We start from the raw sequence: 245,000 nt of genomic DNA, 5'->3' as shown, positions 1-245,000 counted from the left end.
TTAAGAGAAACAAACTGTCAAAGTCATTACGGAAGAAATCACCCCCCCCCCAAAAAAAAAAAAAAAAATCACTTCAGCAGAACCTTAACTGGAAAAACTTCCAAAAATAGAAACAGCTGAGTAGGAATGCCTCCATCATTGCCTTTTGCATTATGAATAATAGAAGTGTTTACAAAAAGGCCATTTGGGTGAATTGGGGGGAAACAAGTCCCAGAGTGCTGCTATGCTCTTGCTAACAGGAAAACACCCACTGGCCAGGCTCTTCAGCAGGCTCTTTCTGTTATGGTAACCTCTCGTGTGCTCCAAAACAGCTCTGCTCTATCAGGCAGAACACTCAGACAGAGTGGGCGGTTTAATGCTGAGCCCTGCCCAGCACTTCTGCTCAGCCCAAGTACAGGAAACTGGCTCTATCTAGGAAAAGTTAGGCCTCTGCTCTCCCACCAGAATATGAAGGACGGGAAGTTATGGGCACTTCCCGCTCAGGCAGGATGAAGGATTTTGGAGAGTGAGTTCAGGGGGCTAGTAAGTGTTATTCACTTATGAAAAATGTAGATCTGTGTACATGCAATATACTGGGTACGTGTGAATTCTGCTTAAGCATCCATCCGCCCATTCTCTGCTACTTATTCTTTTCAGGGTCGCGGAGGGGGCTGGAGCCTATCTTCAACCATTCGCACTTACATTCACACCTACATTTACACTTATGGACAATTTAGACTTTCCAATGTACCTATCCCCACTAACTGCATGGAGGAAGAAGGAGTGCTGCCACTCTGCTTAAGCGACTGAGGTAAAAATCACGAGATTACAGATTTCAGAGTACACAGATTTGTTAAAGCAGTAAAGAATGCCCTCGTTTTCACACCGAGCCAAGAAATCATTAAGTAATTTCACGGTGTGACCACGATTGATATTTTGGGATTCATTTCTGGCTCTAACTTAATATTTAACACTTACTTTGACATGCGGTTAAAGTACACTGTCAATTCGTGCCCGTGACATGTAATTCGTTTTCATTTGCACTGGAACAAAATCTGTCTGTCTGGCCTGTGGATCATTTGAGTTGGCTTTGCTACTGCAATATTTATGTGAACTAACCGGAGTAGCCCTAGCTTGAATGGAGGAAATCCTTTATATTTTTTTGACTGAGTGCTTTATATTCTCCCCAAAATTTCTATGCTCAGTTGAGGATTTCTCAAGCTTCCCACACTTAAGTGCAAAAGCCCCGAGTGGCAAATCTGGTTTGGATTATAATCACAACTGCCAAGAGACGTGCCAAAATCCAGGCAGACAAATTTCACAGTGAGTCTGATGGGCGTGTTTTATTATTTTTTATTTTATTTTGCACTTTTCTTAAAAGCCTCCATTCCACAAGTCATCCATCACCGCCTATAAATGGTTCTGGTGGAGGTTTGAATCCTGCGTGGATACTGTACAGAAAGTTGTATTAGCACACCTGGAACACCAGCTTAAAACTCTTTAGTGCATTTAGTATGACTATAGAAAATAAAATGTAGGTGATTGAACTTAATATGTGAAAGCAGAAACAAAGAGCTGTATCCAAGATACTCAAGAAATAAAATGCCCAGAAAATCTGAAAAATATACAGAAAATGCCACACTGCCTATTTTCAAAACCTGTAGCCAGTGAGGACAACCAATGACTTTCAGACAACAAAATTAAAACAATGACAGAAGGAAACTTTCTGCAAAGAACATGAGATCATTCAGTGTTTTTCCATTTCGCATAACAAATACATAACAAAGCTGTATTTACATAATAAATAAATGCAGCTGCTAGCCAGAGACGGGCCCAGTAGTTCGACAGGGTTGCTTAATAGTTTAAAAGTTATCGTACCTTTTATGCACAACTTTAAGCAATGACATAATTTAAACTGGTAGGCACAAAATATTAAGACCATAAGCAATTTTACCATCACTAAACATTTCTAGTTCCACTCTTAAATTCAAGTTTTCAATTTTTTGCGATTTTAAAATCTGTCACATGGCTCAAAAGTTACAAGTCTAAACCCATTTAAATTTGTGGTGCTAACGTGCTCAAGAAAAATAAGTAAATCTTCTTTTTTTGCCTGATGACAGGATATTTAAAATGTTTTTCAGCCACTTAAGCGTCATCCAGTTATTTGACTCCATAAACACACATGTATGATACAAAACTAGCTTATCCACGAAACACAGTAAGTATATACAGGTTTTAGCCAAAGCTCAGTTAAGACCAAAAGCTGGCTCGCTATGATTAATCATCTTTGTTGAAGCAATGTAGGCGGTGTGGCAAGATAACCAAAAGACCTGCACCAATAAGACCATACCAAAAGCTAAAGTTTCATGATGCCCATGCAGACCTATCAACACCTCTCCAGTTTCAACAAAAACTGCCTTTCATGAAGGAAGCTTCACTGTGCAGTATTTTTATAGTAAGATTCAGAGATGTCACTATGGTGTGAACTCTGAGGCAGCACAGGGATCTCTGCTTCTTATGAACTAGAAACACTCTTAGGTGTTTTAAAGTTCAACAGGAATTGGGGAATTTGGCGCCAAACAGCATCATAGTTTTCAGTTTGTCTAATCTGGAGCAAATGGGAATGAGACTCTTAATGGGTGCAGTGGTTACTAAAGCAGTCTCATGTATTATTGACCCATCTGCTCTCCAATCTCTACCCCCCAGGTTTTGCTTTCGCAGGGTACCATTTACCAACGGGGCAGCAGAAGCAGCTTATGTGCACTTTTACTCTGATACCAGTGCTCCTTATAGAGGTAGACAGAGCAGGAACTGCACGGGCAGGTCAAGCTGCTTAGGCCTCGCAACACAACGCGGTAATCTTCTGACTGGCTCGGTGCTACAGCCTATGTGACAGCCAGCATCTGCTCCAAGGAGACAAAACATAGCAGACTGATTACTTTCTTTTCTACTGATTTGATGAACTCAGATAATGAGCTGATTAATGATTGCGGAGCTTTAACCTTAAATTCGTCTCATTGCGGTTCCAGCCTCTCAAGCACATTTTTTGGCAAACTGAATGGCTAACAAATCCAGCTTCCCTGCATGACAGAACATGTTTTTTTCATGGCAAAAGATCCAAACAGGGAGAAATAAATTCTCTGACACATTTGTATTGTTTGAAAAATAGCCCTACTTAGAGTAACACACCCATCTAAGGTATTTCTGGAATTTCCACATCTTGGGAAAATTTACAGACTCTTAAAAAAAAGCTAAAGAGGAGAGGTGTGCAGGTGTGGCCCAGAGGGCTGACAAAAGCAGATTATTGTACAGTTTTCATTCACAGTTGGAAGAGAGTCAGCAATGCCATCATCAAGACATTTAACACTGCAGCTTCTATGCAGGCTCTTATTACTTGCAAGCTTTGCCTTAAGGAAAGACAATCTAAAAATGTTGCTTTTTACACTATACAGAAACACGAATCTCAAACGACAGGAAAGCAGTCTACCTGCCAAACAGCCTAAGGGGCACCTAAACTATCCAAGTTGCTGACTTGAAAGAGGGAGAGCTGCATTGTTGAAATGGTTGTTCTCCTTAAAATGGCAACACCTTCTCTACAACTGGGGATAAGACTGATAAAATCTCTTATGCTTAATTCCAAAAGCACTATTCTATAGAGCGACACGTGCATTCTGGTGATAGTTATACATGTTAATGCTCGTCTTTGCAGAGCATAAATGACAGCCCCACTTTCCCCTCTGGTTGTAGAGCTGCGTACGCACTGGCTATAGACGGCTAATAGCATCACTCCCACATAATGACACCCATCTGGTGTACAGCTCCCTCGGGTCAGGCACATAGCAGGAACACTGAGGATCTGAGTATATCACCATTAGGTGACAGGCAATTGGGACTATTGATTACACTTACACAACTGCCCCCCTAGCTGCTTCGTACACTGTATACACTAACTAAACATTTCCATCAATTTGCCATGGATTTATGGTACACTAATCAGCCAATACGTTAACTACACTATACTCTAGCTCTGCGTAGCACGAAGACAGTGGGGCAAAGCGCAGTACTAGTTAAAATAAATATAAAGTTGGTGACAGCAATCATGGAGCCAATGACGTCCTCAGCATGCCTAAAGTGTGAAGAAACAGAGGGCTCAGCTGAGGGCTCCGGGGTACTGCAAGTGTGTCTCCACTCAAACAGAAAAACAGTGTCTGTCTGCACGAAAGCGCACTAATTGTTAGTGAAAGATACAGCACTGCCCACTTGAGTCCAAAACATGGCTAACAAACATCCACAATCAGTGGATATGCAAGTCCTCTACAGTACATTATAATATGTTTCCAGGCTTTTAAACATGCAGCAACATTTACGCGTGAAAACATCATTATGGCTTCAAGCAGGATGGGTGACAACAACCACAAGCTTTCCTTTATGTGCTTGAAAACAGATCCCTCCATTCCTGCTGTGGTATTTACATGTTTTATGGAGGAATTAATTACAAGCTGCGTGGACAGTGGTCTTGTGTGCAGTCGCATTCTTATCCCACTGAGAAGCTTCAGCAAACACTTGAACTCCAAGTTGCAGCCATGCATTCATGTCTAAAAAGGTCATATACAAAGGGCTGGAGTCTACGAGATGGCAGGTACTAGTTTTGAAATGATATTAAAGTTGTCTCGGGCAACCGCAAAACAAATTCCCCCACAGAGTTTCTACAAGTTACTTCAGTCTTCCTCGAGCATGTTGATTTCCCAACACGCATTCTTCTATCCACTTCTCCTCTCCTCCCTTAGGCGTCCCTGGCAGTGCACCAGAGTGAGGATGAATAAATAATATGAAGGTGTGGTTGGATGTCTGGGATCATGACTCAGGATTCCATTTCCCTGACAGAAAGCCTGGACGGTGTACGTTTCAGTTGCCTAGCAGCTTTTTTTTTTTTTTTTCCAGGAAAGCTGGAACAATCAGACGGAGCACCAAACACCGAACGCACTCTGGACACAACAAAAGGGTCAACTCCTTTATCCAAGATGAGCTCTGAGGAAAACTGATACCGAGCAGGTAGGCTTCAGGTCCTCGTCACCCAGATGTTGTCACTGTCACTGGACACTTTATATGTGTCTGAAGCATGAAATTGGAGCCTCGTGCTTTCCTTTGTGAAGCCGTATTATGTCATCTCGGTGCAGCCCTGTGAAGTGATCCCCTCATTGACACACAGGACTTTGAACGTGCACTGATTCTCTACAGACTCTAGGAAAGGAATGACATACATGTCTGAGCCTAATAAAGACAACATTCTTCTGTAATGTTGAACACCTTGCAAACGCCTATTGTCTATTTTGCAAAACCTACCTATAGATACAAATCACTTCATTACTCCACGTTTGTTTTTGTGGCTGTTGTTTTATTTCACTTTCATTCATTTCCAGTCCTACATTTAAGTGGGAGATCCTTTGATTCATTCTATGCTCTCATGTATATGTGATAATGTTTCCCTTGGTCTTTAAATGTATATTTGGACTGGTAATCTATCTGCTTTAACTGGAAAGCTCGTTGAGTCAGCACTTCATTCAAAAAAATTCCAAACGGAAGTGACCGATTACATTTTTCTGTCACCCATATCTTCATTCATTAAAAAAATAAATAAAAAAATGCCACCCCCTGGCCACACACACCCACCCGTTCATAATGCCCACGTGCTCTAACTCAGCTGGTCTGAAGTCAACAGGGTGAGAATGAAAGTGAAGGATTTAAAGATTGCCAGCATTCATGATGAGCTCCAAATGTTTTGTGTAAAATGCAAACAGGAGGAAGCTGAAAACGTTGTTTGTTTTAAATATATATTATGATTTATAATCAACAGTCTACCAAATATTGTTCAAAGCTGTGTGGGAGCCTGTTACCCATATCACTCCAAGTGTGTCAGGGGTATACTTAAACCTTAATTATATCACCCTAAAAGGCACGCGTAGTCCTGCTCAACTGATCTGAAGTCAGTTATTTTCTCCAAAAACGTGTGCGTAAGAAAAAGCAGGTCTCTCATTGCTCCATAAAGTTTTAATAGACACTGATGACAGTGAGCGTTGTGGCGCAGAGGAGTGGGAGTTAAGGTGAGTACTTACGACCAGCACCGACGTCCTCACCACCTCCGAGACACTTTGCCTGAGTTCAGCAGCGGTGCCAGGTTTACCCAGACCCCGCGTAAATTTCCTGGTCTCCGGATGCACCGGAGTGGCCATCGCTACGCGTCCCTTGGGATTAATTACCGTCCAATCCACGCGTTTTATCAACAGTTTACAGGAAACTCATCATCGGCTTATCCGCGCCTTCGACCGCCGCTAGTGCGCACCACGAGTTTGAAGTTGGGTCATGTTGTGGTGTGGCCGCTGGTACGACGCTCCTATTCCTCGATTCAGTTTTCGTTCTTGAAAATCAACACATGCCGCATCGCTCCGGAACTCTGCCTTCTCTTATCGGGTATTGTTGACACAATAAAGTGTCCCCTTGAGTAGCGTTTCATTGGCCGTCCATCGCCAGGCAAGAGATGTATAATCTGTTTTCTCCCTTGCGTACTCCGCCTCTTACCGGCTTGAAGTCCTGCCCACTTGCTGTGTGTGTGTAAGCTGGTGGGCCTGGACTTTGGACTGCGTGCAGTTACAGTATGAATGACTGGATCAATGCTTCCCCATTACCACAAAAATCACAACCGTGGCGAACAAGCCTCTGGAGTGTCATCACAACATTCCTCTTTTGTGACACCGGAAACTGGCCTTTAAAACAGTATCAAACGGCAGAGGTGTGGACTCGAGTCACATGACTTGGACTCGAGTCAGACTCGAGTCATTAATTTTATGACTTTAGACTTGACTTGAAAAAATGTTCTAAGACTTGTGACTTGACTTGGACTTTTACACCAATGACTTGGGACTTGAATTGGACTTGAACCGGTTTACTTGAAAAGACTTGATATTTTACCCCAAATATAAAATTTAACATGCATATTATATAGAGATTGAAAATGTGACGTCATTCACGGGTAGAACCGCAAAGGATTCTGGGAACTCGTGGCAAGCGGTACTAGCGCACGCAGGCTTTCAATTGAAATCAGTCACACAGCGATAAAAAGAAACACAAAAATGTCAAGAAGCCGTTGTATTATTAACTGCAATAGCCGGTCGCATGACAGCCACGGGAAGCCGACGGGTAAAGAGATCGGTTGTTATCGGATTATGTCGTTGAAGAGAAATTGTTCGAGCCATGTTTCCAAAGTAACAAAGACCCGGACGGATGGCCTGGATCATTCAAAGATCAAATATAACGTCCCAGAACACTCCAGCTCACAGGTTAGTCTGCTCCAAGCATTTACACGAAGGTCAGTGTTTTTTAGTAGTTAATACGTCATTTTCATAACATAATTGGTGATATAGGTTACAAGCAAGTCTGGCGCTGAACAGAAATTGTGGCGCTATGCTCCTTTGTTTATTGTGCATAAATAGTGAATTGTCCTGACACAATATTGCGTTTCGCTTCTGTTATTATGGTACACTGACAAAAACATATACTTTTATTCACAGGATAAAACAGGTTTTTTGTATCACTAATTGCCCAGTACGATTACAGCATACAGTATTATTGTCACTGCTACATTTCTGTGATGCTACCAGAAATTATTTCCACTACTAATTAATTACCGTTGAGCTCAAAGGTCCTATTAATAAACGGTTAATGAATGTGTATTTATGACGACGATTTGTGAGACTGGTAAACTTATGATACGTACGATGGTCTTTCGTTCTACACGGTGCATTTCAAGGTCCTGTACCCATCCGTCGGTAAGCTGTACCTGGACTTGTTGCAGTGACCGGAAGTTACTAAACTTCATGAGTGTATGCACTCACTCCAAGAAGCGTATAATTATAAATATGCATATAAATATGCTACGATGAGATAGCTGACTTCATCTAACTAGCAAATGTTGTCCAGGCTACGTTGGTGATACAGTTTTTTTTAATGTGTATGATATTTTTGTCATGCGATTTTAAAGCTGGTCCTACAACCGCATCCAAGAATAACATGCAGCTTATCTCAGAACTGTCGGTGAAAATTATTCTTGGAGCTAGGTTTAATTGAGCTGCATTTTAAAGAGGTGCAATTTCACAATTTGTGTATATTTTCTAAGTTCACTATTTTGTCATGTGTTGAGAAAAACACAGATTTTAAAATTACATGGTCTAATATTTACATTTAGCATATAACTGCAACATTATTTTTTCGTTGTTTTTTTTTTAAAGACTCGAAAGGACTTGAAATTCAAAGTTTCAGACTTGTGACTTGACTCGGACTTTTACACCAGTGACTTGAGACTCGACTCTGACTTGCCTGACATTACTTGAGACTTGACTTGAGACTTGAGGATAAAGACTTGAGACTTACTTGAGACTTGCAAAACAATGACTTGGTCCCACCTCTGTCAAACGGTACTGTTTTAAAGGCCATTTTTCCAAAGCTACTACAAAAAACAGATTATATTGAAAATAACTGAACTGGTTCAGTGACACACTATAAAAGACTGAATTTATGTACTACTTGTGAGTTAAAAACAAAAAGAGTACTCCCAAGTACTTGTATAGAAGCCTTCTAGCTGCACTTTTCATCTGATTATCTTTATTTTAATTTTTTACCCAAATTATTATATCTATCTAAAAGTAAAGTAATAACTAAAACTGGGAAATGATATTTTATTTAACTGAAAAAAGACCATCCTTTAAAAGAAGCTGACTAAAGTATACCGTGTGCTTATATAAAACTAAAATGAAAATCCTTAAATTGTGTTTACGTTTAGTTTATGTCAATGTGGTCAAGTTTGTCAACACATGTAGGATCAGGGACTTTGGTGCATATGCTTTTTTGTAAGGGTTGGTATAGTAATCATTACCATAAACCTGTTTAATGAGCAAATCTCCCCAGCAAACCAAATGAAAACAAAACAAAAACTCAAAATGAAATAAAAATAGAAAGAATAATAACTTTAACTTTACCTCCATTGGCCTTTTAAAACTATTGTCCACTACCTTTATTTACCATGTAGCAATTTAAACGGTGAAGCCTTACCTTTAACTAACAATTTCAGCTTTTAGCTATCAGTTTATGAATTGCTAAGCTAAAGAGCTAAACGTATTAACGTAATTTAATCCCATCCTTCAATTGCTTATTCACGTCCTTTCAGGTTTCCAGTTACATTTGTTTGCTAATATTACAGCAAAACCTTCTAGCAGTTGCTATTTAGCTAACACCGTTAGCCATTTTGTAAGCTATTTTAGCTATTTTACTATTAAAAATAACTGTATTGATTTTTGCTGCCATTTTCTACGCCTTATAGATTACTTTAACTTCATTGTTAACTTTTCTGTTCATATCTCTTCAAGTCCGCTCAGTCACAGTTAAGCTAATCTTTGGCTAACTCCCTGTGCGGTAGTTATTTGTTAGCCCTGGATGGGAGTCACAGCTGATAGCAGTGTATCCTCCCCACAAAGAGTACAGGACAGAAGGGACACTGTGCAGTGATGGCTTGACTGAGAAAGCTTTCTTGGTCAGTGATGCCATCTGCAGGCCACAGCCAACAGAGCCATAAACACACTGCACATCATCTTTTTACCTACTGAAAATCACCCCTGCCTCTGTACTGGAAAAAATACACAGAACTCGCAACAATCCGAGTTTGAGTATGTTTTTTTTTTTTATTGCTTTCATTTCCAAAGAGCTCTCTGCTGTCTGGAAAAAACGCTGCAATTCTAGGCAGAACTGAGGTTTTCCATCTCATATACTTCACTGCAAAACCCTGTCAAATGCATATTTCCATTCATTCAGACCCATAAACAGATCTGTGTTTATATGGGGAGGCAGCCTAGTTTTGTGAGGGCAACGTCGCTTGGAACTGAAAGTTTCTGTTTTGTTTTGCACATAATCCTTAAAGCTTTCAATTACACTTGCCATCATAACGCAGCGATCATGAGCACATCTCACATTTTCTCACACAACTGAATGGGAACTTCAGAGTTAATTTATATATATGCATATATATATATAAAAAAGCAGAACTCTGTGATTGGAATCATACAACAAATTTCAGCAAATAGAACATTTACTTCACTTAAAACGGCATCAGTGGTGATGGCAGCCACCCCTGGCCACAATGTCGAGGTTTACGTCAATAATACGACAAAATAATTTCATTTCCTTCTTTTTGTGCTGGGCCAAGCGTGGTCAGAGCATCAGCTGTTAAAGGGTGACCGTTTTCCTAGAATGAACACGTAGACAAAATGTTTATGACAATGCAGTGAGAGTTTAACTATCTAAGAAAGAATACTGAATATCTAGTATCAATGTGTTCCTGCATTTAAAAACAACCGATGACAAACATGTAAAACCAGAAATAGAGGAAGTGGTTCAGACCATTAGAAAACAGTATAAAATGACATCCTTAAAAAGAGGTTTCAGAGTTGAGAGTAAAAATGCCAAAAATGCAGTCTCTGATGCAGTCTAAACCAGCGGACATGTCACCATTAAAGCATTAAAAAGCACCAAATGTGCATGGACACATGTACAAATGTCCCAGATATGCGTAGAAAAGAAAAGCAAAGAGTCCGGAGTGGGACAGGACGGGCGGATGCCACCCGAAGGAGAAAGGGTATGGAAACTAGGTGAGCCAACTCATTAAGCGTGGGTCTCTTTGCCGTTCAGACCACGAGCTCGACTTGAGGGGACAGTAGCGCTGCGGATGACCTCCATCCACCTAAAGGGCAGAGAAAGGGCTTTTTAATCAGTCCTTGAAACATAGAGGATGAAAGAAAACTTTTAAAAGATGACACATTTGGTACCTCTCGAATGTGTATTCACTCTCTGATCGGAAGTAGTAGACGTGGGACTTGAAATGCAGCTTGAAGACATAGTCCTTGTGGATGTTTTCGGACTCAGAGGGGACGGTGACCGAGTAACCGAGCAGTGGAAGGCTGGCCAATGGGTAATCATCCTAGAGAGGGGGAAAAACAAAAGTGATTTAAATAATTTGGATTATATCCTGTAAATAATTTCAAAAGGAATCAACAGACTGAGTAACAGACATCAAAAATGTAGATGGGGCAAAATATGACACAATCCCTTCCATAATAATGCAATCATGTCATCCCTCTGGTGGTTTTCCAGAGGGATCCAATGAGGCTTGCTGTGAGAAAATACTGAAGAACAAATGAGTAATTAATCATATACACAAAGGACAAGCTTAGATTTTTATAGAACTCTGCTCTAAATCCACGTGGGCCTGGCATTGCATTATTTAGTATCAAAAGCAATGCTATACTTTTTGTTTTTTATACCCTTTTTGCTGAAAGTGCACATTTTGTAAAGATCTGTTCGTGTAAAGCAAACAAATTTGACAGCTAGTCTAAACTTGGGTGAATCGAGTGTTCTAGTTTCTGAACTAATGCAGCTTTAGCTTTGGTGTAAGTGTGGTTTTGGCATCTTCATTCGCTTGTATCGTCTGTTAAATGGGCTGGTCCATCTGTAGTGCTTGTCTGCTCTACTTGAGCAGAAAACATGTGTCTGATGTCTCATCCACCCATTCACACAAGCACCTTTTTCTACACCTAAGTGCTTTCTATAAATCTGTTTCTAAAGACAAAGGGGGACTGTGGTTTTGAGATTGTGGCCCCCAAATTGTGAAACCCAAAACTTAAGAACCACCTGTTCAGGCTTGCTCCTACTTAGCTTTATGTAATTATACTATTTTAATTGTTGTATCTTATTCTTTGTGATTTTTTTTGTTCAGTTACATGCATTTATGGTTCGATGCCTGGCTGCTACAGCCCGCCCTCAGGCATCACCAAAGCCATCCACATGAGATATTTTTAAATTATTTCCTCGTCTGCTTTCTGGAAAAAAAGCATACTAGCAGCAGCCAGTGGCTCCCTTCAGCCTTATAGTAGATAGATCTATGGTATCAATTTTAAAAACTTAGCAGCATCCTTATCAAATTATTGCATTCACAAGATTTTCAGAAATCTTGACCTCTAACCTTGAGGTTGAGGTCACTGGGGGTTGAATTCCTCCGAGAGTTTTAGCAGACACACTTATGGTATCAATTTGAAAGTCCTACGTGTTGTCACCCGCCCGCCCGGCAGGGTAACGACAATAGCCCATCAACGACACAACGCTGAGGGGTAGTAATGGAAAAGCTCCACTGCTGTCTTTCACCTTTACTGGAAGGTGCACAAGTCTCCATTGCAGAGCATTGACAGCATATTTTACAAGTCTTTTCAACTCAAACGTGTGCAGCACATTTAATTTTCTTGCAACTGTTCCATAAATTTTGGTTTTCCACATAATTTGTGCTAACTTCATGAGCCTTTAATACACAGAGGGAGTGTTTGTTTCTATAAAGTTTAGGAGTGGCATTATTTTTCTTGAAATTCACAGTATGAAATACTGCATGGGAAAACGCATTTACCTCAAATATGGCACACAGATTCGATATTTCACACTGAGATCTGATGCTTTCAAGACCAGTCGAGGGAGCGCACCACCATCCTCATAGTCAAACAACAGGACTTTGAGAGCGTGTACTCCTTACCTGGTGAGACTTGTAGAAAAACAGGCTGAAGTTGGTGAAGACAACCCAGAGCTTCTGCCAGCCGTTGCTGTTCTTGAACTTCCTTAGTAAGTTTCCTGATAGCTGATTCTACAAAGAGAAAAACAAGCCTGATTCTGACGCTTTGAAAGCCATCCATATCTCACTATTAGTGCAACACTCGTGAAATTTAACTTCTACCTGCACTTTCAAACATGCAATCAAGCTACTTTGTCTACTTTTCTAAAGAGGCTTCATTTTACTAGGTATAGCTTCCAACATGATCTGATGTCGTTGTGTTGGTGCTGTTCTCAGATCAACAAAACGAATGTTGCCTCAGGTTCAACATTGCAAGTGACCAATCACATTGTACTGATGTCATAGCTTTGCGATTGCACCATCACACCACAAACCACATCGTAACGCTAACCCCATAACCTTAACCCCCAACCATGAGCAGGTCTTTTCCAAATCGCAATGCTATGACATCATAAAAATGCGATTGGTCAGATGCAATGTTGATCCTGGACAAACACCAACACGAGGAGATCAGATATACTAAAGGTTCCCGCCCTAATCTGACACACACAGTGTGTTCAAATTCGTTCATTTAAATGAATTAGACACACTCAAATAATGATTAAACACACTGAAGCCTGCATAATTATTCCTCCTCTTCACACTGACCATTAGCAGACAGTCTGTTCCCATTTTGCCTGTAGTATGTAAGAGCGAGCATGTCTAGTTGGGAATCACTGGTTTAAAAGAATAACTATAAGGCAGGAAGGAAAAATCACAGTTTTGGCCCCTCTGCAATAAATTATGCTTAATTAAAGTCTTTAATAGTGGTGTTAATACCATAATATTTCACTATGTCGCTATGAGGTATTACTACAACTTTAATTTCAATTTCCTCTCTATAAATCTTGCTTCCTGCGATACAGTTCAAATAAAACATAAACACAGGGCCTCTCCTGTCTGCCTGGCTCCTTTACCTCTAGACTCCTGCAGGATTCACTAAAGGAGAGGCTCTGAACACGGTACCAGCAGATAACAGACAGAGGCACTGGTCCCTGGCCACTCGGGGGCCCCACCAGGGGGGTCTTATTCTCACTGACTGGACTAGGCTCCTCTACCACGCAGGAATGCACAGACGTATGGGGGAAAGAAAGACAGACAGACAGAGAGAGAGAAAAAAAACAGACAGGGAGGGAAGGAGGGACAGAAACACAGAGACTGAGTAGGTGAAACACAGGCATGCAGTGGCAGGGGTTAACACTCAGGCCGACGGTGTGTCCAGGCAAGGCTGTGAAGAGGACATTGTTACAACTACAGAGGAAGAGCAGAACTAGATCAGGACACAGCTGGGTTTTAGGAAGGCTACATCCCAAAACAGGATCCGTTCTGTTAATGTGAATGAGGACGTTTAGCACATCTACGTACTGCTCTCTCTCTCTATTTATAGACGGTCAGAGTTGCCGGGAAGAGAAGAAAAAGGACAAAACAACTCAGGAAAGCGACAGTTTGGAGTTTAGATCAGGACATCACATTGGCTACTGCCAAAAGAAGGAAACGTGAGAACAGTAACCTCCTCGAGGCTGTAAATGAAGTAATCCAACAGTAACTCGTAAAAATAATTCAATGAATAAAAACTCCCCATACACAAAAGATCAGAAGCAGATCGGTTTAAAAGCACTGTGTGGAGGATTTGTTGACTAGCAGTGGTACAGCTGAGTCATGTTTTCACAAACACTGACTGATCCATGGAGTTTGCTTTGATGCAAATGCATGAGGAACCTTATGCATAAGGGTAGCGTCACATCACATCCTGTCACTGGTTTCACACTATTCCATCGACAGACAGCTGTTTGCGTGAATTTTACGGAAGAGGATTAGGGCCACTGGAAAAAACAAAAAGCGGGCACGTCTTTTTTTCTTTTCCAGAATTCTGAGAAAAAAAAGTCAGAATTCTGAACTTAAAGTCAGAATTCTGACTTTTTCATCAGAATTATTTTTTCTCAGAATTCTGACTTTAATCTCAGAATTCTGAGGGGGAAAAGTCCGAATTCTGAGAAAAAAGTCAGAATTCTGAGAAAAAAGTCAGAATTCTGACTCAGAATTTTTCTCAGAACTCTCAAAAAAAGTAGAATTCTGAGAAAAAATAATCCTGATGAAAAAGTCAGAATTCTGAGAAAAAAGTCAGAATTCTGAATCAGAATTTTTCTCAGAACTCTCAAAACAAGTAGAATTCTGAGAAAAAATAATCCTGATGAAAAAGTCAGAATTCTGAGAAAAAAGCTAGAATTCTGAGATTAAAGTCAGAATTCTGACTTTTTCATCAGAATTAAAAAAAATTTCAGAATTCTGACTTTAATCTCAGAATTTATTGAACTTAGAATTCTGAGCTTAAAGTCAGAATAATGACTTTTTTCTCAGAATTCTGGAAAAGAGGAAAAAAAAAAGATGTGCCCACTGCCCCCCAGTGGCCCTAATCCTCTTCTGTAGAATTTAGAAAAAAAGAATGCACAATTTAAAAAAAATTAGGGCAGTCTTAATCCACAAGTTTATAGTTAAACTTATAGTACTGACCCTAAAGAAATGTTTCTAAATCTGCAGCTTCACTTGGCTTGATGGTGACTTATGGTGAATTTGAGCTAAATGTGGTAGTTTGCAACTAGCTGTCATTATAAAAGAGCATGTGGCATTTAAGGACACAGATACCTACTGGAAGACTGAATTTTTAGATCTGACAGTGTGGATGGCTACAAGGAGGAATCCAAACGAGCCATAATGTTGCTTTGTATCTGCTTAATGTGTAAATAAGAAACTGTCGCTGACTATTTTGCCTTCATCAAAACAAAAACAAAAATAAATTAATTATAATTTTCAAAGTGCTGCTCCAAAGTGGTCAATTATACTTTCACAAACCGCTTTATTGCGATTACGTTTGATGTGTTTATTTGCCTTCAGAGCTGCCTTCATTTTTTCATGGCATGGACTAAACAAGGCGCTGAAACATTCCTCAGTAATTTTAGTCCACATTAATAGGATCCCTTCACAGTGCACCTTTAAAAACTCACTTGTGTTTCTTATTTCAAGAGCAAACAAACTTCTTTCATTATTTGTTCCAATCAAACTTGTTTCTGATTTAATAATAAGTGTTGTGACATTTAAAAAAGAGTGACCCTTGCTAATCTTGTTTAAAAACAAAAAAAGCATTAATGCTCCAGCTGAATTAGTAGTTAATGGGATATAGCAACCTGTTAAGCAGCTTAAGGGGGATACTGTTCCCACTGAAAGATCATCAAAGTGAATTCAGATACAGCACACACTCAGAAACAGAGAAAGAAAACAGCGGGGCAGGAGGAGGGGGGCAGGTCTGAGGTGGGCTGATACCTCCACGGCTATGCTAAAGTCCACCATTGACACGCTGGTGTTCCTGTGCCAGCACACGTGCACCATGGTGTTACCACGGTGAGGCGTGGGCTTCTCCAATGACACGTGGGGAGCTGTCATGTCGTCCTCGGACTCTGCCTCCACCGAGGAGTCCTCTGGGCATTCTGGGAAAGTCAGGAGGTTGTTACTGCTAGACAATGAGCAGGATGATGAAAGAGGGGGAAGGAGAGGCGCTAAAACACAGACAGCGTCAGACCAATCAAAAATCAGCATGTATCTGGGAATTCACATGATGTGTCTCTTAACAGTTAACGCTGCTTCATCACAAAGTCAAGCTTCTCACATTCAGCTGTGTGGCTTCGTACTAACTTACTGTTGTCTGTCAGGCTGCTGGTCAGCAGCTCAGATGAAGGCCCGTTGCTGGTTTTTGCCATTTCTATCGCCATCTTTACGTCCTCCATCCACTTGTCCATCTCTACCAAAGAACTGGAGGAAAAAACACACAAATGGACAGAATGCTGAACAAAACAAGCACAAAGAGTCGCAGCAGGGTAGGCCCGGTGGTCAGAAATAGTCTGGTTAGCCCAGCCAAATGTTCCTCTTAAATAACAGTAAAACATGAACCATCTGTTTATTGAGGCAAAGCGAATCAGTTAAACATCTGAGGGCGGGAAAAGCATGAACTCACGTTGTTGTTGACTGCATGCTTTATGAATTGAATTTATTTTTATCTTCCAAGTATACTTTCTTATACTGTTAGCTTATGTTTATTTGATTTAACAAAAAAAAGAAATATGCAGATGAGTTTTTAGTAGCTTTTCTGAGTAACCTGCCATCCTCCTCTCAGGGGGCAACATCCCTCTGTTAGAGGGTAAAGCAACAGACTCTGTGTAGCCAAAGAGGCTAAAAGGGAAAAGACTGAAAATCACAATTTTATGAGCTCACTGTAACTAAAAGTAGATGCTTTTAAAGATGTAACTCAACGGCATCTAAAATATTTTTAAAAACCTGCCACTTTAGGTTCAAGGTGCAAGGTGTTTGCTGGCAATCGTACCTAGCTGCTACTACTACGGACTGCCGTTGCCCAACCAATGTGAAGGCATGAGGTACACCCCACTCATCCTCACTCTCTCTGATCTGGAAGAAGAACACAGAGACACAGAAAAGACATTAGAGAGCTGCAGTATCTAGGACAGCAAAGACCAAAATAGGCAGAAAAGGAGGGAAGGCGGGAGGGCGGATGAAAAGGAAGCGAGAGAGAAGCAAACGTGTAGCTGTCCTGAAAATATGTGTGTATGTGTGTGTGTGTTCCTGTCTACCTATCTTTGTGAGGCCCGAAATCTGCATTCTACTATACTTGTGAGAACCAACAGTCACTTGTGAGGACAAACACGGGTCCTCACAAATTTGAAGGCCTTTTTCAGGCTCAAAATATTGTTTTGGTGTCAAGGTTACAATTAGGTTATGGTTAGGTATTAGGGTAAGGGTTAGGGTTAGACATTCATTTTTAATGGTTAGGGTTAGGGTAAGGTGCTAGGAAAACCACTATGTCAATGAAGGTCCTCACTAAGATAGCTGAACGAGCTTGTGTGTGTGTGTGTGTGTGTGTGTGTGTGCGTGTGTGTGTGTGTGTGTGTGTGTGTGTGTGTGCGCTAGAGTGGGGGCAGATGTTCTCTAGTAATGACAAACTGGTGACAGCCGCTCCAACGCCCTGTGTTCTTCTGAGAGACAACGGCACTTACTGTCATGCCATGGAGCGGCAGCTGCCCATGCACTTTGAACTGATTCGTCGCCGTCATCCCTCGACTTGTGTATAAAATGACGTCATCAAACTATTGCAAAAGAGGCAGAGGAGGACACGTTAGCTAAAAATCCTAAGAACAAATTAACAACTCGGTGGCATTAAAAACCAAAACTTAACACTGATATCCTGCACACACAAACGCTTCTCTTCATGCTTATGCAACCAAATCAAATACTCGTGTAAAACACTAAGGCCGCCAAAGTTCAAAGCAACATGTGCTACGTTCCCCTGCTTGAACCTTTGCGGTTGCACTAAATCTGCCAACACCATCTCAGTAATGCATAGCCGGGCAGGATAAAAGCATGATTATCATTTCTGCTGAGATCAGTCAGCTAAATAATTCGATTAGTGATATGAGATGAAGAAAGTGGGACGTTACCAGGAAAAACATTCGCTGCTGCAGCCCTTTTCCAGACAGTTTACTGAGGCAGCCCAACCTGATGAACTCCTGAGGAAAGAAATCATTTGTCACAAAATCTAAACAGAAACAAAAAGTTAAACAAATCTCTCTCCTGTAGATTTCAAACGCACCCGACCAGGAACAACAAGATTGTCGACACCAATCAAATCCTTCTTCAGCTCCAGAAGTTTCTGCAAGTTCTCCATCTTGATTAGGCTTCCCTGAAGCTGGTCCACCACCTCAGACACATCAGCTAGAGCAGCTGGACACCAACCAGAGGTAAGAGATCGTTACAGATGCTCCGTTACACCAAAACACTGAAATATGCTTCTGTGAACTGAGTGTAACACCTCTGCAATCCCTGAAGTCCACATGAGTAGCTGGGTAATGTTTGCACAGGCGCTCCAGGATCTGCTTGTAGTGAATGAGGCGGTGCAAAGGCCGCAGAATAAAGACGTTGAGGGGAATGTAGCAGACCTTTTGCAGCTCGAAGTCTCTGCAGAGACCCTCCAACCTTCGGGACGCCTTGCACGCCTTCTCAAGCTCCAGCAGGATTTCAGACTGCTTACTCAGGTTTGCTGTCAGGGGCTGCAGGTAAGACTTGTTATCCACGAACAGTCGTGATTTTCTCTAATTAAACACGTATAGAAGTTTAACAAAAAGTCACAGCTCACCTTCAAACCCTGAAGGTTCTTCAACAGGACATCTCCAATGCGCTGGTAGTCTCCCTTAATGTGTGCATTAGAGCGTCCTTCCCTTAAAAGAGAAAGACAGCAGTCCCTTTTAAGCAATGTCTCCTAATCAGTGGTTACTATTGGAGCTTATTTCCTGTTTAGCTTGCAAAATCTTCTTTAAAATATATGAAGAATTGCGTCGCTTTATGATGGTTCAGAAAATACAGCTTTCTTAAAAAACTATTTCTATAACCTTTTTGTGTAATGTCCCAAATGTTCTTGCATATTCATGTGTGTTTGCCGCTCTGCTCATGTGTAAATTTTCATTTGCTGTACTTGTTGCCAGCTTTTCTTTTCTTTTTTTATTCATTGATTTATTTTCCTGTGTGAAGCTTATTGTAATATCTGCCTCGCTTTGAGCTACATGAATAAATATTATTATCGTTGTGGACAGCGGATGAGCCGGGTAAGCTACATGAAAGCACTTTAATCTCACTGACTATTCAGTCACACTGCGTTCAAGAATAATTCCAATGAAGTTGGAATGGACGCGTTTAACTTCAAGAAACACCAGCAGGTGTCTCCCTTGAGCATCAGATTCCCCATGTAGGATTCATGAGGAATGGGGCTGCCATTACTGGACTTGGTCAGACTAGTTATTAATTTAATGTTAACGTTTTAGCAGGGAATTTAGGGGGAATATCTCAGTCTGTAAAATGCATCCTACTGCTCTTATGAAAGACAACTTTCTCATCATATTCTTAACAACCAAGGTCCATATCTAGTACAGTATTTGAATATGCAAAGCTGCAAAAAAAGAAAGACAAATGTAGGGGTGGATAATTTGCATATGCATTTGAATGTGGGTCTTATCAGCCGAGTAAAGCACACTATCACTTTCTGCTTTAATTTGGAGCTCTAATCAGTGTGACTAGATACAGGAGACTTTGAAATAAAAATCACGGACTGTAGTTAATGGCCATAAATTTTAACAGCTTTATGCGTCACTTTCTCCGTGTCTGTGAAAAAGTCAGTGTGTACTAGATAAAGCACAATCATTAAGGAGATCAGAGGGCATACACCTACAAACCAGAATAAAGGCAGGCTGTGGTGCAGCATGACTGTTGCTATGGCGATTGTAGCTCCTTGGGTCATCTAAAGGGACCGGACCGCCCTCTTGGGCTAAATGCCAGCAAAACTCATTAAAAATGGGGGAGGAAGTTGTTTTAAATTGAACCGTAACCCCCGACACATCACCGGGCTTGTTCCTGACCCTGCAGGAAATATCTGGAAGTGAAATGAGCCTCACCACAGTGCCAGCCTCTGCTCCACCTCCCTGAGAAAACCTGTGTGGAACTTGTGCAGAGGCTCAAAGGTGGAGAAGATGGCGTCCTTCAGGGAGTCCGGAGTTGCCTCATCTTGTCCCACGGCACTCTGGAAAGACTGGTATCACGGATACATGCATACAGTGATCTTTCAAGCCATTTAACGAGGGAAATACAGTTTAACCATAAAAGTCTCAGTTCACTAACAAAACCAGGTTTTTGAGTGTTTTGTTTTTTTCATTGTGCAGGTGGCAGCGCTTGTCTACTTGTGACAAGCAGGTCATACTTGTGACATCATGACAGGATGTTTACAGATGGTGTTTAAACTCTATTAGAACTTCCTGGTATCTGGATATAAGGCTGATTGTGGGTGAATATTTAATTTTGGCCTATATAAGAAATAAAATACTTGATTTATATGAACTACAGTGCTGTGCAAAAGTCTTGAGCCACCCATCATTTTATTATATTTTGCTTCCAAGGGGCCAGATTTTTCTTGTGTTTTTAAAAAGTGGTCTTCAGCAGTAGTTTTTCATTGGCTGTTTTTTCACTCATTTCTCACTCATAAGTCCAGTCGTTGTACCACTCATGTTAGGATGTAAAGAGGAGGTGAACTGGTGATTCTGGTTGTGTGTCTCTATGACAGGCGACCTCTCCACGGGGCACCCAGACTGTTGCCATATGACAGCTGGGAGAGGGTCCTTAGATTGGATAAGCAGGAGAAAATGGAAGAATGAATGGGTGTTGGGTTTTTTGTTTAAACTGAGGGAATTTGAATACAAAAACGCTATCAGATCCACCATGTAGTACCATCTGAAAAGCATTTGATTGGCAAAATCTTCATTTTTCAGCATGACAATGATCCCAAACACACAGCCAATACAGTAAAATCACACCTGGACAGAATAACACACAGAGGAATATTATCAGTCATGCATTGTCCTCCTCAGAGCCTGGACTTCAATATTACTGAAGCAGTGTGGGATCATCTTGACAGAGAACAGAACAAATGGCAGCCAGCATCCAAAGAAGAGCTTTGCATGTCCTTGAAGAAACTTGGAAAACTATTCTTGAAGACTATTTAAAGGAATTAAAAGAATGTTTTCCTAAGAGAATTTAGGATGTATTGAAGATACCAAATACTGACTTTCAAGCTTGTTAGAATTAAACAATCACCTTTCATACATGTTTACATATGTTTCAATAAATCACAGCAACTATTTCACATTTTTCTAGAAAAATATGAAGAAACAAGGGGTAACTCAAGACCTTTGCACATTTATGTATGATACCAAGGGTTACCAAGAGATCTCCACAGCGATTTTCTTCTGAGAAGAAGAGATAAAGTGAACAGGTAATGAAAAGCCTTTTGCCTCCTTTCAAATCCCTTAATTAGCTGAGGATGAATCGAAGAATCAATAGCCGACCATTCTTAACGCTGTTGTTTCATTAACTCAGAGAGAAGCCTTATGTTTTGTGTTTGTGGACATTGAACAGAAAACAGCTTTATTTAGTTGACGTGATGGGAAAAGAAGTGGGTTTTAGGAAAAGTGAGCGCTGGAAACGAGGCGCCAGCTGTTGTTCAGATGACTTCACCCTTAACAGCAGCGGCACCAACCAGAGCGAGGGAGCACACATACACATGCAGCAGAATAAAAGAACGAGGGCACAAGCCCACCCAAAATATTTATGAGATGTGTGAAAGACTCCTCTGAAAACTGCAAGCCGAGAAAAGCTGCGGCTTTTGAACCTGCCAGTGTAAAAGGAGAGCCGAATCAAACAACGGCAACGCTTCAGTCCAGCCTCATAAGGACATCCTCCTTGATTGCATGTGAAGGAGCGGTACCGCACATTTAATATCCTGTTTGTACCCAGCAATTAAATCTACAGGAGCAGGCTGAAGCAGTGAGTCACAGGCAGAGAGCGCATGCGGGTAAATCCATCTATCTCTTTAAACACAAACACAGTTTAGTATTCACAGCCTTGAACGGGGGGAGATAAATGCATTTCGGAGAACGAGCATGGGGAATGAATAAAAAATGAAATCGCATCTGCCAAAATATTCCTGTGTCACTGCCTGACTCTATGTTTTGGCGGGTGCTCTGCAATGGAGCAGCTAACCGGAATAATCAATGTTTTCCCCCCAGAGGACAAGCGCAGGAGAAAACAAACAGGAGAGCGTCGGCTTGGCGAGCGACTTGGCCCATCTTACCACGGTCACCACCTCGAGGTCCTTCACATACGTCCGTTCTGTTGTCAGCAGCTCCTTGGCGATGAAGTAGGCTCGATCTGTTGGGAACCTCTGCAAGGGCATCACAAACGAAGGGGGGGTGCAATCAGCTCCACAAATGTCTAACAGTAACTTTATTCAGGACAGATAATCTGGGTCCACTTCTATTTTGAGTAGCAACTTTATTTAAAAACAAATCTTTATAATGTCACAACAAGGCAATATATTAAAGTGGCTCTTGGTTACAAACCTTCCTTCGAACCTCGTCTTCATCATCAGTGCGAACGCTGCAGGCGTCGTTGAGCAACGGGCTGGTGAGCGGGGAAGGCAGCCGGCCGTCGGGACTGTGACTGCACAGATCCAGCAACTTCTGACCATTGACCATCCCGTGGGAGTGTCCAGAGGACGCGGACAGGTGAGGACTGTTGGAAACCACACCTGCACGGAGCCATAGGTGACCATAATGAGATGAGAAAACGATGCACGATAAAGTTAGGCAGCTCTGAGAGCACTTGCCTACTTTAAGCCGCAGACGGGTTGAGTTTTGCAGAAATTAAATAGTAAGAACAATTTTAATGACCAAATTGTTAGAATTTCTGAAGCAAACATGAGGTTTCTTTGCTTTTCTCTGTATTACATTGTTATAAAGCATTTGGTTTTGTTTTGTTTTTCAAACTGATTAAATGACACATTAGGAACAAGCTGAAGTGTGTGATGACATTTTTCGCCATGTTCTGACATTTGTTGAATACACAGCTAATAAATCGAGAATGTAATCAACAGATTATTTGATAGGGAAAAAAATCAGTAGTTTCTGCTGCACAGAAATGTCATCTTCGTCAGATGCCGTGGTGGCATTTGGCTAATAATTAAACTCTCCAGCATTCGATTCATTATCCTACACTGCACACTTTACCTAATGGACACCTTAGCAAGCTAAACCAAACTGTTTCAATCATTGCATCTGAGGTCTGCTTACAGAAAATATAGAGTCAGCCGTGACTCGCTCAACATTCCAGACAACTCTGGCAGTTTTCTTACCACGTCAATCAATACGCAAGCTGAGACAAATACTGCAGGGTGATCGAGAAGAACGGCTTACTTAGTGTCATCCATTCTGACAGCGTTCACTCAGCTTACTTACTATGTTCCGGCAGCAACTTGCTCACCTCTCTCTGGCGACTTCTGGTGTGTTGGCACGAACGCAACAGCTATAACAAGAACGCAGGCCAGTGCAGCTGGTGGCTGCAGTTAGCTCAATGCACAAGTACAGCTGAGGGAAGGAGTGACTCAGGCAAATACACACTACACACAATCTAGAGGAATGCTACAAAGGAGACGGAAAGGTTCTAACATCTACAGTGGGGACCAGACTCCAGAAAATACACCGACTTCAACGGTTTAAAAAGAAGGATTTGGAAAAAATATCGTTTTAACGTCTTTATTGACTCTGCTGAACACATATAGTTCAAAATTGTGTGAAAAGCAGCATAGAAAAGGCCCAGTGAACATCTACAAGAACACCGTGAGCGAATGAATGCAAGACAGAAGACAGACGTGGAAAAAGTGGGGATAAATGCATTCATGCTTCTAGGCCTGTAATAGTAAATGGCTTTATGAATATTTTAGTAAACTGCTTTTTGTTTTCACTCTGTTACTGCTGAGTCGAGAAACGTGTTAATGACAAATGGGTTAATTTGGAAATTCAGAAATTATATAATTTATAACATAAACACAAATCAATTTCACATTAGGTTTAATTTAATAAATTACACAATAAGTAAAAAATACTGTACATTTCAGCTCTTTGTAAATGAGCTTGCTGTTATTTCTCACAGTCTAATTTAATGTAAATGTCAATATCTTACTAGATGTAAAGTATTGAAATGACAGTAATAGCACAGTATATTACAGTACATACAGTAGAGTGCATGCAGAGAGCAGCCAGAGCAGAACAGCAGGACCTGAGCCATACCACAAATCTGGTTCATCACAGCATGCATTGCAAACAAACCATCAAGGACACCAGTGGGTGAGAACAAACACAAGCCTGGCCCACACTGCAGTGATCCAGTAACTCCCAAATCTACATTATCTTAACACCATCTCTTAATTTTGATTTATTATGGATGGATAGACTTCAGTAGGTATTGATAGAAGTGTAAAACCATCATATCTCACTTTTGATATGCCTCTTAATGTCAGCGCTAAAGACTTTCTGGGGGGCAACCGCTGAAGCAGTTGATATGATGGATGAGCAAAGAGACTCTGTGCTTTGAGGTGCTGCCCTTAAACTGCCATTCATACATAGAGTAACGCACGCATTCACCGATACTAAAACCCGCACATTCCCAGGCTCCTGTCATCTACAGTCTCGTTATCTGGATCATTGCAGAAAAGGGAACCCAGAGGCTGGTAATCTTGTTTTCTTGTTTTTTTCCTCAACCACACATTATGAGTTACAGAAAAGATAGACATGCATTCAAAGTTAGAAAAAGAAAAACTTACAAGATCAAACAGTTTCATGCTGACAGACAGGGACAGAGAAAAATAAAGAAATGAAACAGAGAAACAAAAAATGTAAAATAAAGCTCAACCGCTTGTTAAACAGAATACACAAAGACAAGCATGAAGACAGGGGTGCAAAAGAAAGTTAAGAAAAGAGACTGGAAATAAAAGTTAGGAAGACTGCAGCTCGGTGATGCCAAATTACTGCCAGAGATACTTGAACGCAAATCAAGAGCAGACTGGGATTGTCAACACTGGGCATGAAAAGCCACAAACTGTTGTGGAGTGACCACAGTGTAACACTGCAACACACACGTGCTTTTAACTCTATCAGATGAAGCCACTGCCGGTCCCGCGAAGCTACTACTCACGCAAATCTTGTGATCTCGTAACTGCCAAAACATCTGTGAACAAGAGAGCGCAACTCCCCCCACAGGGCAAGGGCTAAACTAAAACTCTGATACTTTGTGATGTTTTTATGACAACATGCTGATGTCAGATTGGTTTTTTTCAAGGTCAACTTTAACCTTGCGTGCTAAAACTGCTTAGGTACTCATGTCCCCCAAGTGAAGTTTGAAAACGATCCATAAAATTGTGGGTAATATATAACTTTTACTAATTTTCACATTGGATGTGACCTTAACTTTGACCCGATTTTCACCAACATGAAATCAACTCCAGCTGTTATTGATATCTAGCATCACACAAAATTTTGAAAATTAGATCTTGATAGCTGTGGACGCTAGACTGATTGCAAACAGATACACAGACAAGCAAACAAACAGAGCCGATTACACACTCCCTCCCTTTGGCGGGACATTTAAACATGACAGCTAAATCATAAAGTTTGCTTCAAGTTAATGAGTGGAGGTACTGAATATGGATCAGCATCACTTCAGACCAGAACTTCTCACAACAATCAAATAGTAGGTGCTGCATTAAGAGTAAAAAAAGAAAGGTAAATGTACAGAAGTTAACAGTTACTACTACCTCAATGACACATCAACAGACCCCAGAAAATATTAGTACCAAGCACAAAGTGTCTTATGCAGAAACCTTTAAAAAAAATGTAACTAATTTCAAATAGTTAGATGTGTCTATGGACAGCTATGGAGCAAAATGTGGATTTTCCGTAGGGAGTTTTAAGGCATCGTCTGACTTATGAATAAAATCTACAACATTTTTAATCAGCCTCACGTTTCAAACTGTCTGAAAGCCTCTGTACTCTCTGTAGTTTTTAATTAGTAGCCATTGAGTGTAAAATCCTTAAAAGGCACGTGTCTATGTCCAAACGGACATGTTAATATAATTAAAGAACAGCGAGGCTGAACATTAAAGCCGCTCCATGAAATGGGCAAGAAAAGCCTGAACGCATACATTCGGCTACGTTTAAAAAGTGCTTCTACTCAGCAGTGCTGTGCTGTGACCACTATGGACTCGGGAGTGTGTGGATGTGAAAAAGCCTCCTGCTTACGTTCTGACCCAGACCCCTCTAGCTCTCAGTCGCAGATGGTTTAAAACTTTTAGCGCACTTAACAGCTGAAAATGTGTCCGATATCCTCATCGCTGAAGGCATGGGAAGCATCCTCATCTGCCTCCTCATCCAGCTGGAGGCTGCCAAAGGAAAACGTGTTTCTTGGTATGGGGGAACTAGAATTAGCCTCCGCTGGGCTACCAAACATCACGGGGCTGCTGCAGTTGCCCCTGTTATTTTCTAACTCCGACTCGCTGGACTCTGAGCCGCTTGTGTTCGGGCCATCGTTCATTTGAACTGCTCCGTACTGTGTGACACCGGTTGATCTTAATCGTTTCTGCCCCAGACTGGTCCGCGACCTGCCTGGCGCAGTTAGCCCATTGGCCACCATGCGGCGCTCAAGAGCAGCCATGCGTTCAGCCCGAGAGAGGACAGTACGCGATTCTTGCTTTGCAGAGGACGTTCCTTGGACTGCGTCTGCGTCAAAATGGACTTTGTGGAATTTCTGTGAGCGAGGAGATCGGCCCATGACGGGAGAGCATCTGCCGTCATTAAAGTTAAGTGGAGTGGGACTGTAGCCGTTCTGGTCTATGCGACTGAGGGAAGGTGCGTGATGGAGAATGTCAATCACAGGACTGGCAGTGACACCTCTTGAACCCGTCACAGTGGAAACTGTTATAGGGCTGTTGCTCTGCCTCTCTTGGACACCTATGTCTCCTATAATGCTATGAACAGGACTTCGGTCAACCGTTTGGCATGACTGCTTGGGAGAATGTTCTAGCTCATGACTCATGATGAGCGATGCTCTAGAAGAAGAAGAAGACTCCCTATACATCCTACCCAGAAAGTGCTCCTGTTGAGCCTGCAGAGCCCCATTTATCCCTCCAGAGCCAGATCCCCGGGGGAGCATACCCTGTTCTCTATAGCTGTGGTCTGACCTGCTAGCCTGGTCCCTGCCCAAGTAATACTGAGCATCTACATCACTGCAGTCAATGTAGGGAATGGAAAAGCTGCCGCCTTTAGCAGCCCTAGATGCTGGACCTGTATTCAGATGTTCGGGGTGGGTCTGTCGTGTTGGGCTCCTCGTCTCCTCTGTCCTGGATACAGACCCCGTTCTCTCTTCGTGGCCATTTCTCTGATGCGAGGGGCTCATCCTCGCCCGCGAAGCTGCCGGGTCTTCTGCACTCACCAGGACCGACTCCTTCCAATGACGCCGAGGAGAATCAATTCTGTCCCCAGGAGCACCACTCTGCCAGTACGAGACAGGAACACAGGGTTAAAGAATTTAAAGACCACAATTTATTCATTGTATTCATTACTCTTACTGAAGGCCAGGATTTTAAAGGTTTTAAATAAATTCTACCTGACTTGAAAATACCCTGCAGTACCCCCATGGCTCTGTTTTGTTGGGCAGGCTGGCATCTTCTATGCACACACACATGTGCAGGGATACCACAGCACAGTATTGGGCTACCATGTGTCACCAGAACAGCCCTAGTGCTCCTTATTAATGATTCCCACTCCACAAAGTCTCTTGAACTGTGTTGGAGGGATCAAACACTATTCTTCTAAAAAGATGTTCTCTAATTTGGTGCTATGATGACAGCGTTAGCTGTATAAAACAGGAGTTTATTCATACCAGAAAAATGATCTTGGAGCATAACAGAGTCTTAAGATCCATGCCTCCGGATGAGTAGGCTGTATTTTGCTGTATTTTTACATTATATGCATTTTAAAAAGAGAAAACAATGTGAAAAGCGACACTATGGACTGTATTTGCTCAGACAACAAAAAATGCTGTATGCAACAAATTGCCCACTTAAAAGACTCACATCTGTTGGCACTTCACGGTGGCTTGGAGAAGGCAATGGTGACAGGCGACTGTTGTGTTGGACCCGACTGCTGTACTGAACACGACTGTGTTTCCTGGCAGACAGGATATTAAAGGTCAGCGTTATAAACTCTGAGCACCCTCGCCTGTACCAAATATGTCAAACGTATCTGCAGCCTTTACCTTTCAAACGGGATCTTTTTAAATTCAGACTCTTTCACATATTCAATCACCTGCTTCTGCGTGCGACCGCTGCAGAGATAAATACGAGACAGTTAATGATGAGCTATTCCGCAAGAGCCTTAGTAGACTGTTAAGTGATGCTGTGTTCTTGCAGCCATGATAGACAGAGTTTAGCTCTTTGATGCAAATGCTACCTGAATCTAAAGGAGGAGCCTCGTGAGAAGAGTACCGGCTTGGGCTTGGGCTTAGGTTCCTCAAATAGGCGGAAGAAGGCGTGATATTCAACACAGATCTTCCAGAAGACTTTACAGCAGTCCCTGCTTGGCATTAAAAACTCCAGAGTGTCCTGATATGAACTCTGGGGGACACATCAAGACATTTAAACACAACATCAGTCAGTGAGCTGAAGGGTTTCAATATCTTGTGATGTCACTTACATTTAGATCCGGCCTCAGCTTAATGAGGAAGCGTTTTCTCTTGAAGCTCAGTTTTCGAACTTTAGACCAGTTGAAGGCGTTAATCTTTGTGTGTCCCTGAAGTGATGAAAAACAGAATTCACTACTTTGCACTACTAAACACATAAAAAGCGTTTGATACCAGTTGGGCTGACCTGCACTGATTTTAGACTAACCTGGAAGACCAGGACACCCGTGTGTGCCACAGTCAGGCTTAACTTTGTTCCCTCGCGATCCTTGGCAGGATGGAGCCGAATCCCGTACATCTCCAGCCTGCGAGCAACTTCTAACAAATGGCAGTCTGATTCTGCTGGTGTCTGACCACTGTGGTATAAAACAAAACAAATGAAACTATATTTCATGTAGTGTTTAACAGAAACAAATCTCAGGGAAAGACCATAGGCATCAATAAAGCGAACATACTAACGAGCACTGTCGCAAACCTCCACTGTCAAAAAACAAAGACACCTTCTTAGTGTTGGGTTGTCTATACTTTCGAAAACTGGAAGCACTGGAAGCATACTGTGGTGGTTTGAGCAAATCAAAGATGTGGAGCTACCTGCTGTGGGGACCGCTCGCGAATGAGGGACCAGCTGAAAGTAGCTTTTATTTAACCCACATCTGTTAAACTCTTTAATATCTTTTAAACCTTGGTGTTATTATTGCAACAAAATATTCTGTGTTATACGCTCATAAAAATCTTTTACACACAGGAACACGAGCTTTAAAATTCAATCTATTCATTGTTCACTTTAGAAAGTATTTTCTAGATGGTTTTGGAAATAATTATTAGAGCAGGGAGGGTAAATTCAGACAAAAATGAATCGTATTCCCCTGTTGGATATCTGGCTTATTAAAGTGAAAGACAAAGACAGAGTTCAATCCAGGTTTCTCAAGTTTATCTGAGTTTCTGGAGAAGTGGTGGGAGGGGCTGCAAATGCCAACTAACCTTCCTATTTCTTATCAGTGGATAAGCCTTCCTGTTTCCTGTGTGTGGTAATTAATAAGAGATTTAATTCTACATGGCACATAGCCAGAAGTACTGCAGTCATCAACTAAGAAGGACTCTTGGTGGGAAAAAAAGAGCAAGTTAAAGGGAGCAGTCAGCTCTAACGGAGCTGCTTTCATGTTGCCGCAGCCACCCACTGCGTGCCCATCTCTGGCAAGACACCCTGTAATGCTGAGGTGAGACAAGTGTTAGCAAAGCATTGGCACATATTCAAACCCACGCACGGTTGGGGGAATTTTGTGAAATGTGCTTTAAGGACATTTGGAAAGTTTCCAGTAACATACCACTCCCAAAACGAGTGGCAGTTATAATAGAAAAGCCTAAAAAGAAGCGCCAAGTTCAATCGCCAGCTTCACTTCTCGCGACCTCCTGCACGAGACGCCTCAGAGCGCTCTCTGACAAACTGCGTTTTTAACCTACTGAACCGGCCGACAGCAGCAGCGTGAGTCATGCAGCAGGTTGAAGGAGGATTTCAGATCTCTGTTAGGAGGAAAGTAGTCTTTATAGACAGAGCAGAAGATGAACTCACATCCACTTCTGGCCAGAAGCTGTAAAACAACTTACAAAGACTGCCTTTTCTAAGCCCGTGTATAATAAAAATACACAGCTCTCTGAGAAAGGAGCCTTTCATTCAATGGCTGTTTTCCTGAATGTGCCACCTCTATAATAAAAGTTCCCAGTGGGACACGCACGCGGTCTGAAACAACATTTCCTGTTGACGGGTTGAGAGAGTAATTTGAGCGCAGCCATGCCTTCAGTGACCTTATGAAGAGAGTTAAACAGAAACTACGACTGGAACCAAACAACTGCCTTATTTTAAAACCACTGTGCAGCCTTGAATCAAGATCTCTACTCACATATTCTTTGAGTGAAACTCCATGATTTTGTCAATGAGGGGCATTTGATCTGGGATGTAGTTGTTGTTGAGGAGGTGTGACCGGCACTGGCTCTCCTCAAAGTCTCCAATCTCAGCTTAAGGGAGACATGAAAGAAAGGGGGGTGAAAAAGCTCATGTTATACAAAATAAGAATAAAATAAATAAGAATTGATAATAATGAGAATAATAGCAAAGAGAGTCAATGTAGGGTGCTTGTAAAAGCGCTTCAGAACGTGGCTTTTCTGGAGGAATTAAAGGTTTTTCCTCTTTTAGTGTTTTATTGATACAAAAAAACTTTGATCACTATCGTGTGACAGACTGCAGCAGTGAAAATGCTCAGATTTCCTGGCATTGGCACCATCTAACTAAAAAATACCCACCGTAATACACAGATAATCAATTTGCAGTGGTGTTAAGTGTGCACTGTTACATTCACGGTTAAAAGAAAGCATTTAATCTTTAGATGAAATGTTTTCTGTATCAGGATATAATAAAAATAATCCGTGTCTTAGCTGCTCTTAAAATTAGGTAAACAAATCCTCTGATGAACAACAACACATGACATCTTACACCCTATAATTATTCATTTAACAAAAGAAATTCATCAAAAATGAAAAAGCAGTGTGTGAAAAACCCTCACTGCTTCTGCAGGAAATATGAGGCTAAGTAGCCGCTGGGTGCTGATAATCAAATGCAGTTGCTTAACTGATCATCAGCGAGTGTGAGCACCTCTATAAAAGCACTACTTTAGGCAGCTTGCTGGTCTGGAGCCATTGTTTATTCACACAATGCCAAGAATGAAAGACATCAGTGATTTTAGTGAAGCGATTGTTGCTGATGGTGATGATTTGGGAACTCCTCAAAGTATTCTAGAGACAAATGTGAGGCTAAATCACCGTTTACCTAGTTTTTCAGACACTGCTTCTACATTTTGTTGGGTTTTTTTCGTCAAATAAATAACTACTTGCTGTAATTTGTCATGTGTATTTGTTTGTCTGAGGTTGTATTTGCCTAATTTTAACAGCTGGTGAGGACTAGATTATTTTTTACTTACTTTTCATGTAAAATCTTAGAACTGATACTGTACTTTGCGGTGTACTTTTGTTTTTTTACCATGACTGCCTTTCATCTATGTGTGTGTTTTGTTCCCGTGAGCTTAAAGACAAAAACAGCTCCGGCGTTCCTTACATTGTATAATGTAGGAGACCATCAGAGCGGCGCTGGTGTCGTTGCAAGTCAGACGTCCACAGAAAAGGTCCTGTTTGATCTGGAGGGCAAACAGGTACCTGGGCCAAACACAAACAGCATTCGCATTATACAAAAGGAGGAGCTGGAGTTTGGTGTTTTCTACCACCTGAATTCTGGATCAGATTGAAGTCTACTGCTAAACTCAAACATGGCAGCCAAGAGGATTATTGCAAATTCTAACTAAATGAAAAGCATCTTTTGCCTTTCTTTGAACCACAGTCAGCTGGAACAAGTGTACAGTTTAAATTCAGAAATCTATAAGAAGTAAAGTTAGTTTTCGGGACATTTCCTGAACACATTGCACCTCCTGGCTGTAGTCCAGCACAGAAACAAATATAGTCCTGATAAGAGGCATAATAATTTCTTTGGTTTTTTGAGAACATCTAACGTCAGCGCCAACTAGTCAAGCAGTTTACATCCACCTCCGTCCTTCAGCTGCCGAGTTTGCCAAAAAATGTTTTCAATGTCTTTTGCATTTTCAAATCAATGAATAATTATGACAAATAACCAGGATTTAAAGTCCAGAACAAGAAAGGAGAAACCGGAAAACCATTAGCTCCGCACTAATCTCCCAGGAGGTAAATCAGAAACGTGGCAGCCCTGATATGTGAACAGCATAGCGTGGTGGGGAATAAATCTTGTGGGAACCGCAGCACGTTTCATGTTTCCACAATTGTTTTCAGTCACAGTGGAAATAAGTGACACTGATTTACACTGACACACTGTATACAAGTGCATGTTTCATTGCCAAGCGGAAGATAAGCACGCTGTTGGGACAAAGATAAGTTATATCACACAGAGAGGAGCTCACCTCGTTAGCTCCTCCAGTAGCTGGGCGTGGTCCGGGGGGAAAAACTTCACAGAAAACCTCAGGATTGTGTGTTTCGGCCCTGCGTAAACACAACAAAGAGATCTGCTATTGGACTGCATCAAATACACAAAACAGCAGCCCTTTGAAGCGAGATATGCTTCTCGCTCGCTTACAGGTTTTCTCCAGACAAACAAAGAAACGTTCACTGAGAGAGATTTCTTCAAAGAATAGGGTTCAGTATTTTAAAGCACTTACGCCTGAGCTGCTTGATAATGGGTTTGATATGGTCCAACCAAACCTGTGAAAGAGAGAAGACGGTCAACACGGAGCTGATTTTAGGGAAAGCTACGTTAGGTATGCTTGACAGAGGTTCCTCTGTGCTCTCATTTACTCACCATCATCTTTTGTTGGTTCTGAAACTCCAAGCCAAAGTAGTCACCCTCAATGAGATTCATGTGGGAGCACACGAGGTCAAACAGCACCTTGCCTGAGGCTTTTTGCTGTGAACAAAAGGAAAAGACAAAGAGCTATAGTTAATATAACACTGCAACAGTAACTATTCCTGTTTTAAAGTCAGCTTTTGTCCTCAGCATTGAAGTCAAAGGAGACTCTGGTATTTTATATGGTTACATACATAAAGCCAGCCAAACTTCTGGGCCGAATGACACAAAAGAGCACTCAGGCGCAAAAGAGCCCGGCTTTGTTGACCTGTCAAACCCCATGCGAGTGAATGCTACCCAAGTAGATAATCATTTTTTTGACCAAATTCCTCTGCCAGCCTTCGTCCTTCTATTCTTGCTTTCACGGGCTCGGTTGGTCACAAAACCCCTTCCTCCCTGCTGGAGCCAGAGGGGGAGGCAGATCCCGTCTTTGATCTGTGTTTTCAGTGTCACTGCTGTCACTGATGACGGCCTGGCGGCCTTTGAGGTTGATACAGTATCAGGACGGGATAAAGACCCTCCCCGACCACCTCCGTCCTCGCTCGCACCGCGCGCAAACACTTTGAAGAAAGAGCGAGCAGCCCACGTGCTGCCTGGCGATGTGACAACACACAGGCCTCAGAAATCCACCACATCTTTGGAGAGAGAAACTTTCCCATGTAAGGTCAAGTAAAAGTCAGGGATTTCCACTGAAACACTTCTGTTGCAGGCACCCTGAGAAGACAGAGCTCTGTCAGGCGCACACACAGCAGGAGAATTTCTGCCTGGCTGCTTCCTCGTGACTGCTTTGCACCAGAGCGGAGCGTGTCCCAGCTATAGCATGTGAGTGTTTGTAGTAGCAGTTCCCTTTGGTTTGGATAATGATCCAGGGATGTCTCCGAGTGGGTTTCAAGGTAGCAGTTCCTCCTGTGCTTTTACATAAAAGGAAGAGTGAGTCGCAGAGACGCGTCACATGAATTCCCCTTCATGCAGCTGAACTGTATTAAAGGGTCTCGCCCGCCTTTAAATGTGTCTGGTTTCACAGGCAAACAATGATACAGTCTGCGCTCCTGTTGCTCAAAGAATAAAAACACAAGCTTAGCCAGCTTAGTGAAAGGGTTTACACTTTCACAAAAAAATCCAAAGTCTTTCCCAAACAAGCGCCCACTCACAACATCAGCCACTCCCCCCCCCGCGTCTGTCCTTCCTACACAGCACTACTGTCTCTCGTCAGGCAGCGCAGAGGGTGTCCTCTGTCACCATATGGAAGCCAGTTGTTTCCATATGGTGACAAGCAGGCTAGAGGGAAAGAGCTTAAGCCCTTCTCACACGTAAATATTCCACCCTAACTGAGGCAAATGAACTCCTGAATGACTTCTATGTCTCATGTTTTCTGAACAAATGTGCCCCAGGAAAACGTACGGCGGACAAACCGCTGCAGATGCAGTGTTGAGGCTCAAGAGTGTTTCTGTCTCACGTATCCAGCCCTATAAATCTGCTGTCGGGGCAGAAATGACCGCGAGCCAAGCAGAGATGGGTAAGGCCGAGGCTGATTAAAGCTTGACAGTGCTTGATTAAATGCAGCTGTTGCAGACTGGAGTTACGGCACTGCCATTTGACACCGCTGCAGCCGGCACAATAATAAGGCCACTGTTAATGATGCACAAGACCCAAAGATGACAGCTGTACTGGCGCAGGCACTTGGAGGACACTTAGTAACACAGTACTCACTTTAGAGTCTCTAAAAGCCTAATTGCAGCTACGTAATAATGAAACCTGGCATAAAAGCAACTTGTCTTACAAAACCGAACCCTCTTAGTTGCCATTTTATTAGGTACACCTATCTATTACTAATATACCGCAATACAATAGACATTTAATCAATCCTAGCAGGATATAACCCGGAGGGGATATACAGTACTGGATTGGAGTAGTTTTAGTTAAATTTACCCAATAAAGTCTGAACCAACTGTTTACGAAGAAAGACGCTCATCTTTGGACAGTACAGGTGTTACTAGATTACTACAACTGACTCCATTTTTTTCATTGGGGAACCTGTAGGCAGGGATTTTCTCTTATTCAGCCACAAAGGCAATAAGACCATGAGATCAATATAGACTATATGGACTATATACTGAGCCACACCTCTTTGTCATTCTATTCAAGTGTTTCATTCAATCCCATTGTTGCTGATGAATGAAATCAAGCACGTATTCATGCTGTCTGTCTTTACAAACATTTCTGAGGAATTGGCTGTTATAGCACAGCTGCAACAAGTCTTTAGTGAAATTTCTTCCCTTCCAGACAATCCACAGTGAGCTGTATAGTAAGTGGTAATATTGCAAAGTCAAAGCATTCACGAACCACAGCAATTCAGCCATGAAGTGACACAATAGGTAGTCACCAGTGCTCTGCTGACTCAATAACTGCAGATTTTCAAAGTCCTCTGACTTTAACATCAGCACTGGGAGCTTCATTGTATGGGTTGCCATGGCAGCAGCATCTCCTTGCAAGGCCAGTGTTGGCTTGAGTGATGTAAAGCATGCCACCGCTGGACTGTGGAGGAATGGAAACGTGCTGCAGTGATAAATCTCATCTCGTTTCTCTATCTGGCAGTCTGGACACCAGACTGAGTTTAGTCTGGGTTTAGTGAATAGCAGGAAACACTGCCTGCCTGAGTGCACGGTGCCAGCTGTAAAGGTTGGTGGAGGAAGGATAATGTTATGGGGTTGCTTTCTAGTTCCAGTGAAGGGAAATGTTAATGTTTTAGCTCACTGTGACATTTTTTTATAGTTCTATCCTTTCAGCTTTTGCAGAGGCTTTTCTGTTCCAGTGGGACTGAGCCCCACTGCACAAAGCTCAGTCCAAAGAATGGATGGATGATTTTGGTATGGAACAACTTAACTGTACCACACAGAGCCCTAACCTCAACCCCACCGTACCTTTGAGATAAACTAGAAAGAAGATTGCCAGCCAGGCCCTCTCATCCAACATCAACGTCTGACCTTAGAAATGCTATTAAACGGGCACAAATTGCCGCAGACAAGCTTCAAAAGCTAGTAGAAAGTCTTCCCAAAAAGAGGGGAAGCTGTGTTAGCTGTAAGGGGGGAACAATTTCCATAATAATGCACATGGATTTACAATTCCAATTCCCAAAAAGTTGGGATGATGTGTAAAATGCAAAAAAACAACAACCCAGAATTCAGTGATTTGCAAATCCCCAAATTTACAATAGAACATGGAAAACATCAAATGTATTAACTGGGAAAATTACTGAGACCAAATCATTTCTGATCTATTCACAGCAGAGATTCTGACCTTTCTGTACAGGAAAAGTTCAAGTATCACAAATAAAATAAATGAAAGCTCTGTTCAAGTGTGCCATTAAACCACGGCAGTGTGACAGTGAGCCAGCTTGCAACTGAAGTGGGAATGAAATCCAATTGTTCATTATTTCTGAATGGGTGCCTGCATGTTGGTAATGAGTGCCATAGCTGCCACATATTGTCAAGCACATATATGTGGGTAAATCCTAAACGTGTTGATACATGCTAACACTTTCAGAAGCTACATTAAATTAGCTGTTTTTTTAGCATTTCCAGAGCTTACATTTGCTCTGCACTAGTCGGTACTACAATGGGTCTTGAAGAAAACACAGATATTAATGTTCTGTGGGAATAATTTCTTCACAACTCTTTGGTTTTCTTTCCAATATTGTTGGGTCTGTAGCCGACAATATCAAGTGCCCTGAGGCAACTGTTGTTATGAATTTGTGTTTTATGAATAAAACTTCGAACTGAATTGAAATATTGACTTGTAGCAATGGCCTAGTGTGAACGTCTGGATTAAGAAACATCTGATTTAAAGGGACAGTTAACTTAACCATTCAGGTTGTTTTGGAGTGAGTTGCCCATATTTGAAGATATCAGCTTTAGAAAATATTATCCCCTGTTGAAAATAATGGGACCCGATAGCACTTCCCTTGAGGTGCTCCAAGCTCCAAAAACATTAATGTGAAAAAGTCAGCAGCAATATCTCCTTCTAGAAATCATGACCTGGTTACTCAAAAATCCTCAAACCCTGTTGTGAGCACTTTAATGTAGGAACTCTGTTTGTGTGCATTTTTTTGGCATCTGAAGCAGCACAAGGCAAGTGCGATCATGTTCCATTAGATTCAAGGAAAAGCACTGATTTCCACAGTTGATATCTCAAAAACTGGGCAACGCACACCAAAACAATGTAGACGGGTCATTAGCACTACAGGCCACAGACAAAAATACTTGAATTTAATCTCAGAGTGACCTGTTCATTTAATTTAATTTAGGTCACTGAAGCTGTAAAGACACAAGATAATTTACTGTGTCAATTCACTGAACCATTAATTACAGCAAAGCTGTCTGTTTTTATATCCTCTGTTCATCCAGATGGCAAACAGTACATTTAACTCTTTAAAACATAAACAATGAAATAATTGCCCGAAATTTATATATAAATATATTTGATGATTACTGATGATTTAGAAGTCTCAAAAAAATCACACAAGCTGTATCAAATTAAATACACTAGGTGTTAAGGGGTTAAAAATCTAGGCATCAAAGTAGTCTCTAAGAAGACTGCACAAGCACCAATAAAGTCAAAAGGCCAACGCTAAAGTGTACAACAATCAGACAAAAAAGAAGCTGTGACTTCTTCCCTCTGACAGTGCAGCTGACTCAAACCTCTACATACATGTCGTGCAGCCTCCGCTTTCAGCTGAAAGGTTACAGTCTTAGGAAACATCATCATCAGGACCTGACATTTCTTTCATCATCTGGAATGCCAAGAAAATGTCACCAATCTTCCTTTTCATGGCCTCTATCTATAAAAAAATAAGGTTTACAGTTTACATAGGAGCCGTCAATTGCAGCATGAGGCAACGCTTTCTGAATCAGCAATCTCAGACCAGACAAGACGCGCCGGGAGACTCTGTCTGGGTTCATCAGGCTTAAACATAGACTCATAGGAGGCTACAACTGTTTACACGTGTGTGAGTGCGAGTACGGCTACGCCGCTGCATTGCCCTCTGCATGCTCCGACTGACAAAATGCAGCTAAATAAAGATGACAGCAATGTCTGCCTGGGTTTCCACTTCAGGGTAGACCAAACACTCCCCCCCAGCACCCTTTGTTAGTAAGCTCCTGTCAGCAAAAAGAGATAAAGGTCAGGTGTAAAGCAGCTCTGTGTTCCCTCTACTATTCCCCTGCAGGAGATATTCGTATGGCCCACTTCACCCACAAAAAGCTAGGCCAGGCGATGCTGGACAAACCTGAGGTTGTGTGGGGTAATGGGGGTGGGTGCCATAGATGGCAAACAGACTGCGAGTGCCTCGAGGCTCCAGATGGACAGAAAAAACAAAGGGAATCGTGTCTGGTTGAATATACTGCTTGGTGCATGGGAGGAGTTGATGCTGGCATTAAAGCAAAGGGGTTAGACATGACTGAAGAGGGACGTAAGAGTTTATTCTTTGTCTTTTCCTGTGTCGTGGACCCTGCTGGTAAACTTGTGCCTGCTGGTTCAGTTAAACCTCGACAGAATGTAGAGTAAGACTCTGCCAGCAGGAGGTTTTCAGCCGTGACATTCAGCAACGTCACAGGAAGTCGACTGAGGTCACGGATGAAAGAGATGTGTGTCATTCAAAGAAAGGAATAAGCAAGTGGTAAAAGGTCAATTCTCAGATTCAAAATATCTGCAGCGCTTATCAGATAAGGTCCCAGACAGGCTTAGCACTATTATAAAAGTGGTTATTTATTTATTTTCAAGTGATATCAAACCGACGTTTGATTGACTTAGTGCCGGAGACTGAAAGTGAGCTTTGCCAGGCAAAACCTTTGCGTCATACTTGTCACTGTGGTAGAAGTGGAAAACCCCAGGAACGAGTCTTAAGTGAACCACGTCTCTTTTGATAAAGCTGCTGTAGGAAGGGCTGAGATTACAAAGTGTTTACAGTAGCAGGCACATGCATCCTAGCCGGAATCCCTCTTGAAACCGCTAACTAACCATCCCATACTCCCATGGGTTCTGTCTCATTAAAGCCAACTATTCAAAGTACTGTCCTGCACATGTGGGCGTCTTTGCATCTGTGCTGTGGTGCCCAAGGAGGGGGAATGAAGGCAGGACAGAGAAGTCAGGAGCAGCTAAAGCTCATTCAGATTCAGGTCATGCTCCGCAGAGGTTCTCAGGGTGAAGGAGGGAGACGAACCCGCTGATAATCCCGTCAAATTACTGGCGTGCTCCCGGAGCTCATACAGATATGTGATGAGGCATATATTGAACCGTTTTAATGGACGTGAAACACTTATCATGACATCTAAAAGTATTATTGTGCTTTTAGGAAATAATCAGCAGGTAAATGATTTAACTATCAAGCCCCCCCCCCCCAGAGCCACTCTGTCACACGAGAGAGGAGAGGACAACCATGAAAATAACGCCTGGATCCTGTCAGAGGTAGAAAACACCTCCTCCTGCTTCTCTCTTGGAACCCCCCACCCCCGGACTCATTACGTTGCCCGCCTAGCCTCCCAGGAGTCAGGGCTGCAAGAACCATATTGATTTTGCATAAAGTACAATTAAGTGTCCTGTTGTGGCCATTGTGCTGCTGAATATCTGTGCATCTGAGCAAAGACCTCCCACTGTCAGTCGCTGCACCACAAATTAGCACAGTTGCAGGTTTGCATCGTTAGTGGAGACGGTAAACAAGCAGCAGCAGAGTTCAACCAAACATGCCAGTGTGCTTCGCAAAGATAAAGCTACGGGACTACGTTAAACCCACACTGAGCCAACACAACGTGAAGTCCTATCAGACCTTAACCCAACACTGAGCATAATTAAAATATGCAAGAGGGCAAGAGCGGGTTTTAAGGCAGCTGGAATTACCAAAAAGATTGGCCCCTTTTTTTCTTCTTCATCTGTCCAAATCGCTTTCAGAGTGCCTCAAATTCTGAACCCATGCTGGGTATTCTCCACCACCGCCTCTCTTCAGAGCTGGGGATTACTGTCACTCAGAGGGAGGATGCGTCACTTCACATTTAGGCAGAAACTCCCCATTTAGCTAAGCTCGATAAAGGCAGCCTGAAGAACAGAATTCGTTTTGTGTCACCGCATTACCATAAGAAATACAAAAAAAGGAAAAAAAAGAATGAGCCCAAAATACATTTTCCGCCAAATAAAGAAAATAAAATACAGAAATTCAGTCTCCATCCAGCGTTATGAGGTCAAGCTATTTTTTTTTCCAGATTATCAGATGTCATCTCACCAGATTCTAAAGACCTGCATGCATAAGATATGCGAAAAAACAGCCATTACCTGCTGATTTAAAAGCAAATTGTGTAACTACAGCTGTAAATACAGTTTTCCTGCAAAGGTAATTATCACCACCTGCAGAATTAAGAGACCGTGTGTTCTCTCGCATAGCTGTGAGTACTGTGGAGCTCTGTACGTGTGTGCAGGCAATCAATAGGTTAATTAGGAGCTTAATTAACTGTAACTGTGAGAGATAACTCCCACAAGGTCAGGCCAATAGGGAGAAAGCGAAAAAGGCAATCCTTTCATATATATATATATATATATATATATATATATATATATTATATATAATCTCAATACAAAAACATGTCAAAGAGGTAATTCTTAATGGTTTAGCACCAGCCATGCCTTGTCTGACCTTTACGTCTGATGGTCTTATTACAGAATACACCAGAGAGCTGAGCAAAAGACATTATCGAGTGAACTATTAGGTTTATGGTAACACCAGCTACAGCGGTATATGGGGCTGAAGTTAAATGTGATTACCTGTGATGCTTTGGAGACCGAGCGATGTAATAATGGTCTAAATTAATCTGTAACAGATAAAATATCAGCACACGAGGCACGAAACCAAGAAAAAAAAATCCTCCATTAAACCCTCATCAGTGCTCTGCATAACAAACTGGAAAAACTACAAGTCACAATCTGTCACAGTCTGCCAGGAACAAACATAACTAAATCAGGGCTACAGTCCAATTTCATGCACCTAGTCCGAGTAAACTCGGCCACTACGTGCCAGGATCATTTATATCCCCACAGCGTGTGACGCTTCCCCTCGGCTCAGACTTTTCAAAGCACATCTGCAGTTGAGCATGTTGGATGTTTGTCTCTAAACACACTCTTTCAATATTTTTGGAATATTTATTTTCCTAATTTAACTCTGAGCACTGCTGGGACTGTAAGACAACATGCAAAATCGAAAATTAATATCAGAACAGCAGAACAAACAGCTGTTGATTTAGCAATCTGGGCACTGGCTCCCACAGTCTGAGACGGGCCAGGTATACTTTACCGAGCTTCCAACCTGCACAAATCCATCAGATGCTAAAAAGATGGGACGCCCTCTGGAAAAATTAATATCCAAAGTATGCTAATTAACTGTAAGCAAATGTGCCACGCTGCATGCATAAACAGCAGCTTGCTAACAGAAGCTAATATTGGAGCAGATGTAGTGATCTATATAATCACTGTGATGTCTGCTTGTGTGCTCTGTGTGCTGTAGAGATCAAGAAAAAGAGAGACTGAGGCAATAATATGGGATGGCATTAAAGCAGAAAGCAGAATTAATAAGAAGCTCATAGTGTGGCAGAATTCACAGCCAGCACCCATTAATTATTGTACCACATACTAATGCAAAAACAGCTCAAACAAACAAACAAGTCCGAAATTCATTCTCATTTTCACAAAATGATCACAGAGACCGCATATAAAACATAGAATTAACCATTAACTAATGGAGGGACTAATGCAGTCCTTAGTTTGGCATTCTAGCCTCTGTGGTGGAGTGGGTCTGAGTGACCGAAAGCCTCAACTTCTTTTGTTGCCTATTTTACTCTAAATGGGGCCACAGTTTACCAAGTGAGCCTTTAAGGTGTATAACATAAACCCTGAAACTAGCAAGTACAGAAACTCATCAGGAAGATTTTATGAGATTATGGATTAAGTGAGCCATAGCGTCATTTTCCTACTTAATTAGTCCTCTTTGCCATTAGAGGAGTCTCCCCTTACTTTCTATATAAATGTATATATACCAAATTTTTCGGACGCTAAGGCGCACTGGATTATAAAGCGCATGAAGCGAAAAAAAATCTGATAAGTCAAACTTTACTCAACTCATTCTTCTTGCTTCCACTTCCGTACCATTGATTCATTAATGTTGAATTCTCTCCCAGCTTCTCTATTCCCATGTTGTTGCAGTATATTAATGACTAACCTCTATTGTGGATGGATTATCTCAGTTGTTCTCCTGACTAAAGTTTGGTCTGTTTACAGCATCCTACCATGCGATTACATTTGTCTCTAACCATCAGGAACCCTCATGTTAACTTTTATTAAGTGGGAAAAGTTCATCCTCCAGCTTCACTGTGTTTATGTTATGCTAACATAGCTGTGTTGCTAGCATCACGTAGCACATCATTCAACTTCAGCAACCCTACAAACGTCAATGCTGTTTAGTTTTCTGTCTTCATTTATGTTGAAAGTAATAGCAGAGCTGTACATTTTAATTTATTCAGAAATCTCTCAGTCAGAACATGGTGTATTATACTTAGATGGAAGCTAGCGAGCTAACTCCCTGCTAACTTCTAACTCGGTTAAATTTCATAAATTCTGTTTTCATGGATGCCTAGATGTTAAACTTAATTGTTACACCTGGTAAAGCAGCCATGGTGATCATTTTATTAAAGATGAAAGAATTTAGACAGTTTTTAACTCTCAGTGATGCTGCAGAGTTCGTTTGACGTTGGGACCTGAAGCAGATGGAGTTTTGGACCCAGATTAGTCCGTGAGGCTCCTGACTACAGCAACCGTAATGCTCCGACAATCCATCAAGTGGTGCAGCTTCGTAGCTCAACAAAGTTGTGCTTAAACATTTTTTGACAGCTCTTTGAGCGCCGTGTACCACATAAAATCAGTTTGAGGTCAGTAAGCACAACCAGAATTCATACATAAAGCGCACCGCATTGTAAGGCGCACTGTCAATTTTTGAGAAAATTAAAGGATTTTAAGTGCGCCTTATAGTGCGAATAAATCGGTAGTTGAAATACATTCACTAGCCACTTAGGCCTATTCAACTGCTCATTTAAGCAAATATCTAACACACCAATCACACGACAGCAACTCTGGTCTGAGTATTTTAGAAACTGCTGCACAACCATCTCTAGGGTTTACAGAGAATGGCCCGAAAAAGAGAAAATTTCCGGTGAGCAGTAGTTCTCTGGAAGACAAAGTCTTGTTGATATTAGAGTTCAGACAAGAATAGCCAGACTGCTTCAAGTTGATAAGAAGGCAACTTTTCCTTCTTCTATTGTTTGCTTCATTTAGGGGTCGTCACAGGACATCACCTGCCTCCATCTCTGCGTATCCCTCGTATTGTCCTCTGTCACAGCAACCCGCCTTCACTATATCCATGGATCTTCTCTGTGGTCTTCTTCTTTTCCTCTTGTCTATTCAACATCCTTCTTCCAGTATATTCACTATCCCTCCTCTGCACATGTCCAAACACATGAGCCTTGCCTCTCTAGCAACTTGATCTGTTCCACTGATATACACATTTCTAGTTCTGCCATCCATCTCCTGCCTAACATCATGCGTCAACCTGTCCATCAACACTGCAAACAAGAATGGGCTCAGAACAGATTTCTTACGTAATCCTTCCTCCACTTTGATCTGTAACTCCTACCGCACACCTCACCGTTGTCTCTCTGTCCTCACACATGTCCTGCACCACCCTCACATACTTATGTGCCACTGCACAGTTCCTCTTCTCTAGTTCTACAGAGAAACAGCGCAACTTCTGAAGTGCTCTTTCTCGCCATGTAGTCATACTCTCAAGTTAACCTAGCTTTAAAAAAAATCAGTCCTATATCTGCATGGTATGATTCATCAACTTTATCCCTCTGTAGTTATTAAAGCTCTGCACATCACTCTTTTTCTTGAAAATCAATACCAGTAAAATTCCTCAGGCCTCTAATTGATCAGGATTGTGTTAAACCATGTTGTTAAAAAGCCCAATGCTCTCTCTCCTAATCATCTCCATATTATCTCAAACTCAGCTCTTAGTCCAACAGAAGATCTTTGGGAACAGGAGATTCACATGATGGAGCTGAAATATGCAGGCACTATGTGATGCTGTCATGTCAATATGGACCAAAATCTCTAAGGAATATTTTCAGCACCTGGCATGAAGATGCCTCTAACAGTACTAGTAAGGCGTAGCTAACAAACTGGACAGTCAGTGTATAGGCTGGCACAAAAAACAGTGTGGGATACTGTTTAAGCCAGCTGATCTTTCAATATCTTTTGTTTTATGAGAGTATAATCAGAAATGTTGGAAGCTTGCACTTTCAGATTCTAAAAATACCGCATGAGTCAAAGCCAGATATGACTGTCCATTTCTCTTTTGATTTTCCAAATCAATTTTATATCATGCAAATTCAATAGAATCCCATTCAACACGCTACCTAATGTGTAGAAAAACAAATGCAACACTGCCAAAGAAAAGCTTTTTCCAGTCTGAACATGTCACTCCATTCATGATTTGGCACTGTTGAAGCTAACTACTGCCTGGAGTGTAGCATCAACACGCTGAATCAAAGTCTGAGAAACCAGCTTTCTGCCTCACCACCAGACTACCACAGATTTTCCTGAGTGGGCTGCACTGTGAGAAAGATAAGACCCAGGAGCTTGTGTGGTGTTTAAGAGATGTTTTTTCCTCCCACTGGTGGAGCACGCAGGTCTCTGAGGAATACTGTCCTGCTGCACGCTCCTTCCTTTACACATAATCTCCACCAGCAATAAATAAAGACAGGAGCACATGCTCTCTTAGTGGTGAGGCCAATCAATTGGCCTTCTCAAGATTAGCCCTAAACTACTTAGCTCTTAGAGCAGCAAATCCAGAGGCCCTCTGCCCTGTGATGCAGTCAGGTAAGTGTCTCTCAGCTGCTGTGACCTGACATCCCAAACTTTCAGCGGCTACAAAAGAGCTTCAGCAGCTGAACTGAAATTTGCATGCTTTACCCACTGCTACACAACCTGTACTGGCAAAGTGTCTAATTTTGTACAATATAATAGGTCAAAAGGAATCAGATAAACACAACACAGGTTAATTAATCTACAATTGAGAAAAAACACACCAAAAATAATCAGAGCCCCCCCTCCCCAAAGAAATCAATATGTCAAAGATCACATTTAAGCACTTTAATATATTCACACTGAAACTCTAATTATCTCCTGGCCGCCAGTCAGCTGGGATTTCCTTGTCAGAATATAGATTACCTAAGAACACACAGGCCTAGAGAGCAGAGCCTCGGACCAAACCTGCCGCTTCCCGTGGACGAGGATTAAGGTCAACAACCTGGGAATCGCCCTCAGTTTATAACTGCACCAGTGATATAACCAGGCTACCGAGGCATATGTGTTCATAGCACAAATGCACAATGCAGAGGTATCTGATTAAAAGTCCAATTAAGCCTGGCTTGTATTCTCTTTTTTTCTCTTGACTTAAGATGTGGCTTTGAGATGACAATAACAGGTGCTTAAAAAAAAGCAGCTGGTAGTACTTAGGCACAGCGGTTGAGCCAAATGCTGTTAACACTCACATAATAGTCATGCTAACATACGGCTGTTTTGAGGGAATAATGTTGCTCTCTTAGTTGAGAGCACTTACGCGCTCACGTTTGCTAATTAGCACAAGATATAAGAATCTGAAAACAAAAAAGTCAGAGCAGGGATTCTTCAGGACCCAGAGCAACCATCAGTATAATTCATCTTGAGGGGGGAATCAATTCTTCTTCTGTCCTCTGCTCCCTTTAGGGGTTCCCACGGCAGATCAGCTACCTCCCTTTCATCCTATCCCTCCTTGCACCAACCCTCTGCATGTCCTCCTTCACTAGATCCATGAATCTTCTCTGTGGTCTTCCTCTCGTGCTCCTGCCTGCCAGGTCCATATTTAACAACCTTTACCCAGTATATCCACTACCACTCCTCTGGGCATGTCAAACAATATCACCCTTGCCTCTTTAACTTTCGCCATGAATGCTGGTGCCAAATCTATTTTTTCAGGATTTACTTCTAGGAGATTACCAACATCATCAGAATTTATGACATTTATGGACAAAACTCTGAGGCTATAATCAAGAAGTAGATTTTGCAGGATCTGGTTTGTTGTCTTGCATGCCATGGATATCTGTATCAATCCATCCAATACAGAAAGTCCTGGTTTAAGCGAATTCTCTGAAGAACTCAAAGACTCGGTGCTATCTAAATCAGATTCACGCAGCATAAAGTAAAGTGCACAATGTCATTGTTTGTTGTTCTCTGGGGAGGCCATTCAGAGTGCCTCCTTTATACCATGTTGGAAACATACCAGAAGTGAGCAGCTGCTAAATCAGTTACAGACACCACCAGTGGGATTTTTAAAAAAAAAGAAAGACATTCTGCTGCGTGTGCTCTTGTTGTGTTTTTCCTCTGTTTGGACTGACACTGAATGTGTGAACAGCTGTACTTATTTTTGAGGAAAAAATAAGCATGGTGGTGCGAGACCTGTGTTGGCTTCATAAACTTTGCAAAGCTGCATTACACTGCACATTTTAATATAGCAGAGTTTAAATCTTCTGCACTCTGCATGAACCTGTAGCTGTCTCCAGAGGATGAGATATATAGTCCTGGTCCTGAGGTAAAAGCTCACATTAAAGAGTGCTGGTAGAGAAACTCGAGCAGAGAAATAAGCCAGCAAATGAATGAAAGAGCAGACAGAGGCTCAGTAAAGGCAGCTGTTGCTGTGCGTCTGCAGGCTGAGTTGCCGGGACTAGAGAATACACGTTTTTCTTCTGGCAGATGGAGCGTGACCAAGAACCATGGCAGGAAAACTGTGATTCCTGTAATCTGAGGGGAAAAATCAGCTGAAGGAAGGCTTGCGGTTAAGCAAATAGTAAGCAATTATAAAATGATGACAGATCAATCTTTCCATGGTGTGATGCATGCTCTACTTTTAGAGGCATGGTTTACACTATTTTGCTGTGTAATAATGTTGTAATTACTGTGACCGCTTCAGGGATCTTTGGAAGTTAAAATACGGTGGTGCAAATGTTACACCCAGCTCATGGCTTTTCAAGCACACCCAAAAACCATTACTGTACGCTGTATGGTGAGCACTACAACATCTGCCCGAGGAAATGTGCACAATGGACTCATGCTTTAGAGTGCTGGAGCTGAAGGGTTTTCAGAGAGTGAAACAACCCACTCTGACTAATTTAGCCATTCATAAACAATGGACGAGGGGTTAACATGAGTGTTTCTGTGAGTAAGAGGTTTAAAACGCAATCTCTCGTAGGTGTGTGAAGTTTAAATGCGGGCCTGGGGTTTGTCTCACCGAGAGAGATTAGCACTCAAAGCAACCAAGGTTTTCAGTCTCGCAATGCTGCCTCGTTTTTTAACTGAGCGGAAGATATCCATGGTAACCTCTTGGATGTGGCATGGCGACTCTGCTCTGGTGGCGGCTCAAAAATGTGTCGAGTGTCACTCTCTTAGCCAAACGACTCAGTGAAATGATTTTTCCAAAGCATCGACGCAAACACCAACATGAGTGAGACAATTTCTCAACTGTGGCCATGAAACAGATCTCTTCTGTCTTTTAGAAAAGGGTTCCATCACAGTGAAGAAACAATCTGTATCATTTGACCAAAAAAAAACTATAAACAGGCTGTCATCAGCTGTTTAAGCCGTAATTATCTTCTGCCGTTTTTCACATTTTTAGTAGTCTATGTGGGATTTCTGAGCGTTATTGCAACTACTAAGCAACATTTCTTTAATAGTGAGGACCACTTCTGTGAATATGTACATCATGAACATAGACATGGATCTACATCCACACATATGGCGGTCAAGAAGTGCCAGCACAGGCAAAGTGTGGGCAGACAGCCTCCCCCACACAATCACTGGTGAAGGTTGCTGGAGGTCTATGTACACACCAACAATTCTATGCTATTAATTTAAAAATCCTACTTCTGAAGTTATTGCATTCACATTATTTTCAGAAAACTTAATCTCTTTTAAGAAGACACTCTATCCGGTCGTTAAGTGATGACGTGACGAATCCTACTTCTGGGCCTAAAGTAGTCTGCGTTTAATATGGCTTTTGTGTTGTTAACATGTTCAATGTTTTGTATTTTCTTCTATTTAATCTCAAAAAGCTCCTAAAACAGTCAGTGATCACTGTTGACCTCCCTCGGTTTTTATTACCGCTAATCATTTATCTAAGCTCAGTTTTTAAAACCTTAGGATGTAACTAGGGCTGGGTATCGTCACTGATTTCTAGAATCGATTCAATTCCGATTCACAAGGCCCCGAATCGATTCGATCCACGATTCGATTTAATTCGATTCGATTTAAATCTGGGAAATTTTGACAGTCAGAAATATTATAATTCAGATCAGTACATTTACATATTTTTGTATCAATAAAAAGGAAGCTGACACACGCAAGACTTTATCACAGGTGTGAGCATCACAGCAGAGGCCTTTGTGTCAAAGTAGCTGAGGATAAAACACAGAAAAACATGAAGGTGATTTTCCTGGCCTGGGATTTTATAAAAATATTCTGCAGTACATCAAAAACGAAAGAAAACCATTAATCAACATATGAACATCACCTCTGAAGTTACAGCGGTTTTATTACAGACACAGCGTTTTGCATTTTGAATAATTATCGAATAATTATCGAATTTCCCAGAGGAACCCACCCGAGGGATTAATAAAGTTCTATCTAATCTAATTTTAAAAAGTTTAAATTTGTTCAGTATTGAACAGCAGAAATGAGGTTTTCTTTTCGGAAGAATGTAAAAGGGAAAAAACAGCGGCCGACAGCCTGTAAACAACAGTAGACTTGTGCGTAACAAGCAAGCGAATAATGAAGAAAGGGAAACTGTTCTTGAAGTACAGAGAGAGAGCTGTGCATCGCAGTGGAAGCAAAACAGTAAAAGTCTGAGTGAATTCATGACGATGTTTATGTGAAGCGTTTGGATCTTCTTTTGCTGCTGGTTCGGTCAATATTGTTTGGAGAGAGATCAAACTAACAGCTTTAGAATCGGCGCATAAAGGGCGTGCACACAAAGCGCAGACCCGCCGACAGATCAGAGTCAGCGAGCTGTCGGCTTTCAGCCCCGACTGTGAGAAAAGCGACATCTAACTGATTCTGATCCGCGGGTCCCGCTGTGTGTTTAAGTCTTTGTGCAGAATCCGTGTTCCTGCTCTCATTTACTGTCTTAACTGTTTGGTGGTTCTTGAAATTTTGTGAGATTTCACCTGAGATTCTGGCATTTTGGGCAAAATAAATTTATATTAAAAAATCGATTCAGGATTTTAATGAATCGATTTTACGTTATCCAAGCCAGAATCGATTTTAATCGATGAATCGATTATAAGAACCCACCCCTAGATGTAACTACAGCCCAGCCCATGCAGCAGTATATGAATGACTAACCTCGTATTGTGGATGGATTATCTCAGTTGTTCTCCTGGCTGAAGTTTGGTCCTTTTACAGCATCCTGCCATGCGATTACATTTGTTCCTGACCACCGAGAACACTCACGTTAACTTTTATCGAGTGGAAAAAAAGTTAGCTTGTTTATATTATGCTAACATAGCTGTGTCGCTAGCGGTCACGTAGCACATCATTATATACCAGCTAGCCAAACTTCAGTAACCCTACAAATATCACTGCTGTTTAGTTTTCTGTCTTCATTTATGTTGGAAGTGATAACAGAGCTGTACGTTTTAATTTGTTTCCAAAACCCCGCAGTCAAGACATGCTATATTGTATTTAGATAGAAGCTAGCGAGCTAACTCCCTGCTAACTTCTAACTCGGTTAAATGTCATAAATTCCGTTTTCATGGATGCCTGGATGTTAAACTCAATTGTTACACCTGCTAGAGCAGAACGCTGATCATTTTATTAAAGATGAAAGACTTTGGACAGTTTTTCAACTCTCAGTAATGCAATAGTGGTCGTTTGATATATGGACCTGCAGCGGAGTTTAGGCCCAGACACGGCTAGTGATACCATGCAGACATACGCCATTTTTCAGCTAATAGCTCTTCTTGTTGGTACACAAATGCACTGTGTTGGCTTCCGCATTAAAGAAATGGAAACAAATGGCTCCTTGGAAGCAAACATAAAGGGTGCTTCAAGACTTTTGCACAGTAATGTACAATACCTCATTCTTGAACTGTGGGGAACGGATTAATGCGCAGTCCTATAGTTGCTTTGACCCTATTCTGCTTATAAGCCAATAATGGTGGTAACACTGGCAACAATCCCTCACAGATAATGGACGTATACACAGTATAGGCTCGATATTTAGCAAGAATTCCTGGATTCTGTTGAATCAGCCATCAGCTGTTGCTTTTCTCCTTTGTCAGCTCTTTGAAACTTCTGGTTGTTTGCACAAGAAAAACGACAGGTTACTGACGTTGCATGGCAGTACACAAAGACGCCAAACATCCTTCACCTCCCACTTTTAACATAAAGGAGGAACTATTCATGAACCACTCTGCAGCACAATGAACATTTGGGGGGGGGGGGGGGGGGGGTTACCTAAATTACCTAAATTAAAAGGAAAGTAGTTCCATTAGTACATTCTGTGTTCTCTGCAGCTATTTCTATTACTTGCCTGTATATTAGCTGTTTGTTCACTGTCTACGTGCCCACTTTGCTTGAGATTGTTCTTGATCAACTGATGTGACTGTCTCTGGTGGAACACCACATGCTGGGTTAGGCTAGCAAGCTCCAAGTCTCTGATTTCTGCTCTTTTTGTCATGGAATCTGTCTCCTGTCCGTCTTCACCAGAGCAGGAATGCCACATTTTCAATAACCAGCAAAAAGGCAGGAAAAGAGGACAAGAGGTCATCATTTTTGCAAAATTATGCTATCGTACTATTTTGTTTACTCAGCATTGTTTGCCACAAATGCTGGGCTTATTCAAACCCCATGGTTCACATCTGACTGCGGAGTGTAATCACCTACTTACATTACGGTCATTCAAGTGCAATTTCTCTGACTAAACAGGCTAAATGCTTCCATGCTGCCTCTCTGTCTAAAGGAGGTCAACTGAGCCTATGTGAACGAGCACCCAGACAACATTGCTCCATAATGACTCCCAATGAAATAAAGCAAGTGAGTCATCCAGTACGACAAGACCTGTGTCTCCAGAGAAACGTCACAACAAGATAAAATATCCCCAATTCTGCTCCTCTAAAGGTTATCAAGCAGCTTGACTCTCTTATTGGACTCGTGTGGTTGACGAGGACACAAACAGGAAAGCTTCATTCTGGCTTTGACAAAAGGCAACTTGAACTGGCTATTCTGCAAACACTTGGCATGACAAGTTCTCTTAAGGAGTGCTCCGAAGACCTAAAGTTCCCTGAACGATCCCAACCCCCGCTGGTTGTCTGAAAGCAGACGTCCCCTGGAATGAATCCTCTGATATCACAGAGCTCTGACTCTTTTTGCTCCAGACTTCCGCGCATCGCTTCTCAATAGAGATGGACGAAAAGCTCAAGAGCAGCTCGACTAAAGGTCAAATCACACATAAAAGAAAAGTGAGGAATCCCCCCCCCCCCCCCCCCCCCCAAAAAAAAACTTTCGAGTTTGGTTTCTCCAGGACAAATGATAACTTTTAGTTTGCTAGTCTCCAAAGTAGATTATGCAACAGTTTCCACTTTAATACCAAGGGGTAAGAGAGGGCAGCGTTGTTATGGTAGACGCTCTCCGGTGGGCGTAAGTACAGCTGGGGTTTCTGGTTTAAATAGTTCACTCCCTCCCTCTTTCTCTCTCTCTCTCTCTCTCTCTCACACACACACATGCTCTCATGTCCCTCCCTCAATCTCTGCTTCATTCACCCTGACTCTTCCTCCCACACGTTTCTTCTATTTACCCACGAGACCCCAAATTCAATTACAGTCAGGGTGCCGTGGGAGGCAGACTCAGGTGCAGCTGAAAGGCATTCTCATACACAACATGTTGGGCAACTGCATCATGGGAATGACTTCACTGCAGGCAGAGCTACAGCACAGCCTTCAGCACTTTTTTATGTTTTAATTACCCATCAAGTATTGCAGCAAATAACACGAGAAAAAGAAGGGCAGCACATGTGTTGCAGAAATTTCTAACTGATAAGAAGATTTCAGCAGGAGAGCAGCAGAGGTACAGCCACAGCACCCGGAGTGGATAAGGATAATCCCATGATATCACACTGCTAGTCCGTTCTGACATGTTAATTAGCCCTGCGAATCTCAATGAGAAATTCATAATTTATTGAAGAGGGGCACTGCTGTCGTGAAGCTGCTGTGCAGCCGAGGCAAACCAGCTCTCGTGAGGGTCTCACCCTTTATCTGAGACCAGAAGGACATCACAGGCAAGACTGCGGGCTCACTAAGAGCGGCACGGCCGCCACACCCATCACGAGCTGTGATGTCTACCTACCCCGCTGCTACTCAGTCAGTGGGATACAGCAGTTCAAGAGCTTAATGAAAAGCGAGCCCATCGAAGCTGCAGTCAAACGGCGTGTGGAAGTCAGAGGATCCCCCGTCTTCACGAGTCGGTCACGAGACGAAAAGAATCACGGGTTATGTTTGCGTTCGCCTCGTCCTTTCTTTGCAAACTGACAGCAGGCAAATGGTCACATCGGCAGATAGAGTCGACCGTCGCTGCTGTGTGAACCAAACAAATACGACGATCCTCCACAAAGAGATATCCATCTTGGTTACCATAGGAACAAGACTTATTATAAAGGCATCAGTTTTCCCAAAGCACCTGTGCACAGTATAGGAAGCAGAGCAGCATGATATTGTCAGGCACAACATGACAGCGTCGGTGACAGCTTTCATCAGTGGCTCTGTGCTGTTTCACTCTGTGTCTCCACGAAATAGTGTGGATAATGTACGGGGAACTGAAATCTACATTTACAGCTGTGTTTACACTGTCACCTGTTTGCTTTTGCTTTACAGGGAATTGAGGGGTTACACGTAATGTAAATATTTGCTATACAAGAGCTCCAGTAATACAAGTGCTCTCTATTTGCCTCATAGGAAAAACAGCCAAAATATTTCTGAGACAACATTTCCTTTCATTATTGATTAATATAGAGACTATGGCTACGTTCACACTGCAGGTCTTAATGCTCAATTCCGATTTTTTGATCAAATCCGATTTTTTTGTCTCCTCGTTCACACTACAAATAAAATGCGACAGCAAACGCGCTCTAGTGTGAACGCTCAAAGCGGCCCGCATGCGCAAAAGAAGATGTCACACACAACGCGCTCTGTTTAGACCAAGAACAAACAGTATTGTTTGACTGATGGCCGTTAATATAAAGACTTCGGACTTTACGTTTCCCAATTTTTGCTTTAAGTTATTTTGTTATTTACATAATAATGTAAATAACCTAATAATGATCCTTATTGCTGTTTAAGAGAGGAGCGGTGCTTCAAAGGATAGCTGCAGATTTCTGTCAGAATCTGCAGATTATACAGTACAAATAAAATGTTTACGTTGTCTTCCCAACAGTTTCACTGACATCTACACTGGATGGCTAGGAAGCGTTCGCGATGTCTTCTCGGGCGCTGATAATTGGCTTCAGTCTTGTGTCGGTGACGTAAAAGGCGGATTTAATGCGACTTGACCGTTCAAACAGCAGTCGCTTTCTAAAACATCGGATATGTATCGGATTCAGTACCACATACGAAAGTGACCCAGATCGGATTTGAAAATATCGGATTTGCGCCGTTCACACTGTCATAGCATGATCGGATATGGGTCGCATAGGGTCAAAAAAATCGGATTTGATGCGCTTTCGCCTGCAGTGTGAACGTAGCCTATGTTTCCTTATTAATAGCTTATTAACACAAATAACTGTAAAAATGGTGTTGATTAATTTTCCATTGTCTAGTTGTTGGTTAATTGTATGTTTTTGCAGCCTTTAATTGTGATACATGATGAATATCTAAATTCAGCATGCTGCAATACACTTCGAGTCTGGGAAGGCTTTGGCTAGCTAGAAACATAACTTCACAAAGTTAATCCAACAAAACCCCCGCAGATGAGGGTTGCAGATGCCAACAGACTTAATAAACTAATCCGTAAGGCCAGCAATGTTGTGGGGATGGAGCTGGACTCCCTCAAGGTGGTGTCGGAGAGGCGGATGCTGTCCAAGATAAAGACAATGTTGGATAACACCTCCCACCCACTCCATGACATGTTGGTCAGTCACAGGAGCTCGTTCAGTGAGAGACTGAGATTACCGAAAAGCACCACTGAACGACACAGGAAATCATTCCTGCCTGTGGCCATCTCCCTGTACAATGCATCCACTTAACACACTGTTTGCTGCTACAACTACACATGTTTCTTTTCCAACTATTTATCTATGAGTGACTTATGTATGTATGTATGTATATATATGTATATATTGTACTATTCTTAGTTAGTGTATTGTCTGTCTTGTCTTAATGTTGGTTTAAAATGGAGCACTGTAACAAAAAATAATTTCCCCCAGGGATCAATAAAGTATTCTGATTCTGATTCTGATAATGTTGCTCAGTTGTTCCCAAGTAAAGCCAAAGATGAGCTCTGGTATTTCTTCACCATACTCAGTCAAAACCATGCAACTGCTTGGTCATCCTTCTTTGGGAAATCCACTGCTCTGATAGGCAGCAGCAAGAATCTGTAGGCAGGGACAGATATTTTGTTCTGAAAGCTTTGTGGATTGTGTTTGAAGACTTTTACGTGTTTGAGTGGGCTTCGACTGCATGCATGTAAACAGACTTTGAGGGCAGCAAAAGATGGCCTGATTTTCATGAATTTCAAACCCATCTGCTGCTGTCTGATTATTTAATTGGTTTACATGTATTAACAATGACCAGAGCAAGAAAAAGGAAGATTAGCGCACAACTATCTGGATGCAGGAAACACTTGAAATCCTGGAAAACTGGTTTTCCTGGCAGACAGTCATGTACCTGACTCAGATTGATATGAAAACCCCAGATGGAAACTAAGTATACATAGATATTGTAGTTTTACATCATAGAATATTCAATATGATTGTTTTTGTTTACATCAAATCATTATATGGTATCATTTTGAATGCCTTGATATTGATTAAATGGGCTATTCCACAATCCTTTAAGGTATCCCTGATATTTATCTGGTAAAAATACCGTCTTCCTTTTATCAGTATGTGTCTCTTCACATATTAGTATTCTTAGCCATCAGTTACCGGATAATTCCTGCTGTAGCGCTTCTCCCGTGGCTCTCATCCTAAATGACCTGATTAAATTTCAGGATGTGGGGGACAACAACCCCCGCCACCCTCACAAAAACCCCTCTGTGGGATTTCAATTTCATGCCATGAGAAAAAGGCAACCGAGGGTTCAGAGTTCATGTGAGGAAAGCATGAGAATATTTCCTGGCAGAAGACAGTCAGTCAGTGCAACAATGATGCAACACGCATGAATGCCACCGTTATTTTTGATCTTCTTCCCCCCCCACGTCCTCAATCTGTATCACCAGTGGAACATCTGACGCAGGCTTTCATCTTTTCACTGCATGTCTCAGCTTTTAAAAACCACACAAATCTTCCATTTATTTGACTTATTTATTTATTTTTATAGTCAAACTGAGCATATGACCCCCGCCCCCCTCTCCCTTGCCATCCCAAACACAATGCCATCTTTCAGGGGAAAATGGGTCAATCAGCAGTGAAACGAAGACGAGCTAATAATGCCCCACAACTTATTGTGAGTCACATTTTAAGTAAGAGGTTTTGAATGCAAAAAAAAAAAAAAAAAAAAAGCGATGAGGGCTGCGTTTCCTTCCTGAATATGTTACTCATAAATGATGTGCAGCAGTGAATCCCCATGCCAGCGACTTGCTCTCATATTAATGCTCCGCATGGAAACCCCCCACTCCTCAACCCAACATCCCCGCTTCTTCCTCCCTCCACCCCTTCCCGAGCAGATATCAGTGGAAGACAGAACTCTGCAGCACGGCAGCCGGATCAGACGCTCCTCACCCACCTCTCTGCGTAGCCATGGCAACCCACACATAGACCGGCATGATTACACGTGCCCTTTCAAACAAGAACTCGTACAGTGTTGAAATTCGATGTATGTGCACAGAAAGAACATCAGCCGGGGATCCAAACTAACACCTCGGAGGGTTCACGTCCTGCCGCTCAAAGGTCGCGACAGTTGTGCCGGCGAGACGATCTCTAACAGCGGAGGGTGGGATGATAAACGAGCAATAATTCCTTTTCGTGGCAGGGAGCCACACGAGGCAGCTGCGTGTGTTTTCTAAGAGTGAATAACAACAGATTAAAGTTGGCTGAAGCAGTACTATCGGGAGAGCGGTGCTTAAGAACAGAAAAAAGAAATGTTTCTATTTTAAGGCTCCCAAAAGAGAACAAATGTAATATGTTAGCAGAACAGGCAAATATCACATGCTCGGATGCTTGTGATTCCCAGTCTCCTTGCGGTATCGGCGCCTCTTTCTAATTGTCTCCCCAGCCAGGTTGCAAACACTTTTCTCTGGTGACATGCAAGATAAAAATCAGAGAGCTGCTATTTATCTGGAAGCTCTCTCCAATGAATCCCCTCATTCACAAAGACTGAGCTTGCTGTAACAGGGGATGGAGAGATTGCCATGGTCACCATCTCCTCATTGACCGCAACAGATGCACACTATACAAGTCCCCCCCCCGCCAAAAAAAAAAAAAAGCTACTAGAGTAACAACACAGTTAATTTAAAGAGATTTGGCTTGTACTCATGCATGACTCATATCAGGAAGAGGAGAGTGACAGTAATGGGTTTAGAAAACTCATTGACATGGTGTAAAAGGTAGGGGAGAGTTGGATGTGTTGCTCTGTGCATCATAGATGCTGCCCCATTCCCCCGAATGCTCTAACAGCCAATCAAATCCCATTTGTATTCGCATTCAGCCAATGACAGCTCATCAAAAAAACGCTGGTGCCAAATCATCCCCTGTGCGCAAATCATTCAACCACTACCTCTGTCAGTTCTCCCCCCTAAAGCGCCGGGAGGCTGGGGGAAGCAGACCGTGTCCCCACCGCAGCTCCGAATTTAACAGGATTTAGCACAGTGCTCCCAGACTAGACCGTCTTCCTCTCTCTTAGCACTGCCTCCCTTTACGCTCCACGTGTCATGTTTATAAATACAGAACATGAAACGTGCGTTATGCGCGCAGATAATACGCATGTTGAATTTCAGTGGTGTCGACCCGTCCCGCTGTGCAGACACAAAAGATTTCAGAGACTCCCTTTGCATAAATACATTGAGCTTGGAGTGGAAATCTAGGCTGATTGCTTTCTATCCCAGTTAGTATTTCTGCACAACAACCATCAGAGAAAATATGCTGATGTATTTAAAGTCATCGATAAAACAACAAGCAGAAGGTTTTCAGTAATGCAGTTTAGACACAAATGAGCTATAATATAAAACAGGTAAATATGAATACACCTGTTATTCCCGGCTATAGTGCTGCAGTCAACTGCGACTAACAGTTATTTCCATTACTGACAGATGAGCTACTTCTGTGCAATCGGTCAAACAGTGACAATTATTGATTAGTTTCCCAAACTAGAGAATAACTCATCATTAAATTGTCTTTACCTTTGACCCATTTTTTTTTTTACCAAATTCACAAACTAAGAGGCTAGAGCTACTGCAGGTCTGGCATATGTGCTTAAAATGTGCCTGTAATGATTATTCAAATATTAAAATAGATTCAGATTCGTTCCCTTTTGGTCTGTATGGCTAATCTGTCATCTGAAATTGGCAGCACTGGTATAGGCTTTAGGGCTTCCTCGTATCTGACTCCGCATGATTAAATTACCATAATTGTTTTAAAGAGATAGAGCAAATGTATATAAGCCATTAGGGTGGAGATTCTTGGTACCAGAAGTTTTATGGTTTCCATTTTTAGTCCTCTTATAGTCCATTTGCACTGACCAAACACACAGCAGGCTTTGGTTGGATGCAGCTGAACAACGCTCTCTGTGTAGAGAGCAAAGCCGTCTTGAAATCAGCTTTTAAAATGTAGCTTTTTATTTGATTTATTTAGCATATTTAAAACTTATCAGCATACATAACAAACGAGCAGCTCGTGGAAAAAGATATTCAACTGATGCACTAAGAAACCCCAAACTGAAACTACCATGACTGTCATTTTTTATTAATGGGTAAACATTTAAGAAAACGTATGCGTCACGCCACAGCTTCATAACGTGAGTACAACACCACGACTAATGGACGGCTTTGTGCAATTAATTAGCTGTATTGTACACTAATGACAGTGGATTGAATGTCAGATTTAATAAGTACGCTGATCGGTACGTGCTGCATTTGCCAATCCCATTGCTTCCTTTTTATTAAGATCAATGTTCAGAATGGAGCTATTTATGCACCCCTGGTACTCGACTCTCCATATGCATCTGGGCGTCGCTCCACAGGTGTGTACTTGTCCTCACTGCCGGTCAGTCAGTCACTGAACAACCATACATAAGCTGTTTAAGACTGAGCTGAAAGAAGCCCTTTATCGTGCTTCTGCTCATTAAGTCAGGACCTCATTGCCATTCAGCGGACAACAAGGCACACTAGAGCTCCTCTAATTGCTTCTCATCACAATGAATGGGTGACAGCATATGGGGAGAAAAGTGGAGAGTGGCCGGATGATGCTAAGCCCTCTGGACTGGTGTGAGAGTAGGCTTGTTCTAATGAAGGTTCTCTCTTTTGTGACACAGCCCTCTTTTAGCCCGGGTGGCCCCTGCTTCCCCGGTTTCCTCTGAACACTTTCAGTTAAGAGGATGAGAGAGAGAGAGAAATCACATCCAGCAACAGAAAATAGGTTAAATATAGATGTCTGCGTTCATAGTTAGCATAAAAAAATCTACTCAGTGAAACATTCTTGATTAATTTTTTATCATTTCACACTAAAAGGATGCCTAAAAAGGAGTGGAGATGGATCCAGCATCCTTATTTAGTTATGTAAACTTTAAATATGTCAGACTGACAGGCTCTCAGACAGCGTCGTGATAATCAGGCAGCAGCATCTTCTGCAGGATACCGGTAATGGCTACAGAGCCTTGCCACTCTTCTTCTGTTGTGCTACATCTTCTTCTTTGCTCCTCCCCTAAAAACACATGTACACATGCATACACTTGCAAACACAAGCACAAATCATGAGACAAGCTAGTGCAACCACAAATGACCGCAAAACAAGGATCTCACACTGTGCTGAAACAAGGGCACATAAATCAGGTAATTTCATTTTATTATTCCTATTTATTGATTCATTTTTATCCCCCTGTGGCTTCATGTGGGGAAATGAGTTTCACTGGGGGAGGGAGGGAGTAGGCTTCCACCCTAAGACAATGGTAGGAGAAGCGCCGAACACCAGTGGGGTGTTCATTAACATGTTTACTTTCATCCACTGATTTGTAATCTAAACTGATGGCTCAAACTCTGATGCATCAACACCCCCGAGATTCACCGACAACACGCCGTGTTTTGCACCACGTTCTCATTTTCTGCTATTGTACAAAAGCTCGGGGCTTTGAAAAGTCGAAAAGAAGGGCGATAGAGTGAGTATGAAGTAAAAAAAAGTAACATAAATCAGCTCAAACCTCAAGAGGACGCAGTGTTGGGCAACAATAGCAATAAACTTAATTTTTATAGCATTTTTCCAAACCAGAATGACAAGGTCCTTAAATTAAATCTGCAAAAATGCCAGCATTAAACCATTTCAAAATATATAAAGAGAGGAAAAGAAAAGAGAATTATAAGGCTATGGTTATAATGTTATACAGCTTGTCAATGCAGGTGGGTTTTTGAAAGTTGTTTAAAACAGGGAACTGATTAAGCTGATCTAAAGGTAAGAAGAAGTTTATTCCATGGCAAGGTTGCCATCTGCTTTACGCCTTGAGTGTGAAATCTGTAACAGCAACTGATTCCCTGATCTGTGGATCTCGGTGCAATGTTGGATAAGGTGTTCAGTTACATTATCATAGAATTGGTTTGACCTTGACAGTAAATCTACATTCACTGGCTACTTTATTAGGTACACTTGTCCAACTGCTCAGTCAAGCAAATATCTAGTCAGCCAATCACATGGCTGCAGTTCAATGCATTTGGGTATGTAAACATGGTGAAGGCGGCTTACTGAAGTTCAAACCGAGCATCAGAATGGAGATGAAAGGCGAACGTGAATGTGGCATGGTTAACGGTGCCAGACAGGCTGGTCTGAGTTTTTCAGAAACTGCTGATCTGCTGGGATTCTCCCACACAACCATCTGGCTGTGTGGGAGTGGTCCAAAAAAACAGAAACTATCCAGTGAGCAGCAGTTCTCTAGGTGGAAATGCCTTATTGATGTCAGAGGTCAAGGGGAAAATGCCAAGACTGCTTTGAGCTGATAGGAAGGCAACAGTAACTCAAATAACCAAGTGTTACAACCAAGGTATGCAGAAGAGCACACCGATCTGGTACAGCAGCAGAAGACCACACGAGATGCTACTCATTTCAGCAAAGAACAGAAAACTGAGTCTATAATGCAAAATTGGACAATAGAAGAAAAGAAAAACTTACATTTCTGCTGTGACCTTCAAGTGGAAGGATCAGAATTTGTAGTAATGGATCTATCCAGATCACAAAGACCAAATCACCCTAAACTGGTTTCTTGAATATGAAAGCATCCAAGTAAACCCATCTGGGATGTAGTGGAACAAGAGATTCTCATCATGGATGTGTAGCCAAAAACACTGCAGCGATTATGTGATGCTATCATGTCAATATGGGCCAGAATCTGTTAAGGATGTAATGTGTAAAAATACCAAGACTGAACTAGACTTCTAGCATGCCTATTGAAATTGCTCAGATAACGCACAGCTTACTGGCAAATTAGCAAATAACACCAACATAGTGTAGTAACTGTTCCAATACTCACAGATTAAGTGAATACTTTGAAGCTGAGGTGACTGAGTGGAATTCAGGTGATCGTAATATAAGAAGTATTCATCCACTGGGGAATAAGAACAACATGTCTATTCAGCAGTTTTGCGTGATGCTTAGCTTGAATAAGAAGCACGCCGTGGTTTAATCTAAACCTGTATGTACTGTTGATGTTATTAGTTATTAGGAAAGAAAAAGTATTGCAGTAAAAACCGCATATGGAAAGCGAATTAAAATGCATAGAGATTAAGAGGTTTGTATTTAATTAATTCAGGATTTGCCTCAGCAGGTAGACTTTTAACAGGGGCTGTGGCTGTAATGGACAAAGTGAAGTGAAGGCAGGAGAGGACAGACTGCAGTCCTCAGTGGCTCATTATAGTGAGAGAGGAAGACCAGCAGTAGGAGTGCAATATGATAGAAAGAGAGAGAGAGATGGTATGTGTCTGAATTTCTAATGTTTTGCTAAATCAGAATCAGATTAGATGTATTCCATATAAGGTTGTACCTGATGCTATTCTAGCAGAAAGGTTTGGCCCGATGGATTTGAACTCCTTCATTCATTCACAGGAATGAACATAACTCTCCTCCACTCTGCCTTCATCATCCCTTCCCCCACATGCCAACTGCTAAATGCATGCTGCAATAACACTCTTCACGGACAAAATCTGCAGAGCTTCCACCAGCCATCAGCAAACATAAGCATCAAAACATCAGTACACACGGTGTCGGCGTATGTTAGCCCGAGGAACGCAAGGCCAGACGGCAGTCTGTTCTCCTGCCCCACTGAATCTAAACCAAAACGACTTTATCTTCAATCTTCTGCTTTTTTTGGAATTAAACAAAAACGATGGACTAGATTTTAGTCATGTTTCAGGAGGCCAGTCTACCGCTGTCCAGGTTTTTGCAGCCAGACTTTATCAGCATCAACACAAGTGTTCACAGCCAGAGTGCTAACTAGGCCACAGCATGGTATGCGACCCATGAGAAGGCTCTGTGGCCCCTTTTTGTTTCTCAACCATCTGATACTCTGCCCGCTGAGGTGGAAACTTACCCCTCTCAAACAGAGGAACGGGAACTGAAGCCTTCAGTATCAGTAACAGGGTGAGGTTAGACATTTTATGTTTTCTTAAAGAGACGCCCCCCCCAAAGAAATTCCTGCCTTGAATCACTTTGACAATAAAATCATCTGAGATGAGTTGCCTCTTCCTGAACAATGCTGCATGTTCCTGTTGTGAAATAAAAGACTGGATAATTGCTTGACAGATGTGTTTTGTAGACCATGCAGCTATCTCACTTCACTGCTGCGGGGAAGAGATTAACATCAGCACAGTGTGTACAAAGTTGACATATGTCTTCTGTATCTCAGGGATAGTTGGGTTGCGACTTGGTGAAACAAATTGTAATTACTGCTGAAAGAAAGCAACTCGCTTCAGGCAACTAAATGTGCTTTAAAATTGCTTTACCTCAACTCCAGTAAAAACTCCTTTCTAAGGTTTTAAAGGTCTCCCTCATGCTGCTAAATCTGGTTCTGACTCATTGGGCCGTGGACTTGGAGCCTTTGGTGTCCTGTGAGGACGTGGGCAGCTGGTGCTTTGAGTCCTGTGGAGTGTGGAATGGGGACTCTGTGAACTGGGCTCGTTCAAGTGGATGCTTGACCTGATTGGGATGTAGGGAGTTTGGAGGCCGGATGAAGTGAGCTTTCGGTTCTTTGTCACAATTCTCGAGTAATTCGTGAACCAATTTTGCTGTGGGGTGGAGTAAACTGTCCTGCTGTGGGAGACTGCTGCCATCAGGGAGTGCCACTGGTAAGAGGAGCTGCATAAGAACCATTAGAAATGCGATAGATGTCAAAATAATACCCATGTGAACCCCAATCACCCAAGATTTCCCAGTTAAACATTGCAATGTAATGAGATAAATAATATTATTAAATTCCAATGATTTTAATGTTGTGACTGATCAGTGTATACACTGCTTGGCAATTCGAAAATAATAAAGTAACCTTTTGTTTTTAGAAGCTCAACATACTCACTGAACTATATGTACATAGTAAATAAATAGATGTGTGTGTATGTATATGTGTCTATACATATAATAGATCTTTCCACCCTGAATGCAAGCCAGTGACTGAGATAAATATCTTCTCTGTTGATACCTCTGGGCAAAAAACAACATTCAGGCCACAGAGCTTTTTATCTCAAGTACTGACTTGTGACAAAGGATATAATGTGTGTTAAATTGAGCATGAATAAAGCTTTCTGTTAGCGAGAGCCTTTTGTTACCCTCCCCTGATTCGCAGCCTCAGCTTGTTTCAGGCCAGCTTGGCGAGAAAACGTTGCAAACTCACCATCACAACCGCTCAGCTACATAATGAAGGACATTTTAGGGCCTTGCAAAAAGGGTCACTTACATATATTTCTTGTAGTGCACAGTATTTAGTCGTTTAATGTTCTTTTTCACCACCGAAGATCCAAAGTGTCAGCGTGTGTACTCCTTGGCGGTTAGAGTAGTGTTAAACACAGCTTTGGGACACTGAAACGTCATAAAAAATGTATTAAACTCTGAGGTTGAGATCACCTTTGTAAGCGGAGTTTCCCATTGCAGGTTTTCCACAGATTGCAAGCCCTGAAGCGGACTAAAAAAAAAAATCCCTTCCACTCCTGCTCTAGACTCATATCAAATTTAAGCATCACCGGCTGGATGATATTGCAGTTGACAAACTAGCGTGAGAAAAACTAGTACAAAAAAAAAAAGTAGACATAAACAAGTGTGCAATTAAACAGGATTTCACTGGGAGAACCTAGTGAGCGTTAAGTATTAGAAGAACATATGACACCTCTAGAAAGATTAAGAGTCATGCACTGCCTAAGGAACTGCATTTACCCACACTGCCTTGGGAAACAGCCAAAAGGACACAGCCACCCTGCAATGCACACGCACTAACTGTCAGTAAAGCTCAGCAACTTCACTGCCGGGGTCAATTCATACACATTAAACAGGTCCTGTGTGGCTGCTGCTGTATCTGTTTCCCTCCATCACTACTTTTCACTATCTACTCATCTCGCTCCACTGTTTTGGGAGGAAACGCTTCTGGTCGCAGAATGTAGCTCGTTGTTCTACTCTATCCTCAGACTAATACCAGTATTTTCTCTTTCTCCTCTACACAATGAACATATGTTTTTACTTTTTTTTTTTTTTTTTGCATTTTAAGCATTGTGACCAGATAGTAGAAGGCACTTAGCAATTAGTGTCTAATTTTAGCACATCCGCCTTCGCATACTGTGTCCAAATTTAGAGCCATGTGATGAGAACGTTAATCCTCTAAATCCTAAAGTCAAGAATGGAATTCGAATGGGAGCTCAAACAAGACAAATAAGATATATTCTTGTCTCTCTCGTCTGTACCTATCTGCTTTCATTAAATTATCTAAGATAACACCAGTGTTTGGAAAGCTTTAAGAACAGGGATGCTTTGCTCTGCTTCTCTCTCTTGGTCTCGTTCAGTCGTGCAACATCATAGCATGGGCATGAACTCTCCATGAGTGAGCTGTAGAATCGTGCATCCTTTCCTTGTCATCCAAGGGCGGCATAAAATATTTCCAAGGACCACCTCTGGCCCGTGAGCTGCGTTTTGAGAACCCTGGCAGCAGAAGAATAATTGTGGTGTAGTAATAGCGACAGCTGTAGAGCAGATTTGAAACACTTTGGGAGATTAGGAAAGAGTGAGCAGAAATTGAATAACCCACAATAAACTGGAGGAACCCTGACATTACTAAGATCCATCCAGTTTCATTCAACATGCAGTTACCATGCCAACCTGTTACCAGACTGCAGCTGGAATCGGGGAAATGCTTCTTGGCCACGGTGCGATAATGAAAAGTCCTGTTCAACAACAAGAAAAACGATAATGACTCACCGAGATGTCGAAAAGCTCCTCTGTGTCATCCAGCATACGGACCCTGACGGTGACGTGTCGTCCGGGGGGCATGGCCGGAGGTCTGTGCCCGGGATCTAACGTACTGATGCCAAGGGTCTCCGGAGCTCCGAGGCGCTGCCCTGCGCCAGAGGAGATTGTGTCTGGGTCTGGCTCTGCCATGGTGTGCTGCACTGCTCACTGCTCAGCCTGCATCAAGGGCAAGACAGAAGTCAAGCACAGAAAAACATATTCAACCTAAAGGGTAAAAATCTGAAACTCCCGTCTCACAGCGTCAGCGATGTATGTGCAGTACAGCCCAATGTCTGCATCGGCTCCCAGAGGACGGGCTGCACGACCTTTCATGTCACACAAAACACAGTAATTGCAAATGCAGTATTTGCACTCGCTGCTAATGGCTGATAATTGTTGCCAGTGGGAGACCCAATTAATCTAAAAAAAGAGTGAGGCAAGTTCTTGATTTCAAAGCACAAATCAGGCAGCCCTAATTTGATTTAACAAATGAATCATGAGGCTAGAGTGTAAAAATCAAAGAGCCGGTAGAATGACAGTTGATTTGGGGAAGAAGTAGAATAAACCCAGAGTAATAGGAATTAACCGAAAACACTCCAGATGATGAAATAACTATATTGGATCGGTTATCAATAAACTGCAGGTTTAAAGTAGAGATAACAGATAACGTACATCGATTTCTTTCCACTTACCCAATTCAGCTGTCATTGGGCAAGCAGGGAAAGAGATGGGGTACACCTCGGACAAGTCACTAGCCAATCAGAGCTAACACAAAGACAGGCAACTGTTCACTCTCACATCCACCAATTAACATAACACGAATGCCTTTTGGCTGCGGGAAGAAGCCCATGATGGCAAAGGGAAAACATCCAATTCGTGCAACCAGGCTCTTTCCAATCCATAACTAATAGATGAATGGCTTCAACAGGCCACAGAAAGTAACTAACATGACAAATATAAATGATGGGTACCATCGCTACAAAGCATCCAGTGCTGGAGGTTTACATCCAAAACCAGAAAGAGCTGAGGTGCATCTGGAATGTGGGAAAATCTGCAGTATCACTCAGTCAATGACTCTCCCAGATGGCTGAATGTTTTGGACAAAGTCATGGATTCATTTCGGGTTGACACTTGATCAGGCCACTATCCCCCCCCCCCATTCCCCACCCCGCCACCATGTATCTACAGCCAGATCCCCTTAGGCCCTGCTGTCCTGCTTAATTCTCTCTTCATTACACATTCCAGCAGGCTGATGTCATCCCGAGACCTCACCGAGTGGTTCGTCAGAGCACCGAGGCCACTGGGCAGTTGTTCAGCCGCAGCAGAGGTGAACGACTGGTGCCAAGTTTAAGCTGAGAGCTGAATAAGGCATTTCAAAGGAGTGGATAATGTAATCCAGTAGAGTGTGTGGAGAATATAGCCCGAGGACAGTGGACACTGTAAATTCTGTGCGATGATGGTGTAGGGATCGATGGCTAGTAGGTCTGCTGACTGTAATTTTATTTTTTTAATTGATGATTGCTGACTGATTGAAAAATCAGTCGGCTGGGTGATAGAAAACTGTGACAAGCGACCAAAGATAAACAGATATTATTTACAAGAAAGAGAAAGGAAACAAGAAAACAGGAAAAAGGCAGTTTTACTTGAGGAATGACTGATTGAATAGGAAACCAATTCTCTGTCAAGTGATTGTTAAGGCTGTCAAGGCCATTCTGTCCAGATGTATTGTGGTAAAAGGCTAAAAAAGTAAAGGACACTTTGTAATGCAATTAATCAGGAAAGTTCATCTTTGAGTTCTCTGTTATAAGACTTTGGGGACCATGTTGTATCATTTTCACCTGCCTGTACACTGTCATCACAGCGCAGTGGGTGAGAGATGTTGCTGTATTCCAGTTAAAGTGCACGCTCCCTTGGGCTGATCAAAAACAGACCTAAAAGCTGCCACCGGGGCAGTCTGAATGGAAACGAGCATATTTTCCCCTAATCAAGCCCAGTTCTTTTTGACACTTGATCCGAGTGGCTGTCACCGCTCGGTGGCCCTGGCTCTTGATTATTGGCAAGCGTATTATGTCAACTCTGTAAATTCATGGCTTGCATGACCTGCACATGCACGCCACGTAACCGGACACTCTTCAAACAAGGCACCAGTGAAACAGAGGGCAGTGAAAGAGTAGACTCTGATTATTTCAGTCAGCACGTACCCTCCCCTGCACCAAGCATCATGAATCAACCAGTCATGACTCCGGGTCTGTGCGCCTCTCTGAATAGGTAACACAGGACCAAACAAACACAAAAACAGGCAGTAGTACAGATGGCCTTGTTCCCAGGGCTAGAAAGTGACACAAAGCGTACTCGTCCAGCATACAATGCCAAAAGGGACATTTGCAGACCCCTGAGTGTTTCTCAGGGTAAACCTCCCTGCCTTTGAACTTGTTTGCTTGAAATTCCACACAAGCCTGTAATGTTTAGCTGTGACTGCTGGCTTATTGAGAGTCCAGCGTTGTAACAGTGGCTCCTCTGTGCGCAGAGGCACGCAGGGGCCCCTAGATGAAGTCCACAACTGCACAGCTGGAATCCTTTAATGACAGCTGAATGGCCAGAGGCTGTCTACCTGAGAGAAGCTGCATAACAAAAAAACAGAGCTCAATTTCTTCTGTGTTTCGCAATCGACACTGATACATGGGTGTGGCTGGCATTGCCTGAAAGGCTTTAAGTTCTTACTGTACTGCTGGCAATGTGACATGTCCATTAAGTGAAAGGAATGACAACCAACAGGATACGTGTAACTAAGGGATATGCAAAAGAGTCTCAATGACTCGAATGCTACAGTCACTGTAGACTCAGCTCATGGAGTCTGAAGTGTGGTCACACCATAAATATAATGTAGGTTAATAGAGCAGGCTGCTGTAATCCTCGGGACATTATCAGCCAGTACAGTACATGTGACATTAACGCATTGCTCGGACCCACCTGGACAGCCTCTGGAAACTGCTAAATGCACACACCCCGGCACTGTTTGATCTTTGCAATCTTTTAAATGTCACAGAGCGTGCATGGATCGTCTCAGAGAAACGGAACCCCCAACGACTGCGGCGTCTGCACATACTGCTAAGGTATATCTGTGCAATGCAAGCCACACTGCAGGGACAGAAAGGACAGTCCCTAGCAACATAGAAGGATTTTTCACACGGAGTGATAGTTATTCCCCACCTTCGAAATCCAGCATCACGAAACAACACGGGAAAGATACTCCCAAGACTTAACCCTAATCTCCTCAAACAAGTTGAATCACTTCCCTTAAAGAGCACAGTGAGAGAGAGGACTCGGGCTGCACGATTCTTACCCCCGTGTCTCGAAATGCGGGCTTGTCCACACGAAAGTATTTCCCTGCTGAAGGGGAAGACTACATCCACGTCCGGAAAAATTGGGGGAAAATGAATCCCAGATGAGTTTTAGACACAGCTCGCAGCGATCAGGAGGCTTCCTGCGGTCGCCATGGCGGACGACTGAGTGAGTGAGCCGGGGAGAGACGGGATTACATTGAACCGAGCGACGGATCCACTCCTGCTGAATTCACTCAGACAATGAAGGAGGTGCAGCAGCACCTCCACCTTCCGAACAGCAGCTGCACACCGAGGAGCAACAGCACCACCCAGCGGCAGCTGCTGTAAAACAAAACAAAACACTGCATTCAAACTTTAGAAGTTAAGATAAGACTTACATTTACCAAGAGAGTGCGAAAACATCCTTAAATGTATTATTTTCTTCACAGTCGGTGATACGGGTAACCCACTGGCGTTGTACCACTATAGCTATAGCTACACTATGGTTACAATATGGTTATAGTGGCGCTATAGTGTAACTATTGCTTAAGTAACAAAAGTTGTACTATAGTGACATTATAGATAGTTACATCATGTAGTTACATTATTTTTATATAAAATAGTTGCACTATAGTTACACTGCAGTGGTCCTATAGTTACAGTAGTTACACTATAGTGGCGCAAACCACTTTGGTAAACCAAGGTCACGTTTGTGGAAACGTTAGAGGACCAGCAGGGAAGCTTTAGGGAGCAATCCCGGAAGTTACCTCGAAGGTTACTGCTTAATGGGTATGTGCTGGATTATATTTCCACTTTAAAGTTGTTGTGATTTCAAACTCACTGTTTTCTTCCTTATGTGTGTTATACAGTTGTTTATGTATTTGCCTCAGGCACCAGGAAAATTGAAAGGGTAAACAATCACAAGAATTTAAAAAAGAAGAAGAAAAAAGCAGTACTAAGCAATGTCAGCATGTATTGAAACAGGTACTCTTTTGTTAAATAAAAAGTGGAAGTGGTAATGTCCTACCCTCTGTTTCCTCCCGGTTGTGTGTACTGTGTGTGGTCTGCTCACTTACTATCTTATTTTTGGAAATAGAGAGTCACTGATCTAAGGACAGAGGTTGGTCGTGCAACAGCATCATATGCAACAGCATCCTCTAGAGTTTGCCAGAGACTCTTAGCTCAAGGACATTTCTGTAAGGCAATGTTCTCTTTTATCAAACTACTGTATTCTGCATCACCTATGTAAAAACCAAAACCCTGCAGTTTACCTGAGGTCCAGATAAGTTTGCCATAAAGTGAAATGCAGACGAAATACAAAAGGCCATAATCATGGACACATGTTTGGAAACCCCCCCCCATTAATCCTTCAGTGAATGCATAACAGTGTGTGTAAGGATGTAAACTGAAAATGAGTCAAAGGTGTAGTTGTGTCACCATCAAAAACAAAGAAAAAGATGCTAAGATATTAACTTGGCATCATGCTGATTTCCTTGTGTCCAAGTTCAGATTTTATTCAGTTTCTGTGATATCCAAGCAGAGATCTGCAATGCTAATGCATTTCTGAACTCTTCTACTACTTTGTTAAACTCATGGCATGTATTCAGAACAAATGTTATTTAAACCAGACAATATCAAAAAAGGCATTAGGCAGGTCTTTGGACAAACAGCCTCTGAGAGATGTCCAGTCCAGCGATCGCCAAGTGGTGTATTGCCTGGGATTGTTTAATTGTAGGGGGTTTTTGCTTTAATACTGTGGTGTCTTTACACTGCAATACTGTAACATGCTTTAAAGTGTGAATCTGCACTATAAAATCAAATCTAATCATGAGAGCAACTGACAAAAAAACTGATGATCAAGCCCACAATTTTTCAGGCAGAACAAAAACATCAGTTTTTGTGTCATAGCAATATAAGTGATGCCAGGTCTCTCTTGGAAATGAGATTTTTAATCTCAATGAGATTTTTTTTACCTGGATAAATAAAGGAATAATAAGCAGTGGTCTCATCTTTGTCATCCCTATAAAAACTGCTTGGCCTAACTACTGTAGTAAATGCTAGTGCACCCAGTAGTATCACTGATAAATTACTTGGCCAGTGGTCCCTGAAAGTGTCCAGCGATGATACTAACAAGCCAACTACCACTGACTTTGTGACTCTAATAATGACGGACAAGTCAGATTAAGAGAAACCTCTGGTTTAATCAGTCGGTTTATGAACAGTCGATTGCTCACATTATGTAATCATTGCCAACTGTTCACTGCCTTGTATGCCCTCCTTCCCTCTCTTTTTATGCAGAGTGGCCTGGGGCTTTGGCTTGGGCCCGGGCCTCCACATCGCCCACGCCTCTGTGTATGCTATTGGGTCCAGGGACAGAGATAAAAGGCAAGGACTGCGGTGAACGACCAAAACAGTTTTTTCTTCTCCTTGCCTCTTTTTCATGTCTGCTGCTCGCCCACCTTCTCATTGGCAGGAAAGGAAGTCTCCTACGCTTTAGCGGTGTGGGACTGAAGATGGAGAAATTACACTTGGTGTCTTGGCAGCTTCAGAGGCTCTCTGGAGGCACCGTGTTGGAACTGAGGCAAAGATTAACATTTCGGCAAGAGCGTGAAAACAAGCGAGAAAGAATAAACAGACCAGAGACAATGCTGCTTTGGATTAGTTATGTAAGCAATCAAGATTTGGGGCCATGTTCTTAGTGATCTCTTATCCAGTTATGCAATAGCAAATGAAATCATTAAGTCAACTTATAGTCACTGCTGGGTGGGGAAACACTGCACACAAAAGTTTTACATAATATCTATTCATTATATGACAATTTTTCATTCAGCCGACTTTACATTTGACTGGTTTCCCGGAATGCTAATAAAAAAAAAAAAACATATACTGGGAAAATGAAAACAAATATGTCACATCTAGGTTCAAATGGGGTCATGCACATATGTTGTTAGTAGCCCTTATATCAAGATCTTATGGATAAACTGGATCTACCAAATAAAAGTGATGTAACAATACGAGCCTCCCACCCACTGATAGACATAAATACCTGCATCATCCTCAACCAGCTGTACAAAAAATGTATGCATAAGCAGCTGCAGTAAAATAAATAATAAGTGCTTAATCAGAGCAGAAAAGTGCTATATAAGGATCACTTCATTACACATTTGCAGTTAGAAGAAGCCTGAACAAGGATGGCTTGTTTGGAAGCGTTGTCAGGAAAAACGTTCTTCTCTCTAAAAAGAAGTCTTCTGGAAAAATGTCCTTTGTACAGACAAGACCAAAGTGGAGATGTTTGGTCACGATGCACAGCATGATGTTTTCAAGAGAACAGAATGAAGGTGTTGCAGTGGCCCAGTTAAAGTCCAGACCTCAACCTGACCAAAATACCTTAAGAGAGCTGTGCATAAATGAATCCACTCAAGAGTGATCCAAAATACTTCCACAGCAATGTGGAAAGCAATCACTTCAAGTTATTGCTGCAACGGTGGTTCTACAATCATGGAGTACTTAGTTTTTCAAAGAACTGTGTGTACGTTTTATCACAGGACTGTGTGTACATATATCATTAAGATTTGTAAAGACAAGTGAAGAGATCATTCACAACAGGATAGAATGCTGTACAAATTGGCACTCTGATAAGACACGGTGTGAATTTACCATGTAAGTCTTAAATTAGTATCAAGTTAAAGCTTGTAGATACAACTTAAACTTTTGTGTTTGCAGGTAAGTCCTTTAAACAAAAGAACTCATAATGGCCTTCAGGAGGCATAGACAGGTCCACTCCTCTCTAATTATAAATGGGGAATGGGTGGAATCTGTCTTCAATATCAGGTTTCTGGGCGCCCACATCTCCGCTGACATCAACTGGATCCACACCATTAATGCCCTGGTAAAGAAGGCCCAGCAGTGTTCTGAGGAAGAATAACCTTGAAGCTGCTGCTGGCCTTCTGCTGCTCCTCAGTGGAGAGCGTGCTCTCCTAGTGCCTGGGTGTTTAGTACACAGGGGCCACTACTAAGAACAGGAGGGTAATTTAACACAGCCCCAAAAATCATTGGCTGCTGTCTGCCACCTCTGGAGGACATCGTCAGATCCTCATTAGAGGGTGAGGTGCAGGACACCCTGAGGCACTGCCCCTCTAGTCAGTGCCTTAGGGCAATCAGGTCCTACACCTCCAGGCTCACAAAAAACTTCTTCCCCTGGGCCATTCCCACTGTCAACAAACACTGTGCCTCCACCCTCACCCCTGCCCCCTCATCTCACCAATCTGATCCATGGTCTGCGTAACTCCCATCACTCAGACCACTCACACACGCACTCTGTTCTGACCAACTCTTCTTCTTTGCAATACTTCAAAGCACTTTGAAAGTTGATCTCCAATGTGTGCCTTTTTCTTGTTTTGTATATATCTCTCTTGATTGCATATATTTCTCCTGTTTGGTACTTATTCCTGCTGTGTACTATTTATTCTTTATTCCAGCACAGTTTGTGTGGAGCCCCACAAAGAAAGTAAAGTATGGGGTACAGAGTGGAATAATTTCATAATTAAACAGGGTAGGCTGACATGATGTAACCCAGGGCTCTATTCAAAATCTAAAACATTTTCACACAATATCTTTCCCTGAAGATGTATTTTGGTCTGTGTGCAGCATACTCCTGTCACCATTTCCCACCGACTTTAAATACCAGGTCATTAGAGCTACACTTTCACATTTCTCCAACTGCCAGTGTTCCACACACACACACACACACACACACACACACACACACACACACACACACACACACACACACACACACACACATTTCTGTGTCTAGAGTACTAACTACTGTTCAGCTGCTTAAAATAAACCTGCCTGTGCTGCTTGAAGCGTAGTAAATGTCCCAGTTGCTTTTATTTTATTTCATTTTTTGTTCTAAAAAAAGAGAAAAAATCCAAACAAACAATACTCTCTGTATCTGTGGATGCATATGTGACAGGGCTGTGCAGATTATATATGCAGCATGAAAATTACAACCACTTGATTCATGTAATTACAGCAGGAATCTTTGTAAATCAGCAACTTGTATGCTTTTTTTTTTTATCTAGAGTGCACATTTGCCTCCTGCAGCTCTCGTAAGGCATCATCGCTGTTTGGATGATATTTGAAATTGAGTGAATCCCTCATGAAATGTGTGTTTCAACAGCTGTGGTTGTTACTCTTTTAGGATTTTCCATGCTTTGTGAATTATATTCAAAGAAAAAGCAGTTATACCCTTTTGATCTCAATCAGAATCTGAATATTAAGATATTTTGGTGTTAAAAATCACATTTATATTAAGACATTTTAGATCTTTTCTGTACTGAAGAGACACATGGAGTTGTTACAGTTGATAAAGCAGAGGGAGGGAAATCTGTTTTGTTCAGAGAGTGACTATCCAAGACTTCCTCCTCTACACACAGCTCCTACTGTGTTCTCCACCTCTAGAAGAGAGGGAAACCAGCAGGAGGGAGCCTCTTCACATGCTCTATTTAAAGAAGAAACAAAAAGGGAAAAGACAGGTAACAGACAGATTTTAAAAAAAAAAATGCTTCTCCTACTGCCGTGAATGTGCAAAAGCATCAGGATTAAACAGATGTTATTACTGTTACAGTTCTACTTGAGTGAATTAAGATATAAATGATCCCCTCCACTGAAACACACAGGAGAGAGTCTGTCCCCGACATTAACCACAGGCCCATAAATTTGTTTTTGTCCAATTTACATACTATATTTGGCTGTGCTTATGCTGAGTGTGTGTTGATGCAAACTAGAAATACTCAAAATCCTTCAGCTGTTGTATAAATGAATGTAATTGATATTTAAATTTACTGAATATTGGAAAATTTCAGGAAAAAAGCAGAAAGTGTGCACGCGCAAATTACTTACATTTTTAACATTACCCACATCTTATTTGGTGGTAGTGAAACATTCACACACTTCCTAGCACTTAGTGTTCTTAATAGACTAATCTCTTGTGGTCATTACTCTTCTGAAGATGAAAAAGCACAATTAAGGACATTGGGAGTCATTCATAATGGCAGAAAATGTATGCCTAACAGACATACACAAAAACATGTGGAGCTCAAATAGAAGACCCCCCTTTGTTAAGACCACAATCTGTATTTTTTTCTGTTATTTACGTCTATAGAGAATCCCCTATGAGCATGCATATGGCGACAGAAAGGGGAGAAAAAACTCTTTGAAAAAGAGCTCCCGGCGAATAAAGCTTAGGAAGGACAGCCATCTGCTGTGACTGTTTGCTCTGTGGGAGAGTGACGAGAAAAAAACACAAACATATAGAATTAGATTAGAGTTAGATAAGATAATCATCCAGGGTAATTCCTCTACCTGCCAACTAGACTTCACTCAGAGGTGTCCCTGATCATTGGTCTACAAATCCTCACCATCTCCTGGTTCATGACCACAATATCTTATAATGCCTGGTTTCTCTCCTACTACCCAGTCAGGGCCTTTCTGTTGCAATAGTTGCACTGGGTAATTTGTGATTAGTTCCAAAGCTTTTGCAGACATCCCATCAGTCAGAAATGTATTTATCTGCATGAGAACAACATGAAAAATGCATCCAGTCTTAAACTTCCTCCTAGCTGTTTGGGATTAGTTTGACCTAGTAAGTATGAAAATGAAAAATCTGCGTAGACTCCAGCTTGTCGGCCGGGTGAACCACAGGTGCACCTGACTGAAGCATAGTCCTCATTTACAAACCCTAGCATTACGGCTAACAGGTGGATTTTTCCATTGCAGTGCGGCTAGCTAACAATGAAAAACCACTTAGTGCTAAAGAGAGCGTGAAAGTGGACAGTATGTCCTGTTTTTTATTTATTTTTTTAACCATAAAACTCACTGCTACAGCCATAGGCAGTACAAAAGTGACTCCCCTAGACTGCTTTTCAGTTTTAGTTTGCTTGTTTTACAGAGTTATCAGTTCTGTCACTTGTTAGCTAACATAAACTCATGAAGTCTGTTAGCTGCAACCAACCAACCACGTGACGTCACGTTCTATACTGGCACAAGGTGGTGCTAAACACACTCTAAAAAGTTTAAACACTTATTTCTTAAACCCAGCTTCACAGTCGTGTTAAATCCATTACAGTTTTTTTTAGAGGGATCCACAGTGTAGATTTGCCGTTATATGTACATGTGTTGTTTCATGTGCTGTTGTGATTTGATTAATATTATGGATTTTTATGTTTCTCCTTGCCTTTTTTCTTTTACTACTTTACTTTTACTTTTAGAATTCTTGATGCAAAATGTTTTAACCTGTTTTTCCCATATGTCCGTTTTAAAATGAGCTACATAAATACACTTGATTTGATTAATGGCTGATATTTAAAAGCCAGAATATGAACACATGTGCTCAGCACAGAAATGTTTCATTGTTTGAACAGATCATCCCCCACACACTCTCCTCTGTTGCAGCGGCAAATTAGACTGTGAAATTGACAGCTCATGTGTTGCCATCTGGTTGCCATGACACCTAGTTATTAGGCCCTCTGACAGTCCCAGCTCAGCCTATTTGTTCCTTCTTCCCCCTCCTGCACATCAACACTGTTTCCAGTATAAAAAGGCATGAAACACAGAGTGTAGGTTGATAACAGCTTCAGTGCTGGTGACTTCCAGCTGAGGCAGCAAGCAAGCAGCGTATAATCTTTCAGCATGTTCAGTCATGAGCAGATCCAGTGGTCTAAAATCCTAGAAAAACAAATAAACAAACAAACAAAAACAAAAAAAAAACCAGGCAGGCACGAGATGATACCTTAAACAGGACAGCACAGCATGCAGATCCACATCATGACAGAGCAATTCCCCTAAAGGCACTTTCACATCAGAGCCAATTGATCTAAACAATTGTTCTGTGCAGCAGAAGCATAAAAGCCTAATTTCCACACATTACAACCCCGGTCTGGACCACATTGAGACTTTAATGCTCCACTGATCAATGAGAGGATTAAAGCAATTTAAAGGCTCCTTTGTGTGGTGTGTGCATTGGAATCTCCTTCATCCTCAAAACCTCTGGGCTGGCAGACAGGGTGTTCCTTCTGCTCCTGAACTTAGCGTGGCCTGGAGTCAAAGAGGCTGAAGCAGCACCACGTGGCCTTTTTTTGCCATGTACTGCTGCTGTATCCCACACAGATATCCTGCTGCACCCTTGCGGGAGGTGGGGATGGCGTTGGTGGTGGAGTGACTCATTCAGCCCCCTCTTCTTCCTCTTGACATTTGACATACTGATGTAGAGGATCTCAGCTGGAACAAACACAGCGTGCTGTGTCACAGCTGCGATGTCTGTGCCTCTGAGCCCCTGGCTTACAGAGCTGAGAGCAGGTAACGATGAGTCAGCGCCTATTTAATTCATACACCTACACTGGGAAACTCGGGAGGGGGGGGGGTTGTTTTCAAGCTGATTTTATTTATATTTTCCACATCGTTTCCCGCTGAGAATTCAGCGTCCCACGACGCTGCCGCAAATTCCTTGAAAGTTATTCTAGCTCCAGCTCTGCAAGGAGTTGAGGGAAAGGGCAAAGGGAGTGCACAAAGATAATTTAAAAAACACAACACAGTTCATGAGGCAACACTGCACCACAGCTATTAGGCTGATACATGCGAGCCATTAGGTGATCCATTCTCATTAAAACTCTTTCACTGAACAATAAGGATATTGTACCTCATTTAACTAAATGTTTCCACAAACACAAAGGCTGCTGCTGAACAGGGATACTGCTTCCTAATGAACCCCACTGAGACCTATCATCTTCAGGTCCTTCAGCCCTCTGCCCACCGTCTCATCAGGGCGGATAAAGCACCTCAGAGATTGAGACTGTCCTTACATCAGGTGCCTGAAGGCGGATGCTGACAAGCGTCTCAGAGGACATGCTGACTCTCACTTCTCCAGCTCTATTAACTAGTGTTTCCCCCCACTGCCACTTCTACTCTGCATCAGTGATTTAGAACAATCTCAAAGACCCACTGAGGCAAACTAAGGGGGAAAAAAAAAGGAGTCAGCATTAAAAAAAAATCAATCTCCTCAAACCATATAACTTCAGATACAGCTTTTGGTGCATTGCCTTTGACACGAGGGATTACCTCATGTGTATCTGAACTCTTGGCAACTGAAATCTTAGTTACTCAAAGAACACTTGAACAAGTACCATTTGGTTTTAAGTTAATGCTTTATTGTGGCTGTAGATGTGGATGTGAACCTAAATGACTCTCAAGACAAAAATGACTGTCAAGTACTGGATGTACAGGAAAACCAGGCCTCTCACACAGTGTCAGCTGGGAGCCGGCAGAGGATCCAGCCTGCCCATGAACCTAAAAGAGGTTAAAAAAATGGCTGGATTAAATGTTAATATTTTGTAATAATTCATGATAAATTATAGTCTATTTCTTCCTCTCTCGGTGCCAATGCAATGCAGAGGGAAGTCATTCTTTTTTAATTTTTTTGGGGATTGAGGCGTTTTGACTCACTGTTGCTACAAAAAAAACTATTATCTGGAGAAAAAGAAATCCAATTAAGAACATGAACAAAGTAGTAGCACTCAGTTGTGTTCCACACAGATGCTGAAGAGTGCGTATGGCACAAAATTAAATAACAGAAAGATCAGTGCCTTCACAAACAGTAAGAACATGTACTGGCATATTCAGACCAGCCTGGACTGTAAAAAAAACCCCACCCTGACTGTCCCAGTGAATCCAGAAACCACACACATTGCATGAGTTCGATTCAAAATCACAGCAAATGATTTTGGATCCTTTTTGCAATCTGGTAAGAACAATGTGCTGCTGGACTAATGAGACGACGCTTTGCAATTATCTTTGAGTCCTGCAGGTGGGAGTCAACAGTTTCTCCTCCTGACAAGACTGGAGTAGAGATCCAACGAAACCCCGAACACAGATATTTTAATGCACCCAAACTCCACATATAAGAACACTGAATTGTTTGGATCTCTTACAGGTTGTTTTGGGTCATTTCACTTACCTTTGCTTTGGTGGTTTTTTATGTGGCTGTTTTTAAGGCGGTTTTTGTTTCCACAGATCAGCCTGAGCAACTCTACACCTCTCAATATGACTCAAAATGAGTCAAAATAAAGCTTTATCTACTCCTTATTGTATTAGTACAGAATAATGTGATTTTGGATATAGTCATCACCCCTGTCCCTTTGCTTTTAACCTTTATTAGGCCAGATAGCGTTGACAAGAAAGAAATGAAAGAGTGCAGGGGAATGACACGCAAGCCACGGCCAGACTCAGGCCCCAGCATTAGCCTTTGGCATATGGACTGCCTGCTTAACCAGATGACCTACAGTGACACACCAATCAACCAGTCAGCTTCTTAATCTGCTTCCCTACACATTCAAAGCTACGATTGGTCAAATTACCAGGGAGTCAGGCTGTATACGTGTAAAACATAGACAATAAATAAAATAATGAATATGAATTAAAAACAGTACAAAACTTTCAACAGGAAGACGCAGCTTTCAGACTTGAGGAAGTCTGAAAGCCTGATTGGACACAGGCAAAGCAAATGCAAGTTAATCTTCAGCAATAGTTTTCTCAGTACTGTGCTCGGCTAACACTGGTGAAGGAAAAATAGTAGTGCATGTGACAAATTTTCATCATGCCAGGCAAAGTTTTAAAACTGATGATGATATAAACAAATAAACAATGACACTGTATATCCAAATTGGATATCATATATACAATTAGAATAGTTGTCTCACAGCTGAACAGAAAACTACAAATTGTTGATTTGTAAAAAAAAGAAGAAGAAGAGATTAAAATATAAGCCACATTTTTCCTCCCATTCAGTTAATTTCACTGAAGCTCGCCAGTCGCACTGATAGTGTTGAACGCACTTTTATTGTTTAGGTGTCAAATGTAACAGTGTCACCATTCAGAGAGGGATAAAGAGTAAATGGCCACATAAAAAAATATAAAATCAACAATGAAAATGGTCACACGGGGAAAGTCTGCTTCCCGTGGCAACATAGATGTACAGTTGAGACAGTGTCCAGATCCAGACATGTATGTGTTTGATTTGCACGTTTTTTTTCTCCACAGCCTACAGTAATCTCAGACAATAAGAGTCCTTTTTTTTGTTCACTAGCCATGCATACAGTTGACAGTTCCACATGTGTTGAGTCAGTGTCTTCATAGGAGCTGGCACTTTTTCCATACAAAATATTTACACTACCATTTATTATTCTTATTATCACCGCCGCCTCCGTCGGTGCTATTTGTTACTATGAATTTGAATACTCTGAGCACATGAAGGATGGCATCAGGATGTCGAAACTGTGGAGCGCCACATTTCATATTGATACCAGAGGACGAAAAGAAAAAAAAAGTATGACAAATGTTGGCATCTTCACTTTAAATGTCACCCATTCCTGAAAAGAGTTTGGAGAGACGGTCTGCAGAGATATTCAAACACTGAAATCGCTCTTTGTCCCGTCAGGATGAAGCGGTTACTTATATTACTACTCAGCAATCTGCTGTCAGAGTCTCCCGGAGAGGAAAACAAAACATCACACGATATGTGAAAGACTCCGCTATGCTTACTATCATATCTCAAAGTGAGAAAATAGGAAAGAGATGATTGCACCGTTGTTTTTTTGTTTTTGTTTTTTTAAAGAAAGACACCGACTTATCCTTTTTCTCTCCATTCCTTTTTTTTTTTTTTGAACAGCAGAAAAAATAAAACTAAGAACATTGAGGCGCTTTCAGGGAACCTCTTTGGTTCAGCCCTGTGATGAGTAGAAAAAAAACCCTCCGCCAACCTCTGCTCGAATTAAACTGGGAGCAACATTGTACATAATGGAAATCAAATGCTTCTTCAGAAATCTGTCATGTGTGTTCAGCAGCTACTTGCAACAGAGTCATGGTAACAGGAAATGCGTCTCAGTGGTGTGTCTGAAAACTGCAATAACAACAGTTATTTCTAGCAGATTGTTTAGGAAACTGTAATGAATAAAGATCCCGATCTGTTATTCTTTGCTGACAATATTTGCTTCCTCATAACGGAATAACTTAAACAACAAACAAACAAACAAAAAAGTGTAAAATAAGGCGAGGGCATGTTCTGTTTGTCATTTGTCAATTACCTTTGCGGCAAATTCCTGGCAATTTTCATTCAAAATGTACGCATTACTCACGTGTTATTATTCTTATTAATCGTGTCACTGCAAATGTTATGCTCCACTCACTTGGTATCCATTGCGCTCAACTGTGATTTTCATCTTCAGTTTAATCGGCATGTGCATGTGTGTGTCTAAGTGTGTATCTGTCCACTGCAAGTCAAACAAGTTCCCTCTAAGTGGACTTTTTGCCTGGTCTGTTCCTGGTACCCCCCCCCCCCCCTCCCCAGGGCTATTGTATATTGCAAGAGGAGCAGCAGGGGTCGTCCTTGTCTGGCTGAGCGGCGTAGTCCATCTGCCGAACGATCTCGGCGAACAGTTCGTCTACCATAGTTTTGCTCTTAGCCGAGGTCTCCATGAACGGGCAGCCCCACTCCTCGGCTAGAGCCTGACCTTCGCTGGATGATACCTCCCTCTCGCTTTCCAAGTCCACCTTGTTCCCCACCAAGATAACGGGAACCTTTTCGTACCTGAAAGCACACACAGACCGACGTCAGTTTGTCAGACACACAGGAAAAACAACTGCTGCATGTGTGGCAAATCAGAGCTTTTTATTTTATTATGTTTTTCCCATAAAAGTGAAAAGAAAGGCAATTCCCCTTTCAGAACTTGGTTTTAGCAAATTCTAAATAAGAAAAAAAAGCGCACAGTGACTAAAACCTTCATCTGTTGCACTTACAAAAATCATAATTATTTAAAGGAGATCTGACACATTTATTTCAAGCTTCATATTTTTATTCTACTAAAGTAGGTTTGCATAATGGAATTTAGGATCATCTTTATTTATCTGATAGTGGGCATTAGTGCAGCCCCTCAGTTCATCGTGTATCTAGAACAAACTGTTCCAAACACTTTTTCCTTACAGTTGACCTCTCCTGATTGGCTGTCCCATGCAAACAGAAGGTTTGAAGAACAGGTGGGTGGGGCTGAGATGGCCAGTCACAACATACAGAGCAAAGAATAGAAAAAACCCCACCTCTACTATCTCTAACCGAGCATCTGAAGCCAAAGCTCTTGGCTCACATTGATTTCCAGGGAAGACACCGATATCATTATTTGAATCTTTGGCCTTGTTTAATAAGTGCATCCACTATTTTAACAGTACAAGTATGATAGACAATAAGAAAAAAAAGTATAATAGCCTCTTAAAAAGAGGCTGGAAGCAATAGGCAATAGGTAAGAAAGCATCTTTACTGGGTTACTGAATTATCATTGGGCAAATGTGAAAATGCTAACCACTGAGTCAGCACCTCTAGCAAAATATTTATGATGATTATCACCACTATCAACAGAAGATTCAACCTAAAAATCAATCTAAAAAGCCTATGTGGACTTTACATCATGGCCACTGTTTGAGCTTGCTGAACTCACATGAACTAACATGCACGCATGGCTGGAGTGATTGAAACCTAAGAGAAAAGGTTATTTTTTCCATAACAACGACAGCCTCTATTCAGTTTCTCCAGTTTATTATACTGGAAGTTGGTGGTTTCACCCAAAAAGCTGTTACTGTTATCAGCAGCATAATTCTTTCTTAATATACCAGTTTTGCATTTGCTACATTATCCACTCACGTGACCATTAAATTAACATCAATTCTCAGCCTCTGTTTAATCCCTTTTTGACATCTTTCCATCTTTTATCTTTTCCAATCTCTCTAACAAAACAAGCCTGGATCTTTGACAAAAAGGATCTCGGTGGTTATTTTTGAAAAGCTCAGCTGGGTGAAAGAGGTGGGCTCGTTCTGACTGAAAGGTCGCAAGAAGGATAAAGATGAAAGTGTTTCCACTTTAGCATACGAGTGGACTCTGAGTGTGGGAGGAAGCTTTTTTCAGATCAAGAACCAGAGCGTCACCTGCTTCATCTAAACACTAAGTGTAAAGCCTGACCCAGTACAGCAGAGGAAACGGGTACTATAGCTGTGACCCCTGAGGGCAGGAAGTGGCCATAATCCTTTGAGCTCTGAACTCCTTGGCACGTAGCTAAAGCACAAAATGTCACTGTGGAACTGGACTACTTTGAGGACAGCCAGAGGATGCGGTCGGTTAAAATAAATAGGCTGCTCTATAATTACTTAAAAAGAAGCAGCTGAGATGCATTTCCACCAATATGATCACTACATCAGTTTTGATATTGGGGAACATGGCGGGCTTCTGAGGCACTTTGTACACATCAGAGGAGATAACAAAGCTCAAAAACATCAGAGAGATAGCAGATCATGCGTGTTCGCATCCTTTAAACAACAGGTTGCTATTTCTTTCATGCTTATCAGTATGCAAAACGACCGAGGGGGCGCTTTCCATCTGTCGGACCTGTCGTTTGAACCAAGTTTAAACGTCTGTGTTCACTTCACACTTCACAGCACAGTCAAATTTAACCCGAGCACCTGTCAGCATCATTAGGATTTTCAAATTCTGCACTCGCTCTGTGAATTATAGATGCCTTTAAGTTATTCACCAAAATTAATATCATCCTCATCCTTGTTTGTTATAATAAACTGGTAAAGAAGGAACTGGCTACTGTTGAAAAGACGGAGAGTCTGGAGACTACTGTGAAGCCTTTCCAGGCTGAGCAGCCAGAGCGTTTCTCAGAGGTAAGGGGGGCTGCAGGTTTCAGCGTTAAATAAGCTTAAACTAGCCGACTTTGATCTACCCATGAATACATTATCCAGCGAACTTTAATCTCAACTATCCCGTTCTGTTCCCAGGATGAGCCGAGAGGAGCTACCTGAATTTAAGAGACAATCTCTGAGGTCGGTCGGTCGGTGTGTGACCAAAAGTGTTGAGCTAGGCAGGCAAACTGAATGAGAAACAACATGTTATGCTTCTCAACTTTAACATTCAGCATGTCGTGCCTAAGTTCTCATTCGCTGCATTCCTGGTGTCAGTAAAAACAGCAAGGCTGTGATTTTTCTGAAAACTTCTTTGGATCTAGTTGGTGGTAGGTTATATTTAGCCTTGAACCTTAAATTCCCTTTCCCACCTTCACTGAAAACCCCCCAAACACTAAGCATAGCTGTGGGTGGGCAGATTGAAAGGCAAAATCTTTACTTTTACAGCTGCATCCATTTAAAAGGGCCTCTGTGTTTAGTTGGGCTAATGATGCCATTTTGGTAGGTCCTCCATTCAGCTGTTGTTTGTCTCCCACTCTAAATCACTCAAAGAGGTATGTATCTTGTACCATCAGATGCTGTTTCACACAAGCTCTCGCTTTTCTGCTCTAAACTGTTTGCACAAACCCAGCAAATATGACAGAAACACTGAGGTTATTCCACAGTACAAAACTGGTTTCAGTTCAGTTCAGGAGAGCAAAACCTACGCAATAGAAAACCTTATGTTGTTTCCATGGACAACAGTGGTACGGTTAAAGTAGAAGCGAAAAAAGTCATATTATCGCAACAAAGAAGGCACGTTTTTCTGTTATTTCACATGTGTTGGTTTTTAGAATTTTATCGAACAGATTTTCAACTCACCAGTTATTAGTCAACTCACATCAATCCTCAAATTTAAATAGTAACGTGTTCCTTTAATTTTTTTGAAGCAGTGGAATGAAGTGAAACAATGAAGAAGTGAAGCTACATGTACACGGACCCTGGCATGGACCTTACTCTTCAGCTTACTCCACACATTTTAAGTCAGAAATGTTCACGTTGGTCTTCTTAAGGTAGTTCTTCACCAGGAGCTACATATGTTGGGTTATTGTTGTGTTGGAAGACAAAGCGATGACCCGGACCCAATTTTGCTGCTGACTAGTTGGAGTTTTCTTCCACCCTGACGAGATTCCCAGTTCCAGCTGAACTAAAGCATTCCCACACCATAATACTTATGTGTTTCACAGTAGGGATGGTGTACTCTGGGTTGTATGCCTCTGCCTTCTTTCTCCAAACATAAGCAGAGTCTCTGTGGCCAAAGAGCTCAAAGTGTCTCCTCTGCACGAGTGGACTTTCTCTTGCTCTGCAACTTCAAAGTCCCTTCAAAGTTCGAGTGATTGTATGTAAGACAGATCTCGACTTGGCTAAGATTCACTCTTGGCTGTTCTGGGGTCTCTCACTAGTTTTCTTTCCAGCTTCTTTGAAATCTTTAACTTCTACCTCTTGCCATGCTTTTTCTTTGCTGTGTGACTGTCTTTGAATTTCCTGATGATACTTCTCACTCCAGTGAAAACTTTTGTGCACCCATCTCCTCCTTTGTGTGTCCAAACTGATTCCTTTTGTTTTTGGCATGCTGCTTTCTCAGGTGACAGCTAAACTCTTGCTGAGGTTTTTATACTGTTTGTAAATTAGAAGAGAAACCTCAGTTTTAGCTTGATTTAACAAGATTTGTGCGTTACAAAGATAAAGCACATTGCACAACAGTGGCTTGTGCAATGGCTCTTTTTCACAGTGCAATAATATCAACCCTGGTAATCCCTATTTTGCTAAACTGACGATCACTTGCTATGTTAAAAAAGTGCTAAAGTGTAAAACATCTAGTAAAAAAAACAAACAAAAAAACCCCTAACTTCATTATTTTTGTTGTCCCAAACAGCAGAAGTATCTTAAAATCACATTAAACTGTGTGTGAGTGTGCCACATGCTTTTTTTGGTCAGCTGTTTGCAACTTATGCAGCTCGTTTGGGCCTCATCATTACAGGAACACAGCACAAAGGCATCTGGACCCAAAGAAGAAAGGGTCTATATATAGTCATAATAACAGAGAAGAAAAGCGGCAGTCCAAGGAGGTGTGAGACAGAGGCTGCCATGGATACTAAGGCTCACAGAGACTCGGCGTTAAGGTTGTCGGCCAACCACTGGTGGCTGATACAAGAAAGTAAGGCTCGACTGTTGCAGAAAACACGGGCCAAACGAATTACTGAGCGGGATTCGTTTTTGCTGTGACACAAACAGCACAAACAACATGTCGCTCTTTAGCCTTCGGCTTGTGAGCCTGATGCCAGAGGCAGTGGAACACTCAGACTGCAAACATCCATTCAAGCTTGCTCAGACACAGCTTATCAATAATGCATGATGCAGATTAACTCACACAGGCCTTGCTGACAGACGGTAGAAACCGGCTGCCCAAGAGCCACTGGTTATGACTCGGGGCAGCAGCAGGCAGGAAAGGCTGTGTGCTGGGCACCCCTTCCCTGCGAATAGCATTTTTGTAGAGGGTCTTCAGTTTAGCCAGGGGAGAGAATTGAGCTGAGTCAGAAGGCAGCACAAAGCTCCTCTTTTTGCCACATTAGGGCACCGAAAGATTTAATCAGGAATGGCTTCTTTGACCCACGGCAAGAATGCAAAGATTTTCCCTTTAAAACAAGCAATAATATATGACAAGTAAAACACTTTAATTCTGTTTGGGATGGTTATGAGAATTCATTATTTGCTTCCCAAAGCCTTCAAAAATCGACCCCGTTTACTGATGATAAACACACTGGCCAAGAAGTGCCAAAATGGACAAGATAAATGAGTACTGAACTTGACAGACTGTACAGATTTCCTTGGATCTGATTTATCACAGCAATACTCTGGCACACTAGCAGGTCTCTGTGGGTGATTATGCTGTCTGACACAAATTACTTCTCTTATGAAGTACATGGCCAAACATCTAAAATGCAAGTACCATTTTAGTAGAAATTTGTCCGGGTTGAACAGTCGGTCAGTAATACGCTTTGAATAATTCATTGAAAAGTTCTAACCGGAAAATACGGCCCTTATCCTTTCATATCTGTAAAGGACGATATTTCCCTTTTATCATGATTGAAAAAAAGTTGAAACAGTTAGTCAGAAATCTCACTGGACCACCAGAAAAAAATTCAGTTTGACGGCATACTTCACAATAAAAGAACAATTAGGATGCATAAAGGAGATTATTAGTTTCCAACTTCAGCTCTTAAGGGATTTTTATGGAGATTTGTTACAATAATCGCAGTAAAACTTGGTAAATAACCAAAAAAATCACTGAAACTCTTGCTAAGGTACAATGTAACAAAAGATCGGAGAATGAACACACGTCAGGAGTTCTGCAACAGCTGAACAGTGTAATTAATTACCAGAATACCATCTAAACAGAGTGTGCAATATAATAGCTTTTATGTTTCCTGGCTCAGTTTTGCGCTGCTGACTCCCAAGCTGTTTACTTGTCCTGCTCCCTTAACAAGCCACAAACCTGGAATAATCTGAAAAAAGCAGTGTACATCAGAAATGACTGATCACTACTTTGGATCATATTTAATACTTTTTTGTTCTTTGTTTCTCTGTTCTGCTAACATGCACTTCTCATGCACTTCCCCGGGCTCTGAGGCTTAGACACAATGGTGCTTTAAATTAATTGCTCAGCTGGCATTCCACCTTAACTCACAGTGGCAGTGGTAAGATGCAAAGGTTTGTCACATTTCTTAATTTAGCAAGTAGGCCTGCCTGACAATTAGTCCGCTAAACATTAATTGAAATAGAGGGTCTGATTTCGTGGACACTTGAGGTTTGTTGCAGGAAAAAAAAACTTACATAAAGTCTCACACTCTACAACAGGGTTGTCAAACATAAGGCTTGGGGACCAGAATCAGCCCGGTAAAGCCTCCAATCCAGGTCATTAGACAAGAAGTGAAGGAGGACATAGATTTTGGAATTTAAAGTGTATTTTAATGATTTTACAGCCTATCCTATTGATAAAGAGCTCCCCCATCACCATTAATACTACACCAAAGGAATTAAGTAACAGATAAACAGTTAAACGACAAAAAAGTTCTTCTTTTTCCACTATGGTCTGTAGAAATAGTTTGTTTTTGTTTGTTTGTTACAATGCTTCCACAGTTAAAAAAAGAAGCTTTTTGTGAATTAACAAAACCTTTCTACTTTATAATTATGGACAGTCTGGGCAATGATCTACTAGAACTTTTATATAGCTTTCATTTATTTATGGCAATTTAAGTCACGCTGACCGATTTCTTTCATTTTCCTCCACAGCATTTCTTTCACGTAGAAAAACTGAGACACAGTTCTGAAATGGCACTTCTTACACTTACACTGATAAAGGGGAGTTTCACTGGTCTGGCCCACTTAAGATCACAGTGGGCTCTATGTGGGCATCAATATAAAATGAAATCCAGAAAAGTGGGATTGTTTTGAGAAAATAAAAGATAAACACAAATCAGGTTACATACAAATGATCCAGTTGGGCATTCACTGACCGCAAACATAGCTTATTTAAAATATGTAAAACCAGTGTTAAAAACTTTATAATTAGCATGTTATGGTCTTGTTAACAAGCTAGGTCCCTTCACTGTTATGCATGTAAAATAAAAATATATATATATATATATATATTAAGAGCATATTATTATTACATTTTTGCATTTCTCTGAACAATCACACAGTATTAAGAAAGTTATTGCATGCAAATTTGTGTTGATTTAAAAAAAATTTCGGTTTACTTTACTTTACTATTTACTTTTACATCTGTAACCAAATATTGCAGTACTGTATCTCAAAGACTGAAAATTGTCTATATTTTGATGTATGAGTTATGCATGGGCTAATGAGTTTTTCCCCCCCCCTAAAGGATCTGTATTTTTGGTGCAGTGATAGTTTGACTCGACTCCTGATGGAACAGTGGATGTTTAGTGACATATGGCTTACAATGTAACAACTAATGACAGCGGACTATCTGTGTGGGATATCTAATCTATTGGCAACACTACCACACTATCTATCCATACATCCATTTTCTCAACTGCTTATCCAGTTCAGGTTCGTGGGGGTGCTGGAGCCTACTGCAGCTGTCCTTGGGCAAGAGATGGAGTACACCTTGGATAGATTATCAATCCATCACAGACCTAACGCACAGAGACAGACAATCATTCGTGCTTACATCTACACCTATGGTACAGCTAATTTGGAATCACAAATGAATCTAAAATGCACTTCTTTGGACTGTGGAGGAAAGCTGGCATACCCGGAGAGAACCTGCACAGACGCAGAGGGAACATGGAAACTCCACAACAGAAAGGAGCTCAGCCAGCCAGGAGATTTAACCCGGAACCGTCACGCTGCGATACAACAGAATAAATGACTGCATACTGGTAGCGCTGCAAAAACTTTACTTGCTTTATGAGGTGAGTTAATGTCCCACCAGCTGAACTAGTCTGATCCTTTTTGAAGTTGTGACTTTTAAAACAGATGAGAAACAACTTGCTGGTGTTTCAAAATTTCTCAGGGAGGTGAAGTACTCATAACACTTTTTTTTTTATAGCCAAGCCATTGTGAAGTAATCAGTATTGACCTTTAGCTTTATTCATTTCCCCAGTTTTCACAATAGACAAAAACCACATCACATGGACCTTGTCCTTGGGAGCTGGCTTGCTCGATTTACATTCTCGCAGGAACCTCCGTCAGGTGACATCGAGAAAAGTTCAGAACTGCAGTACTTGAAAACTTAAAAAATGTAAAAAATGAATAAATGTGCAGAGGGCCCAGCAACAGCAACAACCACTGCAGTGCCAACAGCAGGGTTTATTATGCTATCCTGTTTCACCACTTTCTTCCTCACTACCCTCACACGGTACTTGTATTTCTACTCTCTGAAGTCACCAATCACAACACATCCCTGGTATATAGCTAACTGCAGCTGAAGTGTGGAGCGACGAGGTCCCCAGTGAGCACAGGCAGGCCAGGGTGTAATCATGTCCACCCAGGGCCCCTGTGCTAACGCCTGCCTGTGCTGCTATCAGCGGGCACTGATAGAAGCTGACAGGGTTCAGAGTGAGAGCGACACGCAGCAGCGCCTCTGACCTGAGCGACGGGCGATACGGTCGTGACCGGTCATCAGTGTTTTGTTAGTGAGGAGCGACAGAGAGGGAAAACAAAAACAACGCCAATGCTGTTCACACAGTTGCTGACAGGATTTGCCTGAGAAACCTGTGAGTGCTTCACTCGGGTGTTTTAAAAGGATAATCACACCCTTTTCCTCTCTAATGTTACCAGTAAGTTACCTCATCAATCTACATGATAATAGTCATGTCTTTACTTTGTTTTTCCTACTGCCAGTAGTCATTTACAGCATTTCCCACAATGCCTTTCGACAGAACATGCCCGAACGTGTTGCATTTTAGCTGTGGGTCTTAGGTGAACAAAAGCATGTCTCCTTGCAGTCAGGAAAGCAAACGAGCAATTCAAAAATGTCTTAATGATGAAATGTCTTTATGAGCATAAACTGTAACTTCTTCATTGCCTTCTGTGACACGTTCCTCACCATGCAAATGATGAAATTCAGTGCAAATTAGTGAAGCATTCAGAGTCCTCAGTGTTCCCTGTAAAAAAGTATTGAAAGGCCCAGAATACACTGCTAATTTTGGGTATCATATCAGACAGTCTTATCCAGTTACATATGATAGTGTGACAGTTTCTGTTTACATTTGCAGTTACCCAATGGGACACATAAGGCTTAACAAACGCAATGAATGCATTTACTTTTAGAATAGAAAACTCCATTAGTTACATAATGTACATTTGCAGTCCTCTTTACATTCTCTGGTAGAGCTTTAGCGTGTTACTCATGATGCTACTGCCACTTGTACGTCCCCAGAACAACGTGAAGCCATTGGTTATTCCACAGTGTTTTCTCCTCACATACACTGCTGTGTATGTATTTTGCCAACAGTGAAGTTGCAGCGTGTCCTCTGATGGACAAACTATGCAACAGGCACAGGATGCACTGAATTTGGATTTCTTACCTGTGTGCAATCTGGTCACCAGTCTTTGTACTGATGTAGCAGCACAGAATGAGCACTGTTTAATATTTACAAGATATTCCAACACTTTTCAGGAACAAAGAAGTCACCTTATGCAGCTGCAGTCATTAGAAGCTGTTATTAATCCTGCCGGAATGGGTGAGGAGCAGGGAGCACAGTAAAAGCAAGCCTTTCGGGGTCTTAAATGAAATGTTTCTCGTTGCAAGGTTAGTAGCAAACAAGGTCGATTTCTGCTGATGTTAGAAAAAGTCTGAATAACCGAAGGAAATGTGCGCGCTTGCCATTCAGAGCCAACTTTCTGAAAGCAGGAGTGCATACAAAATGTAGGTCACAGCTTAATAATCGCATTGAATATGACATTTTTAAAGAAAAAAAAAAAGCACAATCCTAAGTTTTAGATGTCTAACTCCCCATGAAGCCCAGCACCAAATTAACTGCTGTGTGGGAGTAGTGTTGTGGAGCGCGATCTTTCTGCTACGGAAAATAAATTCTGCTGTCATATCAGACAACGGCACCAGACTCAGTGTTAGGTGTGAAAACACAAAAGCCTGGCTGCATCTGCCCCGTGAGCGCACGCGCACACCATTTACATACAGGACGACACACGCTCGCGCAGCAGACTCAACATACCTCTACTCGTACTCAACTCGCATGGGAGAAACATGTTGACCTCATTCTTTCATCGGGAGCCACATAATAATAGGATTGTTTAGAAGGTGCATTTGACAAAAAAAGGGTCTAGATCCAATTAAGTGACAAAAACTAAAGACAACCTATAAAAATAAACATCCACAGCATGATTATATTTCATTTTGAGGTGGAAGAGTGGAAGAACTGTGACAAGGGAGGGACAAAAACCTTATCCAACTACAGCATATAGTAAATAACAAGATTATTAAATGGTATTAACTATAAGTTGATTTCAGTAGGGTTCTTCTTATTCTCTCCGGAGCCTATTTGACTCTCTGAACTAACTGTAACAAATCCATTGACACCTACAGTGACTGATGAACCCACACAGTCGCAGCCCAGCGCACAGTGCCTGCACACTGGAACGCCGAAGCGGAGCTAACAAATACAGGACATTAACCAATCTGATCTGGATGAGTTTTATAATCTCATGCTATGTCAGCAGGTGAGCATAGAGCATACAGTACAGTGTATCTGCACAGTACATTGGCCTAGAGCAAAGGAACACCAATAACATGACAGCTCCACGCAGCCTCAGCTAACCTCTCCCATGTATCAATCAGCAGCTCACTGTGGTGACCTCATATCTGGATCATCTGTGCAGCAGCTCTGAGACATCAGGCTTTCCATTGTGCTGCTCTTCCTAAACAGCTTGTGCAGCTTCTTAATTAAAAACACGGTGACTCCTCTGCAGATCTGTGCTTTCAACAGTCCCGCAGCTTTTTTTGTTTTTTTCAGCCACTCTTTCTTGAAAGCTCTCTGCAGAGCCTCTCTTGCACTGAATCCTGGGTATTCCCGGTTGGGTGTCTCGCAAAGGTTGCAGCATCCAGTGGACACCGAGCGGCACTAGACAGCAGCTTGGCAGATCACTGACACTATTTTGTTTTGCTCTGACAGGAAGACAGACGTGTCTTCGCAGAGCTGAGGGGTAGGAAGGATCAGCACTGTTGTCCTGTTAGTAAACACTTAAGTGAGACATTAGAACGTCTGCAGGAACTTAATATGCTGGGTCAGAGGCATGGGGGCAAGAAATAGGGGTGAGACCTGGAATACCATAATAGGCATGGAGTGTTGCTGCCTTAAAGATGCATAATATCTCCAAGCAGGCCGAGATCTATCCTGAAACTACAGGGCCCATGAGTCCAGCATATATTTGTGAAAAACAACCCCCAACAGCCACACTTAATTATGGAAATTACTCTTTTTTTCCCCAGCACATGATTTCACCAACCTTTTCACTCTTATGATCTGATCCCTCATCGGCTTTATGTCCTGGAAGCTTTGCTGGTTGACAAGGCTGTAGACCAATATGAATCCTTGACCGTTTTTGATGTACAGGTCGCGCATTGAGGCGAACTGTTCGGTCCCAGCGGTGTCAAGGATCTCCAGCACCGAGGGCGAGGAGTCCACCTCGATCTCCTTGCGGTAAAAATCCTCTATGGTGGGGTCGTACTTTTCAATGAACGTCCCGGTCACAAACTGCACAGTGAGGGCGGATTTCCCGACCCCACCGCTGCCCAGGACCACCACTTTATACTCGCGCATCGTGGGATTTAAATCAAGTCGTAAGGTATCAATCTCCGCGCGTCATTGAAATCAACGCAAAATGCTCCAGTGCGAATCACGCTCACCATGCGTGTCCCATTCTGAACGGGCTGTCAATAACACAGTCTTGTTCGCTGCTGCTCAGCTATGGCAGAGCACAAAGACTCGGCACCTCAAGATGGATTTCATTGTAGATATTCCCCCCATGCAGGCCAGACACTGACAGTTATACGAGCATCCGAGGACTGAAAGTGTCCGAAAAATGCGCAAAGGGAGAAAAAGAAGCTCGCCCGATGATGTTGAACGTGCGGGTGTTCATCTGCTTAGCTCACCCCTCTCTGTACTTCATTAAAAAAACAAACTTGCTCCATCGAGGACGCTGGGAAAACGCTGGCTTAGCCTCGGAATGAACTGCAGGCACGATTTTTTAAGCTGTAGACCGCCTTAGAGAAACTCTCCCAAATTAAAGTGCCCTGACTTTCAGTTAAAGAACTTGCGTCTCTTTGTTTCTGTTTCACCATCTCTGACATGTCTCCGCTTCTCCCCCGCTCTCCAGTGCGATTCCAGCTGCCATACTCTCGGGTGGAGACCCGCGGCCGCTGCGTTACCAGCCGGTCCCCACTCGGCTCCCGTACCGAGGCACCAAAAAAAAAAAGAAAAGAAGAAAAAAGGAAAAGCCTGTGGATCCTCCTTCGTCAGATGGATACGCGAACAGCCCAATGGGCGCTTCCGCTTTCTGTACACCTCACATGTGCCTGAATGGCAGCCTCACGGAGGCAGCCAGTGAGATTCGTCGCTGACATTTCCGTTCATGTGTTAAAATTCCCATCATTCGGTTGCCCCAGTGACATCCAAAGAGAGCTCATCCAATCACGGAGGCGGCTCGGGGATGTGTATCCAAGAGGAGGTGAAACGCACCGGATGCTGTTGCTATGGTAACGCTGCATTAAAAAAAAATAAAAAAATTTAGCTGCGATCCGACTCGAGAGTGAAAAGTCACTCACCTTGTAAAAAAAAATATAATAAACCTTTATTATTCTTTGATAATGAGCAATACAGGCTATGTAACACACTCCAATTGAAACCGCCAGGTAAGTCTTTTTAATTGACCACTTTAGCTTTCACTAATAGTGATAAATACAATTTCACAGGACAGCTGTTTGAACAAATTGTAACACAAAAACATGAAAACATGCTCACTGAGGATGACACGTGGTTTCTACTGCTGATGCATTGCAAAATTAAACACAGCTCACAGGATGGCATTTACACGACATTCATATATTTATTTATGTATATTTAATATCAGATTGTACACAATTTAGAATTTACAGGAACAAAAAATATCCACAAGAAATGTTTAATTATACACAATTACTTTTGGGGAAAATGTTTGCATTCAGACCAGGATGGATCCAAATAGCTGTTGCGTGACATCTTAACGAGAAGCTTCAGTGTTTAAATATGACAGGTTGCAATAAAATGGTAGCCAACCCCACAAGCCAATCAATATCAGCTATTTCAGGTGTCGTTACAATGTAATAATGTCCTCATGTTAGAAATGTGTGTATCTTAATTTAAGAGAAAGGTTCAGTGAAGTTTATTCTATTTATTAGACGACATAGAAATCATAATTAGTGAACAAATACAGACTCAGTAATACACCAAAGGTAAGGCAAAGTTCACACAAAGCCTGTCTTCTCAGTTGTCTGACTGTAGAAAAAGTGCTTATGAGAAGTGTTTCCATCAGTCAGTCAGACCAAACATTCTTACTGTTCACATCTTTTTGACTGGGCGAGATCTCAAACAACCTCTGTGTGCAGGTGGATCCATGACATTCAAACGTTTTGCCATAACATAACACAAACATTCAAAAACATGCCTTTAAGTAAAATAAATAAGTGGGGAAATATTGTATGTCTAATAGCAGTCTAAACTTTTAAAGCAATTATATTTTGAAAGCCAAATACATTTTTAAGTTTGGTGCTCAACATGCAGAGGGAAGCCTTAACAAACACGAAACTAACATTTCAAAAGTTCTCTTTTATGCACTGTTTTACCCACAGTGTTTCACCATATAATAATAAAGTTAAATATCCAAGTTTCTTCCAAGTAATCTAATTACTGTGAGGAGATACAGCTAATCTACCACCGACCAAAATACAGTTTTCATCACTGCAACTTGGGATTGCCCTCAGCAGCAAATCAGACAATAAATGACAAACTACTGTTACACCATTATGAAAATTACTTCTTTTCTTTTTTGGAAAACATGTCCTGTACGATGCACTTTTGTACATAAAAATCAATCCTATGGCCTTGGTCATACAAAGGCTTGTTGTCCCTTACAGGCAGCAAAAAGGATGAATTGCTTTAAGTTTCTCCTTTGTCCAACATCAATCCCTGGACACAAGACCGCTTTTAATAGGCTAACAGATCAAGGTCCTTTGAGAAACCCTCAGCACACCTAAAGTAATTTTAATAAATTGCATTCATCACAAAATAAAAGAATACATGTTAAAACTATTTTGAACTAATATTACACCAGTAAAATTATGCTCGTAAATTCTATTGACATGTAAAACATCACAAGGAAAATATATAATAAAAAAGTGAAGAAATGCAAAAGATTCAGTGAAAGGTTTCTATTTGTACACCTTGTTTGCAAAATAGATAACTAAAATTCTAATAAAAGAAAGAAACAATATTTTTCTTAATCAGACACAATGCCCACCCTGTCTGCTGCTAAATAGTAGACAGCAATGAGTAACTGCATCATGCCGCGTCAATCTCTCATGACTACATGTCACCAAATGTTTGCCTCCTTCTACTTTACTACAAAAGTATTTTGCCCTTTTTGCTAATTTCTTGTCGAAAAATGAAAGAAAATCAAATTAAATTGAAAATTACATTGAATAACATACACATTAAAGCATCAGTGAAAACAAACTGTAAGCCTAATTAACAGGTCCACACACAATACCACTGCATTTACATGGTATTGCAAAAACACGTAGATTTAATCCTAATGTATATGTCTTAAGTGGAATAGATTTTCTGAGTGTTTTTCCACACAAACCTTTTCAAATATTCTTAATCATTGCATGCACAACTGTTTAGGCACTTGTAACCTTCGATTAATACAGTACTGACAAGTGACTGCAACCTTAAGACTAACAGTTGAGACACTACTCAACACGCAACCCTCACAGGATCACAAGAGCTTTAGTTTGAATATGAGCAGCAGTAACTTCATACTCTTACTGAGCTGACTTTCATGGCTGTGGAGGCTATATCAACTTGAACAAGTGAAAAGTATTTACAGATCCATCAGTGAGTCAGCAATTGTCTTGAGCAATAATGTACATTTACTAAAGAGGTGTTAAATTAGAAAAACAAAATTGCTTTGAACGGATAAAACATTTCATTTCTCTCAGAAAAGACAGAAAACAATCTGTATATGTAATGCAAAGGCACACCAGGAGGTGGAGCACTGATCCATTACTCTGGGTGAAGTATAGAGGGACTCAGAGCATTTTTAAAGGGACATCCATAAACCTGCTGTTAGATTACATTTTTTTTATATACACAATTTTTTGTTAAGTTTAAAGTTAAATTAAGTGCTTTTCTCTTTGATTAAAAGTTAAATCTGGCACTAGATGAGCAATCATTATCATCAAAAACAAAACTTTCTTAGTTTAAATAACACATTCAATAAAGAATATGATGATGATAAAACTGCAATATAATCTACAATATAGGACGCCTTTACACCTGACATTAACAGGTACTGTCTACAGACTGAGAACTGATTAAAATATTTACATTATTTAAAACATCTCTGTTGTTTAGTTTTATGCCACTACTGCCAGTTTACTTCTCTGTAGCATCTATTGTATTTAAGTTTGATTGGTGGCTAAATGCACTCATAACCCTATCAGAATTAGTTTAGGAAACAAATAAATAATGCACATTGATCGTTGAAGGTGCATGTTAGCAGGTGCAAAGGCGTGTACAATAACAATCTCTCTGACACCTATTACAGTATAATGTAGAGGTTCATTATAACTGCCTGTAATGTATCATCATCATCATCATCATAATGTCAGATAAAGTCGGCGATGTTATCCACATGCAGCCTCTTGTATTTTGTGTGTATTGTTAACAGAATATTTACAGAACGGCTGCCCGGGACCCTTAACAGCAGCAACACGGCACTGGCTTCTGTTTCTGGCGGTTACTTGAGGATGATCTGTTTCGGAGGCAAAGACAAGTCACTGAGTAGTTTCACACAACAGGTATACTTTACAATCGCCTTTGTTACAAGACAAAGATTATTAAGGAACTCACTTCTCACTCTTAAGTGATATGAAAATACAAAGTTTAAGTGAAATGAACTTTATTCTCTTGATACATAGTTTTGTAAAAATGTGGCTTGACCTTGAAGCTAATTTAAGGTTAAAAGTTTTATTGATTTGCAAAAGTGATTTGGAACTGAAATTATAAGTTTTGATATTAAAAAATGTGTTTAAACAATCAAATGAATTATTTTACACATTGAATAAATTGTTTTATGCATTTTTAAAAACAGTTTTAACTATTTATCAGCTTCAAACCCTTTTTTTTTTTCCAGTGTCAGACTTTTGACCGTGATTTTGTGTTGTGGCTGTGTATCAAAGGGGAGGGGTGCGTGTAGACTAGTGATTGAAAGCTCCTGTGTCACGTTGGTTACAAGTTTAAAATGAGCATTTTGGCTGAAGATGGTCACTGCTCCTTCACGGGATGCTGCCGGCACCAGCCACAGTTTCAGATTGTGCTATAATAGACTATATTGATGGGTCAATATTTGAAACATATTGATATACATACATGTGGGGAAAAAATTTACCCCTACAACAAGGAATACTGTTATCTGATTGGGTGGTAGGTTGCAAAAAAGCTATATTGAGATTAGAATCTCGCCCACCTTATTTAAACCTAATGTAAAAGAGTTCATAGCACCTGCAATATCAATATGTTACAAACATTCACTCATCAATATAGTCAATCATAGGATAATCCAGGAAACCATGTTTCTTACCTGTTGGCTGGTGCCAGCAGCATCCTGTAAAGGAGCGATGACCATCTTCCATCAAAATGCTCATTTTAAACTTGTAACAAATGTGACACAGAAGCTGTCAATCATCAGTCTACACCCACCTCTCCCCCTTCATACATGCCCACAACACAAAACCAGGGTTAAAAATCGGAAAATGATCAAATCAGATGTAAAATAAAAAAATAAACGTAAACTAACAAAAAAAAAGAAAAGAAAACAAATTTATTCAAAATAAAATCATTCTTTTGTTTTTTTTTAAACAGTTTTTTTTTTACATTTTAAATATCAAAACTTAGAATTTCAGTTTCAAAAGACTTTTCAAATGAATAAAACTTCTGACTCTGACTTAGCCCCACACTTTTATGCCAGTGGTCATGACAAAGTTTAAATACTAACTTATCCGTATGTCCATATGACTTCATTCATTAAACATTAAAAAGACAACAGTAATCAAAGTAAAGAATACCAAATACTTTAGATTTACTCTCTCAATCCTAATATTAAATGTTTCAAACTAGCCAATTGAGGAAATGTGAATAATATTTTTTATTACACGAATAATAAAAATCTTATATTAAGACGTTGCACACAGAAAGTCAGCATAACCAATATCAAGAACTGTATGGTTAAGTCCTATATACTGTAGCTTGTGTTGGAAAAGACACTGACATCAACCAAAGCATAAAACATGCAATAGAGAATATAAGCGACACCACAGTTTGCAGATGGAAGAGCTAGAAATATGTTTTGTTTCTAAAGGAAAGGATGAGATGCAGCCTAGTTGGTCTACGAGGTACACAAAAGCTTAATGCTGCAATGCAAGCCGGGCATCTCTACGCTGATGAAGCAACTCCCCTGATTGAAAGATGAAGCACTTATTTAGAGCTCAAGGATTTATGACAGAAAGCTTTAAAAAGGAGCAAACCTGATTGGTTGGTGCTGTTGCTGCGTAGGGGACACTTGTGGCGGGAGTAGTTGCTGCAGAGACAGTAGCAGGCGTAGCACTGTACATCATGGGGACTTTTTCAGGAAGGGAACCATGAAAGCAATGAAAAGGGAGGTGGAGCATTATGGTAACCATAGCAATGTATCTCTCTCTCTTGCCAAGCAAATACAAAATGACATTAGCAGCAAGCCATCATTGGGTTAGACCAGCAGATGGCATGTGATCACACAGCAAAGCGAGACAGCAGGGGAAAAACATAAAAGGAGGGCTGATAAGAGATAAAATTAGGAAATCTGTCCATAATCTGGCATCCCACAAGATATGGCATGTAAAGCTATGCCACCAGAGGTGATCAATGTGTTTGTTTGTTGTTGTTTTGTTTTTTTAAATACAACATTTACAGAGTTTTACTATTAATACAAAACATTAAAGAGCATAAACTATGAGGTAAATCTATGGGATGCTGATCAAATTTCCTAATCACAATCCAGAATAAACCAAAAGTGCTTACATTTCTTTACTGTGCTTTGATTATTTAAAATAATTTTACAAGCATATATACATACAGGGCTCTGATCAGAAAGGCAAAAAATGAAACATAAAGCTAAAAATGTTTACTAAAAAACTAAAGTAATCTCTTGTTTTTTTCAGTTTTTGTTCTCATCCAGCTTCCTGGTTCAAAGGGTTGATTTCTCATCCGTTAATAGTAAGTATACTCTACCTTATCCAGACAAAGTAATGTATTCTTTACTACAAAAGGACATGGTTAAAGAAGAACATGGAGGAGGCACCTACCAATGCCATTAGCTGGAGTCATGCACAACACAGAACCTGTGTGATTTACAGGTGAAAAAAGAAAAGGTCTTTATCAAAATCGACATACATTAATATGGTCAATACTGGTGTAAGCCCATAAAAACAGATCTTTACTTTATTAAACAGGCCCATTGTGTTAATGCAGCATTGTTTTGTTCTGATGGATACAAGCTGAGTAACACAAAACTAGTGTTTTGTAGTTAGTGTTCACTAACTACAAAACAGGCGCATTAACATAGAATACATTTAAGAGAAATTTCTGCAAGCAAACAGACCTTTTCAAACCAGACATTTACACTGGTCGCATTAGGTGAGGTGTAGGTGTATGGAGAGAAATTGCCTCAAAAAAAGGTTACAAATATGTACAGTATGACACACAAGACCCCCCCCCCCCCCCCCACCAAAAGAAAACAAAGGAAATCCCAATTTTACACCAGAACATGAACACAGCTTACATATATGGATCTGTGCAAAGCTGACCTTGTGAAATGTGTCTCAAAAGCCCACGTGTGCATATTAGGCGATTAGTTCACATGGTTTTGTAAGTGAGCGAGAGGGATGTTACGTGTAGTTTTAGACATTTGTATACACAGAAAATTATCCGATTTGTGAAGCTGAACTTAACAAATTGTGTGTAAATGATCAGTATTTAGTCAGGTTTAAACGTATGCATTTGTAAATCTTAGTTTACGCGTGTGTGTCATACTGTACACATTTGTAATTCTTTGAGGCAAATTTCTCCCCATATAGGTGTGTCTATGACCATGACTTGCCAACTGACATATAGCACACCTGTTGCCTTGAAGAACCTGCCCTGGTTGTTAAGAGGTCATCAATTTGCTTTGTAACCACTGCTTCAATCTTTAATAGTTTACTGGTTCTACTGGAGTAACTGAGAGCAACTGTTTTTCATAACAGTCTTACTTTTCGTAATATGAGTTTAACAAAGTTTAATTATAAGCTATGATAAAGCCAAGAATCTTGCAGTGACATGTCAAAAACCTGTTAGTGTAAGGATTAAGAGTCACACCCTTTTTTGAAAGCTTTGATATAACAGACCTGTTCACAAGGAGTGCTGCTGATCCTGCAAATTTCTTCAGTTAAGTAACAGTAATACATGATGTGATATTTGCGAACAATATCTGACGGCAATAAGCCCTGAGACAGACACGGAAATCTAGTTTAGCCATGGAGTCATAGCAGGTTTGGAAGCTCACCTGTGGGATAAAATGCTGCAGTGGGCTGCTGCAGAGTCTGTGAGCTGACCAGAGCCTGCTGGTAGTGCAACAAACTGGGGCTGAGGAGAGAGCCGGCCCAGCTGCTCTTCTCAAGAACTGGTCTCTTTGGTAGGGGTTGCAGAACACTATGGGGAAAGGCCTGGAAAGGGACAAGAGGCAATAAGACACTTCCCATATTTCTGTTACGCACACCTTTAAAAGGATATGTTAGTATTTATGTTTAAAAAATGATACACATGACTAAAATATAAAGATGACACAATGAAAAAAAAAACTACCACAGATATGACTGGTGTAATGTATTCACCAAAACTTATTTGACAACTTGAGCACTTAAAAATACCCATGCTGACAGATCATGTACAGAAGGGCAATATAAGACTTGAAGAAGCCGTAAACCCCAATGACAAAAATGAAAAGTTCTCACAGTACAATTAATAGCTACATGCAAAGCAAAAGGTGAAAGTACCAGGTCTACAGTTGCCTCGAGGGGTCGCTTCATTGCTTTGGCAGTCGACTGAGTCTTTTAATAGCAGGCAGCGAGCACATGATGGCAGTGGGCCAATGGGATTCAAGCGTATTAACATACAGGTAACAGCAAGCAGAGGTGCATCATGGAGGACAGCATTGTGGATAGGTGAGAAGGGGAAAACAAAACAAAAATAACCTGAATGTAGTATACCACATAAAACACAATATTCATGCACAGTAAGGACACATTAAACTAAAGATTCCTTAATTAGTAGGTCAACATGTACAGTTAATGAATCATTTTGGCAACAAAGACTTATAATAACAAGGGTGTAATAACCTTAAACTATACGTCAAGTTTGAGAACAATGCTTAAAATGAAAGGTATTAAAATATTAACAAAACCTACTACGCACACAAAAGGATTTTGGAACACGCTGGTTTTATGACTCCAAGTGCAGGATACTGATATAATGCACAGCAAGCACTTAACAGTTTCATAATTAAATGAAAGATAGCTTGGTTTTATGAAGGTAGCAAAGGCAGTACCACAAATCAAAAGTTAAAACAACCATGCACCTGATGTCACAAAGCACAGAATGTGGAGCTCCATTTACTGCATTCATACTAAAGCTTTTGAATTACAGATGTCTCCTTAACTTGTACAGTACATAAGAACAACTAACAACTTAAACTACAACCTAAATAAAAATGTATGGAAAAGAATTAACCATAAAAGATGATGTATGCTAGACATGATTTTTAAGTAGAATGGAGGCCAAAGAAGCATAATTTAGTGAGCCAATGTGGCTTTAATATTGCACTAAAGAAAAGATAATAGAAATTGTGAGAAGCCTGATTGTGCATTACATTTAAAGGCTATTTAATGATATTTAATGACGCAATTTAAAAACAATCCAAGAAAAATTGTAGCTGTAAGACTTAATGAAGAGGATCAATTTAAAATTGCTAAGACTATGTAAATCTGTGAGAGGAAGGTGTCAGATTCAACTGTCTGAAGTTTTACATAGGAAATCAATATTGTGACCTTTAAGAAGTTTTATTTAAAAATAAAATACTGGTGCATTTCTTTGATATTAAACTACTTCAGGAGTTGCTGCTTAAAGTTTTGAGAGGAGCTTCTATTCAACTTCACTGAATGTACCATTACAAATGCTTACAAATATGCAGCACTCCACATTCAGCAATTTCATAGACAGAACAATGATGAACACTTTATCAATCATCAGAAGGATAACACTCTGACTTACCACAGCTGCAGCTGCGGCTGCGGCCTGTGCTGCCACTGCTGTCTGATTGATTTGTTGTTGACTGGATTTGATTTTGGCCTGCAAGTGTGCAGGCGGGTGAAAATACTTGCACTTCTCCCTGGAACAGCGACTCTTGATGTAGTCCATGCAAACAGTGACAGTGTTATCCGTGGTGTCAATCATTGGGCTGTCACTGGGATGAGCAAAGCGGCAATCTGTCTCCCCTCTTGCACAGTTTCCTCGCTGAAACTCACGACACACCTGAGAGGAGCAAGAGGAGTTCAGCTTTTAAATGTGTAGCCAGATCATGTGAAACCGCATAAGCACTAATGTATTTTTATGTGAAGTCACGCCTTGGTGTGCATGAATACCTCTAGTTTGTCTGAACGCTGAAGCTTCTGTGAGGGAGAAGAAGAGGAAGAGGAGGAGGAAGAGGAGGAGCACTGGACTGAGACAGGTGAGCTCCCTGGAACAAGAACCGGAGTGCTGGAGAGGATGTCTGAAGGAATGAGGCTCATTCCATGGCTTAATGGTGTCATGTATGAACCATAACCGAGACCAGCGTTTGTGCCAAGTCCCTGTGTAAATGTTGGCTATGAGGGAAGAGCATACATATTATGTGTGAGAATGCCATCCATCAACATCACACTGACTTAAAATTCCTCCTGAACCAGGACTTTACCACAGGCTGCAGGCTGGGTCCAGGGATCATGAGCTGCATCTGCTGGGCAAGCACGGCTGCTGCAGTCTTCTGATGGATGAGGTTGTTGCGCCCATTTATCTCTAACTGGGTTTTTAAGTGTGAAGGTGGATGAAGGTACTTGCAGTTTTCTCTTGAGCATCTGCCCTGCATTCAGCGAAATTATAAAGTGAAATAGAAGCATTTTCATTCATATCATAAAGAAATTTTACAATCTGATAGACTAAAAATGTTGCTGAATCAAAAGACTGAGAAAAAAAATGAATGTTTTGTTTTCATCAAAATCCTGTAAGATTGTCTCAAAGAAACGTAATCGTCAACATGTTTTTTCTCCACAGCTCTCCCACTCAGGCTCCACTGTCAGCGGTGCTGTGTTGCATGACGTGACAGCTAGTCGTGGCTAGAATAAAGCATTTTACATTGCAATGATGGATGTCAAAATTTTCTTGAGTCAGGCACAAGACTTTACTTGGAGTGCAGACAGTTAGTGTTGAAAAATGCAAAAGAATAAACTGTTGCAGATTATGTGTTGCATTACATCCTTTATTTAGACTCTCACAGATCAGATCAGAGCTGGTACTCAGAAGTGTTAATCAGCAGGTTAAATGATTTTTCCCATGAAAATTTCACAGACTACACAATTCTCAATCCTACCCGACCCACCTACTATCCAAAATCATTCACTGCACAGTCACTGAACATCAGCTTTGAATGCAACACTTGTGCAGCATATACTGTGCATTACAACATGCATTGGCTAATTACACAGGGTTTTTTTTACTCATTTAGCCTTAACGGTGGTATATTTCAGCGGTTTGTTTTTAAGCCTAAATACAAAACCTGAAAAACCCTTTATTTATTTATTTTACCCTAAATATGAGCCAATCAAAGCCATCCCTGCCACTCAGGCATTTATATTAACCTAATAAGAGATGAGCGTTCTCTCTCCTATATATTCAAGTTCTCAGACTCATGTCTGCTCATTTAAATTTCTTCTGACATTCATTTAGATATATATTCTGAATACTGGTTATTAATTTGTCTTATCTATAAAGAAAAAATGTAGTACTCACAGAATGAACCAAACAAGGAGATACAACAACCAAGGAATGACTTGACTTTATATCTTCAGCATCTAGCCCTAGAAAATTTTCAGAAGTAATGCCTGCTGGTACTGAACTTTAGCCCTGATATATAACAAAAACGTATCGCCTACAATAAAACTGTAGAAACAGCAAGTAAAAGGAATCAGCTACATCTGGACATCAACAGTACTGTCGGGTGCTTTATTAGAAGCCACGAGGATCTACTTACAATACCAAAGAGTGTGCATATTCTTCAACATGATGACATCAATTGTGTTAGGATTCACTGGTGAATGGGAAAGTTAACAGTAATTGTTTTGACATGTCCTTCTCACTCACAACCCTGAATTGAACAAAAATCGTATGGCAACAACGTCAGCAGGAAAGCCAAGAGAAAAATACGAGGAAAACACGTCTCTGAATGGCTAGCTCTCACTAAGCAAACAAGGGCTCAATACTACAAAACATCATTGTAAACTTTGACATAGTTAGACAGAGTTCCTAAAAATTGGAAAAGCACAGCTTGACATTCATTCTCGAAATTCCAGTAGAAACTCTATACTCCCCTTAAGGTACCCTGTTGAAAAAACATTTTAGTCTGGCTCTGAATAAACTGCACATTTTATTTAGAGCAACGAATGAACATTTGTTAGAAAATCTTCAGCTAATTTGACAAATAAAAATCATAAATAAGGCATTTTAGGGTATCCTTTATCTCATGTAACAGTAAATTAAGTAGTTTTGATATTTGCTTGTTGGTCAAATAAAACAAGCACTTTACTTGTGAACAGGACAATCAGTTTAGATCATTTTTATATATGAATGTAATTTATTTATACTCTTTCTTGAGTTTCTTGAAATGTTCTATTCAAATCTATTATAATTATGATCATTAAATTTCCATATTAATCAATATGAAGGTAATGCAGATAGTTGCAGTTGTAGCTTTTCTTTTCAAAGCAGAGAGCTGTTCTCACCTTAATATTTTATGAGCAAAATGTAATACAATCTTTTACAAAGGAAATTACAGATTTCTGGCCGACTACTTTGCAGTAAAATAAATATTATGGAAACCTCTAATCACTTTGATAAGTTGAAAATTGCTTGGTGCCACTTATCTACAACATAAAGCCAATGTCTGAACTAATAAAACCCCCCTTTCAGATATGCACCCAATTAATCTGTTGTTCCATTATTCTGTTGGCATCTGAATGTATCAATTAGATTTCTGAATGAAGACTCCGGTCGCTTTTTTAGCCAGCAGGCTGGACCTACCATACCAAAGAGGGATGATTAGTTTATGAAAAGGGAAGACGGACTGCAGAGTGGTGCAGCTCACCGACAGTCATAATAATCAAGATGAACAATAAATGTTTTTACATGAAGGAATGAAGTAGATTCATTCTATGAATGCATTCGGGCCCATGTCCACGGGAGTTACAGGCAAGCTATGTAAAAACTTGTAGCAAGGTGGTAAGGAGATGAGTCAACATGAGGATAGTCCTGGAGGCAAAGCTGGATTTTGGTGTGATGGTGAATGTGTGAGAGTGGATTAAGGATGCCCCCACCTCATTCAGGGCAACTGAGCAAGCAGGAGAATAAACTGACTGTAATCCATCTGGCTGCCAGATTTTTTTTCTTCTTCTATCACCTAAATCCTCTGGATAAGTGATTAGATTTTACCGTACAATCTTTGGGAAATAGTGGTATTACCCATGATTTCACAAATAGTAGAGCAATATGGGAAATGAGGCTGGATGCTTGGGAGGGTTAATGCACTGAAGGGCTCTGAGAATTCAATATTAAACTTACACCTGACTATACAACAGTGATGCTAACAGTTGATTTCTCTATTATCACCACTTAACATGGGAAATGAGCATGCTTGAATTTTTTCTAACCCAAGAAATAATTATTTTTCTTTCACTTTTATAAACGAATAACTGACACGTACTTCCAGCACTACATTATTAAGCATATAAGTAACTTACACAGTTACACTGCTAGCAAACAGCAACAAAATCCAGTTTTCCTTTTAGTCTTAGTTTACTTTCATACTCCTTTATACAGGGGCATTATTTTCTGACACTTAATAGAAGATCATTAATATGTCTTACCTTCAATGAGTCAAAGCAGGCTATGACTCTTCCATTTTCAATTTGGCAGCTCTTCGACGGATGAGCAAATTTGCATTCCTCATCACTGCGTGAACAGTTTCCTCGCTGAAACTGTCGACAAACTTCCAGAGTTAGCCATTTTGTGTCTCTCGCTGAAGAAATATTTAACGCCATGTCCAAAAGTTGTAACTTTAAAGCAACTTTTAAAAGTCACTCTTATTGTTGAAAGACTAATTCACCAGAAGCTGTAGCTTAATCGCAGCTTTTAGCTCTGAATACAGTCTGCTTCTTTGTTAAAACAACCAGATGACTCCCCCATCAGAAGGAGCAGAAAAATCAGATGACTAGCCAATCAAAGAAAAATTATCCTAGAAACAAGAACAACTGTGTTTTTTACAGCAAGAGACTGCAGTGTATACTCCACAGCCGAGAACGCCCACAGAGAGTGAACAATGATCTCAACACAGAATTGTTACTCTGTCGTATGTGCGCTGGTCAGTAGCCTCCGTCTTGTTATCCTCTATTTTATGGCTTGAATTTCTCATTCTTTTAGGTGCTGAAAGTGTGCAAACCAGCGACAAAGGGCTTGAGCTGAGGTATCCTGTGTTGGTGCATGAGACTGCAACTTAAAAAAGAAGCGAGGGGCAGCAATGTACATGAACCAACTTCAGGTCGGAGATATCTTCTCAAAGGCACTATCTGTTTGTAATCTGAAAGAAAAGAAAACAGGGATATTACTGAAATTAAACTTAATTGTGATTACAGCATCATTAGTCTGTTCAGTGGGCATATTAAGATACGTTAAGATGTTATGTAAAATATGAGAACAAACTCCCCACAGAAAGACAGGTTCGAACCCAGGACCTTCTAGCAGTGAGGTAACCACTGCACCAACATGCCCCCATGACGATAGTGCAGAGCAGACAATTCACATTGTTAGAACTTCTCTGTAAGTAATAAAAGTTCAGCTCATACAAAGCTGTCAGCGTTTTATCAAGAAAAGAGACTTTGCACACACCTGCAAATCACTCACCACCTCACATCTGTTCCTGTCTTTATTTAAAGCCATTAGTCTGCCTCCTCTATAAACTGAATTACAATGAAGTGGCAGATGCCATCCATTTAAACTCATACAACTACACAAAATAGGTTTGAATCAGCAAAGCACAAGTCATACATTTTGCAATCAGGCATAAAAAAAATCCGTTTATCTTTCACCATGGAGCTCCTTCTCATCATTTCGTGGGAAATCCAAAGGGAATACAGATGTTTTATGCCTACACATTTCACTCTTTTCCAGGTTATGCTGCCTAAATAAAAGCATTAGCATTTTATAAAGGCACCAGATCACACAATCAGAGTTTTGCTGAAACACGGTTATGACACATTTGCATCAAAGTTTGTTCATCAGGATCCATTAATTGCACTTTATAAGAGTCATACAGTTATTGCAGCCAATTCATTTTTTTCTACTTCTCTATGTACTGCTAAGCTGGTTGGGAGTCAAACACAAACTGCGTAGTCAGACCTGCAACTACACAGGAAGTTGCTGAGCAGACAGAAAAGGTGGACAACTCATGAGCTGATTAAATCTGCATGATTTGATTTTTTTTAATCCTACTAAAATCAACTAAAGCTATCAGTAAATACTGCACTCCAAAAGCTGTTTTGCTCTGCTGCTCTTCCTTTTCTTTTGCAGCAACCCTTGGTCTAACAGTACGCTGCAGCAAATTCCTTTAGGCGCAAGTCAGGAAACAGAGCAGGAAAACCGACCTCTCTCACTTCATTCGGCACTAAAATGCTTGTTCTTGTTTCCTGGAATCTAGGCTGGAGATACAACTTTCAAGCTGCTGACTTCTAAATATACTGACAAGAAAAAACAACTCTTACCCTTCTTTCTGTCCCATGGATTCAGTGACTAAAGATTTTCTCTTCACAGCAAGAAAAACAGACTCTCTGCCAGGCTCTGACTAAAACATTTCCAGCCACCCCCTTCCTGTCTGGGAGCTGGCCTCTGGGAAGACCCTCCCAGTTAGAAATTGTCCAATAGGGAACAAGAATCTGATCTGCCATGTGAAACTTCCTGTTGACCATTTATTTATGATTACAATCTGATTACTTGGAGAACGTGGAATTCAACACTTGATCCATGCCTCCAGAGTTTGCTGCTGCAGGGATGAACAATGATGCATGTGAAATAAATTATTTTGCAAGCTTGCACAAAGCTTCTGCACAAACATGACTACAGAGCATGCAGCCCATAAGTGTATATCCTAAACACTCTTTACAGTTAATTATCATAAATACAGGCCTGAGTTATTAGCTCCATACCTTGGATTAGGTGCAGGTCAGTATGCTGGTATTAAAAACCCGTAATAACCCAATGTAAATAGAAATACGCCTTTTTTGTTTTGTGTGTGTTATCTTTCAGTTCTAATTGTAACATTTAAATAATTTCAGCATCCTTCTCAGTTCAGGGGTGTAGCCACTTACTGCTGACAATATGATGGATGGCGTTGTCTTAATGGCACTTCCGAGTATCCCAGGTAGGAATCATTTTGTCTACTTTTTTAAAAAAATGTAGTCATTTTCAGAGTAAACGAGGAAATGCACATAAGAAGCACCGCTGTAGGTGTACCATAACAACAAATACAATCATATTGTGTCACTGTAATTCGATTAAAAGCTGTAAGAAAATACTTTAAGGCTTACTAGTACAATGGCAGTCAACTAACTGCCACTATTTTGTATCACGCAGTTTTATTACCACAGTTTGAGACTGCTAGGATGCTTAAGTGTCAGCTTTACAACCCAATCAGAAATACATTCACATTAACATGCATTAGCTTGCATTAGCCACACTGGTAGCAGAAAGACAGGACCTGCTTACCTCATCATCACGAACGAGCTGCTTCCCAGAGGATACGACAATCACGCACCAGCTAGGACAACGGCAACCCAACTAACGAAAACAATATGTCAAGTGTTCCCGAAATTTCCTCTCAATAGCCTCTTTATTTCTCGCCCTGTTCTGAGAATTACCGCTCGTTATTTCATCCACGTCTCCGACCTAATTTCTTTAGTTTGTAGCGCTGCACAGATTTAAGCAACAAGCTTTTGACAGCTTACTGTACGACCGTCAGTTCAGTGTGATAAAGGGGTGTCCCTGGGTGCGATGCGAAGGCTGAAAACAGCCATTAATTCAGCATATGACGTTTCAACCGAGCGTAAGGCGTAATTTATTGTATAGAGACATTTCATACATTAAGTTGATTTCTAAAATAATAATATAGTGGGAAAAAGTAGGCATTCTTTAACTTCTATTTTCTGACACCCACCCTACGTCCGCAAAGTGGTACGATCCACACGAGTGCCAGTAGGCTAAAAGGGCAAGGGTTTGCTTGTTACCAAGGGAACAGCAATAAAACTATGTGAGTTTTGTGGATTATGTTCATGAGAGCACTCGTTCCCACACAAATATAAACAAATTAACGAAGAATGTATATATATATTTTGAAAAAGGCATTGGAAAGTGAGAATTTAGCAACAAACAAAAACTTTACAAATATATATGTGTGACGTCTTGTCCATTTATTTGGAAGAAAAGTAGTTATAAAAATATAATTTGTACAAGGTATTAAAAACCTGTATATGTATATTACTAATATGAAGCAGATGCAGTAGCATGCAATCTCACAGGTCTGCTCAAGGTCAAATACGATGGATGCTAACCGAGATAGGATGTCAGAGAGGAAATGGAGGGAGACAGAGCAGAGACCATCATTTTGCTATAAAGTCAAATATTTATACTATAGAGATATAAAAAATGCTTACTCTGAGTCCAGACATGGTGGTTGTGCTGGACTTTATCACTGGCACATGTATGCCAATTTTCTACTTGTCATATTATTTGTAAAAACAAAACAAAACACACACACACACACACACACACACACACACACACACACACACACACACACACACACACACACACACACACACACACACACACACACATTTATATATGTGTATATATGTGTATATATGTGTATCTATCTATCTATCTATCTATCTATCTATCTATCTATCTATCTATCTATCTATCTATCTATCTATCTATCTATCTATCTATCTATATATACATATATATATATAGATATAGATATATAGATATATAGATATATAGATATATATATATATAGATATATATCTATATATATATTGGTGGTATTCAGCGAATGATGGTGTTTATAGAAAGCATATTGTTAGCAGCAGATTAAAAGTTGCATATGTTTAATTTTCGGTTAATCATGATTATTTCTTCTATCTATCAATTCTTTTATCATTAACAGTTTATTATAAGATAGTTACTTTTCAAAGTCATATTTCTATTTTTATTGCGTATATTGTCATTTAGCAGCCCGTTTCATTCTTAATTTGTTTATGCACCTTTAATTGTTGTTGTGTTTAAATATATTGTTTTTCTTTCATAGCCTTGTTTTGTTAGGTTTGATTGTTTTACACCTAAGGACATGGAGACAGACTGTTTTTTTAAACAGAAAATATAACCTAAAATATATAAAAATGTTCATTTTAATTCTTGAAATAGATAGATAGATAGATAGATAGATAGATAGATAGATAGATAGATAGATAGATAGATAGATAGATAGATAGATAGATAGATAGATAGATAGCACCTGTGGCAAATTCAAAATTTTTTCTAGTAGCTGTCATAAAACAAAACAGTCATGAATAATTGACTCTTTTCTGTTTCCCCAGTCTTTTTGAGGCTTTAGCTCAGCCTTATCTGATTTGTCACACTGACACATCTCAAACTGGAGATGTGGCATGAGGAAAGGTCACCATATTGCTCTCTTTGGGGAAAATGTCAGTGCCATGGTGAATCATTTTAAAAACAACCGATGCTTTCATTCATTTGAACTGGACACTTTTTTTTGCCCCTTCACATTTTTGTTATATATTGTTATTAGGTACGACTCTGCAATATGTGGCTTTGGTGGAAAATGTTGAATTGTTTTGTTTCAGATGTCCCATGCATTTCAATGGATTTTTTTTTTTTACTGTTATTTAGCTGTCAGTAGAATAAATAAGTATCCACTTTTCTCTGTACATCAATCTGCTTAAGTCTCTCTTCCAATAACAAAAACATCTATTTGAACATGTATCTCAATACTAACTGTGCACCTATTAAACACATTCTTATGGCCAACGTACAAGCTGATTTCATTATAACAAAACATCCAAAACATTACCCAACTCTCATGCTTGCAGTATCCGGGTACCAGTAAAGGTCCTACAGGGACAATGCACAAATATTCATACAGGGAGTGCAGAATTATTAGGCAAGTTGTATTTTTGAGGAATAATTTTATTATTGAACAACAACCATGTTCTCAATGAACCCAAAAAACTCATTAATATCAAAGCTGAATGTTTTTGGAAGTAGTTTTTAGTTTGTTTTTAGTTTTAGCTATTTTAGGGGGATATCTGTGTGTGCAGGTGACTATTACTGTGCATAATTATTAGGCAACTTAACAAAAAACAAATATATACCCATTTCAATTATTTATTTTTACCAGTGACACCAATATAACATCTCCACATTCACAAATATACATTTCTGACATTCAAAAACAAAACAAAAACAAATCAGCGACCAATATAGCCACCTTTCTTTGCAAGGACACTCAAAAGCCTGCCATCCATGGATTCTGTCAGTGTTTTGATCTGTTCACCATCAACATTGCGTGCAGCAGCAACCACAGCCTCCCAGACACTGTTCAGAGAGGTGTACTGTTTTCCCTCCTTGTAAATCTCACATTTGATGATGGACCACAGGTTCTCAATGGGGTTCAGATCAGGTGAACAAGGTGGCCATGTCATTAGTTTTTCTTCTTTTATACCCTTTCTTGCCAGCCATGCTGTGGAGTACTTGGACGCGTGTGATGGAGCATTGTCCTGCATGAAAATCATGTTTTTCTTGAAGGATGCAGACTTCTTCCTGTACCACTGCTTGAAGAAGGTGTCTTCCAGAAACTGGAAGACACCTTGACTCCATCCTCAACCCGAAAAGGCCCCACAAGCTCATCTTTGATGATACCAGCCCAAACCAGTACTCCACCTCCACCTTGCTGGCGTCTGAGTCGGACTGGAGCTCTCTGCCCTTTACCAATCCAGCCACGGGCCCATCCATCTGGCCCATCAAGACTCACTCTCATTTCATCAGTCCATAAAACTTTAGAAAAACCAGTCTTCAGATATTTCTTGGCCCAGTCTTGACGTTTCAGCTTGTGTGTCTTGTTCAGTGGTGGTCGTGTTTCAGCCTTTCTTACCTTGGCCATGTCTCTGAGTATTGCACACCTTGTGCTTTTGGGCACTCCAGTGATATTGCAGCTCTGAAATATGGCCAAACTGGTGGCAAGTGGCATCTTGGCAGCTGCACGCTTGACTTTTCTCAGTTCATGGGCAGTTATTTTGCGCCTTGGTTTTTCCACACGCTTCTTGCGACCCTGTTGACTATTTTGAATGAAACGCTTGATTGTTCGATGATCACGCTTCAGAAGCTTTGCAATTTTGAGACTGCTGCATCCCTCTGCAAGATATCTCACTATTTTTGACTTTTCTGAGCCTGTCAAGTCCTTCTTTTGACCCATTTTGCCAAAGGAAAGGACGTTGCCTAATAATTATGCACACCTGATATAGGGTGTTGATGTCATTAGACCACACCCCTTCTCATTACAGAGATGCACATCACCTAATATGCTTAATTGGTAGTAGGCTTTCGAGCCGATACAGCTTGGAGTAAGACAACATGCATGAAGAGGATGATGTGGACAAAATACTCATTTGCCTAATAATTCTGCACTCCCTGTATCACATGCTTATTAAACAGAAGGGGATATTTCAGATTTATGCATCTAAATGTTTACACTAAGCATTTATTTATGTTCCGAGTGAAGCTAATTTTAATGCATATATATTTATACAGCTGAGGACAAAGTACATCCTTACAAAAAATATGAAAATTACATACAAAATTACACAATTGCACAAAAATACATTTGTTGATGTATTGAAATTTTATGTATTTTCCATTTTTTCATTAATTGCATTTCCATTATTAAACTGATTTTGCAGGTAACTAAAGCTATTTAATGTAGTGAACATTTAATGGTGGTACTTGCCTCTAAATTAAACTGCAGTTGAGGTAAAACAGGGGAAAACTGAACTATTTAAGGCTCTCAAAACACAGAACTTGATGAAATGTAGCCATTTAATTACCTTACACTGCCGCCTGCAGTTAAGAGTTAAAACTGTTTATCATAACAGGATCACTTGAGCTATTATGACCTGAATATAAGATATATTTAAAATGTATTCAGACTGCCAGCACAGTGACTCAGGAGCATCAAAGATACCAGTATCTCCCAGTGTTTTAAAACTTCTTGATGTTACTATTTTCCTATAGGAGCTTTTCTCACGTCAAATATCATTACACTGTGGTATTGCTCCTTTTTACTCATCACTGTCCACAAGATCTTTCAATGTGCATAAATGTCACATTTTTTTTACATAAACGGCACAGTGTCACGGTCCATGGATTTTCTCTTGTTTTGATTTCAGAATCCTCAGTTAATATAACAATGCTTATCTTTCAAGGTTTATTGTTTAGGTTTTGTGTCAGCGCATGCATCACTGTGTTCCTTTATTCTAAAGTAAGCCAGTTCTTTGCTTTCGCTTTGAATCTTTGGTTTTCATAGCATGACAAGCTTCGTTTGAGTGTTTCTTTTCTATGTTTTGTTTTCTATTTTTAATTTATCATCCCATTTAACATTTTAGCAGCAATCTACAGATCAAGAAAAAATCAACAATTTAAAACTGAGAAAATGTAGTTATAATGTAGTTATAATGTAGTTATAATGGTGGCAACTATAATAGGTCCAGTGGTAGTTGTGGCAATTGTGTTTTGTCCGTTTTTACATAAAGCCCCTGTATGAAGGCACATGACTGTAAATAAGCTGGAAAATTGTGTCAGGTGGCTCCTACACCACTTTTCTGCAATCTAGTTATTTCTGATCACATATTCTAAAATCCTCCCTCAAGAGAGCTGTGCATAGACTAATGCCCACAAATGTCAATGAATTCAAGCTTCTTTGTGAAGACCAGTGGGCCAGAATTCCTCCACAATGATAAATGTGACTGATAAAATCATATAGAAAACAATTACTTCAAGTTATTCCTGCTAGAGGTGCTTCTACAAGATGCCGAATAATGGGGTTTACTCAGGTTTCCAACACTACTTCTGCATTTTGGCTGGTTTTTGATAAATAAATAATATAAGAGTTTGATATGTCATTTTGTTGTCCACCTTAGGTTGCATTTTTCACAGTTTAGGACTTGCTAAAGAACAGATTTAAGAAGAGTTTGAATTTTGCTTTACTCTTGATATGGAAAAAAAGGACTGAGCCACCTTAGAAACCCATTATATGAATCTCCCATCACACACTTTATGTACTGACGTTAATGCCAGAGCACCCCCTGCCTTTTTGTTTTCACGTAGTCTGCCACCTTATGGTTGAGTTGTGATTGAATTATTACACGTAATTCTCCACAAGGAGGCAATAAAGATCTGGGGATGTTGCTGCTATTGTTAGATGCATCAACCAATGCTGCAGAGAACAACAATAAAGAAAGATCTTTATGATTGAAAAATAATGCATTCACAACTACCATATTAATGCTGTACTGACCTCTTCAGAAATGTCATCCCAACAGCAGCATTTAAATACATGCTGTTAATAATATTAAGTATTGAAAAAGTACCCACTCACTAACATGTTTTCTGCTGCTAGAAATGAAGAGGGTAAGACTGTCTTTTCCTGTAACATTTAAACTATCTGGCACTGATACCATCTAGGTGTTTTAATGAAGATCGTCGACTCTATTGCGAAATAGCAGAATTTATTTAAGAAGTAATGTTTTCAGGTTGAATTAAATCATTAAATGCAACTCTGTCAAAGGATATTCTAAACGTTAATGCTTCTGTTCACTGACCTGCATTACAAAGCCCTGCAGTGCATCGGTAAGGACATTGAAAAAGAAAGACATAAGCTATAAATATTTCATTTTATATATATATATATATATATATATATATATATATATATATATATATATATATATATATATATATATATATATATATATAAATTATTATAATTATTTCACATCATACATTTCCATTTTCCAAAATGACTGCTGGGAAACATCATCATAAAAATGTAGACGTCTTGTGTGGTAGGTCTTACAGAACCGGAAGGCTTGTCAACTAATTACAAGACATTGCATGTTGTGACCAGCAGATGTCAGTCTTTGCCAAAATATATTTCCATAAATCGTACCACACAGAGGCTCAACATGAGGACAGTAGAACAGTTGGGTATCATTAGTTTAACGTAAGTTAGGCTATATCTTATTCTGTGTTTGCTGAAGGTCAACGTGATAAAATGAGGATCACTATACATCATGTCTCTGTGTGTGTGTGTCTGACAATTCCAGGTGACCCTAAACCGTGTTTTAAAAGCCCAGTGCAGCACATGTAAGTATGCAGTTAAACCTGCATGTTCTTATTTTTACCTGTTTCATTTTGTTTTTTTTCTTTGAATATAAAGACACTGGCTATGGTGTAAGATACAGTAAAAAGCACGTTGTGTATTAGTTGGCATTGTTGCTTCAAGATCCTGGGTTCAAATCCACTGGCTTCCACAGGAATTTGCATGTTGTCTCTAGATACTCTGGCTTCCTCCCACAGTCTAAAAACACGCACGTTAAGTTAATTGGTGATTCTACATTGTCTGTCTCTGTGACAGCTGGCATAGGCTCCAGCTCGACTGTGAGTCTGAATTTGATGTGGATGGGCAGTAAACACTGTCAGAGATGTTCTTAGAGCTGTTTTGCTTCTGTGTACCCGTGTCAGGCACCAGATTTTGCGCTGACAATAAAAGCTGAGGAAGTAAAGCACTGATTTCAAGCAACACGATTATCTTCAAGTCATTACACACTTCCTATGGTTAAACACTGAAGATAATACAGTCATACCATCTGGGTGGAAATGACTTGCTGCTAAAATGCTGAAGTAGCCATATAAACCTTAGGGGACAGAGAAGCTTGGGTATGTTAGTAGAGACACAGCTGTAATATGCAATGTGAGGTGCTTTATGCAGTTAATTCAATACAGCACAGAGGCACTAAGTTTTCATAGAGGAGGGTAATAAATGTACTTGTTGGGTAATATTGTTGCACTTACTGCCAAATTAGTGATCTAATTAGATAACAATCAGGTTTAGTGTGACTCTTTGTGTTTAGTGTGACAGGGGCGATCGTGGCTCAAGAGTTGGGCGTTCGCCTTGTAATCGAGCCCCGGCTTGTTGTGTTCATTGGGCAAGACACTTCACCTACTGTTGGTGGTCAGAGGGCCCGGTGGCGCCAGTGTCCGGCAGCCTTACCTCTGTCAGTGCGCCCCAGGGTGGCTGTGGCTACAATGTAGCTTGCCGTCACCAGTGTGTGAATGTGTGTGTGAATGGGTGGATGACAGGTTGTGTAAAGCGGTTTGGGGTCCTTAGGGACTAGTAAAGCGCTACACAAATACAGGCCATTTACCATCTTTAAAAAAATACTCTACTTTCATATTCATACATTAGAGAAAATCCATAATGTCTGCTATTATCTGCGGTTTTCACTTGATATCAACTGGCTTTAAAGAAATAAACATCTACAAGAGGATTTTTCTGTTAAAATTAAAAGTTGCGACAGTATCATAATAAAAACACCACCGTTAATTAGGTGTTATGAAAGCCGTGTACATACTTTGACATATTACTTCCTCATCAGTACAAATGAAAACATTCACTTGAGTATAAAATCTGTAATTATGTATTTTTTAATTCTAAACATACGTCATGTGCAACGTGACTTTGACGTTTTGCAAGACGCACGAGAATTTGTTGCAAGCAGTCTTGCAATTTATTCTGTCAACATACTGTAAGACGACAGTGATTTGTCTGTTAATTGCTTGACTCATGCATTAAGCTGCGATAACACAACGGAGGTGTAGTGGTTGAAACTGACTTGTGTAAATTCTGCATGGGATGGTTTGTGAATTTTTGAAAACAAGCTTCAGAAAATATTTTTTATCATTACTTTTTTTCTAGAAAATTAAATGCTTGATGGTAAAAATTCCAAAAAATTCCTTGTCCTATATATATATATATATAGTGGACAAGTGCATAAATTAATAAAAAGAAAAATATAAATAGCTGTTAACGAATCCTAGCTTGATAAAACAGCACACATCATAATCTCATGGCCATTCAATGCATTTATTTCAGATGTGTTAAGCAGGACTTGCTCATATTTTTAAGGTCTGACAAGAAAATGGCTGATTAAATATAACACGCCAAACAGCCTTTAGATTGTTTTTTTCATCACAAGACTTTTAATATGTACATAGAAAGTCTTACACTAAGAGTGCTCTCTCCAGCGACACATAAAACCATTAAAAAAAACAGATTAATCAGCTTCTAAGACAGACACTCTTTCATGGACAAGTTCACTGAAATCCTCCTTTAACAACATGGCATGTCAGACATTCCTGGGACTAGTGGTTTTAATTTAGAGTGAAAATTCATGCTTTTTTTCATCACTTTATTTACACCTCTCTAATTGGTGGAAAGTCTTTTTAGAATGTCATTTGGTGATGCAGATCTTCAGAAATCACAGCGATTAGGAGCTTAAATTTCACCGGCGTACTCTTGTTTTAATCATTTTCAACAAGTAAACATATATTTTTCTGTGGCCAGAAAGAGATGAAGGGGTGCCGTAGATAAGAGCGCGATGAAGAAAGTGCACCTTGCAACTAGAAAACAAAAAACTGGATCCATAAACTGATGAGATCTCATTTTTTGAAAAAACAGATACTCACCATTTCTAGGTAATGACTTATTTTTAAACAAAATAACAACAGATCCACACAACTATGCCCCCTGTTCCCGTTCCTCCAATATACCAACACACATGCACACCCACGTTATACAAAACCCGAGTCTGTACAAGTGTTTCATTAGTAGCTATGTGGCGTTTCTGCTCATGCCATCTGTCATGAGGGGAACACTGTAATTCTGCTTTCACACAGCAGTGCAGCACTGCAGTGTAGAAATGGTAACGCTTTATACATTTCCCCAGTGCCGTGTTTTCTTCTACTGCAATTACCTCTGTCCAAATTGTGCAATAAAATTACTATACTGTTAATTAGAGGCTGTAATATAAAGACACAGACATCCTTTTGGCAGCTGATGACGATAAAAGAAATCAGCTTATGGTTAGATAGCAGTAGAAATGCATACCCCAAGTGCTTAAAAATGCATTTAAACTCTGTAAGATAATATAGTACAATAGGCTTTTGCACAGCATACACTTTTAGTTGTCATAAAAGCACAGGTGTTACCACATTAAAATCACAGGGACAGGAGCCCAATCGGCTACGTGGAATACAGCCAGAGACATCATAAGAGAGTGACATGACACAGAGACGCTGATCACGTCAGCATGACTGGCGCTCTGCAATGAGCTGTTAATTAAGCAATAATGCCGTGTAAGTGTGTGCTCACATAAAAAATGCCGTAAAAGAGAAACACTTTGAAGCTCTTGGACAATCACCAACGTTTTAAAGCATTTAAAAAAAAAATCCTATCTATTTATGACCAAGTGACCACTGAAATTAAAATAATGGCTCTCTCCCCATTCATTTAAATAATCTCAGGAGAAGTCTTGAATACTTCCTGTGAAAGAAAACAATATGTTGCAAGTAAAAATCCTAGCCAGCAGCTGGCGACTGTTCTGGTTTGGAAGTCTTTAGGAAAGCAACTTTATTGCTCTCTTAAGCTAAGACCTCAGTACACACTTTCCCAGACATACTTGGTTTCATTTGCAAGTTTCAAGTTTTATTAAATACACAATCGTGTTCATTTTTGAAAATTATTGTCCCAAAATGTGTCAAATAGATGATAAAGCAGGTTGCTAACGTATCAGCTCATCCAAGACAGCTGCATTCAAAAAGCTCACAGCTTCAGGACCTAACCAGTCAGTGATAACAGGATGGCTGTTTCCATCCCATAGATACTGTTTTCATATTAGATGCTTTATAATTTTTTGGTAGCAGGTAGAAAAACTGTAAGAATCCCATCATGTTGTAGATGCTAGTTGGCTAACATGCCACATTAGTTCACTAGCTTACCTAGATTACAACCTTATGCATTATGGTGCTGATTGCACACAACAATAAATGGTACAACAGGAAATATGTATTGTATTACACACAATTGCTTTTATAACCACAACTCAGAATACTAAAGCTGTCCACACATAAACAGGCATTTTGGTAAATGTAGTCTTTTCTGTGTGTTTGGCCCTTCATCCTCATGTCAACAGTGTTTTAGATAAAAACTCCTTTGAAAACTCAATTTCTGCAGAGATTTTTATCTCATAACTTTATTTCCCTTCCTGACATCAGACTGTGCTGTTGTGCTGTTATTTGTGGGATTTTGATAGGCCGACATTTTTTTATGGTTAGGTTTATGCAACACTTTGGCATTTTTTTTCACTTTAATGTGTCTGATTATATTTTTCCAAACAAACTCAGAAAAATCCCCATTTTTAAACAACATACCCGGTAATAATACATCCTCTTTGAGCCAATGAATGGCAAATTAAATTTGTGGGATTTGTGGGATATGTTACTAATGCAATAATCATGCAAATGACAAATGTACAAAAGTTAGCTTTTGCTTTGTTTTTGATCTCATGTGATTGTAGACTCCTGGGCTCTTGCTATTGTTCTGTCTAGTAGTCCTTTAAGACATCATTATCATGTCGTTTTGAGCTGCTTTATCTGAGATGTGTTCAATTTCCAAATTAAATCGAGTCTAAATTTGGGACATTGTCTAAATGTGTGGGATGCGTGGCGGCAGGGAATGAAGAACAATCTGCACACCTACAGAACGTGAGACACCTGGTCACCTGCTGCACCAATCCCGCAGCAAAGGACAGGTCGCCAGCTGGGTGTAACAATGCAGTTGATATGCAGCATTAGCAGTTTCATCACAGGCAAATCAACTTTGTTGTCATTATGGTTGTACAGAAAATGTCACAGTGCAGCATGCAAGACATACAGTACATACTATACAGTAGTACAGCATTGTAGTGAGTGGACAGTCTCATGTATATCACAGTTTTGAGTGACGGGATGCTTACTGGACCACGGGTGTGATCAGTATTTTTTCTCCCTCAAAAAGCCTTTAAGCTGAATCGGTTTTGGCGGTTTTTCAAGAGACATAATTTTAATCAGGGCTAGAGTGCCAGGGTATTGTCAATATAATCCAGTGATGAAAAGCACCCATTCAAATAGTAAGTACAGTAAAAAAAAAAAGCCTTACTTGTACTTTATTAAATAAGATGTTATGATACTTAAAGAAACAATAAACTTAAAACCTTAATGTTTGTTTGGGTGAAAATGTCCTGCAATCCCCATTATCATTAATCAGACACTTAATCAATGTTCCTCTGATACACCACAAATGGCATGGCTATATGAAATCTAAATGATGCAAATAGCTGTTCAGTGTTTGGAGCTGTAACATGGTTAGGTACACTTGAAACACTTGACTGTTATTAATGTGTTATACACCTCATCTTTCGTCTGCCCCATCCATCCACACACTCGCCAAACTGAAGTATATCCATATAGGCAGGTGTACCCATTCACCTCTAAACACTACACCAGTATGCATTTAACACATTTGCTGCACCGGCTGGATGAATCATTCAAACATGACAAAATCAAACAAAAATGTACCGCACGAGGTGTTTTGAAGCAACTGCATTTAGAGAATAAACACGAGAAATCAGTGTTAAAATAGCAGCGGCCGTGTGACTCCAGTGCTGACATTTAGTGAACATTTAATTTGATAAGCACAGGTTGTGACTGAATGAGAGATAAGGAACATAAAAAGCATCACACTGAAGCCTATTTAACCAGATAAAAACATGATGGATTCAAGGGACTGGAAACTATCAGGGAGAGGAAATAACATTTTTTTTTTCTCCAACTATCTGCTTTGAGGCTTGTCTTTGTATCCTGGCACTCTGCTGGAGTTAGAGCGCTCTCACTGCCCACAGTGCAGTTGCCGTCAGCTCTACAAATATGTAAAAGCAGCCAGTGTGACGGGGAGGAGCATGGGAACTGAATGCTGATCAACTCATTCACAGTCAAGCCGCATACCAGCCACACTGACACATTTCATCACCTGTACTATTTACCAACTTTTTATCTCTGCAACTGACTACTTCAAAAAGGAATTACTCAGAAAATATGCCTTTTTTCTCCTCCCCCACCACAGATACAATGTTCTACCAACAGTACAGGAAATGACTGAAGTTATTTTGTTCAGCTGGATGCCATCTAACTGCTGTGTGACTGCCTTTGTGTTGTCTTTGGAGCTGGGGGGTTAAAGTCTGCAAGGTATTGCGCTTGAGAAAATAAAATATATATTGCACAGCAAACAAAGCAATAGCGACAGACCTTTTTATAATTTGGTTTAAAGGATGGGTACTGCATGCATACAATATGTGAAGTGAAGGTTTCCCTGACTTTAAGTTAAAGGAAAACAGATTCAGTGTTTTCACTATTCACTTTGACTCTGTGTGTCTTTTGGAAATCGCTCTCCCCAGTTGTAAGTACAAAGTGGATGTGTGACATGCAACCACCAGTTCCCCTAACACAACTTTCATATGTCATATTTTCTAACAGTTGCAACATACAGTAGATGCTGACTTCGGTGACATTCATCAATGTTGAATGCCAAAATAAACTAAATAAATAAATAAAAAGAATTCAATGCAATGTCTCTAGCAGCGTTTTTTTTCTTCTTCTTCTTTTCTTTCACACCAATTTATCATCTCATTCAACAGTTTATAAAGAACCGGGGCGATAATTAATTGACAAAAATAAACAGCATTTAAAGATTAAGACACCAAAGGTACTCCAAGACAGAGCTGCTGCAAGGCTCAAACTTGGCAGTTTTCTTAAAGAAATAGCGGAGCACTCGGATCACACTGAAGCTGACAAAACAGATAGATTCAGCAGACAGGTTAATGGTGAGACACAAAGAGAGACATAAGATGCACAAGAGAGAGTCCAACGTTTCTTTTAACTAGTCCACTGCGAATCTCCATCCACCGCTCTCTCTTGCTCCTCTCTCTTTATTGGACCAGCGCCTCACCAGCGGGCTACTTGGCTCGTGTAGTCCTCGGTGGTGGCTGGGAAGTCACTCTCAGTTTCCTTCTCAAAACCTCCTCCCACTCTCCCGCCTCTGTTGCCACCGCCTCTGTGTTTGGGCGGCCAAGGCCTGACCTGGTCTCTCTGCTCCCGCAGCCAGCGCTTCTCCTCGCGCCTCTTCAAGCGCACTTCCTGGTGCTCCCTCTGGCGGGTGAACTGGAAACGCTGGAGGAACAGGTCCTTTGCATATTCGTACAGCTGCATGTCCAAGTAGTTGAGGTCCTCGATGCGTTTGCGCACAGTCTCGCTCAGGTCCACGTTGGCAGCTCGCGTGCTGTTAATCTGCGTGAAGGCAGAGATGAAGCGCAGGCTGAACGTCCGCTCAAACAGGTACTGGGTCTTACGCTGAAACTCGGTCAGGCCGTAGAAAGCCATGTTCTTCAAGTTGCTCATGGCGCTGCTTAAAAGGATGTGGTTGCGCTGGCTTTCGTTCATGGAGGACAGGTTGTAGCAGCCCACCAGGCTCAGGTCAGCCAGCATGCGGACCTGACGGTTGTTCGCCAAGTTCGACGGGCAGTTCATGAACTCTGTCAGGGTGACGCCGGACCAGTCATCCCCACTGTAGCAGGTGGGCAGCTCGTCCTGGGTGGGTGAACGTCCATCACACATATGGAGGGCGGTCTTCCATGTGGCTCCTCTCTGGACATGTTTCCACTCGCTCAGGTAGCGGGAGACTGGGTCGCGCAGCATGGTGATGTAGTAGAAGTTCCTGCAGCCAAAACAAACACAGTTAGAGAGCTGTGAGCGCATCACTATCACAGAGGGTCGCCCTACATTGTGCTGACAGATGGTGACTTTTGTCTGAGCATAAAACTTCAAGGTTGAATGCTAATTGGAAAACTGAAACTCTCACTAATGAGGTTGTTACAGTTGGTTTCTATATATTGCCCTTGAAAATTGAACCCTTGCACCGGAGCAATGAATTTACAAAACTGAAATAGGGCTGTTTCCATTCCACAGATTTCTTCCACCTGCCAACACAGAGAATAATTGGGATTCAAGACACAGAGTAACCCATAGTCATGGAGAAAGTGGGTAAAACTGACCCAGCTAAATCCTAAACATGTCATTTTTGCAAAAATAATGAGGTTTCAGCTGTCGCGTTTGAAATCTGTAGCACATTTAAATGAGTATCCTGTTGTTATCAACAGCAGGGCTTATAGAAGAGAACACATCTGATTTTCTTTTTTTCTTTTTTTTGCTGATGAACAAATGGTAAACACCCCCACACACAACCCAAGTGAAAATGCCAGTGAAAATGTCATTTTCACTCAATATGGAAAACAAAGAACCAATCACGACTTCAATGCATAAGACTGTTGCAGTGTTGACAAAGGTGTATATGAAAAAAAAGAGTGAGTGACAAAGCTCTGTGGTTGACAATCAGTCTCTATACTAATAACATAAAAAGCAGCGACCTATCCCAGCTGTCACAGGGCGAGCGCACAAATTATATAGAAGTAGAAGATTTTCGTTTTCGCTTCACAGTGACAACCTACTCAACTCATGCTACGACTGCCCTTCGTACCAGTCTGACCTCTACAAGCAAATGCTGTACTGGAGCTGCGTCAAAGCCCATTCAGATGAAAAACAAAGATCAGACAGGCGTTGGCTAGGTAAAGCTTTCCTAAGATGATTTCCCGTGAGATTCATGCATATTTAATGACGCTGCCGCCCCCCTGAGAGCACTCCGGGCAGGTAAAGTGGCGTGCGACTTCTGAGATTTCACTCTGAGACCAAAGCAGCTCTCAATGCTGCCTCAGTGCTTTCAGAAGAGCAAATATCTGCACAGTCTTACCCACGAGTGGGGAAAAAAAGTTACACAAAGAGTTCTCTTTGCTTATTCGTCTGGTAGGATTGAATACGGGAAAAGAATAAGGGGTTGTGAAGTACTATCTGCACACAATACACTTGGTATACTTTAATTTTTGGTAAACCGGAGGCACTTCCAAGCATGCAGCTGGCATTTCACCCCCATATTAACATTTTATTAATTCCATTTTAATTAAAAACATTTTAAGACAGAGAGAATATGAAGTTGATCACATGTAAGAATGGCATAAATTCAAAATGAAGAACATGCAAGTGAGTTTATGCGATGAAGATTCATCTTAACAGTGCCAAAGGAACACCACTCCTGAAATGTTACCCAGTATGAGTCAGGCAAGAAGCTGTCATTACATCCCCGGTAGCAGCAGCTGCATACTGGCACTTGCTTCTGGAGTAGGCTGGCTGCAGATACATCCTCATTAGACTAGGGACATAAACACATGCAGCAAGTGTTGTTTGAGTGCACTCGACAGCCCAAAGGTCAGTTGTGTGCACCATCAATGTCAAAATACATCAGGATCAGTGGGTGTGCAGAGCTGTCTCGAGGAGGCTTTCCCTGAGTGATACAGATGGCTGTCGAGGGGGGGGGGGGGGGGGTACGCTGACAGGATTCTTTTACTTCTGACCTGTGGTAACACCAGTACCACCCTCACAGTTACTTCTCACAAAAACCAGAAAAAAAACACACTGTAAGGCTGTTGTAGGAAAAGTGCAGCTTGTCTTGTATGGCAAAGTGGCGCCAAATCTTGGCATCCACTTGCCAAGATTTCCCAGCCTATTTTAGCGTGCTGAAATCCTGTGTGAACTCTAGTTAATCATGGATCAATAATGGATAGGAGGCATATTGCGGCTCATTCTGCCCCAGAATGCTCATCTCTAAAGGAGCAGCAGCAGCAGCAGCAGCAGCAGCAGCATGACTTCAGTGGAGCACAAATTAAACTGGGGCCATTAAACAGAGATGAAAGAGGAATTTAAAAGTATGGATAAAAATGGAAACTAAAGTAGGGAGTGGAACTGAGTAAGACGCAGGTGCTGACAGGAATATTAAAGTCCAGCGTAATTTATACAGACGTATATAATGGACATGGAAGAAGCTTGATAGCACGTGAATGAAACTATATCTGACAGATACAACAGAAAAAATGTCTTGCAGTAATTTGATTCAATGGCTATAAAAAGGTATTTGTTATTCATTTAAAGTTTTTTTTTAATCATAAGCTTCATGTTCTCAATAATTGATTAAAGAGCTATTTTGAGCATTTTTTGAGAGAACAACACACACTCTGTATCTGTAATCCATACATATTTATTCTAAGCAGGTTCTTGGGCATTCAAAGTGAATCAAATAACAAATAAAAAAAATATATTCGAAGAACTCAGAAAGAATACTAAAAAAATTGTGGTGCTTAGAGTAGTGTGCTGATGTACTTCAGTGGTGGTGTTATAGGGACACATCAAAATATAATGCAATGTTCTTCCTGTGCACAACAAAGCCAGGAAAAAAAGACAAAAAAATACAAAAAAATACAAAAAAGAAGCAGAAAGGTTCAGTGCAGAGTTTTAGACTTAGCACGATAGAGCTATGGAGTCTGCTGTTTAGTACACACGGACAAAAAGACAAACAGGCCCCATCAAAGGCAATGTCATGGTGATGTGATAGTACTGTATTAGTAAATACAGGAAACGATAACAGAAAACATTCTGCATTTTAAAAATCATAAAAAAGGCCTTTAGTTTTAGAGGAAGAATCGCAACCTCCTGAGATCTTGTTTGGGATGCATTTTTAATTTCTCCAAGCTATCTGGGATTAGCTAGACCTGATTATTATAAAAATGAAAGATCATCTCTGAACCGAAAGTAATTTTAAAAAGGCATCACTTCTTAGGTTGACAGCAAGTTTTTGTGCTTTTTTTTTTGTCACCATTGCAACTGTGGAATTAAAGAAATTATTTTATGGCTACGATATATTCTGCATCATTAATGATATAATCTATAGTATTGATACTGCATTAAGATGTTTATTAAAACCTGCTGACTTTACATTAACCTTTTATTACAGGTACAGCTAAGACCATTTTATACACATTGCATGTTTGTGCTCATTCAGTGTTGATGCTCAGTCTATTAAAGAAGGTTTTAAGCTTTGTGAAGCGCGATGTCTTCACAATCTATTGTGTAGGTGACTTGGATCTATAGAAGGTTAAAAGTGCATATACACGCTTACAAAACACATATAGTGCATATAATCTAGAAACAGGCTTGAGTGAAGGCCTGAATGTATTCAGCTTCTTGTTGTAACCTGTGGCACTTGAGTTTGCTTAGCAACAGAAGACAGAAGATGGGTCAAAAAGAAGAAATGTCCACGGGTATCTCCAGGGCCTGAAATCATCGCCATATTTGGGAAAAGATGTTAGAAAGAGGAACTTCTGTGTCTGACCTTAGCTCTCAAAATTGTCTCATTGTCTGTACAAGATGCAAATGATGTTCTTAGAAATACAAAAATATGTTATAGAACGCCAGAAGGGGCGTTTAACCCTGATGATATATAAACCATTCTCTGTGTATTTTTGGCTGAAGTCCGCAGATGTGATGCTGTGTACTTCTTCCCGCACGTGTGTTCTTAATAAACTCTTTATCTGATTGCACTCTACTGGGCCTCCATTGGTTTGTTTTTGTGCCACTTGTTGAATTTGGGACACAACTTACGATGAAACGCTTTATTAAGCAGAATGAAGCAGAAAGTACAGAAAAACCTAAATGGAATGTTCCCATAAGAGGACACGGGGTCTCAAGAGGTTAAACCACAAATTCATGCTACACCACAAAGAGATAAAGACATTTTTGTTGCATCGTTCCTTTTTTGGATGTGAAAATAAACCAGAAAAAACTTGTAGCAAAGTAACAGACGCAGATGTAGCCTTGTTCGGTTTAAAGACATTCACGGTAGGTCAAGAAAGTGCTAACAAAGAGCTCGAAAGCTACAAAAAACTGTTATGGAATGTGACATAACAGTTCCACGGGAGTATAAACGATATATTTTATTTTTTATTCTTTTGGAAAACATTTCCTCTGTGCACAAAAATCTAATAATTTTCTGTAAGCTTGAAACAGCTTATACGTAGTAAATATCAGTATACTCATGCTGCACACTCGGAGAGAGAGAGTGAGAGCATGTTTAATACAATCACAACTCTAACATTTTAACGCTCCGTTTTGACCACACTCATTTTAGCAAATTTAATAGTTCACAGACAAAAACAATAAACCAAGCACTCATGGTAACATCATTTTATAGATAGATCAGAATCAGATGGCACTCCAGGATATGTCAGAGAGTCGGGTTATTAAAAATGCATGGCGACGGGTAAATTATTGTTGAAATTAGTTTGGATTATGCGGCTATCCATCCAAAACTGACATGAGATATGTTCCTAAAAACAAAAACAGCCTCTTAGAGTGTACAAGAAAAATCAGGGGACTGATTTCATGCTGTACGAACCCTGAATACTTGTATGAGAATTTCATAGCAATCAATCCAGTTGTTCAGTGACCATCAGATCCACCAACCAACTGAAGCTGCCGACCCCTGAAGTGCTGTTCAATGAATATTGTCAAAGAAATGTAACCTCCTAAACCCATACTACATAAAGAAACGGGTAGTTCCAGCCTCAGCCGTTGACAGTGAACAGACAACTGGCTTTTAATTGCCTGTAATTAGCCTCAGTGACACAATTCCAGCCCACTGCTTCTCCCTGATTGCAGGCTGCTGAAAAGGACATTTCACTTTCAGACTGAGCTCATCTTGTTTGAAAGTGGACAAACTGAATTCACTTATCAAGACATTCGTGTGTGGGAGTTGGATATTGTTGTAGGTGCTTGAGGGTGAGCTAGACAATAGGGAAAAGCAAAACAATATATTGCTGTGAGCCGGGCAAAAAGTGGTTCAGAGCAAAGGCTAACGCACTGAGCAGTAAATAAGTAAAGACGGACCAGGTCCCAGTACAACAATGGGACTGACTAATGCTGTTGGGATGTAGACGCCGTGCTTGTGTGACAGGGGGTGGTGGTGGTGGTGAAACGGTGCTTTTGTATTGGGTGAAGGCTCTTACTGTCTCTTGACTTCTCTGATTTATTCTCACAAAGTAACAGCCTTGATTTCTCTCCATTATTCCTCTGTGGTTCAGGAGCATCAAGAATAACATTGTTTTACATCTTTTTACTGCTAATATATGAACATATTTCCCATCATGAAGCCGCCACAGTCAAGAGAGTCAGTCGGATTATGGAGGACATGTAACATCAATCTCTGATTGTTACAGTCACAGAGTGAGGATGAAAACAGCAGAATCAAAATGTCATTCTCCTATTTGGCAGCATCTTCCTTATGAGTCTGTTCAAAATATCTCAGTGCTTGTTGTTGTCCGTCTATTTTAACTCTGCTAAAACTCACCACTTAATTTAATACCTTGCCTCATATGAGCCGGGGTGTATTTATGATTAGCATTACACTGCCTGATCCCTGCAAGACTTTAAAGATTATAAACGAGTGTATCACATTTAATGTCTCTTTAATTACTCTATATTCTAGAGCATTTTAATTTATAGGTTCATATTCATCTTTACTACTTTCTCATCCCCCCTGTGTCATTTTGAGCCTCTCAACATTTTAGAGCAGCAGCCAGGAATTGTGGGTAGGGTGAGTGGAGGGGATAAAACGCCTCAAAGGGCCCCAGCCACATTCGTTAGTCAGATGTTGAAGTTACGTGCCACTCGTCTACGGGGGCCATTAAGGGGCTCTCGGTCAACTTCGTGCTATGAGCGATGGGAACATTAACGCATAATGTTCGGCTGAAGTTAGAGCAGAGAAAGGCCTGCGCACTTCTGTGCCGCAACCTGGACGTGATTATAAGCAATATTCAAATCAACCTCACATCTTTGGTTTGTTGAGCAATTCAAATGGGTGAGGTGTTGAGCCATGATACACGAGTGCTGTTTCCACTCGTTACTAATTAACCAATCAGATCCTGACTTAAGCCCCAGGCTATTGTATGTAATTTCTACTGGGGAAAGAAAAAATAAATCCTAAATTTAGTCAGTAACAGCTGCAGAACTGCAAGGTGAAAGTGAACAACCTCTGGGCACTGCAGATGAGAGAAACTTGGGAGAACTTTGAAATAAAATAAGTCTCCGTTTGCTTATTATCAGTTGTGTGTGACTTGAAAAACTCAGTCAAAAGCTGAAAATTTAATTTCCACATGATCAAAACTGGAAAAAAGGAGACTGAACAACAATCAGGAGTGACTAGTGAGTGACACTGAAGTTATGCTCTAAAGATTCTCACCCGCAACTCAACCAAATTTGATGCAGAGAACATGAAGCACTACTAATCTCAAATCCACTTTGTTCCTATAGTTAGCCCCCTCTGTGTTTGTGCCATGCTTGGTGATCTTAGCAAGTGGTGCCAGATGCATTTTAGAGCAAACAAGGGCTGGAACCCCGAACGTGGGTTTCTAGGAAGGAAGACGGCAATAAGCAGCCATTACTGGGAATAAGAGCTGGTTTCTGAGACAAAAACCTGTTACAAAGCAAACAACAACCAAATCAAAAATCAAATAAAAACAATAATACTTACAGAATAAAAAGTAATAATAATTATAAAAATATAAAAAATGCTGTCAAACTAACCAATCTTTGACATTATTAATGGTGTTTTCTATCCATTGTTTAACAAAATATGTTTGCAACAAGGTGGAGAGAGTTTCTGAAACCCTAACAAAAAAGTATGTCAAATATTCCGAAAGACCAATCACATTGAACAGATACCGAAAGTGAATAAGATGAATTAAAAATTAATTAATAAATAATCTCCAAAGTCTAACATCTGCTATCAGCTTTAAGGGTCATAATGGCAACTTACAGAACACACGCGGCACGTGGATATTGCAGTATTATTAAATATGTCTTATTAACGCCATATCAATTCTTACTTTTTAATTATCAAAATGATCAACACGAGTACCTGTGTATTGGATCACTGTCTTAAACAGCTGCCTCCTGCAAAATAGTAACAAAAACAATTAATAGAAAAGTAACAGAACAACTCTTAAACTTGCGTCTATGGTGAAAAAAAAGAATTTTACTTTCTTATTCTTATCTTTTCATCTGTTTTCTCACCACTTGGTCATATTACACATATACTCTTAAATAACAGTAAAAATGAAAAAAAAAAATCAATTAAAATTAATCAAATTAAATCAAAAGCATAAACAGAAAAATAAAACTAAGATGAGCCTGTAGAGAGTCTGTGTGCATTTATGGTCCTGATTCTGACTGCAAGAGCTACCAGACATGACAGGCATTAAAAAAGTAATCTAGTCCCAGCAAGAAGTAACCCAGTACTGCATCATTTTAAACTAAAAATGTAATTGCTAGCAAATGATGACATAACAAACCAACCAAAAAATAACCACAGCGCTCAAAAACAAACCTGATGTAGTCGGTAAAACGTCAGTTTAATTTTTAAGCTAATGAAAAAATTGCTTCATGGTGAATAAATAATAAAAATGGCCCCTGTGTACTTGAACTTATTGCTCATATTTGTTGTGGAAGAGTCAAAAAGTCCAAACTCACAGTGAAAGGCTATTAGCAGCTGCTATTAGTGGCCAACATTAGCATAGACAAAATAGAAACAGAAGGTTTAATGAGATATAGTCAGTATAGCTGTGAATAGTAAAGAAGACCTCCAAACATGCGCGGTTAGTACAACATCTTGCTGGGTTTTTTTATTTCATGATATTGAAATTCCACAGAGTGTAAAAAAGCCTCAATAACAATATTCAGCACTGCCATTCAAAAGGGAGAACATACCATACATTGAGATAAATATCTCTAGGAGTGGACTTCTGAAGACACAGTACAGAGTACAGTACTCCACATGAATGAGTATCCCTGTAATTTTTCACCTCAGTTGACTCCTGCCATTTCTCCACTCTGCTTCTCCCCCATGTCCTACAGACATTAGTGTTCCCCCCGGATCTATAACCTTTTCTTAAAGGTTGTCACATTAATCACGCTGCTGATTTCACTCGTCAGTCTCCCTCTGTATCTGTTGTGTTTGTCTCTAGTTATGCTGTGCATTGTCTCTCTTCGCTGCCACCCGCTTGCAGCACATACAAACAGCCATCACTCACCTTTCTCGCTCTTTGTCTTGCAGCTATTTTCCGAAGACTCATCAGTCAGGTAAATCATGACACTGATAAAAGCTGATGACAGTCATGGCAACACAGCGCTAGTCTAATTCTGTCTCAAAAAACAATTTCAGCATGGTAAATGGATATATCTAAAAAACTAAAACATACATCAAGCTGAGAAGATTTTTTTTTAAAATGAAGGAAAATGAAAGGTGTTACAGAAGATGGTTATACCTTTCTATGATGCTGTTTCATAAACAGTGTTTTCAGATGACTAACTTGCAACAACAAATACAGTAAAAATTCCCTGAATTTCAACATGATGAACTTTGAAAGCCCAAAAGGTTGTACCTATAACACTTTCTTGTTGTGCAAATACCTGTCGTCACACAGCAGAGGATAATCTGAGATTAGTTTAAATTAAGTAGGGAGTCATGTTAATTAAGCTTAAGGACCTTCATACAAAAATAGGGACAACACAATTTGTGATTTTGAGGAAAATTATTATTATGTTGTTGTAAATAATTCATTACATTCTCCAACTGAACTGAAAAATGTGTAGACAATACAGCAAATTAACATTTTTTTTTGTACACCATAGCCTACATCTGTTGCCTGATGCCTTATACTCTTAATTTTGGTGACCCTCAATAGCAGTGCTGAGTATACATGTGCCCACTAGCAATCATTTTCAAAAAAGAAGGGTATGCAGAGCAAAATTGGTTATTTAACATTTGTCCAGCCCTGAACTAAAGTCTGGCTATTACATCAATGTCATAGCGTATATCTTCGTCAATTGTTTTACATAGTATGGTTCAACACAGAATGAATTTGAATTACTGATTCTTAAAAATAAGCATGGAAAACATTTTTTCCCATCCATAAGTCAAAAGTTCAGTTTCTTATCTCAAATTTCCAACTTACTAAAATCTTACTTTGACGTAATCCCTTGAAATTTCTACTTATATCTTCTGATTTTGTTTTCTTTTTCAGTGGTGGAAACACACTTACGAAAGCCATTATTTTAACACCACAGCAGAAACAATTAATGGCTATAGTGGGGCTGAATCCTGTGCACATGTCTAACAAGTTCAGAGAGGTAGCTCCTGGTGTTTTCCCTCAGCATGTCAACAGCAGGCTGAGCGCTAATGTGGCTCCAGCAGCAAGGGCAAAGGAAGCAGGACGGCTATGCCCAACTTTTATTTTTAATCACAATTTGCTGTACGTACTATGAACTATTCTCATTCACTCTGAGATGGAGCAGCTGAAGAGTAAAAGGTGAATTCTTCTTGTTTTTCACCAAGAAAAACATTTATACAATAGCTGTTCCCTTCCTGATTTCTTAGTTGTTTCTGCATTTGTCACACATTAATGTTTCAGATCACCAAACTACTTTTAATTTCACACAAAAAGTAATTACAAAATGCAGTTTTGTAGCTTAAAAGTCATTGACCTTAACCGTTGTTAAATCATTAACTGTGATTGGCCACATTTTTATTAAGCAGAGGTCCGTTTCACTCGTCACACCCACGCCTGTTTACTAGGCTAAAAGATCTCAAAAAGCAACACATCATGCCACAATCTAAAGAAACTTAAAGGCAGATAAAAAACAAAGTCACTGACATCTATCAGTCTGGAAAGGGTTAGAGATCCTTGTGTAAGCCTTTGGGAACTGAGCGAACTGCAGTTAGAGCCATTATCCACAAATGGAGAAAACTTGGAATGGTGGTGACCCCGTACAGGATCGGCCAGCCTACCAAAATTACTCCAAGAGCGCATCGACAGCTCATCCAGGACGCCAGAGAAGACCCCAGAACAACATAAAATAAAATTCAGACTTCACTTGCCTCACTTAAGGTCAGTGTTCATGATTCAACATTAAAAAAGAAACTGGGCAAAAACGCCATCCACATGAGAGTCCAAGGACAAAACCACTGCTGACCAAAAAGAACACAAAGTCTCGTCTCACGCTGAACTTTTTGGAAGATTTGGTCTAAATCTGGTGTAAAACTAAGACAGCATTTCATAAAAATCAGCTGTGAAGCGTTTGCTTTAAATTACCAAGACAGCGGGGACTTAGGCAGTAAAGCACGTTTCTTTTAATTACACGCTAAGCACGACAATCCCTGTTTCCAGTATTTACAGATCGTGACTTTGAATTTGTTTTTTTAACTAGAAAATGAAATGACACCAGAGCCCCGGTACAGCAGTGGCACTGCCCTCAGCTAAACTACCTCAGGTAGACCCACACAAATAAGGATACAGTCATCTATGACAACTCCTCATTCAGTGTGTATTAAATTATAGTAATAACAACTACACACGAGCAGAGGCTTCCAAAGAAAAAGGATGGTGTAAATGAAAAACTCTTTAACACTTTGAATAATACAGCAGATGTAACTCACCTGAAATGCTTCATGATTATGCCAAAATTTATAAAAAGCCTGCCCAAGCGGTGTATGATCATCTCTAAACATATATTTCTGTATCTGTTAAACTAGTGGTAGTTTGTCTTAGACTGAACAGGAAACGCAGGAGCAGTCGGAGCAGAGAAAACAATCAGATCAAAGCTCTCAGAGGAAGTTTGAATTTACAGCCTCCTGTGGATAAAAAAAGAAAGAAATAACCTTGAAAGTAATCTGTTACCTACCGGAAGCTGCAGCCCTTTATTGTATTTTCTTTATCAGCCTGTCCACTGTAGTGCCAAAGGACAAATGATGCTGGACTCTGATGCTTATCTCACTTAGATTGGAGAACATTTAAAAAAAAAAAAAAGCCTCCACTTGGGGCTCACTCTTTGAACATTCAAGCAAACTAAACAATGTATATTGTTACTGCAGCAGTGATATCAATTCATAAACCTCGCAGTACACTTTGTATAATAAGAATTTGCTTACCATCAACAGAAGCATGTCCTAATGGAAAATGCATGTTAAAGAGAAACATCACAGCATTTCTGGTAAGTGTGAAGAGCTCCTATCTCTGATCCCGTTCATACGTAAGCTCAAACATGGCTGAGTTTGTGTCAGATTAACTTGATAAAAATCGTGTCATATAAACAAGCGATGAAGGTGAAAATTCATGCCACCAGCAGCTGAGAAGAAAAGGGTATCAAAACTGTTAATTATAATTTGATGCTTTCATGTATTGCATTGCACTCTGCTGTGTGAATGAAAGAACACCAACGCCCATGAAATCTGCATAAAAATTTGTTATATTAGTATCAACAGACTTTGAGACTGCAAGACACTCAATAAGTAACTACTCAGTATACTTAAATAATATCCATTATTTATATACTCAGTGTTAAATATAAATACTGTATGTGATAAAGCCAATGAAGACACAATATCTTGAATTTTAATATTAAAAAACTTCACATTCAGCAGAAGAAATTGTCGACGTTGTTATTATGGTCCTACATGAAATCCTGTAATGGTCATACATGTCGAATTTATTCATAAATATATACAATTTTAATATATTCAGTTTTAATTGTATGGAGGTAAAGACCCTACGATAATACAGAGAAATCCCCAACAACAACTAACTCCTTAAGGAGTAGACTGTTACCATGACGATGTAGGATGGAGTGCAGGTCCTTTATTTCAGCAGCAGTCAGGCTGTACAATACCCACCCAGGATAAATGCTGTTTAAAAATACATGTATATTATTATTGCTCCCACTGTACTCTATGTATATATAAGGAAAAATCTCAGTGTGTGTTTTGGCTTTTTTGTACACACAAGTTATTTATATTTTTTTCTATTTCTAGTTTTTCTAATATATCTCTAATTCACTTTCTTTCTTGTGTTGCTATAACAAGTGAATTTCCTCTGTGTGGGATTAAATAAAGTCTATGTCTGTCAAACAATCCAATGATCTCCGATGAGTAAGATAAGATAAGAGATAAGATAAGATAGAACTTTATTAATCCCTCGGGTGGGTTCCTCTGGGAAATTCGATTTCCAAAAAAGCACAGCACCGACAGAAGTTACAGAGTTACAGAATATTATATATATATATACACACACACACACATATATATAATACAGAGACAATATAAATAAAATATACAAAGGGGATAAATAGAATAAATAGGAATAAAAAATAAAAATACAAGTGAATTGCACATTTCAAGTATTGAGGTCTATTGCACTGTTGACTATTTACAAAAGTATTGCACAAAAGGTATTGCACAGTGAGGTGAAGAGGCACTACAGCTTAGTTGTTCCCCCCTCCTTTGTCCTCCTGTTTCCCCTCCCTCTCCCCACCAGAGAGGAGTTAAACAGTTTGATGGCGTGTGGGACAAAGGAGTTTTTAAGTCTGTTAGTTCTTGTCTTTGGGAGAAGCAACCTGTCACTGAACAGACTCTTCTGGTTGTTTATGGCCGTGTGCAGAGGATGCCTGGCATTGTCCATAATGTCCATCAGTTTCTTTAATGTCCTTTTCTCTGCCACTGTCACCAGAGTGTCCAGCTTCATGCCGACCACAGAGCTAGCCCTCCTGATCAGTTTCTCCAGCCTGGATGAGTCCCTCTTTGCTGTGCTGCTCCCCCAGCACACCACAGCATAGAAAAGTACTCCAGCAACCACCGACTGGTAAAACACTTGGCAGTAAGCACTTGGCAACAGTGGGAAGTAAAAACTCTATTTTAAAAGAAGAAACCTCCATGGGAATCAGACTCAGGGAGGGTCAGCCATCATCACTGAGCGATAGTATAGTATTATATAAGAAGCCCAAGTTCTTCATGTGCACTTATTTACAAATCAGTGCTCGTTATCCATCACCGGCACCTGCCTGATTTTGTTTAAACACTTATTGCACACTTTCTGTAAACCCAATACACTTCATTTCACTTCTCAAATATCACTGTGTGTGTCTCCTATATGATATATTTAACTGACATTTTCATTGTAACAACCAACAATTTATACAGGAAAATAATGACGACTAACAAGGTTGCCCAAACTTTTGCATCCCACTGTAGATGAGAACCGGAAGGAGCACATTTGGAGGAGTGGCCCTGATCCTGAAATTCTGATACTTAGTCTCCAATTATGCAATCAAAGTAATGTGATGCTATCCTCATAAGATTTTTCTTTTTACTGCACTACAAACATCTTAAAGGTCTTAAAAAGGAATATTTCATGCATACCAAATACAATACTATTCCCTTAAAAAGGGAAGGGGCCTATTTCTAGTTTTTCGCAGAGCTAGAGAGCACCACACTGACTGAAACTTGTCATGGCAGTGTGAGTGGAAATGGGCCAAAGGTCATCAATCTGCACTCGAGGGGCATTCAAATCGACTGCCAGAGACTGTTCGTAAACAGATGAGAGGTTATGCCCTCTCCCACCTCACCACAGACAGCCACCTGTTATCATGTGACAGAAGTTCACCCATGCTCTGTGTCACAGGATGCACTGAGCCAACCTGTGGCAACTACCTAAGGACCATCATAAGAAAAAGACTTTGTGTTTTCAGATGAAGAAACCCGTTTAACCTCAGCACTGATGTGGCGTAAAGAGTAGAAGACAGTGAGCTGATTTGAGAAAATGTATTGTGAGCAATAAATAACTGATATCTTGTGCTGTAACTGTCACAAACCTGCTGTGCGTGAAGATGTTTCAGATATCGCTTGCTCCAAAGGAATTATCTTCTGCAGGATACAGATGTCTAGATATTCTGGATCAAAAGGCCACAGCGACGTAGATATTTCTCAAGTCTGTCTGCTGCAATGACTCGACTTGAAAATGTGTTTAATTTCTGAGATTTTAGTCCTTTTTTCACCCCTCTTTTTGCTGTTATGCATTTACGTTTTGTTCATTACATTTTAAACATTTTCCAGCAGAGAGTAGTGCTCAGACTCATCACATGGTCATCAGCGTGCAACCTAATGCTACAGGCTGTGGCAGACAATGTGCCAAGGAACATTTAGTCGTCTACTTGACATTCATAGTCTGCAAGGTTTTCATTTGCACAAAACTCACTGCGTATGAAGGCAATTTAACTCTCTCATTAAAAAGACATAAACGCCTCAGAACTTAATGGCATCTCGCATTAAAAAGAGTGAGGCTTTAGAGTTTTGAGATTACATCTTGAGATTGTCACGCACATAAAAGCACGGGGGCTGGTATCAGCTCGGCGTTGACTCTCGTCACAGTTTGGAGGAAAATAGTCAACGGCGCGAACACACCGTCGTTCAGCTATTTATCAGCGAAGTCCTGCATCGTTCAGACAAGACTTTGCTGCAAGAGATCATTTTCATGCAAAGATTATTATAATAGCGCGTCTCAGTTGTGCTGAGAGGATGCGTGTCATGTCTGTGTTTCAAGACAGTTTCTACAGAGAGAGCAAAGAGCAGCAAGAAGTTAACCCATTAGCGATTGTGATCTTAATTAAGCACAAACCAGCACGTTCCCTTTAGTTATCTGCACCGTTCCTTATGAAATGTATTACAGGGAGATAATGCGGTGCGGAGCAGGCAAGCGTACAATCAAATTCATTTGATTGTACGGTAATTCATCTTGATTCGTCTATCTTTTACAGACGTCATGTGTTTAACCTTGTGAAAAAGAGAGCCAGACAGCGTCACCGTACAGCATTGGCAAAGAGAGCTTAAAGGGATATTACTTCTCTAGGTAAAGACTTCCTCCATCCCTGAGGTCTTCAGTTTTAGCAGTCATGAAAATTTATATCTATAACCAGGGGTAAGGTGATGCAGAGTGATGAGAACACTCCTTTATCGAGCCACTTTATGAACTGTGATATTACGCATCCTCCTGACAATAAAGACATTCTCGGTAGGCCGTAATAAACAGGAGCACAAAGCGTGCTTTCAGCATCAGTGCTGTAGTGTTTCAGTTGTATGCTTGTTTAGTGGCTTTAGATGAGGATTACACGGGGAGCTCTTGTCTTTACCATTTCTCTGGTGAGCAGATGTCCTTGGCCTGTGAGAGTGAGGGCGTTATTCAGCCTGCACGGTCTCTGCAGTGCATCTGTTCATCTCTGGGCTGTCCTGTTTCTCGCACACGAGATGAGAACGAGACTGGAGACATGCATTATTTGTAACTGATACCATTCCTTAATGGTGTCTGTGCTCCCCCTGGCAGCCCGTAATGGACCGTTTTTGAGGTTCTGTGCATCTTGTTCAGCTTTTTGATGGTGACGGAATGGGAACAGGGGGTGTCACCTGGGAAGAAACAAGAAGAACGATGGGACCTTTCATTTACTTGTCAGGAAGCTGGCATTGCCAGCGCTTGACATGGTGTGCATTCAGAGAGTGCTTGTATAAGCAGTGGCAGACACAACAAGGGTAAGAAAATTGCCCTTGAAAAGAAAAATAATGCAATTCTTCATTTTATAATGCAGAAAAGAAAGATTTGAAAAATGTAACATATTTAAGGGAAGAATTGATACCTCGTGCAAACCTTTTTGGAGATTTCTCATCTGCTTAACTGCAACACCCGACTTTGTTGTTAGGCAACTCATCGTGTAAACATAGAAAATACACAGATTGTTTGATTTTTATTAGTTTAGGCAGACTTTGTTTGTCTCGAAATGTGAGATAGATAACGATAAGGCTACATTTTTGAGTAATCATTAATCTTGGTAATTGTTACTGGAGAAAAAAACATACACATGCTGTGCTGAAAACTAGCAAAGAATGAAGAAAGAAAACAATGCTTTGCAGATTGTGGGCCTCCAGTTTTCACTTCTTTAATGCACATAAAAAGTGATATTTGATGAAAGCCGATGAAGAGCAGTGGTGCTTGAAATGTCACAATTTCTTTTGCAATAAATAAGTGAAAACTGGAGCTTTGCAATGCGCAGCACGTTTATTTATTTGTATTTCTTTTCTCTTTTTAAAAAAAATCTTGGAATAAAAAGAAGACATATCAGTTTAGATAAGTGATTCCAAACTGTCCACAACACCAGTATTAAAACTCAATGCTAAATCAGTGGAATATTCTTCTTGCTGCCCTTTCAATGCCTTTCTGAAGATATCAAACTGAGGAACAAATCTTAGGTAGCTTCCTGCCATAACAGGTAAAAATGTCACTGGCAGGTAAAATCAGCACACAGCTGAATATGAAATACACCTCAAGCTGGGTCGTCACAGGCTTCCCTGCCTTACGTGTTCTTTGTGGTGCTCATGCACCCCACAGTCACTGACACAAAGGTTCCTGATTCACAAACACAAAACGTGTCCTTGCTGCAATAAGCAGCAGCTGCAGCGGCGTATAGAAGCCCAGGAAGATCTTTACCATGTGCACAACCTAAACCGCAAGCTTACAGGGATGCAAACCCTTTGCTTAAGATGCAGCTAAGGTATGGTACCACTCACGCAAATCTGAATTGCTGCGTATCTTTAATGAGATCTGTCATCTCATTTCAGCTCATGGGAAAGTGGCAGTTCGACCTCCTCTGTTTGTAAGGCAGCAGAGAAGAAAGATTAAAGTGGCAGTTAAGTAGTGCTTATACAGAAACACAACTGTGGCACACTTAGAATAGATCCCATATGCTTTTTTCCCCAAATGACAACTTCTGGGTTAGGTTTTCGTTATGTTGAGTGTTAGAGTGAGTGGGGGGAAACTGTGATAAGAGACAATTCATGCAGACGAGACAACAATGCCCAAAATATGATTAGACAAACTATAGGTTGAACAGGAAGTGTGAATGCCCTTTTACATTTGTAAGCAGCTCCCTGCTGCCCTAACTGCTCTTGTATAATGTGAGACCAATTAGACATCGTAATATGACAGCACAGCTTCAGTTACCATGATAATGGAAATCCTCCTGTCTAATTATGCTCTCCTTTTAATCTTTCTCTTTCAAAGATCTTTCCAAGAGACAGTGGAGGAGGAGACAAGGCGTGTACTCACATGGTTTCTGAATTAATAATACAGCCGGAGGAGAGATGCAACTACACAGGCTGGCAGAGGAAACCACAGTCCGTGTCACATCACATAACACAGTGCTGAAGACACTGAGAGCTTTGCATGCTGCCATGAGCCTTACATGAGCTTCTCCGATTTCACACACACACACACACGCAGCATTTTATCTGCTTAGTCCCCTACTGGATGCATTTAATGTACCAACAATACTAACTTTTCAGTAATAGTTTGATTCTTTATCCTTTCCTTGTGGAATTTCATTATCTTCAAGACCATGACTGCGACCATCATCATCACTGTTGAAGTAATGTCGTCTCCCTCAGGGTGATGAGTGGGGGATTATTAATGGCAGCAGCAGCTGTCCACAGGTATTAAGATACAAATACAATCGAGTGATATTGCCCCTCGGTAGATTGCTGTTACGACAGCTTTCAGCCGCTCAAAAATCATTAAATTACATGAATTGCCGTGAAATTCAGCGCAAACGTACGTTCGTCTCCCCTGCAGCTCATGTCCACACTGACTCTAATAACATGAACCCCTGATTTTCCCATCTGGTGCCATCATCAGGGCACATTTAAAGATGGAGTAAGCCATTCTAATCCAATACACCATCAATTCATCCACCCCTCAATCCATTTTCTTCCGCTTATTTGAAGTCAGGCCTCGGTGGCAGCAGGCTAATCCTATACACTTTTTGTCAAATTCAGCAAATTTCTTCTCACAGTCCACTTGCTGGCCGTGCTATGTCTGTGCTGACAAAAAAAAAAAGTAGAAATAAATAAATAAAAGTGGGAGTCGTCCCCCCCCCCCCAGCAACTGGCTCAGACTGCTCCACACAACACTCACACAGATATTCTATCTAGTCAGCAACAGGGTGTGTTTGTGAGAGATGAGGCCATAGGAAGAATTTAGGCACTGAAAAAATAATCGTATCATCATATTTCATAATATATATTTATAATATAAGCAGCTTTGGAGGAGTCATGTAAGAATTAATGTAATACAATCTGTCAAGATGATGCGATGGTTGCCTTAGGATAGCAGCTTAGCACAAAGAGAAAGCATTTAGCCCGCCTCTTGCCATAAGTAAAGGAAAGAAATCTTTCTTTCAGCTTGACTACGGCTCATAAAGAATGAGTCCCTATTAGCATCTTTTTTTGGCTCAGCATCAGCATCAGCATCTTCTTTTTTCATTCTTAGAAATGAAACTTCAAAAACTTCACAGTAAAGAATAACTGAACTACAGACAGGAGGCCCGATACACCATCAGAGCTGCTTTAATTCATTGTAGCATCAATTCAACAAGATGCTGGAAACACTGCTTAGAGATTTTGGTCTATATTGACATATAGCGTCACCAGTGTTGGGCTAGTTACTGTGAAAAAGTAATTAGTTATAGTTACTTCTTCAAAAAAGTAACTGAGTTAGTAACTGAGTTCCAAGATTCTAAAAGTAATTAATTACTTGAAAAGTAACTATTGCGTTGCCCAGATTATAATTGGCCATTTTTAACTACTTTTAACCACATTTTACCTTTAAAAACTATTTACTTTGCCTTGTTTGGTATCATTCTTTTCAGCACATCCTCACGTTTCTGAATTTACAGTTATGTTTTCATTTTGACATGCTGTATTAACACAATTGATCTAAAATCAGAAAAAAAACATAAAATCCAAGAAGAGTGGAAGTTATATTTTTTACTGTAACAACCACAAACATGTTTAATGAATCATATTTCATAAATCTAATTCAAAAATAAATTGTCAATTTTAAAATCCTATGCACAAGTTTTGCACACAACAAAGTTATTTCCAGGTTTTGTGCCAAAAACTCATCGTCGGGCAGAAAGTGATTGCCGTCTGCGGGAGCGCGCACAGCTGCTTAAAGCCAGATTACTTACAGCTACTTCCGTGCAACTGATATAAAGTGCGGTAAGCTGAACACAGCTTCAACTATCTGTTTGTTGAAAAAAAGTAACGCGACCGCACTGCATTTTCTTGTTAGTGACGGTGTTACGACCCGGCTCAAAAGCCGCAACATTAAAAAAAGGAGATGAATAACAGAGTGTGGGTGAGAAGAGGTTTCATCCTAAAATGGAAAACCAGGTTGGCTAGAATGGCTGGTGCCACCAAGGCAAAGACTAGTGCACTGCCGGAAAGCTTGCCTCAGGTATGCTTTTATCCACACCTGACTAGGTGTGGCCAAAATTAGCACCAGCTGAAAACACTGAGACGATTAAAAGCTGCAGAGGGACGTAACAAACGGTAATGGCGTTGTAACGATAGAAAGAGTAATTAGTTAGATTACTCGTTACTGAAAAGTCGTTAGTAACGCCGTTACTTGTAACGCCGTTGTTACGTCCCTCTGCAGCTTCTAATCGTCTCAGTGTTTTCAGCTGGTGCTAATTGGCCACACCTAGTCAGGTGTGGATAAAAGCATACCTGAGGCAAGCATTCCGGCAGTGCACTAGTCTTTGCCTTGGTGGCACCAGCCATTCTAGCCAACCTGGTTTTCCATTTTAGGATGAAACCTCTTCTCACCCACACTCTGTTATTCATCTCCTTCTTTTATGTTGCGGCTTTTGAGCCGGGTCGTAACAGCCGTTATTCCCATCACTGAGCGTCACACAGTTACTGCCGGTTTGCACATCATTGATGGAAATTTCCCATCCCACCACATTCCAAAGGAGCTCTGTTGGATTGAGATCAGGTGACTACGATCGTGGCTCAAGAGTTAGGAGTTTGCCTTGTAATCGGAAGGTAATCGGAAGGTTGCCGGTTCGAGCCCCGGCTCGGACAGTCTCGGTCGTTGTGTCCTTGGGCAAGACACTTCACCTGTTGCCTACTGGTGGTGGTCAGAGGGCCCGGTGGCGCCAGTGTCCGGCAGCCTCGCCTCTGTCAGTGCGCCCCAGGGTGGCTGTGGTTACAATGTAGCTTGCCATCACCAGTGTGCGAATGTGTGGGTGGATGACTGGATATGTAAAGCGCTTTGGGGTCCTTAGGGACTAGTAAAGCGCTATATAAATACAGGCCATTTTACTACGGAGGCCATATTAGTACAGTGAACTCAGATTTGAGACATGTTGAGTTATCCTGTTGGAAGCAGCCAGTAATGAGTACACTGTGTTCATTAAGCGGTGGACACGGTCAGCAGCAATCAGGTAGGCTGTGGCATTTAAGCAACACACGGTCTTGATACTAAGGTGCATAAAATGTACCAAGACAATATTCATCACATCATTATGCCGCCAACAGCCTGAGCCATTGACTCAAGGTAGGATGGATCCATACCTTCATGTTGTTTAAATCCAGATTCTGACTCTGCCACCTGAATGTCGCAGGGGAAACTTTGTGTTTTCAGTCTTCTGTTGTTCCATTTTGGAGAGCCCATGGAAACTCTAACTTCAGTTCCCTGTGCTTAGCTGAAAGGAGTGCCACCTGGTGTGGTCTTCTGCTGCTGAAATCTGTCACCTTTGTTGTGCATTCAGAGATACCTTGATTGCTATGAGTGGTTATTTTAGTTACTGCTGCCAAATTCTCCATTGACTTCTGGCATCAACAAGATATTTTCAGCCAGAGAACCACTGCTCGCTGGATTTTTATATAGTTTATGAAATACTCAAACCATCCCACCTGGCATCAACAAAGGTGCCACATTACATGTAAATTATATTACAAGTTATTGTTAAATATAAATACAAACAGAATTCCAAGATATTTTTTTAAGTAACTCAACAATAGGTTTGTGTGTCAACTGTAACTGTACACCTGTAATAACTTCAAGAAAACATAAAACGATCAGGTATGGTCTATTACAATCACTTCAATTATCTGGAGTGCCGTTTCTGTTCCTGCCTGTTGAAGCAGTTATACGTTATAATCATGAATATATTTAATCAAGAACAATGGTGCTGGAATAGATTTTATGACCGTATAATTTTACCCCGAGAGACGGGTTGGTTTGCAACACTTGGCTTTATTTAAACTGTATCGGCCAAGAGCTTTCAGCCTCTGTGGAACGGAGACTGTCATCAGCCTAATAAGCATTTTCATGTTATTCTCACAAATACCATTATGCTGTGGCCAATGAAACGTGTTCTTTTAATAATTACTTTTATGTAGCGCTTCAATATTATGTGGCTTTAACAATGATACATTAAAGTTTTAATTTCCTTTAATTCTCATTTTTAATGGGCTGGGCAACGTTGGGCAGATTGATAGAAAATTGATTAAGAAGCATTAAGCATTAAGAAGCCTGAAAATGATGAGGCTCAAATTTTCCTTGATTTCTCCTCTCATCCAATCAGGTGGAGCTGTAAGCTTTGCAGTGTAATGTCGACAGTTCCCGTATAAATAAGCTGAGAGAAAGTTGTGTGTTGTAGATGAGCCTGATTATCTAACTTTGTGAAGCTCATTTTAGTCTCCGCTTGCAACAGCAGATCAAGCCAGCAGCGTTGGAAAGGTTTTAACCATGGCTCTAATCCCTGCCCTGCTGAGAGTCAGCAGAATTGGAAGGGAGCGTGTGTGTGTGTGTGTGTGTGTGTGTGTGTGTGTGTGTTTGTTTGTTAATGTGAGACTGAGGAAATGGTAGGGCTAAACAGTGAAAGCTATTTGAGAGAAAAAAGGAGGAGAAATTAATAAATGTAATGAGGATATATGATGAACAGAAGTAGTTCTGTGGTTAATTAAACATATAGAATTGGAACTATTAGCGACTTTTCTTCATGGAAAAAAAAAGATTTACCACATATTTTCGGAATTAATTAGCAGATTAAAGTGTGCTCCACATAATAGTGAAAAATCCTAGAGGTTGGAGGTTGGGGGAGTCACTCTCTGAGGTGAAAGCGATACAGAAAGGTAAGGCACTTATGCCACAAAAGGGCTCTTTAGAGGTTGAGAACTGTTCCCATGCAGAAGCCCTTGAAGCCGACATTACTGTGGTGGAGGACCACGGTGGTCCCAAGCCATATTAATTAGTGCTTCTGGCTGCTGCGCCTGTAATGAAGCTGGAGTTTTTGGAGCTGAGGCAATGCAAATGCAAGAGAGAGACCTTCCTGTCATCTGCAATCGCTGCTGAGGGGGAAACATGCTGTCCGTAGATGCCTCTGCAAGCGTCAGAAGCACATGTGAGAAACCGCTACGCCAAATGTAAAATTAGCAGAGGAGGGTTGCTTCTGTAAATAATGAGTATATATTTGAAAAGTAGCACAGTTTGATGATACTGGGGTCATTCTTATCCATACTAAAATGCAATACCTGCAATCAAAAGAAAAGATCAGAGGAGACTCAAACTGGTTTATTAAATATGACAATGAGTTCACTGTACTCAGATGGCCTACAGAGTCAGAGGATCTGAAAGTTGCCACAACTGTGTGATGCTCTCATATCAATATGGACCAAAATCGCTAAAGACTAGTGTGTGTGTGTATGTTTTATATTGCAACTGACTCCCAATAACAATCTCTTTCACATTTCTTTTCACAACTATGACAGTAAAGTACTGGGTACTACATGATGGGTACACTATCTGTTTTACAGATAGTGTACCCATCATGTAGCATCATGGCATCATGTGTATCCATCATAGTATGGGAAAACTGAAAAACAGAAAAAAAAAAGAAAACCCTCATAAATCAAACTGGAATATGACAGATTAAAAAAAAACCTTGTATAAACCAGTCAAGTTGCAGTTTACAATATATCCATCTCTGCTCTGCCCCTGTGTTATGCTACTGAATAGTCCCAAGATGTTTGCTGCATGTTATGACGGCACAGTGAAATTGATGTGTGACCTACTATTTATAAAATGTCAAAATTCATTATTTTCCTGTTAGAAATATGTGAAAAATGTCTTTATGATTAGTATCTGAATTCAAAACTTAGGGGGAAAATTATTTTGTGATCTTGACCTCGCTCGATCGGGAAATTCTAATCAGTTCATCTATGAGTCCGACTGACCCTTTTTGTGCCAGACTTATTGAAATTCCCTCCAGGCATCCTTGATAAATCCACAAGGACGGAGCAGAAGCAAGGCCACACAACCTTGACCTTTGACCAACAAAATCAAATGAATTAATATTTGAGTCTAACTTTGATGCCAACAAAGAAGTTCCCTTGAGATGTTCCTAATATAAAGGTGTCTGAAGTGAACATAGTGCTCGCCGCCAGAGCACGAAGGCATAAAAATGTTCTTTTTTTAAGGCCAGGCACAGAGAAACCTAGCTTTAATAAAACTCTCTGCTGTGTCTGTTCTTTTGCAACAGTAGAAAGAAGTTGTGAACCTAACATTAACACGGCTTTTAGGTTGACATGTCCAACTTGTTGCCTGGATACACAGCCAGGAGTCTAGGAGAAAGCCACGTTTTTGGAAGGTGCTGATCAGGTAGGCCACAGTTTATTTTTGCTGCAAACTGAAATGAATGAAAAGGTTAGAGAGTTTGCTGAATGCACAGCTAAATCACTGTAAAGCTATGCGTTGAGTTGCTTTGGCTGTTGCAGCGACTCATTTTATGGACTCAAATTGTTATTTAATAAATTGTAATTATACAACCACTAAGAACAGCTATTAATAACACAAGGCTTTTGTTCAGACCTCTCAAGTGGGCAGTTTTCTTCTATCAGTAACAGCGATCGTATATGTTTGGTGTTTTAGACAAAACCAGTAATCTGAAAACACAACCTCTGATTTCTGGGATATATAAAAAGTGTAAATTACTCATATACATTTTTAAATGATTTTTTTTCAAACACACTATCAATCTAACTGTAATCAGATATTTTTTAATACATTCATTAATGCATTGTTACAGATCAGTCAATGAAGAAACTTATCAGAGGCTGCGGTGATAGATGGATGGCTGGAAAATATAAAACGATAGCGGCTGAGGCCTGCGTGAGCTAAGTGAAGGAAAACAGCAGTTCTGCCGGCTGCTTTTTCCAGCACACATCGATCCAGCTACTTATTAGTCTAATGAGCGCTCTGTGTGATGATATACTAGGGCTATTACAACTTCTCAGCTGCATGCTCAACAGTATAGAGCTGAAAAAAACAGACACTCTAGGTTTTGCTTTATGGTCCATATCTTGGTTTGGTTTTATTAATGATATGATAACTGCTAAGTAAATTATTCATAAATGATCACTGATCTCATGTTTAAGGAAGCATAGCTTTGATCAAAGAGTGGTGATTTCTGTTGGCCATCCTTTTTAAAAGGCTGCCTACGAGGAATGATCAAAGCCCACTTGTGTTAATGCATTTGTAGGTAAGGAGTCATCTCAAAACCTGGTTTACCGTGGGCAAAGCATTAGTTTTATTTGATTTTTTTCATTTTCCTCACAAATCACATGCATTCATTTTGGTTTTCCAGAACATTTTTCCTCTGGCTGTCCACATGCATCCCCTTGAGTGGCTTTTTGCCCCACCAAGAGTGTCCTCCCGACAGTTTAAGATACAAAGCCTTACAGCTTTGCCACTTTCACAGCTCTGTACCTGAGGATTATGGAAATAACAACCAGTGCACAGTTTATGGAGATGTGCTCGGATGTAGTCCTCCAACAGGACAGCAAGCTCCGTCTGCAAGCCTGTGTTCAATAGTGGTTGCCTGACCGGTCATTGCTTAAAAATGTGAAATTGGAAAAAAGGATGGAGGAACAACAACAACAAAAAGAGAGCACATATCAAAGGATGGAGATAAAGCACACATGATGGGTGCAGTGGACATGTTTGATGTTTTTAAGAGTTCAAAATGTTAAATGACCACCAGTTAACATTTTACAGTTTGCTTCACATATTTTTCAGATTGCCTCTGAGGCCTGGTAAACAGTGACAACATGTAGGCATACATCTGCAAAACTCTGCACAGCACTAATGCAGAATCAATTCTGTATCACGCTGGTGTCTTTAGAGGAAAGAGTCACTGCAAAATCTGCGCAAAGTTCCTCTGATTGATCACTTTTATCATAGATTTTTATCCTGATAGCTCAATTAATCACCTCTGCCTCAAGGCGCACTGAAGCTGTTCTGGTGGCATTTGATGGATCAGCGTGTTACCATGTCAAATATGTGTAGTTCATGGTGAAATATTTCTAACTACAGACTTAAGAAGCTGAACAAAGACTCGTGGAAGGGAATGGACTTCATTAAATATTAAATCACACACAAAAAAGTAAATTGTGAGCTCCTCATCCTTTACATCACACCACAAACAATAACCTAAGATGCAGTGGTTAACCCATAGACTGTATATAAAGGATGGATATGACATAGATGGTTGCTCTTGGATTTCTGTTTTTAAACTGTTAACATTAGCTTTTTGGCTTCCATCATGTTTCAGACAAGAGGGAGGGTGGAGTGCTAAGTTATGAGCATGTAGACACCATAAAAGACTAACTAGAATTTTCTACATAACAAAACTGAAGCCCAAACGTCTCAGATGATCTGTCCCACATGGCGAGTCATTTTTTTATTTTTCAGATAAATCCATTAAAAATGCTCCGCAAGGCAACAAAACTTCAGGGACTTGAATTAGTGGAAGTGAACCCAAGCAGACAGCGATGAGCTACAGATCCCTGTCTGGGGGCCACCTAGCAATCAAAGCAGCTACACCCCTAAAAATAAGACTTATCAGTAAATGCACAGTACGAATCAGTTCAAAAGATTATAATCAACAGTGCGGTATGAAAACTATTCATTAAGATCAAAATTATGCAAAGATGTTTTCTAATTCTTTCTATTTCTTACTCAGACATTTTAACACGGGAGTTTTGTCTTGTTATCGGTGCCTCAAGTGGTCAGTAGAGGAAGTGCAGTTTTTGCACCAGTGGCTTTACTTTTCAGCCCCAGTGGTTACTTGTTGGGTTCAAAGTATGGTTGGAAAAGCATCAATGATGGCACCACAGCCCTCCAGAAGGACCTTCACCATGATGAAAATGTAGAAATCGCACATCCTTTACTCCAAAGAAGCAGAGTGATAATGTGTGACTAATAACTAGACTACTGTCCCAGGCAACGATGAAAGATCTACAAGCTCCTTTGTGTGCTGAAGACTCATTTGAAGTATTTCTGATTAAAATAATATTTTTTGCAACTAGCACAGCGGTGTTAAATTCATGTTCAAAATCTCTCTGCTGAGAGAGAACATTTTACCTAACCAGACCCTTTTTTGAAAGCAACTCCAGAAATTAATTAAAATAGCATGGCGTGAGTGATAGAAAAATTGAATAGGAAATAAGGGGGGAAAAAAGAAAAGCTACAAAAGCTTTGTTCTGGCATAATGCCCGGCTGCCCCTTGAGTTGTTTCTGGCACTGTGTGAACAGGATTCACAAGCTGAGACTTCCATGCTGTGACACGCAACGACCTAGAGGTTGTATTTGCAGACTCCAGAGAACGAACTCTTTTTCAGTTCGTCAGATTAGCGGGTTAATCAAACAATCGGCAGTTGTTTGGATGTACAATAGAAAATAATAGATTATTCATTACAGAGGCAGACTTTCTGAAGATATCCGCCAGGGATGAGGATCAAGCTGGTGACAGTGTGTGTCTGTCTACAAGCCTACAAATGAGAGATTTTTTGTTATCGTCCCCAAAATGTATTAGAAAAGAAAAAAAGAGAACTCAACCGATAAATGCCTTTCTTTATGAGCTTCACGGCATTTTATACCAGCATGTTTCCAGAGGGCAAGAAGAAGAAACCACGATGTTCTTAAGACCACCAGGTCATCGCTAAATGTAAAAGTCATAAATTTAAAAGAGCACAAAGATCCCAGTGGCTGTCAGTTATCTATTCAATGATACACTTGGCCTCTGAAAACAAGTAAAATAATCACAATGTCAGCATTATTCTTAAGTTGTGAAGGAAAAAAACGGTTGTGTGATAATTTTCTCATTATTAAAGGACGGCGGGGAAGACAGAAAACACTCGATCCTGTCTGGAAGACAGCGTTTGCCAAGAGCGTGGTTCTCCCACATTAAGCAATTATTCATACAGACTTTGATGTGTATTGTCAGACTGACGGCCAGGCAGACTTAAAGCTTCTCTTCGCTCCACTGACTCCATCAACCAAAAACAACTGAGGTTCAGCAGACCACGCAGAGCACCTTACTGTCAATCGCCCACAGCTAAAACAGAATAAGGCTTCACTTAGTAAGCTCTAGTGCCTCAAAAGGCTTTCCACCTGGAAGTCAGTATGGACGTGTATTTTTCTTTTTAGGAAACTCTTGCGTGAAAGGTCCACAAGTAATGAATCTACATGCATGCATACACAGAAACTGCACACCACATCTACAGGGTTAACGCTAAGATATATTTGCTAAGAAGTAGATGTTTGAATATAATCTGTAAGAATTTTTACTTAAGATCAAATCCTTTTGAATCCTCACTCAACCTATACCAACAACAGTCACACTGATTGAAAGCACAAAAAAATGTTATCTATGGAAACATTTTGTGAGCTCAATATCATCGATATTTTCAGATTTCTTGTAACAGAACATTTTTATCCATCTGATGGCCTGCCCACACCAAAACCCTGTATCTAAACAGCTCTGAAAGGATTGTCTTGAAACAGGTGCCCGGCAACTGAATCCTTTTCCTCTAACACCACCCCGAGGTTGACATTTGTGGTTTTGAGTGTCTCGACAACAATTGGATTTCTGTGATATTTGGTGCAGACATTTATTTCACCCTCAGGATGACCTGTAATAACTTTAGTAATGCTCTGAATGTTGGTGCTGTCACCAGGTCCACATTTCTGTTTTTCTCATCTCCTTTGATCAAAAACCGGCAAAACATATTACACCCACACTCGATAAATGTACACGTTTAGCAAACAGCATATCAGCACTGTCCTCGTGACCTGATGTTTAACTGCCACTGAATGTCCTGCTGTATTCGATAAAAACAAATATATTTTAGTGTCTTTCTCTGTATGACGTGCGCAGTAATACAGTGGGGCAAAAAAGTATTTAGTCAGCCACCAATTGTGCAAGTTCCCACACTTAAAATGATGACAGAGGTCAGTAATTTGCACCAGAGGTACACTTCAACTGTGAGAGACAGAATGTGAAAAAAAAATCCATGAATCCACATGGTAGGATTTGTAAAGAATTTATTCGTAAATCAGGGTGGAAAATAAGTATTTGGTCACCTCAAACAAGGAAAATCTCTGGCCCTCACAGACCTGTAACGTCTTCTGTAAGAAGCTTTTCTGTCCCCCACTCGTTACCTGTATGAATGGCACCTGTTTGAACTCATCATCTGTATAAAAGACACCTGTCCACAGCCTCAAACAGTCAGACTCCAAACTCCGCCATGGCCAAGACCAAAGAGCTTTCGAAGGACACCAGGAAAAGTATTGTAGACCTGCACCAGACTGGGAAGAGTGAATCTACAATAGGCAAGCAGCTTGGTGTGAAAAAATCAACTGTGGGAGCAATCATCAGAAAATGGAAGACATACAAGACCACTGATAATCTCCCTCGATCTGGGGCTCCACGCAAGATCTCATCCCGTGGGGTCAAAATGATCATGAGAACGGTGAGCAAAGATCCCAGAACCACACGGGACCTGGTGAATGACCTGCAGAGAGCTGGGACCAAAGTAACAAAGGTCACCATCAGTAACACACTACAACGGCAGGGAATCAAATCCCGCAGTGCCAGACGTGTTCTGCTGCTGAAGCCAGTGCATGTCCAAGCCCGTCTGAAGTTTGCCAGAGAGCACATGGATGATACAGCAGAGGATTGGGAGAATGTCATGTGGTCAGATGAAACCAAAGTAGAACTTTTTGGTATAAACTCAACTCGTCGTGTTTGGAGGAAGAAGAATACTGAGTTGCATCCCAAGAACACCATACCTACTGTGAAGCATGGGGGTGGAAACATCATGCTATGGGGCTGTTTTTCTGCCAAGGGGACAGGACGACTGATCCGTGTTAAGGACAGAATGAATGGGGCCATGTATCGTGAGATTTTGAGCCAAAACCTCCTTCCATCAGTGAGAACTTTGAAGATGAAACGAGGCTGGGTCTTCCAACATGACAATGATCCAAAACACACCGCCCGGGCAACAAAGGAGTGGCTCCGTAAGAAGCATTTGAAAGTCCTGGAGTGGCCTAGCCAGTCTCCAGACCTCAACCCCATAGAAAATCTGTGGCGGGAGTTGAAAGTCCGTGTTGCTCGGCGACAGCCCCAAAACATCACTGCTCTCGAGAAGATCTGCATGGAGGAATGGGCCAAAATACCAGCTACTGTGTGTGCAAACCTGGTAAAGACCTATAGTAAACGTTTGACCTCTGTTATTGCCAACAAAGGTTATGTTACAAAGTATTGAGTTGTATTTTTGTTATTGACCAAATACTTATTTTCCACCCTGATTTACGAATAAATTCTTTACAAATCCTACCATGTGGATTCATGGATTTTTTTTCACATTCTGTCTCTCACAGTTGAAGTGTACCTCTGGTGCAAATTACTGATCTCTGTCATCATTTTAGGTGGGGGAACTTGCACAATCGCTGGCTGACTAAATACTTTTTTGCCCCACTGTAACAGTCTTTGTACATTTGCACCATTGCTTAGACACAGGGTCTGCACTACAAAGTAAGCTCAACATACCCAGGATATCTTCTAGTTATCAGAGTTTACTAAGCCTAATAAATCGTAGAGATTCAAGGAGGGCATAAATTTATGATGATTTATTAAACACGGCAAAATAGCATGTGAGTGCAATCGCCAAAAAGGGGTCTGGTTAGCTTTAAGGGTGATTTACAAAAGTGTTTTCTACGCACATTTCAATATCAAGGGCAAAAAACAGGCTTTTTCCTGGGTTTAATATCAGTGCAATTAGCGGCAAACTGCATGTCGTAAACATTAAAATTGGTTTGCACGCCTGATTTAAATATTCTCCTTCTTATATTTTGTGCCTTGAGGAAGGAGCTGCCTTGTATGGATATGCTAAAGGCTCAGACAAAAAATCTATGAGTTCCCACCTTGTATGTGCAATCTTTTCACTGAGCTCTCTATATAAATAACGACAGTACCCAGTTTACACTACTGCAACATGTTAGTAAATCTGGCCCTTAGTGCTTTAATGAGTAGCCAACTAGTACATGCTAACGGTACAGTACTGTTTGACCATCTCATCATTCTGTTGGCTCTAAAATTAAAAAGGTAGGATGGCTTCAGAAGGTGTAGTAGGTACAAAAGAACAAATAAACAAACTGGTCATTTAAGTCTGCTAGGTGTTGCCAGGCAACCTGATAGGGTTTTAATGTATCAAACATAACTAAAGTTTTGTGGACATAAAATAGATGTGTTGAAATCAAAAAACGATACAGTGCTTTTATCTGCTGTTATAGATGCATAAATGTTTTTTTTTTAATCATTTTAGCTTCTTGCTATAGGTGGCTGCTAGGCTACATGAAAATATCAAAATATCTGACATAGATAAGAATCTTCAGGGGCCTAAGATTCCCAGAATTTTTGGAGGAGGTGTCGGCTAAGCGAACAGACAAAAACAGGTATAGAAATTAGTGTACTGCAGTAAGATTAAAGATATTTAAGCTGCAGTCCATTTACGGTACAGCTCTGGGATCCTAGATAACACATGTATCTGCTGTGCAGAGCTTCTATTTGAAAGGGTGATCCAATCAGAAGAAAGCTGGTTTAAAAGGAGAGCAGCTAAAACAGCTTGTTTCAGACTGCGGATGGTGTGAAAAGCTTCAACAAGGCTCAGTATGAGATAAATAAAACTGCAAATAATCTCTAGTAGTGTGCAAGAATAAATATATGCATAGTAATGAGAATAACTGGTCCCTTTTAAGGTTGACCTCTGCATTTTGTCACACAAAGATGCTTTTTCTGGGAACACTGTAGGAACATGTATGACGGCACTTGTCTCACCAGTAATTTTAAAGCGAGTCTGTATTTGTCTTAAAACCTAAGCGAAGAAAAAAATAGTAGTAGCCTGGGGACATTTCTGCATATTTAATGAGTCTTGTCCCCTGCAGTACCGCTTGTTTAATTCATAGTGCAGATTACCATTAGAAATGAAAAGTTTCAGACAGTTAAAACTGCTCTTGAATAAATAAGAACCTTAATTCCCTGCTAGCAGTAATCTGTGACTTTATACCACCCACTATGCTTTAGCGTTTGGATGCTTTTAAGTATTTTCTGTTTTCTGCTTGCTGCTAGCAGATTTATTTTACAAACAAACATGCCCGAGGACCTTCATTTGCAGAGATGGAGTTTGTCATGTTATTTTCATGATGAAATTAACTGTTCCAACAACTGGTTTGTAAATGAAACTCTATTGATCACACACACAAAAAAAAAAAAAACGTATCAAGGCTTAAATGGCTTCTCCGTCGGTTTCTTGCTTGGGCAGCCTTTCCAAGAGTCTGCGATTGTGAAATGAAGCCTCTGAAATCAATATGTGCCAAAGTCAATTTTTGCTCATTATCATCCAGATCCTGGGTGTTATTAGGAGTCAATACCTGGAAAATGCCTTCATCAACAAATACTGGGCTCGCACAAAGTAGCTGTGTTCAACTAAACATCATAATTAACACACAAGATGTCTCTGAGAATGAGCGCCCACGGTCAATGAGAGGAATTAGTATCAGTCTGTCACGTTAACATAGCCAAACTGGGAATGCTTTTCAGGCACTTTCATCAGAACACACAGATTTATTGCGTTTTTAAATGTCCAAATATGGACTTTCTATTCCAATATATGTACGAGAACAATAAAGATGTAAGGAAGTCATTTCAAATACAAACCAGACAAATCCTCTTTAATTGGGCATGTAATTAAATAGTAAATCAAATAACATGAAAAATCAAATCTGTTAACACAGATGCCCTCGGAGCTGAGCGCAGTGCAGCTTTAGAAAACACAGACAAAGGCAAACACGTGCAAACAGAGAAAACACTTTGCCAATCTTGGATAGAAAAAAAAATCGCAGTGTGAGAAAAGGGTCGGAATTTGTTTAGCCAAGTGTTATGAATTCATTCAAGTGAGGATCCAAATGCAGACACTGGAGACAAGTCTAACCTAAGAAAAAGATGAAAGCTGAGAGATGAACTGCAAAACCAAACTGATGGCTTGGCAAGGTATGTTAGGCTTAAAATCAGAGCTTTCAGTATCATTAAAGTAAATATTGTTTCACCTTCACGTCACTAGAGGAACCAACACTGTATACCTTACAGTGAACGTAAAACTGCAAATTTTGCACAGATTCTTTCCCCAACAATATCCAGAGCATGATAAAAATTCACATTACATTCACTAATGAAGCAAAACAATCTGAAATATTACAGAAGTGCAAAATGCACTGTAAAATCACAGGAATTTTCATGCACACAGTAGGTGATGCAGAAATTAATGTTTCTATGTTTGATACTAATCTGCTTGCCAAATTTGTTTTATGTTGCTGGAATTGAAAATTATAGTCATGTTGGAAAAATAAAGTGTGCACTGAGTCAAAAAAGGAAAAAAATCTGATTATGAATTCACAATTCATAATTTTCTGCAGTCAAACGATGCATCAAAACCTCTTTTTTTTATGAGAGCTCACACAGAGCCTGAAGGAACCTGGGTTAACGAAGAAAACTGGCAATCATCGCGATACCCTTTATCTCTGACTGGCATTTCAGGTCTTATCAAGCCAGGTAAGGCAAAGCAAGTCTGGCTATGTTGAACTTCATAGTATAACCCTCTGGTATAAACAAAACTAAACCCACTGAGGCACAAGGAGGTCAAAGAGAAGGTAAAACACACAAACTGGCTGGTGTAGAGAAGAGAAGCACAGGAAAAATAGCACCTGAAACAACTGAATGCTACAGGATACTTGGACTGTGTGCCGTGCAAATCCTGAAAGAAAAAACAAAAAAAGCTTCAGTTTATTTATCAGTTCATTTAGCAGATGGTGGCTAAACAAATGCCACACTCATTAAAACTGCAGTCTGGCATTTGCTGTGTGAAATAACACCTCTGATCTTGTTCTTGCACTGAAATTAATGCTTCATTTTGTTAAAGGCCTTTTAATGTTGACAACACTGCCGTCAGGTCAGTTTGTGTGTTGGAGAAATCAAAGCTACAACCAACACGTTCTCACTCCCTAAGCGTAATCCCTTGGTCCTCTGTGCTCAGATGGGAGTCTGATGGCTTTGTGTTTCCCTGATGAGCATCAGCGATAAATAGAAATTCTTTGTTTCCTGTGAGTTGCTTGCAACTTTACCAAGCCTACATTTGAATTTATACTTGCTCTCAGCCTGTTAAACCCACCAGGACTGCAGTAGAAATAAGGAAACCTAAAGCTGTCTTTTAAACATTAATTTAGTGGATTATACTTGATCAGAATCTCCCGCAGGGCTCTCATAATGATAGAGTTGTGATATTGATGAATCTGATAACTCACACAGTCGGTATTCATGACAGCTTTATTTCCTGGCTTTGAATAAGCTAAACTTTATTAATGTAAAGTAACAGATCCTGTCCAGTCTTACTGGCCAAAATATTGAACACACACATTCATCGAGTGCTTTTAACTTAACTACCGTTCGATGCGTTTCCGCTCTCACACACACTCACGCCGCTGTTTCATTTGCAGCAGCTGTGTTACTTTCATTCTATATTATGTGTTTAACATCATCTTATTTTTCTTTTATTTAAGTTTTATATTCCCTTAAAAAATCTCCTGCTCTGCTGCAAGTGCACTTATTGATGTTGTTTATTATGTTATTTATGTGAAATAAATGTCCCGTTAAGCATTTCTATAGCAGTGGTTGTTTTCCAGCTTCAAAACACTTGGAGGAAATCCTCTATCAAGTTTGTCTCTTCATCACTGAGCTTACTCTGGTGCCACAACAACAAAGTAAAGCCAAAGTTGTGACCTACTGGCCTGTCTTTTTTTACTTTTTGTTGTTGTTTTGTTTGTTTCAAGGCTGTCGGCTCAGGTCAGGGTGCAGAAAGACATGGTTGGAGCCTGGTCAAATGTCACAGGAATGAAAACTATCAAGCCGCTTCAGCAGTACACTGACACCCTGCTCCTGGACAAATGTGTCTGAGTGGAAGGACTTTTAGTAACTATTAAGTGTTGGCTGGAGCCCATGTAGATGCGTATGTGTTTTATGATTACACATCTATACAGCACAGAGAGTCAGATGTACTCTGGATGCCACCAAGGATCTAAACTTTGATTTAACACAAAGGTGTCTAACCTCTTATGAAACAAGTCAAGCCTGTCTGAGAAAATCTACAGAAATGTAAAAGCTGATATATGATAAAAGGCATTTCTAAGGTGGAGCTGTAAAACAGAAGCTGTTTGCAAGCAGATCAAAAGCTGATCATCTGTCATTACTGGTCTGCTCTTTGACTTGATGAGTTTCATGTCATAGAAAAAAAGACTGATACAAACTTTGCTGCCAAGCTCAATTTTCATCTTCTGCAGTTGGTTTACTTTAATTCTAGCCGCACACTTTAGAAATTGACCTTCATACCAAGTGTTGCCCTCGAGTTTATTGCAATGTTATTTTTCAGTTTGAGAATCTCATTCTCAACAACACAGCTATCCAGGTATCAGTACTTGGACCAGATAGGAAACACAGATAACTGATGGTAAAAATGGTAGGCCCTCTGACCACCACCAGTAGGCTATGGGTGAAGTGTCTTGCCCAAGGACACAACGACCAAGACTGTCCGAGCCGGGGCTCGAACCGGCAACCTTCCGATTACAAGACAAACGCCCAACTCTTGAGCCACGACCGCCCTGATAACAGGCACAATCAATGCAAAGTCAGTAAAATGCCTCATAAATATAAAGTATTTCCCCTGATGTTAAAGTAATGGAACTACATCACTTCCAGCTCAATTTTTCTCTGATTGAGTTCATAAAATAATTACTGTCAAGCTCTAAGTTCACCACTGGTTGTCATGGACGTGTGGATATTCTGCATATTTAGAAAATTTAGGAAAGTCTTTGAATTCAGGCAACCGCTCAGTGAACTACTAACAACAACAACAATAGATGTGCTTAGCCATTAGATATATGTGTGCAACAACAGATGTGTGCCTTCATCATATGTCTCCAACAGAATAACTACAGTAATCTCTATAGACATCTGGAATAGATGAAACAGCCTTTATTACAGTCTTTCATGTCTAAAATCTTAATACACTGTGCTTGCTTGTGAATGATAAAATAATCATTAGACTGGTCCAGAAAGTCTTTGAGTGTATGACCATTTTAGTGGGGAAATCAATCCTGTAGGTTCTGATGCGGCTTGATGCCAACCCTTTGTTGAAACTGCAACATTTACACTGAAGTAAGACAGAGCCTATGGATTTTAACATGGCCCTCTTGAGCACACTTCCATATTTATATTCTCCTTTGACTGTAGCAGAGCAGCTTTGGATCATTCACGGTGAAAATAATCCTTATTACGGTAACTGTATCTTATACTGGTCTTTGGTCCCCTCAGCTGCTCCACTTTCTGATTTAGCTCTTCTTCCTTTAAAACACCCACCAGAACGAGCCAAGACAAGTGTTTCAGTTACTTTTTAACCTACTCACACTGTGTAAACAGGCTTAGTAGGAGTTTGAAGAAAAAAGGTGGTACAAAGACAAAACCCTATGGACCTGCGAACAGACACAAGTCAATAACACCATAATACGAAACATACCCAAGACGCAAATCTTTGACAGGAGCCCATTGTTCCAACTGTTAAAAAATGTGGTTTAAAATGATGAATTGTCCATTCATGTTTATTTATCCATACTCTTCCGCTTATCCAATTCAGGGTCACGTGGGTGGGGGGAGCCCATCCCAGTTACAATAGGACCAGCCTGTCACAGGGCTAACACGTGGATCTGTTTTTTCTTATTTTCTAAACGTTTAATGCATATTATGGCCTACAAAGACCACCATCAGTTTGTGCACAGTGCACTCTGGCTCAGTGACGTACACTGGGTGCACTCTGTCCTTGAACAATAGTTATAATCTATGCAGTGAGAGAGTAGTACTGCATTTCCAGTCAAAAGGGGAAAATAAAGAAGATTAACATCAGTTTTTACAGTTTTCCTGTCAATATGAAGAGGAGAAAGAGTGGGAAGATGTTCCAAAAGACCATTGGCTGTGTTCGTGGCCTTTTTGTCCCAATGCATCTGATTCATTTAGTCGACTCATAAACGCTGCTGGTTTTAAACAGTGATTACAATTAAACGTACTGCCTGCAATTTTTCTCCCACAAGGAATCGAAACATCCTCAGATAGCAAGTGAAAAACACAAAGAAATGCAAAAAACTGTAACGTCTCGCATCTTTATTGAGCTCTCAGGGGTTAGGTTTGCAGATCTCTTCTCCAATATGCCCATATTAACAGTTAAATAAATTCATTTCATTATTGTATTACTTACTTACAAGGCCCTATTGTACATGACCAGGGTCCTGCTTACAGCATCTCTATTCCACAAGTTGGCCTCCTCTGTTCATCAAAGCAGGGCCTTTTAACTGTTCCACATTCTGAATTTAAAGCCAGATGTGATCACACTTTTGAGGCTGTAGCCCCCAAACACGAGCATTTCTCAGCTTGGCTGTATCTGGGTTGTTTTTAAGCTAAAATTAATTTCAACGTTTTTCTTAATCTTTCACCCGTTGTTTTTGGCTATAGTTCACACCAAATGCTTTCTTGGAATAAAGTTATTATTATTAATATTAATACTACTGTATAGACACACTGGTTGCAACCATATGGCAGCAGGCAGATGCTAGCCAGTAATTATGCAACATGTTTATATGTGAACATGAAACAGACTTGAACAAGAAAATAGAGAAGAACTATAATATTGTGGTGGACGCTCATCTCTGAAATTACTGTTAGTGGAAAAGGTTATACCTCTAAGAGCTGCTGACAGAAGATCCCATTGAGTTTTTTACTTCTGTGGCCATCTTCAGTTTGATGTACAACCTGAGTAAAGTTCAGTCTGTTTTCTATGTTTACATGTTCGTCATGCAGATAATAACAAGTTCAAATATCTTGCACGCTGTTGTTTATTTCAGAATGACTTTGAAAACTTTTGAGCATGCCATCCAGTGTAATATAGCAGGTATATAAAATAAGAGTGAGACAGCAAACTTTGCTCACAGTTTTCCATTACATACCAATATCAGAGTTAATGAGTCCAATGAGCCTTCGGAGACCTGTATTATTGATGCTGAAATGCAGCTCTGCTACGCTATCGGTTAACAAGAGATGTGAGCTATCTGTCACAGCACATTTCCTTGGGTCGAATTCAGAAAGCGGAGGCCAGATTGATACAAATAACTACTGTTTCAATTATTCAGGCTCATCACGGCAAAATGAAGATTGTTCTGACTTTATTACACTGCACTGAGACTGAGGATCAAGGATGAAAGACAGGATGCATATTTAATGCTTGAGCATGACTTTTTTTTAACCCCTTATAGTACTTTACCTTACGTTAAGTTCAAATGAATCCTGTCTCCTAGAAATAGTATGTACATACAGCTATTTTAAACATATAGACAAGCGGCAAATTAAACGGGGGGGAAAAAAGTCCTGTAAGCGGAAAGTGGTAAGTTGACTGTGAAAACCACTGCATGTGTTTTTTCATCATTTTCAAACTCATTAAACCATATGGATGGGAGGGATGGTCGTTCTGCAAGAGACCACCCTCATCAGGATAGAAATGTTTCATCACAGAACAACTGAAGACTTCAGATGCAAAAGGCTCTGTGAAATATGAGAGAATGATATCAAGTGAAAGCTCTCAGTGCGTAGTACGAGGTAATCAAATGCTCTCGCCTCAAACCCAGCTAAATCCCACACTGAGCCGCTTTCACAACATGGTCTGTTGGCAAAAAACCTCTGAGCAGCACATCCCTATGCATCTATGTCCAAAGCAAAACCAATCAAAAGACATGAAGCAGGTCATGTGACATTTACCAGGTCAAGTTTCATTTGTAGGTTTGTTCAGACTGTTATCAAATGGTGCTTATTATTTTGTTTATTATTGTTTCATTATAAAGTGTGCTTTTATTTTCTATTATTTCATGTGTACGATTCTGTTTCTATCCTTTGTGATGTTCCAGCTTCATCTTTTATCTTACATTTTTCAACTGTTTTCTATGTCTTGTCAAAACTGGTGTCCTTACCTGTCCAACAACCTTTAATCTAAAATAAGAGTTCACCGGAGAGTCCCCAGGCACTTGGGATAGAGACTCTTTTGGCCCAGACACCCATGGGGAGAAAATATGCAGGTAAGAAACACATTTTTTGCTCTTAAAATGTTTTGCTTATTAAGGTGTGAAATTGTTTTCTTTCCTATCACCTCAGGTAAAAGTTAAATTGTTATTTTTTTTGTTGGCCTAACCAAACTTGCCATGCTAAGCTATATTTCTATCACTAGGACAGAACTTCTCCAGTGGCAGCTGGAAGCCTACTAACAAGGAAATACCTACAGAAAAAGTCAAGCATTAAAACAGTATGAAAGTTACCCATGTGTAAATATAGGCTGTTTATCTAAGTAATGAAGAGGCCCGTAATTACAAGTGGTTTCTGCAAAAAAGCACAGGAAGGAAAAAGTGGGTTTCACTGCAAAAGGGAATCAGATTTGTTGCAAAATCAATTATTTGAATTAATTACTTTTTTTTTTTGATAATAAGACATTTAATACAGCGACTAGTAACCTTTTCATTGAAATGAAAGTGAACTTATTGAACCTGAACATTAAGCTTGATTTAAAAAAATGCTTATTCAAAACAAAACCTAGAGGTTTTTGCATATGAAGTCTGATTCGCTGCGTCTGCCTCAGTCTGAGGGGACATGTGGACCCAAACATTGTAGCCAAAGGCCCCATAGCCAAAGCATAACGTCTTCTTGACCTAACTGCAGGAGTTGAGTATTATTTTTTCCTCATTTTGCCACCTATCCATATGTACTGTAACTCCAGCTGAATTCTGTTCTTACTAACATAATAAGGAAATAAGGAAATAAGAAAATACATGTTAAGTGACATATTTGGAGAGTCATAGAAATAAACTGAATTCGACTAAAGAAGAGAGGGACCATCTGCCTTGCGCTCAGCACTCAGTTCAAAAGCATCTCTGATGATGTGGGGGTCCATTTGGGCAGCTTGCACATCTGGAAGAATACCACCATTACTAAAAGGTTAATACAGCTTTTAGAGCAATATATGCTCCCATCCAGATTATGTTTTTTTTTCTCAGGGAAGGCCTTGCATATTTCAGCAAGAAAATGCTAAACTACATATTGCATCTACTACAGCAGCATGGTTTTGCAGTGTAAGAGTCTGGGTGCTGAACAGGCCTACCTGCAATGTAAACCTTTTGCCAACTGAAAATATTTGGCACATCATAGAACAAAAAATAGAAACAAAATAATTAGTATAGCTTTGAGGAAGACAGAATAAAGCAAGTTGTAGCACAAGAATGTTAAAAAAAATAAGCAGAAGGGTTGTTTCTTTTGCTTTTCATTTAACGTCTTAATCATATTTGGTATTGTTTCTCAAAATATGCAAAGAAACTGAAGTTTTCAGGTAAATGCAATAAAAAAAATCCCATAACATGTGATATAAATAAGCAAAACACAAGTGCACAAGTATAAGCGCATGTACAGTAGTTTTAACAATGATATGTTACATCACTATTGTACGATCATTGCTTGCTCTTCTACAGAAAAGTCCACAGCAACTTCAGAAACAACATGTTGATTAATTTTTTAACAAAACCTCAGTCTTTACTGAACCCTAATCAAAGTGCTTTTGTTTCCTTTGTTGCCAAACCACAGATGGGATGTGAAAACTGAACTCTGTTGGCAATCTTACAGCTTGAACACCCACCATCCCCTCTGACAGCCTTGCAGCACTCGTTCCAAAAAACTTTGCCTCTGAACAGAATCCAGACAGCAGTTACATTTGTAAGCAGAGCATAATTGGGAAAACAATTTAGTAATATATAAATACAACAAGACAGTGTTTGTGCACCTTCTGCTCGGGGATATTAAAAAAATGAAATAAAATATCTATTTTCGTGCCTTGGAGGGACTGTTGTTGTGATTTGGCACTATATAATTCAAACTGAATTGAATACCAAGCAGCTTCTTTACAGGTGCATTCGTCCAAGAAATGTGCACTTTAGGTTACTCAAGGGTACAATTTCCCCCCCGTTTTAATCTGCAAACCAGAGTCGAGTGGTTGAAAATTAGCTTGCACTAGTTTGGTGTGAAAATAGTGAGGCTGACCAGTGACATCTTTGCCGGCTTAATCCCCAGACTCAGCAGGAGGCACTAATCCAGCTGGGAACTTGTTTACTCGGGAGTAGATTATTTAGACATCATGTACACCATGTAACCCTTGAGCAATGTATCAAGTGGCTTCAAGGGGATTGCACTGCGGCTGACTCTGTCCACTACAAGAATGCAGTTTGAAAGCTAATGAGCATAAGAAGTGAAATTGAAAAGAAAGTCTCCTGGATGCATTTAGGTCAACCTTTTACATTCTCAACATCCAAATTTTGACACTTCATTTATATTTACAGAATATTTTTGTCATCTTCATTTCACAGAACCGCCATAGCACAAAGAAAGTTCACACATCTGCGGAGCGTTTAGCGAAAGTGCAGGAAATGAATAAAGATTTCAAATGGAGCCTTTTTCAGACAATATTTTTTGTCCCCTGCTCTCTACCTGCTGCGTCAGCTCATCCACTGTGTGAAAATATGCAGAGGTACAAAATGTTCGACTCCGTAAACAGCATTAAATCATATGTGAAGAGGCATGCAAGGTTGGCTACCTGCAGTTTGATAAATAAAATGAAAGCAAAGATGAAAGAAAATTGCAGCGTGTGACATAAAAGCCTGTGAAAGTAAAGTCGAGGAATCTATGAAGGCAACAACCACCCAGCAGTGTTAGAATGTGATATTAAAGCATGTGATACACGCTTACAAAGCGTGTAAAGGATATAAATGATTGATATTCTGACACACATGTATAAAATATGGAGATGGCATCTATCTATCTATCTATCTATCTATCTATCTATCTATCTATCTATCTATCTATCTATCTATCTATCTATCTATCTATCTATCTATCTATCTATCTATCTATCTATCTATCTATCTATCTATCTATCTATCTATCTATCTATCTATCTATCTTATTCAGTCTTTTAGCTGTAGTTTAACCTTCAGTTCCTCACAGACCCCTGAAGTCCTGCCTTCAAGCACTTATTTAGCAGCTGATAAATGGTTAAATAACATTAGTGTCACTGGCTCCTTTTACCATTTTGATTAGGTGGAAGTTAAAATGTCAATATTTGATGGAGTTTTTGAAATCGCCCTCTGGGCTGACAGTAAGGAAAATGACAATGTATTTTAAAATTCTCCCAAGTGTCCCTCACCTATAAAGGCCAAGGTTGTTCAAACCCCCTTACAGCTTTGCAGATGTTAACTAACTTTTTTTTTTAAAGACACATATGAGAAGGTTGTGTGTTTTAATTCCTTTGGGGTTGGGTTGGGGCATTTCATTGTGGAGTTTGTATGTTTTCACCATGCCATTCACCTGCTGTTGTAGGCTCACTCACTGGTAGTCTGGCTTCCTTCCCACCTCCTGCAGACTTGCTTTTTGGGTTAATTGGTGATTCTAAATTGGCCATAGGTGTGAATGTGAGCTTGCAGGCTTCTGTATTTCTGTGTTAGCCCTGTCAGAGACTGGAGAGCTGTCTAGGGTGTACCCTGCCTCTCGCCCCATGATACCTGGATAAGCTCCAGCCCCCACCATGAATTGTATAGTTATAGCAAAATAGATAGATAGGATAGATATAGATTTAAAACAACAGCCGTTAGAACCATCAATTAAACTGCGACTAATAGTTGGTTTTATCTTATCTTATTTTATATAAAAGCCATCTTTTCCAGCTTGTTAATGGAGTCTGGTTTGTAGTCTGAAAACCACAAACTCTTATCTGGTAAAACCTTTCATATAGCTTTGGCGTTAGCATAGTTGGGCACAAAGTTGTGTATATTTGCAGGCTAACAATTAAGAAAAAAGAATCATTTTATTTCTGATTTTAGGATGGTTCAGCCTTCTGCGTCTCCATGACTGTGACTGTGAAGGCTTTTCACTGGGAGTCCACAGTGAACGAGCCAGTGGAAAGATTTGCTTTCACAGAATGAAGAAGAACAAGTGCCTTCACTTCCCTTTAAATGTTCGACAGACTTATTGAAAAAGAAAAACATGAATGATTGCAGTCGTAAAAGCGGGAGCAATGGAAGCTTCACTTTTTTGACAAAAAAGACCACTTAGTGCAGAAGCTTTATTCACTGCATCTTTAAATAATGGCAGGTATGAGCCAAAATATGATGACTGTTTGTCACCAATTCTTAAAACTAATGCCTGGGTGCTTTTCAAAATGCATCTGAATAATTTAAATAGAAAAAAAAATCCCATGGTAAGTGAATTCAATGTGTTGTGAGCAAAGCTATTTTTTAAACGAATGGCGCGTCAATTTGAGATGCGTTTCTATTTTTCTACATTAAGGTGTTGACAATTTCAGTTTGACTCCTTGCACAAGTTGACTTTGCAGCACTGGAGGGAAAGGATTACTGAGATCAGAATAATAGCTCTGACTTATTACCACGTGCATTTCTCTTTTCACCTCAGCGTGGTTTGCCATCTAGAATCTGGCCATCACAGCCAATTACTACTTGTATGGCGTACCACTGCGGTCTCTGGGAGGATGTGAGGTCCCTGCCCATTGCAGTTCAGTAGCAGGATGAAAAGGCTTTCTTGTGTAGCTGAGCATCTAGTTAATCCATCTCCTCCTTCCTCATCTTCTCCTTACACTACATGGCACTACATGGAGCTTAAAGAGAGGAAAGCTTAGAGCGGTTCAGACATGATGCAACATTAGACACATTCAGGCCATTTATGATGTATGTGCTGCACACGGTATCACCACATCGCCACATCTTGCCCGGAGAGAGAAGTTGCCATCACTTTTGTGACAGTGCATGACTTTCCGAACATCAATCTCAAACTATCTCATTCAATTTCCACCCTCAAAGCCATTTCGGTATATGCATTTAATATGTATATAAAGCAGAATGGGACTCACAAGACTCTCAAGGAGGATGAAATCGCCGATTGTAATGCATTACTCATTCCCTCTGTGGTGCTGGACCTACATGGAGACAGCTCTAATATGGACTGATGTAGCATACAGATAAAAATCAAAGAATGAAGCTCCATTTCACAACAATGTCTCCCGGGCAATATTCAGGGAGAGCAGTGGAGGCATTGCTAAAGGTGGAGAGGAGGCCGTACTGAGAGTGAAGTGTCCTTGAGTCAGACTGGGTTACAGCCCTCCATGTCTAATTACCACATTGAGACCATGCTGCTTGGTTTGACACCTCTCTCTGCGAAGAGAGGTGTCTCAACACGAACACTGACACTTTGAAAAGGTAAAAATACTCCCATCATCAGAAAAACCTGGAAACAGGTTCTATCAGTGGGACTGCAGCTTGACATATTTACTGATTTGAATTTTGGCATTTTGGGTCTTTTGACTGGCTGGAAAAGTCCTAAGTTTGAACCTGCTGGTCTGCATTTTTCAGCCACCATGTATTTATTTTCACTTGTTTGTCCATTCATGTTTATCTAGTGTCTTAGTAACAGCATATGAGCTACATAATGTTATTATGTCTACCACATATCAAAGGGTCATCAAAAATAAGGTAGCATATTTTTGCAGGCGCTTGCAAAGAGTTGTGTTAGTGTTAGCAGTGTAATCCAGTTGTTTCTGTCCTGGATGCACTTTCCACTTTACCATCCTGCTCTTGCTCTTTCGTGCAATAAAAATAAAAGTGCTTCAATTCAATTCAATTTGATTTATATAGCTCTAAATCACAACAATAGTTACTTCAAGGCGCTTTATGTTATGTAATACAAAGAAAATAGAGAAAACCCCAACAATCATATGATTATGATGATCATATCTCCACTCCTCAAAGGCTGCATTGGTGTTGCTGATTGTAGTGTCTGTGTGGAAGAAGAAGGAAAAACATGTCTGTTTGATGTCTTTTTTGTTCTGTCCACCAGGAATTCAGATAACCGAGGAACCTTTGTAACGCAAGTAACAACATAACTGTAACTGTAACGTAATTACTGAATTTAGTACAGCAACACATTATATTGATATGTTACTATGTGATTACTTACTTGGTAATGCGTTACACCCAGCACTGCTCACCAATTTACACTTTTTAACCACAGACTGTAAATAAAAGACAGAAAAAGTCTCTTTGACAACTGCGATGTGAAGCCTTACTGTTATCCTGTGGCAGGTGTTGTGTTTTTGTTTTATTTTTGGTGCCAGAGTGATACTAATATTCAGATGGGAGAGTGCAGCCCTAAGTTACCTGTAGAGACTATAGATGCAGCTTGCTAGTCAAGTTAACACTAAGCTTATGCACGCAGATACCTGCACAGACAGCAGGTCACTTAACAATCATACCGGCCATGTTGAAGAATGACACTGTTGTGCAAAACTTTAGCACCCTTTAAACATACCGTTTGATGCTGTAAAGCTGGTCATTATAACACCAGAGTCCATGGGGATTGACTCATTTTAGGACCAGGCCTCAAGTGGCCTGTTGAAGAAATGCGGTTTTTACCGCCTCTTTTTTTGACTTCCTTTTCCAGCGTGGGAGGTTGCCTTTGTTGTATCTTGTTTGTTCCATCCTCCTTTCATCCTGTATGCTAAGCTAAGAAGCTGCTGGCTGTAGTTTATATTTTGCAACTGGATAAAAGAGTAGCATCAATTTTCCCATCTACCTCTTGGCATGAAAATTAATAAGCGTAACCAGGCTCAATTAAATTGCACTGCAGCTGGCTGGCTTTAACAACCTTTTGATTCTGTATTGTGAGGAAAGCGATGGCCGGTAGGCTTGTTTATCTTATTGTGCTGTTATTTATGTGGCTAGAAACAAAATATGTAGAAATCATGCATAAGGTGGGCTGGTACAGGAACATCAAGTGGGCTAGCTACAGTAGCTTAGAGGGTGAATTCTGTCTTTATTCGAACATTTTAGCATTTCAAAAGTAGAGGAAACCCACTCTGAACTCTATTTACATGCACTCATTGGCTACTTTAGTTGGTATGCTACCAGGTTGGTAGATGAAGGTGCTGGAAGAACTCTTGAGAGATTTTGGTATCATGTTGACATGGTAGTTGCTTCAGATTAGTCAGCCGTACATCCTATTGGTTCAAGAAACCAGTTCGATATTATTTGAGCGTTGTAACATGGTACATTATCCTACTGGAAGTAATAATAATAATAATAATAATGGAATGCATTTATATAGTGCTTTTCGAGACCCTCAAAGCACTTTACAATTCCACTATTCATTCACTCTCACACACTGGTGGAGGCAATCTACAGTTGTAGCCACAGCTGCCCTGGGGCAGACTGACAGAAGCGAGGCTGCCATATCGCGCCATCGGCCCCTCTGGCCATCACCAGTAGGCGGCAGGTGAAGTGTCTTGCCCAAGGACACAACGACCGAGACTGTCCGAGCCGGAGCTCGAGCCGGCAACCTTCCGATTACAAGACAAACTGCCAACTCTTGAGCCTTGATCGCCCTCACCGGAAGTGGTGATGTTGGCCGTGTTCTTGGCCAATTACCTAAGGATTGTAGTAAATAAATTCCACCCTCAATGTCTCAAACACAGCCTGTAGAATTTATCTACTACCTCTAAGAGAATGTACTCCTTAATCGATACATTTCCACAGATATGCAACTTTAAAAGTGGTAATTGTGATAAGTGGGACTGGATACTATACAAGTGCATAGTTCCAAACATATACTAGGCTTGATTTGTTGACTAAAATAGCATTTTCATTAATCTACCTTAAGCAGCTCCTTAAAACCCACATGTGGTGCAAAACTGTAGAATATGATTTACTTGTGGGAAAAACAACCAACAGAATCTACAACTGAGAAGTCAGTTTAGTATCGTACAAAAGCTTTTTCTTGGTTTAATTTCGCATTGACTTGCCAGTGACATTTGAGTCCAAGCCAAACCAATTTCAGTGTTTTTTGTTCAACACCACATTCTAACATTTGCTCCATGAAGAGAAAGGGAAGTATAAAGTGTAAAACTACTCGTGCAATAACACACAGCCTCGAGCCCCAGACCACAATGGGATGAGTGGCACAGCAGGCTGGATATCTCTGATTCAGTCTCTGTGTGTATCATCTGAGCCCGACAGCTTTCCTAAAGCTCCACTTTGCCACGAATTAAGCCTTAATATGACTCTTCTGTCTATTGATTTGTTAGCCATGCATTTCCTGTCCTGCTTTGATGTCATTGTGGTGTCAGTGTATGGAAGATTCCAGATAAAATTATAGAGGGTTTTAGCTTTTAAGCTTGTTATTTCAGGGGATTATTCGGCTGCAGTTGAATTAACATTTTTATTCTTTTTTTGGGCCACAAACTGGATTATGTGACTCTGCTGCAGAGGCAATATCAAATGCCCATCGCTGATATGCTCCTGCCATGAATCCACTGCGGAGGAGATCTGTGCCGATTGGGTCTAGGGAGAGCTCTGTGTAAAAGATTTTTCCAGCCTGGCACACAAACTCAACAACATAGTAGAGTAAAAAAAATGGACCTTTGAGTCAGGGATCATATTCACCAAGTGTAATACAAAAAGATTATTGTGTATACATTCTGCTGCTCTCTGCATTCAGTAAGTTCTGACTTTATATTACTGCTTACTGACTAACCAAACTTAAAATGTCCTATTGTTTTGGCTCATTGTTTGTGAAGTATTTTAAAAAAGGCTTGGGTTTCTTTTGACCCGCAGGGACCCTATCACAGCTTGCTACGAGGAGCTGAACTTCTGCAAGAAAATAACCCCCGCCTGTGTTCAACAGACTGGATGTGGTCCACTGGTCCCGCTGCAGAGCTCAATACACTCCACATGGGAGCAGCGAGCCATGGTGCAAAACACAAAAATACAATACAAACAAAAGGCAGATTAATGGCTGGGTTAATCGCAACTCAGAGATTTGTACTCATATTTGTGTTCGTATTTTCTCGCTCAATATTTTATACCCAGTGTAGATCTTTTCTGACAACCACAGACGTGCATGTGAGCGGCAGCTGGGATTCAGATTCCCTGTTCTTATATAATAACGCCGCTGCAATATATGCAGTCATAAAGTTACCTCTGAGCTGAAAAAGACACAAAAGTGTGCGATAGAGTCATCAACAAACATACTAAATTTGATTTTATGAATGAATATCAAAAAGGATATGAACGCGCCACCATCAGCAGATTTCTGTCTCCCCACAAACATGAAATGTGAAGCTGGATTTGCACCTGAGAAGTTGCCTGACACAACACTGTTGGAGAGTTAACTGTTACTGCTGCGTGAGGTCGAACTGCTGTTTGACCTGAGCTAAAGTGCAACTCTCTACTTTTTTATAGCAATAAATAAAATTTTCTTTTCTTTTTATTGGCCAACTAATTAATTAATTTAATTAATATGCAGTATGCTGAATTTTAAACATGTAAATTGTAAAGTTCAACTAGGTGCATCATTAGATTTCTGATTTGCTAAAATTATTTTTCCTTCAAGTGTTGGTTAAAAAAACAGGCTTAGAGTTTGTGACTGGGTTAACAACATATACACAACAAAGCAATCATTCTACCTTTTTTATGCAGACAGAAGAAAACGAACAACAACAGAAATAATCAGTCAGTATTTACGACTACCTGCTGGAAACGTATTATTTTGATTCAGGTAAATGTTTAAGTCATTTTTCAAATAGAGGAATATTCTTTTCAGCTTCTCTGTTGTGTAGATTTGCTGTTTATCTTTGCATAATGTTGCAAAAAAGGACTTTGGGGGTTTGGACTGTTGGTTTAGACAAAACAAGCAGTATTCTGTAAGCGTGCGCTCCGGGAAAATGCAACAGGTATCTTGTCTACATTTATCTGACCTTTTTATAAATAGAAATAATTGTTGCAGCCCTCATGCAAGCACGGTTATTCTTGATGCTGTGGAGCATGACTATAACAGCTGAAATGTTGTGTCTGTGCCCGCTTAGCCTATTATTCCCACTCAGTTAATTAGAGATGTTATTTGAACAAGCTTGTATTTCTTCTTCATTCTGCGCTGTATCTATGGTACACTCCGAAGGATTTTTTTTCCAGGTGAGATGTGGTATCAGGATCAACAAACAGCGTAATGGGGGATTGTCTGAACTCTAGCTAGAGCACAGACTCCTATTTCACTTGAAGCAATCACTGAGCTGCACCAAATGTGTTACAGCAAGCACATTTTCCCTTCATTATAATCGCGTAAAGCACAACTACCTAAACCTTATGACCTATTATGTTAAACAGGCAGACTAATGGGACTTAACTATGAAAAGTATGGCTGTGTTTAATGAATCTTTCAATAAAAAAAATCATAAAACAGTCATTATGAAACCTACAGCAGTGATATAGAGTTAATCAAGGATATTTCATTCACTGGAGCTTTTTAAATATTTAAATTTCAGCTTTATTATACGAGACTCACAGGATGCCTCTACACTTCCTCGTGGATTCTGGGTCTGCAATTATTGTCATTTCAGCCGGAACAAGTGTTGAAGTAAAGGCGAAGTGTATACATTGTGAAATGTTGTGTGTTAATATTTGTAACAGCCGTTGAGGTGTATGAATTACAAATGCAGAACGAGAGCCGAGTCACAGCTGGAATCTCCAGAGCTCTTTTTCTACAGGTTTTGATTTGGGTTGAAATCACATTGAACTGAATTAGTGCTTTTTTCTCTATTCACATCTATGCAAATTAGTTATTTTTCATCACGAGTTCAATGAATGAAAGCTTAGGAGGAAAAAGAAAAAGAATCACAAAGGGGAGAAAATGAAATGTAATAGAATAAGCAAAGTGGAAAACACTGATGAATAGAAAAATAATTTCCTGGGGCGGTGCGTGGTTTATTCTTTGCAAGAGAACAGAGCTCCTGCCATCACCTATAAAACAGTCTTACATTTTTAGCAAAGCGGTAGATAATGGGTCTGTCATATTAATTTCTTCCTGAGCAGGTAAACTGGTCAAACGTGACAGCTTTACTACAACACTGTGGGCACACATGGCCCTAAAAAGGGCTGCTGTCAAAGTGATTTAAGAAATCCATAAGATCTTATTTTTTTTGCTTTCAGTGCAGATATAAGTTTAATCCTGGTCAAATGTTTGACAAGCAACACCTTTGCTGGAGACTGCAACAACTACCAGGTGAGTTGCCTGGTAGTTGTTGTTACTGACTTTGATGTTTCCCTACATTTTCAACTAGCACCACCACATGCTAACATTTTAAGACAGTAAACATGGTAAACAATGCCACACCTTAGTAAAGCCTCACACATCCAGTAGCATTGCTGTAGACATTTGTCACAATTGCAACCACACATAGCTTACTGTGTAAATAGCATCATGCCACATTGTTCTCATTATCTCTTTTTCCTGGGTATATAATCCCATTTGATTACATCACTCAATTCAATTCAATTCCTATAGTGCCAAATTGCAACAATAGTTGCCTCATGAAACACCTCATGAAACTATATGTCCAGTATAATATGCTTATGTTTGTGTAGCTGTGTATTTGCTACGTTTCAAAACCATTTCTGGACACACTGTGTGTCTGTGCTATTTTCAGAGCATGCACACTGTGAACTTACATGGTTACATGCATATGGATTCCTCTTTATGCAAGGTGTAGTGTTTTGGAGAGGGGCTGGCAAGCAGCAGGTTGTTACACAGTTGTCTGATTTCTGCTTAGTTCTTTCTTCTTCTACAATGCAGCAATTAAAACACAGCCATCAGTCACACTCTACCACACATGCACTGCTTCTCCAATTGAGGGTCATGGGCAAGGGGGGGCTGGAGCCTATTCCAGCTGTCATTAGGAACAGCATACCCTGGACACGTTGCCAGTCTATCGTATGGCTAACACAGAGAGAAAAACAGCCATTCACACTTACATTCACACCTACTAATTTAGAATTGCCAATTAGCCTAAAACAAATCTTTGGAGTGTGGAAGGAAGCTGGGGTATTTAGAGAGACAAAAAAAGGGCACGGAGAGCATGCAAATTTGATCCAAGGACTCCTGCTTGCCTAATAATAATTGTATAAAGCAGGTTTGACATGTTTGACACAGCATGGACCCTTAGGCTCTATATGCTTGTTCCAGTGCAATCCTATGGATGCTCTGGAGAGTTTGGAGTTTGCAACTTAAGGAAACACCAGCAGGAAAATGCTGCAAAAGCACACAGAACACAGCTGAAGTTGCAGAAAAGACAATAGAAGTAGAAAACACAACACATACTCGCAAAAAACAAAGGCATTGTTTTTGGGGAGACAATAATGTGACGGACCAGCTGTGGCTGACAGAGACCAAAACATATGAAGGATTGCACTGAGACACCCTTAAAAGAAGTGGAGGATTCATCCGTGTCCTCAGGGAGAAAAAGATGCATGGTAGCACTTATACTAATCGCACAATTCAAATAATACTGTAGATACATTTTTGTTATTAGCCGCTTGCTGTTAGCTTGTCACGTCTGTAGCTGTTCTGACAGTATTGTCTCCCCAAAAACACTTCCTTTGTGTTTTGTGAATTGGTTTTGTTGTTGTTGTTGTTGTCTTTGTGAGTTTTTTTCTCTGCGTCCATTGTGCTTCACTCAGCATTGTGTTGTGTTTTTTTCTATTTCTGTTGTGTTTCCGTTAAGACTGTCTTAATGGTATAAATGGTTGGATGGAAGTTTTTCTTTAAGCTTAAGACAGACAAGACATAGTCTCTAATGATTGCCCCAGAGAGCATTTTACCCCAAATTAGTCAATGTCTTGGTTCTTTCTCTTCAACTGTAAAAGCTGATGCTCAGACTCTTTGGTGAATTTTTTGATCAGTCTTTGACTTTTGATGCTCACACTTGAGTATTCTTTCTGTGCTTTTTGTTCTTTTACTTGATTCGGGTGTGTTTATTCGACCAATTTTCTATTTGCTAGTGTTTTCTTCAGGACCCAAATTTTCCCACAGAACATTAGAATTGTAAAGCTCAATAAGTCATAATGAGCTGATCTGCATTATTTTCATCATCTGCAATATGCAAACTTTAATTTGCATATATTACAAACATTATGTAACAATTCATTTTTAACATAAACCTATTATTAAATCCCTGATTTTAAACCCTTTTCTGAGTGTATTGAAAAGTGGTGCAGTTTGTGTTTTTTATGTGAGCATTAACATTTAACAAAAAGATGAAATAATCCAATATTTGAATCAATGTAATAATTAATAAAGACATTGTTTCAGTATAACACTATTTGTGATAAACAGCATTTGTAGTATAGGATATTATAGGAACTAAAATGGCCTGTGTATAAACTTACGTCAGTTTCGGTAATTTCTATTCTGTGCAGGTTGCAGAAACTCTGACATAGAGGGTGTTAATTTCTCCTCACAAAAAAAGCATCTTTCATCACACACACCTGCTCCTCGTGCACCTGCTGTCTTCCTATATTGTGCCTGTTTTGGGAGTGAGGCAGCTTTCAATTACACTGTTAATTTTGTGCATGTTCCCACAAATCTAACAAGTATAATCTGCTGCTTAACAGCTCACGCTGTTATCAGCGCAGGTTAGCTGATGCTGACAACCATCAGTTTGCGGCTTTAGCCTGAACATAAATTTCATTATGTTTTGTGCTCGCTGTGAGAAGATTTGGTCTCCAGCTGGTGCTCCGCATTGTGTGAAGGGCATTCAGTGAAAATATGAGGCTGTCACAATGACCTTTTCCCCAGGACTCATGGGGACTCCTCTAATTGGCACTTTTTATTGTTATCAACTGAAGCAAACAAAAATGTTCTCCTGTGCACTGCAATGTCGCTCATAGTGTTAAAAAGATGCACAAAAAACCCAGATGTCTGGTTAAAACTGAAATATGATCATGTAAGCTACTCCTCATTGATCCACGTTATGTCTCACAGATAAAAATCTTCATACTCATTTCAATACTGTGCCTCAAAATGATACAAGATCAATAGCAAAGGGGGAAAATAAACCGTGCGCTTTATGGATATAATGTGCACATCAAAAATCGATCTCATCATGCAACACTAGAAAGGTTAGACCTAACAAACAGTGAGGCTTCTCCTCAACTGTTCAATCAATAGTGTCATTATATCCACAGAAATAGAGTTAGGTTTCTGTAGTCTTGCTAGTTAGCTGGGCATTTAAGCTTTAAGTGAACGCATGCAGATACACATACAGCACACACATGCACAGAAATGTCCAAAGACTCTCACCCACAAACTAATTTAAAGTACATGTAATCACAAAGATGAGGCAGATGAACTCGCTCCACCTCCCTGAAATGATTTCTGTCTGTAGTACTCTTTTTTTCTCAGTCCAGCTATTCCATTTTTTTTGTGCGTGTGTTATCTCAAGTTTTTGTGTCCATAATCTTGATTTTGGGTCCTCAATTAGAAGGCTGCTCTTAGTTCTGCATTCGCTACTCGTCACAGCAGATGGACCCACAGATGGACACAGCGACGTTCTATTAGTCCGTCGGCTCAGACGGCAGCCAGCGCGTCATGCCTCAGTCTATCATTCCTCTTGGTCCAAATCCCCGAGTTAGATTTTTTTATTTCCCTATAAATCACACATTCGTCGCCATTTCACATGTGACAAACAATAAAACTGAAATACACCGAGTGGGCTGCGATGCTTAGCAGATGTCTGAGAACTCCAGTGTGGCCTGCAACAGCTACAAATGGATCCTATTTTCTGTTAAGGGCCATGCTTCAGATGCTTGTTAGTGTAGTGAAGCTGTGGAGTATGTCGGGGGCTTTGACAGGGTCAGGCGAATCTCCCCCTCTCTCTCTCTCTCTCTCTCTCTCGCTTTCACAGTTCTCCCTGTTTGGAGTGATACTGGTGTTAGATACCCCTCCTGCCTCCCGCTCCCCTGTGGACAGTTGGCATCCACTGAGTTTGGCTGGAGAGATAGGAGTTCCTGACCATCATTATCAGACAAATGTAGCCAGTGCTCAGTCTTGCACTGCAAGATTTTGATAGCTGCTTTTGCCTGGTCCACTGCAGCACACCTATCACCTTGGGTCATCTCTTAAGAGCAGAGCTGTTCAGCTTCCCTGATCACCTACAGAGCAAAGGTGCACCCGTGAGGTCTTGGATCTTAACCTGATAAAATCCATGATTTATCCTCTTCATGTCACGCTGCTGTAACGGCAGCCATGCCCAGGCCCGATAGCTCCACAGCTCCAGTGCTCCTTTGGCTTTTGTTGCAGTCTGATCAGCTCAGATTACAGGATGAGCCTCAAAGAGCATCCCAGATATGTAACCTAAACTACTCTGCTGGCAAAAAGAGGACAGCATGGAGGGCCATGAGCTGGCAACTATTCATTCTCTGATTAAACCTCACACTACTCAACAGAAGAAAAAATATTCTTTGTAGTGTATAAAAAGGGGCTATGAAGCCAGTGTGAGTTAGATGAATATACAGATCAAATGTTAACATCCTGCAGTTTGCCTCTGCACCTACCTCATCTGGTTGTTTGTTTAAAAAAAGTCCAATCTAGGCCCAGCTGTCCTTAACCAACAGCCAGTAGTCTCTGCAAGAGCAGAGTCACCTGATGTCACATCATTTTGTCTTTTGTGCATGTGGTCTTTTTGTTCTTACAAATCAAAATGTCAACCTGACGAAGGGGCAGGAGACACAGGCTTAAAGTTAGCTATTCACTGTCAAGGTTGTCACTGCTGGGAGAGCTAGGTGCGCTTGTATTACATGAAAGGGTCTCTTTGCCACTTCTAACAACTAGCAAAAAAGTGAAAAAAAAGCGCCTAAAATCTGCAGTATGGTGTAAAGCACTACCAACAGGGTAAATAACCCTGAAAATATCTCTTTGTAAGTTGTGGAATCAAAAGTGTGAGCCTTTCAGAAGGCAGAAGGCAAAATGAATGCAGGCAGCAAGATGTATGGTGTCATGTGCAGGATCAATAGGGAAACTATACAAACAGAATATTGAGTATGTATGTATATATATATATCTATATCTATAGGCCTATATGTGTATGGAAATAAGGATAATTCAGTCACCTATGAGTAGATAGCTAAAGCTAAAGCAAAGCTAAAATTAGCTTTCTAACGGCTAAATGGATATCTGCTGCTAAAGTAGTACTCTCACAAATTATAGTATGTTTTCCGACAGTTCCAGTTATTTTGTCACTGTTTCCTTTTTGTTCATTTCTCAGAGTAGTCACCTTGTGTCTACAGCTACCAGCTAGCTGCTAAGCTAAATCACTGGCCTGGACCTGTTTATGTAGTTGTGGTGTTGTGTTTTTGCAGCATTTGTATTCCCAATAATGTGACAAATTCTATGGCTCATCATTTTGTTAACTGTTTAAACATATTCACAATGAATTTGGTCTTTTTTGGTGACATTTTTGTATTATTTCATTGTCTTTCAATATCTTTACTTGTGCAATGCATGTGTAAAATTTATCAGTGCACCTTACCAAAGCTAATTGGCATTCGCTGATAAGTCTGTGACTGTCTGATTAACATTTGACCATCTTCCCTAAACGTAGCCATTTCTGACCTCAAAAATCAAAGAAGGTAACAAGTCAAAATGCTAAAGGCTAAAGAGACCAAAGAGAACGTCTTCCATATCAATTCACAGTCAGGTGAATATTTTCTTCATAGGATTCCTAAAGAGTCCTGTGACAGACTAGGTGCACCTCATGATTCAATAACTTGCACAACCATCTTTAGCAGCAAAAAAAAAGTAATTATTCTTTATGACTTTATCAGTCTCAGGTTTGTGTACATTAATTTATGCACAGCTCTCTTAAGTCCTGCCACAACATTCAATCAGGTTGACATTTGGACTAAGTGGTTTGGGCCAAGCTTTAGCTGTCAGAAAGATGGACTCACAATTGATTCTAGCATACTTTTATATATACTGGGGGATTCATGTTCGACTCAGTGACTACAAGGTCTCCATGTTTTGTGGCTGAAGAACAAGCCCAACTCTTGGCAGTTGGTATGAGATGTTTATATTGATGTGTTGTGTTTGATTTTCACCGAACTAGATGCCACGTATTATGGTCAAACATCACCACTTTAGTCTAAATAACATTGTTCCAGAAGTTTTTCTTTCAGATACAAACTTAACACACATGTTCTTTTTAGACAATCCATTCCAAATTAACCATACACGTTCAGTCTTTTTCTAGTTTTAGATTCACGAAATGTAACATTCAGCATGCTAACTGAGCCCTGGAGAGTCGAAGATGTAGCTCTTTGGCTTTTTGCAGTTTCACAAGAACATTGCATATCTGACCTTGATGTGAATTTGCTGGGACATAAACTCTTGGGAAGTTTGTTGAAACCTCTGTTTTTATAAGGGTGAACACACTACTGACTATCACTTCATAAAGGGCACTTTATTAGTAGCACCTGGCTGCTTCTTACCCTCTTAATCCCTATGGAAACAATAAGGGTGTGCTTAGTTTATCACAGGACTGGATAGAGTCCTGTGAAAGTAAGCATCTCTTCTCTCACTTAAATCTTTTATTCCAGCCTGAAGTCCACTGTGCAATTCACACTACACACCTCTAGAGGCGCTAGAGGCGAAGGTGTTCACTATACTCATTACTTAATTAGTTTTATAAATGTGGAAAGATGATATATATAGTATCTAACCACATCAATAATGACCATTGCATTATCATATATACACAGACAATAAATGTGCAAATAGCTAATTAGCAAGAAGAGCTAAACAAGTCGATGATTATCTGCTACGATACAAACATATTGAAACCTTTGATTTCCTGCTTTGTTTTTGCCACCTCTGAGATGACTTACACTCAAGTCAGTGGAAACTTTTTTTGTGTGTTTTTCACTTTTGTAACACCCAGGGCCTACATTTTCAATTTAATATCTTGCTACCAGCTACATCAATATGAGCCTATAATCAGTTCAATAGCCAAACTATTAAACAAGATATGCTTTGATCTGAGTATATATGATCAGGATGGCTGGTCCTATTAAAGGCTAGGTAACATGTATTTGTACTCCTCAGTACACATCAAACATTTCACAATGAATTACTCCTGAAAAGACAGCTGCTGCTGCTGCGGGGGATCCCCCTCAGCCTCGCTATTATCAGAAGGCAGAGTGAACTGCTGTGCCTGACAGATGACTGGGACTTTGAGCGTTTTAGTTGGCTCACAGACACAAAGTTTCATTGACTATCTGAGTGGAACGACTTGCTCAATGAACAAAGGCATCGGCAGTGCTGACAAGCTGATCATGGCGCTGAGGGGAGAAGAAAAAGACAGGAAAAGACACAGAGAAACAGCAACAAGGAGATTGAGAGATCGAAAGAAAAAGACTGACACTTCTGTATATTTGTTGCTCAATTTTTCCTCTGATCCTCTCACGCTTTCTCTGCATATTATGAAAGTTCATCCCACTCCTCATCACAAGTAATGCATGACTTGCTATCTTTGGAGCCATTCCAAAGGGGAATACTGACACACTGGTTATAGCCGTTCTCAAGAGGAAACCCCTTTCCATCATGCCGCTGTCTCAGTGGCACTGCACACTTCACCTCTACAGTCTACTCCTCAAGTACTCATGAATCAAAAAGTGCTCAAAGTCTGATGTGCACAGAGTTGTAACAGTTTGAGAGTGATGAACACACACACACACACACACACACACACACACACACACACACACACACACACACACACACACACACACACACACACACACACACACACACATATATGTATGTGTGTGTGTACACACATACATATATATACATATATATGTATGTGTGTGTGTGTGTGTGTGTGTGTGTGTGTGTGTGTGTGTGTGTGTGTGTGTAAAGAGAGCATGAAATAATCTTTGTGCTATTCTCCTGACAAAGCAAATCATAGAACTGACTTGGTGGCAGAGTTCCTTTGAGACCCAAAAAGTCAGGATCATCATCCTCCGTATTTCTCCCGTGTTTGTCTCTCCTATGGAGACAACCCTTTTTCTGAGGTCAAGTCAAATACAGTTTCTATCTCAAGTAAACCAAAGGAATACAGACTTCATTTACTCTACTGTGGACTGAAGACTCCCAAAGGAGAGGGCAAAGTTGTTTTTTTTGCTGCTTAGCAGCATTTTATTGCTTTATACCTATAGTCTATACATACTAGGGTTGTATCAGCAAAACTTTTTGCACTTTTTTCTCACCACAGGAAGTTTTCTAATAATCTAGTTAGATTTTTAAAAATGCAAAAGTAGGGTTATTAGTATTGTGCCGTAATGGAGCTAGACTTTCATGTAATTTTTAAAAGTGGTCTTAAACAAGGTCAAAGGAGCTTGCAAAGAAAAGCATCTGGACTTCTTTAAGTTGCTTGAAGACGTTTCACCTCTCATCCAAGAAGCTTCTTCAGTTCTAAGGTCTGCTGTACAGTGCAGCGAGGAATGCTCAGACCTCTACATTGGAGAGACCAAACAGCCACTTCACAAGCGCATGGCACAACACAGAAGAGCCACCTCCACAGGACAAGACTCAGCAGTCCATCTGTATCTTAAGGATAAAGGACACTCTTTCGAGGATGCCAATGTTCACATTTTGGACAGAGAGGACAGATGGTTTGAAAGAGGAGTGAAAGAAGCCATCTATGTCCACTGTGAGCGACCATCTTTGAACAGAGGCGGGGGTTTACGACACCAACTCTCTGCCATCTATAATCCAGTTTTGAGATCCCTTCCCAGACGCCTTAACACCCACTCACATCCTGGGCCATCTGACCTCAGGAATTCGCATGATAAGGTGGGGCCAGGTTTCACAATGAACACACCCAAAACTCTGGCTGATTGGGACCCACGCCCAGTTTCCCACCTTGGCTCAGGCGATTAGAGGATCATCAGGGGGTCCTTTTGTCCCTCTGTGGGGGGTCACTCCCACTAGGTTTATATCTGGGACTCTCCACCATTTGACCTTAGAACTGAAGAAGCTTCTCGGATGAGAGATGAAACGTCTTCAAGCAACTTAAAGAAGTCCAGACGCTTTTCTTTGCAAGCTCCTTTGACTACGATGACCTGGATGACTGAGAACCTTCACAGACGTCTTAAACAAGGGTTTTTCCAGTCTTTCTTAAGGCCCCTTAACATTGACCTAATAATCATCGAAGCAAGGACAAACCAGTAGTGTGTTTATACATAACGAAGATTTAGGGAAGAAGTCATTTCAAATTTGTATGGTCAGATGCTCTGTTACTAGCAGCAGGTGGTTTAAAAAAAGCTAAGAGAGTTCAGGTTGCGTTTAAAGCTCTATTTTTTGCCTTCCATATTTTATTTCCATATATGATGGCAGATTTTTCAATAATAATGTTTGATTGCACCCGTTTTTTGTTTTGCTTTGGTTTTTTACCTCTTAGCCGTGTTGTTGTCAAACAGCTGGGCGGGTAGCGTGGACATGCAAGTTTGTGAATGTGATAACTAAAGAACGAGGTGACATAGGAGTTTGAAATTGATAGCATAGGTGTATCTACTAAAAATTTCAAACGAGTTTGAAAGTCAGTGTCTTGACTTTAAGGTTAAGGTCAGAGGTCAAGTTTTCATGGAAAAAAAAATCCATCCAATTTCTTGTTTCCTTTTGTCACCCAAAAACCCAAAGATATTATTAGACAGAGTCAGAGAAACCAACCAATATCTTATGGTATTTTGGCTTAACAAAGAGTTTACTGATTATAAATCTTCTGATCATTCCTAATCTTCTAAGTGATTAATCAGGTAATTGCTGTAGCTGAAATTAAATGAGCTTAAGTTGCAGGTACATGCACGAAGAGTTGAGAAACTATTGATGATAGTAGTTTAAAGGCTCAGAGATGAAAAAGCACGATGTCTGCACATGTTCATATAGTTTGCACAAATAGCTGTATTATAACTGTAAAATGCTGCAACAAAGTAAAACCTGCAGCTTTGTTGGATGCATGCTGCAGTCACCCACCTATTCTAATCATGGACAGTGCTAAGCAAAAGCAATTTGTAACAGAAAAAGAAAAAAAATCAATTGCTGTAATATTCCTGCAGCGAATGTGCTCAAGCTCTAACTCCTCTGAAATCAGCTTGTGAGCTCTGCCAAAATGCCCTAGCCATGCTGTAGGCATAATATGCCACAAAGAAGCAGAGCCAAATTGTTTGTCTAAACTGTTTTCAGTGAGAAAAATTGAGGTTAAGTGTAAAAAGGCAGTTATTTTTTGACCTCTATTCAATAAAGAACCATTGCTTTGCCAATTAAGTGGCCTTGGCGTATGAGGATTGGAGGACAATATCTTTACACGTTCGACCCTCTGGCATTCCACACAAAGCACACTTCTAAACACACTGATCCTGCCTCACAGGGGAGACTTTACGGTACCTGCTTCCCAATTACTCTCATAGGCTTATTCCTCTGACACAGTCTTAGGGAAAACACACTGGATTGGCTGGTAGTCATGACAGAAAAGCTTAGTGGAGGTGCATTTGTGGGCAGAGTGGGAAAGCTGCCAGCTCCCAACCACCAGTACTGCACTGCAATAGGACTGGCAGATTTACCGTCTGCGCTCTTCTACCGGCCTGCCTATGTTTGTCCTGTCTCCAGTGGCTGACTGAAGACCTTGCTCGCCTAACAAAAACACTGTCAGAGATAGCTCAGCCAGCCATGAAATTGATTTTGTATTAACAAACAAGGGGATCTGGTTCTCCCTTACTGTTAATCAAATCATTTTGAGGAATGAGTGGAAGATGAGAGTAAAATCATTAACTTCCAACAGTAAATCAGGTTCACTGCCAACCTGTTGTCCCATTAACCCTGAAACCTGTTCAATAGCTAATTAAGGCAATTACTTCAGGCATGACACGCCGGTTAATCATGAATGACTAGCCCATTTGTAGTGGTAGCTTCATTACCATTGGCAGGACTCACTGCCCCCCCCCCCCCCCCTTCCTATTCTCACACTCTTTCTGCAGATACTGTGGATAAATGTGACTGCTACTCTGTCTTCTACTCCCTATTTTAAAGGGATATTATTAAAATGGATGGATGTACCTAAAAAGATGTGCAGGACAAAATGTTTACTTTGATTTATGATGACGAAAATACTTGTTTCCATTATTATTATTATTATTATTATTTGTGTTTTTCTGTCTTATCTAAACTTTCTTTAAAGATAGTACTTATGGCCTAATTTCTCGACACTAACACACAGATCATGGAGAATATAGATTTTTTTTTCCACTGCAGTTTCTTTGTCCGATTTATGCTGACAGACGGCCGCTTCTTGTCCTTCACCTGTTTCATTCTCACAGACAGTTGATCTTGTTTCTTCTTTTCATTTCTTATATCAGCTTTGATGTTGATGTTTCTTTTCAGCACCACTTTCTCCGTTTACTTCGAGGTAAACATTTTTAAATACATAGAGAAATGCAATCGTGCAATATGCAGAATGCACAAAACATAGACGGGCTGTGGCAAAAACATTCAGCATGAGGATTCTGGGCATCGTGGTGGCTATTGCCGTTATATACAGTCAGTATTTCTAATTGATGATATCATTAATATTGGTTGAAATTCTTCATCTAAAGAACGTAGCTATAATTAAAACAGAAAAAGTGAATTAAGCCGCTAACTTCATTTAAACAATATAAGAATTTAATATGTATATTAGGTATCTGATGATTTGATGTTAGTGCCAGGCAATGACAATGATGTTAATATGACAAAGGGTTGATAAGCTTGGGACCAATTTGCTGGGGTTTGTCGCTGTCTTTCTGGAGCTGTCCACGGTGCTGAACAAGACTTCAGTCGCGCTGTAAGAGTGTGATCAGTGTGCTCTGACACCTACCTTGTCAGCAGTTCACATCCCAGACCACTTGAGGGACTGATTCTGACAGACAGACCTGCTGAGGGAGGCCCTTGTAGTGAACTGTCCTGAGTGGGAGTATTGATTTTCCTGTTTGTCTCCCTTGACTGCGGCAAGGTGGTGGCTACATGAAATAACTCCCTCAGCTCTGGGAACCATTCCTCTCAGCTTGCACCGCCTCACTTTAAAGACCATCTGTACTGTTTCTATATGTACCAGTGCATCTGCTGCAAGCTGGTCGGAGGCCCCTCATCTTCACGCTGTTAAATGTCACTCTCTCCCCTCCAGTGCACCTCAGTAACTGGTGGTAGCACAGCAGGACACCCCCCTCTTGGTTGTTCCATTTCCATTTCCAGCCATGAATATAAATTTCTGGATGACCTGTCACTCTTGTAAAGACTGGGGGAGGAGTGCGATTGGATGTGTGTATGTGTGTGTGTGCGTCTGCCAGTGTTCCACTGAGCTGAAGCTTCCACATGTTGACATTAAAAAGCTTCACAGCACATTTCCATTTAGCTCTCAGACGAGAAAAAAAATGAAAGAAATCAAAAACTTCACCTCAAATGCAGACTGCTGGGAACATGTTTGACTTTGATGTACTTGCACCAGACAACACAGAAGACATCACTGTGATTGCAAGTGTGGTCAGTTAATTAAAAACAGCAAGGCTGCTTTGGCTTAGACGTTGTCTTGTTAACGTGGCAAAAAACAGCTGCTCATCAGAGGTGCGTGTGTAAACAGGCATCTGCTTGCTATATTTATCAAGCAATGGTGCAAAGGGCCCTCAGAGAACGCGGGTCTGAGACTTTGCTTTTAAACAATTACAGCCAGAGTCAGAAGTGTAACCTCACCTACTCGCACTTTGCATTTATATGTAAATGTCAGACTGACATCTTCATGGTAAGATTCCCTGTGGGCAAACTTGTTTACTACGATGCAGCTTTTCATGATCAACAGATTGGAGAGAGGCTGGCAGGCTGTGGAGAAAATACATTAACTTTCTTTTAGGTCCATTCAGTGGGAAAAAGCTGCAAAACTCAAGAGTCACTAAAAAGTCTTGTCAGTGAAGCTGTATTGTAAGTCAGCATCAACCTGTGCAGACTGAAATGCTCCTAAAAAGGGTGGAACAAAGGCTCTTTTTTTTTTTCAAATCTCTTACATTGCTATTATATTCCAGAAATTTTGATATTACAAAATGTGTCTCAACCGAAGGCTTAACATCTCCTCAGTAATTGTAGCCTTTGGTGTGTAATAAGCTTTTTACTTGAGCTTTCACTCAGGACAAAAGGAGAGTCCTGCCATACAGAGACACATTATTTCACAGCCTTTAAACACAACCCCTCCCCCCCACTGTGAAAACCATTAGTGCGGCTAATGTTAGATGTTAGAGGGTGTGAGTGCAGTCTGTACACGAGGATCCTGGAGGCCAGTAATCAGGGAGAATATTATCTGGCACCGTGGTGGGGGTGGTTCGAGTCACAGTTTCATTTTTGCTTCACAGTACTTAACTAAGCTGTGATGGTGAACAAATTACATGCTTTCTTCAGATAAAATGCTTTTGGGGGAAACTTATTTACACACTAATGCATGCGATGTATAAGTTCAGCCATGCAAACTAGCCAATAAATGCTAAACTGAAGTACACTACAAAAAAACACCAGAGAAACCAGAGCACCTTATAAGAGTTTTATTCTTTACATCGGCTTTGGAGACCCTCGCTATCAGAATATGATTCAAAGCTTATTTTTATATATAATTACTGATAACAACCCATTAATATACAGTAATGTGAAACAGTCTCAAGCCACCTCATTTTTTAAATGTTTTTCCAGGAAAATCGGAACTAGGAGGTTTTCTGGCGTTCTTGAAAGACATTCAAAGCTCTCCTGTGGCTGTTGGCTGCCTTTTGTTCTATTCTATTCTCAAGATAATCCCACACTGCTTCAATAATGGGCCTGGGTTCTGGGGAAATCAATCCAAGACTGATAGTGGTCCTTTGTATGTTTTTCTATCCAGGTATGCTTTTATTGCATTGGCAGTGTGATCGATGTCACGCTGAAAAATAAAGTCAATGAGAAGCTTGCCAATCAGACATTTTCTTGTTGGTATTGCATGGTGGAGCACCTCTCTGCTTTCATAATCCAACAATCCTGACAGAATCCCCAACACCACTGGCTGAAATGCAGCCGCAAACTATGACAGTGCCTCCACCGTGCTTTATAGATGGCTGTTGATGCTCCAGACATCATATTAATTAGCATTTGAACCTGAAATATCTATTTGAAATTTATCACTCCATAATACCCGTTACCACCAATTTACAGTCCAGTTCCTGTGTAATGTGGAATACCACAGCTTTTTCCTCCTCAATGGCTTCTTGATGGCCACACTTCCAGTGAGATGATTTCTGATGAGGCTTCAGTAAACATTAGATCAGGGGTCTCGAACTCCAGGCCTCGAGGGCCGCTGTCCTGCAGGTTTTAGATGTGTCCTTGATCCAACACAGCTGATTTAAATGGCTAAGTTACCTCCTCAACATGTCTTGAAGTTCTCCAGAGGCCTGTTAATGAACAAATCATTTGATTCAGGTGTGTTGACCCAGGGTGAGATCTAAAACCTGCAGGACACCGGCCCTCAAGGCCTGGAGTTTGAGACCCCTGCATTAGATGGATCAACTGAAAGAAAAAGCTTTCAAAGAAAAACTTTCAGAGATCTTCTGAAAACCTTCAGAACTATTGCCCAAGACCGCTTGACAAATTACAAAATGACAAGCCTTGCTATTTTGAAGCAAAATAAAAATAAATCTGTGGTGGCCTGAAGCTTTAGTACAGGGCTGCATGCTCAAACCAAAACTATACATAAGAGTTTAGCCGGACACTCTAGTCTTGAACTATCATTTCTGAACATTGTGGAATAAATTGCAAAGTCAGTTGTTTATACCTGAGAGCAAAGCTTTAACCTAGCCAGTCTATTTTTGTTATTCTACTCCATCGTTCTAACTGTTAGCCAATAACAATGTTGGCTGCATTGGTAATCACTGGCAGATGATGAAACACAAAGGCAATTTATGAATTCCAGACAGAGTTGAGAGAAATTGTGGATCGTTCTCCTTTCTATAGACAAAAACAACAACAAGAAAACAATTGTCGAACATAAGTGCAGTTTTGTCTGGAAGCATTGTACATGTGGGGCAGTTTCTAGAAAACTGGATTGGCAACACATTTTGTTGATTATAAACTGAAAATTTGCTGGAAAAGGTAGATTTTGACTAGGAGCCAATAGGATAAGAGAATGAACTCCAAATACACCACATGGCTTTGGCTGTGAGACCCATGGGTCCATGAGCTTCACTCAGTCAAGGCTGAGTTCACACAAACAACAGCTCTGTGAGAAAAAATAAATAAAAATACAGCTGCCTTCAATGCTATTATAAACAGGGAAGAATGACAAATACAAAGTAGTAATCAAATGATGAGAAAATAATTAGTGATCATAGTGACAAAGGATTAAAAAATGTACTCTCCGACTTTCCAAACTCCTATTTCATCATCTTACTGGTACCTGAAACATTAAAGCCTATCTGTGTAGAAGCTGTAGTTCTACTCAGAACGCCCAGGGGCCAAGGTTGATGCTTGCACATCCTGCTGTGACAACAACACCACACAGGTTTTTTAAAAAAAATTCCAAAGTCTCTCAAAAGCCCTACTTTTCTTCAGGGGTTTTTTTTTTTTTTTAGGTTTCTTGCTTTTTCTTTAGAATATCCTTCTCCTCTTACAGAGAAAATAAATGTGGTAGCGCTCAACATTGCTGTTTTTTGTGGACCTAGATGGATTGCATGTAAGCGATGAGATTGGTTTCAGTGTTCCCCATGGACTGAAGCCTTTGGTGTTTGGTGATAAATGCCTCCTGTGTGGTAATACAGTATGATTAACGGACACAGCCCAAAGCCTGAGCCCTCCTCTCCTTCCTCACTGTACCTGAATCAATCATCTACATGGAAAGGCCATGTCTTGGAATAGCTGCTTATAGCTCTGCTCGCTTCAGGAGAGCAGACCTCAAAAAGCAGTCAATACACACGGGGTGAGCACATGTGTTTACGGTTGCTGTGGTGATTATTTTCTCGCAACTGGGTTTTAACTTTTTACCCCTTGAAAACCTACTGGGGATAGCTCGTGAAGTGCTTTTCTGAACTGAGTTGTTTGTAGAACTACATGACTGAATGTGCATCAGAAGGTAGTGAGGGTGGTCTCCAAGTATGCATCTACCTTTGGAAAAAAACAGAAACTTTTCTAATGGTCATCAAACCACGTCTGTACTGATTTATACTGAGGTGTCAAAATTGGTCACAAAGGGTACAGGGGATATCTTAAGACATTGTCTTTATGTAGAAAGAGTTAAAAAGGTATGCTTGTCTACAACAATCCCAGGTAAGAAATTTGAGCTAACCAGTGTTATAATGTGTCTGTACCAATAGACATTATTTCATTCTCTTGGTGCTGAGTTTGTAAAGAAGTTCTGTGAAACACTAAAGTGACCACACACCCACAAATCCTTCTAAGACATCACAGTGGGCGTTTGACAGGTTAGAAAATTACAAGGCTGCCTTTAAATGTAACATAAAATAATGCCGCTTCTCTCTTAACTTTGTAGACCCGCCGATGCTGGAACACGCTGAAAATCAAACGAGGCTCGCTCAATGCTTTGATAAGAATGAAAGTGATGAGAATCATGATGCAGATGGATGGCAGGGTGGTGCATGTTTTTACCAGATGCACCAGCTTCCTCCCACATTCCAAAGACATGCAGGTTAATTGGTGATTCCAAAATTGTGTAAATGTGAGCATGAATAATTGCCTGTCTCCCTGTGTTAATGGGCTGCTGAGCTGTCCACAGTAGATCCCACCCCTTTCCCACTGTTTGGACACCCTCCAGTCCTTCCACAACCTTTTTTTTATGCCTCTACCAGAGTTCAAGACGCTTGTAGAGTGGGTGTAAATGCACAGTCAAAACATTTTGTTACCTGCATATAGCCACATCCATTATTGTCATGCAAAGGCAACAATGTAAACCGATGCCACATATGGTTTCTGAAGTAAGCAGCATATATTCTCGTGTCATAAGAAGAAGAAAAAAAGAAGAAGGCAGCACAAAGTAGTACAAATAGCTGTGAAACGGTATCATTGGAAGGGAGATTATAGCAGTGGCATAAGCAGTCAAATCAATCCCTGAGTATTTTTGTGCAAGTCGATAGAGGTTCCACATTAGGCCCATTAGTCATGTTGGCACCCCGCATTGCACTGCCAGACCCGAAACAGCCCAGCAACAGCAAAGCATGCTGGTGCTGAAAGCTCTCAAAACATCCAAATTGGCTTCCTCATTATATTGTCTTTAGCAGGTGTGTGAAAACTGAATGTTAATTTCTGTAGTTTGGCTGTAATATGTGCGAGCTTATACCCATTCTTGAAACTGGTGACATTTTGAGGAAAAGAGCCATTTCCTGATAATTCATGCGCGCTGTTCAAAAGGAGACACTCGGAGGCACTTAATACTTTTCTTCCCTCCATAATTTCTCGTGATTCGCAGGCACGCCCGGTATTACAAGTGAAGCAAATGCCACCAGCGTTAGAACAATTTCCTCTCGCCGCACTCGGAGCGCGAGAGAGTAAACAAATTCACACCTCAGATTCCAAACATAGGAGGGGAGGCTTACACGGAATGATGAATGAAGCAAAGTCCACTCTCCGTCGCAGAACAGGGATTGATGGGAAGTTAACTGATCCCTGGATTTGAGGGAGGGATTTAAAGCTCTGTTTTGTAGCCATTCATCTGGCGCCTCGAGAGAACTGGCTCACATTGAGGGACATCAGATTCCTATGATGAGGTTGATGTGCTGTATCACAACACGTGCTGGGACATAATGCTATTTGTTCCACACCAGCACTCTGTGATGCCGCAAGATGTTAGTCTCCTCTCTAGTCCTGTACTGTTAGGGCACATTTTCAATCCATACTTATTATACTGTGGCCTGGGACCCAATTTATATTGCAATATTGTAGGTGGGAGTGAATAGAGATTGATCTAAAGGAGGAAATCCTTTTCCAGTGGGAAATAAACTATTTTTCATTCACCATAACAGACAACGATATACAATAGCTTTAGATGCTTTCTGCCTTCACACTCATTAAAAAAAATATAGAGAATGTTAAATAGATGGGGAAAAGCTATGCATGGGGAGTTGCACAGGGGAAAATTGTTTAGACTAGATTTTCTGTATGCCACATCAATAAAACTGAGATGCTGCTAATCAAGTATCTATAACGATTTAGCAAAAATAAAAAAAGGAACGCGCCTATTTATAAATGCAGAAATTTAAGAGGCAATCTGGACTGCAATCTGTTCAGTGAGATTATTCAGATCTCTCTCACAAGTCTGGCTGATGCCACAGGATGGGGAAGATGCAGAGGAGACCAGCAGTAAAGATTTTATCAGCTCTACATATTTTATGGATTACCGTTTCATTGCATACATACGTCCCGTGAGGCAGTCCTGAAGCGCAGAGCTAAAGTTTTATTCATTTCACCACATTGCCAGGCGGCACTAACTATTACAGCATCAAAACAGCGAGAATGTCGTCCTCCTCTGTGACAGGAGATTAGTCTGTGAAGGTGACTCCACCTGCACTTACACTCTTAAGTGTGCCAGGTGCTCCGTCAATCTCTGAATCCAAATTGGGGAGCTGTGCGAGGCAGCCAGTTTTAGCTAGCCTCCCCACTGTATAACTTACCTGTCACCATCGTGCCCCAGATAAGGACAGATGACCTTTCTCCTGGTTGTTATAATAAATCAACTCCAGAGGCTGTTATTCCTGGCACGGGCTTTTCATTGGTTGAGAAATAACACAGCCGGGCACCTTTTGTGGCATTTTACAAGTCAATGTTTGATGTCATTTACGTCAAGTCCAGGCATAAGTATGAACAACACACACACACACACAAACAAAGAAGAGATCGGATATGCTTTGTGTCAAAGCATATCCGATCTACTTGATCTGTTTATATGAACCAAAGCTACAAATTAAGCTTAAACAGCTTCGTGCATTCAGTCATGTTGGGTCTTGCATTTCAAAATTGCTAAACTGGTTAAAAGAGGCTAAAGCCAGATTTATTTTTTTTAACTACAGCACAAAAAGCTGAGACGCTGTTACAAAGGAACAACGAGCGTCATTAAAGCAATATTCATGAGCGTGCTGATCGGGTTGCTCCCGGCTGCTCCCGATCAGCAAATAATAAAGAATTTATGGGGAAATTCTTTTAGTTTTGCACAATTACTTTTTATGGACTGTTTGTAGTACAGAACTAGAATGTTCTTTTCTCAATTAGAGGGAAACAGAGCCAAAGTTAATTGCCCCTTTGATAATAGAAGCATTTTCAGCGGCTCAGCCACGAAATAGGCCTCATGGGGACGTTAAACACAGAATCTTTGAATCACTGCACCAGCTGACTCATTTTCATCACACTGATGACTACATTTATACAGATCAGCGTGAGGCGCTTTGCTCCTTTTCTTTTTACCTCAGTCGAGCAGGTGTTCTCACTCTGATCAAAAGCTGACCGGTAAGTAAAAGTCTGGCTCCGTGACAGCACTGAGAGATCACGGTTGAACAAAGTTTAGAGATAAAGCAGGGTATTCATGTATGTGATGGCTTGGATTAAATTATGAAAAGAGCGAATGTTATAAATGGAGACACTGTGAGAGTGACTGTGCTGCACTGCGGGACATGATAAAACAAGAAAGTTTAGGGGATTTGAATCTAACCAAATTTTGCAAACCAGCTTCCAGAAGACTGGAGGCTCTTAGCCATTCACTTGACACCAAGCTAACTATTAATCACACTATAGGAGCTGAATCAGAGGACTGCAGATTCATATTTGCCAGACCAGCAAGTATTTGACAGCGGCACCAGAGAATCCGAAAACCTATCCTGGCAAACTGAGCAGTTTTCATTACTTAGAGTGGCTCTTAGAGCAGAAAAACCCACTAAGCCACATCTCGAACAGATCAGGCTAAGGGACAATGACAAATATCCATAACAGCACACCCCCCATCCCCAAATGCTAATATTGCAAGGGTTTATAAGGGCCATTGTTTTGAATGTAATCACTTAATTGACATGCACTAAGCAATGGTGCAACAGTTTGTTACGTATCAGGCCACAATGGTTGATGCACAATCTCTTGAAATACACCATATGTTATGCGTCAGTCACACTAATAGGGAGGCAGGTTCTGTTTCACAGTCATGCTATTTGACTGTGACCCCTTTCAAGATTGAAGCCTTAAGTGAATGTCAGTTGTTTTTTGTTGTATTTATTTTTTGTCTTGCTTCTTCTTTTGGCTGCTCCCTTTAGGGATCATGACAGCAGAACAGCGGCCCCCAACCTTTTTTGCGCCACAATATGTTCACGGACCAGCTTTTAAGGTGTCGCGGATAAATACAACAAAATAAAACCAGTACCAGTACCAAAAAAAAAGAAGATTTATTCATATCAGACGGGAAAAGACCCAGGGAAACCGAGTTAATGATAAAAACGATAAAAAAACCAAAAAAAAACAACCCCTAAAACCAATAAAAAGCCTGAAAGCCATAAATTTCACAGCCGAGCCTCAACTCTTGCGGTCCGGTAACAAACGACTCACGGACCGGTATCGGCCCGTCACCTAGGGGTTGGGGACCGCTGCTGTAGAATATCTGTCTCCATCTCACCCTGTCCCTTGCATCCAACCCTCTACACGCCCTTTGTGTTTGTTTGTTTTTGTTTTGCTAAAAGTTCTTATTACTCTGACTTTTTGCCTCCCCAGATGGGTAGTTGCTATGGCAGTTCCACTTACACTTCAAAGGCTTGACCAAACAGGAAACCCCCAATCCAGACGAGGTCCAACAACCAGGAGATACCACACCTTGTCCAGGTGTTAGCTGTGTGGCGAGTCAGGTTTCCGTCCAGATTGGTTGTGTGCTCTGTCCAATTAATTCGTCCGTGATGGCAATGAGTAGTGACAAAGCAATTCAAAAATAAAATGATATAACACAAGCACGCCAGTCTGATTAATCTGATAAAATAGTTGATATGAAAGCAATGGCACATTCTGAAATTTGAATAAAAATGTGTTTCTGGTCAAGCTTTTGAATGGTTCCGCCTCTCAAAAATGTCATCTACCCTCGAAAGCGACTAAAAAAGCTGCTGCACAAACGATTCTTTGTTTCCCCACTCATATTTTTCCCCTACATAGTCCAATTTGAATTTTATTTGTCACACTGGTGAACAATTGCTTGACATATGCTGTTGTACCCTCTGTAGAGGTAATGCTTAATTATCAAACCAACTGGATCAGGCCTGCCAGCAATGACGACTCAAATTAATGACACAGGAAAAGCAATCTGCGCACCCTGGAAGTCCAAAGCCTGCAAGGGCACTCTCAGCTTCACACATACTAAACATCCCATCATTTTGATGAGCACTTTCCCTCCTACATCCAAAGATACGACCGGAACTGTAAATCTGCTCAACTTTCCTCATTCAGGTTCATCTGTGCCCAGAGGGCATCCATTACCCTGCGAGTCTGCACTTTCCCTTCTCCACTCAGCTCAGAAAGTCTGAGTTCATAGAGAGCAACAAGAGAAATGCTCTATTTGTTGTTACGATATGTTATGTATTTAACAAAAGTTTCAAATGAATGCTATTCTTTTTATTCTCACATAGCCTAACAGCGCATTGGTCAGACAAAGAAGAAAAATGGCAGCTCCTTCTAATGAATATCAAAAAAAAAAGGAAAGAGGAGCCATTTGTTTTACGTGCTGCTGTTTTCAAGGTCAATACGACCTCGATCCTCTTGAAATGAAAAAAACAAACTACAACATGACTTGGATGAAGTCAAACTGACAAGCTATTTTTGTAAACACAAAAGCGGGAACGCAGATGACAACATGTAAAATACAGCTGCTCACTGCATTCAAGTTCATTTAGGTCAGGCTGTTAATGACTCCCCTCCCACATGCTGATTCAGGAATATGCCTAACATTGGTAGATGTCATACGCAGGTAGCAGACAGAGTGAGACATGCACGGTTCACTGATCAGAGCTGTAAGTGGTAACGACCACACAGTAATTGCAGCCCTCTCTGCATCACTTATTATGAATAAAATATGATGTGGGGTGTTATTCAGCCAAGGATTCGGGCATGTCATTCGGGTGAGTAAGGAATAACACTGGTTACTGCTCCTGCTGGACTGCTGTAGAAATGAAGGGAATGTGAATATGTTATTTTGAAGACTGGTGGGCAAAAAATATGCTTTTGGCAGGAACTTTCACAGTTCTGGGAAACAGGGATAAAGTAGCTTCATCTGCTAATAAAGTGGCACCATGTTACTGATGAATAAAGAATTATTCTGGTAGCTGCTTCACCTTATTGCTTGTCAAACTTTAAGCTAAAGTAATCATTAAATTAATACCAATGACCTCATAATATAAAGGATATTTTCCTTCAGCTTCCAATAGAACAATTTATATTGCATAGTGCATTTACAGTAACACAAAGATACATAATGTGTAACTCCACAACTAGGATATATCCACATTTTCAAGGTGATAATCTACAATAAAAGATGATTAAAAAGACCCAAAACCAAACAGTGCTATCATTTTGCTCAAGTTTCAAATCCTTTGTTATCTCTGCCTTTTCAGGCCAACACACAATACGCTCAACTTTGAACACAGTCCACATAACATGAAAACCTTGAGGATGCCGTGATCTAGAAATCGATTTTCAGAATCACAGTAGAGGACATTGCTAAATAGGCACATGTCTCTCTCTCGCTCTCTTTCAACGTTTCATTCAATCAGAGCATCGACGAGGGTCTGTGCCGTGCTGTGTTTTGACGCTGGTCTCTTTGTACTGCTGAACTGAGCGTTCATTATGCATACGCAACAAGAAAGCTGCTAATGAAGATTGTATAATTGATAAAAAGTGCAACATCAGCATATGCGTGATATTATCACGAGGCAACAGCAAAAAAGGAGGGAGGAAATAAGATAAAGTGAAACCGGGGGGGCTGTCCAAAAAGTGCTCTCAATATCCTTCCATCTCCACGTGGATGCTTATGGGCTGCACAAATATGCACAAAATGAAGGTTTTAAGGAAATGTGGCTATACTGCAAACACAAACAGACAGAAGCTGGAGAAAAACTAGAAGGTGGAAATGTTGCTTATGCAAAAGGATGAGTCATTTACATTAACAGTGAGTGCATCTGTGCAGTGTCTTAATAAGTTATAACAAAGAATATCAAATAATAATGGTTCAAATGAGACACGCATCCCAGTTTTAATGGATTTGTGCTGCAGAAGCAGGCCTCAGGGAAGTGACAGCAGATTGATCTGCACACCAGCAGCTCTAAAGAAGGGTTATATTATGAATAGCAAAGAAACTGAAAAGAGAACCGAATGGTTTAACCAAAATCTTATTAATAACCTTTATAAAGATTTGCCTATTTTGTGGCTTTTTATGTATTTATCAAATTGCTTTACTTAGTATCAGCTTGTCAGTTACTTCTAGAGCACACTTCCCTGGATGAAAGGTAGTTTTTAATCCACATATATAACACTGCTAATGACAGCTGGGAAATGTGGTGTCTTGTTCTTGCTGTGCAATTAATTAAAATTTTCACATATTTATTGTGATATTCTTGACCTTGTGCTTTGGCAGCTGCTGTGTACATCTATCTGACAATAATGATGTAAAATGGTACTTAATTAATACAAGAATCAATCACTGATTGAAAAGGAAATTTACTCCCAGCTGTTTGTGACAGTCTGAACCAAAATTCAGCAACGACTTAATATGAATTCAAAACGAAACCAAACTTCCAGACAGTAAAAATGATTATTAATATCTGTGAAACTCGCACATAATGGGTTGGCTGTGCTTGAACTCATATGAGACCAGCATCACAAAAGTTCAACTAAAGCGAAATATTGCTTCGATACAATAAAAGGACAAGGTATCATAAAGTTCAAATTAGCTTAGCCCTAATTCAAAGACTTGACCATTAAATGTCACTAAAATACCAAATGCCGAAATAGCGAGAGCCAAGCAAAGCCTTAATTCTGCCGAAGCATCCGATCTGCCCTGTAGACTGTGAGAGATGCTGACATTGTGAACGTTATGCAACAGGAGGGTGACCCTGATGAATTCTAGTGCAAAAGCATCACCAGAACATCTGTTTTATCACGTCAGCGCTCGAAACACTAATGAAGTATAGGCTTTTATATTTGCTGTTGTGGTGGTGCTGTGAAAAATTAATGATATAAAGAAGAATGTGAGGGGAAAATGACAAGATCCCACCCCCACATTTTAAATAGCTGATAAACTTTTCAGTGCAAGTCTTTTAGTGTTGGTTTGAAAGATAATGCATGATCTGGGTTTTGGTTGAGAGATCTTAGAGATTATGTGGATTCACTCAGAGTGGATACACTCTGCAAACTATGGCAAGTGCTTAGCATTAACATCGTAAACATCAAATTAAGTCATTTTATTATAGGATTTTTTTTTTCATTTTACGGTTATCTTCTCATACACAGAACAAATCAGATTATTGTTACATACATTTACTGACTGACACGCTGATTCATTTGAGAGTTTTATAATCAAGTTTATTTGCCTCAGACCAACAATAAAGTTCTGCTGTTGTTTATTTATCTCTGTGACAGATGTTCAGCTGCACCTGGTGGTAGAATATCACACTGAGCTCGCTTCAATTTCAGTAGAGAAGAACATCAGATATTTCTCTAATACTAACCTTTTATTACACAGGCTTCTGAAGACATCATTTACTCAGTCAGTTCTTGGCGCATTAGCGTTAAATACATTTTCAAAATCAGCACCTTGTTTTGCGGCCCAGTGTCACACTGAATACATCTGCATGAGTTACTCCTGACTGGAGAGTTAGATAATGAACATGTACCAATCAGAAATAATTCCAACAGCAGTCCTCAGCAGAGAACTCTGAAATCGCCTGAGAGGAAAAACAACCTGCTCAGCCAGCCAAATTCATGCAGCAGACAAGGTAATACTGTGATGCTCTCCACAACTTAAGAGGACAGCACTTAGAAGTATGTTTCTCCAAAAAGTCCCTGAAGAGAGGCCGCCTGCCTGCTCCGCTTCTCCCCTGACTGACAGCACTCTCCAGAGGAGCTACACCGCAGGACACGCTGATCCAGTCTGACACGCCTGACCTTTCCTGGGCCGTACGGCTGGCTCGCCATGCAGCACGCACCGCCTGGCTGAAAAGGCCACACCATGCCACGCAGGCAGTGCCATCACAGCCCTCCTTCCCCGGCCTCCCCTTACTGCCACCTCAGGAGCCGGCAAGTCGTATACTCAGGACTCAATCTCAGACAGACACTCAATCTCAGAGGCTCCCATCACAAAACAAGGCCGTACCATCAGAATTTGGCAGTGATATAGTATTGGCATTCCTCCGGCGTGCCCTTAGGTGGACTAAACATTTTTCTAAGTGGATTATAGTATTTTCTTTATTACAAATGGCATGTTTTGCTGGGCAAGGGTGATTTTTTTTTTTACTTTGACCTTATACCATTTATGATATTATAATTTAAGGCATTTCTCATACACAAATTAATTATGAGGATAAAATTTGCATAACGCTGTTAGTCATCTCTTTCAAATGGCACATAAATGTGCCTTATGCAGTGGCTGGTTAGTGAGGTGGTCTAACATAATGTGTCTGCCAACAGTCTCGGTCGTCGTGGCAGAATAATCTCAGAATAGATGCTGCGGGAGCGCACTGAGGAACAAGGCATGAGAGGACTGTAAGAGCAGAATGGATGCTGCAGCTGTGAAATGAAGAGCTGTCGCATCTAGTGAGCACTTCCCTGAGTAAAGAAAACACTTGGCACAGCAGAAATAAATCATGCGCTCAAGTACTTCAGTGTAATATATATATATATATATATATATATATATATATATATATATATATATATATATATATATATATATATATATATATATATATATATATGAACCAGAAAAGGAAATTATCTGCAGTTTAAAAAAAAAAAAATGTAACAAGACATTTGGCCAGTACACCTTCGGTTTGTAGTACTTGCACGAGTATCTTCTACTGCAGTTTTTTAAAAGAATCAGTGACTCTGGAAGCTGCACGGAAATATACACATATCCACTTTGCTAAGCGAAAACACTCAAACACGCATTGCTCATCCACTGGATGCTTCATTGCAGTACACCCACTTTTAGTAATTGTACAAGACTGTACATTAGTAGAAGCATTTGCAAATGTCTTTTTAACTGTAATTACCACACAACACGCTGACGGATAATGGGTTTTGAATGAAGCAGGTCTTCTCCGCATTTCCTGTGAGGTGACATCACAGAACCAAACAAACAAACAAACAAACAAACATCCTGGAAAAATTTGAACTCAGTCATGAAGTAAAGATGGCTTCAAATGAGGAGACTTCATGTGGTACGGGAGTGGCGCACTGCTTTTGCGTGCCAACAACAACAACAAAGAAAAAAAAAAACACCTCAGAGGGACTCATCAACGCAAGACATAAAGGCCAAGGGTGCACAGAGAATTGTGAGTAGCTCCTGATGTAGGAGTTGCACTCGAGCATGAGCTTTTTACAACTTCATCAACACCTCAAGGACAAAAGTTGGGCAAAGAAGGATTCAGAGTGGCTTTTATAGAATTCTGTGTTCATTTTCAGGAGGTTGTATCACTGGAGATTTATTTGAATTATATTAGCAGTTATATTAGTAGTTATTTGGATAGGTGTTAAGCACAATTAAGCACAATTAACTGTTAACTGTTTGCAGTAGATTTATATTTTAGAGGTTTAAAAACAGTATATGAATGTTGTTACAGTGAGCTACAGAAGCTATCTCCAGTCTCACCTCTTACAGGGGATGCCTAAAAAGTTCATGTACACTATACTGTACCTAATGTGACAACTGTATAAGCCCTCCAGGGAAATAGCAATGAGTAGACCTACCCATCCCATCCTGTGCCCATTCCATCCCCGCTTACTTCTCCACTCAAGAGAGGCAGTGCATTTTCCTTAAAGGCTAAACTTACATTTTGAATTCATTAAGGGTTTTATGGTCACATGGTTTAATTGGGCATTATTGTTTTGCATCCCCCAGGGTTGTGGGGACTGGGTGCATTTCTGTAAGAGACTCTCACGCGTTACCTTTTATTCCTCCGGGCCTCCTTCTTATCCATAATGACAGGGACACAGTTCGTAAGCTCGGTCCAGTCTGCATGCAGTCCGCAGCTCCAGCCCGTAGAGAACCGGGAGAAGAGCCAGGACTCTTCTTTCCCCGGTCGGTGGCACGTGCATTTCTTCTGCCCTGGCTTGCAGTCGCACGGCTGCTCCAAGCGAATATTCCTCACCAAGTGCCTCCCGAAAGTCGTCCCCCCGGTCTTCTGGATGTGCAAAAACACTATCACGTCGTCTCCTTTGATGTTGAACTCCACGTGTCTGTCAAGGTCTCTTTCAGTGAAGTTGAATTTCGACGATAGTTTCGGAGGGCTGTCATCCTCCAGGTCTTGATCTCTGTAGAAATCATCGCTGTCCTGATAAGGGGTTGAAAGTAGACTCACCCCTCTAAATTTCTCCTCAGTCTTAAAGTGGCATGAATTACTGCCAGCGGGACATATGTACTGATAACCTATCATAACAAAAAGGACAGCTAAAATAGGAACTAAAATGAGCTTACTGGATCTATCATCCATCATATCAAGATAGTGTCTTCATTCCGTTACTGTGAATAATAAGGAGCACCCGTGGACACTTCGGAGATCAATGTTCCTCCATGCCTCAGACAGATTAAAGATGCCTATATTTTAAATGCAACACGTTGATCAGATAACACTCTCCAAAGACACTCAGACAAAATGAGAAGTCCACCTTAAGGACTCTAAAATACTGCACGCCGTCTGCACTGCGTTGGAAGTCCTGTCCGTATTCAAGAGTCATGGCAATTAAATCTCTGCCTGTCCAACTTCTGAAGCCGGTGTGGAGCTGCATCCAAGCCGACGACTCCCATGCCTCGGTATCAAGTTGAAAACGAAGCAGTCGGATGAGAGAGTTTTTAGTTTGACTCCCTCTTTCTTTCTAGTGCTGGTCCCATGCAGTGTAAATCACAGTGTGGTTCAGTGCATCTTCATACTTATTTCTGCAGAAATGTCGCACGGCTTCTTGTTGGGCTGCATGAATGCTCCGGCAGGGTACGGCATCCTTTACGGGTTGAGACAGAACTGACTGTAGTGAAGCAGTGCGTTTGAGAGGATGCTGCTGCATCCGAGCCGACAAATAGGCGTTATGCTCTCGTCGCGGTTGGGCTGGGAAAGCTCCTCATCCCATCCCGTCCATCCCGTCCATCCCATAATCTTGTTTAACACAGTGCGAAGCCAGAAGCCCACACGGATATTGAACGTAGACAATACTGAGATTTATTCACATTTAAATACAAAGACCTTCCAACCTATCTATCTATCTATCTATCTATCTATCTATCTATCTATCTATCTATCTATCTATCTATCTATCTATCTATCTATCTATCTATCTATCTATCTATCTATCTATCTATCTATCTATCTATCTATCATTTCCTTTGCGCACCCTGTTATTGTCCCATTATCTGCAGCTCAGTCATGTAACCCTATTATTTTTGTGTCACTATATTGGCTAACTGCCCTTATAGTGTCGTTTGGATGGCTATTAAATTTAGAAAGGCTTAAATGCACCTTTAAAGTGATGTCGAAATTGAGTTTAAAGTAATAGTCTGCTTCCCCACACAATAGTCTGCACATTTTGGACATAATACTTTACCGGTCATGTGAAGACAAGACAAGCATGTGAAAACAACAATGTCTCTCCGCGGGCAACAATGTCTCTCTGCGGGTACATTTGCAAAGTAGGGTCACACAAAAACAAAAAAACAAAACAAAACAAAAAAACAAACAACCCCCCCCCCCAAACAAAAAAACAAAAACAAAAACAAATCATACATAACAATCTTTACTGATCTTTAGGGAAATCTAATAAAAACCAAAAAAGGAATGAATGGATAACTGATATAGCTTTAAAGTAGTTCAAATAATCTATAACATTATTATTATAATGATTATTATTATTATCATCACTATCATTATGAAGGCTACAAAAACTAAGTTATTCTAAACGTAATGTAACAACTTCGGTTAATTTTTGGATTCACTGTTTTGGATTTTTCCTTTCCACAGCCTACAGGAAGTGTCTGGAGATTCACACTGGAGATTCAACAAATACACACTCACACACGCGCGCGCGCGCGCACGCATCACTCACTACTAGTGTTGCTACAACATGCTCTAGTGCTTGAGCTTCAGCGTCTGTCTCTTTAGCTGTCTGCCAATGTGCCAGAATAATTTGCCACATTATCATCTAATTTAATTTAATTATACAACGATCTTTCTCGCCTGGTCTGTATAAACAATATAAAAAACGGTGTTTTAAAATAATTAAAGGCCACGTTTTGTTTTCCGGTTTCCGGTTCTTTCGGGTAGGAATAACGGTCCGCGCGAGACACCTCGACACCCCGCAACCCCGGTAACAGGCTAGCCGTACAGGCTGTTAGCTGCCCAAAATATCCAGCTGAATGAAGCCCTTTGCTTTGTATGGAAACCACTAGCATCACTGACTGGGTGAGCTCGATGTTATTGGCAACACTGTAGCTAAATAATAGTCTGTCCACTGTTACGTGTTTGTGGCAACCCATGCTCGTGGTCTCCGTTAGTCAAAACACGCTGCTGGGATGTTTTAGTTCATGTCACGGCAGCTGACTTGTAGTCTGCAGCTAAGTTAACTTCACTCCTTTGCCTGACCCTTATGAGGAGACGTTATTTTATTATTACTCTCCTTGGTTAACGAGGACCTCTCATGTTTCTAGCATCTCCCATAATCTTGCGAGCTGTTTTTTTCTTCTTCAGACGAGTATGTGTGCGTGTGTGTTGGCTTTGAGGTTGAGATAATAACTCAGAGTAACTACGTGGCACTCAATGGCACCTCTCAAAAGCTGAACTGACGGCGTACCTTTTTGCTCTCTACCACTGCTATAGGTTCATGTTCCATCGCGACAATGAGGAGCGTTATTGTGCTGTCGCTACTGGTGCTGAACATAAATCACGTAATATCAGCCCCCAAAGGCGTCACTGCCAGTCTTAAAGCCAAGTGGAGCATGACGCCTTTCCTCCTGGAGACGAGGTACAGTACTTTTCTTGGAAATGCATATGTGCAATAAAACGGGGCACAGCCAGGTGCCCCTCCTCCTAAATGCACTGCTTTGATCTTTTATTAATTCGCGGTTTGTATTTTAATCTTTAAATGTCCTAAACAGAAAATAAAATCTCATTACACTTCCCAGAGACAGGTCAGGACCAGAGACTAGAAATATTGAATGATTTCTATTTTTGCACTGCATTCACCTGAAAGCAAACTGAAATTATTTATTTAGTATTAAAGTAGTTACTGATTGCTATTCATTAATGCATTTATTTATTTATCCAATACTAATTCTTTCACTTCTTACATCAACACTGATGTTTTCGTAACCAAAACCTTCACCAAATCTTTCCTTGCAGACTGATGGATAATAGCTCTAACTTTGGTGATTCAGCCAACCTTGGGCTGAAAGTTCCACGAATATTACTAGGAAACTCTATTCTCCCTTTCCTACTTCTTTTTTTTTGGTTTGTTTTTGGCTTGTTTAATATCACTGCAATTAAGGATTTATAATAGTATATTGTATTACCAGATAAAGGTCACAGCCTCAATGTTCTCCACGGTAACTGTGCTCATGGTCATAAATACATTGTAGTTTACCATCATTTAGCTTTTTTGAAAGACTTTCTTGTGTTACATTGTAGCTAAACTAAAACAGAATATCATTTGTGGAAAAATCAGTCTCGTTATATTGACAGCCATCATCCAGAATGATTAATCCCATCACAGACCTAACAATTTAAAAAGTGCATTCTGTCCATTTACAATAGACTTTAAGTAATAGACAGAAGTTATTTCACTGTGTTTATCACAGTAGAAAACAGTGCTGGAACATTTAGAAAACCTTAATTCTCACATTTATATTATTATTTATTATTCAGCACAGAACCATTTATCTTTCAAATTAAATCACAAGTGTCACCAAGCAAGGCCGTTTTCATGGGGACCAAATATAAACATCACTTTGTTTATGTTATGAGTTGCCTTATTATGATTTCTGAAGGACACTTATGTAAAAAATCACCACAAAAACGTTCTGCTTTATTACTCTTGGAAGGTTATTCAGATTTTTATACTGGTTATTTATTGATTTAATGTAATTTTACTGCCTTTAACTTTTTTAAATCACCTTAAAATATAACTTCGCTGTATCCCTGTTGGTGTACTTCTGGTAAAGTTGATACGCTTAAAGCTGGAATGTCTGTCTTCTCTGTTGCATCCTTCTTTGTGGCCTCTCCTGTTTCAAAATAGTCTGTGATGATTTTATCATCAGTGTTAGTTTTACCAATCTCTTTGGTAACCTTGTAGAAATCTTCGTATATAATTGGATTGTGTGTTTAAATAGCCGTAGTAAAAAACTTGATCCTTTATCTTGTTTAATGATGAGTTACAGTGGATATGTGCACAGTTACTTCCAGAAATTAATGATTTTGGTGGTCTGTAGTTTTAACTGCTGAGGAGCAAAATAATGTTTGCTTATTATACTTACGTATTTTCATGTGCAGCGAATTTATTGGAGAAGATGGGAATGAGAAATTCTGGCAGTTTGTCGACACTGTAAAAGAACTTACTGTATACAAGCACGGAGGTATGTCTATTTTTACATTAAACTATTACTTTTATATGAAGAGGTGTAACTAATTGAACTGAGTTTTGAGTTTTTGTCCCACCACTGTTTATTCTACAGAGTCGGTGCGCTCGTACTACAACTTGATCATTAAGAAAGCCGGACAGTTCCTCACAGATCTTCAAGTTAATCTTCTCAAATTTGCTCTTGCCCTGCGCTCCTATTCACCAGCTGTTCATGCATCCCAGCAGGTATGTTCTGATCAAAGTGTTATAAAGTAATATTTTCAGCTCAGTTCAGTTTAATTTGTACAGATCCAGTTTAAAACTCAGTCATTTCAAGGCAATCCAGGCAATCCTCTACAGGCAAGCACCTAGCAGTGTTGCGGAGGAAGAACTGTTCCCACCCTGGGAGAGCCAAGCTCACGGCGTGGCAGCCCTCCACTGGGGGGTCACAGAAAGTATGATGAAAAACAAACAAAACAACACAAAAATGAAAAGAAAAAGTAGAAGAACATTCTCTGTATGAATTTCAGAAGTGGGAAATGAGGGGGTTTAAAAACAGAGGAGACTGGAAAAGACAAGCTCAGCGCATCATAAGATATCTCCTAGCAACCTGAAACTGTAGCAGCGTAACTAAGGGCTCAACTGATCCAACCCTAACTAAACACTTTTATCAAAATAAAACTTTTATGCCTAACCTCAAAAGTAGAGAAGTGGTCGTGTTATAATCACATGTATTTTAAAACGAGTAATTCAGGTGGGGACCAAACCAGCAAACCCTGGCTTTAGTAAGGTTATGTTGTAGCCATTACTTTACCAAACATTCTTTTTCTTCCTTCTGTTCATAACAGATAGCCAAAGATGAGCCTCCGCCTGAGGCTTGCCCAGCCTTTGTCTCCATCCATGGGCAACACAGCTGCAGCACCAAGGACATCAAGAAGCTCCTTAAGGCAGCTGCAGGCAGGTAACATGGAAGTTTGAATTTATGTATGTAGTTATTTGAAACTTTTTAAAATTGTGTTTTTAATATTTGATGCTTTCACCTATCAATGTTTAGCTCTGGGATATCTTTAACCACATTTTCCAAATGTTCACAGACCAAAACCATATTTATACAAGAACGATCACACATATCCAGGGGTCAATATAACAGATGTGCCAGTTGTGATCTTGTATGCAGAGATTGGAACAAAGAAGTTCACCTCTTTTCACAAGGCACTGTCAGAGAAAGCTGAAAAGGGCACACTTACATATGTGCTGCGTCATTTTGTAGCGGTGAGTAGAAATATACCCTCCTCCCCCCACTGCTTTGCCTTAACTCTCACTTACATTCCACTTATTAATTATTATTAATATATATAAATATTTTTGTAGACGTGGTTAATTGTAGAGAATAAAAACAAAATTCTAAATGAACTTTGAAATTACTGATGAACTAGTGTTATCAGAGCAACAGTGACGAATAAAGTTTGACTTTTGCTCTCTGCTGTTTTGGTAGAATTAATTTTAACAGACTTCTTTTTGTTTAATTATTGTGTTTAAAAAGAAGTAAATTAGATTCATTTCCAGCAGTGAAATTAAAATAAAACATTGATGCCATCTTTGTGTATATTTTTTTTCTCATGATTACTGATTACTGCTAATCAGTGATACAACAGGAAACTTCTCTTTAGTAAATCTCTTTAAGGAAACTGTGTTTGAACAGCACTGCTATCGCTCAAACATAGTTCATCCTGCTTACTTAGAATTAGCTGCTTCACTGGGTGAATGGGTTAAATGCAGAGGAACTATTTCCCTATGGGGACTAACATGCACACTTTACACTTTTAGCATCAAAGACAGCATAAAGAAATAGAAGTACCCACAGCAGCCACTGAATAGTTTTGAATTCTGTGTTTTGAAGTTTGTTTTAGCTGCTGCAATGTGGGTTTTTTGGATCCAGAAGCTAACTTATTCAGGTGAAAGGGTAAGGTGCTAAGTTGTCAGCCAATGCTTGATAGTTTGGTAGGCAAGCTGGATTCCGTGCTGGCAAACTGTGTGGGTGCAATACACAGATACACACATTATTGTGGCAGGTAACAGATTAGTACAATAATAGAATTTCACTTTCCAAAACTGAAGCACAAACCTCTTGGATGGTCTGTACCACACAGCAAGCAATTAACATAAGCCTGAGAATTCATTATACACCATCTCCACACACAGTAAAAAAGTCTAATAACTGGAAGTACTGGAGGTGAGGCCTAAAGACACCCATCAGCTCCAGCTGCTTATGTCTAGACACACTCCTAACTCTAGCATCTAGGTGGATGAGTTATAAAAAATCTCCTTCATCAGAGTTTTTATAAAGTGGGAAGGTATCCATAGAGTCATAAACCATTTTGTTTTTATCAGACTGTAAATTAATCCATCTATCCATGCTGCTGAGCTTATCCAGTTCAGGGTCTTGGAAGGCTGGAGCCTATTCAAGCTATCATGGAGTGAAAGGCAGTGAACGCCCTGGCTAAGACAGAGAAACAGACAACTATTCACTCACATTCACAACTACAGCCAATTTAGAACTGCCATTATTAACCTAACACATGCATGTCATTGGACTGCAGGTGGAAGTTGGAGTACCTGAAAAGAACCCACACAAGTATGGGGGGAAACTCCACTCAGAAAGGCCCCTAGTCAGTTACTGGATTCAAAGCCAGGACGTTGTTGCTGTGAAGCAAAAGTGATAACTACTGCAACACCTGAATAAGCTTTTTAATGCTATAAAGTTGGAAATTATAACATGGGAATTTATGGGGATGCTTGCTTTTGTAGACAGCCTGAATTAGTCACTCGAGGAACTGGAGATCTTAGAAATTTTGTCTTTGCCTCAGAGGTTTCTCCTTGATTAACATGAGCAATATCACAGCAATGTGTTTTGTCCACTAAAGAGGAGCAATGCCATAAAAAAAACAAAAACCCCAGATTCACTTGTTGTTGTTCACATAAATCCTGTTTTCCATCTGAGCTTAGAAAAAAGACGCTAAATTGTTCAACATCAGTGTCATTTGTCAAAGCGTATTTATTTGGTGAACATGTTGGAGGGCTACTTCATTAGGTGATAAGTCATACAGGAAAGATATCTGATTCAAAAGAAAATGGAACACTGGCTTCAAATCTTCTGTGATGTGTTAGCAGTTGTTCCATTAGTAGCATTCGATTAGCTTTTTAAAAAAATTAAAGCTAGAGTGCCGACTGCATGTTTGTTGTTTGTTGCTGCTGTTTTGTCTATCCTTCTTTTTAAATTAACTCTGTCACAGAGGTTATGTTTTCACTGAAGTTTGACTCCTAGCAGGATTTTGCAAAAAGAACCCCAAAAAAACAAGCCAAATTTCATGATGAAAGATGGCCAGAAAAAGTTAACACTTTACTGTAAACAGTCTTTTTATCCATTACTTATATTTTCTGTCATGAAAAAAAATGTTGTTCCTCATAGTTTTTCCTGATCAAATGGACACTGCTGAACAACACGTATGACTGACCAATGTTCAGAGGTAGAATTAACAGATTTCTAAAAACTAACTGACAAACAGATGCCTTTGAAAGTAGGAAATGTGCTTTTCTTGAAGAAAAGCGGTGTGTAGGTGTGGAAGCTTCCTCGTTACGCTTGTGAAAGATTGAAGCAGTGTCTGGGTGACACAGGTGTCAAGGTTGAATGTCAGTGTATCTGCTGCTGTACGTGTCAGTTTGTGTGCTTTTTGTTCCCACAGGTAAACTGTTTCATAGTCTATAACTTTCACTGACTGTAGTCTTGAAAAATCTATAAAAAGGCAACATGTTTTGCCACAGGTATGTGGGCACCTAGATATGGGCTTAAAGATGTGCCATGCTGAAACAAACTGAACAAAAACAAATGTAATTAGGAGACGTACTTTACATCGATTCTGGCTGTAAAGCCAGGGTGATCTTTGTGCTGTCATTATCTCTCACTTCTATAGGAAGTTTATAATGTGTCAGCACTAGTCAGCGTGTCACTAGTGTCAGCGTGTTCTGTTGTGGCTAAACCGTTGTTGCTTCGAGACATTTTCCACTTCATAACTCCAGTTATAGTTGACCAGGGGAAAAAATTATTACAAAGATGGCATCCAGCGACAGTCTCAAGCCAAAACTCACCCAGTGTGATGCATTCTACTTCAAATGTGTTTGAATGTAGTTTTGTTCACATAGAGTATAGTGGGTACATATAGGCAGAAAGTATCTTCTGTATAGAGCTCTAATTCAGATTCAACTCTGCACTGTTTTACATTGCTTTGCTTTTATTTGATACAGAATCCAAAGCCTCAAAAGATGCTTTTATCTGGGTATGGTGTTGAGTTGGCTATCAAAAGCACAGAATACAAAGCTGTGGATGACACTGAAGTAAAAGGTCAGTTAGTGATTTATCCAGCATTGTGTGTTGAACTCTGTTTCTCAGGCAAGTAAACACGAATCTCTTGCTTTATAGATTCAAAGACGGTTATAAATGTGGAGGATGATGATAATGATGAAGTCCAAGGATTCTTTTTTGGGACATTAAAGTAAGTAATATATTATCAGTCCTAAAGATGTTTTAATCGTTTATTTTTCTGTTGTTTTTGTCACTGTGTATTTGACACCACTTGATTAGGAGTCAAAAAGAAATCTTCACCTTGTATCGTGTCTTTCTGTTTTTCTTTTATCTCTCTTAAGGAAATCTCATCCTGAACTCCAGGAGCATCTTGTTGAGCTTCGCAAACATCTTCTTGAGAGTACCAATGACATGGCCCCTCTCAAAGTGTGGGAAATGCAAGGTATCAGTTTTTTTTCCTTTCAGTGCTGTTGACAACAGTTTGAGGATATTTTTCAATGTCTGTCTGCATTTGCTATTATCATGCACTAAGAAAAAGCTTAGATTTATTGAAACTGAAAAGAGGATCAAAGGTGAGGCCTTCACTGTGTATGTTTTATTACTGATGAAGTGCAGGTGAGGTTTATTTTACTTTTTATTTTTTAATGTAATATTTATTTACCCAGGAAGTAATCATACATTGTGATTAAAAAACAGTTTTTCAAGGGAGTCTTGGCCAAGAAAGCACAGCATTGCAAGGTTACAAAAATTGTAAAATCACAAAAAAGCCAACCTGGGACACATTAAAACAAGGAAAGGACTGCAGATACATGGAGTAAAATCCAGCTTTTTACTTGCAGTTTTTTTTTTTTAAATCAGCGTTTCAAGTTCCCCCAGGGAGAGAAAATTATTGAGCCTTAGTGTGTTTTGAAGGTTACTTCGTGACCCGGTCATAAAATCAAAGAAGGCTGTTCTACCAAGTTCTGAATATATCTTGGGTACCCTGTAGAGCAGTGATCTACAGAAGCAATATCATAAGGGGAGAGAGGGAGTTTAACATTATTTCTGCGTAAAAATATGTACCGCTGCTAATGTCACATTAAACTTAATAAGGGCCAAGAAATCTGATTATAAAGTACTCATTGGTAGGTGGCAATTGCTTGGCTGCAATAAGTCCACAACATATGTGGAACTGCTCATGGCGTGGATGTTGTCACATTGCACTATAAACAGCAGCTACAATGAAAGCAGTGTGAAAATGGTGCATTTGTGAGTGGAGCTCTGCTTTGGAAACTTACAGGGTTGATATTGTATGGGTCTGAGTGATGTCAGTTTTGTCATCAGACGGTGAGCATGAGGCTCTGAGTGGATGTCCGAGTGCCTACCATTTTTATTTTGATGGTCCTGACAGTTAACTGTATTCTGTAAATGTGCAACAGCCCATGGTGCACAATCTCACTGAACAATGTGAGTTTTCACAACACTGTGCTGATCTATAAGCTGAAGACACACTCTTAAAATAAAAGCTCACTACCTTCCTGTATTTAATGCAGCTCTGCAGAGAATGAGTGCTAAAGGTGTAACCACCGAAAATATACATTGTGCTACACAGCTGCCATCGCTAAATTTAATAGGCATTCGTTTGCTGCTACATTGCTGCCGTGCTCTTTCTTTTTAAATGCCCCTTAACGGTCTGCATACACTGAGTATTCAGTGAGTTTTCGTAACAATTTTAGCCAAATGTTAGAATGAGGCTTGCAGTTCTTGAAGGGTCGTCTGGAGCCTGTGGCAGAGAAGAGAATGCAGCTGTGTAGATTATTGCGTCATCTGCATAGGAAATACACTTAAGTTGTGCAGGTGCCCCTTCTAGTGTTATGTATTTAAAAGAAAATAGAGCTTGAAAAGCTAATAGCCACCTTTGACTTTACCTTTGCATTCATAGATGTATAAATGTTGATCATTTCTTTTGTTCGATCTATGTAGATTTGAGTTTCCAGGCAGCTTCTAGAATCATGTCTGCACCAAAGTTTGATGCTTTAAAGCTCTTGCGAGATCTCAGTCAGAACTTTCCAAGCAAAGCCAGGTAAGAAAATTCATCCTATTTTATTTTTTTTCTTGCTCAATGGTTAACACGTTTTATGTGGTTTCACAATTCCTGTCAAAGCCCTGCCCTGTATGAATCTTGGCCAAACAAATGCTGTTCTTAAAGTGCACATAAAGTATACCTTTTATAGCCCCATTTATTTGAGCATTATTACTCCTTTCTGTGACAATTTGTAACCCTGCAATGAATGTAGATAATTTGTTGTACAGGGATCTAATCAGCTTTTTTAAAAGATGTTTGCTTATTTTGGTACCGGCAGCTTGTAATAACTTCAAAAAGTGCTGAGTAAGAGTCGGGTGTTTACAGGGAATTGACTGCAAACGCACCATCTTGAGGACCCACAGGTTTTTGGAAATTAAAACTGGCATTTTACTGCCGGCTGGGGATGCGGTAAAAGCTGATGGTGACTGTACATGTTTTACTGTTCCCACAGATCACTGACAAGAGTGGCTGTAAAGCAGGAAATGAGAAAAGAAATTGAGGAGAACCAAAAGGTGCGATATCATAGCGTAGTTGCTGTCTTTGATAATATCTGTTGCCATTGCACACATTCTATTTTAGAGAATCAGTTTCTAATCTCTGTGTCATATAAATTTCACAATAAATTTGACATTTTATTTTTGCTTTTCTCCTACTCTCTTACTACCCTTACTTGTTTCTGTAGTCTCAGTGCACATCGTTTCATGTGAAAAGATCAGACATTAATGTTAGAATCAATCATTTAGGGCTTTTGGGATTCAACTAACACTTTGAGCTTGTTCTTTCAGCACCTCAGTGAGACCATTGGTGTTCACCCAGGAGACGGTGAGCTCTTCATCAACGGGCTGCACATTGATCTGGACATTCACAATCCCTTCAGGTAGGAACACAGCAGGAAGGTACAGTCATATGCCTGTGCTCCCCCCTGGAAGCGCCAGACCTAGGGTGATCTTTGTGCAATACGATCATGACTTGCTGTAGTAATTTTAAGTTTTCAATATGTATTAAATCCTAATATTTGATGTGGTTTGAATTGTCATTTTCCACAATATGGATACATGAATGCCAGCTTCACCTTTTTTTCCTCTTGGACAGAATAACCCATCCTTCTCACTCACAAAGAGTGCTGTCTTCTTCTTTTAGCTGGTCGTCTCCTTGGCTCTGGCTGAATTACTTTTTTAATGGTGTTAGCAAGATAAAAGTCCAGGGCTTCTCTGACTTATATTTTGTGGACAAAGAAAACATTTTCCATCATGGTATATTGAATATTGCTTTCAATACCACAGATATAATATATGATTATATCAACCAGATATTCATCAATGAATGAATATCTGGTTTAATGTATCTGGCTGGGGCTATATTTTTCATGTTTTTCCTGATAGAAATATTGCATAATAACTACCACTTGTAGTGAATGTCACTTGTTATAAACAAAATAATATGTTTTAAAGTAAGGACACAATAAATTGCATTAATAAAAGACACTCTCTGATAGAAGTAAAGCATTTGGTGCAATGCATATATACTGACACACAGATGGAATCAAAGACTAACACATCATTTTGCACTTTCAGCATCTTGGACATACTTAAGTCAGAGGCCAAGGTCTTAGAGGGTCTACATAATCTAGGCATAAAAGGAGAACATCAAGATAAGCTGCTGAGATTACCTGTGAATGCTGTGGATGACAGTTATGCCTTAGATATCAGACACCCAGCCATAATGGTAAGTGATGTCTAAAAGGACTATATTCCCAGATCAACACACGTGTTCTTGTTTAGGGATCCTAAAGTAAGAAATTAGTAGAGCAGTCATCGGCCTATTGCAACAATCTGAAGCTATCCAGGAACCTCATTTATTTGGAAGTTATTAAGTTGGAAGTTAGCCAAGAAATGTTATTAAATTAAAAACTTGCAAGTTTTCATTTGATGCCTCTGGCAATTTTATTACATTAAGTACTATAAAAATGTCAGAAATATATGACGATATTAAGCCTGTCCACCCTCAACCAAAATATTTGTCAACTTGCATTTCCCCTGCTGATAGTCTGCTGGTGAGGCTTCATAGTTACACAGAGAAAGACCAGTATTATTGCCAGATGGATCGTTATGCATCTGATTCTGGTTGATTATTTAAAAAAAAAACATCTACAGGGTCCAATAGTTTTCTCTGATCGAAGAACTTAAGAACAGTAATACATGTAATTTTATATACATCAAAACTAGCCAGCTTCACTGGCATTCTACTTGCTTTATTTGCATGTATATAATTCCTCTGCTGAGGAGGACGTGTTGCATGATTGGTGCCATTTGTTTGTTTTTCAACAAGATTACACAAAACTACTAAGCTGAATTTAAATGTGGGAAAAGGAGTAACCCAATAAATTTCACAGCTCTAGATCACTTTCTTTAATATTGTGAAATAGAACATAGGGCAATCGTGGCTCAAGAGTTGGGAGTTCGCCTTGTAATCGGAAGGTTGCCGGTTCGAGCCCCGGCTTGGACAGTCTCGGTCGTTGTGTCCTTGGGCAAATTTCAAGTGTATATATCTATAAAATTCCACATTCCTAAATGAAATGTCTCTAAATTCTTACATATGACAACCAGAGAGGAAGTCTGAACTGTTCATGCATTAAATATTTAATCCCTCTGTTATTTTTCATATTTTGGCTGCACCTTTGGGATTACTGTTATTATTAACTAGTGAATATTTTCCCACTAACTCTTCTGCGCCCTGTACCTGTACATTTTAGTGGATAAATGACATTGAGAATGACCTAATGTACCGAAGCTGGCCAACTGGTGTACAGGAGCTCCTCAGAGCCACCTTTCCCGGAGTCATCCGGCAGATCAGACGCAATTTCTTTAACCTGGTGAGTTTATCAGAACAAGTGAAGTACCAAGTGAGAGACAAGCCAGTAAATTCACAAATGGTTTGAGTACTAGTCAGCTGGACTTTGCATTTCCTATTTGTTTACACTGCATTAATGCAATAAAGAAAAAACAGTGGTGTGGGTAATAAAGGAAATGGAGCTGAGACAGGTCTTTATTATACATTTAAATTGTACATGTCCTAGGATTTGTCAGACAAAATAAAAAATTGAAATCACTGCCTCTGTTTTTCTAGTTTGTCTGGGTTCAACTTGCTGATGTGTTGGTTTTTGATTTGTTTTTTTCTAAAGTTTGCTTCATGTGTAAGTCAGGTTGGCACACAGTTGTTTGCAAAGCTTTACGACCAGGGGTTGATAACGATACCTCTGCTGTTAGGTGCTGTTCTTAGATCCACTGCAGGAAGAAAGTGGTGAGCTCGTGAAGCTAGCAGAGCTTTTCTACAAGCATAAGATCCCCCTGAGGTAGATGCTGCAATTTTTCACACCTCCACAGCTGTTTATATGGTCCGCTCTTGGCATTCATAATCTTTACCTGGTAGTGATTCTCATTTCACCTGCAAATTGAATACTTGTTTTGTCCCGTTTGTACAGAATTGGATTTGTGTTTGTTGTCAACACCAAAGATGAGATTGATGGCTTCTCAGATGCAGGGGTTGGATTTTACCGACTGCTGAATTACATTGCAGACGAGTATGATTTACCCCAGGCTCTGATGTCTGTGGTCTCAGTAAGTATATCGCATATATAAATCTCTGTTGTTTTAGCAAGTGTTTCTTGCCAGCTCATATCTCTGCGTGCCTAGGAAATCAGTTGCATAATATTTTACTTGTGTTATCCTACAGTTTGAGACATTGTTGAAATAGATGAGTCAGTGGTATTTTTCCTCAGCTATCTGCTTTTTAAAATTGCGGTGGAAAGTACTGACACTGAGAGGGATCCGAAGAGAGTGATGGTCAAGTCTGAACTTCCTTGCTACTCTCTTGCAGCTGTATAGCAAAGTCGATGTAGGGGAGACGCTCTCTGCTGATACAATCACTGCTTACCTAAAGAGAAAATTCCCAAAAGCCAATTCTGAAAGGATTCTAGGAGTTGAATCAGAGTATGATGATAAAAGGAAGGTAAGATGTTTTTTTGTTAATTGAAAGTAAAAGTAATAACGTATGATTGATGAAGAGCAGCAGGTCTGATTTTAACTTTTGTTGGCTGTAGGATGGTGCGCTCTTCTACAAAAAGAGTGGCTTAGGTGCCCTGCCTTTGGCTTTATTTAATGGAGTCCCTTTGAGCCCTGATGAGATGGACCCAGAGGAGCTGGAAACAGTCATCCTTCAGCGCATAATGGACACCACTACTGCCTTTCAAAGAGCCGTCTTTATGGTATGATGCATATGCATGAAACGAGACTCACTCTTCATATTCAGCCTATGAAACCAATGTGTTTTTTTTTTGTCTTGTTGTTGTAATGAGAGGTGAAATTTTTACATTCATATATAGGCAGGTTTGTCCTGCATATGAAAGAAAATCTGACCAAAATTAGCAGCAATGTCATTAAAACATCTTTTTAAAGAGTTTTCTTTGAATGGAGATTAATTTACTGAGTGACAAAATACAGTTTTAATTTTCAAATGGGAAGAAATGAGAGGGAAATTCATAAGACTTCTGTTAAGTAAAGCAATGCGTACTCATTACCTTAATTATATGTGGACCAATAATGATTCATTTCCCAAAGGCCCACTTTGAGTCAGGAAAAACCCAGACATGAGTGAACTGAAGTACTCAAGCACTGGGGAACTGCACCGGTGGCAATTTGTTCATGCTGTCAGTTATGTAACTAACACACTTTATGTCCTTCACCTTATAGGGCCAGTTATCTGAAGGCTCAGATGTGGTAGACTATCTAATGGAACAGGCCAATGTGGTTCCCAGGATGAACCCTCTTATTTTAAGCAGTGACCGAAAGTACCTTGACCTCACAGCCACTCCAGGTGCTCCTTGTTCTATGCCATAAAATATGGATGCCACTGTTTACATTCCTCTTATGTTATACTTTCCTTTATATGCAGTTGCAGATGATTGGGAAGACACATATATGTTTTCTTATGTGGACACCAGAGACAAAACGGCAGTGATTGCTAAGAGAATGAAGTACTTCACAAATAGTGGTAAGAAGTCACTTCTTTTTGGTTTGCTTTCCCAGTAAACACTATTTCAGATGAAATCTCATATTTAGAAACATAATGCTGTATAAACTGGAATAACTACTCTACATTAATATAAGGTGTATCTGTAAAATTAGCATTTTTGTTATAAACAAATTGAATCCCACACTGCTTTGCTGATGTATGGAAATATGAAACTGGGTTTTATTAGGGCTGGCAGGCTGTGCCTCCAGCAAAATCATTGCTGGGTCTTCTGACTGGCTTTTGGCCAGCAGTCTAAATGGTCATCAGAGCTGCATTTCGCTGCTCGGGCCCAGAGTCTAGCTGCAGTGTTTCAGAGGAGGCTGATTGCCATTCTCTCTCTGTGGAGTAGCTGTCGGGCCAACTGCCTGCTTTTCTGAAGGACTGGCTGACTGGCCGGGGCGGGAATATAACCATGACAGGTGGCAAGGTTCTTCTATAATATGTGACAGATGTCTTAGTCTCTCTCACCTCTGACACAAACTAAACATTCACTATAATAACTACATTTCATTCCCCTCTCAATGTCATGTGATTATCAGTGTATAGACAGAGTAGGACCTTTTACAAGACACTGTCTTTGAAAGCTGTGTAAACATTTAGGTCAACATTGAGAGATTGAATTCTTCATAAATAAATTTGTCCTCTACTGGTGAAGTGATTATACTTGCTGTGGCTAACTAATCAGCTGCACCTGCATACTATCCCATTAATGCTGCACCTCAGTACATAAAAGCGCACAAACGTGGCCAAAATGTTATGTTAACCAAACATTAGAATGAGAAACACATGGGATCTAAGTGCCTTTAGTTGGTGCCAAATCGGAATATCTAAAAATGAAAAAAACAAAAAACCCGCTGTTCTCCTGGGATTTAATGAAAAACAGTCCCTAGTGGTACAAAAACAAAACAAACAAAAAATCTGCGACACTTCTGTGAGCAAAACAACTTGTGAAGAAGAAGAGTCAGACATGGTTGAAGCTGCTACACCTTACACTCGAAGAGAGAACAGACTGCTGCAGCTGAAGAACAGGGAAGAACAGGACACTAGAAACAACCAAAATAGACTGCTCTTGGGGATAACAGGAGACTTACGATTAGAAAGCTAAAGAATATAAAGTAGAGTCTGAGTTTAGAATGGTTTACAGTAATGGCAGTAATGGCTCTTATTTGTATTGTACACATTATTCTATAAAGATTTTACTCTTTTACCTCAGATGAGGATGGGATGACTCCTGTAACTCTGTGGGTAGTTGGGGATTTTCAGAAGGTGTCAGGACGAAAACTCTTGCTCAGTGCTCTGAAACACCTGGTAAGTAAAATCAATACTGTTCTTTTCACTTCTTTAATTTATGTTATCATTTAGGATGTACACAGGACGTCTTAGAAGGCGTAACAGATAAATCTAATACTCTAACTTATCCTTAAAGCAACAAAACTTGTGCACTAAAAAAAATCAAATAGAAGTGGAAGGGATGCAGAACTCTGAAATGGTTTTGGTGGTGATTATCATGGCAGGTTCATAACAAAAACTATAATTAAAATGTCATTTTCTGCTGTGTGCTCTCACAAAAAATCATCAGTGTAGATTCGTCTTAACTGAAATATGTTGTGGTGATATTCTACAGATGAATAACGTAATAAAGCAAATGTTCTTTTTGTCATTTAGAGATCATTAGTAGTAGATTAGGTTGAAAAGGTGAGATCTTTACTTTAAAGCACTATTTTTTGAGAGCTCTTCATCAGTGACATATGTGGTAGCTGGATATATGAGCATGTCTGCTATTACTGTGAATTATAGTGCCGTTATGTTTATATGTGTGTGCGCTTGTGTGTGCAAGCAGAAGGCCAGTCCTGGAGTGCGTGTGGGGGTGATAGATAACCCCAGTGAAAAACCCTACGACGATAACACTGTGCTGTACAGGGCTATCTGGGCCTCTCTCCTCACCCAGAAGAATAAGGCTGCGGCAGAGTTTGTGCATAAACTCCTAAAAGAGGAGAGCAGCCAGCTCCTCCAGCAGGGGACCAAGATGAAAGACTTACTGATGCAGGTAAAGAGGGGATTAAAGAATGCTCTTTTCTTTTCTTTTCTTTTCTTTTCTTTTCAGACTACACATATTTTGTTTGGACTTTATATATATATATATATTCTTTTATATTAGAATCACTACTTTAAATCATATTGTAACCACATGATTTGACTTTTACCTTGAAGGTGGCAAACCTTGAAAGAGGAAAATCTAATATAAGAGCTTGTTTTTTTCACTGCTCCTTTTTTTTTTACTTTGAGTTTTTATTTGATCAAATAGGTGTTTGTTTTAATCCAACTATTTCCAAATTTAGACATAGATTAGATGTATAGCTGCCAACAGTCCACCCATCTATATATTTTGGATGCGTTATATTCATGCTGATGTTTAGTAGAGATGGGAATCACCAGACACCATGTGATATTATATTATCGCAATATTTCACCCACAATATGATATTGTGATTTATAACATTTTCCAATATTATCAGTGCTCCAATAACGCACATTTTAATTTGTCACCTTTTTTAACTGGAAACTATGTCCTCAAAGTTAATCTTTGTCAAATATTTCTTTTATTCTGTAAGATAAAGTTATTGCAGTTATTTTTTTGTTGCACAATAAGATTGTCAAGCATAGGAACGCTGTCATTAAAACCGGCCATAAATCTTGGCATAAGATGGAGTCAGTCGGATATCAGTCTGTGATCGACTGGGATCAAATTGGCAGTTTCATACAATCTATCTCTGATAATAAACCTGGGAATAATTGTGATAAATTGTTGAAAATTGTATATCTATATATCTTTTGCTGCCTGTTAACTATTACATATAACTATTACATTTGTGTTCAGCACCCTTCCTGTTCTATAGGAATATAACAAGAATATGACCTGAATTGAGTTGAGTCATTGACAAAGACTTATTCAGATTGATGGCAAGATGCTGGCAATCCGTGTGCATTTATAAAGTAGACAGCAGTTAAAACTGTTGGAACGCTATCTATTTTAGACACACAAAAGTTAGATTAACTTGAATCTTGTGCATGGCTACCTTATCAAAGTTTACTTGTCCAAAGAAAAAACTTCAGTTTCATACCAAGTGCATCACTTGGTAAGAAAGTTGCTTTGCTCTGATATAACTGATAAGTATTTAATAATATATTTGATTAGGTAAATGGTTTAATGGAGGTAAAAGGAGAAAAAGTGCGCAGTCAGGAAAATAGTGATTGATGAGCCCATTCTCTTATCTCTCTCCTCAACATCAACTCACGGAATGCATTTACAGCACGCATGATACTCCACACTCCTTGGACACCCAGGCAAACAGCCTGCCCACTGTCAGTTCCACTTGAAATGTCACTGAGGCCATTGAAAGACTGCAACACGCTATGAATCTTTAACTAAAATGTGCTGGTGTAAACATGGTCTCCCGAAGCTGATAAATAGCCAACTGCTCACAGCTTCTGGTTATGTGATCCACATGTTTTCAGCCAAGCCTGACCATCACTGCTGCTTTAAGGCAGAACTAAATCATTCTCCCGTCTTCATGCTGTAATGCGCAGTAACCACCCACAAAGGACTGTGCATACGCAAGCAAATTCTCAGCCACTAATCAACAAATCAGCTGATGGAGTATATTCACCATCAGTTATGCAGTAGATTGTGTAGTTTGTTTGTTTTTTATTTAGGACCTACTATAATGAAGTTCCCCTCAGTTATACTAGCCTTTCACAATTGGGAGAGAATAGGCTGGAAATAGAGATGGGGTGATAGGTAGGATGTAGCAGTGTGACTTGAGACCCAAAGCCAAGGGATATGAGTTTATTATTGGCTGCCAGACAGACTTGCTGACTGGATTGTGCTGACATTATTGGTATTTCACCTGTTCTCCTGAGGAGAGAAATGTTGGAGAAACTAATAACCTGACTCCACAAACCCTCCACACTCCCAAACCTAATTTGTTATAGACAAAACTGGCAGGGGTTTAATTAGGAGTTTGTTATATTAATTACAAATTGATTAATCTCATTTTCACACATGTGCATTTCTGACAGGTCTGGATGAAATATTTTATGTTTGAAAACTGCAGTGATTGTGCTGATGCGAGGCATCAATGATTCTGTGAATAATTTTTATTTTTTTTGTCTCACATACATCATTTTTATGTCAATGCATCACTCTTTATATTTTTGGACAGGCTGAAATGAGAGAAATGTCTTTCAGCTGCGTTATTGGATATTTCAGTTGACCACAAACTATGGATTACATCACATATTCTTAGCCAGCCAGCGATGCAATCAATTTATCTGACATTGTAAACAAACTTTTGTTTTTCTGCTGTAGGGCATGGATATGGATGCCTTTGAGAAAAAATTCAACACCCTTGAAGTTGATTTTATCCGCACTCAGCAGTTATTCTGTCAAGACGTACTGAAACTCAATCCTGGACAGCGTGCAGTGATCAGCAATGGGAGGGTGAGTGGGCTCCAGCTTATGCATAGTTAAAAACTGACAATGGATGCAGTCAATCAGATCAATGGCAGAAAATCCAGGGTTTTTCCTCGGTCTAAAAGAACCACGCCACTAATGAGTGAACACATATACTTATGGCTGTGTAACTTCTGCTGTTATTTTTTGGCATATGGGTAAAGGCTCATGAGTAAAAGTAACCCCACCTACATAAAAACTCAGTCCTGGTGATTTTTCTCTGGGCAAAAACCAAAGCTCTTTGGTGCTCGAAAATTTCATAAGCAGGAAAAGCCCTGCAGTCATGCTACACACGGAGGAAGCAAATGTTTGCAATAGTGTCATATTTTCTGTGCATAAGCAACTTCCCAATATTCTAATCGGAAACACAATAAATAAATAAACTGTGTGTGATCACAGTCTGAACAAGTAGCCAGCCACAGTTCAACTCATTTTAACTCAAAGCTTCTCTCCCTTAATGTAGTAATGCAGCTTGTACAGATTCCGAAAACCACGGGAAATTAATAAGCAGTACAAAAGTATTGTTAGAAAATCACACAAAATTAATCACATGATTAATATCTACCTCTGTTCTTTAAAAGTAACACATCCAGCTTTGAAAATGTATTAAACTGTTTTAGATGTTTAATTTCAGTATACGACTAACTTAATGAAACTATTGCCCTGTTCAAAATTAAGTGTGACAGTAACTTGGCAACTAATGATCTAGAAGATGACTTCTTCTTGTAAGAAGTTTCACTGGGATAAGGTTTTTGACTTGAGACTCACCAACTATCAATTTCCTTGTGACTTGAAAAATAGTTACTTTGACAGGCAGCTGATTCTTTAGATGGCTTCTCTTGAATAGAAAACATTTTATTGCCAGTGACAAGAAGCACTGGTGGTGTTGTTTGCTACAGCAGAGAAAGATTCTCCATGCAGCTGCACTTTTGGAGGATTTTTCCCTCTAGTGTTTTCAGAGTGCTTTCTTAGCACTGTCATATCAGCATGTCTATTTCTCAAAGGTCACAAGTGGCAGGCACGGCTGTGTGTGTGTGTGTGTGTGTGTGTGTGTGTGTGTGTGTGTGTGTGTGTGTGTGTGTGTGTGTGTGTGTGTGTGTGTGTGTGTGTGCGCGCGCGCACACGTGCTCACTGTACGTGTACAGAGCTGGTGACTGATGTCTCAGCAACAGCAATGCTGACAGCCACGGATAAAGAGGCCAGTCTCTGTGATGGCAGTAACAATTAATATTATCTTACTTTGCTCTGCTGCAGTGGTAGGGCTCTTCTCCCAGAATAGAAAAACCAGGCAGCCTCACTGAATACCGTGACTTTAAGTGGATAAAACACTGTGTCACAATCACATTACATTTAACATCCCCTGGGAAAGTTGTACATAATACATGGTGAGATAAGAATGGGAAAAGTCGTGTTCTGACTGTGTTATTTTCCTCATGTTAGATCCTTGGTCCGTTTGAAGAGCAGGAAGAATTCACTGTGGAGGATTTCCACTTGCTGGAAAAGATTACTCTGAGCGGTTCTGCAGAGAAAGTCAAAGCCAGAGTTAAACAGATGGGAATGAAGCCAAAGCAGTATGTTTGTATTTCTTTTTGGCCTACTTGTCTCTTTTAAGTGTCTGTGATAGAAATGTGTGCATCTGTTTAAGCATTCCCTCTGTGTCACCTTTGCATTAAGTTTGTCTAGAATTATCTGTTAGTGTAGGATTTTCTTTTTTCCTCATGTATCAAATGTTTGAAAGTATTCTGTCATGAAGAAATGTCACTTTCTCAGTTTTAAGGTACAGTAGCCTGATTAAGGTGTGACTCTGCCTATTTAAAGCTTGATATTATATTGCGCAAGGGCTGGTTAACATCTTCACTAACACAAATGCTTTAAAGAAAATGACAAACTGATTTTTTCCCCCTCAGTGCCAGTGACTTAGTTATGAAAGTTGATGCCTTGCTAACTGCAGCCCCCAAAGGAGAAGTCAGAAGAGATGTCCACTTTATCAAAGACACCCACAGGTGGGATTTCTTTTTCCCCTTTGGGATCTGTAGTCTCATTGGAAAGTATTCATGCTCCTTTTTTTGTAATGGGCCTGAAAATTGCAATGCCATCATTTCAAGGAGTGCCAAGCTGCAAGTCTTTTGATTTGCAGTTCTGCTGATTAAGGATTGTATGACGTTGTTTGTTGAATTCGCTCTGGTGTGCTTTTTTTGTTCCTCAGCGTGCTTCATCTCTCTCCACGTGAGAACGAGGTGTTCTATGATGTTGTGGCAATCGTTGACCCCCTCACAAGAGAAGCACAGAAGATTTCCTCCCTTCTGACTGTAAGCTGTAGTGCATTTTTATATTTTTCCCCATTATTCTTTATCATTTTCTGATATAGGAAGAACTTATAAAATCACACCTAAAATCACTTTCAATGTAGGAAGGGTAGAAAGACATGCAGATTGCTGAGGTAAAAAAAATATGATAGACTGTGTCATTTTCAGGATCATACTGGGATCCATTTTAGTCTTTATATTATTTTATAGACTTTACTTTAAATACAATAATTATTTGTTTATTGGAATTATTGGAAAAAAATGACAAAGAAAATGTGTATGTGGCATATACATTAATTAATTTGGCCAGAAAGTTTTCACAACATCCATCCAGCCATCCATTCTGTTCCGCTTATCCTTGTCAGGGTTGCTGGAGCTGGAACCCTATGGCAGCTACTCAGCTACCATAGGGTGAGAGGGAGGGTATAGTCTGCCAGTCTGTCGCGGGGCTAAAACATAAACACATACAGCTATTTGTACTCACATTCACATGGGCAATTTAGAATTACCAGTTAAGCTAACCCCACTAACTGCATGTCTATGGACTGTGGGAGGAAGCACGAGTGCCCGGAGAGAACCCACGCAAACATGGGGAGAACATGCAAACTATAGACAGAAAGACCCCGGACAGGTGGTGGAATCGAACTCAGGACCATCAGGGGATTGTACCATCAGGGCCTCCGCCCCTTACTGCCACTTGGGTGGCTGTGGCTTTGGTGGTAGAGCAGATCAGCTACTGATTGGAAGGTTGGTGGTTTGATCCTTGGCTTCCCCAGTCTGCATACCAAATATCCAAGATACTGTGACCAGGAGATATTTTATTTTGTATTCTTATGATCACAGTTATAATTAGAAGTATCAATCATTAATCATTTACCATTGTGGAATCTGAGGACAGTATAACCCCAAGTTGCCCTCCGATGCGTTCTTCGGAGTGTGAATGTGTGTGAATGTTGGTTAGTTTGCACTTGAGTCTAGAAGTGCTTGTATGAGCAGGTGTGAATGGGTGAATGAGGCATGTTGTATACTGCGCTTTGAGTACTCCGGGAGACAGTGTTGGGAAGGTTACTTTTAAAATGTATTCTATTACAGAATACAGAATACATGCCCCAAAATGTATTCTGTAACGTATTCCGTTACGTTACTCAATGACAGTAATGTATTCTGAATACTTTGGATTACTTAATATATTATCATGCTTTTTACAACAACGTGAATGTACTATTGCTGTGTGATTTATTACTATTACTGAAGGTCCGCGACTCCGAACTGTAGTAAAGGGACCTCTGACTAATACGGCGGGGTCCCTGTCGGCTCGTAGCCGAAAAATAGATTTACTTTGTTGTGTGGGTCAACTTTTCTGGCGAGAGACAGAGAGAGGCGTTGAAAGACTGCTCCAACGGAACTTATTGTTTTCGGAGGAAAACACGAACACGGTGTACAGTCGAGTCTTAATAGCTTACTTACAACTGGGCTCGTCAGGCACTCTTCTTGGCTGCAGTGGTTATTATTATATTTACATGCTTCCAGCTCCCGTTTTTCCTCGATGACAACTCGTACCTTTCCACTCCCCTTTTTCTCCCTCCTCGCGCTCACAGACCCATAACGGGTATGGCAGTCCATTCTCCCTGCAACACGGACTACACTGCCCATGATGCTACATTCTTTAGAGCTATGCTTGTAGCATTCTGCCTGTTAGCTTAGCACAACAACAACAACAACAACGAAAAGGCGCTCTCTCACCCAGGAAACACACAGTCGCAGAGAGAGAGAGAGAGCGTCGCCCTGTAACCATGGCAACCGTAACGCTGCCGCCTGGAACATCAGAACGTAGCTGTCAAACAAAACCGAAACAGTCCTGACCCGCGACAATATGAAACAGGAAAGTACCGCCGTGTAATCCATTTATTTCAACAAAGTAACTGTATTCTGAATACCACCTTTTTAAACGGTAACTGTAACGGAATACAGTTACTCATATTTTGTATTTTAAATACGTAACGGCGGTACATGTATTCCGTTACTCCCCAACACTGCCGGGAGAGTAGAAAAGCGCTATATAAGAATCAGTCCATTTACTTATTAACACACAATGCACAATACACCTGATCCCTATTATGGGTCCTGCAGGTGGTGAGCCCACAGAAGGGCGGACCCAGGTCATCTCTTCGGGCTGCACCAAGCCTAAGCCCCCTCCCTCCACACACACACACACACACACACACACACACACACACACACACACACACACACACACACACACACACACACACACACACACAACATAACATACAGGAACCTCGTAGGTGCCGATTAATGGAGGGGAAAATTACGTGGTGCTGTTGGCTGGTGGTGGCCTACAGCTCGCACTGTAGCAGTGCACAGCACAGTGTGACGCATTGGGAATGAGAATTAGCTCTTCCAAGTCTGAGACAATGGTTCTCAGAAGGAAAAGGGTGAAGTGCCTACTCCACATCAGAGACGAGTTGCTGCTCCAAGTGGAGGAGATGAAGTATTTCGGGGTCTTGTTCATGAGTGAGGAAAGAGGGGAGTGGGAGTGGGAGACTGACAGATGGATTGGTGCAGTATCTACAGTGATGCGAATGCTGTATCAATCCTTTGTGATCACTTGTAGTGAAGGGAGAGCTGAGTGTAAAAGCGAAGTAGTCAATTTATGGGTTGATCTACATTCTTACATTCTTACCCTTACCTATGCTCATAGGCTCTGGGTAATGACTGAAAGAATTAAATCATGGACACAAGCAGTAGGAATGAATTTTCTCTGAAGGGTGGTTGTGCTCTTGTAGACAGGGGAAAGATTAATTCTTTCGTGAGGGACTGAGAGTAGAGCTGCTCTTTCTCCACGTCAAAAGGAGCCAGTTGAGGATTTGGTACCCGATGAAGTGTTTAAGAAATGTCCTACCAGGAGAAGGCCCTAAGTAGACCCAGGACTCGCTGGAGAGATTATGTCTCTTCTTGGGAATGCACCTGGATGAGTAGGGGACAGGTGGGAATAGGGATGTCTGGACTTCTGTAATTCTCTAACTGCTGTGCCTGGGACCTGGCCCTGGATAAGCAATAGAAAATGGATGGACGGACGGAAGGATGGTTGGATGGATGAAAATGTATTTGCCCCCTTTCTTATTTTATTGTCTATTTGTCACATTTATGTATTTGATATTCACAAATTGTAATGTTAATGAATGAAATGATCGTCATTTAAAAAACTGCATTTTATATTTGCTTAAAATATCTAAGTAATATAATTTATTAAAGGGAAAAAGCTATCCAAACCTACCTGGCTCTGTGTGGAAAAAAGAAATGACCTCCACCCTTTTCCCTAAATAAATGTAAAATTGCATTTTAAACTAACCCTGGGTGTCTTTGTCTAATATTTTAAAAAAAAAGAAAGAAATGAGTAAGGGGACAGATACTTTTTCACAGCACTGTAGTACAAATACAACATGTCAGATACTGAACTTGAGAAAAGTTTGTATTCATCTTTGTATTATTTTCAGTTGACTTGAAAATCATTGCATTGTAATTGAACTGAGATTTACTCAAACTTTCATATCTTGCAAATGCAATTGTACTATATTTAATATAATATTTTTTATAGATATAATTATATAAGATATTTTTCTTTAACTGAAAAAATAATTTTTGAAACGTATGTAAGGATATCTATGCTTTCCCATTGAAGAACTTTTAAAAGTTCAATATAATAAGTAACTAGTAAGAAAACGGCTCACGTGTGTTTTAACACATTTCAGCCACTTTAAGTTGTACTTGTTTCTTGATTTTTAACTGGGTCATATTTTCTGTGAATCCTGCAGGTGCTCAGTCAAGTGGTCAATGTGAGACTGCAGGTGTTTATGAACTGCAGGGCCAAGTTATCTGAGATGCCTCTCAAGAGGTAAGATCTAGCTCCAACAGTAATTAAATTTTCCTGTTTGGCTTGTTTGTGTATCCTCTTACTGCTGCAGACTTAGCATCTCTAACTTGAACCGTCCTTTATACTGCACAGATGCAATCTGCTTAATAATAGTACCTTATTGCTTTGGGCCTCCACTTGCATCTCTGGGCAAATTGCTTACAACCTTCATTGTTGCAGTTCAAACCATGCAGTGAAAACAATAGTAGTAATAAAAAAAAAAAGCAAATTAAAGGTTGAAACTGTTCATCAGCATTCAGCTCAGATGTGGTGTGGGCTTTTATTTATTTATTTTTGTGAAAAAGAAAGATGACCAAAACCAAAAATCCTTCAAGAATTAAATCTTCACTTTCCAGGGAAGATTTTCATAATGACTTGAATTGACCAGACATAGTACCAGTATAATTAAGGATATGTCCCTCCACAAGTCACTGGCACATCTACTCTCTTCAACCCATCCACTCCATATCCTCCCAACTGACAACTTGCCTGTATTTGATGTAACTGACGACTTGCTACATTTATATCAAGTAGCCAATAAAAGTACATTATATGATCTAAGTAAACTAAATGTCTACAATCAACCTGCAGTATTAATCCTCTAATAGTTCAGCATATAACAACAAAGACATGTATCATAGTATTTACCTTTGTGGGAAAGGTGTTTTGTGTTTTGCTTTCTTTATATGCAATTTTCACTTTCTGCCTGACTAAATGTGAGCTCATGGGTGAAGGACAGACTCTAAAAAACAACAAACAGGATCACCCAGCCACACATTGTTGTTGGCGTTGCTGGAGATCTGTGGTTTGTGGAAACAGTACCCTTTTAAGAAAGAAATGTCCTAAAATATTATATATCATTAAATACTCTCGCTAGAAAAATCTGAAAGTGGACTAATTTTATACTATTATTTATTTATTTTTTAATCTTTTTTTTTAACGCAAAGTATCTACTTCGTTTTACTTTTTAGAGCCACAGGCTTGGTAATCTTACAGCTCGCCCCTGGAGATACTGCTGATGGTGGGAACACATGAATCCTGCTCTATGTCACTGGATTCATTTTAGTCAGTAGTGTACTTCTCATAGCAGTGAGACTGCCGCAGTGACCACAGGGCTGCTCATCTTCTTTCTCTCACTTTTCGTCTTGTGGGGAATTGGCCATCTCACAAATTGGAACCAATCAAATGAGCACTCTGTGTTTCTTGTAGTGTGCTTGGTTTTACCTCCTTAACTTTAACTTTCTCTACTGCTCCCATCTCACTCTGGAGTCACCACATTGCTGCTGTAGTTGGTAATAACTTCTGAGAATTCTCATTCTAAATAAGAAATGTGTTATAGGCATTGCGAATTAAAAGAATTAGCATTGGTAATGTTTATCTGCCACGTTATTTACACTCATTACAAGTCTTCTGTGTCAGAGGGCACACTGAAGAAAAACAATTAGCATAAAGATTAGCCTGGAGCTAGCCTCTGCACCAATTGTAATGATGGAGAAAGAGAAGTTTCCAGGTACACAGAGTGCAGCACGTAGTTCTGTTATTGGTTGAGCAGGAACACTGGCAGTAATAGAATTAGATTCCTCACTTTGAAGAAATTGTATATACCCAGCTGTCACAACAGGGCCCATCTCTCGTGTCACAGAAAGAAGACTATTGCACAACATGTCATCATTTCAGTGCTTGCTGAAGAGGACAATGAGTTTTTGGATGGAATTTTTATCTCGGTCCAGTGGAAAAAGGTTCGGTCTTTTATTTGTTGCATATTATAGGTCATCCAATGATAATCAGTGAATCCTTCCCACCTGACCCACTCTGAATCATTTCTCTTAAATACCTCTAGTATATTTAATTACCTTGATACCTAAAAGTAGATTAAAAAAAGTAAACCTTTACTATGCTGCAACTTGTTTTAACCAGCCACTTATTCAACATATCTAGTGAATTATTCAATAACAGATAAAGCATCCAGGGTACCAGTGCTTGATTCTGTTACTTGATGTCGTAGACGTTAAATTGGTTTCATTTTTGATCTTGAAACTATGACACATCTCAGGATATTTATGCTCAAACTTACTTATAGATAATTGTTCTGGCTTTAGGTTGTGACACTTGGAGTGTGTGTAAAAAAAAAAAGATCTTGTTGTGTGTTTTAACAGAGCTGTACTTTTAGGCTTGGAAATGCCATGTAGCTGTCTCATATATTAAGTTATGAGGACTAAAAGGTTTTGGAAAAAGGACTTGTGAAATTACAAGATGCTCATAATAGGCTGAAATATTTGTACAGAAAAAAATAAGCTGATCTTGAGGTCAGTTTATTTATTTTTTTGTTGAACTGAAATTTATGGAATGGCCCTTAACTTGATTTTGCTTGTCTTCACAGTTTTTACCGCTTTGTTTTGGAGCCGGATGTTATTTTCTTGGCCAATGACACCGTGTCTCCAGGGCCAGTTGCCCGCTTCATGGAGCTCCCAGAAACTCCGCTCCTCACTCTTAATATGATCACACCTGAGAGCTGGATGGTGCAGGCAGTCCGGAGCCCGTATGACTTGGATAACATCCATTTGCAGGAGGTATTGTAATGCTGACTCATTACTACCCAGTGATCTCATCATTCTCACATTTAGGTAGCGCCAAAGTGCTTCCCCCCCATCTATTTTAGTGCTCTGTAATTTGTTTTTGTTTTTTTCTTTCCAGGTGAACAGGGTTGTGGCAGCAGAATTTGAACTGGAGCACCTCTTGCTAGAGGGCCACTGCTTTGACCTGTCAACTGGCCAGCCTCCTCGTGGACTTCAATTTACGCTGGGCATGAGCCGAGACCCACTCATGTATGACACCATTGTCATGGCTAACCTGGTCAGCAACCTTTTATACTACAACCCAAATTTTCTTGCACTGTGTTAAGTCCAGAAGCATAGCTTCTTTGCACTAGGATTGAGAATGAATCATATTTTAATTGCCATTACTAAGGCCATTTCCACCAAAACAGGGATACTTCCAGCTGAAAGCAAATCCTGGAGCCTGGATCCTAAGATTACGTAAAGGGAGATCAGAAGAAATCTATCAAATCCTAACGTGAGTTCTTCTCTGTTTTTATTTCTTCATCATCAGTTAAGCAGGTAACAGTCAACATGCCGTCAAAGGAGCTCTCAAAAAAGCCCAGATGATTCCAGGGTCCTATTTGTGACGAATGATAAATCTTCACAATATCCTACTGCGTGCTGCACTCCACAATGCAGGTCATTGTAGTCTACCACAATAAGGAGAGTACTGGAGAGTAAAGGTTAAAACCAGGTTTAAAACTTACTGCAAGTTCAGTGGAGCAGTATTTGTTTGACAATAGCAGAGTCAGTCACCTGTTCTCAGCTCAGCCCAAACTACATCTCACTCACAAAACTAAGAAAAAAGGACCAGATTTATTCGTGTTTATGTTCATTTGTACAATTTCTAAACATCCTATGCCTATCTTGTCTGGTGGGTACAGAGCCACAAGCATGAAAGCTGTTTGGAAGTCCTGATATTTCTAGATAGACCTAAGTTATCTAAGTAAATAAGTCGTGTTTATTGGGCACCTTTATCCATAGCTCAACATCAAAGTTGCTTTCAGCTAACTCTCCATTTCATTCTGGTAGCTATGAAACCCATCACTATGGCAACGTGGACCACTGCTGACATTGTAGCAATGCAAGGTTTTGATGAGTGCTCAGAGTTCTGCTCAGCATTGAGCTGAGAGAGACAGGTAGGAGGAAAGGGTTGCTATTAAAGAGAAGACAGAGTAGAGAGATGATTCAGCTGGTCACCTGCCATGGCATCTACCTCAGACAACAGAATATCAGCAGCAGAATGTGTTTTAGTTGGGTTGGCGTAGGAGTCAAAGGCTCCACATACTAAAGTGAGCGAGCTGTGGTTGTCTAATTTTCCTGGATAAATAAAAACATTACTTTGCTTTGGTTTGTTGGATAAATATCTAGCAAATGCAGCTTTTTCAGTCCTTGCACTCTTTGAATTCTGCACTTGAAATGTGTTTTTTGCACTTTTTAGTTTGATCTAAAATAAATCTAATTCTTCTTTTTTCAAGGGAACCTCTTTTTACTTCGTAACATAACAAAGCGGCACTGCCTTACAGCAAAGTGGTGGTAATCCCAACTGTGTATGCGAGTCTGTATGGGCATTTCTAGTGCGCTGGTCCAGATGTCCCTACAATCACAGATACTTTTCTCTCTGGCTATCCTCACATAAGATTTAGGACACATACAGCCCTCGGTTCTTCTCGAATCATTTCAGACAACCAAGATTTATCCCCCAATCCTCCAGGTGAAGCTAAGAGGTGATGTCATTTTTCACCTTGGCAGTGTCATTATTCTTGTGGTTAGCGGCACTCTTCTCTGGTTAGGTGGCCGATCAGAGCCTAGTGGGAGTGTCTGCGCTCTCCAGTCCCAGAGTGTGAATTTTCCTCTTCCACCCGTGCTGCCAAGACACCTCGCTCTGACAGCGATGAATGAGATGGCCAGCTCTCCTCTTCTCAGAGCAGGGATACAGATTGATCTCTCGTGCTTTCTAAAACAAGCCCTAAAGACTGACTTGCACCGTTGACAGCAGAAGGGGCAAAATACAAGCAGCACTTGAGCACGAGCGGTGGAGGGGTGCATTGGCTCCAATGAGAGAGGGGCATTTATCATAGTGATAAGGTTAGATTTTTGCCTTTAGTAAGCATTGAGGTTGTAATGGCTTGTAGTGCATCATGGCCTATTGCTCATCTCCGCCTGAAGTTTGCTCTCTGGTGTTTCACCATTAGGCCCAGCAGATTCTGCCTGCCAAAACACATTCTGTGCTGGGAAAATCAGTCCTAAAACAATTACATTGAAAGGCTGTTTTACGGAATCAATACTGCACAGACTTTCTCATTAAATCTACGAGTATATAGAGCAAGGCTGGGAAGTAGTGATGGGTAAAATAATGGTAAGGTGATTCTTAATGATGATGGAGGGTAATGAATATGGTCAGAGTGTGACCCTGGCAGCTGTCCCACTATTTGCTTTTAAGTGTGTGCTCACACTGTCGGTCCATTAGCAGCTGTTGTCTCCTTCATGTGTTATTTCCATGGATGAAGCATGTAAAGCAGTCTCTGCCACTGATCACATGTATTTCCCTTTAATGTTTGCAACAGAGACACTGCAGGTCTTAGACTGATTGCGTTACTTGAAATATTAGCTCTGGTGTTCTAATGTTCTTTGAACACAAAATCAGCAAAAAACAAATGCTTTAAATGTATTTCTGTCTATTTGAGTTTCACATTTTTCAGCTTAGCAAAACTTCTAGATTATAAGCTTGAATGATCAATTTGCAGTAGCAGTGTTAAAAACAGGGATTTAAATCCTAGGAACATTAATTTTATTGTTCTTATTTAAACACGTTTATTAATTTGCCTAACAGAGACTTGACTTATGACTGCTGATGAATGTATGTCTGTTTCTACGTTAAAGTCTAAATTCTTTACATGTATATCTGTGAGCTGCAGATTGTTTGACAAATAAAAAAAGTATTAAAACTCTCAGTAACAATTAGCATTTTCTCACTCTCGATCCACTTTTTCAGGCACGATGGAACTGATTCACCTGCAGATGCCGGTGATGTTATAGTTGTGCTGAACAGTTTCCATAGTAAGATCATCAAAGTCAGGGTGAGTGTGTTTCCTGTTGGATGTGCTACTGTAAATGTCACACTGAAAATGCTTTTCTTCAGTTTTCTATGATATACGGATCACAAATGAATGGTGTGAAGACAACTTAACACAATCCAAGCTAAAATACACTGGACAAAAGTCTTGAGCCACCTCTTACTTCTTTATATTTTGCTTCCAATGAGTCAGACTTTTAAATGGTCTAAGCAGGGTGCTCTTAAAAAAAGTTGAGGAAACTTGACAATTGAATTAAAAAGAAAAAGTGACAGGATCACAGAGATGCATCTGGTCCCATAATCATAATAACAGTTTGCCTCAAGGCACTGTTGTTGTACCGTCTGGTTTTGGTCCACCACGCAGTACCATCTGGAAAGAATATGATTGGCAACAGCTTCATTTCTCAGCATGACAATGAGCAACAAACACACTGCCAATGAAGTAAAAACATACCTGGGCAAAACACAGTGGAACACTATCAGTCATGGATTGGCCTCCTGACAGCCCTGAGTCTTATTGAAGCAGTGTGGGATCATCTTCAGAGAGAATGGAAAATAAAAAGACAGCCAACATACAAAGAAGAGCTTTTAATTTCCTTCAAAGAGCTTGGAGAACTATTCCTGAAGACTACTTAAAGAAATTACAAGAAAGCTTGCCTGAGAGAGTTCCCGCTGTGTTGAAGAATAAAGGTGGTCATGCCAAATATTGACTTTCAAGCCTGTTAAAATTGTACAAATATTTCCAATGTATGTATGCACATTTTTTAAGTCCCTGCAGCTATTTCTCATTTTTCTCACCAAATATAAAGAAATTAGAGCTGGAAGTTTTCTAAGATGTGCCTAGGATTGACTGATTACAAATTAATGGTGTCAAAACAATTTTACATAACCCATGCTAAAATATTTTCCAGTATTGTTTTATTTTCTGTGTATTTTATATTTATAGGTGCAGAAAAAGGCAGACAAGCTTGGCGAAGATCTTTTAAGTGAAGCTAGTGAAAGCAAAGGCATATGGGAATCCATAGCAAGGTGCGTAATCTCTTCAAATACAGCTTATATTTGGTTGGCTTTAGGTTTAAAGCCCTTCTCCAGCTGACAGGCAGTAACAGCTGTGAGCTCATTGATGGATTGATAGATGTGCTGATGCGCCTTCCATTTGTCAATTATACATTGCGGTTTCAGGAGATCTTACTCCTCCCCTGGATCCAGACTGCAATATTATGCTGTAAGATCTAGTCTTGCAAAAAATATGTGCTTCTGTAGGTATGTGTGTGCATTTGTGTGTTTTCCTCCCAAATCCTTCCTAACTGTGTGATCCTGTCTCCTCACTTAATGCTTGCTGTGTGAAGTGTTTGGAGCACATTTGAGAAAAGGTAGGCAGTTTTGCTGCAAACCATTTAACACCTAATACCTCTCGTCATACTCATTAGCATGCAGTGTTTATTGGTCGCTTTTAGTGCTCTCATAAGTATTGTAATGAATGGGAATCAGTCGTGATATTCTATTCTAATGGTAATAGTGTAGAAAGGATTTTTTTCTTCTTTTTTTTTGCATTTGTTTATTCATGTGATGATTTTTTTTTCTACGATTTCAGCAAGTCGTGAGGTAATTTGCAGCCTGTATTCATGCATAAGGTCAACTTTTTTTTTATTGTGTTCACTTGCATATATCTGCACACACACAGCATTAAGCTGTATTGTTCAGAATCAGAAATAATAGTCATAAACAGTGCTACGGGATTCATCACAAATCCTGTTTTGCTGACATAAGTAACATAAAGTAGGAGTGTTTAGCTTGATTTTTTTCCCCTTGTTCTGGGAATATGTATGTCACCTGTCTGCTGGAACAGAGCAGAAGAGCAGTACCCAGTGCTTTCATATTTCATGTTGGATGGTATTTCACTATGTTTAGCCTACTTCAGCCTCTGATTGAAGCACTGGAGAAGATGTTATATGGGGACTGAAGTTCAGCTGGTGCACTTTAAGCAGGTGGTTAAACCCTGACAGAGTTTGGTAGAAAGAAACAGCTTGTCTGATGTCATCGTTTGTGATCTTTTGTTATTGAGTTTTTGTGCTCTAGCATCAGACTAAATGAGACTCATTAATGATTTATCTTGTGATGACCTTATACCTGCTGCTATACTTAAAAAATAGAGTGAATTAATGAGTGGAGAAGCTCTCCTACTGAAAGACAATAGGAGTGAGGGGAAGTTTTTTCAGCTTTGTTGCTTAAGTGGACTTCTTCGCCACAGTGCTGGATCTGTTATGCCTGGAACCTCACATTCAGTAGTGTGCTGTATTTGCTATTGGATTGTATAGTGCTTATCAGGTCTAGATATTATTTGTGGGCCCTATATCCTGGGGTGTTTTTGTATTATGAAGTGTAGCTAAATGTTACCATAAAAAAGTACTTGCAGTCAGAGTTATAACTGAAGTACCAATAAATGATCTAGCATGTCCTTGATGTGCTGGCAGAGGTGCTTGGAGAAGGATCACTGCTGCTAAATAATGAAGCAAATTGAACTGGATGGATTCTTAAGACCATTTCTAACTTAGTTGCATTTATTATCTCATGATAGGCTTATATTTAAATAATGACAATACCCATGCCATTAAAATGTTACATAAAATGCTTAATAAGATGGTTGCTAGGGGGGGAAATCTCCCTTAAGTGGCTGTAATGTATATATCTAAAATTAAAATTCAGTTGCATTTGTAGACGAGAGTGTTTTCTTTCCTCCTTTCAAAACTAGGACAGGCAAGTCTCGAGTCTGTTAGAAGCCTGTTGTCCATAAGAGAGGATATCTCTTCTCATTAACATCCTGCAGAGCAAAGAGTAGAAAAAACAACTGTCTGAAACTGAGGATTAAGAGCCAGCGTGAAGCCTCAAGTTTTGGCTCACATGAATTAATTGTACACATACTGAAGTGGTCATTTGACACTTTTAAACATGTTTAATGTGAATTTCCACCATTATAACAATAAACAGTCGAGTCCTTTACTATTTGGATAGTAACACTATTTTTTTCTTTTGTAATCTTGCCTCATACGTCACCATTATAAAATAAAGATGTGACTGAAGTGCAGTTCTTCTATATTCATTCAAGAGGTATGGGAAAAATCTTGCATTAACTGTTTAAAAATTAAAGCTTTTTTATGCATAGTACTTCATTTTGGAGGGCAATCGACTTAGGAGCAGTTAAACTGTCAAGTGAGGCCATTTATCACAATATTCAAAACTTAATTTAAAATCTGGAGTTGATTCAAAGTGTTGAGCTTGTATTTATTAGCTATTCAGTAGAACTCTTGATAGAAAGTCCAGAGAGAAAAGTATCTTCACAACATCTAACCAAATCAAGTAGTAGAATCAAGAGACACCTTCATGAATGCAAATACAGAGGCCTGACAAGAAGGTTGTAAACCACTGGCTGTGCTAAAGAGCAGGAAGGCCAGATGAAGGAAACAGAACAGTACGGAGAAGGAGGAAAGCAGCATGCCAAACACCAGATACCACATTATCTGTCAAACATGGTGGAGGCAATGCTTTGGCATAAGTATGTGTGGCTGCCAGTGGAATAGAGTCACTAGTGTTTATGCATGATGATAGAATTCTAAAGTGTACAGACTCTACTCTCTGCTTGGATTCAGCAAATTGCTGCAAAACTTATCACTCATTGCTTTGTAGTAGGGCTGCACGATTTTGCATAAAATGAGAATCACGATTTTTTGGCTTAGAATTGAGATCATGATTCTCTCACGATTTTCTTTTCCAATATAAATATTTATTGCACTTATTAACTGCACATCAACTTCGTAACAGTTGAAACTGAACATAAAAACAACAAATGTCTCACGTTTTGTTGTTGCTGCAAAATGTTGTACTGCTTGAAATTCCGTCTCCACCGTTGCTCGACACTGCGTGTATAGAGCAGGTAGTGCAACAATAGAAAAATAGTTGCGGGACGGCACTGTGTAGTGTTTGTCTAGGGTGTTGATCATTTTTCTAAATCCCTCGTTTTGCACAGTGTTGATGGGAGCCATATCTTTGGTCAGGTGATAAGTGATAGCCTCCGTAATTTCTTTGTGCCTGCGGGAGTTCGACGTCTATAGGGAAGCGCTGTATAAGGTTCCCGTTATTGATGTTTGGGTGGTTGACCGGGACGGATTTTCTCCTGTCACTTTCTCGTCATCCCTGACGTGCTCTCCGTTGTTTTTTCCCTGCTAATTTTAGCATCACATGGCACAGCTTCTGTATCACGTGGTATAAGGCTCCGCCCTTTTCATTTGTTGAGCAGGAAGAGTGAGCGCTTGTTTTCATGCAGATTACGTCCCGGATCAAAATGCGGTACAATCGTCGTCGTCGTCTTTTTTTTTCTTTTTTTCTTTTTTAAATCGTTGTCATTTGGAAATGAGATCGCACATAAGTATGAATCGAGATCGCGATTTTCTAACGATTAATCATGCAGCCCTACTTTGTAGTATAAATTGGTAATGACTGTTATCACCACAAAAGCAACCCAAGAATTTCTTAAGGCAAAGAAATTGGATATTCTTTAATGGCCAGGTCAGTCACCTGTCTCAGCCCAGTGGAACAGCTTTTCAGTTACTGAAGTCAGACCCACAAACAAGAAGCAGCTGAGGACAGCTATTTGATAGCTCAGATATTACAAAGTTAAAATCCCAAGATTTCATCAAAGACGTTGTAGTTTGTGATTTTACCAAAAGATAGTTGATTTAATGGTAACGGTGACCTTAAAGCATGACCTCATTTATATCCTTAAAATAGTTCAAGAGATTCATTGTAAAAAGCTGAAGACGATGTATTTTCCCAATCTCCCAAAGAAACAGTGAGATGCACTCATGTCAGCAAGCATCACTAAGTCTAACATTGCTTTAGAGCAACAACAGGACTGATTCCAAATGCCCCCCCCCCCCCCCCCCCACCCCACACACACACACACACACACACACACACACACACATTTTTGCGTATTTTCTTTGTTTCGTTTTGAGTTTGTCATTTAGCTGCCTCTGCCCTTTGTCTCTAGCATGGAAAAAATTAAGTAATTGTTTCTACCCAGCCTGAGGAACTTAGCAGTGTTTGTTATGCTGCACTTAGAAATACCAAGCATGTGGACCACATGGGGTGTGAGAGAGAGCAGCGCTGATGTTACCTGAGGGAGATGTTCAGGTTTTAGGTGAAGGGTGCTGTAAAAAGCACATTTGTGTCATTGTTTTTCTAAACTGATTCTAGATAGCCGGAATAGAAAGTGTTTTCCGTGTATTTATTTGCTGAAATCCTTGTTATTAGGTTATCTTATATTGCTCTGTATATACTGAGATTGAGTAAGGCAAATGTATTGATTCTCCATAATGGAGAAACTGAATGTTATTTTTAACCTGTCATGGTGTGTTGCGCGTGTATATAGGTGTATTAGTAGTTACAATGGGGGCAATGAATGACTCGGTAAATGTCAAAACACCCTGTTCAATCTAAATAGGCAGAGGGCAAACAGAAGTAGAGCTTTGTCCAGTTGGTGTTGTCCACAGCTCAGGATTTATACAGAGCTCTGTGGACCCTTCCAGAGATCCAGATTATCTTGGGTGAGTCAGCCAAACAGGTTCTCACCTGACCCTCCAAAGCTGCTTATCTTGGGAACCCTGTTGTTGTGCTGGAGGCCCTTCATAATGCCTGGCTTAGTCATGGCAGGCAGTCGGCTTCCCCAGATCCCACCGATGTGTGGTGACTACCCAGAAGCCAACTGTTCAACTATCAAGAGTCATACTTTATCTTGAAGAGGACTGCAGGCACATTATTTTCAGAACTACAGATTTAAAATAAATAAATAAAGGGCCATCGCTGAGTTTGTGTTTTGTGGGTATATCTTTCTTATCGGTAAGATGTGCCTGAAAGAGTTGGTTTTAGAGGACATGCAGGGACAAACTGTATTCTCCCTCCCCTCCCTTCACACCTCCCTCTCACTCACTGGTGTCTTCCTGAAGCCTGGGGGCTGAGGTTGTGGTTGTGATTGAGTGTGGGAGAGACACTCCTTCCCTCATCAGCAGTCTATTACAGACAAGGACACAGTTTGACTGCAGACTCATCTACCCTCCAGCACAAGTCCTGATTTCTGTCCGCTAAATGTGCCTTGCATCATGAACCACTGCTCTTTAGTAGCGGTTAGGGTATGTTGATGCATTCCCAAGTGTGGAGAGTGTCCTTACTTTGGATTTTTCCTGCATTTGTGCCCTTATCTCAGCATATAAATATTTTAGCTCGTCGATTTTTATCTGTTCTTTTACATTTAAGTTAATTAAAAAGCTAACATTTGTCTGAAAGGTAATGTGCTGACTTGCTTGGCATTATCTTCATACGTGTGTTCCACATTACTCTACAAAATCACTCCAATCTTCTGTCTTCACGTTTGAAAAGCTACTAGTCTTTTTTTCTAAAACACTGTTGATTTATTTTTTTAATTAATTAAATTATATAACCTTTATTTATACAGGTAGTCTCAGTTTCTCATTTACAAGAGAGACCTGTGTCCAACAAACAATACAGTTTTTTTTCATCTGCTATGCAACTAATAGAGTACTCATTCCCATACTAGGCTGATTCAGTTCAATTTCCATTTCTTAAAAAAATAAAAATATTTAAGTCATTTAAATCATTCAGTTGTAATCATGGTATTCCTTCAGGGCCATTCTTCATCCAGCCACACAGGGTAGTAGGGCAACGGCCATGTGGATAATTCTTTAAAAAGGGGTCTGATATAATTGCACCTGAACCATCCCAGTTTTAATTATGAAATGAATCTGTAGAAAGCAACAGCATAAAGGTTTAAATAAACTGTGAGGATCATAATTTCAATCAAATCTGGAAGCAATGGAAACATGTTTACAAAAAAATAATTAAAAGAGCTACTATAGATAAGTCTGCATGTTTCTTTGGAAGTCTCTCCTCAGGAAAAGCTGCCACAGACTTTCCACATGAAGAAGACTGTTGCTTTTAAAGGGGATAATGGACACTGATGTGATTGGCTTGATTTTTATCCAAGCCCTAACACAATTAACTATAATGTATGATAATTCATTTTTGCATTACAACCCATTTTCTTTTGAAGTGTCTCAAACGCCACACTGTGTCAAAATTGCACCAGTGAATTGTAATAGTGCACTTACACTTTACAGCTTGAATCATAAAAATGGTGCCAGAAGTATTTGTGTCATCCCTGCCAAAGTCATCAATCCTATGACACGATGCTCTCATTTAAAGCAGGTCATCTATGCATAAATCTTAAGTGATTTGCTTTTCAAATGAATCGTTCACTTTGTATCATGGACTCTGTTAATGTTGTGGGGATGGAAACATGAAGAGCTGAATAATGTTTGCTGGGTCTGTTCTAAAACTTTATTTCAGCCCTCTCGTTGGGAGCCAGCAGGAGCTGAAAATCATATCAAATGTGTTGATTTCCACAGCATTTCCATCCCCATTATTATCATTTTATTTGAATAAATCATCTCGGCGTGTTGCATCGCATTGCATGGTTTGTTTGAAAGTGTTTTCTGATGGCTGTTACAGCTGCTGTTACCTCTGGCAGTACAAAAGCATGGTGGCTGTTGGCTTAGTTTTGATTTATTGTCACTCTATGAAAAACACGCATCCAATCCAAACACAACTGACTCGTGTATCATGGTCTCATTTACAGCATCACAGGTGGTGGCTCAAAGAAGGATGACGGAGAGAAGAAAAAAGACGACGTTCTGAACATTTTTTCTGTGGCCTCGGGCCATCTGTATGAGCGTTTTCTGAGGTGGGTCAGTTTTACTTTCCAAACACGCACTTCCTTTTCAAGAGCTACACATTGTGTTCCTCTTATCCCTGATCCTCAAACTTAACCTTTTCCCATTCTGTCTCCAATTCAGAATAATGATGCTGTCTGTGCTTCGGCATACACAAACACCTGTCAAATTCTGGTTTCTCAAGAATTACCTATCTCCTTCTTTCAAAGTAAATCTTTACTACATCACATAAATATTTCGCTAGGCAAACCCAGCTTTTGTATTTCATTAATTTGACCTCTGGACTTCATTTTTGCTGTGGTCAGGACACCATCTCTCACATGGCAGAGTCATACGGCTTTCAGTATGAGTTAGTGCAGTACAAGTGGCCCCGTTGGCTCCACCAGCAGACTGAGAAGCAGAGGATTATCTGGGGATATAAGATCCTCTTCCTGGATGTTCTATTCCCTTTAGCTGTGGACAAGATCATCTTTGTGGATGCCGACCAGGTAAAGATCAAACAGAAATGACGTAGGAAACCGCTATATTGGAGTGTGCAACTGAAAGCAAGACTTTTTGAAGTGTCATCTGTTCTTTGGCTGCTTACCAAAGTCTGTCTTTGCTGCGTGTTGCAGATAGTTCGAGCTGATTTGAAAGAGTTGAGGGATTTAGACTTGGAGGGTGCTCCTTATGGCTACACACCATTTTGTGATAGCCGCAGAGAGATGGAAGGGTATCGTTTCTGGAAAACTGGATATTGGGCGTCACATCTGGGACACAGGAAGTACCACATCAGGTAAACTTCTACTAATCATTTGATCTCTGATGTTTTACATTTTGCTGAGAAAATCAGCAACTGCCCTGAATGTTTGCCACTTGCGAATGTCTCTCACTGTAAAATGATGGACTTTAAAATTGTTTGATAATGGCCTTATAACCCTTCCCAGATTGATGGACAGCAACAATTGCTTCTCTAAGATCACTGATGATGTCTTTTCCTCCACTGCATTTTGTTAATTCCTATGCACACTGTTTCCACAATTAGCTTAGTGTTTTTGCTAAATAAATAATGCAATGGATTAATATGGTGTCATACACCTCAGAACTGAACATTTAACTTCTAGTGAGAAGCCGTTTACATAGGTGGGCTTAGAGTTAAGTGCTTTATTTTTGTATACAGTCATGGCACATATAAAATCATAAATCACTGTCATGAATACAATGTTCTGCTCCTTGCTAGGCTTGTGGTATTGAATTCTCCTTCTGTCAGTGTGATGGCTAATCAGACAGCGAGGCAGCCAGTGGATGAACAGAGAGCAGAACGTTTCACTTCACCACCGACTGATAGTGTCGGAACAAGAAAAGTCAGAAAACCACAGCGACTTGATTGGATACCAGCATGGTGCTACGCTCCAAAGAGCAGGACAAAAGCATCAAAGATGAGAGATGATCAGTGAGACCAGGAAAAACACGAGGCATTGAATATCCTCTGGGAGACTTAAATCTAATAAGTGTTAAGTGAAACTACATATTCTGCACCTCTGGGTTTATTAATATAGTGTGTCAGGTACAATAATGTGAATGCGGCTGGGGTATTTATCTTCATTTACTTTTTTTTTTTTTTCATTCCGGTGGGATTTCCCCTTTCAGGAAATGGATTTCTAACACCTGCTTTCCATGTCTCCTCTCTCTCTCTCCGCTCATATTTCTTCCAGCGCCTTATATGTAGTCGATTTGAAGAAGTTCCGTAAAATTGCAGCCGGGGACAGATTACGAGGCCAGTACCAAGCCTTGAGCCAAGACCCAAACAGTCTGTCTAACCTGGACCAGGTATATAACTCAGGCATAGTGCTGTTGGATTACGTGTTGCAGAGTTTGCTCTTTCAAGACTTAATTCGTTTTGTGATATTTGTAGGACCTTCCTAACAACATGATTCACCAGGTAGCCATCAAGTCTCTTCCTCAGGAGTGGCTGTGGTGTGAGACATGGTGTGATGATACCTCTAAAACCACTGCTAAGACTATAGACCTGGTGAGTCGCACAGCAATTAGATTTGACTGCGTAATACTAAATAATAATGTGGGAGGCTAAGCGGGACACACGGTCTTTGCTGAAAAATTCAGCTTCAAATGAAATTGTTCCTTTTATTGAGATTGTAAAATCCACAAGTGTCTTCTTTAAGTTCTTTTTGGGTTAATTGAAAAATATCTCTGTGCTACATTATACGCCTTATTATCTGCTTTATTTGTTGTGATAGCGTGCTGCAGCTGCTACAGCTCTAAAATGCAAGAGCATCCTCGCTGCCACAATTGTCCATGAGGCATTGGTATTTAGGAAGCAGCCGAGGAGCAATCCTGCAGCGTCCTAAACTAATTTAGAGAATTACTGGACAGGGTCCAGTAGACTGGAATAGGAAGTATTGTTTCATTGTAGTATAGGTCACCACTTGGTAATTCAGACACAAGACATAGCCTAATGTCCTTTTAACCGAATTGGAAATCAAATTAGGTTTAAATGCCTGTCACAGACAGCGCTGAGAATGACGATCTGACTCGTTGGGAGAGAGCATCACTGGCGGCATGACTGATGTGTTTTTATCTGCTTTTCTCGTTTAGTGCAATAACCCAATGACTAAGGAACCCAAGCTGGTGGCTGCAGCGAGGATTGTGCCCGAGTGGGTTGAATATGACAGGGAGATCAAAGAGCTGCTGAGACGGGTCCAGGAACAGGAAGACACAACAACACAAAAACAGATTCCTGCTGCCTCACAACATAAAAAAGGTTACTGATGATATATTTATAGGGCTACAAAGTCTTTCTGTTCTTCTGCATGGTTATTCTTACCCCTTCTCTTACCACTGTGATCATTCTCTGCATTTCTTTCCAACTTTCTCCCCTCCACACTCTGCACAGCAGACAACCACCGTGATGAACTTTAGTGTCTGCCAGCACCACGCTGAAGAGGAAGGAGGCAGGCACCTTTTGCACACAGGCCACCTGTGAAGCTTGAAGACAGACAGTTCCATCTAAACATAGCCATGGAGTGTTACATCTCCAGCTGGAGGAGGATGTGATATTTTCAGACGCCATACCTGCTTCTGCACTCGGTACATCTTAGAGAATCAACACGTGGTGTAATTGTTAACTGCCAGCTGTGAACTCGTGGTGTGCTGAGCACTACAGACACATCTTGTTAAGTAAGTGGTTCCTGAAAAATGAAGCTAAAACAGAGAGTAAAAGCGTGAGGCCAGTAAGGGGCTTTATTAGGTATGTGTTGAAGGACAAACAGTGGGCATTTATTGCACTGATAATGTGAGCAAAGAATTCAATTAGCAAAGGCACATTTCTACAAATCTAATTTAACCTTTCTTTGAAAATTTTAAAAGCTACTTTTACATCTTCTTAATTTATAATTATGAAAACATTAGGACTGAATTGTCAAATGAAAGTTTTTAAAAATTGCTTTTCAAGTTGTTACATAAAAAAGTGTTAAACGTCTTTGAATCTACACACCTGAAATGTAAAGCTCCCCTCGGCAGACATTTAGGAAACAACGTTTCTCCTGCAGCAGTCCCCTCTCCTATTTTTGCCACCCAATGATGTACAGCATGTTCTGAAGGAAGAATTATCCTTCATTATATTATATTACTTTTATTACCTGGCCCAAAAAGACCTGTAATTGGCCATAGGCTTTTGTCCCTGCCTAGATTTTCCAGTCCAGTTCCCTCTCAGACCACAGAAATGACAACACACTGAAAGGATTTTCTGGATACCAGAAAAGTTATCTGCCCAGGCTTTAAATTACAAATTTTATCTTGGTCAGCTGCTTGTCCAAAGACAGGGGGTGTATCTTCAGCTATTGGCGTTATTTTTACATTATTTTGGGGGATAAAATACATTTTTGAACCGTAGCAAACATCGAATATCAGTATACAAACTATGCTGCTCTTGTATTTCAAAGACTGCGCCATGGATCGTAGGTGGGTGAAGGTGTAGTCTTTGTCCCAAGCACATGTAACTCTGTCATCAGTTCTGTCCCCTCAGGTGTAGCCATGCATTCACCTCTATGGTGCAAACCATTGTTTTTTTTCTTTTCTATGATTTAAGGAAACGTGTAACGTCAAAAAAAGAAACTCTAAAAAGTTGTTTAAAATCACTAATTGTTCTTTTGATGTTTTCTCTCGACTCCAAAAATTCTTTTTTAACCATGTGATGAAAAAGTATTGCCTTGTTAGATGGTAAAGTATTAACTTGTTTCTTAAGTTATATCTCAGTGTTTGAGTAAAAGCCCGCATTCGACCTGGAGAGGTGAAGAAAAACATTTAGCTTAAAAATAAATGTAAAAGCAGAGCAGTACAACTGCTGCCGTCTTCGTGTCCCGTGGACACGCTGTGAGACAACTGAGAGCCAGGCAGGAAAAAAAAAAAGGTGTGGTGTAACATATGACTTTAGTTCAGCAGCCAGGAGGGGTGTACTGTGAAGCAAGTTTAACATCGCAAGGCTTTTCTTTGCA

General features: G+C 40.2%; 6 protein-coding genes across 22 annotated transcripts in view; 1 reads left to right on the top strand and 5 right to left on the bottom strand.

Moving 5' to 3' along the window:
• Nucleotides 1-6,751, bottom strand: part of zmp:0000001200 (dedicator of cytokinesis protein 9) — a 73,020-nt gene extending 66,269 nt beyond the window's left edge. For 2 of the 3 annotated variants that reach the window (XM_026144454.1, XM_026144456.1), the window contains exon 1: nt 6,093-6,751. In XM_026144454.1, the coding sequence (XP_026000239.1) occupies nt 6,093-6,209 (117 nt within the window). In that variant the 5' untranslated portion in view covers nt 6,210-6,751. The remainder of the gene's footprint in view (nt 1-6,092) is intronic. The other variant, XM_026144455.1, reaches the window with a different exon arrangement.
• Nucleotides 6,752-9,681: 2,930 nt separating this feature from the next.
• Nucleotides 9,682-69,117, bottom strand: LOC113007666 (FERM, ARHGEF and pleckstrin domain-containing protein 1). 3 transcript variants are annotated; one of them, XM_026144457.1, is made up of 27 exons: nt 68,600-69,117; nt 65,227-65,433; nt 33,213-33,317; nt 33,073-33,115; nt 32,818-32,896; nt 31,947-32,044; nt 30,739-30,853; nt 29,049-29,196; nt 28,855-28,950; nt 28,612-28,775; nt 28,418-28,486; nt 28,236-28,329; nt 27,445-27,652; nt 22,672-22,859; nt 22,404-22,493; nt 20,176-20,309; nt 18,867-18,948; nt 18,543-18,780; nt 18,324-18,454; nt 18,172-18,240; nt 17,731-17,820; nt 17,043-17,125; nt 16,362-16,474; nt 15,989-16,221; nt 12,596-12,703; nt 10,848-10,999; nt 9,682-10,762 (listed from the first exon to the last, which is right to left on the bottom strand). In XM_026144457.1, exons 2-27 carry the CDS (start codon nt 65,404-65,406, stop codon nt 10,684-10,686), a joined length of 3,189 nt encoding a protein of 1,062 aa, XP_026000242.1. In that variant the 5' UTR covers nt 65,407-65,433; nt 68,600-69,117; the 3' UTR covers nt 9,682-10,683. The 3 variants fall into 3 exon arrangements, with proteins under 3 accessions (XP_026000242.1, XP_026000244.1, XP_026000243.1); XM_026144459.1 differs by lacking the exon at nt 15,989-16,221 and adding an exon at nt 13,588-13,724; XM_026144458.1 differs by having other exon boundaries at nt 15,989-16,152; nt 68,600-69,114.
• Nucleotides 69,118-80,956: 11,839 nt separating this feature from the next.
• On the bottom strand, nt 80,957-93,897 carry rap2aa (RAP2A, member of RAS oncogene family a). The gene is made up of 2 exons (XM_026144021.1): nt 92,400-93,897; nt 80,957-81,222 (listed from the first exon to the last, which is right to left on the bottom strand). Exons 1-2 carry the CDS (start codon nt 92,711-92,713, stop codon nt 80,985-80,987), a joined length of 552 nt encoding a protein of 183 aa, XP_025999806.1. The 5' UTR covers nt 92,714-93,897; the 3' UTR covers nt 80,957-80,984.
• Nucleotides 93,898-93,973: 76 nt separating this feature from the next.
• On the bottom strand, nt 93,974-109,713 carry LOC113007444 (muscleblind-like protein 2a). 8 transcript variants are annotated; one of them, XM_026144014.1, is made up of 10 exons: nt 109,346-109,709; nt 108,949-109,020; nt 106,456-107,165; nt 103,236-103,400; nt 102,925-103,146; nt 102,554-102,814; nt 101,281-101,334; nt 100,791-100,950; nt 99,553-99,588; nt 93,974-96,965 (listed from the first exon to the last, which is right to left on the bottom strand). In XM_026144014.1, the coding sequence occupies exons 3-10, from the start codon at nt 106,627-106,629 to the stop codon at nt 96,838-96,840; spliced, it is 1,200 nt and encodes a 399-aa protein (XP_025999799.1). In that variant the 5' UTR covers nt 106,630-107,165; nt 108,949-109,020; nt 109,346-109,709; the 3' UTR covers nt 93,974-96,837. The 8 variants fall into 8 exon arrangements, with proteins under 8 accessions (XP_025999799.1, XP_025999797.1, XP_025999798.1 ...); XM_026144016.1 differs by lacking the exon at nt 108,949-109,020 and adding an exon at nt 98,737-98,831 and having other exon boundaries at nt 96,877-96,965; nt 109,346-109,707; XM_026144012.1 differs by lacking the exon at nt 108,949-109,020.
• Nucleotides 109,714-117,950: 8,237 nt separating this feature from the next.
• On the bottom strand, nt 117,951-201,340 carry hs6st3b (heparan sulfate 6-O-sulfotransferase 3b). The gene is made up of 2 exons (XM_026144543.1): nt 200,135-201,340; nt 117,951-123,578 (listed from the first exon to the last, which is right to left on the bottom strand). The coding sequence occupies exons 1-2, from the start codon at nt 200,680-200,682 to the stop codon at nt 122,810-122,812; spliced, it is 1,317 nt and encodes a 438-aa protein (XP_026000328.1). The 5' UTR covers nt 200,683-201,340; the 3' UTR covers nt 117,951-122,809.
• A 1,039-nt stretch (nt 201,341-202,379) lies between these two features.
• Nucleotides 202,380-244,643, top strand: uggt2 (UDP-glucose glycoprotein glucosyltransferase 2). 6 transcript variants are annotated; one of them, XM_026144496.1, is made up of 41 exons: nt 202,383-202,635; nt 203,050-203,194; nt 204,718-204,800; nt 204,900-205,030; nt 205,633-205,745; nt 205,879-206,056; nt 209,087-209,183; nt 209,262-209,334; nt 209,486-209,586; nt 211,107-211,206; nt 211,661-211,721; nt 211,995-212,086; nt 212,784-212,934; nt 213,962-214,081; nt 214,476-214,561; nt 214,691-214,826; nt 215,086-215,217; nt 215,309-215,473; nt 215,958-216,081; nt 216,160-216,258; nt 217,493-217,587; nt 218,117-218,326; nt 220,649-220,780; nt 222,233-222,363; nt 222,700-222,795; nt 222,999-223,101; nt 226,935-227,014; nt 229,413-229,602; nt 229,727-229,885; nt 230,019-230,104; nt 232,625-232,709; nt 233,652-233,734; nt 234,055-234,078; nt 240,414-240,518; nt 240,631-240,715; nt 240,813-240,995; nt 241,122-241,282; nt 242,202-242,316; nt 242,402-242,518; nt 243,103-243,268; nt 243,401-244,643. In XM_026144496.1, the coding sequence occupies exons 2-41, from the start codon at nt 203,070-203,072 to the stop codon at nt 243,424-243,426; spliced, it is 4,599 nt and encodes a 1,532-aa protein (XP_026000281.1). In that variant the 5' UTR covers nt 202,383-202,635; nt 203,050-203,069; the 3' UTR covers nt 243,427-244,643. The 6 variants fall into 6 exon arrangements, 5 of the variants coding, with proteins under 5 accessions (XP_026000281.1, XP_026000282.1, XP_026000283.1 ...); XM_026144497.1 differs by having other exon boundaries at nt 202,384-202,635; nt 218,120-218,326; XM_026144498.1 differs by having other exon boundaries at nt 202,384-202,635; nt 243,404-244,643.
• Nucleotides 244,644-245,000: the final 357 nt, after the last annotated feature.

This window comes from Astatotilapia calliptera, chromosome 16 (assembly GCF_900246225.1).
Source record: "Astatotilapia calliptera chromosome 16, fAstCal1.2, whole genome shotgun sequence".
NCBI lineage: Eukaryota > Metazoa > Chordata > Actinopteri > Cichliformes > Cichlidae > Astatotilapia > Astatotilapia calliptera.
This window is presented reverse-complemented; position numbering and strand designations above follow the sequence as displayed.

Bases quoted from the DNA above. Each gene is read 5' to 3' on its own strand.
- LOC113007666 (XM_026144457.1), bottom strand. From the start codon at position 65,406: ATGGCAGAGCCAGACCCAGACACAATCTCCTCTGGCGCAGGGCAGCGC. The intron at 33,116-33,212 runs GTGAGTAAATGA...TCTCTTTCACAG, and splicing joins AGAACCAACAAAAGATGATG to GTTTGGTTGGACCATATCAA. The intron at 22,494-22,671 runs GTTTGTAACCAA...ATGCCCTTGCAG, and splicing joins AAGACGAGGTTCGAAGGAAG to AGGTTCCCAACAGATCGAGC.
- rap2aa (XM_026144021.1), bottom strand. From the start codon at position 92,713: ATGCGCGAGTATAAAGTGGTGGTCCTGGGCAGCGGTGGGGTCGGGAAA. The intron at 81,223-92,399 runs GTTGGTGAAATC...GTGTGCTTTCAG, and splicing joins CAGATCATAAGAGTGAAAAG to GTACGAAAAGGTTCCCGTTA.
- LOC113007444 (XM_026144014.1), bottom strand. From the start codon at position 106,629: ATGGCGTTAAATATTTCTTCAGCGAGAGACACAAAATGGCTAACTCTG. The intron at 99,589-100,790 runs GTGAGCTTCCAA...TAAATCACACAG, and splicing joins TGCAGCATTTTATCCCACAG to GTTCTGTGTTGTGCATGACT. The intron at 96,966-99,552 runs GTAGGTGCCTCC...CCTCCGAAACAG, and splicing joins GACTCCAGCTAATGGCATTG to ATCATCCTCAAGTAACCGCC.
- hs6st3b (XM_026144543.1), bottom strand. From the start codon at position 200,682: ATGATGGATGATAGATCCAGTAAGCTCATTTTAGTTCCTATTTTAGCT. The intron at 123,579-200,134 runs GTAACGCGTGAG...TTTTGGCTGCAG, and splicing joins GAGGCCCGGAGGAATAAAAG to GAACTTCTACTACATCACCA.
- uggt2 (XM_026144496.1), top strand. From the start codon at position 203,070: ATGAGGAGCGTTATTGTGCTGTCGCTACTGGTGCTGAACATAAATCAC. The intron at 203,195-204,717 runs GTACAGTACTTT...TTTCATGTGCAG, and splicing joins CCTTTCCTCCTGGAGACGAG to CGAATTTATTGGAGAAGATG. The intron at 242,519-243,102 runs GTGAGTCGCACA...TTTCTCGTTTAG, and splicing joins CTGCTAAGACTATAGACCTG to TGCAATAACCCAATGACTAA.